Source organism: Gymnogyps californianus, chromosome 4 (genome assembly GCF_018139145.2).
Source record: "Gymnogyps californianus isolate 813 chromosome 4, ASM1813914v2, whole genome shotgun sequence".
NCBI classification, from domain to species: Eukaryota; Metazoa; Chordata; class Aves; order Accipitriformes; family Cathartidae; genus Gymnogyps; species Gymnogyps californianus.
The window spans coordinates 10,718,701-11,007,058 of NC_059474.1; the positions used below are offsets into that span (position 1 = coordinate 10,718,701).

Genomic DNA, 288,358 nt, shown 5'->3' on the forward strand with positions numbered 1-288,358 from the left:
TGACATTAAAGGAACTCCCTCATGGCTTCTAGAAGTGTGATCAACAAATAAACTGTAGCACAGGAAAACAAATTTCTTATTTTCAGGGCAGTAACGGGGTCAACACAGTATGATACCACTTTCACTAAATGAAGCGCCTGTATTACATATACGCACACAGATGGTGCAAATGGAAAAAATAAATAGGGGAGGAAACACACTGCCTGGAGGCAGGTGACTTTGTAAGTGATGTAAAAACAGAATGAAAAGGAACCTGACAAAGCAGGTGAGAAAACGAGACATTGAGAAACATGCAAGCAATTGAGGAGAAGCGGATTGTGATGAAAGGAAAGATGGGAAAAAAATATGTTGGGCAAAGGGACAAAGTAAATGCCTCCAAACAAAGCTAGTAATGACAGAGACGAGAAGGAACACCACATTTTAAAAGACAGGAAAATGAAAATGGAAGAGAAACCATAATGCTGAAGGAGAAAAGTTACAGTATGAATATGAAGAGCTAACACTAGTGAAATTCTGTATATTTTCAATAGACGGCTCCTACAGATAACTTAGACAAGTTATAAATAGCATACAGCAAGTAGTGACATTTTTTTCCCACCAGAGAAAAATAAGTCTCTGGACAAATATTTGGAAGCAAAAATATTTTTCACAAACTAGAGAGGTTAAGTAATTTGTAGGAGGATCCCATTATAATTAAACAGCATTTTCTCATGTTGGTATTAACAATTTGCTGGTTAAAATAGTTTGTAACTATTTTTTTACTCCTTGACTTCGAATTGGAGAAGCATTTTAAGATTTTGGTTTATTTCAGGCCTTGCCAAGTTTAACAGTTATCCACAAAAACAGGCAATATATTTATGGACATGGAATGTCTTTTATCATCTTCTCCATAAACGGCTATCTCTTTTGCAAAGTACAAAACCACCAGAAAAACTCATATACAGAATTTAAAAATTATTTTTCCAGACTTAATCTGCGCAATTCAGTGTAGGCAAAAAGAGTTTACAACTCTGTAGACTTACCCTAAGTTAACAGCCTGGTTCTGTGAATAGTCTCTTGTACTAAAGTCAATGGGACTACTCAAATGAATAAATTTATTGAACTCTGTACGTATATGTTTGCAGGATCAGTTCCTACGCTGATAATGTAATGTGAAAGGCAAATTTGAAAAAGAAATTTAGGAACATTTGGTGGTGTTATGTCAGCAAGTAAATAGTAACCATCTGGTCTCTAGATTGCTAATCTATTTCCCCTGATTTTATGGGTAGCATACTTCCTGTGTGTGCAAGCATGAGACTACATCATTAAACTTTTGTATCGATGTTTTTTAGTGTTTTAACAGAAACATTTAAATTACTTTGCCATTTTGGGGGTGAAATTTTGTTCCTATGCATAAGTTTTCTGGTTGGAAATTTTTCATTCTCCTACAGTTTATTTTAAGGTGTTTTATTGAAATACATTTCTAATAAGTATGAATAATTTCAGGTATGTTCTTTGAAAAACAGACCAGTCATCTGCAGTGAACAACATCCAGTTATCTAGAGCTGACTAATTACTACAGATAAGATCTCACTTTGATCCTGGTTGAAAGTTATGTCATAGAATCATAGAATACCAGGTTGGAAGGGACCTGGTCCCCAGGTTCATCTGGCCCAACCTTTCTTGGCAAAAGCACCGTCTAGACAAGATGGCCCAGCACCCTGTCCAGCTGAATCTTAAAAGTGTCCAGTGTTGGGGAATCCACCACTTCCCTGGGGAGATTATTCCAATGCCTGATTGTTCTCATTATGAAAAATTTTCCTCTTGTGTCCAATTGGAATCTCCCCAGGAGTAACTCGTACCCATTACCCCTCGTCTTTTCCATGTGACTCCTTGTAAAAAGGGAGTCTCCATCTTCATTGTAGCCACCCTTTAAATACTGGAACATGGTGATAAGGTCTCCCCTAAGCCTTCTTTTCTCAAGGCTGAACAAACCCAGTTCTCTCAGCCTTTCCTCATATGGCAGCCTTCCCAGTCCTTTGATCATCTTTGTGGCCTTCTCTGGGCCCTCTCCAGCCTGTCCACATCTTTTCTGCACAGCGGGGACCAGAACTGAACACAGTATTCCAGGTGTGGCCTGACAAGTGCCGAGTAGAGTGGGATAATGACTTCTTTATCTCTACTGGTGATGCTGTTGTTGATGCAACCCAGCATCCTGTTGGCTTTCTTTGCCACAGCAGCACACTGTTCCCTCATATTGAGCTTGTTGTCCACCAGGACCCTCAGGTCCCTTTCCACAGAGCTGCTCCCCAGCCGGGTAGGTCCCAGCCTGTGCTGCACTCCTGGATTATGTTTTCCTAGGTGCAAGACCTTACACTGGTCCTTGTTGAACTTCATAAGGTTGTTGTTAGCCCACTCTTCCAGCCTATCCAGGTCTTCCTGCAGCGTGGCTCTCCCTTCCAAAGTGTGCACGTCCCCACTCAGTTTGGTATCATCAGCAAACTTCATCAGGGTATACTTGATCCCATCATCCAGATCATGTATGAAGATACTAAACAGCGTTGGGCCCAATATCAGTCCCTGGGGGACCCCACCTGTGACAGGTTGCCAGTTTGAAAAGGAGCTATTTACCACCACCCTCTGGGTGCGGCCTGTCAGCCGGTTCCCCACGCACTGCACAGACTACCTGTCTAGACCGTAATGTATTGGTTTCCCTAGGAGGAGGCTGTGGGAAACTGTATCGAAAGCCTTGGAGAAATCCAGGTAGACAATGTCCACCGCTCACCCCACATCAACCACGCAGGTTACTTTGTCATAGAAGGTGATCAGGTTTGTCAAACACAATTTGCCCTTGATGAATCTGTGCTGGCTTTTCCCAATCATGTTCTTCATTTGTCTTGTGATAGCCCTCAGGAGGATTTGTTCCATAACTTTCTCAGGGACTGAAGTACGACTGATGGGCCTATAATTTCCTGGATCCTCCTTTAAGTCCTTCTTGTAGATAGGGGTGACATTAGCCTTCTTCCAGTCTTCTGGGATGTTCCCCGATCTCCACGACTTCTTGAAGATTATGGAGAGCGGCCTCACAATGACGTCAGCCAGCTCTCTTAACACCCTCGGGCGGATATCGTCAGGGCCCATCGATTGGTAGGGGTCAAGCTCCTGTAATAGTTTACATACCAACTGTTCCTTCACTGACAGTGGGTCTGTGTTTGCATCAACCTGGATTTTTGTTCCCAAGGCCTGGGGCCCAACAGTGCTGGTAAAGACAGAAGTGAAGGAAGTGTTGAGAACCTCTGCCTTTTCAGCGTTGTTGGTGACTAATTCACCTCTCCTGTTTAACAGCGGGCCAATATTTTCCTTCTGTTTCTGCTTGTTGTTTACATACCTGAAGAACCCTTTCTTGTAGTGTTTGACATTTCTGACCAATTTCGAGCTGAGCTTTTCCTTTTCTAACTGCATCTCTGCACACCCTGGCAATGGTCTTGTAGTTCTTAACAGGTATTCATCTGCTTTTCCATCTCTGGTACGCTTCTCTTTCAATTTTGAGCAGACTCAGAAGCTCGCAGTTAAGCCAAGGGGGTCTCTTGCTCCGCCTACTTCCCTTACCTTTAAAAGGGATGAACTGTTTTTGTGCTTCCAGGAGAGCATTCTTGAAAAACTCCCAGCACTCGCTAGCTCCTTTGTCCTCCATGGAAGCTTCCCATGGAATCCCTCCCAACTGTGCTCTGAGCGAGCTGAAGTTTGCTCTTCTAAAATCTAAAACCTTTGTCTTAGTACTAACCTTCAGCGTGCTCAGCAGGATCCCAGACTCCACAATACTGTGATCATTGCAGCTAAGGCTATCACTAACCGAGATACTACAAAGCAGGTTTTCTTGGTTTGCGAGTAGCAAGTCCAGCAGTGCCTCATTCCTGGTTGGCACATCTAACATTTGTATGAGGAAGCAGTCCTCTACACATTCCAGGAACTTGATGGATGACATGTGAGCTGCTGTATTGTTCTTCCAACAAATGTCTGGGTAGTTGAAGTCACCCGTAAGAACCATGTCTTTGTAAAATATTTGCAATGTAATGAAGGGTGTTGCTTGTATTCCAAATCTCTTGTTCAGTACTAAAATATTTTTTTAAAGAAAGTAGCTCATATGAAAATATCTTTCAAAGTAGCTGCCTTCAGTCATCTGAAAATGAATCCTTTTATAATTCTGTTTTCCTAAACTGTGCTTCTTCCATCAGGTTCTAAGAATTTGGCAAATAACTCTTAAAATGTTTAAGATGTTAAACCATATATATCTGAATTTGGATTTGTAAATGTCTTGGTAACATTTTCAATGGAAGTCGAACTTCCTGACTGTATGTTGTTACCTGAGGGGTAAGTTCTGGATTGCTATGCATTGCAAGAAAAAAAGGAATTGGTGCATACTATTAAAGGTATAAATTTTGCTACATACTTAAATGTTGAGAAGTACTTATCACAGCTTGAGGAAGGCTTGTTTCACTGAGGGAAGCTATAGGAATATCAATTTTCTATGAACTGCAAAGTAAACATATTTAGAAAATTAATTAAAACTACTTTAAAAACTCTCCATGATCCTCATTCTTCCCCCTACAGGTTTAACTATAATTTATCTTTAATTCAATGTAATTAGATCAAATGCAATCTCCTTTATGGATGCATAAAACCTTGCCCACATGAACTTGTGTGGTGTTAACTATAACGCTATACTTTCTTTAAACTTATATGAATAAGATTTTATATGCTTCTTTTTCAGTTAGCTTAATTTGGAACTTCACTAGATGAAGATGAAATACACCACTGTTAAACCTTTCACAAAAAAACCCACATAGGATTTAAATCTACATCTCATCTGTATTCAAGGATTTAAGCCTATGTAGAGCTCGTTCACATTGGTTAACATTCAGTAAAAACTATGACTGAATTTCACCACAGTTGAAATGGCATAATGCAGATTACACCAGAAGTTATGCACTTGTTTCATGTCTCCTTGCTGGCAAGAACTGCTTGTGATTTGGCTTATGCATTCTCATGCGAATAAGCCATGACCTTATCTTAGGAAGGCAGTTAAAGAAGGTACAATATACCTTGAAGAACTTTATTCTTAAGTGGACTTCCCTTCAGTGTGACTATCTGACTGTATGTGTTCATTTGTGCAATGACCAACTCCATGCAACATCCCACACACATCGTAGTTTGCTTACAGAAGGGTACCAGCATCTTCAGTTGAAGACAGCCCATGTGCTGAAACATCAAGAATGGCACGGTGCCTAGTGAAAGTTGAAATTGCCTGAACACTGGTGCAGCGTTCCTCAGCACTGGAAGAAAATTCCTCTCTGATAGTCCTTATAGTCAGTCATCTGTCTCCAGATATAGCTATGCCTCTGAATCTCTTAGCTGGAGACACAGCTGAGTCTTATGATCTTGTCTTGCTCACTCCACATAAAAAGAAAGTATACTTCATGTGTAAGGTATGTGGTTCAGGTTCAGTCTTAAGAATACTATGGCTTATGAAAAAAAGCATTGGCAGTATTCTGTTTCAGATGAAATAATGATGTTATGCTAGGCAATAACTTGAAGTAAGCCAATTATCAAGGACAGGATGTTTATGGAGGATCACCATTGCCATAATCACCAGGATTTTGGCAGGAACCGCCTGGATCACCTGGCTCATGAAACGGCCACCACAAATGACGTATCCTTAAAAAGGTGAAAGAGGAAGTTGGCTGCCACAGGTTCAAAGGCATAATCCATCAACATTCAACTTTTACCATGGAATAGAAATTTTAGTAAGAGGCAAGACCTTAACCTAGTTCTGAGAGGAACCTTAAGAAGCGATGCTGAGGGTACTGAGAAGACTTGCACACGTGCTGTCAAGGCCAAAATGACTCTTAACAAATGCACTTAATGGAGAAATCAGTTTCTTTTCATTCCAAAAGGTCATTTAGAATAAATGCAAGGCTAGTCTTAAATGAAACCAAAGTTTTGGTGGAGCACAAAGAAATTATTCTACTTTATGCAGGTATATCTTAATGAGTTTTTATACTAATAATCATGATGATTTTTACCCAGAATGAGCATGTATCTTCTAATCTTAAAAGTGATTCAGAATCTAGTTATGAGTTGGAGGAAGATGAAGTCAGCCTGAGTTAAATCAGATTTGAGAGCCAGGGCAGAATCCTGTCATTCTGTGTTATTAGTCATAGAAGCCGTTAGCACCAAAAACGCCTCTGCCAAGGTGGACCTAAGCGTCACTGTGGTCATGTCATGCCTTTTCAGCTGAACTTCAGGAGAAGAGATTACCACAAGCAGAGCGGTGCCTCTGGCAGGGATCCTAAAGACAGACTGAACTTGGTCCAAAAGGACCTGCTGTTTTCTCTGCAGTTTGGAGATAAAAAGCTTGGATGAGGAAATGGGAAAATGCTTGGACCTGACTGTCACATCCCAGATGGAGAGGTGGTAAAATGCGTTCTCTGATTCCAGGGTTAACTACTGGGAGTAGAGGATCCCTCCTCCTCACTTTAATACTGCATAGTTTGTCCTGGAGCCAGGGTCTTTTATCAGGGGAATTATGTTAAATAGGAATATGCAAAGTCACTTTCTCTGTCTATTGCTCATGTCACCTCTTCAGTGCCTCAGGCTCTCGTTTTCACTCAGTTTCTTTTCACGGAATCATGTGTGAACCTGGAGAACTCTTAGCGTGTTTTTCCTGGGGCTTAGGGATATGAGTGGCACTTTTATACTGACATTTGTGCCTCAGCACTTAGGAAATGTGCTTAGCAATAAACTTAGCCAGCAGAGTCTGGATATGTCACCCTTGTATGGTGTCTGAACCTGAGCGCCACACTGGAAATGGCCTCAAAGAGGAAAAAAAGGGAGACAGGAGTAGAGCCCTGGGAGATGTCACTCATGATCGTAATTCAGCTTGCTGTTCAGATGCGAGGATAGAGCTTGCTCGCTCTGTGAGAAGCTGTTGCTGAATACGATGATATTGACTGTTTTGGCATGGTACTTAATGCCAAAGGAATACCTCCCTGAGGTATCCCTTTTCCTTACAGCACCAAAAGTATACAGTGCTTCTTCAGAACACGTAAATTCAGCTGCTAGATGATACACGTTTAAGCCCAATGGGACAGAAGACACGTCTTAAACGGAGCAGCAAGGCCGTGGCAGGTTAATTAGTCAGGCGATTTTGAATTGCAAGATTGAAGCTCCAAGGCTTAAAGAAAAAAACCAAAACCAACAAACCCTTCAGTAATGTCTCAGAGATACCTCTTCAGAGCAAAAAAAAAAACAAAAAAACCACCAAAAACTAGAAAATTTTTTTTTTTATTTTTTATGTGTTTTAACAATATTAGAAGGTGCCCATGACACAATATGAAATTAAAAGTTTAAAACCATTCTGGCTCAGCAAGGTATTCCTCAGGAACTGAGGAATTTAGGGTATACGCTATTTGCCCACAAGAAATGGTGGGGTAGAGGTTTCTGTGCTTCAACTGACAGCAGTAAGGCCAAACCCAATTCTTGGGTCTCCAGTTCTTGACAGAAATACATTAGGTATGCTTGTGCACTTGAAGTAAATGTTCTGGTTATATATATTAGGGTTGCTCATCAGCATTGGAGGTTTAACATGACACCAACTTTAATCACATGTAGTCATAGGTAAGGGAAGAAAAATGGAGCTCAATGAGCACCAATTTGTGTTTTTCGATTTTTGTATACAATAAAATGCTTGATTTTATTTATAAGTTAGTGAATTTGGGAAAATAAATATAGCACGTTCTATTGTAGGGAAATAATTTTTCTTAAGATACTAAATAATTTTATTTATATTGCAGTGCCATCCAAAGGAGCAGTCAGGACAGTGGCCTAGCTGTGCCTGGTTTCACACAGAGAAAGATGTTCCAGACTTTTAGGTTGTAAGCCTTTACCTTGTAAACCTTCAATTTTGCAAATGGTACCATTCACATATTTAAGAGTAAGTGTACAGAAGAATCTTTCAACACAAAAACTGTTTAACTATATTTTAATGCTTAATTAAATAACATAGTAGGTAAGGACACAATTACAAAGCCAAGTAGATGCACAAGGTATAGATCAATCCTTTTATGTCTAAAGAGGATTTGAGAGGATACGTCCTCTATTGGCCAGTGAAGACTTAACAAGATCAGTAGCCCTGTTTAGTTCTACTACTTCACAGCTCCTTGTAAAGATTTTCTTTACATCAGCATGCTAGGGTGGGAAACACCATCATCCAAACCAAAATGAATTTATATAAAAATATTTTCTTCCTTTTCCCACTGCCAAGAGTGTCTCCCACTAGGGAGACGACTATGTTTAAAAAAAGGAAAAAGTATTTCTAAAGATTAGATCAACTAGTAAACCAAGGTAGATGTTGATGGCTATGTGTTCATCTTGCAGTCCTCAGTGTGGAACACATGATCTTCACTGATCCTTTGGATTGGACTCTGATGGTTAACTGAAGGAGGAGCTTTTGGAATTTAAGAAACAAGTTCTCTAATGAGGATTTTCCTCCCAACTACGTATTAACTGGCCAACACAAGCTAACTATAATGTATATGATACATAATCTTCCCTGATGTTCAGAACAAAATTAAGCTAGGAAAATTGGAATGAAGTTTGTATACTGAAGAAGCATTTAATGCTGACAATTATATACAATTTTATTATTTAGAACATTTTGAAAACATTGAATGAGAAAATTGACATTTATGTGAGGATATTTCTGTATGTCTAAAATAAAACCTTTTTGGAGCAACCAACACTTTCATTCCTTTAACCAAGGTAATTAAAGAATGGTAATTAAAACCATAGACTTTGCATCAGATGTTGGACTGTTTATGTTCTGACTTCTCATCTGGTGTTTGTGACAGCAATAATCACGCTTCATTACAGCATGTGTTGTAAACCTCTCCAAATCAAATCTGACAAGCTGTTTTGTGACAGCCACCCTTGGTGTGATTGATTGAGATGTCTGTACACCCAACATGAAGCTACTTAGGCTTATAAGCCAAAGCTTTTACAGCCCAAAAGCCACAAATCCTTATCACTTTGTTTCACACCCTTTCTTCCTTTATTGTCTCCAACAGTGGTGAAAACAGTAAGAAAAGTTACAGCTGAGACCTTGTGTGGATTTTTGAGAGGCCATTAATCACCTTGTTCCAAATTCTAACATAAAGTCTTAATCACCATTTCCAAAAACACGGAAGAAAAGCACTAAATCCATTCACAATGAGTTGGACATTGACCGCAAGTAGGCTGTGTGAGCACACGTGTTTCCACATCAGTCTTCAGCGTTCACTTCTTCCTTGCTGAGCAATACTCACGTAGGAAATTCTGCTCTACTACAGAAAAGCCTTCTGTGATGTCAGACTAATTACATACTCCTGTGCTATTACAAAAGTCCAATCAATTCTGTTGGCTATCACAAATACAACAGGTTCAGTATCTGTGGAAGAGGTAATCTGACACTGCCATGGAGTAATTATTTTATAGTTAGTAAATGCTTACGCCACTTCTTAGCATCCTTCCTCTTCGAAACAAAATAAAGCATAATTTGTTTGTATTAACTCCATAAAGACTCAACGGGAGACCTGCAGATACCTCTGTGGAATAGTTACAATTCCACTTTACTACTTGTCACTTTCAAAGAGTTTTTCTTCTGTTACAGCTGTTTACAAGGTCAGACTGTTTGAAATACATGGTTGTCCAATCTTCCCTTCTGTAGGCAAGGAGGTAGTGCAAGTCAATGCTAGATCTGTTGGGGTAGCATGGGCAACAGAAACAGTGGCAAAAGACATATAGTCTTGACAACCTCATATGGAAGCTGGAAATAACTGGGCTATTAAAGGATGGCAACCCAAAACAACACCTTTTGTTTGTGGAATGCAATTCTTGTCCCTGTGACATCTGCCCAGTCAAAGGGATAAAGAACTATCACTTCTTTGAGCAAATTTAGATCTCTAGAGTATTTTTTAAAATTATTGTACCACACCTGAAAGAATCAATCATGTGAGGTTTAAAATCAGTCAATTTTCTTCTTTACATTTTGAATTTTTAGACTCCTTAAAGGATCAATGATTACTTTTATAGGACACAGTATGTCTGGAGAAGTTAGGAGGTCTGTCATCTTGTAATTTGACACTGATCTGCCAAGATGTCTTCTGTGAGGACAAGGAAAAGAAATAATACTTATTTTATTCAGTTATTTTCCCCTTCAGAAGCTTTTCCCATAAAACCTGGTGAGAGAGATAACAAAACTGGGATTTAAGTTGATCTGAAATGTTTCTTGTTAGTAGAAATCTCCTCGGGATGGACTGACAAAGAAAAAACCAGCAGAATGAGAAGGTGGAGGTCAGAATAGAGGAGCAGGATCCTCTATTTTTCCAAAGAGCTTTTTGTTTTGCCCTGTGTTTTTGTTTTTCCTGAAGACTCCAGTATACTGTAAGCATTTCAGAAAGGGAAGGAGATATTAAGCAACAATTTCCTAGACTGGATAAAAATTAGACAAATTACTGAAGTTAAACAATCAAGCCACAGTTTTAAAACTTAAAAGTTATCTTACAGACATAACATCAGCAGTAAGTTGTGGGACAGATATCTTGCTCTGGAGACTGAAGAAAAAAAAAAACCAACAAACCCAGAAAGAAACGGTAAGCATTCTCCTTCACCTTGTGACTGGTAGGTTCAGTTCCATTTCAGGTTTCCAGTGCATAGAGATAGACACTGAAATGAAGAAATCTCCCACATACAAACGATTTCTACAAGTCCTTGTTAACAATTAAAGATCACAGTCTTCTGCAAAGATCACAAAATCTTTTCAGATTCTGTAGGAAAGAAAAATAGATTTGTAAAATAGATTTGGTTAATTCTTCCCTTTCTCTGGACCTTATATTCCTCTTAACTGATGTTCACTTCTATGTGTACCATCTTCCCCTCTTCCTATTTCTCCTATTTAAGATAAGGTTTTCTAGTATTGCCCTTTTGAAATAAAGAGCTGTCCCCAATGTACTTTGAGAACTTGTTGCCTGTGCCCTGCTCCATCTGGGTGGCAAAACTTCCGCTTTACACATACTCTTGCCCTTTGGATGCTTAATTACTATGAAATGCCTCACCTACCTCCCCACTCTCATCGGATGGCTTAGTGGTTGAACCTAGTGCCACCCTGCTCCCTCCCACTTTTACCTTTACCTTGTAAGGTCTGTCTCACTTTCTTCCTGGGCTTCACAGGCATGGCATACCTGTTTGATGCACCTCTGAACGCCTCCCGGCCTGTCCTCCCTGACCAACCTGCCCCTTCTCCTCAGCGCCGCTTCAGAGCGGCAGGTCATTCTAACGGGTCTCTCCCCTGCCAGCTAACGTCGTCGTGCTGTTTATGTGAGGACTGGGTCCACTTTGTTCGCCCGGCTCCAAGAAGACCGAACAAGTTGTCGCTACTGCGCGATATTGATCATTTAATTCCTCCCCTCGCCCCGGTTTCGGCCGCGGAGCCGTTCCTCCCTCCCGCCTCAGCCTCACGCCCCCTCAGCGGGCGCCGGCGAAGCCCCGTTCGAAAGAGCGCCGGCAGCCCGCGCCTGCGCACTCCCTTCCCCGCTGGAGGCGAGGGGGCGGGGCGCCCACTGCCCACCGCGCCCCGGCGAGGCGGCTTGGGGAGACGAAGGAACTACGCGGCCCGGCGTGCCCCGCGCGGCCCGCTCCCCACGGCCGGAGAGCGCGGGCCGCTCGCAGGGCACGCCGGGAGCTGTAGTTCCTTGGCGCCGGGTATTGTCTCTCCCCTTTCTCTGTCCGGGAACCCGACCGCCACCCCTGCCGGGTGAGTGCGGTGACTGACAGCTCCGTGCAGCCAGTGGCCGAAGCGCTGTGTGGCGGAGCCCGGCTCCCGTCTCCTCGGCGACCGGGGGGAGCTGGTGCCTCAGCAGAGTAGCCGGAGTCCTGGGGGACGGAGGTGAGTGGGTCTGAGCGGCGGAGCGCCTACCCCTGCCCGCCCGGCTCTCCCATCCCCCTCGCCGCCGAGCGCCTGGCCCGGGACCCCGCTCGGGGTGTGGTGGGAGGAGGAGGGGGGGGCAGCAGATGGGCGGCGTGAGGGGAGCCGAGGGGGAGGGGAGCGCGGCGGAGGGAGCAGAGGGGGAGGGCAGCGCCCGCGCCGCCCCCTCTGCGCGCCCCTCGGGCTGCGGCGCTGCCCGCGACCCCCGGCGGGCAGCGCTGAGGCGGGGGGGGGGGGTGTGTGGGGGGGGGGTGTGTGTCCGGTCCGCGGCGGGGGCGGGGGATGCGGGTACTCCTTGCCCTCCCGTCCTGTTACCGCTTGATTTTTCAAACCGCCCCTGCGGGCTCAGGTGCCGCTTCTCCCCTCCCCGCAGCTCCACCCTCCCGGGAAGCGGCTGCCCCGCGGGGCGGTTAATGGGTAACCCCGCGGACCGTTGCTCGAGGCGGGTGGCGGCGGCGCCGCCGACCTGCCGCCCGCCCCTCCGCTCCGCGGCCTGGCCGGGTCGCCCCCCTCCGCGCCCGGCCCCCGCGGGATGCTCCCGCTCCCCGCCGAGGGCCGCGCCCGGCGCCCCCAGGTGCAGGAGCCCCCCCCGGGAGGTGGGCTGCAGCTGGGTCGCTTGTGCCGCCGAAGAAGCCGGCGGCGGAACTTTTAGAGCGGCGTGCGGAGCGTTGCAGCGGGAGTCAGGCGTGCCCCTCCTGGCTCTCGCCTTTGCGTGGAAGCGCCGTGAGTGCAAACCATCCCAAGCCTTTTCCCGACCGCTTTTATTCCTGAGCAGATCTCGCGTCTCGCTGCTTCAGTCTGAAGTGCTGCCCTTTTTCGCGGCGTCCCAACCGTTTTGGAACGTATGTGCAAAGAAAAGAAGGGGGGAAAAAAATGCCTAGCTACCAACAAAACCTTTTCACCTTCTTAAATACAACAAATAAATTAATCTGAATTGTAAACACATGACTGTTTATGCAATAGCTTTAGAAAACTGTGTCCTTAGTCGCATGAGTCTTGTCAGACAAAACAGCAAGTGTCCTATTTGTGTTCTTTGAATTTGTACACTAGCTTCAGTGTGAGAAGAGTTTTTATTAACAACTATTTTCTAGCCTGCTGTTACTAATTAAAGTCAGTGTTTTTTGAATGATCGCGCTAGGTACACCTAATTGTTTTCTGGCAAAGCAGTTGCTGCTTATACAGGAAACATAATGGTATGTTTTGCCAATTGTAAAATGCTGATAAGATTTTCTTATTAAAATATTGTCCCGCCCGAGTTCTCAAACAACTGGTAGCTGTCTTCTGCAGGTTGTGCTGTTACATTTCTTGTGTAACTTGTCTATAAACATGTACCACATTTGAATAGTGAGTGGAATTCAAATTTTATAACTTCATTTGAGCTTTGTAGTGGCATCATTTGTGAAAGTCAGTTCTGCCTTAACGACTGGCACCCATGCTGAAGAGTCTTTTGCAATACTTCAAGACGTGTGAGGGATGAGGGAACAGTCTCTCTCCTCTGTGCGCTTCCACTTTGCACGCTTTATCCTCTTACAGTCTCACTGTTGAAAAACAAAATGAAGCCAACCGGTTCTCTGCTTTTCAAAAAAAAAAAAAAGGCACATTAACATGGATACTGTAGTGCTGAGTATCAGCTCATTTCCAAAGGCTTTTCAAAATGAACTGGTGGTCAGTAATGTAGTCTTAAACTTCACATGCTCCCTCACTGCCCTCTGTAACTGTTAAGGTTATAGTCTAACAGAGACTATAACAGGAGTATGCCTCCTGTTTCTGTTTGCTCTTTTTGTTGCTATGAGTTAACAAGAGCAGAAGCAGGAAACAAACCACCTCTCTCCCTTGAAAGTAAGCAAATAAGTATTATTTTCTCTGGAGTAGAGGGTTTGAAAATGACATGAAAAGCTAGCATGGGTATGTAAAAACATTAAATAAAGAAATGCAGTGTTTGTGGGATAAACTACAATTCAACTATAACTGGTATTTTTGGTGTTTTATACCCCAAAAATAATTGATTGAAGTGGTAGACCAGAATGTATGCTGGCAGAAAACTCTTTTTGTTTTGCAGTTCTGTGACAAAGCTGATATATATGGGCAAATTATGTTATTTCACATACTTGAACAACTCTTAATTTGTATATGTTAGTGTTTCTGTCTGAAATGTCCTGTGAAATATTTTGTAGTTATTCAACTGTATTTGTTCTGTGTCATATTACTAAGATGTGTTGGTACAAATTTTGATGAACTTTCTGAAATCATAGTATTAATTTTATATTTGCAGTGTTCTTCAAATGTTAGTAGGAATTCTATATTTTCAGTGTTTTTAATAAGTATATTGAAATGTCACAAAACTATATTATTTGCTTAAGATTTAGTTACTATGTATTACAAATTATTCTCCTTTTTTAGGCCTGTTTTCTCCTATAAAATGCAAATATCCTCCTGACTAATATTCACTAATGTGTTTTGGTATTGTACAGACTTTTTTCTTTAAGACTTACTTTATCATACTTAGTGATAGCAGAAAGTCAAAGCAAGCTTGGCCATGTGTAGTATTGTGGTGTAACTGTTTTTCTGACCTACTGTATGTGACTGAATGTAGTTATGCTATCAAATTAATAAAATTCACTGCTATAATTATTAGAAGTAATTACAGTAGTATATTATTGCTAGGCTCAGTAAGATTCAGTATTTAATTTGAACGGAAAATCAACAGCTCAATTTTATCTTTGGTTACTTGTGACAGTTATCATGGGTTATATAGTTCACTAACGATTTCATGTTCTAGTAAACATGCAGACACCTACAAAGCTTTATATCAGTGCAACTAAAATGATGTCTTCGTTTCACTGGATACACTACACATTTTGTAATTTATTACAGGAAAAGGACATTCAGACGTATGATTACTTTGAAACTGTGGAAGTTTGTGCCATTTTTGTGCCATATCTCTTTAGCTCCAGGTTTCAGATCTGCAAAGAAATTAAAAGAAAACTTAGGCAATTAGATAATTAGATAATTTAGTTTTGAACTAGTTTTTTAACAGTCTGTAACTCAACTAATCTCTGTTGGAATCTCTCTGGTTATGAGAAACACTATTTTCATAATTTTTCCATTTGCCTGTCATGCCATTGTTGCAGTAAAACATATTTGAATGCTGAGGGTTCTTGCAGAAGAGCTACATTTGTCCTTTGTCCTGAAGTTTCCTAGATAAATTTAGTGAGCTGTTATTTGTCATGGGTGTAATTGGCACAAAAAATGCACAGTAATATTCAGCTGCTGAGGGAGGGAAAAATGGCTTTTCCAGTGATGTAACACAGTTTTTTCTTTGTTTAGTGTATATACACATTAATAGCAAAAAACCCTTTAAAGTTGAATTACTTCCTAACTTTACACTCACAAAATTAAACAAAAATATTAATAGCTGGAAGTCTTCACACCTCTGGAACTCATCATTAGAGAGAAGTACTGTATTAGCTGCCTGCTGTTTTGTTTTTATAAAGGTCAGGTTTTGGAATGATGTTCCCTTATCAGTGGTTATCATCTGGAATAAATGCTTGATGTGTAAGGGGCATAGGTTAGGAAGGCAAATAGATAAATTGACTTGTGAATAGAGTTAAAAGGAATCCTCTCATAGCAAATGTGGAATCATGAGGTAAGACAGGGCTGGGGTTTGCTTCTTCCCAAGAGCAGCCTGACTACATTTTCATTGTGGGTTTTTTATATTTGCATTTAGGGTACTTTTTTATAGATTAGAAAGATAGCTGGAAAAAATCTGTTTTTCTTATCAGCCACTTCAACATTACAATATTGAATCTTAATTTTTTTGTAACTACTGCTTTTTATTATATTTTTTTGATTAGATTATTTATAATCTAATACTCTTTTAATTGTTTCCTTTCCTCTTGCAAGCTAGTAGCACACTACAGTGCTTTATGTTGACGAGGTTAGCAGCGCAGTTTTGGAGGGTACCCAAGGGACACATAGGCTATTCTCCAGACAATCGAGAACAGAAATATTCACTGTAAGGCAAATTAAAACATGTATATATTCATGCTCCTAGATAGCAGGTTTTTATTTACTGTTGGGCATTTGTTGGTTCGTTTTTTTGGTTGGAGAACTATATCTTGAAATGTTTAATGATTATTCTCAGAAAGTACCGGACCTAATTAGAGATAGCTGAATGCACAGTGATCTCTTGGTTCACTTGGTTGACTTCAGGAGAAGGTCAATCTATGTTTAAGGCACGAGACTTGACACAAGTTGACAGGGGTCTTTTACAGCAATGTGTGAGTTTGGTTAAATGTTTGCAAAGCATTTCTTATGTTATGATTTCCATTCAAAGGTTAAGTGTGAAGTTTCATTACTTCTTAAAGCTAAGTTATTTTCTCAAATTATATAGGAACTGTTGTTATTGAAGCTAGATAATTGCTATATTAAAACAATTTGCAAAAACCATACTACATTGAATAGTCACAGCTGCACCATGGAGACATAAAAACCTGATGTCCCTTTGTTCAAAAAAAGTACAAACTAAAACCCAAAAGTAAAGCCAAGTGAATGTCTTCTAGTATCTTGAAGGCTGTCCTATTTAGGATTTGGAAGGGTCCTAAGGGAATGACATCCTGTGGTTCAGTATTTAGCAGAATATTCAAGAAACAACAGTGTTTTTTAAAATTTGGTAATCAAGCAGCTCATATGTAGTTAAGTAGTTAAGACTTTGATCCTAAATTGTATTTTAGGTTTTGTTTGGGGTTTTTTTTTGTGGAACTTTTGAAGTCACGGCCCTTCTGTTTGTTCTGTCCCAGGCAGAAATACTGTGAAAGTAGTGTGCTGTGGGTTGCATCACATTTTGAGTGTGGTTTTTTTGTTATTTCTGTAGCTGAGAGCAATGTCAGAAGGATTTCTTGGTCATTTTTCTTCCATGCAAGTAGTGGGTTGGACACCACTATTTTAACACTTTAGATACGATAAACTAATGTGTGTCTCTGTGTGTGTGTATATATATATTTTTATGTGTATCTATTTATCTAAGATGTTGCCTGCATTTTGCCCACATATACAAGATACTTGCTTTCAAGTACCTTGTACACTTTAAGCATGTTACAATGTGACTGAGTTATGAATAAGCCTGTGGACCAGCTCACAGCAGTAATTATTTTCAGATTAGTTCTCACTTGCTCAGTCTGAGTTTATTGCAATTTTATGTAGCTGTAGTCCTCCAGTTATTTCAGTCAGTCACCCTCCAGAGCTGTGGAAGTAAGAGTTCATATCATGCAACAAGGGGATAGTTTCAAGAGTTGAACAAGTTGTCATTTCTATTCTTTGTGTTAAAACATTTTTTATGCATTTTAACCTGCTTAGTGGAGGAAACCTCTCTAAAACAATGGAATTTACCTGAGTATAATTAGAACAAGACATCCAGACTCCAATGTCAATCCCAAAATGTAATGAAATTTACTATTTCTTGCTGTTCATATAAAGCTGCTTTATCTTAATTGTAAAGTCATGACTAGATTAATACTGGCAGCATGTGGAGTTCCTTCTTTTTTCCTCTTATTTTTTTGAATTTCTAAGCTAAACTAAAACACATGGATGTTGGAATGACTGAAATGCATTTTTTTTTAATAGTGTTTGCTTTCTGACAAATTATTTTTTTAGTAGATTAATTGATTGGTGGAACAGACTAAGTCTGATTTTGGACCCCTTTGGTCTAATACATGATTGAATGCCCATTGATTGTTGCATATGTAACTGAAATGTATGTGCAACAGTTGAAGTTTGAGATACTTATTTTAAACTGCCTTTACAGTCAGTCAGTGGAGAGATACAGGCAACTATAGAGGTAATTTCTCTAACCTGTTTTACATGGATACGTTCGGTACATGTTTCTGTACATTGAGTATAAAGGGGGGTGGGCTATAGCTGAGTAGGTACACTTGAGCTCTAATTTTTATGTTGCTGGGAAAGGATAGATAAGCTTCATCCAGGATTTTCACCGTGCTGTAAAATGTGGTATTGCAATGGTGCAGTAAGCCAGAATTTAACTGAATAGTAGGTAACGTGGTGGAGTTGGGGAAGATGTAACATGCTGTACTGTAAAAACACTGGCTGTACATCAGAAGACTTAGATTCTGTTCTTTGCTTTGCCATTCAGTTACTTTGTCATTTTGGACAGCCACTTTATTTGCATTTGCTACTGCTTTCTCATCAGTAAAATTAAGATTGTGGTACCTGTTCTTTTCAAATTGTTTTGAGCGTTGTGTTAATTCTCTAGCAATGGTTTTTGGTAGAGTTCACTAGCAATATTTCTGAACAGTAAAGGGAATACTGGGTACTAAAAAACCTGAAATATGATTGAGAATTAAAACGTCTTTTCCTTTTTTCTTTCTTTCTTCAGAACTTCATCAGATGAAGGAGTGATACTCTTGAAACATGACAAAAAACTGGACCAATTAAAAGTTTTCCTATTTCAGGAAAAAAACCCAAAATGTATCGACCAGGGGAAACGGTCAAACGTCGACTCAACATGCATGCTCCTCCTCGGATAAGAAGCGTGGAAGTTGCTAGAGGAAGAGCAGGTTATGGGTTTACCCTTTCTGGACAAGCTCCTTGTGTTCTTAGTTGTGTTATGAAAGGAAGCCCTGCAGATTATGTTGGACTTAAAGCAGGAGATCAGATATTTGCAGTTAATGAAATCAATGTGAAAAAAGCCTCTCATGAAGATGTAGTGAAACTTATAGGAAAATGTTCTGGAGTCCTGCACATGGTCATTGCTGAAGGGATCAGTCATATAGATTCATGTTCAAGTGATGAAGAAGTTGGTTTTTATGATGGGAAGGGGTGGCTGAAACCCAAACCTGACTCTAAAGCTCTGGGTATAAACAGAGCAGAGAAAGTTGTTGAAGAAATGCAGTCTGGTGGCATTTTCAACATGATCTTTGAGAATCCTACGCTTTGTGCTGGTAACTCAGATAATTCCGCACCAAAACAAAGATCATTTTCAATTTCTGCTGCTATTAAATTTGAAACTGGCAATGAAAGTGTAAGCAATCCAAACCTACTGTCAAAGGAAGAAATATCCAAAGTCCTGAATGATGATTCAGTTTTTAGAATTGGACTGGAGAGCGCAGAAGACTTTGGATTAGATGCAAGCATTTTAAATGTTGCCATGATTGTCGGTTACCTAGGCTCAATTGAACTTCCTTCAACAACCTCGAATTTGGAAAATGAGAGTTTGCAGGCTATTCGTGGATGCATGAGACGTCTGCGGGCAGAACAAAAAATCCATTCACTAGTGATGATGAAGATAATGCATGACTGTATTCAGCTCTGCAGTGACAAATCAGGTGTAGTGGCAGAATATCCTGCAGAGAAACTGGCATTCAGTGCTGTCTGCCCGGATGACAGAAGATTCTTTGGACTAGTGACAATGCAGACAAATGATGATGCAAGCTTGGCTCAGGAAGATGAAGGGGTTCTGAGGACATCTTGCCATGTTTTTATGGTGGATCCTGAATTATTTCACCATAAAATTCACCAGGGCATAGCAAGACGTTTTGGACTGGAATGTACAGCAGATCCAGACACAAATGGCTGTCTAGAGTTTCCAACATCGTCTCTACCTGTTCTTCAGTTTATTTCTGTCCTGTATAGGGATATGGGGGAATTGATTGAAGGAATGCGTGCGAGGGCTTTTCTTGATGGTGATGCAGATGCTCATCAGAATAATAGTACAAGCAGTAACAGTGATAGTGGAATTGGAAATTTTAACCAAGAAGAAAAGAATAACAGAGTTCTGGTGGTTGACTTAGGGAGCAATCCGAGTAAACACATTCCTAACAGCATATGGGAAAATCCAGTAGGAAGGGGACAAAATCAGCCTGCTTCCCATTGGAATGGCTTCTGTCATGAACAAGAAGGAAACATTCCTTTAGAAGTAATTCAGAATGATAAGTCCCAAAATGTAAGCAAACACTTAAGTCCTTCTGCTCGTATTGAAGTTCCTTTGGTTTCCTCCCGAAATTCAGTACCCCCATCAAAGAAAAATGCTGCAGGCATAGGCAATCAAAGGTGGTTGCCTGTGCATGTTTTACAAGAATGGCAGCATGGAAATGCTAGTGACCAGGAGTCGTACACTGATTCTACGGATGGCTGGTCAAGTGTTAACTGTGGAACTCTTCCCCCGCCAATGAACAAGATTCCGGCTGACAGATACAGAGTTGATGGCAGCTTTGGTCAGCCGCAGTTAAAATCTCATAAAAATGAATGGTCTAAGAAGATGTTTTGCATGCAGAACAAATTTGGCCCTCCGCACAGTATTAGGAAGTCTAAAGAAGATAAAAAGGTAAGAATATGTTGATACTGGTTCCTAAAAAACCAAAAAAACCCCAAACCTAACAGCTTATGGTATTTTTACACCATGATATTTGCATACTAAAATTTAAACATGTATTATATCATTTACAAAATTTCAGATGAAGAAAATAATATGGTTCTTTCTCCTTTGCAGAGGCTTTGCATATTCCTGTTTAATTGAGTGCAGCTCTGGAATTGTACTTCTGCTGGAAGTGTTGTCTGTTAGAGCTTTCTCACATTTCTTCTTGGCTCTTCATTGTTTCCAAATGTTGCAGTGGCATTGCAATAAAAGGAGACATGACATTCTAGCAACTTCAGTTCCTTCTGACCTCCAGCAGCAAAAGAATGGAAGCAGTCTGGATCTTCAGTCTGGTTCCTTTTTTATAGAAGGCTGGCTTGCAAATGTTATTATTTTAGTGGTATCTATTTTTATAGAGATGTAGTCTAATCATTAGTCAAAAACTTGTGTTACACACTTTTAACTTTAACTGAATAAGACAATTTTATTATAAAAATTCATTCCAGCAAACCTCTCAATACAAGTAGCGTTAAACCTACATCAAAGGATAGTCTTTAGTGGTGATTATAGTGTCCACTATTAGGTCACAAATCTAACATTCTGCCAGTAAGCTGTAATTCAAATTTTACTCCAAATTACTGCTTCATCTACTTGTTTTGTCTACTATTAGGCTTCTATAAACCAAAGTGAGAAGATTTAAAAAAAAAGTGTGGGGGGGTATCCAACATAATTACATACCGTTCCCTTTGTCGCATACACGTTTTGCTATTGAGGCAACTAATCTCATGGGAGTCTGTTGTTGATAACTGGGATTCTAGTAAAGTGGAGGTCATTGGTCCTACACTAAAAGAGTTAGTAGCAGAGTTGTATCTAAAACATTTGCTGACTCCAGAGAAAGACAGAACCTTATACTCCAAATTAGTCTTCAAGAAGCATTGTCCTTCCATGAGGAAGTATTGCTTATATGATTGATTCAAGTGTCCATCATGCTATCCAAATCTGTTTTTGAAAAAAATTTTTTTTTTCACCTGATTAAAAATATCCAACTGCTGCTCAAGTGGATGACAGTAGAGATTCATTAGTTGTTTCATACTGTTATAAACAAAATCTTTGCATTGGTATGACACTCAGGCATAGGCTTTTCGGGGATTAGAATGCAGAACTTCAGAATGTTTTGGTGTGGAAAGAGAAGTTATTTTTTATTGCTTTCCTTGCACTGTGAAGCCAACAAATTTCACATATGTTCTTTTGTACACTTTTTGTGCTGAAAATAAAAAAAATAAACTAGTATATATAGTAGTTATACACTAGTGTATTTTTAAGGTGAAGTGACTGCTGCAGGCAGCAATGTTTTTGAGACCCACAATAATGTATTAAATTTCAAGTGGTCTTAAATATCAGGTGATTCACACTTTTCAAAAACCAAATAGAAATTATGCGAACAGAAACACTTAATTTGTAAACCTTGCCCACCCAAACTACCTAACAAGCAATTCTGTCTGCTACCCTGAAGACTACATGCTTCATGATCTCTTTGCTGATGCACCAAGGAAAAGGCCTCTTTATATGCAGCACCTGGTGAACATGCATTATGGATGTTGGTCCCAAGTGCTCTTTGGGAACTGGACCAGCTCCATGGGATGCTGTTGAAATTCTTTCAGGGTCTCTGGAACAAGTTTGTGTCTGCAGTGTTGTCCACAATAGTAATATGGATTAGATTTTTTTCCCAGAGATTTAAAACTAAAAAAATTATTTCTGAAATGTTTGAAACATTTATTTCATGGAAGTCAAGAATATATTAATGAAAATGTCATAGAAAATTACGCACTTTAGGATGAAAGATTTTCTATATGTGGGTAAACAGTAATAATATTTCACCTACTGTATCACTTAGATCAGCATATACCAGCATATATGTTCCAACACTAAATATCTCAATCTTCCCTTTTAAGTCTATTTACTAATAAAATAGGCATTCTGTTCTTTGATTAATAACACATTTGTTTGCAAGACACATTTAAAATGTTCCTACATGGCTTTAGCATTTAGTCTCCTCATTAAGGCTATAGAACCTCTTTTGCATTTTAATTTTGGTTTTCAGTATTATTGAAGGCTATTAAAACTGATGAGAAAAGCTCATGAAAGTCTTGAAATCATTTGCAAGCATGAGTTGCAAGCACTTAGCATTATTCAGAGTAGTTCATAACGATGAAGTAGTACTATGTTCTCATCTTAAATCTTTAATGAAAATAGTCAGGGGATGTCATTATTGATGAACATACCTCTGTACTTCTTTAGGTACTGCAGAAATAGGGAAAATCTATGTTTTTGCATATTAGAGCACCGATTTGCTTTCATAAGAGAATGATATTCAGAAATTCAGACTCTCTTTTTGCTTTGTGTGAAGAGATAAGACTGTCTATTCCAAAACATTATTCAGATGGGTTAGATGTTGCGTTCTAGAAAACTATATGTCCTCAGCTTCCTGTGACCTTTTTAAGTGGTAAGGACTGATTTTACACAGCATGCTCAGACACATTCCAGTCATGGAATAAAGTATATAAAGTGGCCACATGGGATTACATTCATATTTTTACAACCTAGTGGCTGAGTCTAATGCTTCATTTGATAGAGCGGTCCTTAAATTGCTTTTTAATTAAGGTGGGGTTTTTTTGTCTTTTACATTAATACTGAAGGGTAATATATCCTACAAGTGGGAATGTGCAGAAGCCACTAGAGGGAGAAAAGGTTACCAAAGCTATAGTTTTTTGTGATGGACTCTGCACATCTATATTATGTACCATCTTCCTTGGAGCTTTCATTACACACTGGGGAAAGAACGTGAGTTCCTGGATGCAGTTCTGATCTAGCAGAACTGCTGTGCAGCTAAACAGTGATGATCACAGCATGTAATTCAGGAAAATATGCTGTACTATATATACAGTGCTACTGGGGAGTAAGAGGGGCATAAACTCTTTCCTGATTTTATAGCTGCTCTGATAAAACATTTGTGGATTGTACAGAACATAAGAGCAGATGTGAGAAAGTGCTAGTGAACATATCAATTTAAAATTGCACTTTCAGAACTGGACCTAGGAAGTGTTTCTTGTGGGTAGGAATAGGTATGGTGTTTCAGACTTCAGGTTACAAGGAAGTAAACATGTTTTCAGAGCTTTGTTTTCCCTTTAGTGTTGTTTTCCCTTTAATGATGATGTTTTCAGCTCACAAATTAGAACTGTGGTTAATTTTGTAATAATTGGCAAAAACACTTTAAATATTAATATTCTTTACACTGCTACAAAGCATTTTAAAGTTCAATATAAGTGTGAATAGTTGAAAAAAATTAAAAACTCCTAATTTGATTAAATGTTACTGGATAGCATGAGGTCTTTTGTTTTGCTTAAAATGTTGTAAGGAATTTATCCCTAAATTACTGAACTCATACTTTCACAGTTGCTGTATTTTTTGTTTTTTAATCTTTGGCTTTTAAAATGGTTGTTGTACGTGGGAAGAAGAGAACTAAATCAGGGAAAATTTGGTTCTATTCCACCTCTTCTGACTGAGATTTACTGGAAGGTATCTCTGGCCCTATGCACCTCTAAAATTATTTCCTGTACTGAACTTCAGGTTTTCCGTGTTTCTTAAAAGTTTCATGTGAACAGATTTCTATTGAAGGATCTTATGAGATTTTTTGGGAGGCGTCCTTGAATTCTGTAGGCCTTAGACTAAAACAAGTAGTGAGAAGCCTGATGATGTTGCTGAAATTCACTGAAAAGGCAGATCATGGAAGGTAAGGTGGCTTTCAATCTCAGAACGACTAAGGAAGATTCTGGTGGCAAGAAACTTCTGAATTGCTATAAGACTGATAGTAGGTGGGGGTGTGTGGTCTCATGAGACTAGCAGATGAAGAGTCTGGTTAAGGTTTCAGTGGGAATGGAATAATTCCTGCTTTTTTGTTTGTTATTCCTTTTGCACTGTACTACCTTTGCTGTTGCATTGTTATTTCCACCTTCTTCAGCATTCCACTAAGTTCCAATCACTTACCTACTCACCCTTTTTCATGATTTTGGGTTATGCAAAAGAAAAGCACCATAAGCAATATGAAAACATCAGGGGATGTTAGGATTGGCAAGGGACTTGAGAAATTGCTGAACAGGGAAGCATTCCTTTCCCTCTAGACTAAATTAATATAATACATTTGATTTTGTTCAACCCTCACTCTCTGTTTTTGGGCTAGCGCCTGGCCAAAAATATGTCTACGCATTACTGTTTTAAATTAAGTTTTACTGGGAAAATACTCCTTTTTCGACTGGAAAGCTTCGTAACAGTCAGTTTAGTCTTTGAGTTTTCTCTCCAAGAGGACAGAATCCGAGGCACTGACCTCTCACCGTTCTTTTTTTTTAAAAGACAGTCCGTTTTAATATTGTGGAGGCAAGTATAACATTTAAGATCACAAGAGGTTTTACAACCTGAGCTTAATAACTAGTATTTAGGTACTAGGTTTATTCCAAGTGAATATGACAAATCTATTAAAAAGTAATTAAAAAGCCTTTTAAAATTTTGGGTATTAATTTTTAGAAACCCTTTTCTGCTTCACATTTGTTGTAAGACTGCTATTGACCCTGTTATTGTTTGTGCTCATGAAGAGTGTGAATTTGTAAACAGATCCTGTTTGTAGATATTAGAGGAAGAAAAAACAGATAATCTCATTGTCTGAGACTCACTGGACAATAGTATTGCAAATACTTTTTTTTTAAACCAAAAAATGTATCAACTGCTTTGTAACCTTCATGAGTTAAGCTGCTGAAAATATTGTAAAAACATAGAAGAGAGAAGACAGGTAAGCAATACTGTGGGGTTCACTAATGCATCTTTCCTTGCTAATATATTTTCTGGGTTACTATTATTGTTACTGTGTTTTGATCAGAAGTTTAACTGTAACTACTTCAGAGTTGTCTTTGTTTCCAAAGCAAGTATTACTGAAAAAGATATGCTGTTCAAGTTAAAAATGGAATAGGTTTTTTCGGTGAAAATTTCTAATTTGCTTCAAATCCAAGAATTGCAGCTTTTAATGTTGGTAACTGGATGGTGAACTAACTGAAAGGCAGATATTTTAGATGCAAAGACAATGTTGGCAAAGCTGTGTGGTTCCCATATTTGTTTTTTGTTGTATAATTACATGTTTTTTTCCCTTTTCTCTACAATTCTGTTTGCTCACTAGCTTAAATTGTTCCACCCCAGCTGTTTATAAAGCAGAATTAATGGCAGCTGGATTGCTATTCTTACGCACTAGAACTACTTATGCATAGAACTACTTTGTTCTATGATCCTCCAAGACTTTCAGTATTTTTTGAGATTTTGTGCACGGACTATATTGGCATTACTGTGGCATCCCTGTTTCCCATCCCTTTTCAGAAGGGTCTAAATTAGGAGCTTTCTTTCTGAAGTCTTAAACTTGCATTTTTTGTAAAGATGAACTCCCGCTCCAGACTGACCCTTCTGCTGTTTAACATCTGAGACTAAATTTGACATGTTTTGAATATCCACGGAAGTTTCAAATTATATGATCTGTATATCTGGGTTCCGAACTATTATGCACTTTACCATACAAAGTCATAGAGGCAAACCTAAAAACAGTGAGAGTTTTTAAAAGCTTCAATAGCTGGAAATAAGAGTAGGACAAATTAAAATTTGATGATTTTATAGTTAATATGATTAAGCTCTGTGACACATAGAACGTAGCAAATTCTGTATTAGTTGAGCTCCTTAAATTGAGGCCTTTTAAATGGTGCTGTTCCTTTTTTTTTTGCAATAAAATCTGCCAATACAAGCACCCTCCTTTTGTTACAAGCTTTTTAGAGGCAATTAATCAGAAATCAGTGCTCAAATTGACACTTGTTGTACAGACACTCATAGACAGAGTTTTTGTTAAAAGAATCTAACTTATTGGACGTTTTAGTATAGGGAGATGCTTACCTGGGGAATTGACTCTCTGGAGCAGGATGGCCAGTTGCTGTCTGGGTAGTGATGGTTGTTTCTGTTGCAAGCGTGGTTTAGCTGGATTGTAGAAGACTCCCCAAACTGTTGCTCTGGTGAATTTTTCTAATCCAGCTGGCAAGCGGTCCTATGTGACCATTCTAGCATGTATTATCTTAAATGGTCAGGACAGAGGATAGTATACTTGTTCCACTTGAACAGGAGGAGGAAACAATTTCTATCAAAATTACTACATACCAGTAATGATATTTTTGCTTTAGAGCTCTTATAACTTTGTTCATGACATTCAATTACTTTCTTATGCTTTTTTCCTCAAACATTTTAAAAAATTATTTCACTCACGTGCCTGTGAATCTTGTGAGATTAGCTTTCATTGTGAAACAGTTTTGAAAGCATTTGAAAGCATCCTTTTGTAAATGTAGATGATCAGGCTTGTTAGTGTTTTTTTTAACTTTTTAGATTAGTTCCCCTTCTTATATTTTACCTTTCCCTCTTCCTGCTTTTCCACACAGCAGCCAAAATCTCTGTCCCATAAGATTCAGCCCCTTTAGTTTCCCCTCAAGGTCACAAACTGTAATGTGTTTTCCATGAAAAGATTAAATTTGCTAGATGTTGTAAAGCTGGCCTAAGCCTCACAGTTTTTCTTTCTCCTTTTTTCCCCTTTCTGGATTCCTGCTGCCAGCTCCCTGTATTTTGTCATTGTCAAGGATGCTTGAACACCTAGCAAAAATCTCCCACTTCCTTAGCATCTTGTACTCCAAGAGCTGCCAATGTCCTCTCCTTGCTACCTCCTTCCTGCTCCTCCAGCTTTAAAACTGTTGTACCAGAGGAGAGGAATCTCATTGTTTTATTAGTTACATCCAGATATTTGGATGAGAGGACAATATATGTTTAACTGTAGAGAGACAAAAGACTGTAGTACAAAATGGAAATTTCAGGTGGTTATATATGACAATTCGTTAAAAAGTTATAATACTTGACAAGTGCATTTGCCAGAATATGAAAGAGCATGATACAACTTACGCTATAGCTGGGAATTTCTTTAAGCTAATTGAAGATGTTTTCTAAAAGTGTTTGGTTTCTTTGGGTTCTGAATAATTGATTAGGTTTCATCAGCTTGCTTCTGTGCACTCAAGCTCCAGGTTAGAGTATCGTATTGACTATCATAGTTTCACATTGCATTTCTTTGGTAGTACCAACTTAAAGAGTTCCTGTCATGCTCAGGCCGGAGTTGGCAGTGAGCATCATCAGTTGTGTTGGCATGACTGTCTGTGAATCTGTGTTAGAAACAGAATTATTTCATTTCATAAACTATTGTTAGTGGAGATGAGAGGGTAGCCTGCTGCAGTTTGGGAGCTGGCATGAGTGGTCAGAGGCACATGCAAAGTCCTTAAGCTAGCACAGCTGCTGAAAATAATGTTATATGGAACTACTGCCTAACCTGTTTATCAGTTAAAATTACTTCTAAGAGCCCATCCTTTTTCTTTCTGTCTTCAAAGAACTAGATTTGTGCAAGTCACCTTGTATTGGATCATTTCTGTTCTTTCTGTCCCTCCATTTGCAGTCTAACATGAGTCATGTGCTTCTTCACTCCCTCTGTGAAGGGACATGCAGTACAACATTTTCCACTTTCTCATTTGTACTTGCACACCTTTCTTGTTACCAGACAGAAACGGTTCTCACTTGGACACATTCACAAACTGCTGCTATATCAGTCCTCCTCTGGTGACTTTTGTTTTTAATGCTTTTCTTGTCAAGTAGATGAGGAAGTAGCTCATCCACAAGGCCAAATAAGCAGGTTAAAAATTAAATTTAAAAAAAAATTGTATTTGAAGGGAAATAAAGACTATAGTTTGGTCAGCGATTGATGGTTGTTTCAGGGGAATGTATTTGTACTTGCTGTTTCCTGTTAGCCTAAGGAAAAGGCGCGATCCAGTCATATATTAAAAAAAAAATTACGCAGACCCATTCATTGTCCTGCTTTTTCTCTTATGATTATACATTTAACTGGTATTTCAGCCCACGCTAGTTCATAATTTTTACTTTGTTATAAGAATAGAAAAAGGAATGGATTTTTTAGAGCATCAGTGTGTTAATTCCTTTAATCCTTTGTTGTTTTTCCTCTCCATCTGCCAAATCATAACAGGATAAAGGCTTTTAGAGATATGTTCTTTGTACTTTCACCATGATAGACAGTAGTAGCAGGGTTGTAAGTAGCTGTATTGCAAAATGCAGAGGATGTATTGCTGTAGCACATGCTTTTCACTAATCAACTTGTTTTCACAAATTTCTGTGCTTTTCTGTTTGTTTCTAGATTCCTAAAATGAAGACACTTTGTGAAGTATCAGATGGACTTCAGTTTCTAATAAATACTGTTCTGTGATAGGATTTCTTAGATTTTCTTGAATATCTAGATATTTTTAGAGTTTTCTTTTATAGATTCAGCAACACAGTGTTTCTGGAAGAGAATCTTTAATATATGATAGTAAATAGTTCTAGGGCATGTAGGCAATCTGTATTTAAAAAAACCCACAGCTCAATGTTCATGTAGCAAATTTCAGTGTTTTAGTTTGGCAGCTAACAGTGAATGAAACAGCATTTTGTTGGTCATATAGTGTACTGTTTTGAAAATTTTTTAGGTTCATTTACTGTTTTTTAATATCTGTTTAATAGTGTAATAAAGACTTTTTAAAGTATGATAATTTCTTTATGGCTAACAGACTGCAAAGTTTACATGAATATCAGTCATTGCACTAGCAATCTCTCTTTGCTCAAATACTGTGGATTTCTTTAGCCATGCTGATTAGTACATTCTAGTTGCAATGGCTGTTCTCTCTTCAAGTCATGGATGCTTTTATTTCCAGCTCTTGAGAGTCCCATGAAAAACATTTGCCAAAATGTTGCTATTTGCTTAAGCTACGTGATTCTTTCTTTATCTGTGTGCGTGTGTGTATGCAAGGCAATTTTTTAAATTGATCTGCAGAAGGAGGTCTGCCTTCGTAGTTTGAATGTCTGGAATAGAGTCAAGAAAAGATGACAAGGGAGACTTCTCAGCACCGTTACCAGGAAATTAAATACTTTGTGAACTGCAGCCTTTTTTTTAGCAATGTCTTCCTTAATTTCCTAGATTATTAATTTGATTCTTCAGAGCAAGGAAGAGATTTTTGTCAGTTGAAAACATTTTCCTAATTGCAATTGTTACCCAAATGGGTTGGGGAAATGGTTAGCTCAGTGAATTTTTATATTTTGTAATCATTTCTTAAGCACTCTATTCTCAGGGTCTTTTTTTTCCTGCTCTTATCTTTACCATTCCATCCAGGGCTCAGTAGTGAGTTTTGTATAAGAATGTCAAAAACCGTAAATAAAAATTTTGATTGGATACTAATTTACTGTTCTCTTTTCTACTACCACACAATTTGCAAGTGTTTTTTGTCCACTCTCCCTCTTTCTCTTTGTTATGTTTCTCACCACAAACAGGTAAGCAGCATTTACTTCTAAAATGGGGCATCTGGTGATAAGTTTATCTAGAATCTGCTTCTCAGTGGAATCTAATTAGATTTGTCTTCAGGCAGTTTGTTCCTCTTCCTTCAATTTGTAATGTTACTGTTTCAAAAATTTTTTTGAGTCTATGTTCTCTAGTTGTATGTCTTAATCTCCCAGAATCATATATGGCAATCTCTACTATTTAAACATATACTGGACAGTTTATATTATTTTGGGGCTGAATTAGAAAGAAAAGTGAAAATGTATTCGTTATTCAAAATAGGTACGACTGTTGTTGATAGTTTTTTGCCTTTGTTTCCTTCCACCCGTTTTCTTTTATGAAAGATGAAGTCCTCTGAGGGATGCATCTTGTTTTGAGAAATACATGAAAGTCCATTAAGCAGAATCCATACTGTGTAACTATTTCACTAGTTTCAAAATACCAGTGGTACTCGCACTGATGATGTCATTAATTTCACTAGCCTTAGAATTTGCTGAGCTGTTTGTAGTCTGATAGTTTTTTCACTAATTGACAGATTAAAAATTTAAAAATTGCAAAACTAGTGTGGTCCTACTTGACTAGTGGTGAAACCTAGTAGTTGTACACGTTTATTCATGCTGTTTTCACAGGAACATACTCACGCAGGAGGAGCCATGTTAGTGTTTTGATATGTTATGCAGTAATAGTAATGGATACTGCTGAATTTAGTCAGGAGTTAATGTGGAGTTCACTGTTCGACACAGATTACTGCATTAGGTATAAGCTTTCAGTTTAGATGGGAAAAACTGCTGTGACTGTAAGGCATGAGCCAAATGTGAACCACCTCAGTGGTACCTGCCTGGATGAACAGATGATTTTACAAGTTGCTTAGAAAGACAGAAACTGTCCTCATTCCAGTGGGTGCTATCTGTGAACATTTACAGAGAGCAACTTCCCTGTCTTCACATTTAGTTGATCATTTAGCAAAAGCCATCTTAGCTTGTTTATACTGCACTTTTAAATGTTCTCTTAAAAACCTTAGAAGCTAATCTCCAGTTGCCAGATTTCCAGTTTTCCTTGGCAGAACCCGCCCGATCTTCTTCTCAGCCAATTAAAAAAAACTCCTTAGTAAATTGAAAATTGGGAGGGAAGGAGATTTCATATAAAAATGGATCACTTAACACTGAATGAAGAAGTTGGAGTCTCAGCCTGTTGCAGTGATGAGCCCTGCTACGTACTTTGGATCCAGATTCCTGTATGCTGTGCTATGTCTTGACATTTCTATGAGCTTGTAAACAGAGTCTGTTGTGAATACTGGTGACAGTCAGAGCCCTGTTGCTAAAGAATAGTGTTGACTCCATGGGAATAAGCAAACAGGCAGACATCTTCTGTTGGATACCTTTTCTTTTATTGCAGTAAGGAGGCTGTATAACATTCTCGATGCTTTTCTTTACTTTGTATGAGTAGTTGTTAGCATGAGATTATAAGAATGTGAAATTTATGATTGTTCTTTTGGTTAGTGTGACGTATATAGACTTTCAAACAAGTGATGAAAGGGATGCCAAAACATTTCAGAATTGAGAGCACAGCAACTTGCCCAAAGGAAGAAACAAATACAAATATAAAATTTAATAAATATTACAAAGCTGCCAATAAGCAATTATAAAAGTACTAATAAATATGTTTTTAAGCTTACTGTGATGAAGAAAGATGCTGAAATGAAATAGAAGAAAATTTACTCTGGATTAAACTCTGATTTTCTAAAGTGAAAAAGCATCACAAGACAGGGAGGAATTTTCCCCACATTGAATGTTACAGTGAAAGGTATCCAAAATTTCAGGCACATAATCACAAGTTTTCATAATGTAGTGAGTTTATGTACATCTGCTTAGCACCAGTCACTGACTGTGTGCCTACTCTTAGGTTTAAGCTTACACTTTGCCATTTGGCATAAACTAGATATGTACATGCTGAGCCACTGTAGCTTAACTGACATCTGGTGACTTTTTAAGGAGAAAGAGTATGATTATGGGGAAAAGAGAAAGCCATCAGATTTAATTATTGCAGCACCAGTTCTAGTCATGGAACATCCAAGTGAGGTAGTTTCTTTCCTCAGAAAAAAAGTTCCTGCATTTTGTACTGTGTGATTTAAAAAGTTGGACTTCACAGTAGCGAGCCTTTAAAAAAAAAAAAAAAAAAGAGTAGTGAAAGTAAGATTTTTAAAAGTGTGGAGAAAGATTCCAACAGAAGCTGAGTGAGATGATTTCTAGGATGGTAATTTCCTATAGAAAGAACAAATATTTTGTCATTGTAAATATTTGCCAGTTAAGACAGTAGAGAGCTAGGATTGTCTTGCTTTTAATTAAGCTCTGTCTACTAATACTGACATGTAGCATGTATGCACTTCAGCAACCTGATGACTTACGTTTATACAGTAACTTAATGCTGAATATTTATGATATTTGACTTGAGACTGGAAAAGTCATAACTTTAATGATTTTAATACATGATTTTACAGGGGCATGGCAAGTGACCAACTTGTGTTGAAATTGTGGTCCTGTTACAGGTTTACAAATCTGTCTCCTTGGAATTCTGTACCTACCGATGCTTAAAATTCAGACGCTGTCACTGATCGCCAATGTAATAAAATTAAAGAAGTAAAATGATAATATATATTTTCTGTTTTGTTTAGGGTGCAAAATTTGGACATCCAATGGGATTAAGTCAGGCTCCTCCCCCCCGTTCTTCTGTTCGAAGATCATTTGGAAGATCTAAGCGATTTAGTATTACTCGTTCTCTGGATGACCTTGAGGTAATTAACTTTCACTTAAAACCTAGAAGTGAGTCCTGGAGAGGAACTTACAGTAGTTAATGCTGATCATTAATGAAAGAGAATAAAGTTACTAATCATCATATGACATTTATGTGAGGGGAATACAGATTTCAGGTATCACCTGACTTTTTCAGTGTTTCTTTAATAGTTTACATTGATGCCAGCAGCGGCCATTCTTTCTGTGGGGAATTTTGACTTTATTTTACCCATCACAGCTGGGCATGTAAAGCAAAACAATACAGTTTTGCTGATCAAAATGTTCATCCTATCTTAGAAATCATTGTATCATGATATCATATAAAAAATCAAATGCTCATCATATTCTTTTCTTTGTTCAGCTGATGATCATTGCATTGAGAAAATTTTGGGGGGTTAAATTTGTTGCTGGACCAGGCTCTTTACATAACTTCGTAAGGAATGTAGTTTACTGAGTATGGAAAAGTTTTTAAACATACTTAAATAGGTTTTGCCTCCTTATATGTCAGCAGCTGAGAAAAGGGAATTCCTAATCAACTTGGTGTTGGTCATTGGTTATGGTGATTTTGGGTCTTTCTGAGTGTAATGTAGTAATGCTATTTCACATCTGGTATAACATCACCTGATGCCTGGGCCTCAGTGGCCAAACCTTATTGATTTTGGTGAAAACAAGGAATGAAATGCCGTCTGAATTTAAAAAGCTGCTCCTCCTGCTCTGCTGAGAGCCTCCCTCAACCAGCTGTAGGAATATGGCTTCATTATATCTTCTCTTCTAGTGTGCTTCCTCGGGAAAACCTGACCCATAGTGATGTGAAGGTAAACAGAGAGATTTTTCCCTTACCCCTTTAGCATGCTTATCTGGAAGAAGGTTTGTGGTTGGGGAGAAATAAAAATATGTGCGGAGCTCTTGGCATAGGAACCATGTAATACATATTATACGGCTCTTCAGCATGGGAGGGAATGTGGCACACTGATTCCTCTAAATGGGAAGGAGGTGTTTAAAAAGTGTTTGAGATGGGAGGAGGAAAGAAGGAGATATTCGGAGTTTCCTGCCGTGGGAAAATGTAGGAAGAACGGCATTTCACTGACTCTGAACTAAAGAAGAGGGGACCTCAGTGCACTGGATTTTTAGGGAACAGAATATATGGAAGGAGCTTCTGGCGTGCTTAGGGAATGCAGGTAGGAACTGTAATTACTTATTTCTCAGATGTTTTAAAGGATATTTTTCATTGTGGTCTATTTCTATCTTCTTGTCTGAAGCTTTTAAGTGTCTTGCTTTTTTTTTCTAGTCATGGAAAATACTGCAGTCATAACTTTAATAAAGTAAGTGCATAACTTTAACAAACTGAGCAAGATCCTCTGGATAAAGCTGTTTGGGAACCATCTAGCTACATCTTTCTTCATCAGAAAACGGTGATTCTTCTAAATTAGAAGAGCTTGCTACTATATATTGCCAGTTTTGACAGAATTTCTGGTCACAGTAAGAGAGAATCCTCTCAGAATATCTAAGAGCCTAGTGCTAGTAATTCACGTGCAATAGAAAAAACATGGTTCACACCACATTCTTCCAGACTGAAATTTCATATAGCTTTATGTGCACATCTCATATTTTAAGAGAGTGTTTTAAACACCAAGGATATAACTTAATTTCTGTTGTTGGAGCTGTTTTACATTGCATAAATATTCATTAAAGTAGGGACTCGGTACTTTCCATTAATTTCAGAAAGATGTCATAGTTACTGGCCTAAAAAGTCCATTTTTCTCTCATTATGTCTTAGTTGGTATTCGTTAGTGTGTATAAATTGAGTAGCACCAACAGGAGGCATTGACAGGCTCTCTGTGTTACCCAATGTCCTAATTGTTAAAGCTGTTGCTTTGGATGGGGAAACTTACATTCTAGGTCACGATATGAATTGGACAAAGAAACAATCTGTATTAAAATCTTCATTTGGATGAATGCCCTTACTACATATAGCTATTTGGGTGTGGACTGCTCTCTGTCAATTGTGTCTTTTCACTTTGAAATCTCTTTTTTTCCCTCTGCATGCTATAAGAGAATGATATCCTAGCCACCAGGAGAAATACCAACCCAGAGTAGAATTTCAAAAACTTCTTAAGTCAAAGTAAGATAGTGTTGAGGTGTTTTGATTTTGGTTCTAACTTCAACTTTGCTACTGCAGCACTTTTCCCAAGTACTGTTACACTAAGTGTAGTAGAACACAATGTTGTTAGTACATGTTTAGATTATTTCAGGCCATCTATTTAGAGTTGCTGGAAGAGGAAATAACAATACCAGGAAATTCTTAGAGACTCCACCTTTGGAATAATGATCATGAACATATTATATAGGCTACTCAGTTGCTTTTGTGTTCTTTCCAGTTATCTTAGCAGAATGGATAAGGTACTAACCCAAACATGAAGTTTGAAAATGAATATGCTTCTCCGAGCTTGTGGGTTTGATCCCTGCTGGCATCCAACTTAGTCTTCTAAATTGAGCAGTATAAGTAGGTTCCATGCAGTTTCTTTTATGGGCATATGCTGAACACTGTTCATTTGCTTATGTGTCTGAAGAAAGCTGTATTTGGATTTTTTGTGAAAGTATGAACTTGCTCCTCTTGTCTTCGGAGCCGTAGTGTGTGAAATACCAGCTGTCAGGTTTTGCTGTCTTCTGCCATAAGGTGGCGTGATTTCTTTGCAGTTTTTTTTTTTTTTTTAATCTATCCAAGAATAAAACATATTTATACATATATTATTTTAATAAATAAAAACAATGATTGCAAGAGAATATTTCACTTTTTCTTCTAAATTGTTAGATTATGGCTGGCTATATATGCACAAACAATATCCTTATAAGGTTAGAATTAACTGTAATGATACAGTTGCCCCTCCTTAAGCATTCTCCTCTTACCTGCAGAAGCTGTGGTATACATAGAAGAAAACAGACAAGTTTGTAGGATTAACCTCTAGGTGCTGTTTTTACTAATAGAACGTGTATACAAGATTATTTTAAATTTGCAGGGATCAAAATAGGATGAGAGTGCAAAATTAATGGATGCAGTTATGCTACGAATATGGTGCAGAAAATGTGTCACAAGCACAAAATGCACAATTTTATTTCTGAACTGTGGAAATTGTGCTTGTTCACACTAGGGCTGCATATGATTATCTTGTAAGTTGGAACTGAATTCAGAAAATTAGCGTGTCTAGTATATGCCTTAATTATGTTGTTTTCACAAGAAATGAATTTAGAACTTTTTCTTTATTAAATTATAAGAAATCTGTTTTTATTAAGAACAGATTCCTATTTTGTATGTGGTACTAATTTTCCGATGTGAATCATCTGTTGTTATGAAATAGTGTCCATTAACAACTATGTTAAAATTCTGTGATTTCCACCAATTTTACTTTATAGCATGTTGCTGGTTCATATTTGCAAGGTGTAGCTTAAGCTAAATGGAACTTGCCATGATTTAGGATTATTTACTATTTAGACTAATGAAAGAGCATGATCCTATCTTTCTTCCTACTTTTCTTCCCTGCAGGTAAATGCCACTACTCTCATCCTCTTGCATGATTCTGTCCTGGCAAAGGCGTTGTTTATAGATTTATAAACACATTAAAGGTGACTCTGTGAGACTGCAGAGACTAGAACGCTGCCTGTGTAAAAATTTACATTAAACAGAGTAATCCTTTTACTCATCAAGAGTTTTGGAACCAGATTCCATAACACTTTCAACTGTAGCTCATTCCGTTCATATTTTAATTTTTCTTGAGGTCTGTAAAAATGGGGGACTCTTGCAGCATTCCCTTGAAGTCAACAAATTTAGGTTCCTCCTCGCCAAGAAGAACATTCAAAGCTGTTGTGTTTCCTGAAAATCGTTGTGGCACTTGTACTTTTGGTATTTCTCTGTGGTTAAAAATAGGGCAGAATAGTATCATGAGAGACATAGTATCTTAGGCAAACAAGTGTCAAGCTCTTTGAGTATTGTTAAATAATCTTTTAATGTAGAGATCTTTTTAAAATTAAAGACTATTTAATTCTTTTAGCTAAATATCAGGACAAAAAAGATGGCTGTTGCTGCTTTTCTTCTTGTCCTCATCCCGTTTTGGAAACCTTAGCGCTATATCCTATATGAAAAAGAACATTTGTTGGATCAAATTTCTAGAGTTTAGTAATGTTTTCAAAGTTGGAATGTATCATATATTCCTTTTAAAAATCAGTGCGAGGAATTTTGTTAGAATGTTCTATCTTAATTATAACCATTAATAATGTAGTGTTGTTAGCTGTTATTATAGATAATAATGCTTGATTTTTTTTCTGTTTTGTTAATTCCACTGAAGCAACTTTTTTTGCATTTCATCTGCTAATTGAAAGCGTACAACACATCTCTTTGGTATGAGGTTTTTATACTAATGAATGACATGTCTCTGCTGGATATTAGCTTTGGCATCTGTGGGTGGCAAAAACCTCTAAATGCTCATTTGACTTAATAATGAGTTTTTAAGTGGGTACCTTTCTTTGTTTGACTGATTTAAATAATCAGACAAAGCTTACACAGGGAGATAATAGCTTATATTAGACCAACTGGTGTACTAGGAAAATCAGACTAGAAGAGCTAAACATGCCCCAAACTTTTCCCACCCTGTCAGTTGATCTAATAAAAAGTATTAACTCTCCCTGCAGAGTTTGCTTTACTGACGTTCTTAGATCATCACCACAGCCACAATGCCACCACTATGGCTAGTATAATTACGTGATTTAAATCAAGAGGCCTCTTCATTCTCAGCTTATAATTGTGAATTTAAAATTTGAAGAGAATGTATCTTTTTGTCTTAGGTTTCACCATTTTTTTAAGGTATGATAACTTGCCATGGGCTGCCAGTATACACAGGTTCCACCATGTACTACCTTTGTGTGGCATCTTTTGCATGTATTTTGTCCTAATTTTTATCTAAGATGTAACTGACCAATTGACAGTTTTGCTGTCTGCTTTCATGAAGGTGGAGAAAAGGCCAGTTGTGAAATAAAACTGCATGCAAGAATAAAATCTCAATTTTTGCACGTAAAAGGTAGTTCTGTATTTTTAGCATGCTAATAATAGAATTCTTTAAGGGCTACTCCTGTCTCATATGTGGATATTCTGAAGTCTGAATGCTAACACGGTCCAGCCCCTAACACTGCTGTTTTGGAAGCCTCATGGATCTGTGACCATGGCCTAGGTTCTTTGTTTCTCTTTTCCCTTTGCTAGAACCTGTCTGGTGTGGCTCGGTGGAGTGCCAGTGAATGACAGATCCTGTTTCTGGGAGTGTGCCACCAGGGGTCAGCTTTTAAAACAGCGCAAAGCGTAAGATGTGTGCTTAGTGATTTTACAGTCACTTGCTAGAATAGCTCAAACCCTCTTGCTGAACTGTAATATATAGCTTTAAATAGTGTAAGTTAGTCATGACATTAAACATTGATTTCTTTACCCTGAATTATTGTAGCATATGTGGTCATGGAGCTGATCAGTAAGGCTTTGAAAGCATCCAGTGGTTTCTGCCAGGCATTCTTCTGCTCTGTTCAGACCTTTGACTGGTACAGTGCTAGCTGGAGTTGTTGACGTACTGTGCTGCACAGTGGCTGCATACTTGTGCTGGTAAATGAAACAGTGCCAGGACATGGGGGTAGGCAGGGGATTGCAATGTTTGTACTGTCACATTGTTAGAGTTGTCATTTATGTGGCTTTGTCCTGGGCCAACTAGTGTATTTTGTCAAATGATTTTGGACATGGTTTCGAAGTTAGCCCTAATAGCTAGCATCACTGTGCCCAGCAGGCAGTTTGGATGCAACCAACTTATTTCATAGGAGGTTGAGAGAGCTTGGTGGTATGATAGTGGCCAGAAAGCACCAGCTGTCTTTGGAACTGCACAATAGCTTATGGTGCTATTTATTTGACTAGTTACAGATATAGCCAGTATGTCTGTAGGTTACCATCATCTCATTCTGGATGATGCCTATGTTACCTCTTAGACATTTTTTTTTGCTGTCATCATTCTTAGTATGTCTTAAAGACTTCCAAGAGCATAATTTTTTCACATTGGTTCTCTAGACTGCTTTATTAAGAATTTCAAACTCTTTTCAGCATACTGTAGAGGATCTTCTTCAGGCTTTTACTTTGGCATGTGTGATCTTATCAGGTACTTTATTTATATGCATTTTTACTCCCTAAAGAAGGAAACCATCATGCTAGCAGTATATGTTTGTTTATTTTTTCCACAGATTGTGCACTAGCATTAATGTTAAGCCTTTGCTGGTATTTTATACTGTACCATAATTTTTAAAAGATTACCAATATATGCTCTTAAGTTTTCCTTACATTTATAGACTTTATCATGGAAAGTTCTTATGCTCTTCACACTGTTTTGTGAAGTATCTGACAAAGGTGGGTTGGTTAACAGATGAGTACAGTCATGTGTAACCTCTTTGTAGTGAACTGGAGATACTTATTTCTAGATACAGTCCAGAATGTTAAACTGTGTGATTTTTTTCCCAGACACTAGGAATAATGGGATTTACTTTCTGTTATTGCAATTGGTAAAATGACCATACTTCGGTAATTTTACTGTTTACTGTTTTCTCCTGCTTTTGTGTTATTTTCTTGATTTCAGATTCTGCAGGAATTTGCCATGTAAATTTGCATGTAAAAAGTGGAGTAGTCAGAGAATGTGCTGAGAGCTGGATGTCATCTCTGCTTTCTTTGTGAGGTGCATATGGCAGTGCTTATCACGGCAGTGCTCATCCCATACTTTGGTGCCTGAGAAGAAACCAACAGTGTTGCCTAGGATGGATTCCATAGGGAATTCAGTCGCCATATGTGCAAAGACAGTTGGCACTGTATGGAGAAATTTCTCCCTGAGGAAGCAATCAGTACATTGTCTGACCCTGCCACTCGAGTGCTGTCCAAGCCTTATTGCCCCTGGGCTTGGCTCTCCAACCAGGGACTAGATACGAACTTGTATTCTGCATAAATCCTCAGGCAGCAGGCCTTACTTCTTGTCAGTAGCCAGTACCGTCATTCTTAAGATGTGTGATTAAATGGATGCAGGTGAATTCATAAGCTGTCAACATCTCTGATGCAGTCACATTTGTGGAACTACAAAGATCAGCCAGGGTGAACAAGTTAAAGTAACCACCTGAAGCTACAGAGGGGTCATATGCCTTAGTTCAGCAATAAGGTATCAGACCTTGGTTTTGGCTCTGTTCTTTTGGTTCTGGTTTCCTTGAGTAGTGATGAAACAGTCAGTGCTCGCAGGACTGGGACTCTTGGTAGGTGGGCAACCTCTCAGGGATATCTTTCTCCATAACCTTTGGTACCTAGCGTTCTTTTAAAATTGGGCTTACTCTCTTTGAACTGAAACTGTTCGCTTTTCTGGGTGTAATTCATGAGGCACATGACATTAGGGCAGAATAATAGCTTACTGCACTGGGGTCTGTTACTGAAACCCAGAATTATTTGCTGCTAGCCCTTGCTTCAGTTTCTTATGTTACACTTGTTGATTCAAGAGCATCTTTTAAGGCTCCTCCCAAGAAAGTGAGCAGTGAGGTGAAGTTACTCAAGGTAATAAGGACAAGAGCAGTCTCTGAAGATGAGAGCAAGCTGCTTGTATAAGACTGAATGACTGGACAACAAAATGGCAGCTGAAAATGTATGCAGATAAATGTAAAGCAATGCAAATGAGGCAAAATAGCCCTAGCTTCATATATCAAATGATATATGTCTCTGAGCTGACTGTTTCTTCTCAGAAGTGAGGTCTTTGAGTTATAAGGGAGAGTTGCATGAAAACATCAGCTCAGTACAGTAGCAATGAAACAAAATCCTGCATTATGAATTATTAGGGAAGGAATAGAGGAAGAAAACACATAGTGATTCCATTGTATACATCTGTGATTTGCCCACACCTGGCCTCTATTTAAAAAATGTTATGATATATTAGAAGTAGAAAAGGTTCAGCAAGGCATAAGAAAGAGTACAAAATCATGGGTGGCACAGAAAAAGTAGTTGGGATTGACTGCTCACTGTCTCCTTCAGGACAAGAAGTCGGCACCATTAATTAAAGGTAGCTGGAGCCAGGAGCAAAACAAACAGAAGAACACGATTGTTCATGCAGGAGGTGAGTCGGTCTGTGGGACTCCTCACCACTGAGTGCTGCAGATGCAAGAAATTTGCATGTCCTGGGGGGAAAGTGGGCAAGTATTTGGAAAAGAGAGCCACTGGGGATTATTAAGGAGGCAAGCCACACCAGGTTCAGGAAATCTCCTGAACTAAAAATACCTGGAGTCTGGGAGAATGTAATCAGGGAAATGTCCCATATGTTGCCCTGTGCTACTCGTTGGTAGACATCCATGTGTGGCCACTACTGGAAACATAATACTGAGTTTGATAAACCCATGTTCTGAATTGATTATGTTCTTAGACTCAAGGATGGACGTCGCTTCTCCTTAACTGTGGGATTATGGATTGTACTCTCAGCACAGGAAGCTGCGTTACCTTTCACTTGGTGTCAACTTGTTTGTAAAGTAAAGGGCTCGCTGACCATAGTATCTCCTAGTGCAGTGTGACAGCCATGGGCTCTGGGAGCATTTACTATTTGTGCTACAGCAAAACAGGGAGAGGGCACCTGCAGCTTTCCTGGTTAGAGCTTCTGTTGCAAAACAGATTGCCCATGCAATTCCCGGGTGGGAATGAGGAACTGGGTGACTAGTTTCATGCCTCTCTGTTCCTGCCCTCCCTTGGCTGCTCTTCCTGTTACCTGGTATGTCTTTTTGTCGTGTCACATGCTAATGGGGGTAAGGAGGCATTTTTGCTCTGTGAGACCTGATTAATGTTAGGGAATGAATTAAGGTCTTATTGAATGAACTGATTGGTATTTCCAGAGTATAATCACAGAATACATACGGCACAAATGATAGCACTGTAGCTATCTGTGAATTGTTTCTGACCCTGTCTCCATGCTTAAACTGCTGGGATTTTGGCTAGGAGTTGGTACCATTTAATTCTCACTGTCCTCATGGATCTATCAGTCCAGTGAAGTTTTTAAAAAAAAAAAAAAAAAAAAAAAGTCACCTGTGGAGCTTCTACTAGATGAGCTACTGCTTTTCATTCAACATTAAATCATCAAAACATTCCATCTGTTCTGAAACTTAAAAAAATACAGTAAAAATCCCATCCTCTACTTCCCTCTGGACCGAGGAACTGCAGAAGGATGGTATTTAAGCATTATTTGTTGGGCAGAAAGTGTGTGCCTTTCTGAAAAGACACAGATATTGCTGGTTTTTCTGGAGAGTAGGTGTGGTATTGAAAATTATGAGAATCATGTTTCACTTGGAACACGATCCTTGTAAATGCCAATGCCCTGCTTACTCAAAAGAACACAGAGCGTTTTGGTAGGATGAGATAGATTGCATAATATGCATACATGTGATTGTAATCATACTGAGACACGTACCTACATGCCAGAAACTGAAAGAAATTTGCTGTGAGTCTTACAAGTTTTAACAGTTGGTTTTTTTAAAGTATTTTTAGAGTATATTTTAAGTATTTTTAATAGGGATTGATGACCTAGTTCATTCAGCTAATACACTCATCAAAGGGGAATGTATTAAAAAAGAGAATACTTTGGAGGAGAAAACGATGTTGACTCAATGCTTAAACAAGTTTGGACAAACGTTTAAGACAAGTCCTGTAGGCCCTTACCGAATGCATTTTACATTCACAGATTCCTCAGCAGCATGCTGTTGTCTTTACAGAAGCTTTATTGTTACACAGGACCTGCCTAAATACCATTTTAAAAGCTGCCTGTTCCTTTTGATGAGAAGATACAGAACCAGTATTGAGGGCGGAGAATGTGCTGGGGAGGGAGGAGAATGGGAGAGGTGTTGATAGGGCAACAGACAGAGAAGCCTCATTTTTTTACTGGACTCTGGAAGAAGTAAATATGTGTTCAGAAAGAGCGTAATAATAAAGTTTAAGGGACTGTTTCTTAACAATGAGCTATTAAACTATTTATACATGGAGAAAACTTTTACTGGTAGTCAAGTGTCTGTAAGTATAAAGTTTTGTTTGTCTAAAGCGAACAGAAAACAGGAATATGGTTTAATGAGTAGTCTTCCGAGCTAAGAAATCTTGCAGTGAAATATGATAAATAATGCTTCTAAGGATTCAATGAGGTTTTAAAGAGACAAGTTCGTAAGTATAAGTATTTAAGTTGACTTTCTATATCAGCTCTATTATGAAATTAAGTATACACCATTTTTATAGACATGTTTTAAATCTCTCTTTAGCATTGTATTGTTTTTAAAATGTGGAGTGAGTATAGTAGATGTACAGATACTTCTCTAATTAAGTTTTTTATAAATCTTTCACTTTATTTTCACTATACTTGCACATGTATTTCCGTAAAGCAAGAATGTCATGTTATAGTTATAAGTTACCTTCTAATTGTTACAGCATTCTTTTAAGGTGTGCAGATAAAGTGATTTTTTTTCTTCCAGCTGGATTTTTATCCAATAAAACAGAATCCAAATGGTATGAGTTATTAAAATAACTGAAAATAAATGAAAAGTATTTATAGAATACAAGATTTGTGAAGTGTAGAGACTTCAGACCAGTTTTAGCTTCTTGTTACTCAGAAAGCACATATTTTGTAAGTAAAGGTCCTAGCTGTATTATCAAATTTTGACATTATAGTCTTATTCTTTATATATCTCAGAGTATAATTGTCTTTAATGCTGAAAGTATAGCAGCAAAACTATCAGTTTTTAAAATGAAAAGGGAAAGAAACAATTGCAAGGCTTAGGAAGATATATATGCATTTACTTAAAAATTAGTAGTTTTCATGTTCAGTTTTACATTGATTTCCTCAACATCTATTGATTCTTAGAGGCTCCATCTGCAGTAGTAGGAAATTCAGAAGCGGCTTAATGTGTTTCAGTGACCTGTCACTTAATCATATCCTCCTTAATATGTAATTTAATTTTAATTTACTATTGGGCTGCAAGTCACCTTCCATCTGGATGTGCAAGTTACGCTGTTTCTGCATGTTTTTAATAGTGGAGAGAATTCAGTTGTCTTAAAATGTTGATCAACAGAAGGAAAAAAATAGTAATTATTTAAAAAACATTTTTGAAAAAGTGTATTTTTTATTATCAGTTTACAGTCAGGCTCTACAGAAGTATTTTTCAAAGTTTACAATACGGCTTTCAAAACCAAATATTTGTTTTTAGAGTAGATTTCTGGCTGGCAAATCTTCCTGAATTTAACACTTTAAAATGTGTACATCAGTCTCAGAAGTGTGGGCAGACAGCAGGGGGCACTCGGAACAGCAGTTTGCATCCAGTCCCTTTACTTCACTGAATTTATTGTATGGGAAGTCTTAGTATTTCACAATGCGGCTTGTATTTCAGTTATTTATACACGAACAAATTCCAAGTAGTTTGGCTTGAAAATATTTTTAGTTAATATCACCTTGGAATAGGAAGGACTTTTATCTTTAAAATTGATAGAGGGAAACCACAATGTTGTAAAAAAGAGACTGTTCCCTTTTTTAATCAGTAGCACATATGAGGTTGGTTTATTGTTGAGTAGCTGACAAATCATTGACAAAAATATATCTAGACAGATTATAGAAAATTTGGAGAATTAGGGGAAAAAACCATTTTATAGCAAAGTTTTCTTAATTTGTGTGTAGGCTTTTTGATACTCCTGCTTTTTATTTCAGTAACTAGGGTCAGTGAGCTAAATCATATTCTTAAGAGATTTTTTTTTCTCTGGCTTTCATGCAAGTAATTGTTACTTTCTTTAATGTGAGATAAAAAAAAGAAATACTTGATGAGATTTAAGACTTTTTGATGGTGCATTCTCTCAATGTCAAATTTACTTTAGGAATTTGGTCCAGGGGATTGCCTCTTTCTAGTTGCCTGGCATTTTTTGTGTGTGTTTTCTTCTTTTAGGAGTCAGGGATATATTAAATCCTATTCATCTTTTGACAAGTTAAAACTTATCCAGGCTTCCTGTCATTCTGTCTTTCTCTTCAGCTTTTTCTGCTCTGAAAACAAATGTACAAAAGAAAATATGAGCAGGAAGTGGAGGGAGGGTAGAAGAGAAAAACAGATCAACCATATCTGGGGTCTCTACCCCTTCCCACAGTTTAGCTTCTAAGCAGATGGATGTGGGTTTACAAATGTTGTCTTTGGTATATCTGAATAAGGTTTTTAAAGCTGTTGTGTCATATTTTAACACTTTCCATTAATAACTTTGCAAATTAACATTCCTTCTGCTTTTGACCTTTGAACTTTGAGTTGCCTGCCTGGTTTACAAATATGGTACACAAAATCACAAGATTTTGAATCTGGCAGTTGCTGAAATAACCTGTGAAAATGTAGAGGGATATGAATTTTTTAAAGGGCTTTCAGAGTCACATGACGTTTCGTAGCCATTATCATGAAGTGGTACTGTCTAATTGGTAGAGCTTATTTGTGGTGCTAGTAGAGTCACTGTATGGAAAAAATGTGGACTTGCAATGCTTAGTTCAATGAAATAACATCAACAACTCTAAAGGTCTGTTTAAACTAAGGGATTATTAGGTTTATAACACCAAGTATGAGTGCCTAGAATGTATAAAACATTGCCCACACACAGTGCTCCTAACAATGTTCACTACGGTTGCTCCGGTGAACTGCTAGTCTTGCAGCTACATCCCGTTGCACGTGGGGTTATTTTTCTCCTAATCATTCTTGTGTCCTTGTGGGTAACATCCTCACCTGTTAAAACTCTGCTAGTACATTTGGTCTTTCTAGGTGATTCCTAGAGGACTTAGCTTGAGTGTTAAGTAAACACTATTGATAAAAGTCCTTTTTTGTGTTACCCCAAAGGGATATTCACAGGAAAGTTCTCTAGGTGTTTCTGATCCATTTGTGCTTTTTACTTATCCAGCGTAAGGATTATTATGCACCTGGTCACCTGCATATTTGCTGTTTGGTTAAGGTATTGACAGTGAAAATATGTTCTGCATCCCACTTGGTTTAGTGTCAAGCAAAATGCAGTATTTAAACAGCTCTGGCATTTTTTCTTTATAAAATTATAGATTTTTAATACTTATCCACGCATAGTAAAACTGTTCTTCTGTGCAAGTATCACAGGACATTTGCTTCTTAAGTCCTAAAATATTGGAGGGTGTAATTTGCAAAACACATTCCTTCCTGTCTACCCACCCGTTTGTTTCCATTGCATTTCTTCATGGTACTAAATACTTGTAGGAGACAGCATTCAAAAGTGCAGTGGTGTGCCTATTCAAACAACTAATCAATCATAAAATCCTTTATGAAACAACTTTATCCATTGCAGCAATTTGCTTATGTCTCTGGGATGCTTGTTAAAGTATGCTTCCTCCATTTTCATCTGCAGTTAGCTTAAAATTTTGTCTCTGATCACTCTAAATTGAGAAGATTGAGTTTTTCTGTTAACCAAGTCTCTCTTCATCCTAAATCCAAAAATGGGAAGATGTGCAGATCTGGACTGTCTTTTGCAAGCCAAACGTACCGTGAGATCTTGAGTAAAGGCTCTTAACTTCTTTTTGCCCCATTTTCTCTCTCTATAAGTTCAGAGTAATATTTGCCTTCTTCATAGGGTTGTTGTTATATTAGGGGCTCAACCTAGGAACTCTGTGGATGTGGGGGATTCCACATGCTGCATTGAACAAGGGAGAAGATTCCTCTTTCCTAAACTGCTACTAGTAAGTCCACCTTGGCTTTAAGGACATCCCACTAGCATAAAAATGCCCACTAATCATTCACAGTTTGCAATTCTGGTGTTTATTTTTAGGAGAAAATTGTATTCTGATTGCTTAAAAAATAACAGCAATGAATGGTTTAGGTACTATCGCTATTTACTTGTGAATAGCAACAAACTTCATGAAATCCTATGCTTTCCATATACAGTCTCTTGAAGACACTGCTGTCACAGGCAAGTTAATAGCACTTCCCTCTTACATTACAAGTAGCCTATTTTGCTCTCTGTTCCTAAGGCGCTGTGCACAGAACTGTCTTGACATCAGTTGAGCACAGGCTTGGGTAGTGAGGAAGGAAGGACAGAATATCAGTTGGTTTCTGAAAGGAGAATTTTGTCTTTAGTGACAATGGGCTGCTCCTAGGTTTAACCAAATATGCCAAGTTTCCTTGTACTGCAGATTTTTACATGCAATTTATAATGTTAACCACTGAAAAGTTAAGCAGAATAGACCGTTTGAGGTCCTACTTTATTCTGGCTTGCATTATGTAAACCTCTGAAAACAGTGGTTTACTATGTAAATGTTTCTATAACTAATGTTAGGGTGATTAATGTTTTTCTGAAAACTGTCTTGGAAATCTGTTTTATTGAATACAGGACTATCACCAATTCAACGTCATTTTATTTTCCTGATTTGTTATAGGAAACGTTTTAAAATACAATCAGCATGATTTATATAAAATGATCTAGATTTTCTAGTGAGAGATAATTGAGATCTAATCTGAATCCCTGACGAACCACAGCTTCCTGCATTGGCCTGTTGCTATGGGTAACATAAAGGGAGTAAAATAGAACTTCATACGAAATGCCTTTAAACTTTACTGGCATGTACTGGCATGGAACAGGGTTGAATTTTTTAGTTTAATCTTTGAGAAGCTGATGTGTTAAGGAAATGCTTTTTCCATATTAAGTGAAGATGAATTTAGGAAGAGTACTGTTAGGAAAAATAACTGCTGTTTCTTACGAAGAGCGGGTAAGTGATATGAATTATATTTAGCTAATGCAAGGCATCGTTGCAGTGAGAAATTAAAGAGGCTATTGTTATTGGCAAGAAATTAGAGAAGAATGTTATCAACTTCAGAATGCTTTTTGCTTAGCCTTTAAGCTTTTTTACTTTAAAGTATTTGAGTTAAAATTCCTTTGTAAATGCAAACATTGGGTTTTGTTATCAGAGAAGAGTAAAGGGAATCTTAGTGTACCAACTAACATTCAGATTTTGAGATGTATTTATGAACTGTGCCCAATATGTATAAAGCTAAAAAATCAGTATGTTTATAATCTGTGCCTACTTTTTAATTCTGTGCAATGTATTTTGTATATGCTTTCTGTATCATTATATCAATATTATATCTTTAGGTAAAACTGTATATATTTTGTATATATCTTTATCAAAATAATCTTAGGGATGGATTTGGCATTTAAGGCACTGTGTTTATATGTGATAAGATTGGTTTTGTTTGGGGTAAAAAGTTGAACATTTATTTCTTAAAGGAATTCCAAATGTCACATCATTTACTGTTCATATGTTGTTTTTATAGATTCAATATTTGACAAAAATATTTAACCTTCAGAGAAGAATGTATTCAGTAAACTTATTGTACGGTAGTTGTACTGTATTTTTTTTTCCTTGGGAATTCTTACATCTGTAATACTTTTATATTAACTATTATAAATGCACTTCTTTGGTGGTAGAGAATTGAAAAGACAAATTATGTAATAGTCTTCCTTTAAGTGGCATTCTGAAGGGGCATCCTTCTCATAGAATTCTAAATCATGAAATTAATTGCAATAATATTTTGAAACGAGGATAAAAATACTATAATATTACTCTCATATTTAGGTGAGAAGTCCATTTGAGATTGTGTATTAGAAGGAAAATCTAGCAACAATTTATAAGTAATATGGCTTTATTTTTTATTTAGAATGTTAGAACAGTGTATACCATATTTTGAGACACGATCTGCCTCCCAGAGATCATTGGAGTTCATGGCATTTGTACAATGTTAATGCTGTAATGTATTTAAAAGGATAAAAATACGTGTACGTAATGTAAGTCCTGGAGTAATGTGACTGAAGATCTAGGGACTCGCTCGTAATTCATACCTTGGCAAAAGGAGAAGTTGCTTCAGGTGATTTAATAAGGAGTTAGAACAAAGCTAGATGCAAGCAGACAGTCGACTGAGTGATAGGCTTTCCCTGAGCTAAGTGGCAGAATGTTTGAAAGTTGGCTATTTGTATTGTCTGTAAATCTTCAGTGCTTCATCTCTTAAAGAACACGATAAGTTTCCCAAACTTATTTTGTATATTGAAATCATATGAGAAAATCAGTTTAGAAGGTTGGTGGAGCTAGATCTGCTATTCCAAGCTGAAAGGCTTAATTAGAGGGGCTTCTGTAAAATAGTGTGTAGTATAATATTGTACTAGGTAAGTCTAACAGATTCTGAAGGCAGCAGTCAGAGAATTCTTTGGATGCAGCAAAAAGTTGATGTCTGTATTGGAAGAAAGTGTACTTTAGAAAGGAGACATAGAGAGGTAATTTTAATCCCTTTTTCTCTGAATCTTTCTGGATGCCCAGGAAAGAAATAGATGTTTCTGTTTAGTCTGTGATTTTGTCGTTGTTAGGATAGGAGAGAGGAATACATCTTCACTCTCCTTATAGATTTTATCCCTCCGCATCTCAGAAGGAGCTGGAAATAGATATGTCTTTTTTGACTCAGGAAGGCACTCACCCACATTGTATTAGCACAGATGATTTCATGTTCCTCCATTTTATTGCTAAGGCCTGGCATTTCCTAGTATGTGTCACCCCTCCCGGTATCCCCATCTTTCCCTTTGTTCTACTCAAGTACTTGAGCATGACTTTGACTTGAATGACAAATCTTGAGGTGGAGAAGAAGGACATTTTTGTATTGTGTTATCTGGGTGGTCTGTACACATGGATTTATTTGCTCAGTGTGATGTCTGGGATATGGGTAAGGTATTTTTGGGCTTTCTGCATAATGGTATTATGGCAGACTTTGACAGTACTTAGTTTCCTGGGACCTGATCCATGTAAAATGGAACATGTAAAATGGAACTAAGTGGATTTTCTGGATAAGAGTTTCTGTCAACTGAAAGATGTCATCAGACTAGTTTCATGCAGTGGTGCACACATCTAGCAGGTTATAGACCATGAAAGCTAAAAGATATAGGCTGTTTCAACCTTATGAATTATTCTCCTTTATGCCCTCCCTCCTTTTGTACTCTGTTGGTGCAAGATACTATGTTGTCTATTTCTATTCTGGAAAAAAAAAAATTACGTACTCACAAAGTAGTTTTCTCCCTGATAATTATTGTAAGCTAATATTCTTTTAGATTTGTTGCAAGCAGATCCTGAACATGACATCAAAAAACTCATGGGCACTTCTGGTTTTTCCACCTAGCAAAGAGAGATGATACAAAGAGAAATTTTACATGTTTTCTCTTAATCAGAACTTTATGCTATCTAATATATGCTGAAGCATTTGCCAGTTTACAGAGACCTAGAACATCTTTTATGGTATATGCTAACTGGGAAGCCACTGTTCAGCTTGCTGGCCCTGGCACTGAGCTCCTCACTTGGATCACAGGGATCAAGATCTCGCCCTGAAGTCTAAGGAAGCGAGTTGCATCCTCCACCTTTGCGGGGGTGGGTGTGTGTCTGTGTACCTCAGCTGCTAATCCAGCTAGATGAGCAAGCAGAGTTCCCATGAAGAGATATGCTGGAAGACATTTTAGTTTTCGTAAACTAGATTTATTTTTTAAATTTTGGTAATTTGTTACCATCAGGCTCCTGGCATATACCATGGGCTTTTTCCTAAACCAATTTGGAAGTCAGGGTAATTTGAAGAACTAATTTCAGTTCTTATCTGGTTATGAAAGATTTGAGGGTTGAATGCAATTAGATTTTATCTCTGGGTGATAGTTCATATGTACATTCACAAAATGAATACATATATGTCCTGTCATTGGGAATTAAATACTAAAATACTTTTTTTTTAATCTTCACATTAGCCCTAACCAGCATGGAGTCATACCCTGTCCTTCCTCATCTTTCAGAAATAGCTACATACAGGAACTGTTCAGTTTTATAGCTTTTTAATACCTATGTTTTTTAATAGGTAGTTCTTAATACATATGCGGTAAGTGTTAAATTTCATCAAGTAATCAAACTTTATATGTACAGTAGGTCAGATTTTGTCCTGAAGAGCCTCCAGTGGTGGTAAGCGTGAGCTCTGAAGAATGAAAACCAGCCCCCAACATATAGCAAATTTTTAAAATGAGATCATCATAGTATTTAAACAAATCTGGTCTTGCAACTTACACCTTTGGGCAAATCTAGGCAAGTTTCAGCTGAGCAGTTTAGAAAAGTAACTGCTTTGTCTAAATGTGGACTGTATGCAATTTCTGACAGGTTTATATTAGGATTTCTAAGTACTCACAAACATGTTTTGAACATATTACTGAATTCTTACACAATAATTACAAGCTTTAGTTTCTCGCTGGTTTTGTTGAATTAAGTGGATTTAGTTCAGTTACATAGATGAATTTAAAGAAATGTTCTTAAACTAAATTTTATGCTGTGATCTACAGAAGTAAACTGATAATGCTTGGAACATGCTGGGTAGTTTTAGTGACACAGTAATGTAAAAAAAATACCATATAGTTGGAATATATCAAAACTAAAGGGAAATTTGAAATATCTTAATAGCACAGAAATAGATGGTTGATATTTAGATAAGAAATTCTGTTCTACCTATGGGTACTTTTTTTTTTTTTTTTTTTTTTTAATGTTTAAACATAATAATTACTAAGACCTTGCTTGGAGAGATTTTAAGATGTTGATACATGTAATGTAACGTGCATTAGCCAAAGCATTTAAAATAAACACACAAAACCAACCCATGGTGTGTAGAAAGCTCACTGCATTAGCTTATGCTAAATGGATTGAGGTAAAACTGTATCTCATTGTCCATAGAACTTAATTAAGTGGTATTATTACTGTAATGTTTGAGCTTTTCTATGAAATCACACCATTTTTCCTTTAAAATGATATTTCACAATTGTTAACTTCCTAGTTTTTGAAAACAGTAGTGTAAATATTTTTTTTACTATCATGAGAATCCTATTCATTTTACTTGATACCTTTCAAAAACATGAAGGAGAATTGTGCTTGGTGTTTGAAGCTAGATTCATGCAAGCTGCCAAAGTAAATGACCGTTCCTAAAATGTATATATTTTAAAAGTGTTTTTATTTTTTTCTGTCTAATGTGTAAACTGATACATTACTTTACTTTGAGTCATCCTTTTCTTCATTCTTTGAGAAATGACATTGAAAATGTTAATTCATCAGCTGTTCTGTACAGTGTGTGAATAAGAAATTAGAAGCAATCATATTTATAAAACAGATTTCAGTAATGTAAATTAAATTTTCTAAATTACAAACATGAATTAAGTTACGGCTTCTGAATGCATAATATGCTTGCTAGACTTAAGTGCAAAACAGAAGTAGAAAAGATGTGCTAAGCCTCACTGAAGAACTGTACCCAAAACAGAAGTACTTTTTTGATACCTGAAACAGTGCTATTAAAAAAAGTGAGAGGCCTGGATACACTTTTGATTATATTATGATGCTTCCCAGATTCAGAAGCATTTATTTTTGTGTAGTTAAACAAGAAGTGCCATCATTTTTTTGATCTTTTCCATGAAAGATGTATTTGTGTTTATCTGAACTAGCACCAGAGGAATGATGTCAATAGAGACTAGTTTAGACTTCAAAAGTTCCAGAATATTTGTATTAAAAACTGGATCAGATCCTCTGCTGCTGATGTGAATGGTGAGGCCACAATAGTTTATAACAAGTGATGTTCTTCAGATAGTGTTAACAGCAGTATGAGATCCTGCAGTGAAATAGAAAAAGAAAGGAGAAGATACTATTCTTTTAAGGATTACAAAAGGTTTTTGTGGATTTTGAAGGGGAGAGGGAACGTTTGTTGCCAAGGCTGGAAAATACAGACAAACTATGAAGAGATAGCTTTTCTCTTGAGTTGTGTATATATGTATGGTTTTTTCTTCTGTGTGTTTTCCGTCTTGAAGAAATTGTATATATTATAGGGCATTCTTTCCTAGCTTTTTAAAGAGCAGTGCAAAATAAGAGTTTCTTTTTAACTATTTAGAAAGTTACTTAGAGGTTCAAGGACACTTTAAATGACCAAGAAAAGATTCCGCAAACTGAAACAATAATGTTTTTTAATAGCCATTAAAAATCAATGCAAACTTAAATCTAAAAATCAGCTGTCCTTCTAGTCTGTCACTCAGCTGAGTGTCAAGGTGCAAGCACTGGAGTACACATTGGAAATGGTCACCTACTTGGTTTTACAGAAATGTTAGCTGCCTTGAGGTAATTTCTGATCAAAGGTGAAAAGTTTAGGGTAGATAAGCACATAAACTTCAACATTTCACTACAAGACTAATTGTCCTTGAAAATTTGATGTAAAATACTAGTAGAGATGGTGAGGAGTTCTTACCTTGCTTATTGGAAACACTCTTAACATCCTTTTTGCTCTGTGGAAGTCAGAAGTGATCGGCAGGGGAAGTTTTCAGAGTCATCTGACTGAAAAAATAATGAATTTTAATTTTGATTCCACATATCTCCAGATATTGCAGCAAAATAAAGTATATGAGGTGTTGTTTTCATTTTAAGTCTTTGCAGGTCAGTTTTAAGGTATCTGCTTTCTCATATATACCGAGTGACTCTATTCGTCTAAGAAGGACTGTTGGAAGCAGTGTGGCTACTCACAGCAGGAAGTACTTTGTCCAGTAAATACTAGTGGGATGAAGTTCCAGGACAGTGGTTAAAAGGCCTGAGGTGAATTTCATGGTGGGGAGGAAACACCTGTGAGAAAGTAACAGCTGGTTTCTTTACATTTTCCTCTCGCATGTTATCTGTTGTTAATAAGATGACAAAAGTAGCTAACACTTCAAATATGTGAAGCTCAGAGATTTCTAATACTTACCATGAAACTTAAGTAACACTTATTTCTCTCTTTCTTATTGCAGTCAGCAACTGTTTCTGATGGAGGTAAGCTGAAGCTTGTTTTTACTTTTATAATGAAAAAGAATCAATTTTCCACATTAAGCAACATAATACGTGGAGAATAAGGTGATATATTACAAGATGTGAGTCCAAAGTGGTGCAGAACTGTGCCAGTGAAAATACTGCAGGATTATATTGACATACTTTCACTGATTCATTTGCATAATCTTTTTTGTGGTATATCTCTCTATATAGGCACGTTTTTATTATAACTTGGCTTCTTCATTCATAATAATAAAGAGGGCAGAGCTGGTAGACTTTCGTATAATTGGATGGTAGATAAAATCTTGTTCTCTGTTTTATTGTCCTTTACGTACCCTGTTTGCTTTTGAAGAGGGATGCTCTAGCTCCTAAGTTGTAAGCTGTGTTGGTGCATTTGTTGAGGTTGAAATTTCTTTACAGTGTGATGCATTTTGAGAAGGGGGTAAGTAATTTGATATTTGTAAAATCCCAGCATGGAGCTTTTGCAGTTCTGGAGTACTTCTAAGTAAACTCCTCTTTATGTCACCTAAGCTTGTTTGTTTTGATTTTAACATGGCTTTAGTGTTTTAAAGGATGTTCACTCTTTGTTAAACATTAGAAGAGGATTTCTCTGAACCTTTGAAGTTAATTGAAACAGTTTAAGTATGCTTCCTTAATGGAATAAAGGAATTTGTGTAGTTTAGGGTATACAAGAGATGGCTTTTCTCACTTGTCTTGCTTGGCAGGAGTTGGTTCACTTGATTCTGCAGAGACACATACATATTATTATGTTTGCTATTCTTTGACAATAGTACAAGACAAGTTTATTAAATAAAAAGGGGGCAAACTGTGTTACTCTAATTAGTGTAGTGAAATTGAAGAAATATTTTGAATGGTAAGGATAATTTTTTATATTGCATGCAAATGTAAATGCAAAATTAGCAATACTATTCACAGAACTCCATCATGTTCTAATTTCTAATTCCTTGCAAAACTAAAACTATAGGTGAGAGAAACATTACTGTTTTGGTCTTTTTGACAGAGCCATTTTCCAATGGCTGACTGACTTTGTCAGGTTTTTTCCTTCTCTACTGCTGACACAGTCTACTGCTGTAACAATACTTTTGTCTAGATGAGAAGATAGACTCTATATTGTATCTGTCTTGTCTGCAAAGTGACAAAAGAAGGAAACAGAAAATAATTGTGTCTATTCTGCTTTCTATTTCTAAAATGTAACCTATGTTTTTGTGGGAAAAATATGTATTTTTTTCCCCCACATGTTACCCGTTTGATATAAAAATCAAGACAAAGCACAGAATTTTTTTTGTTTGTGTATGTAGTTGAATTAAGTTCCAGGTGCTGATGGGCAAAAAATTTGATTGATATTTTTTAGCTAAAATGGAATGTACTTGCATCTTGTCTCCACAAGGGTTCTTGTTCCATGTTAATGAAAATTATTTTACTTCTGTTGCCTATCCAAACTTGGAGATCCCTGTGATAGTACTCATATGATAGTCATTTCAAGCTTTTTATGCTTCCAGCTGAAAATTTTTTTTAAGATCTGACTTATTTTCATTCTTCCAATATGACTTTTGTATTTCATTCCAATTCCATAGCTAATTGTGTTTCCAGAATTAATTCTGTACAGTTTTGTGAAGTCATGAAATCTAAGGGCCATGTAGGTTGCAGAGGTGAAAGAACAGACAATAAGTTATACACGTTTTTCTACTGAGTTGTATGACGTATTTTTTCGGCTAATGCTGAAGATTTAACATGGACTCTCTCTTCATTGTTAAATGCTAGTTAAGAGGCGGGGTGTAATTTATGTAAAAAGTAGTAGTCGAACTATACTGGGTAATATTGAATCAGTGCTTAAATACCTAGAAAGTGGATTGGAAAAATAAGAACCAGAGAGACTGTAACCAGAAAAAGTGAAATGAAATAAAATCCTAATTCATTTAATTTAGAGCTGCATTGAGTAAAAAGCTCTGATTCACATCTGAATTACATTTTCAGGCTTTCACTTTTATTGAATATGTCACAGCACTGAAATTTTTCCAATCTTCTCTAATCTCACTAATTCATTAATAGATCCACAGATTTACACATTTTAGGGCATGTCTAGATGAGAGAAATTTTCACCAGTGTAACCATTAGTGTAACAGTGCATACTTTTCTTCCTAGACTAAATCCTAATATTAGTATTTGTATGTATAACTAAATACTATAAATACTGTTGTTAAGCTTTAGTCTGGGAAGGGAAATTTATGTGTAAAAAGTAATTATTATGTATTTATATACATCCCTTCAGTATAATAGGAGGCATGACAGCTCTCTCTACATTTTCTTTCCAAGGTCAATAAAGCCTCATGTCATATGGCTTTTATTACATTAGAGCTAGGCACTGGAAACCATCTACCTCTTGTTGCATTTATTTTACATGGTAACTCAGCTTGTGCAAGGCTGGGATGTTCTCATCAGCCAAAACTGTGCACTTGGGCTTTGCAAGATAGGTAACGTGTAAAAGATATAGGTACTTGAATTAGTATTGTTTCCAGAGATGCCAACCAGTAGCAACTCTTAACTGTAATTGATTTGCTTGATGAATTGCAGACAATCAGAATGCGAAGTGTAATAATGCTTAGATGCAAGATCACCGCTATAGATCAATTAATCTGCAGCACCTATGCTCTAGGAATAGCAGAAACCATTTTATGTTACTACAACAACCTGTAATTAGCAGATTTCGCTTACTTCCCATCTCGGAAACTGTCCATTCCTGCTGACTGTAGGAATAGTGAGAGCGTGTACGCAGCATGCAGGCTGTGGCTGATGTTTTGAGCACTGTGCCATCTAAATCATCACAGGGATGATCAATAGTCCCCAGCTAATGTCTGACTTTGGCTGTTGATACCTAGATGGTACTTTACAAAGGGAAAACCTTAAGGTCAAAGGACATATAATAGAAGTACATCATTGTTCATCTCCCAGACAGACAGGTGGTGAGGTATCTGAGCTATTGAGAATGTCTAAGTCAGTTCTTACTTGCTGCTCCCTACAGAGATCAGTTCCACAAAGCTGAAGTCTATTATTTCCAAATACTTAAGCATAACAGATACTATAGGCATGTCTTTTTCCTAAGATACTACTTTGCTGTAGTTCCTGCTGATTTTTGGTTTTAGTGTTCATCACCTGGAAAGAATTTCCATAAGGAAAAGCGTTCTTAAAGACTTTTTTGAAAGGAATCTGATGTTTACAATAATAACGGAAAACTGTATTTTAAGAAGTGACTAAAGAAGGTAGAGCAAAAAATCCGCAATGAAGTCCAAAATAAAACAAAACACTGTTTATACTTTTTACACTATAAATACAGATGGATTATTTCCTCCAACAGGTATATGACTTATTTGTCAGTTACGTTGGCAGTGCATGCTTGCTGTAGCTGTGTTCCACTGTAACATAAATAATTTAAGTTCCTTTAGCAGCAGTGGCAAAAGGTCTTTTCTTTAAATTATTTATGTAGTGTTTTATAATGCTTTGTGTTAAGTATACTATTGCTTTCCTCTGCTTGAAGCCATGAGGGTAAAGAATCAGTTTGTTTAGAACGGTGTTAGAGGCTACCGGGAATTGCTGGGGGGAAATGCGTTAGCTTCCCTTATCCCAAAGTTGCAGAGGAACAATGTGCCGTACAGTAAGACTAATCTGCGCCCAATGGGTTCCGGGACGTTACAGCTGAACTTGGTATGGATTCAGAAGGATGGCTTTCAGTGAATGGCTTGAAGTATTTGATTAAGTGGCACCACAGTGGTTCTTACCAGCTTTATCCAGGTAATGTATTTAGCGATTAACTGGAATATCTCAATTACATGAATGCATGCATTCCGATGATTACAAGGAATACCTGTAGCTTCTCACAATAATAAAAAATATTTGTAGGTTGAAAAATGTATATGGCTTTTATAAACAAATGCATACAAAAGTATCCTTAATTAATTGAATTCAGACTTACTGCTTTACGTGATTCAAATCAAAACTTTCAAAGCCATCTTATCCTGAATACTTTCAAGATTTTAGTTGATTAAATGCCTGCATTTTCTTACATAATGCTGTTTTTGCAAAATAAATAAAACCAAGACCCTCCACAGAATGTGTAAACACAAAAGGTGTAAAATACTGGGTTTTGAGGATTTTTAGAAAGGATTCTGTGTCAATTCTGTATTTGAAGAAGGTCATAGATGAAACTGAATGAGTTTGCACAGAAAGTAGTACTTCCTCGCTAGGTACGGTGGCTCTCGAACAGAACAGAAATAAATTTAGGTTCCTGGGATTCAGGATGCTTGAGTAAGGAGCCTCCTTTTACAGGTAATGCAAGATGAGTCGGTGCTTCCACACAGTAAGGAGAAAGGCAGGCAGGCATTAGGAAACTTCACAACACTGCTAAGTTGTCCGTGCACCTGAGTTGGAATTTTCACAGTAAAATCCTCTGGCGTCCTGAGATTCCCAATAGCTAGTTTTCTTCTTTTAGACACTTAACAAGAAGGAGGCCACTTTGCACAACAGCCTTGTGATTAGAACGTTTGAGGGTGGGAATCGGGGCTCTACATTTCCTCTGATGATCATCACAGAGTGCTCATTAGATGAAATATGTGACTCGGTTGGAAAGTTTCTCCATTCCTGCTTTCTAGGGTGGGCTGTGTGTACCTAGGAATGCACGAGTTGTGAGAGTCAGGAAACCTGACACTGAAGTCTTACATTGGAAACATTCCTCTGCAAGAGGAGTGGAGCAGGAGTTACGGCTTATACAGTCTTCATTTAAGCACGATTTGGATAAATTGTGCACTAGTGTTACAGTTGGTGAGTTTTTTTTCTTCCCATCTGACCTTTCTTTTTCTCTGATTCTAAATGGTGTACCTGCACTAGGCTGTAACTGTTTTAATTGCAACTGTTGATTTATGTGGTAGAAGAAACTAGAATAACGAAGCCTGTTCTGGGAAACAACCTTGTTCTGTATTGTTTTCAGGTTGACAGGTACCCCAGCAGAAATCTGTACAGATTTTAAAAGCAAACTGACTGCATTTTTGCTTTAAGGGAAAACAAAGCAGTGTCAGGGTTAAGTATGAATTCAAATAGTTCTTTCTGAAAAAATCTGAATTAGCTAAATAAAATCCACCAGAACAGAGACAGTTTACTGTGAATGAGTAATCCCTTAATGCTGCCTTAACACATTGGAGGACCTGTGCCAGTAGCTCTCAAAGTTGTTGAAAATGCAGTCTTACTTTGGTTCATTTGTTTTCATGGGACGTCCAGAGTCGGCAGCGTATCAGAGGAACAAGAACCTAGTGTAGTTTAGAGCAAGTGTAACTCCGACAAGGTGGAGAGAGCAAGCAGCTGCTAGCAATTAAAGGTAGTTAGCAGTCACCCACTGGTGTAAACACTCAGAGACTGTAATTGCAGTTTGGCCTTCCTGCCTGCCATAGGGAAATTGAACAGCCGCCACTTGGAGGGAGGAAGGCAAAGCTGACCTGCTAATGACTGCTGTGCCTACCATTTTGCAATCCCTTCTGAGTCCTAAGGCACTGTCACTTGTGAATTTAGAGTTGAGCACTTTGTGTGGCTACTCCCTAATTTCCCTCTGTCAGCCAAGTAGGTTTAAACGGTTTGGTATGTGGGATGAGTTTACCTTTCTGATTTTGCCTGAAAGGAACTAGGAAATTTTCATCCTTCATCACTGGAGAACGCTGGGATTGAACCTTCTAGGAGTGAGGCAGTATCTGAAACTGTTCCAGATTGATCAAGAAGTGGGTGTCTATTTATATCCTGGACTGTAAAATAAAACGTATCCACCTGCAGAGTTAGAGCAAAATACTTCAGATAATAAATTTAGATACAATTCTCTTCAGATTCACATTAGCTTCTTTCACAATAGTTTCACTGTGGTGACAGGTATTCTCTAATGAAGCTAACAGTTGACTTGGTTAGCTCTTTCATATGTCATAAAGGAAAAAGTGAATAAATATTTATTATAAGAAAATTTGGCATTATTTGCTGAGTGTTTTTAATTAGCTTTGATTAATATGATGATTAGGCAAAGAAAAATATTTATATACCCAATGTGTTATTATGGTCCTTAAATATTATCCTTGTTGAAAATATAGAGTTACGTTTTCATTCTTCCCTAATCTAGTTCTGTATCTTTGTCTTGTTTTGTCATATTTTTGTCTTAAACAGTAGCTTGGCTTACAGAAATTCACAGTAGTTAACTGTTACATCTTAGTAAATATTTCTGAGCTACAGAATATATTTAAAAATGAAGTTTCAGAACTATTTTTTTTTAACTTTTCTTATCTTTACAACTATATAACTTTTTCCTATGCTTATATCTATCTTTGAATGGTCCTTTTTTTCAAAGTTCATACTTCGGGGAGGAACGGTAATGTTTTATAACATAGAATTTGGAAATGCAAAGTGCTTTGAAATATACATAACAGAAAAGGAGGCCTTGGGAGATCTTATAAAATAGTAATTTTGGTGAAATTACTCCTTGCTTTAGTTAGTCCGGGTGATTAACTGAGGAAAATTAACAGCAATAAAATGTCACTGTAAAGAATAGGCCGTTTCTTACTGGTCGTGAATTCAGTTTTCTCAATCAGTTTACATTTATAGTGAGCTGTATATTCCATTTGGCATAGAATTATTGAAGATATCATCTATTTTATTTGAGGATATTATTTTCTTACATCTATTACTGCTAATTTTTCAAAGAATTGAGTGTCTGCTTTTTTTATCCCTTCATCACAGAATCTCATTCAGTTTGGCATCTCTCTAGTGCAACCTCTCCTGCTCAAAGCAAGGTCCGTTATGACATCAGGTCAGGTAGCTCAGGACTTTATTTAGTTGTGTCTTCACAATTAATTAAACCCCAGATCACCTCTGTGAAGTGTGCATCTGTGAGTACAACTATACCAGTTTTACATTTGTGTAAACTGAGAGATGGAGAGAGCGGTGGTTTGTCAAAGGGTATGCAACAAATAAATGACAAGTTTGTGAATAGGACCCTGTTGTATACAGTTCCCTCTTTTACTTAGAGCAGCCATTTCTTTCACCTTTCCACTTCTGTGAACAAGTGGTCACTTTAAGAATTTTTTGTGCGAATTCTGTTTACTGATATGTGACAAAGATGATCTGGGGTTAATACTTGAAATTATTAGTTACGCTACTACACAAGGTTGTGTTTTCCTGAATTCTCTATGGATTCTTGTTAATTTGTTTTTCAGAATAAAAAAAGCACTTCTGTTTTTTCAAGATCTAAAGAATCCGGTCATTTCTCAGCTTGGGGTCTGTAGATTATTGCACTATGTTGGCTCGAGTCTGGAAGGGAGTCACGGATCCCTGTTTTTATCAGAAACCATGATAAATTGAGGATCTATGGTTTGATAAACTCTACTTGCTGTGGATGAGGAAGGCATCCATTACTAGCTCATTTTCCTTAGTACTCTTTTCCTCAGTTGACTACTTTCCTAAATTTTCAGTATTTAACAGGAATCTTTCATTTCCATGAAAAACTTCAGAGTCCCTGTCTCTACTGATGTAAGAATATATGAAATTTTGCTGTCTCCTATCACCAAATAGGTTTTTGCCCACTTTCTGGTGAACGGTGGGTTCTTGAAGCTCTACCTGCCTTGGATAATCTTATGAAGGAGTGCAGTCCATGGGGTGAGGAATGTGAGCAGAAAATTTTAGCCAAAATATTTTATTTTGTGGAGCAAGAAAAAAGATTTCCTTTTGTGCTTGCCCCTTTTGCTTCTGGCAGGGGATTTATTTTAAGACACTCATTTAATTTTCTTTGCAGTGGAACAGAAGAAAATGGAGAGATGTTTGGGGTTGTTTTTTCTGTGCAGGTGCTCCTAATAAAAATGGGGAGGGATATTTTGACGTCTGCACTACCGTGAGCTTGAGCAGAAGGTGTGATAAATCAAGTAAACAATGCTGAAGAGTAAAAGTGGATAATACTTTATTGACAGATTTGTTCATTGTTTTTAACAGAGCTGAATAGTACTGATTTGAAAGACTGCATCAGTGAAAACAGCCTCAGTAGCAATGCTAGTCTTCCCAGTGTACAGAGCTGTCGACGACTTCGAGAAAGAAGAGTTGCAAGCTGGGCTGTTTCATTTGAGCGTCTTCTTCAAGATCCTGTTGGTGTTAAATATTTTTCGGTAAGTTTTGAGGGACGGTAAGAGGCCTTTCAAAATACCTGATACTGCTGCAGTAATTTTCCTGTATTCTTTTTTCTTTCTTGACACTATCCTTACATAGGACAAGAGATAGGAGTTCATTCTTACACAGTTGTTATCTGAGCATCATTCTAAGTTTAAACTGGATCACGGTTGAATAAGAGTTCATAGTAATACACATATTGCCATGCATTCTGGATAGCAAAAGTTTCAGATAAAAATGGAGGCTATATTTTGCTTTGTATCTGAACTTTTAGAAAGCTTCCCAATTTTGTAGAACAATTACATTTTGTTATATTTGTATCTGTAGCCTTTGTACAAGAAAAAGGCAGTAGTTTCAGTAGTTTCCTAAGAATTGGTAATTTTTTCACATTTGCCTACTGAAATGTTGGAAGCCATGTAGAAGATTTTTTCAATGATATAGTGGCTTATCTTCCTGCAAAAGGTTTGTAGAAATATTTTTTGGAAGTAATTAAGGTGGCTAAGAGCACTGGTTAAAGCTGCAGTTTGCAGGAATAGTGTTAAGTATTTGCAAAGCATAAATTAAGCTTCTTCACAGCACATTTATGAAGTTGTAAATAGCGTCATCTCTATTTGACAAGTAAGGAAATAGAGGTGTATACACTTTTGCATTGTTGCACTGAGAGTATGTTGCTGATTCTGAATATGTTACACAAGGACAGTTTGTGCTACTCAAGTAATTTTCACAAAGAGAATATAAAGAAACCTATGGTGTAGGAGACGTAGATTATTGGAATTTGTGGTAACTCAGAAAGACTCCTTTACTTGGTACAAAAGTATTACAATACCAAAATGATTAATAAGCAGACTTCCATCTTAACTGGTGTGGGGACCCAAAAAACACATTAACAGTGACCACCTGTTTGAGGAGACAGAGAAGATGAAAGCAAAATAAGATGTCCTGAGTATTATGTTCCCTGTCTTTCCATTTTTCTTAGCAGAGTAGCCTAAGCGTTATTAGCATTTCTGCTTAGATACTGAGACTTCTCATCAGACTGAAAGAAAAATTATAATTCTGATCTGATGTTAGAGTCCACCTGAAAAATGATGTAGTTTGTGGGGGTGCTACTGAAACTCTAGTTGTCTTTCCTAATTACTGGTAAGCCATCAGTAAACTTACTTATGTACACTTGAGAAATTGCTGCAGTAATTTTTCAGTACTATGAATGATCAAAACTTACATTAAAAACTTAGAAAGTAGCTAATGTCATTTTATTAAATTTTCAGATTAAAAGGTTAAAGTTACATTTCATTTCAGCAAGAGGCAACCTCAGATATTCAGGAAGTTTTACTTTTCTCCCCCATTCTATTCTAATTAGAAATTATTTTTATAAACATTGCAAAAGTGCATGTGTTAAAGAAATACCCAATTTAAAGATCAATTAGGGAATGTTGAAATTTATTGTGTGCACCACCATTTTCTTGAGGCCCAGGAGAGATCCAGAGCCATGGCTTAGATTTACTTGCAACCTGGCTATCGTAACACTATGCGGTTATAGATTTCTGCCAGTATTCAAGAACATAGAAGCATCAGCGTTTAATTCACAATTACAGAGTAAGCATCTTGGTGCATTTGGGATTCAGCATGCATAGGCCTTTCCTGAGGACAGCTTTGTCACAGAGCAGGAATTACTCTCTAAGAAGGAGAGATTTTGCGTGTTTTGCATATACTCACATTTTGCATAATAGTCTGCTGATTAGAGCAGTCATCCAGGAAGTGAGAGACCTGATTGCAAGTTCCCTCCTCAAGTGGTTCAAACCAACATCTCCAGCTTCCCAGCCATGTGTGACAACTGCTAGGCTACATAATGTTCCAACTGGGGCACCATTCAGTCTTCCTGATGAAGCTGAATTGTTGTACGGCCAGCTGTGCCCAAATCATGTGGCCAGAAAGCAAGCAAGCAGGAGATTGACTGTACATTTTGTAGTGAGGGCACTGAGTGGGGAAGTAGGCAGTTGGGTTCCAGTTCCTGCTCGCTAATTTGATTCTCTTTTAATCTGTAATTACATGTAAAATGCAGAAATGTCCCCTGACTACTCTCTGGATTGTCTTTTATACATTTGGTGTCTCAGGTTAGGTATCTGAAGAACTTTTAGTTTAAATTGAGAGGTTGCTAGTGGATTTAGACTCCCTGTATTGTAGTTTATCTCAATGCTTTCTTATAGTTGGACTCCCTAAACTCTATGTATATCTTAAAAGCACAAATAAAGTTAAGTTTTACGTATTTCTGTGAAGATTCCTCTTACACTGCTTTCTGAGACTGCCTTGGATGTTAAGGAAGGTTGTGGCTTGTGGGCTGACTTAAAATAAAATTTCCAATTAAACACTGATACCTAAAGCTCTAAAGTATAAACAAGCATTGTCCCAATTACGTGAGTGCCTAGATAATTTTTTTAGAGGACAAAGTTAATTTTTTTTATATCTTCCTCTCCCATGGTTAAAATGCTTTCAAGAAACATATGCTGAGAGAATATTGAATTACACAGATTTGAATCGGGGACAGTTTTGTGGTTGTACAACGGTTGTACAATTTCCCAACTGAATGGAGTCCCAGTCTTCATTTGGACTTTTGGATGCTACAATATAAATGTCCTGATTGTGGGTTGTACTGGGAGATTTTTTTTTTCCCCCCCCTCAGGAATGTATTTTCCAAGGAGAACCCATGTAACCAATCAGCAAGCAGCGATAAAAGATTTTTTGTAGTTGCCATGTGATGCAGAAAGATGCCATAATGAATACAGAATTGATTACGGGCGCTGCTCGATAAACATCTACTCTGTTATACTAGTAGAACTGCAATTAAAGACAGCAGGTTTACAGTGTAATTTTTAAATGTAGTTATAAATTATTTAAATTTTTATTAAAAGTTTATTCACTAGTTTATACACTACTTAATATGAAGTTTCAAACTTCGTCTTTGTACATGCAAATTATTTCATTGTAACTTGATGGATTCTTCTCAATTGTATACATTTAAAAAGAAATGAGAAAGAGGAGAAGCACTAGGCATATATTGGACATGCATTGATTTTTACTTTACAAGAAAACTGGACTGTGAGACTGATTGAAATGTTACCATTATGCAAACTTATCAAGCATTATAAATAGGTTGTTTGAAATGGCAAGTAACTTCTTTTCTTTGAGACATTTATTTATTTGTTTATTTCCCCCTAGGAATTTCTACGGAAAGAATTTAGTGAAGAAAATATTTTATTTTGGCAGGCCTGTGAATATTTTAACCATGTACCTGCACATGATAAAAAAGAGGTAAGTCAATGTTATATTTCAATACGTGGTGTTGCTTCTTCAAAAATTGCTGCTACTTCAAGATTTTTGAAGTTATTGGAGCTGTGCTTGATCTTTGTACTGTAACTTCGCTAAAATACGGTTGGAGCCTCAGTCTAATTTTGTCAGTCCCCTGAGAGTACTGTCCCAAGTTTAAGATGTTTAGACTGCAGTGAAGTGCAGAGGTAGCTCTGTAAAAATGAGCTAAGGTATACTGGATGTTGAAAAATGTCTAGCTGCAGTAGCCCAGTGCAAAAGAGTGCAGAGCAGTTGAATTTAACACGTCAAGGAGAGGCGAAAATTAGCCTCTGTTGTGCTCTTTCAGCTAGACTGCCTCCGCTAGCCAAGATAATGTGTTTATAACTAACTTAGATATATCTGCTGCTGTAAGTGTAGTCATCTTTGTTCACAAATTATGAGAATCTCCATCTCATCCTTTTAAGATAGTCCTACATTGGTCAGGCAGTTTTGGTGAATTTTGTGCAGGTTGGCAACACTTCTGTCTATGCTACAGCCAAATCTAGTCAGGTTTACACTGTGGAAACGGTTTCATCTTCCAAGTCCCTCTTTGCTCTTTTGTGGACCATTGAGTTTTTTTCCCCACTTTCTTCTGTCTTGGAACAATGTATTTTCTGAACACCACCCTTAATGGCTCTGAGCTCAGTTTGGTGTTTTTTTCATTATTTCCAGAATGTGGGTGTTTCAAAGTAAACAAGTTAAAAATAGAGCATGAATGTTTTTGGCTGTAAATATTCATATATTTGTATGACATTCATAATCACAGAAATTACCTTTTTCTGACTTCTAGAAATTGAACCTTAGAGGATTTATTTAAATCATAACTGTTATGTAAAAGGTCTAAAATCTAAAAAATCTATTCTCCTTTGTAAGATAGCATTTGACGTGCTTCACTTCTATTATTTTCATAGTTTAATTATTTTAATTTTTATTTTGATGACAACTTTTACTGCTTAAGAAATATTTGATGAATATTTGTAATTTTAAAGGAAAAACCCTATTTACATGCCTAAAACTAACAAAAGCTGTTAAATGAAAAATGCTTATCTATTAAGGAAACTGGAATGGCTGTATATTTTTGGGTGGAATATATCAGTGTAAGAAATGCCTGTCTAAAAATATGGTTTTAAAGCAGACATACATTTAGCATTTCTTTTCTGTAGCTTTCTTACAGAGCTCGGGAGATATTCAGTAAGTTCTTGTGTAGCAAAGCTACAACCCCAGTTAATATTGATAGCCAGGCACAGTTGGCAGATGATATTCTCAATTCTCCACATCCAGATATGTTCAAGGAACAGCAACTTCAGGTAACTATAGAAAACATGACTGCTGTACATTTATGTCTATTATCTTTTCCTTTGAAGTACTTTAAAATCTGTGAAAGTAGTTTCACATGCTGTATATTTTACTACGTATAAAAAGACTTTGAAGTCATGATCACATAGATTCTCTTAGCAGAATAGAAAAAGGCTGTATAATGGAAAGATGCTTGACTGTTTTTTTTGTACATTTGCATATGTGTAGAAAATTGCCATTAACTAAAAAAATTTCTGAAAACTAGTATTATTGAAATGAAGGTTTAGTGCAAGTAAATAATTCCATGTGTTGCAACACATTGCATATGTGCATATGGTTGCTTATTCTTTTCTTTAGTGGACAATGTGTACACAAATAGTGTCTAATTTTGGTTAAAGTGGTTTGTAAAATATGTCTGTTGTATTAAAGGAGTCCTTCCCTTATGCTTTAACAGAACTGTCAGATGAAGAGCTTGTTAAAACTGTTGGTGTCTGAAGACCTCTGAAGTGGATGTATTTTAAATAATTATTAAAGTTCAGAACAGAACAGTTTTGTAACAACAGGATATACTTTACATTTTCTATAGAATTTAATTTTCTTCTTTTTTCTCCTGAGTAATCTCTTTGGTAACTCTCCCACCCTAACAATTTATTAGTAGAAGTAATTTTGAGGTCATGTTATTTAGAAATCCAGGATGTAGCTTTAACTGCATAAACAAAGCAGGTTACAATCTTAGTCTTCATGCAACCTCAGATTGCATGCTTTTGGGGCAACCTGAGCAGGTGGTATAGTATCTTCCTCCATCTGCGAAGTGGAGATAGAAAGGTAGGTCTAACTGCTGGTCTGGTAGCTTCTAGCATTACAGCTACCCCCCATGCACCTACCAAGGCCTGAGGCTTCCATGGGAATTGCCAGCCAAGGTCTTCCCAGGCATTTTTTCGTGCATTCCTCATCTTGGCTTTGTGGAGCCCATGCCTGCATTCCTCTTCATCCTCGTCCAGTTGTTTGGTGGAGCAGATGGTGTTCTTATGAGTCTGCTGGCTGGGCTGATGCAGATTTTCTTGTTCTTTGAAAACGCGTGTCCTTAGGTTGGAGGGCTCATAAGGTGGGTGAAAATGCTGATGTGAAGTGCTGCTGTGGGTCTAATCCCAGCCACGTGGCCTGTCTGGACCTGACCTGCTTATCTCAATTGTCAATGCCTCTGTAGTTCTCCCGTCAGATCCCTCAGTCAGGCCTGTTCCTCCCACTGAAAAATTAGGTGAAGCAGTATGAGAACTACTACTCTGCCAAAGTAAGCGGTCTTGGAGCTAGGTGTGCCAGTTGAGGTACTAATGGTGTGATGCCTGGCTGAGGTTGGTGCTGGGTAATCAACTGCCTTGATGGCCTTTAATATCTTGGTTTCACTAAGTGGTGGTTCTGCAGTGGGTCGCTTTTGTGGTCCTGGTGGGTGGTATGACCTCAGGAACACAGAACTGTAGGAGTGTGTAGTTAGCACAACACACCTGCAGACTTTCAAAGTTCAGCTTGCAGTGGTGACACCATATTAATAATGCAAAGGCTCTACATTTGTGGTCTTTCACAAGATTTTTTAGATTGCAGCACTGAGCATACAGTGCAAGGGTGCTGATCTGTGGTGGTCATCGGATAAGTGTTATATGATGCTGGGGAGTAGGGAGCGTTGCTGTAAGGCTGCAGTGGAGTTGCAGAAGTGTGTGTGGGAAAGTGCCTTGGAAAGCACTGCTGAAACCATTAGCTCTCAAGCACTGCCTGTTGGGAATGCTGCTGGAAGTTGCTTTCTGTCTCATAGCCTGACAAATTTCCCTTGAGCCTGTTGTTAGAGGTGTTGTAATATGACAATGTGGACGTAGCCAAAATCTCTAGTTAGGATTTCACTCTTTCTTAGAATAGAATAAGAACAAGTATTTTGAGTGTTTCTGGATGCACCTTCAGTGTAGGTCACTTGAAGATAATAAAATAAGAATAAAATTTACTACATTTACTTCATGTAGAGTTGCATAAATGGATGTAAGTTTTTCTACCCTTGTTTATGTGTAAAGTTCAAATTATGCTTTTATAAGCTATATTTCTGTTTCTCATTTGTAAGAACAAGAAATTGCATCTGCTAGATTTTTCCAATAAGCCGAAGTCATTAACATGTGTAAATTAATATGATAATAATGCTAAACGTAGGAAATTGGGGATGTAGTGTGGGCTAGCAATGTAGTAGGGCAGATGATGATGAGCTCAAGATAAAGTAGTTAAGCTGTCATCACTTTGTCCAGCAAAGTTAAAAGGCTGGAATGTTTTTGCTGTATTAAGTATATTTAATTTGCAGACTTTTTCTCTGCAGTAACTCTCTTTGTGTCTCTTAGGAAGAATAAAGGAGAATATTGCAGAGAACTACCTAGCATGGAATAACAATTTTATCTTCTTTTGGTGCTAGATTCTGTGACAGGAGACAACTCTGAAAAGCTTTGTTTTTCATCCTGAAACTGTATTAAATTTAAAGTGTTTAAGGTTAGCTGCATTGTAAAACAGTGTTTTATATTTTGGGGGCACAGATTGCATTTAGCTTAAAACATTGTGATTTGTTGAGTGTAACCTCTGTACATTTCATTTCCTTGAAAACCTCAAGGACAGATGAAGTATTTTGTATTTTTCAGTTAGCTTGGTTTTTGCGTCTGTGTTGGTGTGTGCAGACTGCACTTACCATTGTTCCCCAATAACTAACCTTGTATCAGCAGTTCATCTATGAGTCTGTGAGACTGAGGCATTTCGATATCTTGCAATTGCCCCTCCGTATTTTATCCTATTTTGGCAATACACCACAGTGTTATTCTTTGAGTTCAACAGAACTCAAGAAACATTTCCAAGCTATGTGCGTTGCGTACACTCAATAATTTGTTGAGCCTTGACCTGAAGACTATGTGTGCTATGAAACTAGTTGACTTTTTGAATTTTGCCAGTGTACCTGTGGTCAGAGGATTGTATCTTTCATAGCATGAGAGAGAGATTCCGCTTTGTGAGCAGTTTTTCAAGTGGGAAGAGTCATTGACACCGGATTGTCTCTTTGACACTGCATTGAGGGCACATTAGTCTTTGTGCTGAGCTGTTTCAGCATGTTAAGCTGGCAAAACTAACCCTACAAAAGTATTTTTTCCTTAGCTTACCATGTGGAAAACAGTTTGTTAGAGGGCCCAACAAACATGACAGGTAGCACCTAAGAGGGAATGGGAATGTGTAGGGGGAAGGCAAGAATGTGGAAGTCAGCATTCAGTTTGAATTAGGTTTCTGTGACACTGCAGCATCTTGCTGTTTGCCAGAAAAGCTTTGGGCTAATGCTTGTTGAGAAGGGTGTCTGCACAATCTGAAAAATTATTTCCATCTGCAACTGGGCCACTGTGGCTTAGTGATGGACTTCCCTATAGGCTCTTGGGAGTGCCATAACCAGTTGGGTGGTGCATGCTGTTCTTTGCTTGTAGGGAATTTGTCATGTCCAAAGAAGAAGGCATTCATACTGGTTTTTTCAGATCAAGTAAATCATTGGAGAAGGTAAAAGTATGAATTCACTTAGAACTATAGGTTTGCAAAAATGGAACAAGAAATTCAAACGTTTAGCATTTAAGAAAGACCTTGTCTTCCTTTACTTTCATAAATTTAGCTTTGCCTAAATTAGCCTCAGACATTTGCTCCAGGCCTGGTATAGAGCTGCTTCCTTCCGATGTAGCTAAAGATAAATGTTGGTCGTGCCCAGAGCAGCCATTTTATGTAAACTGTTCTTTTTCAAGGTCTTGATTTTACAGCACCTTGATTATTGAATCTTCCAAAGATATTGATCTTTTTTTTCCTGTATGATTGGGCACATGAACATTACATAATACTGTAAAGGACTCTTTGCTCCTCCCTGCATCAGTAATTAACCTTGTATGTCTTGTATCGTTGCACACTATTGCGTATTGTGATTCCATCATATTCCTGAGTTTTAGATCATAAACTTTTTTCTTGTTCACAGCTACCTTAAAACACACTTGTATTATTTAATCCTGTCACATATAGTACTGATGTAATAATCTTTAAAAAATATTTAAAATGGCTGGCTTGCTACGCGCTTCGCATAGAATGTACAAAGGCATAAATGCAGTAAGAGATGGCTTCTCATGCACTTTGCACAAATCATAGCATTCTTCTGAACCTGTGCTAAGGGAATAGATCAAATTGTGTTTCACTTTAAATTGTTTAGACCTGGTTAAATACACTTCACCAAAGTCACGCCTACTGCTGTTTACAGGTTAATGTCTTAAATTTAGTGGGAGTTGGCTGTTGCGAAATAGCTTTATTTTCTTGATGTGTTGTTTAAGCTTATGTAACCATTATCCATTGCATTTTAATTTCAGATATTTAACTTGATGAAGTTTGATAGCTATACTCGCTTTCTCAAATCCCCCCTTTACCAAGAATGCATCTTAGCTGAAGTAGAAGGTCGTCCTCTTCCTGATCCTCAGCGTGTTCCCAGCAGCCCCACTTCTAAACACAGTATCAGTTCAGAGAAGTCCAATATCTCAACACCAAAAAAGGTTACCTTTGTATTGTTGCTATCTGAAAACTATGTTCTTAAATAATGTTTTTCAAGTTCTTTAGAAGATCAAAGATAATATATAAAAAACAATTAGAATGTTTGATTAGTGGTGCTGGCAAATATAATTACAAAATTTTATGTACTCAGGAAAATACTTTTTTTTTTTTTTTTTTTAATCCATACCTTTGAATCAGATTTCTAGCTATTGACTTCCTGAATATAATTTTAAATCTTGGTTATTATTTAAATATATCTGTACAAATAAAAAATGAGGATTGTTTTAATGCATCAGTTCAGAAGCTTATTTTGATTGAGCATTGGAATTAAGATGTGATATTTTAACCTTTGCTGAGAGGCGACATTTTATCAGAAGTTATTGGAGAAAGCTTAACCTAATCTAACTCATCTTTGCAGAGAACAGTTTTTTAATTTCTTAGCCCCTACTGAACTAAGATAATTCTGTGTAAAACACATACAGTTGCTTAAAAATTAGACCTATAGTCTTACTCATCTCCTAACATTATTTAGAGTTTATTTTTTCTTCATGTAGATAATACTACCATAGTATTACATAACTGTATGGGTAAATTATAACTTTGCATTTTTCATGTCAATCAGTACACATTAGCCCATCTGCTATTAGGTATTTTTATGACTAGGAACCTTTTTAAAAGTAGCATTTTAAGGAAGACTCTAATAATCTAACAAGAATAGTAGCTTGTTAAAAGCAAGTTTAGTTTAATATCAAACACTCCTGATGTTTGTATTCTTCAGCACTTATAAATACTTTGATTATACTTGTAAATGTTAAACAATACTTTGTCATTGTCTTTAAATGCAGTTCATGTTCAAGCCTAGCCTAGGAAAAATATGTGAAATACCGAAATGAAATTCTGTGTTTTAAAAGCAAGGCAAATGGCCTTTCCACATTAACTTAGGCATTATGGGTGAGCTGTGGAGACTTCTTTCATGTTTGCAGGAGCTCTCTGTGGCTTGTTTCCAGCTACTGTTTTGTACTCCCTACCCAGCAGCACATTTCCATCTATGTATTTCTTTTTGTTTCCACTGGGGTGGTTTTTTTTGTTTGCTACTGAGAGGGATGCTGGCATATACACTTGTGAGTGGGGTAAAGAAGACAGCTAACTTGACCATCACGCTCTCATTTTGGGAAGAAGTGTGGGAAGGTTTATTTTAGAGAATATATTTACAACTGTCATCCAACCAATGATTTAATTGTGTTTTGGTGGTAGTTAAGTGGTAAATCGAAGTCAGGAAGATCTTTAAATGAAGAGTCAGGAGAGGAGGACACTGAGAAGAAAAAAAGGGGAACATTCTTCTCATGGTCAAGAAGTAAGAGTTTGGGAAAATCACAGAAGAGAAAAGAAAATGGTGATTATCCAAATGGTGAGTATTCACATTCCACTTTGTTGCAAAGTTGTTTCAGCAACAGATGTGACTAATCTCATCATGTTTAGTTTGCATCTAAGTGCATCCTTGGGTGTGACAGAGCGAAAAGAAACTGTCAAGTCAGAAGGCCATAGCATGGCTAGTATCACTGGAAGTTTTGTGGAAACAAATAGATAAAAGTATGAAAATATTTAAATCTGGTTTTATTGACTTCCAAGAGACTTTTTTTCTGCTTTCCAGTAGACTGCATTTCTGTGTGCTGGCAATTGCTTTTTCAAGCAGAGAGCTACTATTTTTACAGTAAGATGATTTCAACTCTTTACAGAGAAGTTCAGGAGCTGTACATGCAAATAGTGCTATAGTTACAGCTATTTGAAAATTCCTCCATCTGCATTATCCTACCTTTCTTTGAACCTACGTTTCACTTTTGAACATGCTCACTACCTGTTTCCACCTTTCCTGACTAAAATGAAAAAAGAGTCAGAGTTGTGAAGACCCTTGTAATCTGCTGTTTTGTTACTTAGCTGGTTTTGAGAGTTTAAGGAAGAGTTCCCCTATGAAAGGACCTGTACATGGCCTCTAGAGGAAGAGATGAAAGTTTTGCATTAAGTCATTCCATTGAGTTAAAAATAATAAATTCCACTGAAGCATCAAATTTGGACCCTGTTGTTACTGTGGTTTCTTCTTCTCTCTTTTCTAGTAAAGGCCCAGACCCACAAGATATCTTTGATCATACGGATGGTTTAAGTGTTCTCATTATACTCATATGTGAAAAGACATCAGAGGCATTTGCTAAGATTATAGACTTAAACTTCTGAAAGTGACTAGTGATTGTCTTAGATTTTAGTTTTCTAACACCATACTTGCACTTTTAAAAATATTTATCTCCCTTCAAAATATCTGAAGAGGTAGAATAATTTTTAAATTTTTAAAAACATTTTAAGATTTAAAAAAAATAAGGTTTTTAGGGTTTTTTAAAAATAGAAGAGCAAGTGGGGTTATTCAAGGGTTACATAACCAAGAGATACTTGACCAAATATTGTTTTGGTTTTCCACGCTTCAGTGCACAGCATGAAGATTTGGTGTTTTTTCCTCTAATGAAAAAAATTATTTTTCTGACCAGAGGAGCTAATATTTGAAATAGCTTTCTGTATTATAATAAATAATAAAAATAAACCTTTTTACTGATTGCTGATTCTTTCCACAAACAGATTCTATTCAGTCCAATGGATTATCATACAGACGGGAATCACAAGGCTCCATGTCATCAACTGCTAGTCTTGACTTGGTAATGGCCGGCTCTTACTAATGAAGAAGTGGGGAATTTATTTGAAGTAACACTTTAAGAAAGGGTCTTTAAGTGATACAGTTAGAGGGCAAGATGTAATATGTAGCAATTTTAGAATACTAGAAATGTAATAGAGGTTGTGTTCATATATTGCTTCTTATTTTGTCCTTGTAGCAGAAAGATACCCTTTGCATCTTGTCTGTCTTTACTTCAGGCACCAGTACACTTCCAGAATAGAAGTTTGCCTTTCAAAGGGAGCTACTGTAGCTCTTTATAAACAGCTTTTTCCACCTACCAGAGCTTTGAGATTCTGTTCTGAACAACCACATGTTAAAGCTTTCCCTTTGCTTGACCTGTATGCAAGTTGTGTTAGGCTGATTTCTGTGGTACTAGTGTCTGTCGTGTTTCTTTCCTCTCTTTCTTTTAAAGTTGTGAGTTTTTCTTATTATTATTATGATTTAACTGTGCTCCTAAAATCTGAGAAAAGAGAGGTAGGGAATTTCATTGCAAACACTGTGATTTTGTCATAGTGTGTAGGAAAATAATCAGTGAAGACATGGTGATTTCTGACCATCAAATTCTACCTTTGCAGTGTAAAACTAATGAAATGCAAAATTAAACCAATATTAATAATAGAACATAAATATAATACTTTAAATTTATTTTAACTATGTTGATATGGAGGAAGAGTATAATAATTTTTAAAAGTTTTTTTGCAGTCTTGATATCCCTCTAGTAGATTATATTCTAGCAACTATGTAAATTTGCCTATGCTACAAATATTGATCAGGGAAGCAAGCATGGCAAAGTCATGTTTATTTTTGTTGCAGAAATGTCTTATCTTAAAAAACAGAAAATGCAAAGCCTCCCTAAAGCAACAACCCCTCTTTTCTCTCCCACTTCAACTGATTAAGTCAGAAAGTTAGTGTGATTTGGATGAGAAGCAGCAAGTTAAAGAGAAGAGAAAAAGCACTATGAGTACCCTAAAAGACTGTTGAAAACAGTACTTTTGTGGTGTCCTTTCAAGTTATAAGTGAGCTTTTTGTTAAATTTTCAAAGATACTTTTGATATTTTGTAGTAGTGTTAGCATTCTAATATTACTCTAGAATAAAGGTTAATGCTGTGCCCTTTAGCCTTAACCCATAACATTGTACTTTTTGTTCCCTTTAATAAAAAAAAGCATGTGATTTCATTAAGTGAATTATTTTAAAATTTTAATTTCTCTGTGGTGTATTTGTATGTGTAGCATTCAGATTATGTTAAAAGAAGAGGAAATTTTGTTTGAGGAAGCTGATGTTTGAAGGTGTTCCTCATCACTTAAATGTTGATTCATAATGTGCCAATGGTAATTTTTACATCAGCAAGTCATTATTGAGTACAGACACTTAACTATTTGGAAGCTAAATAAGATTTTACTTTTTACACTTTTTGATGAGTTCTGTTCTATAGTTTGAGAATCTTGTAACCTGTTTTACACACTCACTGTCTAAAACTTCATCTATTCTTGAAATATTTAGATTTGTGCAATGCTATTATCTTTATCTAAACGGGTTTTTTTTCAGGATTTAAATTTATCTGATATTCATGATATTTGGAAGGATTTCTAAACTGTAAACATAGTAGAAAGTATGCTTCTTGGCTTGATTTGATTTGTACAGACTCAAAAAGTTTATGCATGTTTCTAGTTTTCCCATTGGGCACTGACTATTCTTTCTTTTTCCTGTCAAGTCTGAAGCCTCAAGATTACCTGCATTTGTACCAGATAAAGAGAAATCCCCCAAATACTGCTGTATAAACCTTCCGGATGGTTCATCCAGCAAAATGGCTGTTAAATCCGGATTCTCTATCAAAGAGGTGCTATCTGGGCTCTGCGAGAAACATGGCATTAACATAGCTGCAGTGGACCTTTTTTTGGTTGGAGGTGATAAGGTATTGCATATTCCTGTGCTTTTTTTAAAGCGTTTTCATACCCATTTTACTAATAAGGAATTCTGTTCTCGCGATAGTAATACGTGTCTCCTGGTTCTACCTATAGCTTTACATTGGCAATACTAGTTAATTGAAGGAGAATTTAGTGAAACTAGAACTGGTGGAGTACTGTGATGGGTTGTGGTGTCTACATTACAGAAAGCAGAAGAGAGCTTATGATAAGGATTTCCTTATAATAAGTTAATTTAGGTATCTAGTCCATGTAGTTTGTCCAAGGGAATGGTTAGCTTTATCTAGTCCATGTAGTTTGACCAGGGGAATGGTTAGCTTGTACTTAACTGAAAGTATCCACAAAGAAAACAAATGTGTTGGAGTAGATGGTACTTCATTAAAGCAAAGAAACATAATGACATTCAGTTGTTCAAAAGAGAATGAGATGAATTCATGCTAGAATTAAGGTGCATGTTTTAATATTGAGGAAAATTTCCAAGACAGCAGTCTACATTGGTGGGGGTGATGGCTCTTATTCCAACAGGAGTATCTCCAATTCAAAGAGAAGCTGTGTGAAACACTTATTGTCTTAAATTTGTGCTTATGCTCAATCTAGATGATTACAATGACAAAAATCAATGAATGTGCATAGTTATGTGCCTGTTCTTTTAAATCTTTTGAAGACTGTTAACTTGCCATATTTTCTAATGCATCATTCTATGTAATAATTTATTTAAGTTGAAGGACCTAGGCTTGTTTTAAAACATTGAGTTCCTGAATACCTGCTGACTCCAGTGGAAGTTGAAGTTTGGTCATTGTCTCACAAGTAGCCAAAATAAAATACACTTTAATCATGTTGCATATTGTAAATGAATATCCACTAGAATGCATACAACCTATATTAATCATTTTCTGAGTTATCTGAAAAATTTTTTTAACCACTCAGCTGTTCTTTTTCACATGTTTTAAAATTAATTTGCTCTCTCTCTTCTTTTGTTCCTGACGTGCTCTGTAGCCACTTGTATTGCACCAAGACAGTAGCATCCTGGAGTCTCGGGACCTACGTTTAGAAAAACGCACTTTATTTCGGTAAGAGTCAAAAGTACTATCTTCCTCTGGCATTTTCCACCCCATTTTCCATTTTATTTTTTGTAAGTGCACTAAAGTATATTGTCAGTTACCTGTGCAGCAAAACAGGAGTTAATGCAGAAAAAAATTTGTCTGACTCCAGTAAAAAATCCAGTTAGCCATGCAATGCAACATCTTAGATTGTAATCCAGAATCCAGCATTAGGGGATCTAAGGTTCCCATTCATTGTACAGGCACGTTAGAAGAAATAGGCCTTAGTATCAAGCAAAGAATCTCATGTGAAGAAGGAAGGTGACCTAACATTTGTAACCGAAAATGATTGACTTCAGTGTCTTGCAGTTAACTCACAGTTTGAGTTTCTATTGAAGTAAAAGTCCATTTTTACTTTAGATTGCAATAACACTTATGCAAGAGATACGCAGTTAGTGTGGGGATTCTCTGAGTTACACAAGTGCCTGAGTTAGATATCCTGCCTAAGTTTAGGCACTGATATCCCTTAGATTTAGAGCCAGCTGCTAAGTGCTTCCTGTACAGGTAATGCTGAGGTTGGGCTACCTCTAAAAGGTAATTCAGATTAAGGGTAAGGATCAATGGGAGAAATGTGGGCCTACAGGAACGTTTCAAACTGAGTAGAGCAGCACCTGGTGAGTTTTAAATGCTGCAGGAGGAAGGTTTCTGGATTGCTGTCTTGGATACAAGTGGGATTTTGATGCCAATGTTCCAGTTTAGGGACATTTAAATGTTATTATGATGTCTTAACTGCTCAAGCTGAAGCAGTAGCAAACAAGCATATAGAACAGATCTGCAGGCCCAGAGGGACCTTCCACATCAGGAAGAGACATGTTTAGTAGGTTGAAGCAGCACAAGAATGAGATGGAAATTGATCTGCAAGTGTCCTAGTCTAATCCTAAATGCAGCAATAAAAAAAATAGACCTTTAAGATTAAGTAGATATATTTATTGATTACATATTCCCATTCAGTTACATCTGTAATTATGTGCCTAACTGGCAGATTACGGTAAGACTAATTGTATAAATATAAATTCATCTGAGTATAGATTTATAATTCTGAATCTTAAGCAAGTCAATATTATAATATTATTATTAATATAGGTATAATTCAGTACATTATATTTAGTATTATGTAATATTATTTTATAGTATACAGTTTTTTCAGAATAATCTGTTTCTATTTTTTTCCAAAATGCCAGAAAATGTTTTAATGTTCCTAAATTCTAAAAATCCAAGGTAGTGCTATCAAAACTCCTGAAATAATTATTTTAGGAAAAAGTCATGAAGTAGAATATTTGTGTTACATTATTGAGTTGCGCTTCTGAAGTGAATAAAATTTATTTTGTCAGGCATTCTTCATTTTGGCTTTATATTACTTTTCTTTAGGAAGCAGGGCTAGTTTCTATTTAAGGGTACTTCAGATTAATGAATATGGTATACCATATTCAATTTTGAAATTCAGATTGAACAGTCTTTTACTAGGTGTGAGTTTGAGTTTCCAAATTAAAAAGGAACTTTAAGTAGGCAGTACCATATGTTACTTGTGTGTTAATTAAAATATAGAAATGTTCTACATTATTTCCTTCTGTGGGTAGACACTGTGTAAGCAAAAATACTCAAATATTTGGAATATTTTCAGACATAAGACAAATACTATGTGGATATACTTGGTTACCTGAATGTCTGCCACTTCTGTGTCAATTACCAGTTAATGATTAAAATTGATCATTTCTATTTAGTAGGTATTGTATTCAAAGAAAATATGAAAGACAAAGTTTCAGTTATTCAAGTTTCTTGTGGAAGGGAAAAGTCAATAAGTCAACATCTTATATTTAAGTAATTTGTGTGAGAGAAAAGATGGGGTTTACATTTATTCGTGACTGACAAAATCACTAATAACTTTCATTTCTTCTGATGATGTACATTTCTTCTGATATTTTTTGTTAGTAATAAGCCTGCCCTTGTTTTCATACTATAGTGACATTATAGTCAAATGTGGCTGTTATGAAGGGATCAGGGCACAGATGAAGAGCATTTAAAAAAAAAAAACAAAACTAGGCACAGTTCTGTGCAGGGAAATAGACATAAATGGAATAGTTGTTTGGGTTTTAAAAATTTTTTCTTATTACATTATTTTTTTGCTATTTTGATGAAATGATATAAAATTGCGTAGTAGACTCTGAAGAGGGCTGTCTTTATCTTTTAAATTCCAACTGAATTGCTTTTACAGCCTTTGCATATAAATTTCTCTTACAGCAATTTTTTGTGATATGGTGGCATCTAGCCAGAAATTAGCATCATCTGGAATTCCACTGTATTTGTTCCTGTGCTTAAAAATAAAAATGCCTGTCCAAGCCCATCTCAAGTAATTGAACAGGACTTTGTGAGTCTCTCTTGTGGAAGTGGGGAGAGATATTTTTCTTGCATCCATGGCTATAGTACAGGCATGGAGTCACTTTGGAAGCACTCCTGGACCAGAATGGTCAGAGCGATCTTACTGTAAAGATGATAGTGCTGTGGAATGTATCTAATTGGTCTGAGGATCACCATGCAATTAGATTGGCTCAGGCCTTCACTCAGCTCTGGCGAGTGAAACAGAGAAAGTTTTATTTGTATTAGAAGTGCTTTATACCTTCAGGTTAGGATAGATTTGTGCTAGTGAAGTTTCACGGTCACTAGCTGTAAACTGGTATAACTTTGCTGTAGATTTGATTTTATATATTTTGTACATTTTGTTTATTGGAATATTTCATACTTAATGTTACAATTGATATGTTTCAGGCTGGATCTTGTTCCAATCAATCGATCAGTTGGTTTGAAGGCTAAACCCACCAAACCAGTAACAGAGGTCTTAAGGCCTGTGGTTGCAAAATATGGTTTAAATCTTAATGAACTTGTGGCAAGACTAGTAAGTATCTTTTGATGTAATTCAAGCTGCGATATTTTTTGTCTGGAGAAGATCATATGATAGTCCCTGAAATTATTCCTATCCTTGTAATTAGGCATTAAATTCTGTATTTATAACTACATGTTGAGATGAAAATGCATAGTAGTCATAACCATTATGCTTAATAGTAACTACCTCAAAGCTTTAGTCTGCATCTGTTTTATATTCTCCTTCGGAATAAATCCAACATCCTAAATAACAGAGCCTGAACTTACCTTCTTCCAGAGCTCAATTTTTCCCATTATTAGCCAGGGAAAGTTGATTGAGATTAGTTAAAGCTATTGTTCCATTATCCTGGGAGTCATGAAAGTTGCCTCAAATCTCCTTGCAAAAAATTTATGTGGAAGCAGAGTGATTCAACTTCTCTACTCCTAAGCACTTGGCTAGCATTTTCTCTTTTCTATTATGATGGAATATCAAGGAACGGAAAGTTACTTTGTGGTATTTCTAGAATGTATACTGTCTTGGCTGAACCAGTCTATGTTTTTAAAATAACTGAAAAACATGTTGGTATAAAGATAACTTCATTTAATAAAATCATAAAATTTACAAAATACAACCGATTTAGAATATAAAATAATCTCAGACTTCCTCTGAAAAATATGATTTGCTGAACATATAGACTAATGGTCCTAGAGTATTTGTGCATGCTTGCAAATTAGATGATTTTTTTCTCCTTGTATCTTCTTTTCCCCAAATACCATTCTTCTCACATAAATGGGTTACACTCATTCTAATCAAGGTAGTTTTACACAAATGGAATAAACATTTTTAGAATGGTAGAAGAACAATATATTGAGGCTACACTGAAACGTAAAAATGCTTTGCTCTTTTTCTTTCAAAAAATGTCAGACTGCATAGATTTGTTCTGAAAACAGCTTTTTCTCTATTACATACAAACTGTGATCCGACTTTAGAATGGTGAGCAGGAACCACTTGATCTTGGTGTCCCTATATCTAATCTGGATGGTCAGCGGGTGGTTCTAGATGAAAAAGAGTCAACAAAGGGTAGAGGTAAGTTGGCATAAAAGCTTTTATTTATGATGTCAAGTCAGCTTCATAAACCTGACTTTGGTTAGTTTCTTCTGTTGATGCGAAGGTGAGGTAAATGTGATTAAATTTAGATACATCACATGTAGTATATATTCTTTTTAACTAAAAAGGAGTGCAGTTTCTAAAGATTGAAGATTAAATTCATCTGTTGATAGCAAGTACTTTACTGTTGCTGTAGGAAATTCTGCACTAGTAATACCTGAATATTTTACTTGCACTTAGCCATAGAGCTACACACGTGTTTAGAGACATAGTGCCTGGTAATAATAATGAGAATAAAATGCCAAATAACTTCTGTGAATTTGGCAATTAATTCATAAGAAACATTCTGTATAAGTAAAACAGATGCAGTTTGTGCAGCAGCTATATATACTGCTATGATAACCCCCTTTAACATGAGAAAGTAGCAGAGCCTACATCTCCAGTTTTAAGTGATGATTTCTGGTGGCAATACTAAAAAGGATATAATTTGTGATTTCCCTGGACAAAATAATTTGAAAAATAGAAGTTGATCAACTGAACAGCTGACAGTCTTTTGGCACAATTATCATGCTAGATTGATGTAAGCAGCCTTGAGAGTAAAGGTTTGGTTTCATTAGGAGACCTTTTTATAGATATAGAACACTTAGTTTTAAAAATGAAATTAGATGTGGTTAAATTAAATTGACTTAGAGCAGAGATCCTCTTTGAGAAAGAACTACGAGAACAGAGGTATTTACTGAGGAGAATCAGATTTGTCATTTTTGTAGGAAACAGAACCAATTGTCATTGTGAAAAAAGATATCAATCTAAATACCCTCACAGATAATTAGTTTAAGGATTACAAGTAAAATTGTAATACTGTGTGCTGCCAGCTGCTATAAAAGCCTAAATCATAGAGGATCATTCTAGCAATAGGCTGATTCTGGGGCAATATACCAGTGAAAAAGGGCCATGATTCTGTGTTTGCAGCTCAGTCTTCGGTTAGTATGTTTGTTGTAGGCAGATGTAATTTGAAGGAGCCATTTAGTTACTTAGAAGTAGACAAGGAGGATATGGCAATGTCTAGAAAACAATTGATGCACGAAACAGGTTGGAAAAGATTCAACATGACCTTTCAATGGTCTTTTCTGCTGAATTTTTTTTTCCTTGTTTAAATTCTAAATTTGAGAATTTCAAACTGAATTAGTAGCTGAGATTTGAAAAGCTATTTGATCTAAATCAACTGAAAATTTAGGAGACCTTAAATGAGACTTCAGCATCTTTAAACTTTAAAAGTATTGCCAGGATTAGGAAAATTTGAAGATGAGAGGGAGATTCTGGTAGGTGTTGACTGAAAAGTATCAGGGTTATCAACTGTGCTCACTCTTTGTTTTCTGAGTACATCTTTGAGAAATTTTAAAGCAAAAAATCTGTTTTGTGCATCATTGTAACTTAAATATTACTTCTTTGGGAAATCATAGATTTGTAGTTATAGAAGGTATGTTTCTGTTCAATGTTTACAGATAAACAAAAAGGTGCATCAGTAAAACAGACCGCAACTGTAACTACTTCAAGAAACCCAGTATCTACTGTAAGTCTTCTGCAATGATTTTTGTCCCTTAGATCATCTTTTCTTTCCTTCTGGAATTCTATACTAAAAGCTGCATTCATCCATGATTTTGAATCAGCCAAATTACATAACTAGATTGAGTATAGCTATAATTCATCTGATATTTTTCCACTGTGAACAACATTTATTTGTGAGAACTTTGTCTTCATGATGAATCAAATAGCTCTTTCACTGTGTTGTATTTGTTGTTTCGTGTCTCATTGGCTTATCTATATTTGAAAATGATTGAATTACCCTGAAATTCAAAGGCCCTTTCTGTAATGTGAATTCTTCAGAGTAAACAATATTATATTTATTTATATATTTTTGGGAACTACTATGGCAAATGATCTTTGCAATAATCAAGATTAAACTAAAACATTTGTTGTGGTGGTGTTAGAGAAATGTGTTTTCAAAATAACTTTTTTATTCACTTCGACCATATTATGTACACAATGATATAGCCTAAATGTAAGTAGTACCTTAACTTTCCTTCTAATGCAGGGAGAGGGAAGAACTCTAGGAAAGTCTAATTCTATCAAAATGAAAGGCGAAAATGGAAAAAATGCTAGGGAAGTCCGGCTGTCAAAGAGAGAAGACTCTATTGCAAAGATTGGGAAAAAAAAATGTCAGAAAATAAATTTGGATGAAGCAGAGGGTATGTGAACTTTATAGTTTACGTATTAACATAAGTAGTCTTAGAAAAATGAGAATTTTGTATCTGTGTAGGAAAAGGTACCATGTGTTTAATACTGCATTGTGAAAATCATAGTCATGATCCTTATATTTTTGTTTGATACTGTGTTTGAATTGTAAAGTTTTTGAAGCTGAAGGTAAAATTTTAAGAATACCTAAAGATAGATGTAGGTGCCTAGTGGGATTTTCAAAAGTGAGAGCTACCTAATTCTGGTAAAATAAGAAGGAATTAGTTACTTAATTGCAGTTGAATATCCTATTTGATACCCTTTGCAAGCCATGTAGAAGCTTGCCTTTCTGTTCACCTTTACATAAGAGTCTCCAACTTGCTGAAAGGCATTCTGCACAATGGTGTAGACCCTAACTTACTCAGGTAAGAATTTTTGAAAATTGTCTACTAAAGTCTGTGACAGTCAGGGCAGTACAATCTGATGACTGTGGAGGAGCTGTGAAGGGCAAGAGTAAAAGCTTAGTTTACATTCAGTAACTGCTCTGAAAAGGTGGTTAGAAGTAGAAATAAGCAAAGAGGTTATTGGTAATCTTGCATATTCTGAGTACGATTTTTACCGTCAATTACATCTTAATAGTTTTGGTGATATCATTGGAAAAGAACTCATAAGAGAATTTGCTTTCTTATAGAAAGATATCCATGGGAGAAAGAGGAATAAAAACGATGTAGCAGTAGAAATCATGACATACCACCCTCTGCCCTAGGGCATTAACTGAAGCAATTACCTGTCTGTCAGCCCTACACGTTCCTCCCTGTTGTCCCAAGTAGAAAAAAAAAATTAGAGGACATATTTTACCCACAGATTAAAATTTACTTCTGATATTACCTAATATGCATATCCAAAACCTGGTTATGCACAGTTATACAGCAAGTGAATGTTCATCTGTGAATAAATGTCCACTGACTGGAATTAAAAAAAATGCTGTGGCTAAAACTTTTCTTGCAGAATAGATGTTTGTTAATATAAGTGTTACTGCAAAATATTAGTGCATTTTAAATTATTTTCTGTTGCTTAGTATTTTGTTAACTTGTTTTCCATATTGTAATATTTTCATTTTTCTTCCTAGGGCTGAGTAAAACATTAACATAATTTGAAAACTTCAGAATTCGAGGCTTTCACATTTTATTTTGAATTCTGTGAAATTTGTCCAAGTTTGGAAAATACGTACCAAATGTTGTAGACTGTTTTTTTAATGAAAAAAAACAACTGTTCTATGAAGTTTGAAATTTCAGAAAGGAACATTTTTGTATGACACATATTAGAAATGTTGCATGGTTTAATATGCATACCGCCATTTTGCAAAACTTTGGCAATAAGAAGCATTTTGAAGCTTCCATCTTGGCTATGTTCAGATTTTATGGCATTTGACAAAGCATGTTAAAAAGTCATTTTTACAAATATATTGCAAAGCCTGCCAAATATGAATAGAGGATTAGGAATAAGGTCATACAAGTGCAAGTGTATGACTTCATATTATGCTAAGTTAAAACTGATACTAACATTCTGTGCTTTATTTTGTAATGGCTTTTGCTTCAAACAGTATTTATAAGCTGGGTTGAAACTATTGATTTTAATTCATCTGTTGGAGATGGCCTTTTTAAGCATCTTTAATATTCTGTAGTTTCAGTGCTCTCTTATTGAAAAATTAGGACATGCAGAGACGCTATATTAAGAATTACATATTTTTATATTTATATATTTTGTACCAAAGAGTTTGTTTATTGTTGTGATGCTTCTTTTTTGAGGAGTGGTATAATTCTTGGCTTATGATTGATAAGTTTCTTGTTGCCAAGTTTTGAGACTTTCTAGAACAGTGGTGATTTGAGTATTATTTATATATAGAAACATATTAAACCATTGGACATCATTAAGGACATGATCAGAAAATCACTTCTAATTGTGTTAAAAACTCTATAAAAAAGCTGCCCCATTGCTTTTAGTAATGGCTCCTTCGATGGTTATTGACTACCTGTATGCTACTGATTCATTGCAGCACAAAGTAAAATGGGGTTACTTAAATCATCATCTGATCATGTCCTGTGATGATAACATCCTGAATTAAAACTACACCATGAACTGAATTTAAACTGTGATAAAATATTATTAAACTGAGAGAAGTTCAATATAACAAGGAAGTTTGCAACACTTTGAATCTTTGAACTTTCAAATGGCATGGCTATTTTTGAGTTAAGATGGGTAAAAACCGTCTAGAATATAAAAACGTGCACCCATTGTCAGTAAGACCAGAGCCTTGTTTTGTATAAAGAATTAAAAAATCCCGTGTGTGTACAGATTTATTAACTGCATAAAATAGAAGATGTGTTCAAGGCTCAGTGAATTGCAGCTGTTCTAAACTGCAAAACTCTTACAATAGCAATCCTGATGGTCTTAATTATAGTGATGCTAGCGAACATTGCTGCAATTGAAAAAGTTCCTAATTAACATGGGATCTTATTTCAAGGCAGCATTGAAAGAATTGAAGATCTTCATGGAAAATAAATGTGCTGAAAATTTGCGTTTTAATGACATTGCACTTTCTGACAAAAACTTGTCAATTTTGGGTTTTTCCCCAATAGAATTTTTTGAACTCATATCCAAAGCTCAAAGTAACAGAGCAGATGACCAACGTGGACTGCTAAGGAAAGAAGACCTTATTCTTCCTGACTTTCTTCGTTTACCGCCCACTGGCCCAGAACCATCGTCATCTACTCCCGCAGGCCCCAAAGGCCTCAACAAGCGAGCTTCAAAAAATGATGGCAAGGATGGATGTACATCACCAAGTGGAAAACAGGAGGCCGTACAAAACTTTAATGAAAATTCAGTTAAGAAAATGGGTTACTCAGAAAATAAACATAAATCTGCTTTGACAGCACTCCACAGTCAGAAGACTTTCAGTGTTCCTTTTAATACTGCATTGTCTCCAATTCCGCATGCACAGGAAAACAATGCAACAATATGGAAAAGGCAGTCAAGAGAATTACAAGCTGAAGGCATACAGATGGTAGATGATGAGAATGTGGCAGACTTGACTCTTGTGGCTGAAGGAGATATTAGTAGCCCTAACAGTACTTTGCTACCACCGCCACCACCAACACCACCATCAGACATCAGTAAACTCACAGAAGCCAACTATCCACCCCCAACTCCTTTTGCAGGTAATCAGGAAAAATCTGGATATCAAAGATCCAATTCAGGTATTTCTAGATTTTAATAGTCTTTCCTTTTATGTAAAACTATTTTTCCTTGGCACTGTTAATCAGTATTTGGCACCCATTAAAACAAGAAAGAAAATTCTCTCTGCACCTTAATTTTTTTACAAAAAAAAAACAACAAAAAAAAAGATTTTCATTGCCTTAGTGTGTGCTAACTGTAATATTTCTAGTTGCCTTTAAGAATGTACTTTTGTTTGGATTTGGCATGTGGCCAAAAATGGACACATGCAGACAAACCTTTAAAATACATCCATATGCTATAATTATCTCATTCTTTACCCTAGGAGTACAAAACAGGATATCAGCATTTTGAGTTCCATGGCACTGTTGCATTCCAGATTTTTTGATCCATTTGTCATAATGAGATAAATGATTAGGGATTGGAAGTCTAAGTGCTTTAGCAGGAACCCTAATTATGTGTTGAAAATTGCAGTACTGTTTATGATTAAAATTTGAAATGGATAAACCTTAATTTAAAAAATATTTCTCTAATAAATTAGATATTTGTGACTAAAAATAAAAACGTTACACTTTTTTAAACCCATGCTTTGCTACACAGAGAAATAGATTGCATCGATCACACTTTCTCCCAGAATATTCACATGTGAAATAGCTCTTTCTATTAGATAATTTTAAAGAAAATATGTAACTTTTTTTAGGATGTAAGTTTCATGGTCTAGCAATATCACAGAGCAATATTAGCCCAAGGCTGAAGTATGGAATTTCTCTATAAACATGGACTCTAATAATAATTGCTATTGCCAGAAACAAGAGTTTGAAGACAATGGGTGTTGTGACATTGACATTTTACAGTCATTGTACTGTACATTTTAATGTAAAATATAAGAAGAGGTATCTATGTGCTACATTTATTTTTGATGTTTCACAAACATATGGTGCCATAATTTGTATGATAACATTTCTTTGTGATGTGGGAATATACATTTTAATTATTTATCTTTTTACACAGAGTATTTGATACTGTTCTTTATCTGTATGGTTGATGATTTGTAAATACTTCTTTGGTTGTTGGATGCTTATAAATGGCAATGCAGATTATTTCATCCTCTTGGTATTTTAAAAACAAATTCCTTTATTAGTAGTATTTGAGAAATGTTCTATAAGCGCTACCACTTAATTTCTGAAGCTGAGTATTGAACAGACTTGTAACCAGTGCCTACGAATAACAAAACCACAAAATGTACTTCAGACATACTGATGTGTATATGCATAGATTTGTGTTGATGTCTTTCTGATAATATGACAAGTGTACAACATAGGTATCAATTTGCATATTTTTCAGTGAGAACTGTTAAAAAAAACCATTTGCACTTAAAAAAAACTTCATGAATTTACAATATTTTAATGCATGCCATACATTTCTGTGTAACCACTGAACTGTAGCTTTCCCTTTTCCCACTTCCTACTTTTTACTTTGTAGAAATCTTTGTGTAGTTTTCACATGTATTTTGTATCTTTGTTCTCTCAGGAGTAATAAATTCTAGACCTAGTTACGCAAACTGGTTTTAAGCTTTGATTTTCTTCATTATTTAAAAACAGTTCTTTCAGTCCTGGATTAAGAATTCTGATTAAAATTATCTTCTGATAACAAACAGATTAATAGATATGAAATAGCAATTACTGTGAGACAAAGTTAACAAACATTGTATTTGTTAATAATCTAGATATCAAAGGGCAAATGCTGTCTTGAGATGCTGATGGGTCACATGTGAAATCCATAGCATTGACATGTGCACCAGAAGGCAGATAAGACAGGAGATTTCTTTTCAATGAGTCACAACAGGAACTCCTGAAAGGAGAGTCTCTTCTGTCTTTGGGTTCTTGGGCTAAACTTTATATTCATTACTTTCCTTCTTATTTTAAACTAAAGCAATTCTTCCCTGGTCTTTAAGAAATGAGCTGGTGATCTCAGTTCATTTGAAGTGGAGTAACCAATATAACAACCTCTTTGTTTGGTAGTCTTGGGTAAGAAATGAAGGGTTGGATGGGTGCTGGAGACCACAATACACTTTTCATTCTTAGGGATGGGTCCTACATAACAGTACTGTGAAGCCTAATTAAAAAAAAAAAAAATACTGCAGAGAGGCTTGTCGTGCTGTTACCTAGGTCTCATTGTGTTCTGGGGGCTGAAAATGTAGTTTTTCCAAAAGTCACTGTGTTCCCACGTAGTTGTGGGCCTCCATGAAAGAAAATGAAGCAGTTGAAAGTCCTGTAGCAGTTCCCCTTTTAAAATTCTTCAGACTTTTCCACAACAAATAACTAATATCCTACATACTGAATTATTTTAAATTTTTTTTAACAGATTTTAATTTTCATGTACCAGTATACAACTGGTCTACTCTACTTGCACTGGTGATTGTGTTTTATTTTTCTGTCATAGTCACCTATGAGAGACCTTTAAGTAATCAAACAAAATAATTTTGCAAAACTAAAATCATAGTTTCTGTTAGAATCTGGTTTGTCACAAAGCTATTTTTTTTGAGGAATAACAAAAATCTGAAAGAAAGATGTAAAACACCTTCCTTTTTTGCTACAACCTTATTGCATACACTCACTCTATTCTACACTCCTCACACTACACTACAATTTTATGGGAGCTGTGTTCTACAAAAGAACAGTGATTTTATGGAAAAAGTGTGGGCTGAAACAAAACTTCTCTATTTTCATGATTTCATGGAGTTTGCATGGAAAGACTATTCAATGATGTACAGTAATTATAATAAAGACTGCTGGGAACTATCTCCAGTCAAGAATCGATATTTCAAAGGACTAAATTATTAATAATGGTTGCTTTTTTAAGTGCTTTAATGGTTCTCCATTCATAATCTCCTATCAATGGAAAATGCATTTCTGATTGGTTTATTGAATTAAAATGTTGGGATAAAACCAAAAATAATGACTACATAATTTAAAGTGGTCTATAATCTTGGTTTCAAATTGGTATAAAGGCAAATGACATGTATGCTTACACTATGCGTTGGGCTTTTATACATTGGGTTTATATATGCTGGGAAAAGGGCTGGGGGGAATGAAGTAGTCCCTCACGTTCTGCAGCGGGCAATTCGCTAACCACAGACTGGTGTAGCAAAGCCAGGCCAATATCCATCCCTGTAATGGGTAACTCCTGAGGTTTTTTTTCATTTCAAGATCTAGAAAGCAAAATATGAATAATGGAAAACAGCAAAATGAGGTTTGCATCGCTCAGAGCTTTTGAGAACAATTTTTCAAACACAGATCTTAACTTTCTTAAATAAGTGAAATGTGTTTATACTGTAGTAATATTTAGCTATGAAGTAAATATCAAGTCAGTTTGCAACACAAGAATCATTACTGATTCTAGTTGCGTTACTCATCAAGAGAAAATGTCTTTATTTTTGAATAAGCCTGCTAGTTCTGGCAAATTTCCCACTTTAAAAATGAGAGGTTTCTGGAATCTGAAGACTAATTCTGAAATGCACTTACTTCGTGTCTCCACATATAATGGTGGTGGTACCCATCTGTAGAAGAAATAATTATTGTGTGGTATAATTGGCTCGAAGTGATGTATTCATTTTTGAAAGTGTTAAAATACTGATTTAATCTCTGGGTTTTTTTGGTTTTTTTTTTTTTTTGATTGCATGGTATAGTCTAGGTACTTTGAATGTTGTCCAGTTTTTCCCAGGGGGTTAGGCACATTCGTTACCCAAGTGAAAAATAGCTGTCGTGAGGAGAGACAGTCTTTCAAACCTTTAGTCCCCTCAAGAGCTGTGAATATCAAGCCAGAGGCCTTGCACTAGATTATTTATTCAACAATATTCCACTGGGGCCTGTGAGTTGTTCACTGTGATTGTTGCCTCTACTACAAAGTAGGTGGGCATTTAGTCTTAGTAGCAATTGGACTTTTTCAGGGACTACCATTTCATCCTTAGAGAGGACAATTTGCAGCAATCACAGACTGTAGATTTGATTCCATCAAATTGTTCTTTCTGTTATTAAAAAAATTCCCCCTTTTTTTTTTCATTTAGGATGAGAAATATTCTTAATATGAAATTACAATTACAATCAATGGAATTATTGCCTACCACGTAAGAAGGTATTTTTTTGAGTAGATGTATAGACTGGATCCAGCAATTCAGTCAAAGAGTTTATTCAAAACTCCCTTTTAATAGGTATATAATGGCATTGGTTAAGATAGAGAGCCAGCTAGGGAAAATAGAAGCATGGTGAACTCTCTGGAATTATACTTTAATAATATGACTATGGAAGATAAAGGGTGAATTTAGACTGTATAAACAGTTACTTACCTTTTTCTGAAGACACCGCTTTGTTTCTCAAATAGATGGGCAATCGTATTCTCAAAATAAACTTGCTTCCTTTCTTATTGGAAAGAATTCTTTCAGAAATTGAATAGTTAGTACCAGTGCTAGGATGTTTTTGCTTTGAAAGATAAATTATGCAGAAACTAAATGCAGGGTGGACTCTCAGAGCCTGGGGCTGGCTATTGTTCCCAAAGACAAAAAAAAAATCCCAACTGCTCTTTTTTATTATTCACAGAGAGGACGCAGTACGCTACAACTGAGGAATAGAGATCAGATAATATCAGCGGTATTTCTGTGACTTTCACTTTTTGGCTACTAAACTTTTCAGTTATAAGGGTAATGAATTCCAAGTGCAATAAACTTTGTGATAGTTAAGGAGATTAAAAACGATCATGTGTATATCTTCAAAAACGCAAAATAAACCTTTATTTTTGTAATAAGTTCTATATTTTACATAATTAATATTTTACATAATCTCTTAATTCATGTGGCATATTTTAGAGACAATCCAGCGGTGTTTCCTATGTAAATCAAGATAATCACAGAAATGAAAACATAAATGAAATAATAATTTAAGAAAAGGAAGGGATTATGACTTAAAAGACGTAAAAAGAATGTAAATAATTATTTTTAACAAAGGCTGTTGTCCTGCAGTTAATTGCATCCTTACTGGTTCTACGTAATTTTATAGAAGATAATTGGATTCTGGATCAATATAAAGAAGTACTCGTGGGGATCCAGTAATACTAAGGCCAGAATCTGTTAATCCTCTTTTAATCAGAGCATGATTAAATGGGAGAATTACATGTAGTACATGACTGAGATCAATAATAAACAAAGGAGGAGAGTTATGTTAAGAGTAGACAACAAGGGAAGCAAGGAAGGCCTTGAAGGATGATTATTTGAAATGTAAGCTTATTTCAATCAAACAGCAAGACACACATTTTAGAAAGAATTACAAATTTTATCACTGACTAGATAAAATGTTAGAAAAATTACAACTGCTCTTTGAACCAAATGCACACAGGCTAAAACCAGATCTATGCAAACACATGACTTACATTTGGACGATGAAATGAACTTAGTTGAATTTTCAGTGGAAATGTAACTGGTAGCCCTGCTAAACCACATTTTAGGATTTCTTAATTGAAAACATAATGAATGGCAGATTAAATTAAAACTGATTTAAGTAATTCAATCCACTGTTTCCCAACATATTACTCTCTGCAGTAATTAAACCTGCTGTTACCGACTACTGACAGAAAAGCAAAATGAATGTTAACAATAAATGCTGGAAGATCAAACTGAGGGCTGAATACTTGTAGACTGTTGCAGAGACGTTTTGTCATGTCTACTGCTTGGAAAGTATTCAAAAATTGTTTCAATTTTAGCAGTGGAGAAACAGAAAGTTTAAGTAAATTGGCTAGTGTTATTGAGGGCATGCATATCAGTCTGGATCAAAAGTCAGAACTTTTCATTTTATTTATTCTTGGCCTGTTCCTGGCTTTTAAATGACATTGTGTGCAGTTCCCTTCAGCAGCTGTTGTAGCCACGTATATAAAAGGTCACTGCCCTCAGCAAACACAGTTTGCAGTGTTTCCTTTTTTGATTATATATGCCACTGGTGAGCAGTAGTAGTCATACCGGCTCCCTCTTCTACGTAATATTCAGATTTGTCTTTCTGAATAATGTTTTGTGCTTTGTTCTTCTTGCGAATGCTTTGAGATGAGTGCCATGGAAGAATTTCTATCCGTCCTGTCTTTCTAAACTTAACACTGCAAATGTATTCCAGAAATTCCCAGGACAAAAGTAAATAGACTGGTAATGCAGAGTGTTGCTGCTTTGTAGAATAATCCATTTCCTAGCTTGATGCCTTCATTGTTACTGAGTCTGATTTCAAGGCATTGAGCATATGCTGCAGTTGGTGTTTCATCATGCAAGTGAAATACAGCATATGAAATCAAATTTCCTTTGAAAAGATTTAGCATAAACTGTAGGTAGGAATCTTTTATTAAATCCTCTTTCTCCTCGGTGTTGTATCGGTTAAGAGATAAAAGGAAGGAAACTTAAAGGAAATTTAACCTGCAGAATTCTAAATCTTAAATGTAAAGTATCCTTTTCCCCCCCAGAAGCGTAAATCACTTTACAAACTTTAAAAAAAAAAAAATGCTTACAGTACTAACAGTACATCAGCCAGTGTGGAAGTCATTTATCCACCACTTAAAAGAATCCACAGCTGGGAAGGCTAAAATTTTGAAGAACCATTTCCCAACAGTTTAGGACAGGAAGGAAGAAGTGTCTTTCCCAGAGTGAAACTGCTAGATTACACATATCTTCAGGAAAAGAGTTACTGGTACTGAAGTATTTCCAGGACATTGAAGTGAACACCCACTGCAGAAGTGACCATCGCAAAGCTCCTTTTTTAACCCACGACAGTCTCACGTAAAAAAAGTGCTCTCAGGCAGCATGTTATCGCCTTAGGACAGGTTGTTGTATGGAATCAGAGATGGGAACAGTATCTATGCAATCTCATGCATTAACGAACACACCAGAGTCTTATTAATTTGGAGACTGAAAATGACTGATTACATTTGGGGGTGGTATATACCAGTAACTAACCAACTCCAGGAATTGTTCCTGAAAACTTCGGTGATTTCTTTTCACAAGAGTTATATTATAAGTGTTATGAAATACTTCAAACAGATTCTTATCTGCTGTAAGTCAGCACAAAATCATTAAACTGGAGCTCATTCTTTTTAACTAAATATCTGATCCTCTCTGACATTAGAAGTTGAATGCCTGGGATCAACGGTATAGAAGTCAGCAGAGTATTCTTGTTATCTTTCAGTAGAACTGAGCGCCATCTAAATAGTAAATGGTTTTGACAAGAACAGTAGGATTTTAGCAAAGGTAGAATGCCAAGTGAAATGCTGAATCTACATGGAAGAGGTCTATACGGAAAGGGTGTTGGGAAAATTATGGAATAGAATTTAACATTATGCCATATATGAAATCCACTAAGTATGGACTTTCAAATACAGAGCTCATCTCTTGCAGTGAAACTTCATAAACCTCTACTTGCTTTTATAAAAAAAGATAAATATGGTGTGAATGGAACTATATTGAGTATTGATCACTTACAACTACAGGTGCTGAATTTCAGATCAGATCTGAATTATGCTTTAAGAAGTGAATCATAACTAAAATTTGACACATTGAAAAGAAATGGATCTAATAATTATGGTATAGAAACAACATCATTGCAAGATGTTGTGGGTGGACCTTTAAATCCCAAGCATCTGCATTAGAGTTACAGTTATTTGATCCTATCGTTGACATTTGACAGTTCATGCTGTTCCTGAAATTTCCAGGGTTTTTGTGACCTCGTCTTTGCCTGGAATTTGGCCAAATGCTCCCTTGGTCCTAAACTACTTGGAAGACAATGTCTTCTGATATCTTGCTTAGATCTTACTTAGAGCTTGAGGAATATTTCATACAGAAGAAGAAGAATTCCCTTTGTCTTCCTCTGTGAAGACACTGTTCCATAATCATAATGTTAAATTCAGAGAGCTTGAGAATAATACACAAAATTAAAATACCAGAAAAAGAGAAATATTGGTAAAGGAAGTCAGGAGATCAGCCAAAACAGTGCCTGATCATTAACCTTTTGAAAAATGCAGACCGGTACACTTAGCCTTCTAAGCAGTCATTTAGCTGCCAGTCTGTAAAATAGCAGATCTCCAGTTTAAAAAGAGAAGACGACATGCATGATCCCATCTTTAAACCAGCTGGAACATATTAACGGCATCAGATGCACAAGAAAATTCCCTTAGAGCTGCGTGGAATGCTTAGCGGGGAAGCTGAAGATTACAAATAGGCATGATTATGCTATTCCAGTCTGTTTGGAAATTAATCTGTGCAGCTACTGCTCTAAGCGCTGGCTTCCTTTCCCTTCTGACGTTAGGTAGGACATTTGACAGATTAGATTCGGGAAAATGTAATATCATTCCTGACATGCTTTATGCAAGGCAAAGCAATCCGCAGAGATATCTATGGAGGTTTTCATCACTTCAATGCAAGAATATGTGAAGAGAAATTTTATCTGTGAAAGCTCTCTGCACCTTCGATGGTGCCCTGCATAGCTAAGTTTGCTATTTGTTACTCAGGTTTGCTACTGTTACTCAGTAACAAATACCCAGGTATTTGTTACTCAAAAAGAGAATATGAGAAGGAGACCAGTGCAGAAGTGCTGTAGTCATCATTTAAGCCTCATTATAAAGCTCCACTAAGTACATGCAAATCTGGAGTCTATTTTAAAACTTGTAGGATACATTTATACACCAGCTGTTTTTGGGAATCTCTCCTATTATTTGTGTTAAATAGCCTTGCTTCATAAATGCTTTGTTTTTAAAAATGAGATAAAAAAGCACATTAAAGTATTTTTTCAGTGTAGTGGTACTCTTGAAATCATCTTCCTGTTTGGTGTAGATGAGCCAAGATCTTTTCTACCCTGCCAGGAAAAGAGAAATCATCTTCACAGTATCATCCCTTAGTAATTCCATATTCTTTTGAACCAGTATTTTAGATAAGACCTTCTCTGTTACTGTCCTGCCTGTAGTAGTAATTTATTAGATGCTTCAGAGGGATTGCTCCTGAAAAGGGCATTAATAGAAAAAACTGCCCATAATACGGATTTATTCCTCTTCAGATGGGCTTATGTCCTGTGAAGCCCTAGAGCTAACATTGACCTTATTTTTGCTTTGTTCCTATTAGACAACTTGCAAGTCCAGTTGCTTCGTGTGGTGGCTCAGTGACAGCATAATTCCAAGACTTAATGGCATTTCTTATATTTAGCTGTAGAAAGACTTAGCAACCAAATAAATACAGCAATACTTACACCTTCCATAGCGTCCCTCAGTAGGAGTTTCCAGCTCTTTCATCTGTTGTACCCTGTTAATGCAGGCTGTATCGTTTGACTGGGGAAAGTGTTTCAGCTTAGTTCAAATCAACAGAGCTATGAAACCACCATCAAAGTGTTTCTTTACATTACATTTAGTAGAAGGATGCATTCTCAATACTAGGACAACTGGATGACTCATGCTCTGTCAATGCAAACTATTTGTTGTAATTTATCGTTAGTATGGCTTTTTAGAAATTAGTATCTCTTTTAAGCCAACTTGAAAGGAGAATCAGAGATCTTCCTCAAAGGGCATAGAATAGTAGATTAAAAAGATCAAGAGTACAATTCAGTACATTCATGTTAAGATAAACATTTTAGAATAGAAGAATAGCATTTTACACCACAGCCATGCAAACAGCAGTTAAAATTAAGCCAATGTTCGGCTGCAGTAGGAAGATGTAAACATGAAGCGTAATATAGTCCCATTAAATGTTAGCTGTAATTTAGTAGGCTGGAGTCATGCTGGGCTAGCAGGGCTGAGAAGGCTTTCTGCCTTCCTTCTGCTATTGCTCAGCTGATTTGTTTGGAGTTTGATCTAATTCCTCTGGATGTGAAAAAAGGCAAGCATTACTGATGTGGAATATCCACATTATTAATGTGGGGCTGCACTGTAGCTAAAGCACTAAAATGATATTGCACTACTTAGATTTTTAACTTATTTTCATTAAATAGAAGGCTTTAACCCTTGAGAAGACCCTGGAGTGATTTGATTGAAACAGTATGAAATTGCTTTTTTTGTCCTTTTCATTTGCATTTTTCCCCTTCTCTGTATCAAAAAGTTCTTGACTACGATGATTATACATTGAAATTTATTTTTCTTGCAAAAAACTGTACACGTCACTGTGGAACGAACACAAATAAAAGATTTCAAAGCCAGCTATGGGATTTAACCCTACACGTCTCATGGGGTTTGTGTGGCTAAATGTGCTAATCAGGCACTTGTGTGTACTGTGGCAAAGAGTTTAAAAATGTTTTAGGTAAGGCATGTTGGATAAGATGGTATCATTTAAAAGACCAGCTGGTATACATGGAAAAAAGAAATTAAATATGAAATGGAAGCCCTTACTCAGGTCTGCCTTTGTGCCTTGAAAGTTTCTCTATTTTTTCTTGGATATCGGTTGGTCTAATAAAAGCAGTTCTCTCTCCCTGAAAATTTTGCCCCTTTTTATATCATTGTGGTGGGGGCACCTCAACTACAGAAGTCATGTTGATAACCATAGTGCGAATCATGAAATCAACTCATTCTGCATCCTTCCCTTCTTGTTGACTGTTGAAACAGGCAAACCAGCTTCATCTGCATTTGATTTAACAAGTGCCTAGCAGTTTGCGGTGTCACACCTAACACAAAACTAGCTTTTTGGGAGCTCGAGGTTTTAATCTGGGGTTAACTTGGGATCGTAATGACTTTGTGTGAGTAGTTCTAGAGAATAGGCCCAAATCCTAACAATTGTGATTTTAGAAGTGCTGTACCAAAAAGAAACTTCAAGGTTAAAAAAGTCACACATAACTCAGATGTTTCTTGAATGTTTAAAGCCCTTCAGCGGATTAAGTTATTTCTTTTCTTCTTGTCCTGTAAACTGTGGCCCATAATTGCTCGGTTGCAGTTCAGGACAGTGAACTGCGACTTCAAATCATCCTAGAATTAATCTCTAGCCAAGTAAAAATAATATCTCAGCAGGGATCTGGTATTGGAGGCCAGTTCAAGTCAAGGAACATCTCCCGTTCTGCCCCAGTGGAAGCTCTATAGTCTCCTCCTTCACCTTTGGGTTTGCTGGTGTGAGAGTTTTTGTTCTAGAGGCGTACAAATTTATGCTAAGTAGTTATTCTTAATGGAGTCTTTTTAAAAACTCTGAAAAATGCTAAATTAAGACAGATACGTATTAACATTTTACATTTATCTTTGATATCTACTGTTTAGTTACCTACTTGGTACATCAGTAAGTCTCCTTGATGGACTGGAGGAATATCCCAGCTGACTATCTACCATTAGGACCTCAGAGGAGGTTGCAATATTGAAAGCTGCTAAAACCAGAAGATACATAACTGTCCTGTTTTGTGTTTTTTGTTTTTAATTCTTCTGTTAGGTGCAAACCACAGAAAGAAAAAAGATTCACAAGGGACTTCAGGAAACTCTTGTGAACAAACCTGTCATAAAGTGAAGACCAGCAGAAGCTTTAATCCTCCTGGTGCAAGAGAGAACCCCAAAACAGAGCTCCCTGTAAACAGGGTAATCGATGTGGATGGAGTCAAACTGGAAGACACTGGCACACACTCCTGTGACGATTCTGAAGGGAACCTCAGCTTTGAAGGTTACATCTCTGAACTGAGATCTTGCCAAGGGAGGATGAGGAGCGGAGTTTATAGGACATCAGACCTTCCATCTCTGATTACTGTCAAGAGTGAGAAGAATAAGGGCACTGAGAATCAGTATAAAGCTACTTTTGTTTAAATCTCTGTTTTTAATTAAGAGTTCTGGTATTTTTGCTTGGCTTCAGCAGCAGTGGAGATATGCCTTAGGGACATGTTTCTGCAAGTTGTAAGTTGTTTTCAGTACCCAGTTGCCTTCAACGAGCCTGCCAGACCGTCTCTTCTGATATGAGTTAGAACCCGTAGAATGAAAAAATAGTATTTCAACTAAAGTATTGAGCTATTTGTTTTTGTTCTCTGACTGTTTCTATATAATTTTCCCTGGGATGATTCCATTGCATAGTGCAATTAAAATTATGATTTCCACCCCTACCCTTCTTGTCTTTAATAAAGACAAACTAACTTTAAGTGTCCCTATCCAAACTTCTTATTTAAGATAATTTCATTTTAATGTTCTAATGTTTTTTCCTGGTCTGGAGGATTCCGTGTGTGTTGGTAGACTTTTGAAGTGGAAGTAAAATCAGTTACTGGTGTAAAAAGATTAGGATTATTTTCTTAATGTCTTCCTATCTGCCTCATAATGTTTGGGAAGAGGTCCGGGTGGAATTCAGTCTTGACTAATGCATTGCCTGGATGGATATATGCAATAAGACCGTTTTTATACAAGCAGTAAGGAGCAAAAAAACCAGCTGTGAATTTCCTGTGCTGGGAATAATAGCGGCTCTCATAGCCAGCACTGGTGATGTTTCCATACCAGAAAAGTATATACTAATTACATAGTGGTGGGAGGGTCGTCCGGGTCCCTCCTCATCACTGCTCTTGGTGTCTTTTAGCTTTGGGGGAAGGCAGATTTTGTTATTGCTCTTTCAATAGGTGGTTAAGTGCCCCTCATTCTTCTTGTCATTAATTCTACTTTCAGTTAATCTTCTAGGCTTGGGTGGAGTTTTGAGAAAGAAAAGATACCTAAGACTGCTGAACATGTCACTTTTGCTACCTGCCTCTTGTCTTCCTTTCCCATTTCTTCAGAAGAGGTTATGAGTCTGGACATGCAAAAGGGTACATGAAGAAAAGAGAGCGTTGGACCTCTGCTCATCAATGTGAAACAATATTGAGTGTATATGTTGAGACCTTCTGGTGGTTCACTGCTTTGAAATTATTGTGAGACTTAAAAGTCATGTTGCATAGCTCCTAGACTGAAGATCCGCATAGGCAGTAAGTCTAAAGCATCACAGTAATTATTCATTAACTTCTCTTTCTTTGCTCCTAAAGCATACCAAGAATTGTGAATTTTCTGAATAGCCAAGAATACTGGAGGCAGTCACTCAGTTTCTTAAACTCAAATCTGTAAGATGAGAAAGAGGTACATATGGTTTTATAACAGTGAAGTAAGATTCCTAAAACTTAAGCATTATATATCAAATACTCCAGTGCTATAAATGGACACAACACCCGTTAGCTTTAATACTTTAATTCTTTTCTACGGATAAGTGATTTTGCTCTCGATATTGAGGAAAACCCTTGTTAACATTAGGCTCAACTCAGTGTGTGTCTGAATGAGGATATATGCTATGAAAATAGCTGTTCTTTTAAAAACTTTCAAGATTAAAACTGATGGGAGAGTCATGCTAAAATCATAGTGCTGTAACGATACTAGAGACTTGGGGAAACACAGCGGGCAGAACTAGGAGTGAGTGAACAGGCTTGGAGACTGATGTAACTGGGTAGCACGCTGTAATGGACTGTGCTGTTAAAATACAGCCATAGCACACTGCATGCAGGCTGACTTTGCAAGCAGTCTGACTTTACCTGGGCTGAGGATAAGCAGGGAAAGCTTCTATACTGATCCATAGGATATGTTGTTTTGTATTGTACCATATATCACCTGTGTGGGACACAACATAACAAAACAGTCATAGCCCAATGATGTGAAAGTATTTAAGTATCTATGTATTTTTAAAGTGGTTTTCACATGTTTATTTCTTTTTTTTTTGGTAGTATTTTGCTAATAATTGCCCATGAGAGGTTATTTCTTTGCACAGATAAATGGCCACAATTTTTTCCTATCTTCCGGAAAATTAATAGCTTTGTTCTAATCAAGACCAACATTACACCAAACTCAAGAGAGGGCTTTGTGACCTGTGATACACTTTGCACTTTTTGTGTGTCTTGGAAAATAAAATCCTAACATCATACAGGTAAAAGCTTGAAATTCAATTACAATCGTTACAGTCTTTATTAATCTCTGATCAGTATTTTAGATTAAACAAGGTTGCTTATCTTACATTGTGCAAGTGCGCCTAAGTGACTTTTAGTGAGCAATACAGAATTCTTTAGCTGGAAAAAGAGACAGCTGAGGGGAGATCATACAATAAAGTCTGAAAAACCTTGAGTGCCATGGAAAGGGTGGATAGGGATTGACTATCACACTCTTTTCTAATACAAGAATTAGGGGCCATCAGATGAAGCTAGTAGAAGCCAAGTTCAAATCAAAGAGCTGGTTCTTCACCTTCTCCTGTTTTTTTTTCCACAAGCTGCTGTGCTGAGAAAAAAAGCAAACAAAAAAGCTGTTTTTAAATTCTGAGTGCAGCAAACTGGATTTGACTGTATCAAGGATTCAAAGGGAATTTGACAGCATGGGAGAGTCAAGCTGTGTGCAGGAAAATGAAGGATGTGAAAGAATGGAGTTTTCTTTAACATAGGGAAAAATCTTGGCACAATGCCTGGAAATCCAGTAAACAAAGGGACATGGGAAAAACCGTTCCTCCCCATGCTGCACTGTTATGCCAGTTATTGGCATATTGTTTAAAAAAAAGACTTCTTAGCTAGGACGAACGGAAATTAGTTCCTTAGACTTAGAAATAATTAATAATATTATCTCTCCTATTCAATATCTGGCAGAATATAAAAGCTAAACCTGCTGGAATCGCTTGCCACAGATCATGGAATTAATAAAAATGAATGTGGACAGCCTGTCTCTGGCTGATGTTTTCCAAGATTTTACTAAGGATGTTGTCCAGTTTTAATTACTGCATGACTTCAACATTATAATATGATTTTAAATTGCCTCATTATACTGTGATTTCCACTACTAATGAAATCTACTTGCAATTAAAAAACAGCCCAATTGAAGCGCTGCTTGATAGCTTAATCCTTTACCTTGCCAGCTAGTTCCTAAAGATAATCAGATTTTATGTGGCTTTATTTCTCTCTTTCTTTTCCCAGTTTTCCCCTGTTGAAACTCTGCTTGTACAGAGAGTTACTCTTATGTCTCCTTAATGCCACTATTATAAATAAAAGGGGAATTTGGTCTCCTCATCCTCTTACATGGAAGAGGGAGATCCACTGACCTATATCAGTACTCAAACCTGAAACTGTAACAACCAGTGATATAAAAACCTCAACCCCCAACACTTAGAAAATCCTGCAGCATTCTAAATCTTATTTAATATATCAGTTGTCTTATATTTCACTTGTCATGGTATCTGATTTTCAAATGGTCGTTTCAGCCTCATAGGCTCCACAACAGTCACAGTTTTGTTGGTTTTTTTTTGTTTTAAAGCTCTGTGAAGAATAGAAAATATACATGTAGGCAAACTTGCAAAGGGACTTCCCCCTTAGGATTGCTATAGCAGTGTGCCTTGTCAACAAATCTGTCATATAACACACATGCAAAATAAACCGCTGTGCAATTTAGGTCTGGGAGACTGCATGACAAATAACCGATGTTTTTTGAAGGCACATAAACAGGCTTTGCAAAGAGACTTTGCAAGAGATTTACTGCTCTGTGGGAAGGAGCCAATACCTGGCTGTACCATGTCCTTTCTCATGCCCCTGAAAGTCTTCTGGGGGCTATTTAATGTCTCTCAAGGATGCTGAGTCCTTCGTGTACTACTTCTCTGCCTGAAAGTTTTGGCCTCTTTTCTTGCCTTTACTGTAGTGTGCATTGCTTTATTTCTCCTCCTTTTCTGATGCTGGAATTTACTGTTCTTAACAGAAAACTGTTAAAAGATGTGGCTCAGCTGGTAGCCTCCTTATCTTGCTGTAGCAGAGATAATCAGGACTTATGAGCTTATTTTGATTTTTTGGAAGTAGCCTGATTTTCGCCACAAAACTGAAATCCTTGCCAGTAGTTGTTTCTCAGTAGTGGTGCTACTGCTCATCCTAAACCTCTCCGACACAGTATCCATAGTGAATGTTGTCATTCAAAATGGTCTCTTCTAAGGCACTCGGTAGCTGGGAGACCGGGCGAGTGTGCAGTAGTGCGCCGTAGCATCTGTGATGCAAACACCCAGAGGCATCTTTTCACAATTCCTCTAAGATTTTGAAAAGTTTCCAAAGGCTCAGTTAGACAAAGGCCACGCCCAACGGCAGGTCCTTATCAAGAGGTGTGAGAAGCCAAAACCGTTGCAGGTCCAAGGCACTCCTCCTAACTCTCAACCGCAGCTCATTGTGTTGGGTTTAGAAACGACTGTATTTTCTGCATCAACAGGCAGATTTCCAAGCTTTGTGGGATTGTAGCAAACCCGTGTGACAACAGTGTTGCTCTGCAGATAGTGTGGGTGTTCACCCTGCAGCAAAAACAAGTGGCACGTCCAAGTACTTCTCCCTGCCTGTGCTCTTGGAACAGCATCCCAAGCTTAGCATCGTAGGGTATTGAATAACCGGGAGATTTGTGAACCCTAATCCAATGCCAATTAAAACACAGGAAAAGCTTTCATTGATCTTACTGAAATATTTCCTTGCTGTAGACCAACTGTCACTTTTAGCCGAGTTACTCTTGATTTTTTTCGGAAGACCTTTATCTGCTCTGAAGTGCAGGTGTCTGCAAATCTTGCCTGCATTACTCAGAATGTTAGCAAATCCAGTATGTTACACATGAACCAACATGTTATCTGAATTGTTTGTGTGGAAGATAAGGAAAGAAAATAGTTTATATTTTTTCATCCCAAGTGATCATTCTGTTGTACAGTCTAAAATGTTGTTGTACAGAATTTGATTTGTATTCTTGTTTTATTTGTGGTTTTGTCTTTAAATGTCTATATAATGACTTTCTAATAGGAAAACGCACATTGGATTTATTTCTCATGCCTTGTCTCCCCACAGTATTGAGAGAAATCCTGTACTGCACAATAATGTTTATAGAATCTTAAGTGTGTCAAACTCATTTAAAATGTTAATTGTGTATGTAGTAAGTAAATAATTTATGCCACTAGAACTGATAATGTTTCATTGATATCAAATTTCAATGTAGGGAAAAGATGTGAAAAAGTTTTTTTCAGTTATTCTGGGACATGCTGCCATTCAGACGTCACAGCTTCAAAGAAAGTATGAGACAACGTGAAACTAGTCTGCATTTTATTAGATTTTGCAAAGATGTCTTCTTAAACCTAGCTTACATAAAGAAATTCCTTTAAAAGAGGATTGTTAAAAATTTCTGCCAAATATTTATATACCTTAAAAATAGCTCATCCTCTGGAATTTAATAATAGTGGGTTAGGTTTTTAGCCTTTAATTAATTCCTTTTGCTCTATTCTAGCAACACAAATGGATTGCAAACCTGAGGTAAGGCAGTAGCCGAATGTTTTCCAGGTACAGTGTAATCCTCCTCTGGCTTCCCTTCTGCATAGTCTTGGTGGGTTGTCTAGCTCTGCAGTTTCTGAGTGGACAAATGCATCAGAACTGCTCTGCCCTTGCAGCAGGCACTACTAAAATGTACAAATGCTCTATCTGTCAGAGAGCAAGAGTGGAAAAAACTGGGGGGCCCAGTGGTTCAGTGTCTGTGTACACTAACCTGAATCAGTGACGCAACAGTCCTTAAATGGTTCCCTTCTCATTCACCATCCTCTTCGTTTGTGCTTTGAACGCTCTGTGCCAGAGCAAGGGGACGTACAGAAGTGTGAGTACCAGTAGTAGAAAATAATGACTCATGGGAATGGGTTGAAACATAACTCTTCCAAGTCCATGCCACCACTGTATTGCTCCCCATGATAATCTCGCACCAGTTTCCAGTGATGATGCTGAATCCCACCCCTGCAGGTACACAGAGCTGCAAAGCCACTAGAGCATTTCCAAGCGCCCATGGCCTGCAGCAAGCATCAGGGCGAGTACTATAAAGACCGCTCACCTACCTCACTGGAGAAGGCCCTGAAGTCCAAGTTTGGGAAATGTATTCTCAAATACCTTGTGTCTGCTTTGCCAGGACTCACCAACCTGTACCTCGTTTGCATTCTCTGCCTGCAAAGATCTGCTCACAATCTCAAAATAGTATATAACTTAGTTATTGTACAGCTTCAAGCCTCAATTCCAGAGCAGTCTGATAAAGAACTGAAAGGCCAGCTGGAAGTTCATCTAATTAAAGCTAATCCTCTTGGAGTGGCATAATCAGGGCACAAAAATGAAACTAATGCCTCTCCCCATTCCTGCGAGAGGTAACCGGGGTCTTTCTTAATGATTTGAGTCTTTCATGGAAAGATGAAACCATGTGATGAGGGGAAACTACCTTTTAATTACCATTCTCCCTCAGTTACAGACTTGCAGAAGCATCCTTTTCAGTAACTATTTGCCAGTATTTGCCAGTATACCAACAACATGAACTCAAATACTAAGCATATCTATGTAACTTCAATCTCTTCCACGCTTCTAAAATTTCCAGAGTCAATACTACGGCCAGGATGAAGCAATGCCTGGCTGAGATCAGCCCTCTATGCAAAGCAGTTAGCTGAAACTTGTGTGCAACAAGGAGATAATCGGTGATGGTGGGCACATATCTTTGATCTTGTCCTTGCTCATTTGAGCATTGAGCAAAACATGTGCGTGTGTGTATTGGAAAATCCAGAACAATGCATCCCGCAGCTTCGCTCCCTGGCGAGAGGGTGAAGGCACAAACAGGCAGACGTTCACCTTCCCGTTGGAAGGTGCTGGATGGCTAAGCACGCTCCATCGGTCTTGCACCGCCTCAGTCTCCTGGAGAATGCCGGTTCTCCCATTGCATCTTGCCCGTTTGTTTTATGCTCTTGTGGGAAAGGGACAGATACAGAGGTATGAGATTGTGCTGCCATTTATTGCAACGACATCAGCTTATGCCATGAAAGGACCCATTCTGCGATGCCATAAGATGTAATATTCCTTGCTAGAAAACTGTGTAGTTAACAGGATTGGCCTCATGTAAGCGAAAGAAAGTCTGGGTTAATTCAAAATAGACTTAACAGAGCTGATCTGAAAGTCATGATTTCTCTTTTAGGAGAACCCAGTTGGGATCTTCTTGCCTAACTTTAGGTGTCTACTCCAAAACTGCCTTTTTATCCTAAACACTGGTGTTACTTTATATATTTATTAGAGATGTAGTTAATACTGTCTATGGATAAAAAGAATGATTTGTTTCATCCTCAAGTTGAAACACACTTTTGGACAGGTGACTCATACCTTCAATTTCCCTCTTCTATATTTTCTAGGTCTCCATTGCTTATACTGGGAGCCTTGATACCTACCTCAGATGTAAATACATGTGCAGGAGGTCCCTGAACCTAGGTGGGGTGGCTCTGATCTGCTAGTTTCTCCTGATGTGTGAACAATGTAAGTCAATGACAGCTCAGATATTGTTTCTGCAGCAATTACACAGAGCAGCAATTACATTTCTGCAGCAATTACAAGGAGTGGCACTGGAGATACAGGGAAATGAGGGGGAAAAAAGAGAGAGAGAGAAATGCAGCGGGGATATTGGCCACGCTGTGAAATCTTTAGCCTAAGCCTATTCTTGAGGCGAGCAGTGAGGTAGTGAGTGGTACACAAATCACTTCTGAAGTCAGGATTTGTGCAGTGGGGAGAGGGCTGCTCACCGGGAGGAACCCCAGGTTCTTCCTGGTACATCTCTGCCTGCCTTAATTTTGGGAGTGCAGGAAAAAGGGCCTTTAGGTTTTGTCAGGGACAGAATCCCTATTGATTTGGTGAAAAAACTGTGCAGCAGTCTCCAACAAGATGAGACCGCAGACAGGCGAGAGCAGAGGGAGGTAATAGAGAAGAGGAGGCCATCAGTAGTGGGGCTTTTGTATGCAGTGAGAGGGAAGCGCTAGTAAGGGACATCCATATCCCTCCCTCCAGGAAGCAAGCTTATCTCTCTGCCTACCCATTATGTTACCAGCTCTCCCAAACCCACCCGGAGGCATGGGACTGAGGTCCAAGGGTCCTGCTCCTGCGTAGGAACAAGAGCTCGGCAGCAGGGAGACCGAGGGGAGAAGCTGGAGGAGTCCCTTAGAGGTTTGCCACCAGATTTGTGATGCAAAAACCCCAGGGAAAGCCTAGGCAAACACTATGCTAGATTAAGAGATTGACAATACAGATTGATAAATCTAAGGTGAGTATCCTTCTGATGATATTGCAAAATCCAGTGTCCAGGCAGCCCTGCTGGCCCTGGGCAGCTGCTGCAGTGACACTGAGTGACAGGAGCACTCCCTGCGCAGGATGCAGGTTTAGCAGAGGGCACCTCATCGTGTGGCTTCCCCTGGTCACCACAGCCAAAAGGCTGATCAACGGGTGTCACCTGGCATTTCAACCATTGGCATATGAGTTACCTGCAAAGCAGAAGGTGAATGTTTAATAAGACATCTGGTTTCCATCCATACATATATATATGAAAAAAATATATGGAAAATAGATATGTATACATATATACACAGGTTTCCATACAGGATATTATTAGGGCTGCAATCAGAATAATTAGAGCTCTATTTGTGAACTCAGCTCTCCACCCTACCATAGGAAATAAACCCAAAGTCGAGGCAGGCTGTGGGGCTGGCGTCCTTCCCGTGGGTCTGTCTCTTCCCCGTTAGTGCTCTTTCCCACTTTGAAAGGGAAGACTTCAGTTGCCTTCAGCTGCAGAAGTGGAGCCACCTTCCCTCACACATGCCTGACTTATAGACCATTTTAAAGTATGCCATGGGGGCGTCTAATATGCTAATGAAGAAAGTGGGTGGAATAGCAGGAATTTGAGCACAGCTAAAAATGTACGTGCCTAACAATTGCAAATCAGCCTGTGCTGAAGCTACCTAAATGGGTTGGCATCGGTGGAAGGTGGGTGCCTCTACACCTCTTCTTGTCAGTTTTCAGTGAGTACACGGCTAAAAAAAAATCATACGCCTCTGTATATGGGCCTACTGTTTCAGCCAGGGTTATCGGCAAGGGTTTATATCAAAGTCCTTGAAAAATACAGTTACCTACTTTCCACTCTTATTCACACAGTAGGAGGAACAGTCTCTTCATGCAAACACATCCTAGACTGGTTGCAGGCATAGTATTTTAGATATGTCATGACATCTGGGTGTATGAACAGAACTAAGTATCATCTTGAAATGGACTTCTAAAATTTTGGTTAGTTTTTGCAGCTAGATCCATGTCTGGGGTGTATAAATGAAGGTTCTGCATATTGTGGCTTGTAGCAGAGCTTTAAATCACTCACAGATTTGTGTGATTAGGGGTATAAAATCACGGTCTGGTTTTGTTTCTGCAGCTCAAGTCCAGCTCTTCCATTGCTACTTCTATATGATTTGATTTTTCAGATCAGAACTAAAGATTTCTGGATGCATGAAAGAAACATTTATAAGCACAGCTGCAGGTAAAGCCTTTTTAAATATATACCTCCAACTGCAGTGGCTGAATCTGGCTAAAAATGTGATTTCACAGAGAAGAAAGCATGAAGCCATTACAAAATCAGTGCACACAAAGGTGGTCAATTGAAAAGAGAAAAATCGCAGGCAGGATATTGTCTGATACCGCATCCTGCCAAGGCAAAGCCACCCATGCCAATGGGAAAAAGTATACAGGAGGTCATGCTCGCAGAGTTGCAGCCTGATCAGTATGTTATATGCCTCTTTGGGAAAGTAAATGTTCGCAGGAAAGAATGGTGCAGGAATGGATGAAACAACGGGGCTACAGCCGCAGGGAAAATACAAAAAAATAGGGAGAGTCTTCCTAGGAGTGCTGAAACCAGAGGAGGGGATGCCTCGGGTGCTTGCTGCTGCTCCAGAGCCTGTTTGAAAGGCTGCGCCTTCTGGGTGCTGCACTGTCGAGGGTCCTGTGCCCACTCCTGCAGGACGCAGGCGATGAGGACAGGCTGTGAAGCTCTGGGCGAGGGGAGGGGGATGAATACAATCCTCTGACCGGGGAGGGACTCACAAGGTCTGATACTTTTAGCTGAAGGTAGGTATAGCTCTGAGTGCGGACCCAGTGGCATGGGAAGAGAAGACGCTAGTGGAGAGCAAGACCAAAGAGGCCGTGTCTGAGGGGCAGCAGTGAGATAAGAGAGTAGCAGCGGCAGATGAGCACCAGGATGTGGGGTTTGGTGAAGAGCGATGTTTAACAAAAATACGCCAAGGCCAACTGGAGGAACCATGGGGAGAAAATCCAGGAGTCCAGGGGCAGATCCATCTCCATGGGGAGCTGTGATGGTAGCGTGAAGGTCTGCAGAGCTGCCGAAGGAGGGCTCCAAGCCCTGCAGAAGGCAGAGGTGAGAGGAAGACCTGATAACGCAATGAGACCATCTCGTGCATGGAAGGAAGATGTTCACTCTGCTGCTGTGCGCTAGTGCGTCAGTGGAGGCTGCTGGCAAGGCCGTGGGCCAGGATGGGACATCCACAGCCAGCGTGTCGGGGGGGATCAGGGTGATGAGGGAGTAAGATGAAAACAATGACGTGATAGATCTGAGAACAGTTTCAGTCCCTGGAGAGAAGACAAAGGAAATCGGCGCAGAGAACCCCAGAGCTGTGAGCTCGCGGGTGAGGGAAGCCAGGAGAGCTGCTAGAGGTGCTGGAGGAGCGTGGGAGGTGAGAGGAGTGAGGAGGAGTAAACATTTGGGTGAAGGCGTATCTTTCTGTCCTAGGATTATCTGCTAAGCACAGCAGCGCCAAATCCATGTTTGCTGGATCTCAGCTGCCCAGCAACAAGACTTTTGCAGCTGCGCTTTTACCAGCCTCGCTGCCTCTAGGAGAGGGGAGGACGGTTTGTAAAAAGATCTGTTTGCTCTGTTACAGTGTGGCAGAGGCTGTGCACAGCTTGGGGACTGCGAATATTAACAGCAAAGTCTAGTGCAGGAGAGACGGACCGGGACTCCAGTCCTCTCTGAAAGCCAAAACCATGTCGATTTTTTCCCCAGGATTTCTGAAGCTCCCAGGGAGAGGTGGGGGTGACACCCGGAGGTGTTTGTGGTTGCAATGTGGCTATGTGGAAGGCTGCGTGCTACAGTGTTTTAGGCCCATATGAATAACAACTTTTCGGTTTGATTTGAGCCAAAGCTTTTCTTTTTTCTTGCTGAAATAAGCAAACGAGCAAAATGATTTCAGCTTTCTTCCTTTGCATGTGGCTTTAGCAAGAGGAACGCAATGGCTTTTCTCTAGGTACCACTCCAGAACAGAGAGACGAGGTGAAGGCTCACTTCTTGCCCAGCGGTGAAGACACTGGTTTCAGATGTGAGTGACCAGATTGAGGTTACACCATTTCCCGAGACAGGTCTGACCCGTGCCCTCCCGTAACAAGGCAGCCCTGAGCAGTAGGTGTTAGAGGGAAGGGAAAGGGTTCCTCATGCACTCCCAGTGTTGCTGCATTGCCCTATTATTTTAAAATCTTTAAAAAATCACTAGACTTGGAGCCCATGAGTATTAGCCTCAGTTCTAGTGATTAGGGTATTCATTAAGTAACGGGGACAGCTGAGTTTTGGTAACGGCTCCCAGGACCAGACAATGGGAATGACCTCAAGCAACAGAGATGAAGGGAATCCCATCTGACAGTGACGACAAGGTCTGCAGCATGGTTTGCAGATCCCCCAGAGGAAAAAAAAGAGAGTTGGGAGGGTTTGTATGTCAGTCTCACATTGGCATTGAGTCCCTTGCTAGTACACCAGGAGCAGAATTGCCACACATGATCGCTTGCATCCTACCCCTTCCTGAAAGATAAATCAAAAGTTGTATTTTTCATGCTAGAAATACTTCTAATTACTTCCAATTCACATGCACTCATCAGGTTGTATCAATGTCTTGGACACAGCACACTTGCAGAGACTTTAGATCTAGCACTACTTCCTTGTGCCAACGATGCCGTAGCCTGCAACTGTCTCCTTATCCAGGAAGCTGGGTTTGGGCTTTGCAACAATAATGTCAACTAAAGCCTGGAAATCAGATCATCTCAGGAGGCCACACTGCCCCGTTAGTTGGCTGCCATATGTTACTTTCACAAGGGAAGAAGAACCTGGCTTTCAAAGAAGAAAACCTTATTACGTTATTACTATGAAAAAGCATAGAAGTTTGCAAAAATACATAGGGGAATCAGTTAGTCATTAGAAAAGATTATAGTTTTTCTTCAGTTTTGCAGTAGCTGGGTGGTAGATTTCTCAGAAACATTTACGATGGTCAGGAAATAACGTAAAAATGGAGAACGCGTGAACTTGCAGTCATGGGACCACTCTCCTCCAGTCTGCTTGGTAGCTGGTACATAGGAATGAATGCAAACAAATGTGTGTTTAAACTCATCTTTTCCACTTATTCACTTATATTTCCACTTTCCACTTCCACTTAGTCTAGTGAACTAATTCATGGAAAAAAAAAAGCAATTTTATTATTTTATATTGGTGGCTGACTCAATTTACTTTTTGTTAGTATTTAATGATTTAGGGTGGCTGTTAATATTGTTTTGTTATTACTAAGTAGTTCAGAGTCTGGGCTCAGTCTGGGCTTTTATTAATTATTGTTAAATTTAAAGAACTAAAAAACATTGCAATGTGGGAAGTGAGGAAAAGGCAGACATATGAGGCAGTATTATCAGTATGTGCTATACCCCCTGCAGCAAGGATTTTTGTCTCTTTCTGCTCATTTATTGTGTGTTTATTTGCCTTTTCATTTTCCCATGACGGTGTCAATATTAAGGGAAAAATGCTGAAACTGAGGGATTTTAGCCTTTGATACAGAAGGATTACAGCCTGCAAACAAGAGTTCCTAGTCTTATTTTGAAACCTTTCATTGACTTCAGCAGTAGCAGAATCTGGCTCTAAATGCATTTGGATTATATGTGCTCCACAGGAAATGTTCAATATTATGTGCAGCAAAGTTAAGAATCAGAATGTGCCTTTCTTTAAAAGGAAAATGGAATTTTCTTTGAAAACAAGAACCAGACTCTAGCTGCAGTTTCACTGGTTGGATGAGCTGCAATGCAGGCTCCAGGCCTTAGAGCTGCCAAATATTCTGTCACCCTAAAGCTAGGTCTTTCCTCTAGCTCCTATATCCAGATTTCCTCTCTTCTATATATATATATGTGTATATATGTATACACACATGCATGCATTTATGTATTAGTATTAGTGTTTATATTTATATTTATTTAGTGTTTTACAGAGCCTCATTTGAAATGGACGCTAAATGAAGTCTGAAATCTAATGCTAGGTACTTTATCTGGAATGCCATATGGATTGTTTCCATATCTTCATTGTTTTTCTCGTTGTTGTTATGGTATTTGCTCCATACACACCTGACTGTTTTCTCCCTTTATGGAAAGTTTCATTCAGTACAGTGGAAATAATGAGTCACAGATGAATTGATTTGAGAAGGTTAAGGAGAGCAGCTCTGTGGGCTCATCAGCCTGACCCATGGGGCGATGGTTTTGACATGGTGCTCCGGGTCTCGCAGGCTGGTGCATTCTCAGCTGCAGCGATACAAACCAAACAGCATCTCCTCCCTACAGCAGAAGATATTTCTCTCATGATAGGCATCCCTAGAGGTCTTAACAACATGTAATCTGGTGATATCTGAATGTGAGAGTGGCTTTTTGGTCTTTGACAGAGGCAGAGGGCTGCTGCAGTCGCGGACCATTCGATGCTCTGTGTGCTGAGGAGGTGGCTGGCTGCGTGCACTGGTTCTGCCTTCGTCTCTGGGTAGCCCGTTCCTGAGGTCAGGTGCAATTCCCGTAAACCATCCGAGCACCAGTGATTGCGGCACTGGTGTACATGTGTAAATAAAAAAGGTTATGCTTGCTGAAACTCCCTAAGCTCTGTGCTGCTTATTTTTGCCCCATTTTTATTATCTTCATATTGGAAGCTCTGTGCATCTGGATTCTCGACGGAGAGGCTGCGGAGTCAGGCGTGAACACATGTTAGGGTAAGGGATGGCCTCCCTGCCTGGTGCCTCTCTGCCTTTGAGGTCATTCCCAGTTCACCCAGGACCGTGCTGCTGGATGGCTCTATCTGGAATAGCATAAAACCGGACCAATGTAGGGGATTCATGCATCTCAGCTCTCTTTCCCGAGGTTTGTTCCCCAACTGTCTCTCCATGCACACTTCTTGTGCTGCTTATGGCCAAAAGCTTCACATGATGACACACAAATATCTGCAGCCAAGACCTTATTCTTCACCCTTATGAACTCCCAAGTGCCCAAAGCCCTGTGAAGTTTATAAGAATTCAGTATCAAACCTGAATCTTCAGTTTTCTGAGTAGTTTCTTGCCAATGAGATATAATGTTTCTCAAAAAAATAGGTGGCATACTTCATTTTTACTGATTCTACGAAAAGCCTGATGAAGGCAGGCAGACTTTCTTCTGGTTATAAATAGCTGAAAAAGTCACTGATCATTTAACATAATTTACAAAAAAACACACCTCAAATTCTGCCTTTTCTCTATGGCCATAAAACCTGTTCAGACACCTCTCTGCTGAACCAATGCAGGCAGTGTACGTGTAGTAGTTAGGGTTTTTTAATGATTCATATCTGTCTGAAACCTGAAATCACTATTTGGTCGTTATTCAGACCTTACTCAGGGGTAATTCCCATTATACGGTGGTGCTTCTCCGGCAGCTGTTGCAACTCCTGGCTTTGATGTCTTTTCCTTTTGCTTTGTGCCAGCATTGTCATATCAGTTGAAGTGGCTCCTGGTGTTGGTGTTTCTTCCTTTTCTTATGTTGAGGAATCAGTTTGAGCTAAAAGCTTAGAGTTGTGACTCCCCAGAAAGACACTCTGCAACTCTTGCTTGTAGTTCAATGCCTACGAGCTACAGCAACCGGGAGCAGACAGACGGACACAGAATGCATTCTTGCTTTTCTTCTTTCTTACTTTTGGGTATGGGAAAATGCTTTCCTACAGCCTGCCTTGGTCACCACAGGAACACAATGTTTCAGGTCCTGGAAGTGGATGGTTTTTATTCTGGATATGGGTGGAAGAGGATATTTCTGCAGCTTTAAGGATGTATCTTCCTCCTCCCCTCACTGTCCAGTCCTTGGTCCCCCGCTCCTCTCTTTCCACAGAGCTTTTGGGAACTCCGGATGGAATGGCAGCTCATGGCTTTTTTTTTGCTTCCTTTGCACAATTTCAGTAGCCTGGATGGTAAGCAGATGTCTACAAGCCATTGTATAGGCATTACTAGTTTGAAGCCTGATGACCTAAGTCAAGAATGAGAGTAGGAAGTGGAAATCTATGTTCCAGCTTTGCCAGGTGTCCCCAGGCAGATCAGACTGTCTGTACATCTTATTTTCATGTTTGAAATGAGGGAAAATAAGACAGATCTATTCCACAAATCTATTCTGAAGCTTTATTTACTTCAAATCTTCAGGCAACAAACAACACATAGAGGCAAAGAATTTTTTTCTGCTTGTTTGCTCTTTGCTGGATTTTGGGAAGAAAATTCCAAATTTGCCTGCTTCCTGCTGTTCCAAGCCTTGCTGACAGTAGGAAAGTTTTGTCCATAAACCTATATATGCATAATTGTACTAACAAGGGCTATTACTGTGATGACAGATACAGCAGTGTGATAGCACAGCCAGTGGAAATCCCCTCCAACATTATAAACCATCATGGCAAAATTGTACTGGGGTAGCTCCACTGCACCGCTGGGCCCTACTGCCATGGTCCTGTTGGGTTAAAAAAAAAAAAAAAAAAAAAAAAATCACATCCTTTCCATAGTTGTGCTGGTGAAACTTCAAAGGGTAGAGCGCAACTTAAGCAAGGACTATGGTATTCTTTCTGTTGTTGTGGCTCTGGGGATTTTGGGTGTGAAGAGGTGCGGTCCCTGATTGACAGCACATGGCTGGCAGAAGCCTCAAGCATAGACACAGTTGTACCAGCCAAACCTGTGGATTTTGGTTGTGGGGCAAGGTGGGGCTGAAACAGACTCCACTGGTGAAATCTCAGTTTTAGCAATACCCTCTGCATCCCTCTTAGAAATGCTTCTGCAGTGCAGCTATCTTAGCCAAGCACTTACAAGACAGAGATGGCTTTGCTCAGGCGGCTGCAGAAGGGAGCTTTTTGGTACACAAAACATCTTGTCAGAGTAATGTCTATTTTCTTTCTTTTTAACTTTCCCAGTCTGTTGCTGGAAGGCTGCTGCTGTAAGTCATGGCTGGGCAGGTAACCATCTGTTAATGAGTAATTCTTGTGTCTGATATCGGCATTGATCTGGTCCGTATTTTGCAATGTAATGTCATCTCCTGAGTGGGCTTGCTTGGAGCTCCTTGTTATTGCTATACCATGCTTTTAATTAGCTCCTGAAGGGAAAGAGATGGGAAATGTCTAGAAGGTAAATTGTCTCCGATTACAAGCAACATTGGATCATCTCCTCTGGAGGTGCTCTTAAACGCTTGCTGAGTAGACTGGCGATCATCTCCAAGGGTCAGGCACTTTGTAAACTCTTCACTCCCTGTGGTTTAGGGAGAGTATCTCGCTACATGGCATTCCCATCTACCCACAAAGACATTAATGATTAACAACGATAACAGTTCTGCTTACTTAGAAAACTAAAATACCCTAAAGTCAAGTAAATCGCAGTTCCTTGCGAAAGCTTGTTGCTGATTCACCTTCTCGCTTCAGCCCAGCCCTGGAAGTTTCCCTCTGCCAGGCAAAACCTTCGTGAGAGGAGAGCAAACATGAAAGTCTGTGCTCCTTTCACTGTTGTCTTGGCTCTGACTCTGAGCAGTGACTGTGCAAGGATGGTAAGTCTGATTCTTCTGTTTTGGAGAGGTGGATCACCTACGTGCTGCCTGGCAGGAAAATGTTGCCTTGGGGTTGGCTGAGTGAAGCCGCTGACCAGACTGAAAGGAAGAGCACTTCAAATGAAAAACAAAAGGGATTTGCTAGATGAAGGCTCACAGCAGTGCTGACTAAGTGGGGGGCCTGTAGGATAGCTGGTCCCATACCTATCTGCATTTAAAGAAATTGCTTACATCCATGCCCTGCTAGGGAGGAAGAACGGAAGGGGAGGAAGGACCACAAAAATTGAAATACTTTGAAAATGCATCTCAGAAATGTGTTGACACAAGCAGGTACCTGCAATAGCATAGAAGGAGAGTGCTACTCTACCAGGCTTTACTGCTACCTGGTAACTGAACATGCCAGCTTAGGTAACCATCTCCTTCTTTTCAAACCTCTCCTTGTTTTCAAGCCATGCTCTTCAGTGTTTTCGTGTGCTTTGTGTCTTTTTTTGGGTGTGTCTGCAAGGCACCCTGCAGCACTGGTGAGCATGGCCATGATGGTTTGACTTTGCTAGTTTGCTTAAACACTACCACGGCCTGGCATCCACCATGGACTAGCAGCTCAGCTAATAGCCTGGACCCTCAGTTGTGTGGCTTTATGATTAGCCGTATTTCACTAGCTAGGTTAAAACTAGCTCAGATATACCTAAATGATGCTATAATCCTAACTATCCCAGTGAAGTACAGAAGTATCTCCTTAGCTATTGCAGGTGGGAGCAGAGAGGAATATTCATGGTGCCTAGGAAAAGATCAGCCCTGGCTGAAGCCGTTGGAGACTGCTCAGTGCTGGCAGAGTCAGTGTAGAGTGCAAAAACTCTTCCTCAGAACTGTTCAAGCCCTCCCTATATATCTTAGCAACAGCTTTGTCTTATCCCTTACTTGTTAAGTCCCCTATCCAGTTCTATGTTCATGATGTGCTGCTTCTTTGGCTGCTTTTGTGATATTTTTATTTTGCTATAGTTCAGCTGTCAGCACCTTTGGTGGCAGCAGCACTTTATGTGTATTACCGTTTTTTATTATTTCCTGTGGCTTAAAATCAGCTCAGCCTAGTGCTCTTTGCTTGCTGATAGGCGAACCCAAATAAAGTAGAGGTTGCTTTTTTAACTAATGCCCTGGGGGATACAGCTAAACGGCAGGAAAAGTCAAATGCTGGGATATTATTTGTAACTGTGAACTGGCCCCAGAATGCATATATGCTTCCTGTCGAGAGAAATAGGAGATGTGTCCCTTGGCAATAGAAAGATATAATGGAGCAGAGCTTTGGCCTTTTTTGTGCTCTGCTGGGTTTTCCCGGTTTAACAGAGACCTTTCACGAGCCAGTGTTTATCTACCCTTTTTCACCAGACTGTGCCCCAGCAAAAATCACACACAAATAATGAGAAGCACTGGGAGAAACACAATTTCAGGGCACCCTGGAAAGCATGTTTCTCTCTATAGGATGGTTCCCAGAGTGAATTTGTGTCTCCAATCCACATTCTTTTTTTCTCTTTGTAGCACTACAAATCTGGGGCAGGAAGAGGCTCAAAACATGGGTTCACTCGCCCACAAGGTACAAAGTCAAATCCAATAGGTTTCATGACAGTAAGAATGATCTGCCTGTCTGTATCCGTGCTGTGCAAGTCAGTAGTAAGTCTGTCTTTGTTTCAACATGAATAAGGATTATGGAATGGTTATGCCAATATTAATTTCTGTGAGGAGGGGAATTTAGGATTAGCTCAGGAATCTCAGGTAATTTTCCTTCAGGTGTGGATTAATGGGAAGGTGCTGACTGGATTTTAGTTAGTCTCAGCTGGCGTGGCTTATATTCACTCATAACATTGTGTGGCTGTAGAAGTGCAACTCCCTTTATTTTGATCAGAGCTGCGTCTGCCCTGCAACTTTAAAGTATATAAGCTCTTTGTATGTATAAGTTCAATTTCTGCTGCAGCCCTTGATCTCTCTGTGGGAGAAGGGTTTGAGCCCCATGCAATTTGCTGGGTTGCATTTGTTTTGATGGCACCTAAACAAACAGACATCCTGGCTGTGCATGGGCATTGCAGACTTCCATTTTTAAAGCTTTTATTGTCCTGTGCTTTTGCTGTTAAGCATTACATGAATTGGGCCATTAGTGGTGCCTTTATAGCTTAGAGCAGTCTTTAATGGACTTTGGGATGCAATATGTCTTCTGAATGGATGTATTTTCACAACTCCCCTAACTGTTTATAACGGGAGGTATCAGACAGAGAAGGTAAATATCTGAACATTTGCTTAATTAGTTCAGATAACGAAAACCAGGCTTGAAAAAGGGACAGCAGAGGGGCTGGCAGTAGCTATTTTGCATTGACAGATAAGAGGACAGTTAGGACAGATAGATTGACCATAATTCCAACGAGTTAGGAATGGTTTGGACCACAGGGATGGGTTATTTTTTCCATAATGCTAATAACTGGCCTCAGCAGCTCTTTGAGATGATGAGTCTGGGCTTGTGAGGGTTAACAGATATCTCAAGGGTGTGCAGGAGCCCCAGCCGTCATGGAAGGGGTAAGCTCAGGACAAGGAGCAGTCATACATCATCACTGAGAAATGGAAATGCGCTGTGCTGCCAGCTCAGTTGTATGCCCCATTTCTCTCCTACAGCAGTGGTTGGCTTCCCATTCATGCTCCCAGCTCTCAAAAGTGATTGCTTTTAGCTTAATGGTTAAATAAGCTCTGACAGTTTTTCATTGTCTTTTTTATCTTCAGTCTTTCTCATTCTCAAGACTTGTCTTGAAGGATTTTTTCTCCTGGACTCCCACTAGCCTTCCTTAGACTCCCACCACCCTTGCTTAGACTGCCATCACTGACGTGGTGAACATAAAAATTGCCCTTTTTAGACACTGGTCCCATCAATTTCTCCCCACTTGTATGGAATCGGCTTATCCCAAAGGGAAGGTGATATGATCAAAATTATCTGTCTTCCCCCAACCGTTAAAATCTTCTTTCTCCTGACTGTTTCTATTTCAGTTTGTACTGTCTGGTGCCTTAATTGTTTTAAACAGATGTTACAATGTGATATGGAGCCTGAAAGGATACTACAGAAATCAATTTAATATGCTATTACAATACTACATAATTAGAAATTATAATTGCAATTAATGAATATAATTGGCATTTGCTGTACCAGAAATTGCCATGTATTTTGAGCTTAAACGATCTGAGATCTTTATTCTACCGCAGAGCCCATTAATCTTTGATGATTCGTTCATTACATAGGATTTTAAGCCTCTTCTTACGCACTAGAAGTTGCAGAGACACAGAGTCCAAAGTACAGCTGAAAAACTTGAAGATATCTATCTTCATAATTTCATACAATAACATATAATATATACACCTGTGGGTTGGTGTTCAGCTGCATGATGAGTTTTTTATTCTTGTATTTCAGTGTTTACGGAGGATGGAAATTTATGCAAATTTCCTTTCCGGTATGGTGGAAGGTTTTATCACTCATGTTTATCAAATCTGTTTTCCCAAAAGAAATGGTAAGTTAACATTGCTCATAAATGAAGACAGCATTCAAATGAAAATGTCATCCTTTTAGAGCTTTAATCTCGTTTTTAGAGTAATTAACTTGAGCTTGATGCTGTGCCCAAGGAGAGCCATGCAGTTCTCCTGCTTATAGTGATGGCCCTCAGGTCAAGACTCATGCTCAGAGGGGAGGGAGCCCAGGCACGGGGTCTCCAGGGCCACAGAAAGCTCAAGAACTGCAGAAATGTTTCCTCCTTGGCCTTCATATTGGAATTGCAACTTATATGAGTGGCAAGTGCTTGTACAGAAACGGCAGGACCGATGAAACGACCTGATAGAAACCCTCTGCTGAGGGAAAAAGCAGGGATACAGACACCTATAAGAGATGACACTCGGTTAAAGAATCCTTTGATTTGTGTGGGCCAACTTGTACTGCAGCAGAGACCATCTCATTTTTGAGGAAAGTTGTTTTTCCTCCCCCCATATCTCTAATTTCTATCCAGATTGGCACCAGGCCCCTTTTGGACAGTGCAGTACTGAGAGGTGAGGTATTACTCCTGCTTGTTGGGTAATGATTTATTCTACTAGTGTGTTTAAGGCCAGGTCTCTTTATTTTGGGCAAAGGTTATTCTTTTACATATGCAGAAGTTGTTAAAAGTATTCATTATTAATTTTGGGGTAGGGGCAGTCAGGTGGGAACCCTACTGCAGCAAGCACTGAATAAACAAGACTAACTGCAGGCAAACTTATCTAGTGGGCATATATTAACAGAAATCAAAGGCAACAAAGCAGGGAATATATGGGTACCAGTAATGTGAAAAAAAATGCACAGATGAGCTATGTGAAAGGCACATACTTGCACATTTTCAGGGTGGAGATAATATTTTATAGAGTTTATTTTACTCACCCATGCAGGGTAGAACTCTCAGTTCTGCTACTGGACTGTCTAATTTTTTCATGATCTGTGTCATCTTTCTGATGGCACATCTGTTTTAAGTGTAAGTAAGTGCTGGTGTAATGTAAACCGCGACACATACCTTCTTACACAAATAGAGAGCTTCAGGCTAGGAGAGCACTTCTGAATTTTCCCAACATCCATAGATACAATCCAGATGAGAAAAGCCTCAAGGAAACAAGAATTTGAGAATATCTTAACTAAAGGAAGAGAACTGGAATAATTTTCTAGTTTGAACCCTGTCTTTGATGAACTGTAGCCACAAAGACTTTGACCTTTGGACCCACTTAATTTCATGCAGTGCTTAAGATGGATCTTGTTAATACATGACACTCTGTGTATTTGTTTTTAGCCAGTTAGGCCACAGAAATGGAAAAAAATGGAAAAACCCGTGAATGGATGGGATCCAAGGTTAGAGCACACTTTTGAGCCGACCTTGGACAACTTGCTCTTATGCTTCCGATTTTTAAAAAGCCATTTACAAGAGGGGAGATGAGAGGGAGGACAGCTGGAGCTGTTTGGTTTTGACAGGCCATTTCACCCCGTGGCTGACCTTCTGGCCAGTGTTTACTCTTCTTTCATAAGTTAAAAGCAACCTAATGTGTGACTTCAGGCACAGAGATGCCAGGAAAAGAGCCCTGAATAGCAGTCAGGAAACATGCTCTATGCATTTTTGTGTGACTTGGCACTAGCCCATGCTGGACTGATGCTGAATAACTCATCCCAGGGGACCTGGCAGGCAGCAGGTGAGGGCAAGGCGTGTGTCCTTCCTGCTCCTGCCTGCCTGCAAGCTCCTAGTAAGGATGGAGATGATGGGAGACTGGATGCAACCTGCCTCTCTGGGGGCAAATGCAAGGAGACCAGACCGGGAGAGTGCTGGATTATGCGCTTAACGAGTCCGTGTCCTTAGTCCTCAAGTCATACTTTAAGGCAGGACTACAGGCAAGACTCTGTAGTGTGAGCCAAAGCCTGCTCTAATTGGCTTTAATTTTATATGTTTTCTCATACGTATGACACAGGTATAGTGTGCTAGCCAATCATATTAAGTTCAATAAAAAGATAGTCCTCCTGCAGAAAGCATTTAAGAGCAGTGTCTATCTTAATATGAAGCTGGATATCTCATTTATGAAAGCTACTGTGTTGATTCAAAGGGCTAAATGTGGAAGGTAATCAGACATGACCTTGTCCATTTGTAACATTAAATGTTTCAACATAAATCAGAGTCCTGACCACAGAAACCTCTCCCTACTTACTGAGAGAAACAAACAAGCTGTATCTTTATAAATATTTATCAAAAACAGAGGAAAGAAGACAAAATAATTGCAGTATTCAAATAACAAACTTCCTTTAACAGCATCCTGTATCGCATTTCCCTTTAATTATCTGTTTTCACAGAGAAGTTCCTATTTAGAGGCCTCTTACCAGGTACTAAAGATGTCATGTAAATTTGTCTTTTGTGTTGAAGAGAAAAAATTAGCTGGAACTGTTGCTGAATTTCATTGGTACCTCCAGAAAGACAAAACAGTGTAGGGACAGACAAAATGGGGGTGCAATGAACACCCATGAGAGCAAATGGGGAGGGTGGTCTGAATTGCAGCCGAGCTGTGGCTGCAGGGATGCTGCAAGCACCCTGCCCCTGTGTCCCACAGTGGGATGCGTTCCCTCAAGATCCTGCTCAAGGGGAATGGCGGGAGAAGATTTTGGCTCAGATTTTGGCTGTGATTTGGAAGGTGTTGACTCATACCCTGGAGAAGCCTTATCCTGTGCTCGAGTGCTGGATGTGTGGGTCCCCATTGCGCCAGGTTGCAAGGGTGGGCTTAGGTCTGTATAGGAAGGGCATGATCTTACCATCTTCTCTGGCAACAGGAAGATTTGATACTTTGGCCACAGGCTGAAAACAGTGGAAAGGAGGGGGTTTTGGCCAGCTGGACTACAAGCTGGAGAGTTTATGCCAGTCCTGGAAAGGAGAAGGACATGTGGGGTGAGCCAGGAGACACCAAGCATCAGGCTCTGGATTTTGCTGGTGCTGGTGGTGGTTGCTCTGGTGTTGTCAGGCGGAGTCTGTCCATCTCTCGTGGTCCGGACAACATCTGAAAAGGTCTGAGGGAACCTCCAGGCCTCGAACATGGTGACAGCACCAGGCATGACGGCAGAGCTCTTTCCTTCCACCAGGCTGGCTCTGGCCCAAGGCTTTGCTTGCTCTCCAAAATGTTGTATTATTAAGGCTCCCAATGCTCCTGATGGGTAAAATAGCCCGCTTTCCATTTATCCTGCCTACCAGTTAGGCCTCATCTGTGATACACCATTTTGTCCGTCCATTCCCCTGTTGTTTACCACGCATGGGTTTAAAATGTTTAAATCAATCCCTAGTAGTGGACTTTTCTGGTGTAATTAATTCAGTATCCGTGTCTTTAAGTTTTCACTTTTTTATTAACAATTTTATGTGACAGGCTAATGTAAAGACATTTGTTATCTCATAAATTTAGAAAGTGGGCCCATTTACAAGTAGCACAAAGAAATAATAAGCCTGTTTAGTTGGTGTGGCTGCTGGAGGTAACACCCCGTGAGACCAAAATGTCATCACATTTTTGGTAAGCCTCCCAGCAAAGAACAGATTTTAAAAAGAAAAGGAGAGAGACTAGTGAAGTAGCTTTGAGGATGCTCTGAGCTTCTCCCAAACAGTAAGAGATACGTGGTGGAAAATATAAAAGGATTATGTGAATGTGCAAGAAGCCGGGCACTGAAAAGGCAGCCTGGCATCACAGGGGAGGACCAACCTCTTCGGAGTCACTGCGAGGGGATAGGGAAGGAGGGCACTGGTTGTGAAGAGCATTGGGTGGGAGGACCAGTGGGTTGTGGAGAGCTGGTGGAAGAAGCCTCTGTCAGGGTCTCTGATGACAAAAAACATTTAAGAGGGGAAAAATTGAATTCTCCATTTGCTTAGAACTTGGCTGCTACTGGACAGACTCCAGAGAGTATTAATTTACATATAAATTGTTTTTTTCCCCCTAATGATCAGAGTTTGCTTGAATTCTTTAGACATACACAGGGCCTTTTCCATTTGCCTCTCCCATGCTGCTCAGTGTAACATCGCTCTGCTAAATCAACAATTAAGTCAGTCAGAAAAGTTTGGACTCTCCTTCTCCGTCATGGCTGGCACAGATGAAGTGTTCAGTCAGAGACAGTTTTGCCAACAACGACACAAGCAGTGCACTGCTGAGAACCACTTTTAACTTTCTCCTCACCTTACTCCTCATGCGTAACAGACCGTCCTTTAAAAAAGCATGATCCACTTCCCACCGAAGGAGCACAGAAAAATTTCCATTAACTCCCAGCAGAGTTGCACGGGCCTTAATGCCTGTGAGAAAACAGCCTCTTTAAGAACACGTCAAGTTAATCTGCACTAGACTACCAAGCACCTCTCTGTTTGTGCACCATATATAATTGAGGTCACCGAACTTAATATGTGTGGCCTATTCAGATGCTCCATAGGAATTAAAGCATTTTAAATACCACATAGCATCTAATTAAGAAGCAAAGTAGGGCAGTTAAAATGGTAGACATGCTCCACAATAAAATTTCAATATCTAGCTTGTGACATCCTAGGGTGAAAAAAATATTTGATAACACAACTGTTGAAGGTGTGATAGAAACACACGTAATAAAAACAGATTATCAGGCATGTTAAATAAAGCAAACTCCTATTTCTTCCAATGCCATGTAGCCACTCGTTTTCCTGTGTAGTGGCAGCTGATATTTATTATGCTGCATTAGAACTGGTTAGGGAGGATGTTTTGGTGGACGGTGCATTGGGACACAATGTGGACCTCCAAGGTTCAGCCTTGGTTCAGTCACACACTCCCTGTGTGGCCTTGGGGAAGCCTATAAGTCTACCTCTGCAAATGGAGAATAGCAGCTTAGTGCTCCTTGGAGTGCTATGAGCCTTGGAGATAACAGACTGATGAAGGCAAGGAAAGTGCGTGGATAAAAGAGTTGTCAAAGTTTGTCTCCGTAGGATTCTCGTGGGCAGCGTGGCGTGCAGGATTCAGCCCACTGCTCTGCAAAAAGGAGAGGTTTTATCCGTGCATTTGGAAATCACCCCTGTGTCAGTTATTTCCTCATTTCGTCTGGCAAGTTAAAAAATAGAAATACTTTAAAGGAACTGAGTGCAAAATAAGTTTGCCGCTGAAAGCCAGGAAAAAGTCCCTCTGTGGACAGTCTCCTGCCTCCGCAGATTATTAAAGTAACTGACAGGCATAAAAAATGGGTTGGGTCCTGTTTTGCTTGTTTTGTAAAGAATAAAGGAGACATAATTTATTTGCTTTGGTTTTGGTTTTTATTTGTGTCTTTCATTTTCTAATCTTAGAAATAGAAAGAAAGTTGGGTTTTTCTGGAGGATTCATTGGCAATCTCAAGTCCTGCTTCCACATCTCATTCTTAATCTGTATTTTGTTTGAGAGAAATGGGGCAGAGCATCTTTAACAAAAGAAAGCATGTTTTTCCTCTGGTGTTAAGAGAGTTTGAATGAAACAGATGTTATTAGAAAAAAAAAGTATGAATTTCCAGGTTGCCAAAGTGTGAAGGCCGTATAGTTTCAGTGCAAAGATGCAGGTTGTTTAAAGCTGCAGTAAACTGCACCTTTAATTCTTTTCAGGTGTTCAACAACACATAACTATGACCGGGACAGGAGATGGGGACACTGCACTTTGTTGCCCAAAGACCACTCAGGTAAGGCGAGCCATTGCTGAGTTGCTCTAGCTACCTGGCTCTTACTTTGCCACCTGCAGTAAGGAGGGACGGTGCCTTCAGTGCTGCTTTTATTTGGCGTACACAGAGCAAGCCTTCACATCATTAATTGTTTCCGGGATCTCTCTGTGACTCTGCATAACCACAGCATTAGATTGTGAATATCACACAGTCTTTAATTCAGTCTCTGTTGACTAACTTGAAGTCATGGAAAGAAATTATGGTAATGCCAACACGGAAATCTGAACTCCTGCTGGAGCCGAGCACAGAGGCGTTCCTCTTCTCCTCCCTCATGGCTTGGATGTGCCTTTTAGTTTCCGCTTCATTTAATCAGCTACTTTTTCTGTCTGTTTGACCAGTTAATTTTTTAGAAGGTACAGAAACATTTCACACCCTGTACAACACACAGCCATCACTTCCAGCTGTCCTTCCTCGAGATCTCAGGGTAAAGAGCAGACCTTCAAAACCAGACTTCCTTGGACTTTGGGCTGTGTCAGAGAAGATAAGAGGACAGACACATTCATTGCAGGAGTGCTGAGGGACAACAGAAGGGTTACTTAGCTGAGCAGTGCTACAGCTTCATGTGGTCACCACACTCCAGTGCTACAATTACCTCATTGTGAAAGTCTGTCTAAAACAGGAAGCTAAGGTCTGCGGCAAACTCTCCTTTCTATATAAGTCACTTTAATTGACACACTGGGTGAAAGCACCATGTCCCAAGCAGTTCAGTGGGGAACACGCATCCCTGTCCTCAGCAGTACCTCAATGGCTGGCCCTTCCTTGTCTGTGTCTCCCCAGCTCCATGTTTCATGAGCTGGATGCTGGGAATCTCATTTTATAAGGAACGTATATATCTAATTCTCAATTTATACAGTGACAGACCAACATTGAAAAATCAGGTGTTGCACTGATCAGACTTGAAGCCCCTGAGGTTTTTTTTGGATCTGTGTCTAAAAGCTGATCATGTTCCTCTTTTCTCTACCTCACTACTTTCAAATGTGACCTGTCTTGTTTAGTCTGCAGGATACAAGCAGATGCCCTTAGATGTTTGCTTCACACTTTCAAATGAAGGGCATTTTCCACCATCCCCTTGCAGGGAGTTCACCGCCGTGTCAGGAGTCTCATCACCAAGCTGATTGCAATCTACCAGAGCGCTTGAAAAGTCAACGTTAGCTGATCACGCTGACAGTCTAAAATTAAGCAGTGCACAGCATCGTCATTTTAAACTTAACAACTTTAAATTATTTTCCAGCCTGGCTTTAAAGCAGATTAACAGTAGATCAGAGACAAATGACCTAACCCCAAAACAAGCAGCAATATATGTGCCTTTGTAATGCAAGTATGTCAGACATGAACGTAGACTTTATAGACAGTTCAAGAGTCAGGTTATGAGGGCTGCACCTACTTATTCATGAGTGCCCTCCCAGAGCTCAAAATATTAGAAGCTGTAACTCGTGACTACTTTAATCCTCCAGTGAAACACTGACTGTCACGGTGGTGGCTGGCTGACTCAAGGAGGCTTTTCCAGTAGCTGAAGAAGGCGCTCTCCAAGCCTAGTGTTGCGTTTCTGGAGGTGCCTTGTGCCACCTCCGTCCCTCAATCTTCCCATCGCCATTGCCCTGCCAGCCCCACGTGCAGCCATCTCTGCAGTGAGCTGGCTGCCCGCAAGCCTTTTTGAGCTTGCTGGCTCATTTTTGCCTGTTACCCACCGCGGCGTTAGATAGGGTGGTTTGCAAGAAGGCGGCCACCCTGTCTGCCAGCCCCTCGCTGAGGGATATCTCTGTCAATATACCTTAACGCCAGTGAGGGTTTGCCCTGGCTACTGTTTTTTCTTCAGAAAGAAAAAGAGTTATATGTGTGAGAGGAAAGGAAAGAGAAAAAAGGATGGGGTAGCTGGAAGAGATTGCTGCTGACTGTTGCAAAGAAAAGACTTTATTTCTGGAAACATTAAGAATTTTGTAAAAATAAATAAAAGTTCTTTAGTTCTTAATTTATTTATAAACATAAGTCTACTTATTTTTTTAAGCAGCAAGCACTGTATTTGGACTTGGAAAATGTTTAACAGATCACCAGCCGTAGCTTAAAGAGACAAGGTTTACGGTGAGGTTGAAAGGAAGGAGCAGCATAATGGCTGAAGGGAATTTCAAGCGAACGGGAGGAAAGTTGGCCTGCTGGGGAAGATAGCTGGGAAGAAAGAAGCAGTCAAACTGAATAATGGTCATCTTTAAAATGTGGAAAATATATGATTTTGTTGTGAAAAAAATCCACTAAAATATTAAATCTTTGGGGGAATCTCAACCACTTTATAGACACTTGAAAAACAAGAAAAAATGAAATTTTGGGGGGAGAGAGTATTCTTTGGCCATGAGAGATTGGTGAGGAGTGTGTGAACTGGTATGGGGAAGGAGCTGCTTGAAAACAAAGGCTGAAGCATGAACTCTCTCCAGGCCAAGAATAGCATCTGTACATGGGGAGTTGACTTGAAACCATTGGAGCTGCTTACAAATTAGTGTTAAGCAAGTGTTGGAGGTATTGATCCAGAAAATACATCTGCCAACTTCAAGAGAAAGTTTAACCAAAAAGTGTTTGGCTTCAGGATGAAGTGAAGCTCAGGTATGAAGGTTCTGCTGGAGGGAGATGTTAGTACTGCACCGTACAGAGCCAGAGCTCGCCGTAACAACGCCCAAGGCACTTGCTCAAACCCCTCCTGAAATCAGTGGGAGCTTTATTGCTGCCTTCAGGCTTCCAGAGGATCCTCTACTCCTGCGCAGGGGACCTCTGTGGAGACCATGTGTAGTATCTGCCCTATGTGACCCCTTCATACACATGGGCCAACTGGGCTGTGAATGTGTAGTTCGTATATATGTACATATATATGCATAAAAGTGCAATGCCTCTATGTGTGGGACTTCCAGATCTGGGGCAGTCTGTTAGGACTACTGCTCTGAATGTCTGGAAGTCTTGGACAAATGGCCAAAACCCCAGGGAAACCCAGACATGGGAGAAAAGTTCCAGACAGTGGGGTTTTTTAAGAGACATTTGGACTGATATGGAAAGAAGAAGTAGAGTGGTGTGGGCTCTGCAGGCAGGAGGAAGAGGCATCATCCCAGGAGGGGCTCTGGGGAAGAGCAGTCCCGGTTCTGGGAAAGGTGGGTGGCAGAAACAGAAAGGCCTTCCTTCTTTTGTGGGAAGATATGGGTAGAAAGTTGAGACAAGGCTACTGCTCGTTCAGCAGAGCCTCAGAGAGGTGAAGCTGAAGTCAAGGTGATTGCTAGCAAGCACGGAGTATTTTAGCCATGAGGGTGGGGAGATACTGCTGGGTGGCTTTAGACATTGGCTGAGCAGGCAGGGACTTGGCACTCCCCAGTTAATGGATAGTTAATGGTGGGCAGGATTCCCTGCAGGGAACTGTGATGTGTCCATGTGCTTGTGAGTAGTTGTTGTTCATGGACTCCAGGAAAGGTCGGGAGGGATGCAGAACACACCAGGGAGGTCAGACTGTGGAGTGGTGGGTGGGATGTAGTGAGGGACTCCTACTGGGAAAGAGATGGAGGACTGGAAGTGCTTTTTGCAGATTTAATGAGGCTACAAAAAAAGACTTGAGCACTTGTACCAGGAGATGGCTTGGAGATCAGGTCATGGTTTGGATGTGATGGGAATAGGAAATACATGATTTTCCTTTGAGGAAACATTACACCACTAAAAGTTTCATAACTATCAAACAGCAGGAACAGTAGGAAAGTCACTGCCTTTACTTGCTTTCCCTTAATGTTATCATGGAGTGAAATTGCCAGTGAATACACCCAGACCTGCTATCTGATATCAATTACACTATTCTGAAATAAATATTTTGATCCGTGCAGGGGAACCTCACATTTACACTGCTGTAGCAAACTTCAGGATGTAAGTTTCGTGCTTTGCTTCAGCCCTGTATGTCTGTGCCTGTGTTTCTATATGTTGCATCTCATGTTTAGGACCACGCTCTCCTGCTGAAGGAGCACCTGGATTGAGTAACTCTACAGTTGCTCTTGCGGAATTTGACTAGCATTAAAAAAGAAGATTCGAGTGCAGACAAGCTGTTGGGTCAGCTCTGCAGCAGGTGTAAAACATGACGTTGGTTAACTTCAGGGGAGATATATGCCTTGACACTGCCTGAAATCAGGCACGTTGCCTGGCCAGCAAGGCTCTTACAACTTTTGCATTGCACATTGCCAAGTAAAGCTTCTGTCGCAGGAGTTAAGAGGGTTGTCCTGGCACATCCCCTCCTCTCCCACGATTTAGAAAATTCCTTGGAAAACAGATATACGAGACTGGTCCAGTTTAATCTTGCTTGGCCTGATTTACTCGGATGTGCCCTTGTTTTGCTTTAATTTTTTTCCCTTTGTTCCAGCTGTCCATTAGTTTTAGACATAATCCAAAAATCCATAGCAAATTCTTCTGTCGAGGGTTGTCCTTTGTGTAATTTGAGAGAGAGAGGCATAATCCCGGTCATTGATGCTGAAATGCGAAGCATGCAGGGCAGTAATCCGGGCAGAGGCAGAGCTGCAGCCTTCCCTCCCCAGTGTAAAGGCACAGCTCCATCTTGTGGGCATTTGTCCCATCTTCTTCCTCACCACGGTGGCAGCTCTGGCAACTTCACACGTGCCTGGACCTACAACCTTCAGACAAGGTACTCCGGGGGAGAAGGTTCAGCTCAGTGATTTACTATACAGTTTTTAAAAGCTGGATAAATATAGCTGCTATACAGCTGGAAACAAAACCAATGTAAATTGGTTGGATAAACTTTGTTTTAGGCTAATAGATGGTATTAAAAGCACTGTGCATTGAACCAAAATGGTTCATGTAACCAAGCCGACACCTAACACAACAAAGCATGGCTTATCTGGCACCTATTAACAACAACTTCTTATGTGGCCTGTCTAGATCACTGTGCAAACAACCCTTGCCAAAACGGAGGGACCTGTTCTCTCACTCATGGCCATAGGCTGTACCACTGTACCTGTCCCGAGGAATTCACGGGCGAGGACTGTCAGATGAGTAAGTATCTTCTTCCATGAGTGTTACAACATGAAATACAAGCAGCGAGTAATGCTCATTAATGTTTGCTTAATGAAAAGGTAGTGCTGTTGTGATGGGAGACCACTGCAGCATGAATGTTTGTGGAGGCGGGTTTCAAAATGGTTATGACAGACAATCCATTACTGACAGGACAGCTGAAAATAGCTTGATTATACAATTATAAATCCAAGCGTGCTCTAAGCCAGTGAGGTATTAAGCTACGGGAAACACAAAGAGCCTCTTCCCCTCCCTTTGCTGTTTTTAAGATTTAAATATCCCTTACATGTTTGGAAATTACTAGTAATATCATCTAGTAGGTAGGGCAGAGAGACATGAAAAAGCAACAAAATTTCAGGTGACGCCTTATCCCTTATGTATATGCACACATGCATCTATTACGACTTTTCCTGTGATGTCAGCTTTGCACCTGGGCAGCTACTCCACCTTCAGGGTAGTCATTTTCAAAGGAGGAGAGTCAGGCCAAAAGGCTTTGCTTGGGTTATTTTTCCAGTTTTACGGTGGTGTCACTCCCAATTTACTGCACGCCAGGCAAGGAACTAGGCTTTTACACCAAGGGTTGTCAGTTGTGCTTGCTGTTGTTTAATGAAGGCTTTTCACGGAAGCATAGAATCATTTAGGTTGGAAAAGACCCTTAAGATCATTGAGTCCAACCATTAACCTAACACTACCAAGTCTACCACTAAACCATGTTCCCTGCAGCTCTAGACTTCTCTCCCAACAATAAGCAAAGAAGCCTTTTTCTGTCCTGTTACTCCACTCTCTCTAGTACAGCCCATCAGCTGTGGATGATGCAGAAAAGTGGGACAGACACAAGTATATGCCACTGATTTGATTTTTTGTGTTTGCTGAATGAACTTTTGGAAGGGCTTAAATAATGGTGATGCTGCCGTGCTCATAGGGCTTTAGGAGAAAGCCACCTCTGCCTCGAGGTCCTTGGAGCTGCTGCTATAGTGGCTTAGTGCCTCCCCACTATGGAGGCTGGTTTGCTTGAGAAGCACTGTCAACAAACATGTATATCTGCTCAGCAGGAAAAAAGGGATGAGCAGGGAATGATGGAGATTGTGGTGCTGTTCCTTGCAAGAAATAACCTCAGAAAGCTTGTGTTGTTTTTTGAACTGTGTTTCAGAGAAATGTTTTGACAACAGTCTCTACGAGTTCTTTGATGTGGGCATGAGCTGGTCAAGAGTCCAACGAGGAGCTGTGGAGCAGTGCGTGTGTGTGAACGGCCAGATTGAGTGCGGGAGTGTCGAACACAAAAGTAAGGCACTATTTTGTATTACAGCTGTTGGCCTGCATGGAGTGGGGATAAAGGACAGTAAGGATATCAAAGCCTGAGCGGTGTTATACACAGTAATGCTGCTCTTGCAGCTCATGTACCCTCCCAAAAGAGAACATTTTAGCTTTCCTTTCCATGTGTGAGCAGTAATGCTGAACCAGGAAATCACTTCAATGTGTCCATCCTTATTTGAGGAAGCAATTGTATGCATTAAGCTGAATTTTAGGGACACATCTCAGTGTTTTCTTTGAGAGGGATGCAATCCTGAACTCCAGCATGTAAGAATATGCAACAGATTATGTAATAGAAGTGGTAAAATTTCTCCTCCAAAACTGTAACACGCCTGAGAGGCACACCCTCCTCTACTCTTCCCCTGCACACCTACAATCGCTTCATATTGCTGTTTCAGCTCTGGGTTTTCTTCCCAAGCCTATCCCACTCTTGAGTTGCCAGCATGTAAACACTACCCGCCTCCAGGATCCCATATGCCCTGCATCGACCCCAGAGTCCCCATGATTTTTGGCCCGACATACTCATTCCTGGCCGGGGTGATGCTTATGTTATGAAGCCTCCTCCCTGTTTTGGGGCTGCCAGGTGCCCGACACAGCTGGCCAGCTAGCTGCAGGGCATGCGCTTCAGGTTGTCACTTATCTGATGAAGCCAGCACAGCACCTCCCTTTTGGAAGGAGAGATGGTGGGAAGCAAACCATATGCCTCACCTATATATGTGCTCTGGTATGGCTATTCTGCTATTCAGTCTGGCTGACTTTTACCCTGCCCAGACTCCCAAGTAGCTTACAGTACTGAGTAAGCTTTGTAAAAGCCCTTTGAAATAGGTAGGTGCTTTTATTCCCACCTTACAGAACTGGAAACTAAAGCGTGGGGAGTCAGTGGCTTTCTAGGACATTGGGAGTCCATGGGAGAGTTGGGAAATTCGATAGGACTTAATACTTCCCAGTCACAGATCCTAAATATTTAACTGAGCTCCCTGCTAGATACATTATTATAAATTTTAATGCAGCTCAGTGGCAAACTTGGAATTGGCAGAACCCTCTGTACAGAAAGAAGTGCTAATGCCATCACCATCATCACCAGTAATAATAATCACCACCCCCATTTAACCTATTGTTCATTGATAATATTTTTCAATAGCTAGGCTGACATTCTCCAATAAAAGAGAAAACAATGAGACAGACCTCAGCGGGCAGAAATCAGCAGTTTCCTTTTCTTTAATTTATATCAAGTGTAGGTCTGAGATGAGTAAAAAAGGAAAAACTTCCCCAAAATGCACGTGCATGGCAAAGGTGTACTAAAGTAGGTTAAAATGGACCGATTCTCTTGAATAGTTTGTACCTTTGGTTTGATCTTTGGTTTCTGCTTGTAGGTTGTGTTAATGATCCTTGCATGAATGGTGGAGAATGTAAAATGGTTACCTTCAGTGGGAAAATAGTATGTGATTGCAAAGGAAATTATGCAGGAAAGTATTGCAATATTGGTAAGTATAACAACCTACCGGTGGGCAGGTAATTTGAAGTTTTCATCTGGGTGTGAAGCTGGTGTTTTTTGCCTCTGTGTTGTATTCTGCCTTTGCAGACATTCCTTGCAATAACTGAAGAGTCACACAGAACAAGTGTTTAATGTATTCCTCCAGTGTAAAACATAGCACACTCTTCACCACTGAGACCCTGATTCTAAAAATATTTGTTCGTGTCCTCAACTCTATGGAAAATTAAACACAGAAGTTTTAATCCAATTACTCATGCCCATAAAATAAGCACATGCTTCCGTTTTGCAGGATCAGTCGCAGAGTTTTACCCTAGTGCAAACGCTTCCATAGATCCATGCATCCCCTCATAAAGTAGGGATTTATGCTCTGACAAAATCTAGCAGCTGACTGTATTTGGTAGCACTAGATTATTGTGGGAAGTAGAAGAAGATAAAATGCACACCCTTTGTTTGGGTTTCCTTGTACTTTAAATTAATAGCGCATTTAGCCCAGTACAGCTTACCTAAAACCCCTTACTTGCACCGGAGGGTCAGGGCAGAGAAATCTGCTTTTTGGTGCCTACATGTTAGTTCTGTGCTGCTTCTTATTAGATGCTACATAGGTTTTGATATAATTTTCCTCCAGAAGACTCAACATTTCTCACTGTAGGGGTTAAACCTGCTTGTAAAATTTACCTGCATGGTAAATCCTCAAGTTATATCAGTGGCTAGTTTTCAAATACAGCAGGTTTTAGGCATAAATTATAATAGACCTTCAGTCATACCAGCCTGTGATACCATCAACTCACTGCCTATGTCTTTCTGAGTACATAAATCCTAAGGCTCATCAAAATTGAAGAGAAGACTCCTGGTAGCTATGGTGGGCACCTAGTTGTTTGAATGGGTGGTGGGGTAAAAAAACATGGTAATGAACACTGGAATTGGTATCTAGTATTCTTTTTTGTTATTCTGATGATTAACAAATGGTGTAGCCATCTACTCAAGCTGGGGAAAAAAAAATCCATTTGGGAGACGAGCAGTACAGCTGGAATAACAAATAGCAGGAGTGAATTGGCAAATTGAATGGTGTATGAAATGGTCTTGAACCTTCACTCACCAGGTACCCGACAAATCGTGCGAAATGGGCTTGTGAATCTTGTAAGTCCTTCATAAGGAGCGACATTGTAGCTCTCTTTTTTTGTCCTTTAGTTGCCCTAGGGAGATTTGTCCCAGGCTTTGCGAATGCTGCTGCGTGGATCTGGGTGAGGGGCTGCGTGTGCACGGCGCACGTGCGACCTGGTGTCCCGGGGAGGACCGCGCGCTGCTTGTCTTCACATGAACCTGCTTTTCAGATTCCTATTTTGTTATCAGCTTCCCCTGCCCAAAGCGGCAAGGCTGTGCATAAACATCCACCCAGCACGGCCTGGATTATAAATATCAGGATGACAGTGTTATAGCTGTAATACTGGTTTCTGTCTGACTAGCTTAGAACAAGAAATAAGCAGGTGCTCTTTGATTACTTGAAAATAATAACACAAACATTTGGTTTGCTAAACAAATGGCTTTAGAAGCTTACGATCCATCTGCGTTCAGCTGCCTAACACCCCCACACAAAATGGGAACTGAAGGGTTGTGTTTATGTGTCAGGGCCTTGCAAACAAGTTTAAAAATGAAAAAAACTCTTTGCCAGGATTTAGTCATTCTAAATTAATGCAAATAAATTAGTGCTGGGGTCTATAGACCTGGTAGTATCATCACACGAGGGCAATGGCGTTCTGGTGAAAGCACCGGGAGCTTGTGCTCTCGGAGCACATAGAACTGATTTTTAAATATATGTTGGATTAATTTTTTTTTTCAATCTTTCAATTTGATGCTGTGACCACGGCTGGCTTTTTAAATTTGTTTTCCTTTTTACTGTCTTGTATAGTTTCCCTTGTCTAACAGGACTGAATTTTGAGGTTACCCTTTAGTCTGAATAGCTTGTGGTTATAATGCTTGATTCAGAGAAAGTTACAGTGTCTCCAAAATGTACTTTATTCTAAATTATTCATTTATAGAGGCAACCTTAAACCCAAGTTGTGATGCAAAAATGTCTTCTTTTTTTTAAAAAAGAAAACAATCAATTTAATAAACAGTAAATACCCCAAAATGTTATTGGGCTGTGATGTGTTTGAGGTCTCTCTGATGTCCTCTGCCCTTGACTTCTACAAAGAATAACCAGTCTTCATATGTTTCTAATGGAAAACTCGCTAATGTATCTTGACATCACACTCACAAATATTAATAAACGAAGTGCCATCCTGGGTCAGATCACAAGTCTAAGTACTACTGTGACTCGAGCACTGGCAAAGTAGAGGATGACTGAGGAGTAATGTAAGTAGCAGGAAATTACTGAGAAATACTTCTCCTCGTTGAGGATTTTCTTAGCTGATGGCTGGACCATCATATTTGATAGACCTTTACCTGTTTTCCATGAATTTGTCTAAACTTTTTAGAACTCCTTTATGCTTTTCCCTTTCACAGCATGCCGTGTCAAGAAGTTCCAGAATTTAAATACATGTGATGAGAAACAGTATTTTCTATTGTTAGCTTAAAACCTACTGCCTGGTAATTTCATTTCCCCCCTTTGAACAGTGAGTAACAGAGAATAATGATAACTTTTGTGATTTTACAGATACCTATTTATCTGTCCATTAGTTGCTTCTTTTTTTGGACTATGGGGTCCCTGCCAGTACTCAAAAATAATCTTTTCACTGATTTTAAAATTCTCTTGCAAACAATCATTATATATATGTATATACATATTGCAAAGCCGTTATCATAATGGCCATGCAGCTACTGGCAAATTATGAGCTGACTTAAAAAAAAATACAGGAGGTGATAAACGTGACATAGGAGATATCTATAACAAAGGAGGTCGATATACAAAAGACAGTTTCTAATATAGATTTCTATTCTTTGTGGTAATACCTTATTTTCTAGCCCTTAAAGAAGAAACCTTCAGTACTAAAGAAAGAACTGCCATTTTAGAAAATGTTCTAACACAGTTTATATGCATAAGATTTCAGTGAAGTTTAATTTCAAAGGAAATTAGATACATCACCAACAAATCCCTCCCCAAACAGATGCTGTTTAAAATTGTTCAAGGATCCATTTCTAATTAAGTTTAATTCATAATAATTGCCCTTAAATATGCACTTATTTTCAGAAATAAGGATTTTATATTAAGAGAGTAACTGCATTCACTTTGGAGACAGAGTTCTTGCTGAGAGCGCTCTGAATCCAGGCTTTAGGTGAAGATTCAGAATTAACTATCCAACCATGAGTAGCAATAGTTGTCTTGTTGTACAGAGAAAGTTACAAAAAGGGCCCAGACCAGCCACTTTGGCAGTGATAATGTGAGGAAGAAGTGAAAACTGAGAAGGATGTGAGCATGATATTTTATCTCTGGCCCAAGTTGATATAGGGAGTGGAGAGGGAATTTTTTGGGAGATGTTCAACTTCAGAAATATTTAGCTTCATTGGAGGTGATAACTTATGACAAACATTTATAAACAGGTAATTGTAAAATTACTTTGACATTTTATGTTTCTTTGAACAGATAGGAGTTATGGTAGAGATGTTGGGTGAATACAGAGGGACACACAGCTAAAGAATGAGGAGGAGCTATTTGGCCAGAGGACAGATAATTCGTTATAATAAGCATTTATGTAGATGTTAAACAGAGTTAGAGGGCGAAGGAAGGAGATGTAGAATTTTTTCTTAAGGGATTGCTGCCTTTAGGTTTCTGTGGTTGAAAACCCACCACTGCATTCACACTATCGGCCTTAGTTGATATGCAAGTGGAAACCAATACATATTTTGTCCCATTTCCTGGGTAAAAGCACTTCCTTCTCCTTACCATTGTTTTGGTACTGGTTTTGAGTGTGGGTTGTTAGTAAATTTGGGGGTCTCGTTTGTATTTTTAGGTTTATTCTTGATTTATTGGAGGATATGTTAGTGGGGTATCTTTATTCTCTTTAATTAGTTGCCAAGCCTTTTCCTGAAACATTTAGTCTCTATAGGTGGCTTTGTTGTGTTACAGTTGATCAGAGGAATAGTTGGTAGTCATATGTGGATAACTGAGGTGGGATTTAACACTACGTATTTCAACAGTTTGTCAGCTTTCAACTAGATTTTTAGGGTCTAGAATTACCTTAATCATTGGGTGGTACATTGTTCTTGATGGCTAGCTGGGGTTTATTTCTGGCCCGTTTGTTGTATTAGGACTCAGCAACAGTTCAGGGTGTGTTCTTGTGGAACTATTTGTGAAAATAAGGTAGCCATGTAATAAAGTAAATCAGTGGGATGGACGAGTTGTGGCAGATTTTGGTGCTTTTCATGATTAAACTAATGAAGAGGTAGAAAGCGGCACATGGAAAGCCTGTTTGGATTTGTGTCACTGTGGTTGTGGATTACAGTAGATGGTAGGTTTGAGAGTATTGGGCAGACTGCACAGAGGATTATATATTTTGAGTTTTCTTTGGATTAAGGTTTAGGTAGCAATAACGTTTTTGCTAGTATTTTGGTCATGATGAAGTATGAAGTTGTTGAAGGTATTTTTGAAAACTCTTTATGTTTTCTAGTGGGTTTTTTTCCTAGTTAGGCTGTGGGTAATGGAATTAGAGGGGTACCATAGCTTTAACGAAAGTATGAGTTGGGATGCTAATTGTGGAAGGCTGATGGTTATATAAGGAGATGTGTTGTTGTATGTCAGAAGTAGGTTGAAGATTTTTAGAAAAGGAAGATGACAGAATAGCTGAATATATAATTACATACAGGAAAAAAAAAACTTTTGGCCACATCTTTGGGGGTTAAACCGGGGGAGTTTGAGGTAATAAAAGAAGTAAAAAAGACAGCAAACCCACCTTTTTAGCGGTTGTTCTACTGAAACAGGGTGTTTGCCGTTTTCTACTAAAAAAGGTACTTCAGTAAAGGAAATTCAGCTCTGGAGGCTGGAGGGAAAGTTTTAAATCTTTTTCTTCTGAAGAAGACAGTGAGAAGATGATAATGAGTCTTAACTTTTTGGTTTATGTTTACCAATGTTATCTATAATCTACTAGAATGCTTTTGGATTAGTGTTTAATTTTGTATTTTCTAGGATCCCAGGGGGAAAAAAAAGAAATAGGGTGAAGTATAATAACAAGGCCAGTTGGCTGGCAATGATAAGTGAGTATTCAACCAGTCAGTCCCACACTGAGCTTGAATAAGTAGGTCTCCTACTAAGAGTTGAAGAGGATTTGTAAGTGGGGCTGAGATGTTGCTTGTTGCTTGCATGTATGGAGCGTTGGGATTAGTAGTAAAACTAGGATGAAAAATAATAAGGTTAGTATTCCTCCACAGTTGTGGAAGAATGGATAGAATAGCAGATAAAAAAGCATCATTATGGTTGGATACAACTTGGAGAGGTGATTATGTTTTTTGCAGGGGTAAAGTTTCATGAGTCTCCTGGGAGGCTGCATGAGGGTAGAGCAAGGGTTTATAAGGCAAGGGTAATGAAGAGAAAGCCTAGGGCACCATTGCAGAAATAGTAATGGTGGGTTGGATTTTTATCAGATTTTGAATTATTTCAAAATAATTCAAATAATGCTGGAGTTACATGGAGAAAAACTAGGTCTAGTAGACTATTGCCTGCATTGATGAATGGTAGGAGGGATTGGGAGATGAAGAAGTGACTGAGCATGGTGCTATCAACTAAGAACTCACCTCTGATTCATTGCACTAAGATAGTGCCAATACAGGGGATGGTGAACGGGAGACTAGCAGTAACTGTGGCTTTGCAAAACAGTAATTATAAGGTGTCATTTATGGAGGTGATAGAAGTGAGCAATAATAGAGAGGCTACTCTGATCTCCCAGGTTTCTTCATAGAGTTAGGAATCATAATAAAGATTTTGGCTGATAGAGAGAAAAACACAAACGAAGAAGGGAGCACCATTTGCACGGAGGTTATGGATTAGTCATTTACATTTGACATCTTGGCAAATGTGGGCTAGAGAGGAGAAACCTAATGAGCTATACCTAACGAGCTATACCTATGACCTAATGAGCAGTGTAGAGTATAGCAAGGATTAACTCTGTAAGGATTGAGTGATAAGGCAAATACCAAGGAATAGGCAAAAATTTCTCCAGTCAGAGATAGGAATAGGTTTGAGATCAACAGATGACTTCTTTATTTTTACAACGAAATCCTTTTTCCAGATGTTGGTGGGCACTAAGGTTTCTGTGGTGCCTTCTGTGTTCCTACAGTGGTGCCTTTTTAGATGACAAGTCTTTGTTGTAATCCTAGTATAAACTAACACGATTAATATTAGCAGCTGCTAGTATGAAGCAGCTGCTTACTCCTTACTCTTATGAGAGAGTGCCTGACTTGGCAGCAGTGTTAGTTATTAAGTGCTGGTTAATTCAAAGCCATAAAGGTGTTTTTAATCCTATTTTTTATTTATTTGAGACATGACAGTGGTATCAGTTAATTATGTTTTATAGAGGGCACATCTTCTCTTGAAATGTGAGGGGACTGCCATCTCTTAATCCATGCAATCTGTTTTGCTGTATAATTGTCAGTTAGGAAGGTGGTTGAAGGGAAGAGGCAGTAGATGTGGTACAGCAGCTCACAAGCTTTCAGCTCACCACTTGGATTACTGCAGAAATCTCCATTGCATTGTTTGTCTCTCCCATTGCCTGCTTTCTCCCACCAGCTGGGTGCTTCAGGTGTTCCAGAGACCCCCCTCTTTTTACTGGCTCTCTACAGAGCAGCTGCTTATCCACTGACCATCATTAATTTCTAAGCAGTCTGCTTCTTTTCCTGTCCAGAGACTTATCTTGGGTCACACTCTTAACACATAAGGACCTGCAGGTATATTCAAAAGAATGAAAGCTTTCACTATGAATTAGGCACCCAGATACTCTTGAAAATCCCGTAAGGTAGTCCATGCAACAGGTTGTTTCCCTGTTAAAGTAATATAGCACTCAGATTTGCTTGTTGCTGCCAGAATTTCTTTCCCCTACCTATTGACAACCTAGTTCCTAAATATGATGTTCCTTTTAGCTCTATATACTTACCTATTTGATTGCATTTATGATTCTCTAAATCGTAACTATTGTGCTAGAATTGAAGATAATCAGTAGAAAAATGAAAAGGAAAAAGAGCCAGTCCTTCCTCTTATCTAGGATATTACTTTTCTAAGCTATAAGAAAATACTGGCAGAGTTTATAGATTTCTGGATTTAAACCTTTATATGAAAGAATTCAACTTACTCAGAAGGTAGATTTGTACATTAGCTTTCATAACAAACATAAATCTCTTCAATTTTAGCTCAGTTGATCTAAGTATTTGCAAGTACGAAGGTACAAAGATACTTTGAAGAAGAAATATATTAAAAAATAAGTCTAGTTTCAGTGAATGGACTGTGCCATCCTTATGTTAGGATGCAACTTAAAGGGATCTTTTGTGCTATGTAAATCACTTTGTTTTCCCAGTCTCAAATCCATCCTTGTTTTACATGGTAGGTTTCTATTAGATTTAATTCATTACAAAAGGATGCCAGTTTTTCCACTTTTCTGCCTAGTTTTTGGCTCAGAGAGATTGTTTGTGTGTTTCATAATCAGCCTATGGTTTCAGCGGGGATTTAGTTCAGTGCTAGGTGCTGTCAGTTCAGAGGTTTTATTGCTATTAAACAAACCAGAAAGCAGCACAACTATTTGAATCAATTATTTGTTATAAATTAGTGACATGCATTATCTGCTGCTGTATTAAATCATAAGCCCAAACAGAAATATTGAAATCTAGATAAATATGATAAACGTATGATTGAATTATATAGAAATATAGCTATATAGCTATATAGCTTCCCTTACACTTCAGTTGTAGTTTATGTTCATTAATTTTCAAACTCTGAAAGCTACAGTGGGTGCTGTTATTCTCACTTTCACAGGCAGGTATTAGTGCATGCAAATGTGAACCAATTTGCTTCAAGCCAGGAACAGTCCAGTCCTGGGGCTCCAGCCATGCAATTTCCTGCCCCTACTCATTAGACTTCACATTCTCATCATTAACGAGCGAAAAAGATGGCAACTGCTTTCTTCAGTGCAGTCTATGCCCACCTGGCCACCTTCCTAGATATTTACAGAGATTTTCAGCGTCACAGGGAGCCACTGAAAGATAAACCAAATCTTCCCTTGGGAGCAGTGCTAGGTTAATGTGGACATCCTTCAAAGCTCTGTGTGGTATTTGTTTCATTTTTCACAGGAACATTTGCCTTATTGCTTTCAGAATACCTGGGGGATTTTCAGTGCTTTATTTGATGAAGTGAGATGCCTGTAAGAGCACTCTCTATGAATACTGGAGACTCCTTTCTGTCACACGTTTATTGCCAGCTCAGACTAGTGGTTAGCTGCACTTGCAGCGGGGGAAGCGCAGCTCCCTGAAATCAAAAACTTTCACAACTTTCGTCTCTGAGGGGATCTCACGGCTACTCAGGAAAGGAGATCGGGGAACTTCTAGGCGAATCAAGAAAAGATGGACCCTTCTGCAGGCATCCGATGAGTCTGAGCTGATGTAGGAAGGAAACTTGACGTATACCCTTGTAAGGGATGCCTTGGAGAGCAACACATCCTGCAATGCTGAGGCAGTATAAGCAATAAGCTTATGCAGAGGCATAAAATTTCATTGTTCATTGCTATTCATCTTCATTGTTAATAGATGAAACAGGATTGGGTGGAAATATACATTGATAGACATATTAGAAAGGCTTCAGAGAGATATGAATGCCCTGTCTTGCAAACCAGCTGCTATCTAGTGAGTGCTGAAGTGCTCTCTCTGACCAGTGCAGGGGATGTAGGGCAAGCCTTTGGCTCTGGAGCTTCCTGAGGCACTCCAACAGGAGTGGACATGTGCTCCAAGGAAGCTCTGGATGGATAATGTTCTCCTAATTCCACCAAGGTTTTTCTTTAGTTTATGATTTTCTAAAGAACTCTTCCATTGGGATAATTGATAATTAAGACATTGCAGAAGACATCTTGTAAAGACAGTTGTAAGCAGAGAGGAGACTTATGTCCTTCTCCTCTTCCCCCCTCTCCCTTCCTGCCATCAGCTGATATAGAGCAATATGAAAAAAGAAATTCATCTAACATCGTATTTAATAAAAGCATTACAGGTTGGTCAGGGATAAAACCAAACATTACTGAATGAAAGGGTTACTTAAAGCTATCCTATCCCGGATTAGGACCATCAGGGGAAAAATGTATTTTTATTAACAGAATGAAACAGCTTATGCGTATCTGGAAGGAAAATACAGTCAAAGCTCAAAAACATTAGGAAAATTGCTGATGAGATGTTTGGGGGAAAAGAAAATCTAAAAGATACATTGTTTTCTACAGAAAGACTTCCAAAAGAAACTCACAAAAATGTTCAAGTACGTAACTACAGAACCTGAAACAAGATCCGGTGACAAAAAGTCTTGTGAAATGTTTTTAGGAAGTTAGCAATTAGAACTGGTTGGATAACTGCTAATTCAGGTTGCTTTTAATTTTAAGACCCAAAACTGCTTTTTACTGAAAAATTAAAAGGCAAAGAATTGGTGTGACAGGCTGATAAAATATGCCATCCTAACACAACCAGAATGTTTTATGATGTGAGCTATTTAAACCTCTTGGATTTTAAAAATAAAACATAACAGGAAATTATTTCTAGTTTTAAATTTTAATGATTTTTTTTCCTGAAAAGAAATGAACAGTGGTGATAGTGGCATAGGTCTGCAGTGTAACTTGAATCTGCATTTGCAGCAAAACTTTCATCATCTGAAAGTTTAGGCCATTTCTACTCTTAACATAGTGATTGGCAGTACCACAGGAAAGTGAATGAACAAGAAAAATACATATATTATGCCCTCCATTACTTTCTTCCACATAAGAAAATAAATATGTTTCAGAGTTGTGAGAAGTTGCAGAAGCTATAAAGAATTGAGAACGAACAATTCCCAGTCAGAGCAATCCATTAAGAACTGCTGAAAGCAGACCACCTACACACTGTTTCTGACAGAGGGAAAAAGAGATTTTTTTCAGCACTGTAACAGTTCAAAAAAGAGTATTAGAAGCAAAAAATCTATACAACTGCAATAGTTGCAGAGAATTTTTTTGAAAACTGTTTGTCCTGAATTATAGGTGATAAAATGTATTAGGTTTTGCGTTATACTTCTTAATGGTCTTAGATAGATAATGAAGTGCCCTTTAATAAGCGGTGATGTGGGTACTGTGGTGCTACTGCAAGCCAGTCAAATAAAGCTTGCTGGAGTGGAAAATAGACTGATAGAAAGCTACTAATGAAACAACTGTGTTAACCTAGATACTTCTCCACAAGATACGAGATTAAGTCACTTTACTCCTGTGCTCCTGTGCTCCTGTACTCCTGTACAAAATACTCCTTGTAAAACCAAAAAGAAACAAAAAACCATCTGAGAGATATTACTGTTCCTCTCAACAAGTGCAATATGTAATCTAAACTTCTTAGTTACAGGAGGAGAACATGAGGGATGATTCAGAAAGGGGCCAAATTCTTCCAGTTATAATCTTCTGGCAGCTTTAGCAATGACTGGCAGACCTGACGAAACAAAGATTGGATTTGAAGCCTGATAAGGATGAGCACAACTTGTAAACACCATCTGCAAGATGTCCAAACCATTGGTATTGCAGAATATGGCCCTGGTTCTGCACTGAAACAGAATCTCTTGTTTCATCCTCACAGAAGTAGCCAACTCTCAAATCATTTCTGAATGTAATAAATACAGTAAAAATAAAAAGAGCACCTGGCACTTCCCTGGATAAATGAAAGAATTTATCATACAGCATGATGGTGCTGTTTTCGTGACACTGTTTCAGGCAAACAAAGCAGCATAACTTGCAACTTGCCCAGAAAATAAATGGCAGGGTTGCCAAGAAATGGTTACTATTGCTAGAGAAATGGTTACTATTGCTAGCAATACAAATGATAGAAAAATCATTTTCTGTGAGCTTCTAGATTATGGTTGTTAAAACGTGAATTTGATTTAATGTTATATTCATAGTTATTGAAATAAAGGGAATTTGATTCAGGGTGCGGGTGGGAGAAAATGTCTCATCATCTCAGAAGTGTCTGCCAGGCCAAGCTAGAAAGCGAATTTTGCTAAATATTTGTATGCTAACTCACACTGAAGTTCTTGCACCAAACTTCTTGACCTCCAGCTCCCAAATTTATGCCATATGCTTGCTTGTGGTTTTGAGGTCTGTTGCTACACTGATGACTTGGAAAGATAATTGACATCAGCAGTTCAGTGCTGCAATTCACTGTTTTGGTGCTGGTTGTATGCCCTGGTTCATGTGTCACTTTATTCTGTCAAAATAAACAGATCTTTGGCAATAGCTGTCCACACTGTGTGGTGTGATAGATCATCCTCACAGTATGTTTTTCAACAGTCAGGCAATATCATGATGTTATATATTTAAGTATGTTTATAAGTTTAGAAGAAGATTCCACCAGTCTTGCAGATGTCAAGGATAAGTCACGCTGACATGGCTGGGATAAGAAACCCTCTGAGGCTCGGTCACAATTAATCCTCTTTGTACATTAGATGGTTTTGTGTTTCCTTTGGAATACTCTGAGCTGTGTTTTGAAGTGTAGACTTTCTGCTCAGTGTAGCTATTTGTATACAAATGCATTCCCATATGTTTTTCAGCCATAATGCTGGTATGTGTTGTTGATAGATCTTGGCAGCTGAGTATACAGGTCATAGAATATGTATGTGTCAGACCTATCTGAAGAAATAACCCATGTGCAGGTGACAAAGAAATGGGTTTTGAATAAGAAAATTCAGCCTACTAGATAAATTTTTGCAAAATTGATATATTTGCAATATGTAGCTACATATATATAATATACATGGGTATAGTGTGTATATATATGGGTATATATGAGGCCATAAAAAAAAGTATTTTCCAAAATCAGGCCTTTTAAGCACTTGCTGTCAGGGCAGGATTATTTTCACTACTTTACAACACAGATATCTCTATCTGAGCTGGTTGACTTAAGCTCCCTTTATTGTCAATGGAGATTCAGTCAATGTAGTCAAGAGTGTATAGCAAGATTCATCTCATCTTAAAAACGTCACCTCAAACAGGCCGGATCAGTTTGGCACTAGAAATGCCTGTTTCTCTTAATTGACTAAAAAGGGAGTCTCCAGTGATGAGTTCAGTTGTGTCTAAAATTAGACAGGAGGAATCCCAGCCATATTGCTGACTGTGCTGCAGATTGCTGACTAAAATCTTCCATACGCAGTACAAATTTTAGGTCTAATTTTCTGCCGTACTGCCTGTTGAATAGTTATCTGTGCATGTGTAAAACGAGGTTAACTCACTACTAATTTTAATCAGAAGTTTTAACTGCTTGGGTTCTTTTTTTATTAAAAAACCCCCTCATTTGATGCATTCAAATCCTGTGAAAGGTGAAAAGCACTATACAGAATTGGACCCACTGGCTCTCATTTGGGACCTCAGTTGTAAAGTGTTTAACATGTAATTAGCATTGATTCCTGAGCATTGTCTTATGCTTTGCCAGTTCCTAGCCATCGGTGCTATGTTGGCAATGGCACAGAGTACAGAGGTACGGCAAAGACGACCATTTCTGGATACAGCTGCTTGCCTTGGGATTCAGATTTGCTTTACCAAGAGCTTCATGTCGACAGCGTTGAGAAAGCAATACAGCTTGGCTTGGGGCCGTTCTCTTACTGCAGGTGAGAAAAGTTCTCGTTTGCCCTGTATTTGTAGATCAAGGGATGGATGTATTGTGGAAGGGAGAAAGGCCAGGAATCTCAAAGCAGGTGTTATCCCTGTCTCAGAAAAGCTAGACTGACATAGCAGCCTGACACGAGGGATGTAAGTGTACAGAAGACAAGATCTGGTAGATAGGCTAAATCAATGCCTGGGTCTCCCAAGGGAAGCTCAGACACAAAATAATGTTGGAAATTCCAGGTCCTTTTTTTTCTGGGATTTTTTTTTTTCAAATGACACCATAGTGCAAAACTTTTGAAATTGTTCGTAAATGGCTATCCAAAAGGAGAAAGAAATGCAGTAGCCAAATTGAAATTGTTACCTTTTTATTTCTAATTCTTAAATTGTGAAATATGTAACATAAAGGAAAATATTTTCAAAAGTGAAAAGTTATTTGAAAATGAAAAATCAAAGCACTATATTTCAATAATGTTGAAATGGGATGTCAAATTTCTTTCCTGGATTTCTTACAAAGCAAAACTATTGCCAAATAAGATTTCACAGTGTTTCAATTTTGATTGAACCACATATCAATAAACTACATTTCTGCTGAAGTTTTATGTTCAGCTATAATGAAAATAGCTTGTGGTATATAGGTTTGTGCTTTCTTCTCAGTCACTTTATGTTCCCCCTGTCTCTGAGGTCTTCATGAGATCAATGGATATCCACAAATAAAGGAAACGTTTCCATTTAGAGAGAATTCTGGAGATGAGCAAATGCTAGAAACGGCAAACTTTAGATGATTCTCCATAAATTACTGGTTGATGTCTAGGTTTTGGTTGTTGTTTTTTTTTTTTTTTCATGGAAGTTAGACCAGTATTTCAGGAAAATCAGAATGTACTGCACTTCCTAATTTGTTTGATGATAAAAAGCATGCATGCATGCTGAAAGTAGCTCTTCTTTTCTACCTAACACAAACTAATAATAAGCAGTTCCTACATCCTCCCTTAACCCAGACCTGCTTGCTTTCCAAGGCTTGGTCCTGATTCAAGCACTTAAGTATGAGATTTATGGTGTCCCAGCACAGTACGGCAATTTATTGGTGTCGTGGTTTAACCCCAGCCAGCAGCTAAGTACCACGCAGCTGCTCCCCTCTTCCCTCTCCCAGTGGGATGGGGAGGAGGATTGGGAAAAAAAATGTGAAACTTGGGGGTTGAGATAAGAGTAGCTTAATAACTAAAGTGAAATAAAATACAATACTAACTAATAATAATAATAAAAATATAATAATAGTAATGAAAAGGAATATAACAAAAAAAAGAGAGAAATAACACCCAAGAAAAGACAAGTGATGCACAATGCAATTGCTCACCACCCGCTAAGTGATGCCCGAGCAGCGATCTGCCCCTCCCGGCCAACTCCCCCCAGTTTATATACTGGGCATGACGCTCCATGGTATGGAATACCCCTTTGGCTAGTTCAGGTCAGCTGCCCCGGCTGTGCTCCCTCCCAGCTTCTTGCACACCTGCTTGCTGGCAGAGCATGGGGAACTGAAAAGTCCTTGGCTTAGGATAAGCGCTACTTAGTGACAACTAAAACATCAGAGTGTTATCAACAGTATTCTCACGCTAAATCCAAAATACACTGTACCAGCTACTAAGAAGAAAATTATCCCAGTTGAAACCAGGACAATCGGGCACATATTTTATGCTTTGGTAAAACTTGATCCTTTTGATTTGCATCATTTAAGCACAATATTCACTTGCAGATTTGAAATGCAAAGAACAAAATGGTGTAGGAGCTGATGTGTTCATGTTCTGTAGAGCTGAGAAAAAAGCTTTTCACTTTTTTGTCAGCTTGTTACAATTTCTGGGGATATCTCTGCTACACTATATAATTCTGCAGATATCTTCTTCTTCAAATAGTCTAATTTAGAAACATTGTTGGCGGAAGATGACTCAACCTGTGTTGCTTCTTCAGTTCTGAGAATTTGAAAGTGCTTTAGTCTTTTTCTGAAGAGCAGTCAAATTAAAAAGAAAAAAATATTGAAGAACCTTACAATAATAGATAGTGCTTCTGATAAATCCAACTGAAACTAGAATTACTGTTTATCTGGAGTCCTGAATTACCTTGTCTATTTTTCTTGGCCTACTGAAGACCTTTCTGGGTCTTCAAAGTTTCCCTGTATTCTTGGAGGAGTAAACTGGGCAAATTTCTGGTTACTTATAAGGCATTGATAAAGACAATTAGGCTGTACCATGGAGAAACACTAATGGAATCAAACCAAGACCTGTTTAACACCAAAGTAACAAAGGGCTAAACTGTTTTTGATATTCCCCCCCCCCCCCCCCCCCCTTTGAGGAATACAATATTTTCTTGAGGTAGTCTTTCATTTCCTCAGACTCTCCAGGGAATGTGAACCTGAGCTTCTCAAATTCACTTTTGTTAGCTGTTCTTGTTATGGAGTTTCTATGAATCTACCTGTGTTGGAATTTCCTCGCTTAAAAAAATAATCTAAAAAAGGAATCTCTCCCATGGGATTTAGTCCTGAAAATATCTGAGCTGATATCTGTTAAAGCACTTCAGTGTGGGCTGTATTTAAACCATGTGAACATGCTCATGCATCCAAATACTTATAGGCAAATTTTACAGGTGTTTAGTCATGTGTCTGTATTTCAGATCCTAGAGAACCTTAGACTTGGTTAGCTTTAAGCATGAAGAATTCTGCTGAAAGGCTGCTCATCCATTTAGGGGTTAGCAGGTGCTTCAGCACTTTGTCAGATGGCTCAAAACCTCAGAGTCCTATCAGTCCTCTGCAAGGTGCAAGAGGAAAAAGCAGAAAACCTTGGAACAACCCTGTGGTTAATGCTTGTAATTCACTCTCCCCCTGAATTACTTAGAAATCCAGATAATGATGAGAAGCCATGGTGTTACATCATGAAGGACAACAGTTTGTCTTGGGAGTATTGTGACGTTCCATCTTGTGGTATGTAAAGGCTCTCTTAAAATCCATGTTATGAATGAATGAAGAAAGATTTATTGGTACTAGAACAAGCTTTCACTGTATAATTTTGAATGTCCTACTGTTCCCAGGAGTGTTGAACATTTTACTGTTTGCAGTAAATCAAATGACAACAGGCTTCTTTTGCATTTTTTGGAGTTGTGATATAATCTGTGATTTTTGTCCTGAAATAGCAGCGGTGTCACACTACTGCTTTCAGTCACAATCATCCCAATATCACCAAATTTTCTGCTAGAACATGCAAGATGTCAGAAATGATTGATGCTTTGGCACAAATTGTCATCACTCAGGGAATTACGGGCCCAGAGAAGTGAATGGGCCTCTATGAGCAAATAAAGGACTGGATCCTGAAGATGTCTGAGACATAGTATTTAATTCCAACAACTAAAGATTCTGCTCTTTCCCTAAATTAATATTTAACTGTTGTTAATGTTGAAGCTGACCTTTAGAACAGAGTTGTAATCTGAAAAGTCAGTTTATAAAGTGGTCCTTTTATTTTCCTTTTATGGTTCTATGCATTTGATAGATGATATTAACGTCCTAGTTAATATGATGATATTAACGTCCTAGCATCCTAGTCCTGGCTATTGCAATGGCAAAGCTCAGTCCAGAATCCAAGACTGAAGATGTGATGTATCATGCATGCTGTTGTGCCTCCTCCGATAGTGCAGGTTGTATTTGTACTGGTAACTGAAACAGTGTCTGGGACTGTTCTCAGGCGCATTTAATTGACACTAGTACACGTGTAGCCGGTGTTGGGCATAGGCATAGCTTTCAGTCTTGCAAGTCTCCTGAGGAACTGAATGAGATTCAGTTGTATGTGAAAGTTTAATGATAATTTAACGAACCTTTCTTTTAAAGACTCCTATAAAAGTCCTTAGAAATCACAAGGATTTATAGCCTGATGCCATATCCCTTTATATCTCAGCAAGCAGGGAGAGGAGGCCACCAGTTCCAGACAACGTAGATAGTTCTGCAGTTACCAGAAGACCGTGTGGGAGAAGGCACAAAAAAAGAAGTTTTGTGAGACCTAGGATTGTTGGGGGATCTTCATCTCTGCCTGGATCTCATCCCTGGACAGCAGCTATATATATTGGAGGGAGTTTCTGCGGTGGAAGCCTTATTCAGACTTGCTGGGTTGTGTCAGCAGCACACTGCTTTGCTAACAGGTAAACTCACCCGTTAGTATGACAGTAGGTCCTCTCCTCCTCATAGTCACTGTCTGCTTGTGACTCACAATAAACCTGAACTGAAACAAGTAAGAAAGAAGATGAGATTATAAAAGACCAATGTTTCAAAAGGAGTTTCTGGCAATTTGAATGCCGTTCATGAGCTAACAAATAGCTTGGAGTCCTATTATCTCATAAGCCCTTATCTTGTTCCTTAAGGAGACTCAAAGAAGCTAAACGACCCGACTGAAGGAATAAGGTAGGGCGGAGCAGGACACAGAATGGGAGCTTGCATGTGCAGGCATCTGCAGGGGGATATAAGTATTTCTCTTCTTCTCAGTTACCTTTTTGAATGTTTATGCCTGCTTTGAGATATAACAGAGATGACTATGCTCACTGCTGTGTTTTGTTCAAAAAGACAGCCAAGCAGTGATTTATTAGAGACAGTAAATTACCGTTGGTTGACACAAATAGAGTGGGCTGAGCTTTACAAAAAGCCAAAGGGAAGAACTGAACTGTTAAATTTTTGAGGCTGATTTCCTTGAGAGATGTTTGGGGGTTTTTTTGAGTTTTTTGTCCTCCAGCTGTGGAATGCTGGAGAAAATATTGACTATAGGATGCTCTTACTTTATTCTAAAGATTTCATTTTCTACGAATGCTGAACACTTTCCCTGATTTCACTTTCATCACATTGATGGGAAAAATATTACATCATTTCATACACATTGTTCCTTTGCATAGTAAAGAAGCCAAGAGAAACAGAAAACCTTGTGCCAGAATACATACACTGATAGCTTGTAGGGCTAATAATACCATTGTGAATGCTGTACTGAAGCATTTGGAGCTCGAGCCACAACGCATTTGTTTTTCAAATGTTGTGAAATAGCTACTAACTTTGGCAGCTATTCAGGACATTTCCACCCACTTCCAGCTGGTGGTTTGGTACATACAGATTTTCCATAATTACTGCATTGTAATTTGCACTCTTCCGTATGTTTAGTACCTCTGTTAGCCACAATTTCAACTGTTTTCCGCTAGGCGACAATAGATACCTGTGCAGCTAACTCGTTTTTCTTTTTTCCTTTTCCATAACCCCTCAGGTTTTATTTGTTTTCCTGAATGAACCACCTGTAAGTCATAGTAGGACCATTCAGTGCCTTTAAAATCTATTCTAAATACTATTCTGGGAAGTGAACTTCCACTCTGTTTTACAGGCCCAAAATCTGATTTTCAAGTGGGTTGGTTTACCACTGCAAGAACACTGAGAAAATCCTGCCCTTACATATTGAACAAAGAATGTTTTATTGTCTTCTTGTTTTCCAGTCACAAAAAATTAAACTTTGCACTTTCCTTTGTTAATTATAAGCATAGCTACCTATGCTCTCTGCACTGCAATTAGTTAGAATCTCTTTCCTCTAAGTATATTACTGTTGATCATTGCTTCGTGCTCAGTACTGGAGGAGACTCCACAGTGCTTTTGTATCTGACGGGCACTGGTAATGCATAGAAACACAACTAGGGAAACTGCAATGATGTTGACCACTCTGCATCTGTTCATGGTACATGACAGCAGATATTTTCTACTCCCGCACTGGATAACAAAACATATGAGTGCTCCGATGTTGAAGACACTTGCTGACTATATTCATTGTAGACTTATGCACACACAGATCGAATTGATTTTAAAGCAAGACTGAAATTTGAATTCCGTTGCTTTCAAAGCTAGAGAATTACTGTCTTTCCAAACACTTCCTGATTATTCCCAAATGTCTCTTTCTTCCCAACTGTTATACTGGTTCTTTTTAGTTGTCTGTCCTAGGACACTGCATATGAGAGGACTGTGGTCTTTTTTAAGTAAACATACAATGACTGTAAAAGATGGTGTGAATTACAAAAAATGTATTCTCCTCTGAGTGTGGTTTTTCCCATTAGGTCAGTGTGCTGTTGGGACCTTCCTCCACCAAGTTGCTTTTGATTCTAGACAACAGATTTAACATAGATCAGTCTAGTCTCAGAGCAGAAGTCGTGATAGCTGCCCAGATGTTCCTGAATTGTCAGTTTGCCAGCACCTTTAAAATCTTGACCCATGCTGGTAACATTTTTAAGAGCCTGGTTTCCCAGAAAAATAAGATATCCACCACTGACTCATCTTTTGGTCCCTCATTTCCTTCTCAGTAATTTTTGTACTCATTAGCAAAGTCTGGTCAAAGTTGACTCAGCTAAGTTTCTAGAACAAGAAGTGCTTACAGCCCCTGAAGATGCTTGTTAGCCAGACAGCAGCTGGGCAGCAGTGCCTGTGCTTGCCTTTTCCATCTGTTAAGGAGCTGCAGCCTTTAATTAGGCTAATCAGGACCCACAGAGGCTGGGACTCACTGTAACATTAGTCATCTTTTTCCTGGCCCCCAGTAAGTAGGAAGCCTGGGAAACAGGTCAAGGCATTATGAGAGGGTAAATAATGGAGGTGATGGGGGGCAGAAGTTCTAACAGTTCATGGGATACACAGTCATTGGAAATTAGGCTTCATTCACCCTGCTAATCACAGAATTACTTGTTCTCTCTTTTGTATTACAGTCCACTAAAATCCACTATTACAGTAGTTCTGGGTCAGCATATATTTAATAAAACGACTGATGTAACACAAACATTTGAAATAGAGAAATACATCTTGCATCCTCAGTATTCTGTGTTCAACCCTACTGAACATGATATTGGTGAGTATTTTTGTTCTTACAGTTTTATTTCTGTTTACTCAACTTAGTTTCAAGTTTAGTTGATCTGTCAAAAACTGCCTTCATAGTGGAAAATTCATAGCTATTTGGAGAGGCTTTCAAGTGCAGAGAGTTCTTAGTTCTACCAGAGTTATAACAGCATCTGAAACCTAGACAAATTCAGATGAGAAATAAATTGCAAATTTTAAATAATTATGATAATTAGCCTTTGGAGCAATTTACCTAGATGTATGGTAGATTCATCATCGCTTCAAGTCTTTGTGGGATTAGGCATTTTTTCACCTGAACCAGAAACTGTGGGCTTGATGCAGGAATTACTTGGTAAAATTCTATTGTCTGTATTGTACAGAGGATCTGACTAGATGAATATAATAGCCCCATCTGCTCTGAAAATCTATGTTACTAAGAATCATTTTTTACACTGAGATAGATTTAAAAATCAGCTGTCTTAACAGTCAGAAGTTAAATGCCCTTCTGATTGACCTTATAATATTAGTCAGAATGACAATGGAACAGCAACTTGCTTCTTATTTTCTGATCTGCTCTTGTGGAAGGTGGCACATCACCCTGGGGTATCAAGCTGTGTGAGCACTTTGTCTATAAGACTATTTAATAGCCTGGCATCAGGGATATTTTAGGTCAGGCATGTACTTTTTTGCTCCCAGATGGTGAATATTTTCTACTCTGTAGCAAAAAGCATTCAGATTCTCTGTTGGTGGGAGCTCTGTCACAGCGTACTAGGAGAGGAATTGGAGTATTACTCTGCTCTGAAATATCCTGGTGTAAACCACTGTCGGCATTTTGAGATCTCCTAACTTTTTGAATTACTCTGAAATTTGGCATGCCTCACCGATGTGCAATGTCCGAATCTAGGGTCAGCTGAACATGGACTGCCTAAGACGAGCCCAATTGCAAAATCAAACAAACAGGCAGAAACTGGGGGGGGAAAGATGTGGGGGCACGTTCTGCCCTGTCAATGATTTCTACTGATGCAGCAGAAGAGTTATTTCCTGCTGAAAACGCTTTTCTAGAGGACACAAACTACCATGTGAGTGTTTGCTGGGAAGTTCGGGGGATTCAGAAACAGGCGGAGTTGGTGGGGAAGAGGAGGAAGGCGAGGAAGAGCAAGCTGCTGAGTGTTGGAGCGTGGTATGTGTGGGCTTCTCAGCCTGTGAGATACTCTTTACATGTTCCACAAAGGCCAAAAAATGTAGTCAGTAGAGAAATAAGACTATCCAGTGGGATCTCTTGCTTTCCACACAGCTGTGCTCAGAAAACCTGGAGCTTCCAAAAGGCGTGATGTGAAGCTTCAATAGGTGTGTCTGCATTACCACAGCTGTGTCCTCTTTGAGTAGTGTGCCCAAACCCAACATGCTGCCCTTGTTACACCGAGCACAAAGCCCCCTCTGTTGCTCTACAGCCAAACACAGGGAGTTTGCTACAGAGGAACCAACATTTCTGCTACTTTTGACATCTTCTTTCAGTATCAAGCTCATAACACTGCACGGCTCCATATTTACACTCTTTTCAGTCCCATGAGGGGATAGTAAAGGTTGTGTAGGTTGTGTAATTCTTTGTAGCTTTCAGAAGCTTGGTTTGAAATATCCTAATTTTTTTATTCCTTAATTTTCAAGATCTTGAATTTTGCTGAACTCAGTGATAACATAGCATGAAATACACCAGCTCTTGCAGTAATTAATTTTTTAAGTCAAATTGGAATTAGGCAGGTGGCCAGACTTTCAGAAGCAGTGAGCACTTGCACATCCCACTTATTTCAGCTGAAAGTTGTGGATATGTCACTGTTATTTAACTTTAAGGTGGGAGGAGACATATGTATTTTCTATCTTCCCCCTTCTCTACAAAGGCAGTGAAGCAAAATCTGCTCAGTGAGCGCAGCATAAAATAAATATTCCCACAAGGGGAGTAGCTGAATATTTCAGCCTTCAATTTGCTGTGAAATCAGGTGCTGTTGAGATGAGTCTGTCTGTCTTTGATTGAAATATCTTAATTAAGAGAGGCTTAGGGGATAATTAAAATTGTATCTGAGACCCATTGCTGCCAATCCCATTAAAGAAAGGGAACAGTCACTTTATTCCTCTTGTATTTTCTGTTCTGCAGCTTTGATTAAGCTGAAGAAGAATGGCCAACGCTGTGCCGTCAAGTCCCAGTTTGTTCAGCCCATCTGCTTGCCGGAAAGCCACACTGTTTTCCCTGATCAGTTCAAATGTCAGATTTCTGGATGGGGACACAGGCATGAGAGTGAGTAAAATGAGAGTTGGTGTCTGTAGAAAAAACTGATGATAATTAAAACATAATGCTCAAGTATATGTTATACAACTGATAGTTTGGTAAGATATTTTCCAAGGGACTTCTGGTGGGATTCTTTTTACCTACCTTTAGATGTTTACAACATTTACATCTGAAATAGTCATCCTGAACTTCCTTTATAGTCCTTGGAATTTGGAGTGTGGTTCCCTTGACCAAATGTTTGCATCTATTTTAGGATGAGATGAGCTATGAGCTAGCTAGATCTCCATGGACTGGGAGGGGAGTAGCTTAGTTGTAGGTGCCAATAACTTGACACCTTAGTGGAGTGAATCCTACCTCTGGTTTCTCAAGGGAGATATGAAAGACTGCAAACCAAACACAATCAATTTACTAGTCTGTGATGGAGGAGATCTTTATCTTCACCAGCAAGAAACTTTGGAAACATCTACAGGAGAGGGCCAGATAGACTTTGGGCTAAGAAGTGCTTACATCCAGCTTGAGAAAGGTGGAAAAATCCACCCCATACTTTCAGATGAGGAATTTCAGGATTATGAGGCTTGGCCATGCTGCTTTGGTGCGGAAATAGCAGAGACCTACGTAGATAGATGAGAAGGATGGGGGAGCTGGCTGCCTCATTTTGGTAAGAGATTTAGTATGAGCAAATGTTGTCCTGGTCTAAATGTGTAGTCTAAAGGCAAAAAGAGGTAATGGAGCCTTTGATAAATTGATGATTTAATATCATATCTGGAAAGAGGAGAGGACAGGAGCACTGGGGGACTGTTTCTGAGTCTCTAGGAGCCCAAACTGGATTAATGTCTGGACGTGGCATACTGTTATTTTAAAGAATATGGAATCTGACTAGAGGAGCAGAAAGTGATCTGATCACTAGAAAAAATACTATCTTTTAAAGATATCCACAACACAAATATGACTGAGGTGTTAAGTGTATTTATATGTTGTATTGTGCATTGTGTTTCCATGTTACACTCTTCACATTCTATAAAAATGACTTTTCCTCTCTGGGAATTTTTTTAAGATATATCTGGTTATTCAAATGTCCTGCAAGAAACACTGATTCCAATTATTCCTGAGGAGAAGTGCAGAAGCCCTGAAATTTATGGAACAGAAATCACTGAAAATATGTTTTGTGCTGGCTACTTCGATAGCAAATCTGATGCTTGTCAGGTAATGTTGTGAGTCATCTCTAGGCAGAGAATATAAATGTGTATTATTGCCAGAAATGTTGCAGTGTTACCGTGCTTACTTTTGACATTACAGTGTTCCTAAAGAAAAGAAACGTTCCTAAAGAAAAGAAACGTTCCTAAAGAAAAGAAACTCACGTGACTGCATTGTTTGCTTCCACCTTCGTTTTTTAACCTGTTCAATGTCATTTAAGTTCTACAGAAGGGCAAAAAACTGCCAGGGTGTTATATTCCTCCTCCCTTCATAAAAGGCAGTGGCTATGCACTGGAGGGTGAGTTGCTTTAGCTCCTGGCTGAGCTTGCAGTGTGATGGCAATGGTTTGCTGGCCAGCTGGCAGGGATGCGCTGGCAGGCCAACCAGCAGGTACCTGTGCAGAGCCAAATCCCTGAGCTGCTGCCTCTTGCCTGAATGGAAATAAGGATACCTGGGTGGGAGGTGGGCAGCAATGGTGAGGTTTGGAGAAGGAAGGAGCTGAGGTTACTATAGCGGATGGGATTTAATGGTGTAGAATATCAGTCAATTGGAAACTGTTTTTCATGACTGCAGTCCTTCATGGAACGACCTCATGCTCTTACTACTTTGCATCTCTTTTTGAATTATGTCACACTTGGGCTCTGAATCAGGATGCAGAATTGTTGTGGTGATAGATGAGACTCTTTTAAATGAAGGATCAGATTATTCCTTACATAAACCTTCAGACTTTATCTTCAGTTCATTTTGAAGGAGGAGGGTTATGCTCTATTAGCATAAATTTGGGAACAGGCAGCACATAGCTAATAGTTGGCAGTTAAATTAAATAAAGCAAAGAATATAATGTATACTGTGTGCTGGAACCCCTACAGAGATCATCATAAAAGTGTCCAAAGAAAGGTATCAAGAGTGGAAATGGCAGCAGCCAGCAGTGGCTCAAGGTTTCCAGGCCAGGGCTGAGAACTGATTGTAGTTATTGGCTGCAAGTGTTCGTACTAGCCAGAGAACTAGAAACTACCTTGCTTGCTCAGTTTTCCTTGTCTTACCGAGGAAGTACAAATACAAGAGGCAGCATTATAGCTGGTTCTCGCTCCCTGCCCTGGAAAAACAGAGTTGATCAGGAAGGAGAGGGAGAAAGAAGAAAGTGGAGGGAAGGAGAGAGGAGCTGCACAAAGACAAGTGGTCTGGAGAGAGTTGCAAAGTCTGAGAGTGATTTAGAGTCACAGATGTTGCTGAAGAACAGTGCTCATAACATGAAATCATTATTAGTGAATCAATAATTAATTTTTTTTCCTGTTGGCAGACTTGTAGTGTGGTCTAAGGAGAAATAGTGTAGACCTCTTAATGTCACAGCAAATGTAGCCGACCTCCGAGTTTTCTTAATGTATGCTTAGGAAATTAAACTATAAACCACCTATTATGTATAAAAATATTTAAAGACCAAGAAACGCCAAGCAGATAATGTGTTCTGCTTGATTATTTTTTAAGGATTTTCTTGGAAACTTTTTTTTAATCAGTGCACTGATACCAAAATTGCAATCAATGAGACAAGGTGTGGAGAAATAAGCAAGGTTCTGAGAAGTAAATTGATCTCAGATGCAAGACTTCATTTGATGTCCCTCATTTATCACAGAAATCTCCTAGTATAAAAGGAACACAATTTTCCTACCTACTTTGCTCTCAAGGGATTTTCTTTTTAAATAGGAAAGAAAATATTTCTCCTTAGTCTCAAATAACTAGAGTGGTGGCTCCTTTCACTGGTACTGTTTACTAAGTCACATTTTTCTTTTCATTTCTAACATTTTAATTTCTGTAGAAAGTCAATCTAAGAGTAATAATAATAAAAACCCGTTTCCTGAATGCTTGCAAACTTTTAAATAAGTAGAAGTGTTCCAAATTCATCCTTGCTGTAGTATTATAAACATTAGTTTAGTCTTATTTTTGGTTTATGGTTTTAATGACAAGGTAAATGCTCAGTAGCATCAAATTCAACAGATGCAAAACCCCCATATGCCACATAAAATTATAGCATCCCACAGTCACATGGAAAAGTGTGTATGTATGCAACACCTTTCTTCTTTGAAAACTTTTATGATCTCTGACAGTTGCAATAAACCGCACTGAGAAACTCTCCAAACATTCTCTGCCTTATGTAATCCATCCATGCAGTGCCCATATTACAACATAGTGTAAGCCTCAAAGACTTGCTTACTCCCCTTGAAAGTGACCCAAATCAACTGTGCTCTTCAGTAGAATTTCAGATTTTTAAACAAAATCTGATATTTTGATACTTCTGTTCAATGTGGAATTAAAAAACCCAACCTTTATATTAGAGGTGAGTATGACTAAAAAAACTTTCTATAATGAAACTTCAGTAGACCACTGCTTCCATATTATTTTTTTTAGTTTAAATCTCACATGCAAACATTCTTAATTTAGGACTTTCCCAGACTGATCTTTTTCCGACTGCTTTCTATCAAATTAGATAATCTTTGCTTACTTTTAACACAGGGAGATTCTGGTGGACCTCTGGCCTGTGAGCAAAATGAAATCTCTTACCTCTATGGAGTTATCAGCTGGGGAGACGGCTGTGGCAGAGTCAACAAACCTGGAGTATACACACGAGTCACGAACTATGTAAACTGGATTGATGAGAAAATAGCCCCCCGAAAAACTAGTTGAACAGTTAAATATGCTAACATTTGAAGCAAGGTTCAGGAGTCTTTTGGTTTCATTAAAGTGGCATAAATACTTTATTATAAGCTAGTATGAAAATAGTCGTGGTAATTCTTAGCAATTCCAAACCAGGCCACCAAAAGTAGGCCCACTTCATCTGATGTCAGCATCCTTGATCTAGAATTTTAGGGCTGTGGATTGCTCAATATATGAGACTGTCTTTATTTGGCTTAATAAAACAAACATGTCGACACAGTGCACCAAAATCTACAACTGTTTGCCTGCTTGGTGCATTACATAAAAAGTGATTTGAATGTGTTTGTGCAGTTTCTGGTGGAGCTGTCATCCCCCAAACCAACCCGTAACAACATTGTCCTTGTATTCTCAGATGAGAGAAAAAAATAAACAGGAGGAGCACCAAAAATGAAATTCCCTCCCCCTCAGAAGTGATCTCTTGAAGTTCAGGTCGAGAGACACCAGTAGAGCAAGGTAGGTGAAGCTGCTCCTCAGCTAATTGCAACAAACCAGTTCTGGGGAAAAAACAGAGGGTTTAGGTTTTGATTCAGCCAAACATGTATGCATATTTTTATGTTCCACTAACATAAAATCAGGAACATGCTTCAGAGCTCTGCTGAATCTGGTGTGCAATTTTCCAGCAAGGTTAACACAACACCTCCTGAGAGCACAAAGTTTCTTGCTGAAAACTTGGAAGTCAGAGCACCTGATTTCAGGCCGACGCAGTTAGGACCTTTTGCAGACTGTGAGCTGCTCCTCGCCCTGAGGACAGCAGTGGAAACACTTCACCTTGATGATAAATGCCTAGACATTTTGTAAATTTTATGGTGTTTTGAAGATGTCTTACATTTTGTATTAACAAGTTGTTCAACTGTTTAGATAATTCAGAAAGGAGGTTTCTCTTAACAGATTTTTGAACTGGATGGCTGGGGAAGCAGCTTGACATTTTCCTTGGGGATTTGGTGATAGCATAAACCACAGGCTTTGCTGTCATGGTCTATGGAATTGTTATGGGAACAATCAAAGAAATTATTACAATATATAGCTGTTTAGAGGCTGTGGAGTCAGCTGTGTTAGAAAAAAGGCAGAAAATGATTCAACAAAAACAATTGAATCTGATGAAGAAGAATGGAAAATTGCAACTCTTTTTTTTTTTAATACAGGGAACCTTTAGCCATGTCAGATGTGTACATTTAGAAGTGTTGATGTGAAATGTATTTCTTTTCTGATAGTGAACATTTTTGAATTCTCTTAAGTGTTCCAAGCAAAGCTGTGCTTTAAGATACAGAATTTTAAAGTGGTGCCTAGATACTCAGATATGTGTTTTGTTTTATAGTACTGGCAGTGTCTTCATGGGCTTCTTAGTTGTGGTGAATGATTTCTGCAGTTAAAAGAAACTTTGTAAGGAAAAATAATGAAAACCTGAATTTGTGTAAGTACAGATATATAACAATGCTAAGCTAAATAAATGATGTAAACAGTTTAATAAAAATGTTTACTCTCTGTTTCTTGGACTTAGTCTGTTATGTATAAAGTTACAATTAAATCTTTGAATCCCTCTGTGGGTTGTTCAACAGGTTGAGAGCTGGTAGAAAAATGAAATAACACTTCTCTGTGCTGGAAGGCATCTGAAAAGCTCTGCGTAAGGATCAGTTTCAGCTGGTGGTGCTCCCAGTTTTATGCAAGTGTCACACAAATTTCCAGTAGACAGATGTGAGAGCTTAGATATGATTTTCAGCTATGAATACTGTGAATACTAAGATCAAAGTCTTTAGTTTGTTTTTCTGAAGCACTAAACACTACCTTGAAAAACTGAGATCCACCTCTGGGGTCTTGATTCCAAAACAAGCTGAAGGCTCTTGTTGTCTGGCTTTGCCTTCCTGGCGATTTGCAGTACGGGTCTGGCTTGCTTAACTCCATGAAATGAATGCAACTGTGTAACAAGACTAACTGTACCTGCTGCTGAAAGACAAGTACTACATCAGCATGAAGGAACTATTTACTCTCCTTTGGAAGGGATTCATTTGGAATAGGTTTCCACACAAAGCTTATGCCATTCTGAACGTCCGTATCTGTTCTGTGACTTCAGTTTCACTTTGAAATTAAGATCCATCCACACCGTGCATGCTTTTAATTTGGTAGTTTTGTGTTATATGTATTCTCTCAGTCTTCTCTTGCTGTAAAGAAGGTGGCTGTTTGATAGGAAAGGTGTTAGACTGGTGTTTCTGAAAATTTGGGTAGAGCTTTTTAGCTGTCCTGTTTCCAAAACCTATGCTGCTTGTATCAGTATATAGCAACACCAATACAATCAATAAAACATTTTTTAAAAAAATATATAGTGAATGTTCACAAGTGAAACAGTCCATTTTCTGCCCTCAAAGGTCTAAATGACAAATCTTCAGTTGATACTGTCATACTTTGAATGCATTAAAATTAATCTGTGGCTTTCAAATTAGCCTGTTTGTCCACTGATTTGGTGGAACTAAATTGCAGCATTTGAGCATCTGCTGTATGGTGACTAGCACGGTATTAAATCCACAAACCCAGACTAGGGGTGGCAAGGAAATGTCCAGGTTAAGCGAGAGGTCCTTGCCTGACCTCTCACACCCCTGACATTGGTCACATTCCTGGGGGGCACTCCAGCACCTTCTGCCTCCTGCCTTTCTGGTGAGCATTACCCCACGGAAACTTGTTCTCCATATTTTTCTCCTCCCTTTAAGTGCTTCTCGCTTTGGTTAAAATGAAAATCCAACTTAAATTTACTAGTGAAATTTTATCTGATATTTTTCCTAACACTTATATTGAAATTGAATTAGAATGCAAAGCCAGTTGAACAAACACTTTCCCAATTCATTATGAAACACACTTAAAGATGGTTTTATTAAATTATATGTTATTCCATGCAAACTGACCGATTCAAAGGGAAGAAACAAACGCAAACATCTAAAAAACCCTTCTATTATGCTACTGAAAGAAAAATGTGCTGTGGTGCCGTTCAAAAAAAGCTGAAGAACTAATTACCATCAAATAAGATGCAGTAGGAGTATTTTTAGAATAATGGACTCTAATTAGTCCATTGCTCGTTGAAATAAATCTGAGGACATCATTAACACATCTTATTCTATTAATTGTAGCTGCTCTGGCTTTGGTGTAAGTGGGTTGTTATCTCGTGACAGTTGCATTGCAAAGAAGAAAAAAAAGAGTATTTTTATCTGGGGTAATTGGCTGTATGTGTTCTGGGAGCCAAGGGGAGCAGTAATTACACTTTTTGCAAGAGAAATTTGGGCGTTATAAGGAAGCCGCTGGTTCGGGGGCGCGGGGAAGGGGGTGTTTCGGCCCGCCGGCGCCAGGCCCCGTTCCGCGGAGACGGAGGGCCAAGGGACTCCGGTCCGGGCTTTCCCGCCGCCCCCGGCCGCAGGGCTGCCTCGGCGGTCAGCTGCAAAGCCCGGAGCGGGATCGGGGCGGGGGGCGGCGCTCGGCGTCTCCCCGGGGTCGCGCCCGGAGGCGATCGGCTGGGGCGGCCCGCGCGGGGCTGTCGCGCTCCGGCTCGCGCCTCCCGCTACCGAAACCCTGGAGAAAAAATAATAATAATTAAAAAAAACCCGAACCCCAACACCACAATAAAATACATGAATAAAGAACCAGTAAAAATCTTCCCGGGACCCCCTTTCCCCTCAGCCGGAAGCCGCCCCGGCCCGTCCCCCTGCCCGGTGGGGCAGGGGGCGCCGGGGAGGGCCGGGCGGCGCTGGCCGCTCGCCCGCGTCGCTCCCTGTGCCTGTGCGGGGACCTAATAAAGCTATTTTGAAAGTGACCCCTCGGCCAGAGCGCGGGGAGGGAGCAGCGAGCCGGGCGCAGCTGTCCGGAATCATGACTGAAGATGACGGATTCCGTGGTGGTGGAGGGTCACGTCAAGTTGAGAGATGGAAAAAAGGTCCCCGCTCCCGGCGCCCCTTCGGCCCGGCCCCGCGGCGGGCCGAGGCCGGGGGTCCCCGACCGACGCCCCCTCCCCAGGAGGGGAGAGAGCCCGCTCTTCCCTCCTCCGGCCCTGGCTAACCCTCTCCTTTTGCCTCTCGTTGCAGTGGAAGAGTAGGTGGCTGGTGCTGCGCAAGCCCTCCCCGGTGGCAGGTAAGAGGGGGGCCCGTCCTGGGGGGGGGGGACAGGGTTTGGGGCCCCGGGGGCAGGGAGTTTACAGGGCTCCCCTCGAGGTTAGCGGCCGCTGGAGATCACCCTCGGCGAGACTCTCCTCAAGCCGTCGCTGCTCTTTCCTCTTTTTTTTTTTTTTTTTTTTTTTTTAAAATGAGGGGAGTGGGCAATAAATTATCTGGCAACGGACCAGGCGGCCAAAAATAGGAGGCGGCTACTGCCGGAGCCCCCGAAGTGTAACGAAGGCGGAGGCGAGGGGAGAGCGCGGAGAGGAGCTGCAGGGCTTCGCGTCTCCTCACGGCCTCGGGCTGGCGGCCGTTAACGGCTCGGGACCGCTTTTTCCTCAGCGGAGGCCGGGGGCGGTTGCAGCCCCGCCGCCCCCTCCGCGGCTGGCGGCAGCCTGGGCTGTAACGCTGAGACCCCTCGGCCGGTGCCCGGGTGTAAGGTTTGGCCGCCGGGCTGCCGGCGGTGCCCGGGCGTCGTGTCCGGCGTCGGAGCGAAGGTTTTAAGTAGCTTAGTGTCAGGCGCTGACTAAAACCAATGGGAAGGGTGACTTTTCAAGGCACAGCTATTTGGTTTTGGTTCGCGTTTAAAATGCAAATTTTTTTTTTTTAAATTATTATTATTTCTTCAGGGTGATTGGTGGCTGTAAAAAAAGCTGGCATTGTAAGCTCGGTAGCTATTTTGGATTAGTGTTTTGACATAAAATATCACTTCAATTTAAAAATAAAATGACATTTTGAATTAAAAAAATCATTTCCATGCCTCTGAAGGGGAAATTGAAAATGTTATTCAGAGTTGATGTTTTACTGCTGGAGAGGGAAAAGTAGGTTTCAGGTTTCCCCATCTATTCCTAACAGGGAAAACATTTGGGCCCAAAAGTATATCTTTCCAGGGCTAAATGTTGCCTACACTTAGAAGATGTGAATCTGCATTGCTGCAGAATGGATTATGGCATCTTTTCTGGGTTGTTGCTGGTAGTCTGAAGGTTTCTTAGTAATTGAAGCTCTTCGGACCTAACTGCTTGTTACTTGAGTTGTTACAGTTCTGTGTTAGTGTCTTAAATGCCTGTATCTCTGCTGAATCTGTTAAAATTTTTTTGCATGAATGGGCATCTGTTGATCCTAGAGCTAGTATCTAGACATGTGAATATAGGCCTGGATTTCTAACATGAGTAAGCCAAGTTTGAAGGGGGAAGATGAGGGCGCTTGCTTTGAAAACTTACTGACTGATAATGTAGCTTATTCCTCAAAAATAGTATTTTTATTCTAGCTAAATTAGCCAGGTTTACCAGAAAAAGCCCCCAGTGATTTGCTTTTCTTGGTCTGTAAACCATAGTTCTTTCTTCAGACACACAACTGTATTGCAGAATGCTTAAATATCATAGTTGCAGCTGTTTTTGCTAACAGGTGCACAAAAACAATTGGGAGTCCATGCAAAGCTCCGCTTTAGTTAGGAGACGGGTTCAGTCTTTCAGTCATTTTTCACCTCTTTGGAGATCTGCCAGTCCATTGCCCAGCTGAGAGCCGCAGGGCACCTCGCCAGGGCTCAGAGCACCACGCACCACACCCCAACATTCATAAAATGGTGCACAGGGGGCTTTCTCCTTTGTGGTATGTAGGTCAGCTTAAGCTGTGGATGTTGCAGCTTTGATATTGACCATTAATTTCATTTACAACTGAGTGCTATGGGATAGGAAGGGAACCCGGGGGAAGAGGAGTGCTCTTGTTATGAATGCAAAAGGTGGGAGAGGTCTCTCGCCTTTTTCTTGTCTCTTGGGTTTGCTTGTGAAATGTGCTTTTCCCATGGGACCGTGGCACTTGAATTACTTTCTTCTGTTGCATAGTTACTGTATAATAAACACCTCTAGGAAGGGGTTAAAAACAAATGGTGACAAAAGCAAATATTAAAAAAAAAAAAAAGAAAAAAGGTGTGGCACATAACGATTATTTAGCAATGGCTACTGTGTAACATTTAACTAGGAAACCTGAGATGACACTAACAATCTGGCAGTGCAGCCTGCTCGCCATTTAGTAGTTGAGTAATCTGTGAACTACTGTAAGAATTTCATTTGTGGTTCAGTATGTTCTAATGGAAATATAGATGACAATAGCCTCTTGGTCTTTAGTGTTTGTAATGTGAACAGCTATCATAGTGTAACTCCTAATGCTCAGAATTAATGAGTCAGTCCCTTCCAGACTCGGGAGAGTGTCTGAAAAAACACCAGATTTTTGAAAAGTAAAATAGGGAAGACTTTTTACTTGCCTCCTTATTTCTGAGCCTGCAGATTACCCTTGAAACATGCCTTCAATGTTTGCTCCCTGAAAGCAAGTGACTGCAAACTACCTGGGGGTGGGAAAAGGGAACTGAGTTCTTACATTGACTTGATCGGACTGACCCTGCAGTTGTCTAAAGCATCTCTGTATTGAAGCAGAGTACGGAGAAATGTGTTATGTTCTATGTTCTGCCTCATCATCTCTGACAGTTTTGCTTCTTTTAGACTGTTTGCTCATGCTGGTGTACAGGGATAAATCCGAACGAGCAAAAGGGCATAAGGAGAGGAGCAGCATGACCTTAGAAGACATCTGTGGCTTGGATCCTGGGCTCTCCTATGAGGGCTTGAATCACACGCTTGCAATCATCTGTCTCTCTCAAGTTGTGATGCTGGGATTTGAGAACAAGGAGACAATGTATGCATGGGATGTACGAATCCGCTACAGTTTGGGGGAAGGTAACCTTTGTCTTCTCACACTTTTTTTTTTTTTTTTTCTTCCGGGAGGGAAAAAGCAAAGAAAAGCATAGCTAAAATGCAAATAGCAAAGTACAGTTAAGGAAAAGACTGTCACTCATTTGAAAGTGAAGAAACTGGTCTTTCCCCTTACATCTTAAAGCAGGTGTCCCTTATGATAGGTTTTGATTACACTACTGCCCAGTACTGACGGCTAACTATGAGAGCTCTTAACTTAGCTTTTGATTTTGGCACTGGAAGTGTGTAGCTTTGAAGCAAAGTGATCAGACTTCTACTTCTGGTCCTAAAATTTACTTGGGGATTTTGACAACAGGATTCAGAGGGAGCCCGCATTAAGAGAAGCGGGGTCCTGAGTAGAACTTGGCTAGTTCAGTCCCAGTTTTCTGAGTGGCCTACTAAGTGTTGCATTGATAATGTTTATTGCTGCTAGTGTCCCCTTTCAGGAAGAGACATCTTGCAATAACGAGTGTCATCAGACACAGTCTTTCCAGCTAACTTCACTCTTATGCATCCTTTTATTTTATTTTCTTGGTTAGCAGCTCTAAAATGTACAACAGTGAACAAAGAGTGATAATATTGGTAATCCATAGTATCTGTCTTTATGTTTATTTAGTTGTAACTAGGGAAGGAGGGTAGGTGTGTGGGAGACACACATTAGCCATCTTAATCATTTGTTACATATGCTTTGCCATCTGTTGCATTTGTGGACTCGTTCCTTTGCAGTACATACATAGAAAGATGGCCTGGGAATTTTACAGTAATAAAATGTAGAAGTATCAGAAGAGAGATGTATGGATGTACCACTTGGAGCTATCAGATATGAAGCCTTGCATAAGGGGAAAGGTTAGAGGGGGTTTCTGAACAATACAGGCATGAGTAGCTGGAGTAGTTGGCACACTTTGATGTAGCTGTATTGTGTTCCGGTTCTATTTCTTTATTAGATTTGGGATCTATGTACAGCATAGACTTGTCCTAAAACCTGAAGGAGAATTTGAATTTGACAGGGTAGGTATGGTTTTCATGATCTTGCACTGATGCAGTGCTGGGATGGAGAGAGTATTTAATCTCAATCTGGGTGTTAGGGTTAGGGTTATGGTAGAAGGAAATGCAGAAGCAGCGAAGAGTTTTTTTTTAAAGGAAAGCTGTGAGGTAGGAATAGAGCCTATGGGATGATGATATGTGCAGCCATGGAGTAAAGATGGAGCAGGAGAGAATGTGTGTGGAGGTGAAGAAATGAAGTAAGAAAACAAGTATAATTGGTTGAACTGGCAATAATTTGTAGAATGTTAATTGCAAAAAAGCTTAGGAGAAGGAGGATAGACCAGAGTATAGAAAATTTTTTCAGGATTTTATCTTTCAATGCACGTTCAGTTAGGAGAAAGAAGTCAAATTAAAGGGAATCTAGTTTGAGTAGACAGAAATAGAAAAGAGTGGAGACTTAAGATGAAGAGAGGATGGTGACTGGTGTTTTTTCTTAAGCGTAGTAAGGGTGCCTTTGTGTGCCTTGGAAGTAAGGTGGCTGGATGATAAAAATAGACTATGGACAGATGACCTCAGAGTCTGGGAAGTGCAAAAAAAAAAAAAAGTGAAAGGAGTTGATGCTGTTCTTGAATGAGAACCACAGAACAGAGGCGTTTGCATTGGAGTTGCCATTTTTAGCAGATGAGGTGGATGTGATTCCTGGAATAAAAGAACCAGGATTGGAGAAAACAGTGGAATTAAGTGAGCTGAGGTATAGGTCAGGTGTGAGAAAAGTGCTTGAGTCCACAACTTATTCTGAGGAAGTTAGCATACTGCAAGTCAGTGAATAGCTGTGAAGAGCAAAAGATTAGCTAAACGAAATGAGGAACTTAAATAGTACCTTTTGTTTATGGGTATATTCAGCTCTGTATCTGATTAATTTTTTTTTTTCAGAGTAGGAGAAGTAGATGGCTGGGGAGAATTTTGGAAAAAATTCCAATACCAAGAAAGCAGCATATGGCAAAAGCTTCATGTCGAGATCTGTTTTTTTTCTCTACTTCAGCTTGTTCAGATTTGAATATGCTGTTGTTTTTAATAGTGGTCTAGAATCTGAGCTGCAGCTCTTTGTTTTTGGCAGCTGTTGTAACTTGCAACTGATTATGTGAAGAGTGTGCTCCTTGCCTCATTTATGAGGCAGGGAGAACCCTGATGCTTCTGCTCCCATGGTTTAATTGCCAGCAAAGTACTGGGCAGAGTTAACTGGGCAGAGGGGTCCAAATGATTTTAAAGATTCCTTACTGAATGTTATTCATCAAGATGGTTTTGGTATCTTTTTCATAGTTTATGTTTAAGCAGGTTGTGTAACAACTGCGTGCCCAAAAGGGGACATGGTGTGACTATTGATTTGCTCCCTAGCAGTACTACTGGCAAAGCTGTAAGTAGAGCTGTGGGTAGTTAGATCTATCTCTGTCTCCTTGCACATTTCACTTGAATGACTTTGTGGCTAATTCTGCTGGAGCCTTAGGGAACTTACCAAATGCACGTCATAGGTGAGGAGTTGACTTACAGCTAAGATGGTAACTAAGAATATAGCAAGTATTTAGATGAGAAGCAAGACTTAGACCTAGCTGAAATTCATGATGCTTGAAGCAGCATAGGCAAGAAACAGGGAAGAGTGGTTGTAAGAATTGAGACTACCTGGAAGTTACCCTGTAGATTTCATAGGCAGGTAGCTGTTTGTATGATCTTTGATGGATAACCAAAAGCTAAATGTCTGTGCTTCTTGATAAATGCTCCACCAAAAACCTCTGACTGGAAATGTGACAGTCCTGATGCTTCTCTGTGCCAAGACAGATTTTTTTTTTTTTTTCTTTTTTTGTCTAATCACAAGATGAAAGAAACTAGAGGATTAGTGGAGGTCAAAACAGTTGTTTGAGAATTAGGTGCTTGCTCACTTAAATTGCTCCCTTTGAAACACTGTGAGATTTGAGCCCTTGGAAGTGCTCTCAATAGCTTATTATTCAGAATGCAACAGCTCTAGAGGAGAAGATCGGAGACCAGCCTAGAACAGCTGCTACTTTAGATAAGGAGCCTTGCAATATAGGGGATACTAGAGTTGGGATTTGAACCTGAATTTTGTGAACTTGAATGAGACAGGTGTTTCCTCTTTTTCCCTACTCTTTTGAAGTTTAGGCTGTGAAATATGAAGAATTAACTGACATCTAAGAGTGTTTATTACCTATGAATCGCTTAATTTCCTAGTCATTTTAAATGTTTGGGCATCTACCATCACCAACTCCCAAAAGATTCACAAAGGTGGGAAAAATGTTAATTTTCCCCATTTTACTGCTAGGGAAGGAGTGATGCAGTTTATTAAAGGTTCCCAATGAGTCGGTGACAGAGCTCTGATTAGAACTTGCCTACTTCTTTGAGTCATGGCTTTTGGGCTTCTTGGGCACTGTGTTGTGTGTGTGTGTGCATGCACGTAGGAAAGGAGAGGCACAGGCTGTTTAGAGGAGGAGACAAAAAGAAGCCCATGTAGTGATGCAAGGATGGAAGAGGTAACTGAAGTGTGGGCTGGATAACTGACTAATTTGAGATAGGGACTAGCCTGGAAGACTTAGGATAAATTAATGTAGCATTATAACTTAATCATTTGTAGCATTAAGCCAAGATAAGTTTTTTTCCAATCCTAAACTGGCATAATAGAGAGTAATGAGCTTATAGCTACACACATTGGGCTATCTGGGCTCTACTTAGAATCATTACGCTAGAGCCTCATGGTGTGGGCAGGGGTTGGTCCATGTACCACAGCTGAACAGAATGACTTATGTAACATAAGTCATGGTAACTTACTTCTATTTTCTGTAGTAATTTTTTTTTCTTCCTTATCTGATAGTTCATAGATTTCAAGTTTTTGTAGCACCTGGCACTAAACTAGAGAGCGGGCCTGCTACCCTGCATTTCTGCAATGACATTCTCGTCCTTGTAAAAGACCTTCCTCCTAGTGTCATGGGGCAATGGAAGCTCTCAGATCTGCGTCGGTATGGAGCTGTCCCAAATGGATTCATCTTTGAAGGGGGTACCAGGTGCGGCTTCTGTAAGTACAAATGGAACCTGTCTTCTAAAAGTTGTTTGAAACCTTTTGTGGAAATGTAAATGCTAGTCTCATTCAAAGTGGAGATTGCAGAACCAGCTGTGCTGCTTTGTCATGCAGGCAGCCTCATATCAGAGGGTCTGTTCTACTGAGTAGATTTCTGCAGGCTTCAACCCTGGTGTTCAGTAAAAGTGTGACTATGTGGAGTCCTGACTGAACATTGCCCTGTGGCTCTCCAGAAGATGTTTAGTCAACTGTTTCTATTGGACACAGAGCAAAAATAAGGTAATGAAATTTTATGGCTTGTGTCATGCAAGAGATAAGGCAAAATGGTTTAATGTTCAGATTATTAAATTATGATTAATTATTTGTTGTTTGCAGAGGGAAAATGATACGGAGCTTTGAGGTTACGGGTGGTATCAAGGCTCTCGTGTAAATGCTGATGTCTAAATCCCATAGAGGACTTCTAGCTCCTAAGAGTTAGAAACTTCTGTCTGTTCCCTTCCCTGTTAGTTGCTTTGTCACTTCATGGGACGATGAGATTCGTGGGGCCAAAATGAAAGCAAGCAAGCTGAAGCTAGTTTCTGTAGCCTAGTAGCTAAGATACACCTTTAGATGGGGAGAAATCTCTTGTTCCAATGTCCAGTTTAGGACTTCTCACATTCTCACTTCAGATAAAATGCAAAGCTCCTATGCAAGAGCTGAAAAGGAAAGATAATTAATGCGCTGGTATAATATCATATACATCATTAGAAAACATAAGGTTTTAACTTCAAAAGCAGAGTTTGAAGCCATGCTGAATTGATAATCTGTGAGTGCAAGTGGGTATGCAGATCGCCAGTTTGGATGTGAAGTTGTTTGACTTGCATACTGAAATATGAAAATAATGGATTTCTTCAATTACCAAACTGAAAAAATAGAAGGTTTCCGAGTTTATCCAAATCCAAAGATATTCTTCCTTAGGACTTGTTGCAAAATTTGGGAAGGAAGGGGAAAGAAATTATTTTGACTGTTTTACTCTAGTGAGGGGTTCTCATTTTGTCTATTGAAAAGTACAGAGCTGAGTTACAGAGATGGTAAGTATGGACTCAACTGTTATATCCTGATTCCTGATTTAAGATGCTTGTTTTCAGTGTGGAAGATTCTGGTTCAAATCTTTCCCTGCCTAATTCAGAGGTTGGAGTTAAAGAAGGGTTTCCACCATCTGAAGGAATGGGTTATAGGTATAGCCTGTGAGGAAACAAATCTGTTTTCTTTTAAGGTTATTCTGTTTCAGTTAAAAACTGGTATGGGAACTGCAACACAAGTGTCTTGTTTCCTAGTGGTGTGGTTTAGACTGTGAACTAGATAACTGGTCATAGAGTATAAGGGGGAGTCAGCACAGTCACCTTTTCCCCCTCTGTTGTAGATAGTGCAATTGATCCAGGCTAAACTTGAATCTGCAGCTTGGTGTAGGTCTGCCAACACCTGCAGTTTTAGTTTGAACAGGTTTTTTTCCATGCAGAATAAAGCAGTTGTTCATTCCTTCCTCTGTATGCAAGCACCACTTTAAATGCAAGCTGGACTTCTAATAAATGTGTGCACTGCTATGCTGACATAATTTGGGTCTGCTTTTTGAATTAACTGAAAACAGAAAACTTAATTTTGAACTAAACACTTCAGAATGCATACAGGGAGAAAATTTCCCAAAGTTGAACCACAGTGTGTTTTTTCTCTTTTAAAAAGCTGCTGCTCTTTCTGGAAAGCTTGTGTGGAGTACTAGTTTTTGAACTAATGAAATCTGAAATAATTTAACTATGGAAAACTTAGATTAAAAAAAAAACCATAGGGAGAAATCTGAATATAGCATCTCCACAGGTACCCTTTTGAGGTCACCTAACTTCCAAGTATTCAGCAACAAGGCACTTAAGATATAAGCGTAAAGAATGAAGGTACATTTCGGTAGGATCTAGCTAACATACTCAGTCCTAAATTATTGTGTTTAATAAAACCTATCTGTTCTCTTAATTTGGTTTTGTAATGAAATAGAACTGTATTACTGACTATGTACTGTTATGATCTGTATTTGTGATTGGAATGGAATATATTAGATTACTAGTATATCACCCTACAATCCTCTGTATTGCTCATGTTATATTGTTAAAGATGTATATTTCTCCAAATAAAATCAGACCAGTAAGTAATATGAACTGTTTTTATGTGATATAAAAAATGTTCAGTAGCCTGTATGTGCTAGTAGTGCATACTACAAACAGTAGTAGTTTGTGCATTACACTTTCATTACAGTGTTGAGGGAATAACAGTTTCAGTCTTTTTATTCTTAATTGAGTTTTGTATTAAATGCTAACATATGTTATAACATTACTAATGTACTAGGAACTTTCATTTACTATTAATTGATTTGAAAGAAAATTTTATGCTTTAATACGTAGAATATCACCAGTTCACGCTAATGCTCAAATTTTGAAAGCTAGCAAGTAAATGAACAAAAATATTAATCTGAAATAACTTTCTGTCAATTTTTGCTTAGTTGTTTGGTAGTACAAATGAATGCTGTAATTTATTTTGAAAGATTAGTGGTGCTTTAGTATACAGAATTTGCCATAGCAGTTGTGTTATTAAAGTGTTGATAAGACACTGCTGATTTGGTTATGCAGCAGCATTACAGAATGCTAATTATTAAGTTTCTACAATATAGTAAGAAGCTAATTTTTTTAGAATGAGATCAGAAAGAAGCTTCCAGTTTGGATGTCACAAATGCCTAAATATCACAGAATGCTTGAGGTTGGGAGGGACTTCTGGAGGCTACCTTGTCCAACTCCCCTGCTCAAAGCAGAGTCAGCTAGAGCAGTTTGACCAGGACTATATCCAGGTTTTGAATATCTCCAAGAATGGGCACTCCACAACCTCTGTGAGCAACTTCTTCCCACATTCTGGTGTATCAGCTGCTCCTCCCAATTTTCTGTCTTCTGCAAGCTTGCTGAGGGTGCACTCCATCCCATCATTCAGGTCATTAATGAAGATGTTAAACAGCATATATTGACCCCTTGCATATACCAGTAGTGACTGGCCTCCAGCTGGACTTCACGCTGCTAATCATAACCCTTTCAGCCTGGCAGTTCAGCCAGTTTTCAGTCCACCTCACTGTTCACTTATCTAGCCTGTACTTGATCAGTTTGTCAATGAATATATTATAGGACATGGTGCTGAAATCCTTGCTAAAGTCAAAGCAAACAGTATCTACTGCTTCATCCACCAAGCCAGTCATTTTATCAAAGACTATCAGCTTGGTTAGGCATTATTTCCCTTCTGTACATCCATACTGATTACTCCCAGTCAGTACCTTGGAAATGGCTTCTAAGATTATTTGCACTATCACCTTCCCTGGTCTGTGGTTCCCTGAATCCTACTTCTTGTCCTTCTTGAAGATAGAAATGATGTCTGCTTTCCCCCCCCCCCCCCACCCCGCCCAGACCTCAGACACACAATTCCACCCACTAGTCTCCATGACCTTTCAAGGATAATAAAGAGTGTCCTTGCAATGACACTAACCAACTCCCTCAGCACCTGTGAACGCATCCCATAAGGCCCCATGGGATTGAGTATGTTCAATTTGTTTAAATGTTCCTTAACCTGGTCCTCTTCCACCAAGGGAAAGTTGTTGTTTTTCTAGATTTTCCCACAAGTCTCAAGGGCCTGGGATCCTGATGAGGGAATTGAATCTTGTCAGTAAAGACCAAGGTGAAGAAGACCTTGAGTACCTCAGCCTTCTTCATGTCCTTTGTCAGCAGGTCCACCATCTCATTCAGCAGTAGGCTGAAGTTTTCCCTAGTTTTCCTTTTGCTGCTGATGTACTTGCAGAAGCCCTTCTTGTTGCCTTTTGCATCCCTCCCCAGATTCAATTCCAGGTAGAGTTAGGCTTTCCTAACCCCGTTCCCGTGTACTTGTACAGTGTGTCTGTATTCCTCCTGCGTCATCTTGCTCACCCTACTTCTACCCTATGTATGCTTTCTTTTTATGTTTAAGTTTTGTATGGAGTCCTGTGTTCATCCATGCAGGCTTTCCTGCCGCATTCACATGGCTTGGACTTGCAGGAGGTGATCCTTGAAAATCAGTCAGTTCTAGATCCTACTTCTCACCAAGACTGTATCACGTGAGATTCTTCCAAGTAAATTCCTGAACAGGCCAAAGTCTGCTCCTGCAGACTGATTCTAGGAAGTGGGAGTGAAGATGTTATGGGTCCCTAGGTAAGCAGTTAAAAAAACAAAACTGGTATTTTTTTCCAAGCGTATTGCCTAACTGGAGAGGACACTCTAAAACATCACTAGAAAAGATGAAGTGGTGGTGGTGTTGCTCTGCATGTCTCTTCTGGTTGCCATACTCCTACAGAGTGGGAAACCCGGGTTCCTGGCCTTCTTCAGCCTGCAGGGCTTCAAATCTTTGTTTTCCTCCTGAGGAGTGGTTGGTGCCTGCAGAAAGAACAGCCCACTACAAGGCCTGGAAGTTGCCCCACTGCGTAACCAGGCATGCAAATGTCATTGGGATCAGAAGAGAAAAATGGAGTATGTGTCTCTAGCCTTGAGACTGGGAGCACAACTGCAGGGACAGACCCTAGATACTGGTCACTCCTCCTAAGCTTAAATGCTTAGTTCCCAAACTTAGATCTTAGTTGTATAAGAAAGCCCAGAAATAACGGGGTGTATAAATAGCCCGTCATTTATGTTCTTTAGTCAAATTGTGGCATTGCTTCTGTAACTTGTTCTAGATTTGATGCAATTGCTGTGCTCCAAGAATTTAAACTGATTTGGGCTTACTAAGTGTTGCTGTATCTTATCTCCACATGGCAGAAAACCTAAATGGTTCAATCCATAGGCCAGAGTGCCAGACGCATAAGGAACAGGTAGTATGAAATGCGGATGGATGATACAAATGTGAAACTGTAGGTGATGGAGCTTGAAGCACCTGAATTACCTATGTTATGCTTCCCCCCCCCCCCCCAAACTTACACTAATTTCTGGTGCAAAATGATACAGTTGTAAAAAGGAACAAATATGATTCCTTATCTTTCAAGGGGAACTCTTCTGGTTCCAGGAAGATATTCTGCATTTCTTGATATACCATTGATTAAAATGGTCTTTCAAGTTGTGGTGAGGTGTACACAAATAAAGAATCTGACTTCTGAATGACTGTCAACTGTTTCTGAAGGTTCAACACTGTTTTGAACACTGGTGTTGTCATGACTCTCTAATCATTTAAAAAGAATGAAAGTGTGAATTAGGCTTAAAATTTGGTCTTGAGTTTTGTAGATCCTTTTATGTCTATGATCTTTTTAATCTTTTTAAAATTTCCAACCTAAATTTAGTGTTCTTTTATCCTAGATTGTTGTTGTACCAACATTGTCCTTTAGTGTAATGTTCTCTCTCTCTCTCTCCATGATGCTTACTTCTCTAAATATTTAGAGCATTTATTTATGCTCTCTGTCACTTTTGCTACATTAAACTCAGCTGTTTATTCGCCCAGTAAGATACAGGAGGTCATCAGTAGCTCTTCTGTGCACCTGTTTTTTAAGTATGAATTAATCTTTTTTTTTTTTTTTTTTTTTGGTTGCAGGCGACCAGAATTACAGACAAGTACTTTGGAAAGGGTCCCATTACAGTTTTGAACATTATATTAATTTTTTTTTTCCTTAAGAAATGTCTGTCTTGATAGCTGAGAACCTTCAGTTGCCATGAAAGAGTGTTTTTGTCTCTTCCCCTGCATGTGTGCGTTCAAAGGGAAGAATAGCATATTCGTTTTGGTACAAAATAGCCTGCCATGGTTGGAAACTCTACATATTGGGTTCAAGCTTATCTTGTTAAAGGAGCTGATGCCCTTAACTGAGCACTTAGACATATCTGCAAGCATAACAACACTTAAATATGTGTTTAGTCTAAATATTTGATTTAATACTGCCACTAGAAGAAAATGCTTTTTGTAAATATGACCTAAATAAAAATATAACTCTGGTTATTCTTAACAGAAAAGTGGTAAAGGGAAAGACCATCTTTCTTCAGGTATCTGACTCTTACCTCATTCCTCTGAAATTCTTGAGGAATAGGACAAACAAGTAGTGTTCAGGAAAAAAACTGATACGTTATTACAGAAGTTGTTTTAATTCCTAAACGAAAGCACTCTCCATTACCTTGCCATAGAAACATCATATAATATTATGCAGACTCTATTATTAATGTTACTTTCCTATAGGTTAAACCGTATCTTTGTTCACATTCTTCCTGTGAAGCTCTGAATGCAGAGGATTAGTGAATTTAAGTTTCAAATACCGCTGTAATAAATGCCTTACTAAAAGGAACCAATGATCTTGTGGTTAGATTGTCTTTCCTCTCCATAAAAAAAACCCGAACAGAAGCAGAGCTTACTTTTGGGTATTTCTGTGGTAGAACTGAGTTCTGAAAGGATGTGAATCTGTTTTAGATTTCTGATCCTTGCTTCCTCACAAAATTTTTCATAAATATAAAACATTTAATTATGTTTTTGAATTAGTTGCTCAGTACAGATTTTGTTCAACTCCAAAGGCTTTAGTGCTCAATCCAGGTAGAGGGAAACTACCTGAGATAATGGTGAGATTTCAAACATTAAATCTAGGTGCATTTTCCAGACAGTGAACCCCAGTTTATTCTTAAATAGGAAAAAGAGCATTTACATTTTGAACTTCTCTTGCTCTTAACCTCACAATTGTACTGCTAGAGATTAGAAAATCCTTCCTTCTGCTTCTGACAGCTGCAAATAATTTAATCTATGGGGCAAAATTTGGCTCCCCCTGCCCCCAGCCTTTCTGTACTGAAGCTCAATCACACATACCATTTGCAAAAAACCAGGCATCTGGGCCTAGGAGTCAATTGAGAGGTTTACTTAGAGGAACAGGCTGGAAAAAAGGAGTCTCTCACCTAAGTTTCTAGCTCAATTAGTGTGCACTGATTGAAATGACCGGTTGCCAGGAGAATCTTGACTTCGAGTGTCAAGTAAGTGTGAAAAAATTCAAGTAGGGTAATAAAAGGGCCTGTTAACACTGTGAGAATTCAGGCTCTCCAATGTTCAAGTACTTCAGGATTAGCTTCCAGAGCCCAGTTTGAAGCTGCCTCATGTTTTCTAACAGTGTCTCCTAGAAGAGAGGAACTTGTAGGACCCTTGGTGCCCCTTGAAAGAACAAATAATACTGCTGCTGCTAGTTGCAGGATAAGCAGGAGTATTTCTGTGATTGTTTTGATGAAATCAGGTGCTTCTTTCTTTCTTTCTATGACTTCTGCAAGTGGCTCTTAAAAATCATTCTGAAATAGTGGAAGCAGCTACCAGCATATCTGGAAGGGCCAAAGGAGGAAAGGAGGAGCCCTATAACAAATGGGAATTTATTTGAAAATTAGAAGCAGTAGAGGTGGTTCAACTCAGGCAATATCTGGAATTTCTTGAAAGATTCTGGGTTGCGTAGATTAAAACTTCTGTTTATGTGCAGATATTGTTCTGTTGCTGTCTCCTACTTAGGCCTACTGCAGACAACGAACATTCTTATCTTCTTTTTAGTAGTCATGCCCATGTCTTAGTTGGCAATAACGGGGACACGCGTTGTCATTTTCACCAGAGGGAAGAGCAGCCTGAGCCATGCAGCCTGAGATACCTTCTAAAGGGGGTTGCTCAAGGCCAGGATTGAGACATACTGGTTGGACAACATGATGATTGCCATGAACTGAACTGCCATGGTTCGTACCTGTCCTGTAGCTAAAAGACTTCAGGCTCTAGCATTGTCTGTCACCTGTTAGGAGTAATAATTCATGGGAAGGGACTGACTCTTCCTCCCTGCTTTCACACACAGTACAGAGATTTAAGTAATTTTTGGTTATTGTGCATTTTGAGAGTGTGTTTGCCCATGGGTTTGCTTTTTTAATATGATGAAATAAAACCAAACATTAGCAAGATTTAATAACACTTGGAAGTTTTATGAAATTGGCAACTTCTCTTGAACGTTTGAGAGACTGTACAGTGCTTTACTGCTAACTGCCACAGAGGACTGGCTTAGTGTTTCAGCCTTGTGCAAGTGGTTGCAGGCTGCTTTTCAGCAAGTCTCTTACCCCCGGAGAGAGTGAGCGAGCTCTTCAGTCTAGTAAACAGCTGCATGGTATTACAGTGATGCATACCACATATTCCTCGGCTTCCAAATGCCTGTGCACCAAATCTGTTGCAACACATGACTGAGAAGTGTAATTTCTAGTAGTGAATTTCTCAGCTTTCTCAAGAAAGCAGAAAAGAAATGTAACTGCTGGCTTTTATGTATGCTTTTAAAACATAACTTAGTTAAGCCTTACCTATTCATTCATGTCACCTGATGTCTTTTGCAAGGACCCCCAGACTTCTTCCTTCCCTTGCAATCTAGTTCTACCTAGCAAAACAAGAAAAAACATTTCCTGTGAGAGCCGATCGGTGATTACGGTGATCATGTGAATAATAGAATCTACAAAGAAATATTTTATGCATATGTGTATATTGGATTCGTATCCATGTGCACATGTGCATGCACTGTTTGCGCTAGTTATATAAAGGCCTTCACATTTGTTTTTGGGATTTCCAAATGTGTGATAGTTCTTTGCAGAAATCATCCTTTCAGTTAAGCAGCCAGATCGCATGCACACATTTACTTTTTTGTTTCCATTAAAGTCAAAGGCTTGTAGAACCTCTTAGGAGTTTAAGTAAGACTCTTGACGATAGTGATAAAAGAACAAAGTGGTCCAAATGTACTCTTTATGTACAGAAATATTTGAGGAATCTTCCTGAATGGCAACCTGGATGTGTAGGTTTCTGCTGAATTATCAAGCCACTGTGCTTGAGATATGAATGTCCTCTGTTATGTTGTCTCTATAGCCTGCTTGCTTATTGCGCATGGGATGAGAAGGCCATGTGTTCAGAGTCCAGCAAAGCCTTGTGCTGCCCTGCTCCCTCAAGAAAGGCATGGCTTCTGGCATCAGTGTGATTCATGGCGGAAGAATCATACCGTCTAAGATTAGGCAAACTGATATCCATAGAATCCCTCTACTCTGTGGGGGGAGGAGAAGGCAGCTCAAAGGAAGAGCTGAATTTCAAATCATTCCTGAATACATTCTTTGCACCCAGCTCTTTCTAATACAGAGTTCTCTGACTCTTTGGCATGTCTTGGGGAGGGAAAATGGGACAAGACTGTGAGTGAGTCACCACCAGAAACTTTCATACCTGTCAGACTGCATGATTAGTATTGTAATCTCCTAGATGGTCTTTGATACTGAAGCCAGGGTGTGTATACGTGCCATGAGGAAGCGTGGGACAAACTTGTTTTTAAATACAATAATAAGAAACAATACCACAGAAGTGCAGAGTTAAGTAGGCTTTACTCTAGTTTACATTTCATGAGCTAGTGTGTGTTCATCTTTTCAGTTGCTTAAACGTAGCTTCGTGTTTTAATATTTGTCTGTCTTGAGTCTCAAGGGATGTGTTTGAGACCTGGTACTCTAGAAATGATTGGCAAGCCAGCCTTTCAGTATAGATTCAACTTCTACCAGGGAGTGAATTCTAATTCCAGTTGAATTTATAGCAGTTCACCAAATGAAATAAACTGTACCAAGAACAGGATTTCTGTTTCTTTGGCTGGAGAAGTTTTGATCAGTAAGATCTGAAGAGAACAAATGTGGTGGAGTGAAAAATCAAGTTACAAAGATGCTGCTAACAATGTTATCTTGAACAGATTTAAGCAGAGCAGGCAGAGACTTAGATGTGACATAAATTGAGAATGACAAAAGAGCGTCGACCCGAATATGCTTTTCCTAGAGTGGTCAGTTTACTGCTTACTGGCTATATCTAATTTACTAAAATAGTTAATTTGGTTTGTGGTCCACACTTTATTATCCCCTTTGTTTGAATCCCATAGTCCTTTGTCAAGCAGTCAAAAGTGTATCCATTGCTTAAGTGAAATGTGACTATCCTGTTGGATGTAACAGGGCGTATGTGTGGAAAGTGATGGGGATGCAGGCATTCTGGTCAAGACCAGCTCTCCTGCTTTAAGTAAAATTGGCAAAAATACGTATGCAACTCAGAATTGGCTAGAGACATGCAGAAGTCAAACTTATGTCCAGATTAGGGGCCCAAGTTCCTAGGAAAGTAATATGCAAAACCCTGCTGCAGGTCTAAGATTTGGTATTATGGTTTTCTAGTGTGCAGGGCTCTGGTGAACTGGCAGCACTTCCTCAAGGCCTATATACTAATTTAATTTCCTTTTGTATCTGGTTATTGTATATTTTTTCCTGAAGTCACTGGTTACTGGGGTGGTCTTTTGCCTGGTATTTTAAGATCATCAAAAAGGTCAACTAGACTTTTTTTTCTCCTGATGTGAGTAATATTTGGACTGACAGTTCTCAAATAAAATGTTCTGTGGAGCACTTCTAGTCTTGTGTGTTGTCCATGTAGCCATATATCATGCAGCTCAGAACTTGTTTGTTTATTTAGTGATTCTCATTCTAATTTTGCTTGGGGCTATTCTTAATGAATGGAAAGCAAAATATCAGAATAGAGCAAAGGGTAAAGATCTGATGACAACCTGTGGAGTTGTGTTACGTTCTGTTAATAATAGACACATAGGACTTAGTCTAGGAAAATTTATACTATAATCCAGCAATATAACCAAATCCTAATTCATTGGGATATAAAAAGCTGCTCTTGGTTAAAATTGGGTAAAAGTAGAATTAACTTCGTTCATTTTGATAAAGACACTTGTAAGTATCCCTGACACTTGCATAGCTAAGATTTGATCTACAAAATTTTAGGGGTAAATAAGAATAAAAGACCCAGACAGCTGTTGAGAATATGGCTTGTATTTTGGCATTGCTCTAAGTGCCTGAATCTCAGAAAATTAGCATAAATGATTAGGTAGCTATTGAATTTTTGTGTATGTTTGCGATACGGTGTGTGTGTGCTGACCTGAATTTTTTCTTTTTATTTCTTTTCTCTGGAAAACATGTCTTGTTGATTTCTTTCCATGGCTTGCACTTAATACTCTTTTGATTGCTATATTATAAATGGCTTCAGCTAAATATATTTCTAATGTATCCAGGTGAAAAACACATATTTATGTTGTGCTTTCTTGCAGGGGCTGGTGTTTTTTTCCTTTCTTGCGCTGAAGGAGAGCAGATCAGCTTTCTGTTCGACTGTATCGTCCGTGGCATCTCCCCGACGAAAGGCCCTTTTGGTTTGCGTCCAGTCCTACCAGGTTAATATAGGAAGTATAGAGTAACCGAGCAAAGTAGGAACTTGCCATGTCTAGCACTTATTGCTGTGATTGTAAGAACAGCTTGCAGGCACTAAGGGTGTAGAAAGTGCAAAGTGGTTTTCATTCTGAAATGCCACATTACAGATTTATCAGTTGAATGTACCCAGTTTCCCCCTGCTGCTCTGGCTCATTCATATTTCTGGTGATATTGCTAACTTTAGTCTTCTCTTATTTAACAGTACTAAAATATGGCAATTTGAATCAAAAGTAACCCTAACCTTTAGTTTTAAACTTACACAGTTCAACTTGGATCCATGTCTGCATTACTATTTTGATAGTTTAATGGAAGACTAACTTCTGGGGCATTTTGAGTTAATCCAAAACACTTAGAACTAAGTCTTGCCAACCTTAGAAAACTTTGTTAGGCCTCCACATCACATTTCAGTTTTGCAGCTTCAGCTTCTTTTCTGATGTGCAAGGATTAAATTCCTTTTCCTATTTCATGGTAAATGCTGCATGCACTGTAATGTTCAGAGAGGAAATTAGATGGCATCATAGTAAGCCCTGTTGCCTTTTGACTTCAGCAGATGAAGAAATATAATCCTGAGTCAGAATGAGTGTGTCAAACAGGGCAAGAGTGTGGGAATGAGACTGCAGAAAAATATCTGTGAATTGGCAGTGGGATGTAGTGGGAATAGGCTGCAAGAATGGTGAAGGATGAGGTGGGATTTGTGGGAAATACTTAGAGTTTAAGTGTTAGGCAGTTAATAGGTGTTTGACAGGGTTTTATTGCTGTTATAAGATTAAGATAATTGCAGGAAGGAAATGTGATGGAAAAGATTAGATCTGGATGTGAAACTTGTGAAAATAAATTATGAAAAGTTAGTTAAGGTAAATGCATTAGACACAAGGCTCAGTTCATCTCTTCTTTCCCATAGTTGTAACACTGAAGTAAGTAAAATAATCAAGCAGAATAGTGGGCAATAAAACCTCATTCTTCTTATATGATGATCTGTGTTTGCGTTCAACTAAGTGGAGTGTTAACAAAAAAACAACAACAGAAACCCAAAAAACAGTGCCGATACTTACAGCTTTGTTATTGAATGCATATTTTTCTAAATACCTAAAACTGCATTACACATACACAACTCTTAAATCTTTCATTCAACAAAAATTTATGTCCAGAAAAATTAAGCCTACAAGCAACTATTCTGTTGTCTTTTTTTTATTATAATTTTTTAAATTTTAATTTTAGATGGCACATTCTTTGAAAAATCTTTTTTTAGAGGTATGTAGAATTAAATCTGCTTTCGCATCTTAGTTATCAACTCTGGCGTTTGTGGGTTGTTATACATAGCCACATACCAAATTCTCTTCCCTCCTTCAAGAGCTCTGACCTCACTGAAGCGCATGAAGTGGATGTGGAATATCCTGGGGATGATTTGATGATTTTTTTGTAAGGGAAGACCTCTTTTCTGAGGTCTTTTTCATTTATCTTCTGTGCTTGATGGACTTGCCACTAAAATGAGGTGACGAGGTACTCAGCCACTCGATTTCACCTTGTTTCCCTGGACAGGAGCAGTGTTCTGTAGGGAACTGTGCTCACGTTCTTTGCAGACTCCTCTGCAGCCATTTTCCAAGCTACTTTGACCCCTCTAACTTACATTTCCCTGTGTCTTTACCCTTGTCTCTTCCAGTTTGTTGTCACCCCCTATGTACACGTCCCTTCATAGAAAATTTTTATTTTTTATGTTCTCCTTCATTTATTATCCCATGCAGAAGCTTGCACAGACCTGTTTAAGGCACATGCACATGTACAATAGTAGTGATTCATCCATAAACTAATTTTCCTTATCAAGTATGCTGTTACACAGAATGTACTGTATTGCTTGAAAAGGTCGAGTCTCTACCAGCTGCATACTGTATCTGGCAAGAGTATTGAAATTCACCCAACCTTTTGAAAGGGTTAGTTATTAAATAGATTAATCATCTGCATACCTCAGGTAACTAGGTCAAAACTTCCAGACTGGGGATTCTACCAAGAAACATCTAGTCAATGTTATTCATAGTTACTGCAGTGCAGGATGCTACACAGCCTCAACTGTGCTTTATATATGGAATGTTCTGCTTTTGTGTAATTTAAAAGCTTTTATAGGAAGCAGCCTTCTCTCCACAGTTTGATATTTAAATTTGGCTTCTTGCTGTTGCCTGCACCTTTCCAACTTAAACATAAAATATGCTTCAATAACTCTTAGGTATTTTCAAGAAAGGAAAACACACAAAGGGCAGCTGTACAGAGAAAAGAATGTAATGTGGTGAAAAAATGTCACATTGACAGTGTTCTTGGACACCAACGCCCACAGCACAAATATAATCTAGAGATATATGTTATGCAGTCAACATCTGCTTAGTCTGTTTTTGGAAAAAGGGTAATGAATGAAGCCAGTGGCTTCATGTACAAACAGCTCAACCATATGGTTAAATGGAGTGCTGAAAAATGTAAGTGTTAGCATGAAATTAATAGGAAATGGTAGATACTGGTTTGAAGAGGGAAAATGACCAGTTTTCTTACTTTTACTTGCCATAGTGATTCTTCAAACAAATGTAAAATGCCCAGTATCCAAAAGGAGTTTGTAAACTGCATGTGCAAGGGATATTTGCTCAAGTACACTATTCAGATCTTCATTTCAGGATTGTAGTTTTAAAAAATACACCTTACTTCCTTAAAAGCTTAGTGTTCTTATAACATAGATATATGATTACTGTATGTATTTTATTGTGTCATCTATAAAATATGTAATGAAAATGCTGTGCAGTGGAACTCATAAACTTGACTGACCATTGCAAGGTATCAAAATCTGGTCTAATCTCTCATAGCTGACCTGCTTTGAGCAGCAGGTTAGACTAGAGAACTCCTGAGATCCCTTCCAACCTGAATTATTCTGTGACTTTTTGGAAATAGGTATCAAATAAGTATGAATATTCTCATGATAAAAATAATTCTATTTTGTGTACATCCAAAATAAAATGGAAAAGGAAAAGAACATTAGATGTGTTACAGTTTACTACTGTGTGGTACTTATTTTGGGAGTCCATTAATTCTGCAAAATTATATCAAAATATTCCTATTGGTAGCTCCATTAGCAGATGAGAGGTTTTGATTTGTTAAAGGCTGCATGATCAGGTCTCAAATTTAAGACATACGGCATTGAGTGGGAATGCAAAGGTAGTGTAGGTATTGTAGATGTTTTTAGGCAGTGTAGCGTTTTAAATAAAGGACTCAAATGAGTGACAGGATGTCTTTGGGTGGCTTGTTTTCCCCAGCTACTAGTTGGAAGATAATTACTATAATGGGCTACTTGCATAGTCTCTTTTTTTTTTTTTCTTGAGAAGCTATTTAGAAAACAGACCAGAGAATTTTGTGTTCTTGTCTTGATGTAAGTCTAGATATTGACATAGTAATGAATCACTGATTGCATGGTTTGTAATCTATACTGAATTTGCATGCATATTATTTGTGAAATGTTTGTTTATCAGGTGTGTGTTGAATTACTTCTTTTCACTAGCAAGATTCATCTTGAATGCCAAACATGAACACAGCAAAGGCCCAACAGCTGATCAGTGATATCTTTGATCGGTGGGCAGATCAGTACTCTCTAAATCTGGCTAAGGCTACGGGACAGTCTAGTCCTGCAGGCTGGAACGACCCCAAGTGTAATGTTGATAGTCTTGATGCTCTCTTTTAATTTTGGAAGCTTTTTCAGGCTGCTTTGTGACTGACTGGAGAGTGTGCAGTGCTGCTTGCTGAGGATCTATCTGATGCTCTTTCTTTTTGTTGAAGCTTGATACACCTTTGGCCATTGCAAGACAGCTCTGTGGCTGCCTTCTGCAGTATCTGTACCAAGTGGATCCTCCTCAAACTTTTAGGACATCTTTTCATTCCTCCAGACATCTTACAAGGTGTGGAGATGTTAGCATGAAGGTGAGGGTCCAGGCCTGATTTGCAAATGTGCCTACAGTTACAAAGGAAGAAAGAAAGGAGAGATGTTCAGCCTAACTTATCTAACTTTGTTTAATGAAGTAATTAACCAATGTTGCATTTTAAAGGTGCATATAATCAAGCATATCTTAGGTAGCTGCTGACGTAACTTGATACAATACATTTTTTCCTGACAGGTGCTTACTGAACAACCCTGGAGCTTTGAATTACTGTAACACTTTATTCATATGTTACCAAAGTATTCAAAATCTCCCACGATGAGCAGCTGATGTGGCTTTAACGAATATCCACCAACGTAATATAAAAATAAAATCTCCATCAGAGGCATTTTTAGTCCAGCCAAATTTGATATAATCCTTCCTCTTTGCCCCAAGGCAGCGTTTAAGACGATTTCAATGATTGCCTCACACAAAAGATTTTTCTTCATAGCAAAGGATCCATTTTTGTTTGGAAAATGATAAAACACTTTCTTAATTGAAGGACTTGAGTGAATCTAACTGCCTAGATTCCATGAGAGTAAATCATGTTATAAGATACATTTGTTAAGAGTTTGGGAAATGAAGGTACTAATTGCTCTTAGAGTTGTTGGAGCTACTGTAGGATGTTGTGTGGGCAGAAGCTGTCTGAACTTCCTTGGACAGCTGTCTCAGTACCGATCATGCTGCTTCTGTCCTCCTGAGTTAGTAATATGGCAAATTACTACACCGTTATTTAGAGGCTTTGTATTGTGCATGCACAAGGTATAGGATGATGCCAACAAATCCAACTTTACTGTTGAAAAAACACTTTTTTTTTTTTTTTTCCATTTTTTAGGCCATATTTCTACACTCATATGACAGGAGGTCATAGGTTATGCCCTCCAATAAGGACTGGTCTCTAAAAGGTGGCTGCCAGTGACTTCAGTCCTTAGTCTGATCTTGTAGCAAAACCTCCTGATTAGTGCTTGGTAGTCTGTAAAAAATACTGGTATAAGAATCTGCTGCTTCTGTGTGTGTTTTCCATAGAAGACTTGTTTATTAGCAGAGAAGATTAAAGGCAAAACAAAGACTTCAGTAAGACTGATGGAGAATTATTTTTAATATCTGCCTAAGACTTAAAGTCTATATATGTTTGGCAGGTTTTGAAGCTGTTTCTCTAGCTATTTCCTAGTACTTGCTGAAAAAGGGTTCTTCTAATGAATCTACCACAAAACTCGGCAATGAGAGGTCACAGCACATAACTACGAACCCAATTTTATACACACCTTTTATACATAGGCAATCCTTAAGAGGAAGTCTAACCAAAAAATTATCAGTCCTGTTGGACAGACAGCATGCCTAGAGATTTCATGTTGTCGGGTGAAACCTGTTGTGTTCTGTAGCTGTGTAGCTGATAGGGAATTTGGCTTCTAGAAGCAACTGAACATGTGAAATGCAAACTTACTGATTTGCTTCAACTTCCCTCCTACCTCCCCATCTTGTATTTCATTATAGGCCATTTTTGCAAGATCAGTTGTTTGACCAGTTTTTTTTTTTTAATTATATCTTTTGCTGTCTGTAAGAGGGATATCAGTTACTAAAAAACTAATAGTTGTGTATGTGCCCTAGTAATGTTCTGAAAATCTGTATTTATCAAGTAGTTGTATTCTGAGGAAAGTGGAAGGATCTTTCCTACTGACAGTTCTTTGCTGTGGGAAGGGTTAGTGTCTGTTGCATCTTGGTTTGACTAATTTGCTGATCTGTTATGCCAACTTTATACTCAAAGTGCTTGTAGAACATCTTTGTTGAACCTTTTTGGACATAAGGGCATTTAACTAGATACAGCAGAGTAACTGGAGCAGAGGACATTCAAAAATAGATTCAAGCAGCAGCCTGTAATGCTGTATGCCACTGAGCAGATCCTTGCATAGACCTGTCTGGGTTGCACCATAGGTGCTGGTGGCCAAATCTTGTATTTTCCTTTGGCGAAGGTCCATATGGAAGCATTGGGGGTTTCGTTTGAGTAAGCAGTTACACAGGTTTGAACTAGTCAATGCTTAATATGAGTTGTATTGCAGGGGAAATAGGAATGGAGAGCTAACAAAATAATCTATATCAAACAGTCCTCTTTTCTGTTCTTAAAGTTAAGTTTGGAATGTGTCAGACACTGACAGCAAGCACTGTTTGAACTGGGAGACACAGAGGTCAGAGACCCCGTTTGTCACAGGCATTGTTGCCTTGTCCCTGTTAGAACATCTTTGATTTCCAACATATGCTGTTATAGAAGGACTCTGTGTGTGTCTGGCTTGTTCTGCTAATCTTATTCAGATAGCAGACTGCTAAAGATGGAAACCCCCTCTACATGGGAAAGAAAGTTCAGCATTGTCACTTCTGTTCCTGTGACACACTCGGATCTAACCAGGGCAGATCAGAAAGTGAATATGGTTAGGGAGGAGAGATGTGGCAGCTTGTTTCTCAGGTAGTTAATAATGTAGGGACTCCCATGGAGCTTCAACTCACCTGGCAATGCTCCTTCCCCTGATTGTGATCTTGCTTTGACCGCTGTGTTGACAACATCAAACCCAAGTCTTTTAAAACTGAAAGACCTGGGATGAAAATGAAACTTTTCTTTCATCATTTCAACTGTTTTTTATCTTACTAACTCAACCACAGCAATGTGTAGCCCTTTTCATTCTTTTTTTCCTCTTATTAAATGATTCAATGATTACATGTTTTTGTGGTGTGCTTCTACTATCCAGTTGATCAGATATACAAGAGCAGCAGTTGTGAGGAAGCTAATCTGTTTTATCTGTCAATAATTACTTTCCCTATGTAATTAATAAGAGCTACTGAAACTTCCGATGATGAACAAGTTAGCAGACCATATGCTTTGCAACTGCTGAACATGACACACTTGTCAGTGCTGTTTGAAGAAATCTGTAAGATTTCTCTTGGGATAATGGTTATGATTACTTTCAACATCTGGTTTTATTGTTGTGCCTGGCTGGAAACAGAATGATTTAGAGGAAACTGGCCTGTTTTACTGATGAAAGTTCTTCCACATTCTGTATAACTTTTGGTCTTTCTATTGGAATAGAATGAGCCCTCTTCACTGAAGTAATTTCAGCTGGAATGGCAAACTCACAAAAATGTATGGGGAAAATCCCCAATAGTACATTTTGGAGTGGTTTTTACCATTCTAACTTGTCTTGTATTAAACATGGAGACAGAGAGCCACCAGGTTGCTTATTTCATCTCTGACTTCTGAACTTAATAACCTTCTGAACATCAAACTTGAAAGCAATGTCTTTGTAAATAGGTGATCTGGATTGGAAGGTATCAGATAGTTTAATCCCCATGACTCTGAGTTTATGATGTAGATTTGTAAATTTGTAGAATGAAAAATTTGGTCTTTCTCGATGATAAAATTCCCAATGAGTTCAGTGAAGTCAGGACACATTTTACAGGTCACATATTAGTTTTCAACTCCTCTAGACCCGCTGGATGCTAATTATCTCTGTAGCTATTGCCTTCAGCGCTGTGCTCTTCAGGATTCTGTCCCTGGTGATAACTCTTACAGACATTGGGTATAATCTCTGAAAGTCTTTGACACTTAAAATTATAACTTACTATGTAGCATTTCTCCAGGATGTGCTTGAAGGCAGATTGTCCCATACATTTTCCAATCAGTGTTTTCCCTTCCTGTAGTAGAAGATCAAATGTAAGAACATAAGAATATCTAACATTCTTATCTAACATAAGAATGTATTTTTTTTCTTTCCTTCTTTTTACATATTTTCCATGCCTCTTATTTTGTATTTACTTATTTTCTGATTCTTTTTAAAGATCCAAGTACAAATCCAGCCTATTCAGAAGAAAGATTGGCTCATGAAGCTTTGCAATTAGAAAAGCGCTTGAGCTTACTGTCCCATACAAGTCGCCAGGGCAGTGGAGGTAAGAAATATCTTTAATTAAATAAAAATAAATGGTGTTCCTTCCTTTCTTTCTTCCCAGGCTTTAGAAATGAGCATATGTATATAATTATAAGATGCTGAGCTTAAAAGAAAAATAACAGAGAAATGGTCAAGATATTTGATTTGGCTGCTGTTGCTTGTCGGGCAGTTCTTTAACAGCATTGTCTAAAGTCCATTGACGTAGGTTGGAGTTTTTCAACTGAGCAGAGTGAGTTTTGGATCAAACATTATTAACACAAGAAAATCCTTTAGTATGCTGAATCCTACTGAATTTGTGCATGTGCAACTTCAAAAGAACTGTCTGCGTCAAGTTTGATATCTGCTTAAGTACTTGATTCACTCCAGCCTGTGAGATGGACTGACTTGTATAGTTCACACATCAGGCTTACAGCAGATTTTTGTAGTAAAACCTAGGACTCCTGTGCTTTGGTTGTAAGTGTTAGTATTCTTGCTCTTTGTGGTGCTATCTGTGCATGTCCCTTCTGGAGTCGCTTATGTATCAGAGCAGAATTGGTGTCTAGCGCTGGATTTGTAAAAGGGCCTATGCCCTGAACTGCCATTTGAATTGTTTAATAGCAGAAGTTAAATCCTCCAAACATCTGCTCTGCTCTTGACTCTAAAGCCTACAAGCCTAAAAATGACCCTGTGAAGATCCTCAGGAGCTTAATTATGTGCTTCTATACACGTCCATGGCTAGTTTAGTCTTGAGACTGCTGAGTAATGTGGTTTGTGACTGAATTCCACTGAGACTTCCTGAGGTTTTTCTTAGTTAGCATATAACTAGTAGACTTGACTAGATTGATGGAAAACAAATGAGACTTGATAGAGAAGCATGCCTGTTTTTTTTATACAGTCACTCTGGTTAGAAAATGTGGGCCAACTTCGTATACGTTCTCTGCTTGAGATTACTTGAATTTATGACCTTATTCTCCTAAGAATGTTATAATCCTCAGAGGATGAGGAATCCTAGAGTAAGATTTTCATATTCTGTTATTTGAGTTTTGCATAGGAAAAATAAATAATTGTGTTTATGGGAAATATTATAACAACAAGACTGTCTCTGTAGGTTTGGTGGGAGGACATTTGCCTGCATCTGGAGATCTAGGTTCTGCCACTGCCTTGGAGAACGTGTAGCTCTACACAGTTAGAGCATTTCTTTGAGACTGTGGGAGTGCTTCCCTTCCAGAGTTCTAAAGTGCCTAAAACATTTGTCTAAGAGAAGTGATTTCAAATAAATTCAACAATCTTATTTTTTAAATAAAAAAATGTTTTTGTAAGCAGAATAACTTTTATTTAACAAGTATATTTCTTCTTCTGGGCATGTTGCTGAGAACTACACTAATATTTTTGTAATTCGTGCCTTCCATCTAGACAGCTGTATAATTTAATCTCAGGAGTTACACTTATGCAGGGATCACAAGCCAGTGTCATGCAATGGGCACTGGGGGAAAAGAAAGAATTAGATTTCATGGGATAAATACTGCTATTTTGTGATAGTGTATATCAAGAATTACTCCATGAAGAGCAGGAGAGTTGTTCTAAACTTTTCCCTCAACAACTGAGAACAGAAATAGCCTAGTAACACCACAAGCTCAGGTCACGATTTGCAGTGGACCCTTCCCCTTTCTACCTGTCGTGGTTTAACCCCAGCCAGCAACTAGGCACTGCGCAGCCGCTTCCCCCTCCCGTGGGGTTGGGGAGGAGGATTGGGGAAAAAAAATGTGAAACTTGTGGGTTGAGATAAGAACAGTTTAAAGTAAAATAAAATACACCAATAATAATAATAATAATAATAATAATAATAATAATATAATTGTAACAAAAAGGAATATAACAAAAAAAAAGAAATAACACCCAAGAAAAGACAAGTGATGCACAATGCAATTGCTCACCACCCACCGACTAATGCCCGAGCAGCGATCTGCCCCTCCCGGCCAACTCCCCCCAGTTTATATACTGGGCATGCCATTCTATGGTATGGAATATCCCTTTGGCTAGTTCGGGTCAGCTGCCCCGGCTGTGCTCCCTCCCAGCTTCTTGCACACCTGCTTGCTGGCAGAGCATGGGGAACTGAAAAGTCCTTAACTTAGGATAAGCGCTACTTAGCAACAACTAAAACATCAGTGTGTTATCAACATTATTCTCACACTAAATCCAAAACCCAGCACTGTACCAGCTACTAAGAAGAAAATTAACTCTGTCCCAGCCGAAACCAGGACACCACCCCACCTGGCAACTTATTGCCCAAGGTTTAAAATTAATAAAATTAATTAAAATTAATACCTACAAAATGATCCTTCTGTCAGCCTTCATTTTCACATTGGTTTTATTAAGAAGGAATAAAATAACATTGTGGACTGTGTGTGCTGCTACAAGAAAGTGTGTTTTTGTTTGTTTGTTTTTGTGTATGTGTTTGTGTGATGTTTGTGTTTTGTCCTTATGCCCTTTCATGCCAATGTTTAATCTTTTTCTTCCATATTCTGTCTTGGATAGCGGTAGTTACATGTAAAAGTGTCCTTCTTGCAAGTATCAGTGAGAAAAAAAAATTCTTGCAATATGTGCATAAATGAATCATGGAAGATCTTTTTGTCATATAGATATGTAAACATTTTTGTAATAGTAGTATTCTCATTTTTGTTTGTTACAGTGATGTATGGTTGCATTTTGGTATGGATATTATGGAGAAGTACAATGTAGGAGAGCTCAGAGGAGAGAACAGGACAGTCTTAAGTTTGATTTTATTTTTGTGGTCTCTAACATTCACTTTGATGTCATTCAGATATGATTTAAAAAGAGAAAAAAAGTACAAATAAGATAATCATTTGGTTGATTCAGATCAAATAGAAACATGGAAATGTCTTATATGGCTTTGGGTTACAGTAACAAGGTTTTCTTCAGAGCATCCTCAGCTATTCTGAGCATGGGACTTTGTGAGTGTTCCCTGTGATACAAGATAGAAATATCGAAAATAAAACCAATTAACTGTACAGAAGTAAAATATGGTTGAAAAGGGGAGAACTTGGTGCATAAACTCTAATAATTTAGCCCTGAATGCATTATGTTCCACAATGTGGTAGGGTTATGGCAAGGTAACATACTATTTGCATTTTATTTTTCCTGTGGGGATAGGAATTATTGCAGGAATTCTGGCTTTCTGACAGAAGTTCCCCTTAGAAAAAGCAGATGGAATCTCAGGGTCCTTTCTGTTTGTACATACTTGCCATGCTTCAGTCTGTTGATTGTGTTTTAAACATCGGTTGATGTGTTTTCTTTTCTAGGAGACGATAGAAGTCTTTCAAGCTCGTCTTCAGATACCAGCCACTCAGATGTTAGTGTTGGGAGCAGATTGACAATTTGGCCTGAACAGTCTTCAGCCAGCACTTCTCAAGAGAGTCACGGACTGGCAGCTGCAAGGGGCATTCATCTTGGGGAAGAAAAGACCCTTCCAGAAGGGGCACGTGGCACCACTAAACTGCCTCCGAAGCCCCTCCGATCCAGACAGCTACAGGAAATAGGTCGTCAGAGTTCTTCCGACAGTGGAATAGCTACTGGTAGTCACTCTTCTTACTCTGGAAGCTTCTCTTCCTATGCTGGGAGCTTGGACATTTGCCATGGTGATGAGTTTGGATCATTGCTCAGCTTGCCATTGAACTTTCCTTCGGATCAGAATTTATGTACTTGTCCTCACAGTGAGCCCCAGAGAGGTGTGGGATCGGAGTATCAGGTTCCCAGCTCTCTCAGACATATTTACGATATACCCAGGAGTTTGTTACAGGCAGCTTCTAAAGATGTGCAGCCGAAGAGTGCAGATTCCACGCTACCCAAGGACCAGGCCCTGTCACCTCAAGGTGCTAGTGATCCAAAACTGCTACTACCACACTTGGAAGCACGAAGGGTACCTGAGCACAGCCAGGACAGAGGGAGGCCTTCATCCTTACTCGCAGAAAGCAGCAAGGACTCAAGTGATGAGACATATGTGGATTTTGTTTCGAGGTGGTCAGACACAAAACCACAAGGACAGGTGTCAGACTCCAAAAGTAGTGAGTTGTCACCACCTAGTGGGGCCTCAGCTGACCCCTATGACACATGTAGCCCCCACCTTGGGATGACAAGAGCTCTTTTTTCAGCTTGTCCAATCTGTGGTGGACTAAAGGTAAATACCTAACACTGAGCAGATGCTAACAAGCCTTACTTAATATAGCATGATTAATTTAAAATGACTTGAGTTGCAGGTCGTAAGTACTATTGTTTCCTTTATAATTTGAACAGGTAATAACTTTTGTGTTGTTTATGCTCAAGTTGAGAGGCTTAGCACATGGTTTCCTCAAAATCTGTGCCTGATCAAGAAAACACTGAACAATATAGGCCATCAATTGTTACTTTTAAATTGGCCAATTTTGGCTTTGGGTGTATGTGAGTGGCATACAGTGACAGAGATAGAAGCTTTACAGGCACTGAGAGACCTGAATTTGTTATATAGTAGTAATCTAGCATGAAGGACTTTGATCGGTCTTGCTGCTGGTATTTCAAAAGAAGAAAGAAGGGAGGTCAAATAGTATGTGCTGCTCTTAAGGTGACCACAGTGCATATTTTTATTTTATTGATGTTTTTCTTTTCTTTGTCATTGTAGTTTGAGCCTGTCTTGCACAAGAAGCCAGATTAGCAAAGCTTCTCACTGGGGAAAGAGAAGATAGTCAAGTCAGCATGGCAATCCATAGCAGATCACCTAATCCAGTGTTATAACTGGCCAATGACAGATACTTTAGAGGAGGTATACAAAAACTCATTAGTGGTCTACTACCAGGACAGTGTATTTGCAGGAAAAATTAGTTTTGATCACCAGTCACATAAAGACTTAAAACCTAAAGTATGGAGATTCATAGGCCTTTCTAAACACATTTGCCAGTATCTGTTACTATGACTTTGATATTCTCATAAATTCTTTTTGAACCCTGCTAAATTCTTGGCTTTTTATGGTAGTAAGCTTTATCCATTAATTGTACATTGCATGAAGAAAACGTATCAGTTTTTATCCATTCTGGAGAAGACTTTTTTTGGGAATGTGTTTGCTAAACTAGAAGAAGGTAAAGCTGCTTATGTTGCTGAGCTGTTGAAAGGCTGGGAAGGTTAGAGGGAGTGCTCAAATTAGGGAAAGTGTGAAGTAGGGATTCAGCAGGAGAGACTTTTGTTTGAGGAATTAAATACTGCCATTGAAATGTGTACATTTTAATTGAGCATGTGAGATTACATAAGTCACTGCTATGAAAAGGGCTTGAGTGTATAGTAAATTATGAAAGAAAAATTAAAAGTTTATAAACTTGACGGATTATTTTCTTCTCATGAGGTGTTTCATGCATTTGCATCATTGACTGCCTTCACATGTCTGAAAACTAGAAAATGCTGTCTGCCTGAGGCGCTTGTATAGCCTCTGTAACAGCACCTTGGATGTTACTTTGTCATGTACTTGCAGCATTTAAGAGACAGGGAGACACTGGTATGAGAGGCCTTATAAGGTTGTGTCTACACTGATCATGAGGATCAGTGTTCTTCCAGGACTGTCCTTGCCAGCCATCTGCACCAAAGGCCCTCACTAGCCCTGTAGCCTAATTCTGAAAGCTTGGCTGGATGCAAGGGCCTGAGATTCAGCCTCCCACTTCTGTTCTTTCTGCAGTGCAGGCAGTGGGGTGCACAGCAGTGTATCTGCTGCTGGTTTGCTGTGTCTGCTGCCTGTAGTTAGAGAGAAGTTGGGAAAAATGCACAAGACTGATTCCTAGAAGGGCTCTGCTCGGGGATCAGAAAGCTCCAAGATGGCTTTGTTAGAGGCAGCGAGGAAAGAATTAGTTAAGGTACAGTTAGCTCACATGGTCTAAATGTTTCTGGGTGATCTGAATTGTCAGTTTAGATCTGAATTTATCAAAGTTTTCCCTGGATATCTGTGGCAGACAGGAAGCTGAAAGTGAGTATTCCATTGTATAGCTTCAAAGCCATTAAAGGCTAAATTATGTCACTTTTTAACTGCCTGTTAACCCCAACAACATACACACCCACATCTTTTATTGCAAAGTGCTGTCAGGTTTCATGGTGTTTCTAGTTGCCCTAATAATATCAGTTGGCAAGAATTTCAGGAATTGTCAATATTTAAACAAATTTAGTGAGAGAAACACAGGTGCAACCCTCTTACTAACTCTTGTTTTAGCATGAGATATGCACACCTGCTTCTTATCTTTTTTTTCCTACCCATTTGTAAGCAGTCAGGAAAGAAGTCTCATTAAATGGAATGATTCATGGGTTTGTTTTTACTTTTGAAAGAAAAAATAACCTTTTGATACATTGTCCTGAACTGTCAAGATGAGTTATTTTAGCAGTATTTAATGGACCATCTTTGGCTTTTCTCATGATGAATACAGTGAAAGCACAAATCCATACGCTGTAACTAAAAAATAGTTCTTATTCCTTGTGCTCTGAACAGAATATGTTTAAGATGCAGTTAGGGCCAGGAGGAGTTGATTTATGGATTAATGAAGACTCCAGGTTTTCACGTTTATTCAAATTCATGTTCAAAAGGCTTTAGTGTGCCAGTGTTTGGAGTTTCTTTGCAATTTCAAGTTAAGCTGTTAATTAAATTGTGTTGATGGTTTTTAAATGCCTGCTATTTAAAGTGAGTGAGTGACCCGAGTAGAAGAAAGTTTACAGCAGTAATAAAGGATGTAAGCATTGGTTTGTTTTCTGCCCTGTATGTAAACTTTGGCAAATTGAGGTTAGATTTGGGCATGTTGTCTGTGTGTGTTGGAGTTCAGCATGTGAAGAGTTGGAGACAGGTTGCAGGATGAAGACATGCATATGTAGAAGGCATGGTGGCGTTCATGATTGGGATTGACTTGGTTAAGAACTACCTGCTCCACTAATGACAAGGATGATGATGAACATAGGGAGAACATACCCTGGGAAAGTGCCAAGGTTCAAACAGAAAATAGGGCAAGGAAGCCTTTCTGTTTCACTCTGGATGAAGAATAGAACCAGCATGAAGAAAATCACTAAATATTTCTTCTATTATTTCTATATTGTATTTCATATTAGACATTGGGGATTAATAAGCAAGCATGCAGGGTGTTTTGCTTTCTGTTGTATGTTATTGTAGTGTGCTCAAGATGTCCTTCTCTACAAACTTCACAAGGTATGCCTTTGCTATGTAATTTTTGCCTAGGTGATTTCAGTGCTATAGATGATTGCAGAGATGAATTCTTTGTGTATTGTAAGTATATTTTAAGCTCAGAATGTTGGATTGTTATGGGATTTCTGAGTAAGCTGTAGAGATTTATTATTAGACTTTACTTATTACATTTTCAACTACTTAGCTAATACTAATTTGATGAATAGAACTTCACTGTACGCTTGTTGCTCTGTAACTTCATTTGATGCTATAGTTTGAGAAATGATGTCAACCTTTTTTATAGGGTGTCTTTTTTTTACACCACCATTGTTTGTAAATTTTCTTAGAAGTCTGAAAAATAAAATTATTTTCCAACTGTTTTTGTCCTTTTCCATCTGACAAGTACTGGTTTTAGTTTTGCTTTGCTTTTTGTCCCTGACCTTCATCTTCTTGCAAGTTGAATTAATATGGAATGATTATGGCTGTCTCTTCACACTACTTAGTGTTATACTCAAATCACTGTTGACAGCTCGAAATGTGCCTATTAGTAGGAATGACTTTTATGTATGTCTAGCTCACCCTAAACTCATATTTATGCCAGTGGGAGTTCTTATGTATGTAGAAATATAGTCTTGATTACTGCTTTGGTAGTTAACTTGCCATGATAGAGGAGAAAAGAAAGTGTTAGTTTGTGTGTGTCTGTTATCATCAATCCTGTATTGGTATTCATCCACCTACTTTAGTTGCTCATTTAAAATTACCAAAACCTCCTGGGAGACAATGGTCCCAAATTTGGAGCCAGTCTACCCAAATCTTCTGTGAGGTATTTGTATAGGTCCTGCTACCACAGTAACTGTATGCCTCAAACTTTGAATCTCCCAGCATATCTGTAGTAAGTGAAAATAGGGGAATGCTGTGGTCACGATGCACAAAAGAGTTTAGGGGTTTTGTCAGGTAGCAGGATCTACAGTGCTGAGTGACCAAGAACCCTTCCCTACACAATAGGGAACCAGTGATCTGGTACCTGCCTTGGGGGGATGTGGATCTCAGTTTAAGTGGGGAGTTGCTTTGATTAGCTGATAGGAAATTTACCTCTTTTAGTCTGTTCTGTAGAAACTGCTTTATTTTGCATTAGAACTGTAAGGGAAGGCATGTGCATGTCTGTACTGTGATCCCTGAGCAGGCACTTTACTCAGTAGATTTAATCATGCAGCACCATAGCCATGCCGGGCTTGTTAATCACATGCAGCCTTTTGTGAGTGCAGAGTCTCTGGGTAGATCCAGAGCTACTATGAATATTTGTGTTTTGATTGTGCATTGTAGACCAGGGAGAGACTAGGCCTAGAGAGAAGCAAGGCTGATGTGTCCTCAGGCAGAGAAGGGGCTTGAACTCTAAAGAACATCTTGCACTGCGGTCTGTTTTGTGGTCTTGCCTGGACTGATTTAACCAACGTCATGAGCAGCCTGTAACTGGGTTGGGAATATAGCCTTCGTCTTCCAAATCCTGTACAAAACCCTTAGCCCTGGATTTAGCTGGTGTGTCTCCTGTCATTGTAGTGGTAAAAGAAAAGTGAAAGTGGTAAAAGAGAAGGCCTGTAAGGTGTAAACTTGTGTAATGAGATTCAAGAAATAGTGGCTGCAGACTACATTGCCACTTCCATGTAACTGAGAATGTTTTCATTTTTTTTGGCTTTTAATCAGGTACTTTTCTACTGTAGTATTAAAATAGATACTAAAGAAATCACAATATATTGTTATATACAACTTTAATGTAGCTATTTTTTTCTATTCGAGCCATTACCTCTTTCCCCATGAGACTGAACACCTTATGTGTTTATCTTGTAGTGTGTTTATTTCCCTGCTTTCTCTGAAAGTATAGGAACATGATTATTTGTAATTACATACCTTTTACATCTCTTTTCAAAGATTTTTTTTTTTTACAGTATTGATGTGTGATGCTGTAACATTTTATGCTTCCTCCCACCTTCAAAAAAGCTACAGGCTGTCTAAATTCTCAGTTGAGAAGGATGCATTTGTCATCTTGTACAGCATTGTTTCTACTTGTATTTCTGCTCTAATCTCAGAGCTCTGGGCAGTTAGGCAACGCACAGGCTGTCAAAACTATAACAGGAACAGTTTGCACCTCAGAGGAATCTGGAAGTCAGTCATCAGTATTATTGACCTGAGTGACAGTGTGTTTGTGAGGCTCTCGTATGCTTTGATGACCATTGATTCTGGGTATTATTGGCTTTTGGCATGACTTAGAAAACTTGCATTTGTGCTCTCTTCTTTTAACATTTAATTCCAATTGTTTTTCTTTAAGTCCTGACTGTGATACATTAATCTGCAGTGACGTGCATCTTCCATAACATGTATTACCACTAAATGAGGTGACTGCACTGGACAGTGATTTGGCAATCTGGCATTTTACTTACATTACAGTTATTGTAAAAGGCTCTAAAATTTTTACAATAAAGTAGTGGTATTTTTGGGGCTTTTCACAGATTCAAAGGCATCTTTAAAAACACCAATTTCCCCACAACGTCTTTCTGAAATAGAAGAAATCCATCATCATTGCTGTCCTTGACAATGAAATGCAGTCATTTCTGGAGCTGGTTGTGCTGACAAAAGCACACAGCACTGTGCAAATCAAAGATTGGAGCAAAAGTATGTTCTCCAGTTGAAACTGGCAGAAGACAGGGGCACAGAAGAGGTGCGTGTAGCGTCAGGCTTAGAGCTTGATTTGTTTTGTTTTCCTTTTTGTAGTTTTGGCCAGGACCCTAAGTCTATCACAGAGTTAACTCCCATTCTCTTACTAAGGTGCTGTTGGGTCTGCTTATGCACTGTGTTGAGATGTTGCTTATCAGCAGTTCACAGGGGAAGGAAGATTTTTTTTTTCTTCTCATTTTACCGCTGTTATTTTTTACAATATTATAATGCTTCTTGGCAATAGGCTTTACTCCCAAGTAATCAAGAAGAGACCCAGCTTCCTTTTACTTTGCTGTTGCTGGTAAAGGCTCATATAAGTGACCTGGCTCTTCCAAAGCTTTGCTTGGAGGAGCTCACTTAATGGGTATGACTTTGGATTTGAGATGTCACAGTAAAATACAAGACATGCCAACCCTACCAGAACTGTGCAGATCGGACTTGCTTTTGGCCCTGTAGGAGGCTGCCTTACCTCTTATCTAAAAAATAATACTGAAGATACTTTCCACCGATCATGAAAGAATCCCCACAGCATTTGTGCTAAGAATAAAGGTTCTTATCTGAATACAGAATAATAAGAATTAAGCTCTCAGCACTTCTTGGGATCAGGCACTAAGTGGAACAGATAGCCTATGGTCTGTAATGGGAAAGGAAGTGCCTGCCACAGAAGCACTGGTAAGTGAACTGATATTAATAATAAGAGAAGAGGGCATCTTTCCTACATGAGGGAATGTAGACAACATAGCTCAGCAGAATTCATTCTTCTGTACTAAATAGAAGTGCTGCTGGATTGCTTTTCTGTCAGAGAGCCAGTGAAGATATTGATAATCCATGGTATTGACCTTTTATACCCATCAGAATGAACAAATGGGAAAATCTACTTCCTCCCCTAAATACAATCAAGCTGGATAATAGCTTTTATTATTCCTACAACTGATGGCTACTACTTCCTCCCCTATTGGGAGCAATAGCTTTTCTGAAGAGAGAGAAAGAAATGTTTTGAAGGAGGAGTTGTCTGACAATAAAAGCTGGAAAAAATTACTCCCTTTGGAACATAGCGTTTGTGGGGTTTTTGTTTTTGATCCAGTTGTAAAAAGACTCATCAGAGCACTTGGAACATGGCCAAAATGGGAAAATGGAAGGCTTTTTTTCTGTCTTTCTGTCTTTTTTTCTAACTAGAAATCCATTTCTTTCTGGAAAAATTCTACAGAATCCTCTAAAGTGTTAGAAGACACTTTCTATCTTCATTTTCTAAAAGAGAGAAAGTAGAATTCACCTGCAGAGGAAGAAACCACAAAAAGAGATTAGGAAAGCATGGATTACATTGAGCTGAACTCAGAGGGAAGCAAGTAACTCCAGTGGCAGCCCTGGATTAAGATTCCTAGGTTTGATTCCCATGTGGTTCATCTCCTTCTGCAAGATCATAAACAAAGTTACTTTAAAAACCCCTTAATTCCTTGACTTGCATTTCTGCAAAATGTTTGTAATGTCTACAACATTATATTTTTAAGATCATGGATTAAGGAAAGCTATGCAGAAAATACTCTGTTTTGATTAACAGTCACTGATTTCAAAGTAATTGTGTGGCTCAGAAGGAAGTGGCAAGTGTCAGTAGGATAGCAATCATTTGGATGGGATGTTGGGAGGGCTGACAGCAGCTCACTGTGAGTAGATGAGAGGATTGAAAATAGATGCTCAGCAGGGGTGCCACATTTCCTACCAACCCTTTTTGACAGAGCCACTTAAAACTGGAAGTATGCAAATTAGAAGAATGAAATGTGTTCCAACAAAATTACACAAACTGTGCTTAAACTTGTCCACAACCCATGACGAGACATATGAGTGGAATTAGTTTTGGTAATTCAAGATTCCCAGTATACTTATTACTTCAAGATACCTATGGAAATACTTTCAGTCTGGCTGATAATATCCTATATGAACTTTTAATCAGATTAGACCCTTAAGGTATCAGTCACGTAGAGGTTGTGATGTAGGCCAATTCTTACTGTTTCTAATATGATTGTGCAGCCCTATACCAAGTTGTATTACTTTGTTCATACGGAGTAAATATTTTTTCCTAATATTGGCTTTGTAAAGTTTAATAATATGGTAACAACATCTTCATATGGGTAATGCGATTTTGGCATTTGTTGGCCAGAAAATGGCAAGTGTGGCAACAAATCCACTGAATAGAAAATTGTTTATTACCTGCTCCACAAAAAAATACACTGAAACCAATATGAGGAATGAATCACTGAAGAATATTTATATGTTCAGAACAGAATGAATACTTCCCATAGGCAGAAGAGTTAGAAAATGTGTGTAAGCCATTCTGGTATAGAAATGCCTACCAAACAGTTTTCAGGACGGACTGTTTTGAAGTTGCCTTGTGATTTTATGTATTGCTTTATTATGCATAGTTATGAATGCTTCTGCTGAAATGCTAGGGAACTTGTCTAGAGAAGAAAAGAAAGGGAATTCTTTGAAAGTCCACATAGTAGATGGGACTGCGAAATTTGCCTGTCATGCAATTGTACAGTCCTGACGAAAATGTCCCACTGAGGTCAGCAGAAGCCTTGTTGCAGACTTCAGCAGGCTTTCCTCTGACACTCTTAAAAGCAGGGCCACGGAAATCAGTGTAATTAAAACATTTGCTTCATAAGAGAATCGGCCTGCCTGTGAGTTAAAAGAAATAAGATGGATCTTTGATATCTAAGAGAGACAGATTTCAGTCCCTGTCCCATAGTAGAAGAGTAGGGTTGATTGCTCTGGACCTCAGGAAATACAGAAAGAATCCATAGTAAACTTTGGTGTTCTTGCCCTGCCTGGCTTAGTGTTGGATGCATTTTACAAACTTGCATGCTGTTTTATAAAGCTAGTTGTCTACTGCAGACTCCTGGCAGGAATTTGTAATGGCAAAGTGCAGATGATGGTGTTTTGGGCACTGTCTCACTTTAAATAGGAGGGGAATCCCAGGGTGTGCAAGATTGGTAAGAAGCTTGAGATTTGGACTGCTCTAGGAATTTTGTGTTACGGTTTTATTATTGTGGCTCTGACCAGCTTACCTCACTCTACCTAGTTGTATAATATCTGTATCTGGATAATGTTTACTTCCCAAGGTTATTGTCAGGACTGATGGGATGGTGTTTCTACAGTACTTTGGATGTGGACAATTCTATCCAAGTGCTAAAGATTATATTAAATGTGATGTTTTCCAGGCTGCTGTGAGAGAGACAGAAAGTTGTTTGCCTTTCAAGTGAACTGTGGACAGAAAAAGAACTCATTAATAAGAGTTACTAAAGAAGAAAATCAACCTGCCAGGATGCAGCAGCTGCTCTACAATTTGTTTTTTTTAAATGCTGGGAAGCCTATCACTAATTTTTATAACTTCAACAAATAGTTCAAAGCCATTTTCTATTTAACGAAAGGTCACAGAGCAGTGGCACTGAATACATTATTTCACCAGAATTTTTTTGTGTGAAATTGAGCTTGAAGAATGGTGTCTTTCAAGAACTGCAGAGTTACAGGAAAGAAGTTGTTAATGCAGGAACCTTTACACTCAGTGGATTCAGAAAGTCTGCAACTGAGGACATGGCAGCTGAAAATCAGTTCTTTTTAAGCATGGGATTAGCCTGAGGGTTGAGCAATTTTTTAGCATTTAGAAAGGAGCAAGATATCAAGAACATGCTTGAGGATCTGACTGAAATTCAAGCCAAGTTGTAACAACAGAGGAAGAAAAGAAAAACATGATTGTATTATGTTTTCTTCGTGTATTCTTTTCTTAAATCCTTATGGAGAGGCATATTGCATCAAATCTAATTTTGCAAATTTTTTTGATGCAATGATTTTTTTTCTTTAATTTTTTTTTAGGTCAAAAGCCATTTTGCCTGAATAGGGATTAGGTAAAACTCTGAGCACTTCCCCAGTAAGAGTTGTGAGAGCAAATGACCACAGGGAACTTCTGGAGCAGTTCAAGCTGTCTGAGGATCTGCAGTTAGGTATTTCAGCTAGTCAATTGTCCCATCTTAAGTAAGTAGATACTTACTGTTGAGTTTCCTTGGTGCTGGCTAAACTCAGCTCAAAGTGTAGGAACTCTGGGTCAGAACCAAGGTGACACAATGAAACCTTAAGTTACTGCACCTGACCAACTGAGCAAATCTTTTTTACAGCGTAAAAAATGCTCTTTACCCCACTTTTTACCAGTTGCACACAATCTTCTCTGTTCCATTCCTAAATGACACTGTGGAGGGAAGGACTTCCTTGTATTCTGGCCATCCTTCATAGTGTAATAACATTTTGAATCTTGAAGGGTTGCTTGAAAAACTAACTTGCTTCAGGGGGTAATTCAACCCATGGGTGTAAGACAGAAGTGTGGGGAAAAATGTTACGTGGAGCTACTGTTGTTTTTCCATCCCCTCTGCTTCAGCTCCAGTGAAGTTTGATGCATCAGTATGTCTGTAACAACACATAATCTTTGTGTGTGTGTAAAAGTCAGACTGAGCTTCCTCGGGCGGGATGGGGATGTTAAGATCAAAACAAGTGACTGTTAATGTGATCCATGTGATAAATGACAGCCAGGATGGGGTGAGTGAATACCAGAGTCTTACATACAGATTCTAGGCTGCAGTAGAGTGCCTTTACTGCATACAGGCTCTGCTTGTATATCTTCCTTGGTGTTATCTTTTATGTATTTCCATGTTGCCTTTCCTAAAGCAGGGTAGATGAAAGAAAGCAGTCCTCGAGACTTTCTCTGAAGCAGTTCAATCCCACACAAGTCCAAAGGGTAGATGGAAAAGGGGCTTTAAAGTTGACTTTGTGCTCCTAAGTCTTGTCACATGAGGATATTGGGCTATTCGCAGTATAAACTGCAGCAGCCAGCTGTCAATCAACTGAAATGACTGTTTCAACAGCTGGGAATCAGTGGGACATGAACTCTGGCTGTGTTCCCTCTCCCCTAGCCACATCCTCTGCAGTAGTCTGGATGCTGTGGTATCCTCTGCTAATTCAATGCTGATTGGAAGCAATTTTGAATGTACAAGAAATTTGAGCCTGGAAAATATTAAGGAAATATAAACCTTTTCCAGATCTGGTTTATTACATGGACAGAGAAGTGCTAAGTGGGCTATATCAGGGCTAGTAACTGTATACTTGAATCCTCTGTAGCACGAGGAAAACATTTCCAGATGAAGTTTGCCAATTCATCTCATTCCTTGAGACACAAAGTCAAGCAGAACACACGTGCTATGGAGATAACTGCTATAGAAAGCTTTGGAAAACTACAGAAATAATTATACCTAATAATTTATAGCAGTGCTCTCCGATATAGGAGAAGCCTGTGAGCAGCCCCCATGCATAGTTAAATATCTGTATCCTTTGAAGCTGTGCAGCTTAATTATAGTTTCATTACCTTTGACAAACTATAATTTCAGTGATGGGCTGGGGATAAAGGAAAACACTTGTCTTAATTTTACTATTTTCAGCTTTCTCTCCCTTATTTGTCCTTCTAGTTCCATCCATTTCTTTCTAATGATGATGATTGATTATCTTGTTAATAATTTTTTTCTGGGAGAAGTTGACTAACCTTAGCTGTAAATGTGAGGTTGAAAGAGAAGGAAAATGAATGCAAAGATCATATTGCAAGGCTTTCATTTTTATTCTTCATAGACTCATAATTAAGCCCAGTCTAGTTAGTTCTCTCTCTGTGTAGAGCAGGATGCACAGGTTTTAACAAGGATTCTTGTCTTCCTGTCTTTATGTGGAATGGGCTGGAAGGAAGGAATCAAATAACTAGTCTAATGTAAATTGGCATAGATCCATCGGCTACAAAACAGGCCCAAGTGTATTTTTAGTGCAAGCACAAGCTAAGCTCACACTGTGGAACAACACTCTTCAGGGGAAGTAGAAGAAGGAAAAGACTTTTCTTAGGGCAGTCCCTAGGTGAATGTTTCAAAATGGTAATTATAGCTTAACATAAACTTTCTCCATCTCTAAGAATCTGTAGAGGTAGGTTTAATTTGTCTATAACATCTGAGATTTCACTTTGACAGCTTTTGAAATATTTTCACATCTGAGCCCTTTTCTATTTACTGTTGTCACTGTAGCTGCAGAGTTGTAGTTAAACTCTTTATTTGCAAAAAAGAATCCCTTTTCTTCATGAATAGATGACTTGGATTTTAAATCTTGTTGCAAGCAGAAAACTTGAGTAAAAGGGATACTTTATGCACTTTTGTATAATTGGTGGAATTAATTTTCTGTTAATCAGAAACTTTGACAAGAACAGTTGTGGTAAGTTAGGATACTTCTCAGTACAGTGGCATAAGAGCTATTTTTCATTGAAAAGTGTAAAATGTCTCTTATGCTTACTGGTTGAAGCTCATCCCCTTTCCTCATCAGCAAAGGAACGGCTCAGTGTCAAGAAATGAATGGATTATTGGACCTTTTGTCTTACATGTCTCTTCTGGTGTAAATTTGCCATAAATTGCTCCTTTGCTGATCAAGAGAGCAAGGCTATCTGAATCCCTTTGTGAGTACATGTGTGCATGTGTGTATATGTTAATGATTGTGCCTTTCATTTATTTTCAGCCTCTCCAAGCTTCCTGCTAAACGGTACTTTTGTATTGACTTTTAAAATCTTGAAATGGGCTAATGCTGCTACTGCAGCAGAACTCTGGTGTTTCTACTGGGATGTGCTATTCTAAGAAAATGTAGAACAACACTTCCCATTTGTCAAGCCCTCCTCATTTCACAGGTATTTCTGCAGTACTGAGATGCTCAGTGGTGGCACAGTTAGTCTTGTGAACTTTAAAATACAAAAGGAATGGATCATGTGAGGTGTTGCATCCAGTCTATGTGCACCTTGCCTCTCGTGTTTCTTTTACATGCTGAGCAAGAAGAATGAGATGAGAATGCCACACTGCTTATTATCTGCACAGTAGAGTCAAGTCTGCTGTTACTCATACCTGTTTGGGCCCCATCTGAGCCTTATTTTCAGTGGTACGGTAGTTTTGCTTGAGTCTCTGCCTTGAGTGGTTTTCACTTGGTGCAGAACGAGTGGGAATTAACAGATCTATTGTACAAGGAAGCTCAGACTAGCAAATGTGGGGAAACTGAGTGTATTTTAAATATCAAATGTTCTTGTAGTAGTGTAATGCTACCCCCTGTTGGAAACTGGAATATATGGAATATAAACCAGAATACATGGAATTGAAGCCTCTTTGACTTTGTGTACGTTACTTTGTTTCCATTGCACTTGACAGGACTTTAGAAGTGCAAGTCTCTATTTAAAAAAAAAAAAGAGAAAGAAAAAGATTTTTTGGTGTAAATAGGAAAGATGTTTTCCCCCCAGTTATCAGAACTGAATTCCATTTAAAATAATCTTCTTTTCATGTTAAAATACAGCTGTAGGCACAGATGCCTGCAATTTTACTGTCTTTCTATAAGAATACAAATATATAAGCTGTTAATGTTGATTTTTATTGTTCATCTATCTATTTATAAAGGCCTTACCACTTCTAAAAGAGAAACACATCCTGTCTTTTTGCATGGCTAAAGCTACTGTATACACTATTATTCAGCTGCATGCTGAATAACAGCGTTCGTGTTCACCTGTGAAAATGTGACTGGTTAAAGCAATGCTGTGGGTGCACTGCTGAACCTTCAACAGTCAGGACAAATGTGTGCTTGAACTCTTTTGCTTCAGCATTACAGCTGGAGTTTCTGTATGTACCTTAGGAGAGGTGGTTTAACTAGCAGGAGCCTAGCTGAACGAGACTCTGAAAAGAGGAAAAGGGAATGTAATGTTGCTATGAAAACATCTCTAAAAAGTTGACAACACTATCTTGAATCAGAAAATCTGCTCGGTGTCTTACACTTTAATTAAAAATTGTTCCTTTTCATAAAATTCCAGAACAGATCTTCTGCTACTGTAAATCATGACAGCTCAACTGAGGAGTTAGGGGGAACAGTGTAGCTGATTCTTATTACCTGGGGGAATTGGCCGTCTTTATTTTGGCCCTAAGAATATATGATATGCTGAACTTTAGATTATATCAGGGGTATCTGCCTTAGATCTTAGACCTCACAGTTGGAGAAGTTATCATTTCTGAGCTGGGTGTATTTGATGGTTTATTTTAATGGCAATTGTGTAAGGAGTCTTTCATGTCCTGAATGGCAGAATGATTGTTATGAGATACATCTGATGAAAGATGAGGCAGTGAAGACTGATGTTAATACATTTTATTATGTATGTTGCATCAATTCACTGGTGTATTTGTTCAGGGTTCTGTGCTCTGAAATCAGGAGATGCTGTGCCCCAGTTGTCAAGTTTGATGTATATACCCTATGACATTTGCATATGGTGTTTTTATTTTTCGTGAAGAATTGTTTTTAGTTCCTGCCTTCTAACTCCTGCACCAATTCTGGCCATGTTTATGAAATACATTGAATTAAAATTTGTCTCAGAGGCAATTTGCTATGTCTGGCTTAGCCATTTCTTCTGGCTGGCTGAATTTCTCAGCCTAGTCCTGGCTCCTGCTATGAAAGTCCTCCTGTATCATGAACTAGGAGTGAAATGTGTTCATGCTCCAGTGTCTTTGTGCTGTGAGGTCTGTCAGGAAGCTTGGATGCGACCATCTGTTCAGCAATATTCATAATCATTAGTGTCCACCTTTTCATTTGAGTTGCTTATACCGATCTACCTAGAGGGTTTGCTACTGCAGTATCTCTCTCTGCAGCTTGTCACTGTATCTGTCCTTACAAAACCTCCATGAAATAATGAAGTGCTTCTACCTGTATAGAAACCAGTGCTTCTGATTTTTACCTGTGGTTAAGTAGGACAGACTCTCAAATTCACAGAAGTATTTAGTAATTTTGCTTGATCTGGAACCATCATACCAATTTTTTGAAGAACCATGAGAAACTCAAACCTTATGAAATTAGTTTAAAAAATTGTAAGACAAAACCAAAATCTATGTTTGAGGGAGGTAGCTGAGTGTCTTTATTTTATTATGTTTCTTAAGTAGTTGTGGTTTTGGGCATTTCTCTGTAACCACAAGCTGTATAGCTGATACTGGTGTTAGGACAGTTTATGATGGTTTGGTGTTGTGTGCCTTCAGACTTTGCTGTCTACTTGGAGTGAATGTTATTGCTGTGGGCCAGCTGTACGTGCTCTTGACTTTGTTTTTTGTCTAGCAAGTATGAAAACTTGACTTGTAGTAGTGCCTGGAAACAGACAGAAACATCACTAGTGTGTTTACACCAGGTATTTCATATGCATTGGATGGTATTGCCTAGCTGTTTCGTCTAGAATTCTGTCTGAATACTTTTGTACATAATGAGATATTTATGTGATGTTAAAAGGATGTTATTTAGGTTGAAAAGTTAAGCCCCTCACTGTTAAGGAATTGACAGATTTACAGTTGCTCATGCCGTCTTCATTTTACCCACACGTGTCCCTCTCATGCAGTGAATGAGGCAGCTGTCCCGTGGAAAAAATGACATGTGACCATGTAATTGCATTACAGTCCAGTTGTTCAGCACACTTCTAGTGTGACTCTTCGGTATGTAGTAATTCTGGGTCTGTTTTTGAAAAGCAAAAGACAAGCAAATCATGTGCCTTGTTGCTGTGTCAGCTTCCCCGTGCCCATATATTATCAGTAGCAGAGCCTGAAATTTGACCCTTCAGCATTGCAACCAAGACTCCTACCATCTGAATTTCAGGGCTGTTGCTGCTAGCTGGCAGCCGGAGATGGCTGTTGTCTCAGGGTGGAGGCTGGGCAGCTGGATCCAGGTACTGGCTTTTGGGGTAGCTGTGGCAGAGGACTCAGCCCAGCTTTTCTTTCTCTCCCTTGAGTAGACAGGTTCAGAGTATGCTAAAGGCAAGGCGTGTCATTTTTGGAGCTAATGGTCATATTCTGATGCCAACGGTCGTATTCTGGATTGGGTGACAAACGGCTCGTGGCTGTGGGCAGCTGGGAAGCCCACAGCAAGAAGCAGAAGGCCCCTCTCGACAGAAGCATATCAAAATCACAACTGCAGAGTTCCTCTGTAAAAATACGAGAGACGGAAGATGGGTACACAAATGTGGACTAGAACTAAACAATACTTTTTATTCTTTCTCCTCTCTTGTTGTTTAAACAACACCTGTAACTTGTAGATGAGTTGAGCTGTGATTATCCCACAGGTTTTAGGAGGCGTATTTTAATGTGACAGAGCACGGCTTGCCAGTGCCACTGAAATCGCCAGCTTCAGAAAATAGCTGATGTTTGGGCTTGGCTGAGCAAACTGAGATGTTTCTGAACTGACTTCAGCAATCTTTCTGTAAGCTGACAGTTGGCTTGCAACAGATGAAGCTGAGTAATCAGAAGTTTGTGGCTGAAATTGGAGCCCTGCACCTGAAGCATGGATAAGAGTTTCTGTTTCATTTGGAGTCGTTATGAAGGATCGTAGAGTTTAATGATTTTGCATCTTTTGTTCAGAACCTGATCAACTGCTGGGCATTGTGAAACAGCCCATCAAAGCAGATGACCTTTAAAGGTTGCTCCATATGTCAGTATTTATTGACCTTTCCTGGGAACTTTTTTTTTTCCCTGTGGCAGCCTAAGCATTCCAGCTTTAAAGTTTTCTGGTGATTTGCTCCAAGAATAAGTCATAGTCTTCAATCCTCACGATGAAAGTACCTTAACTGTCACTTTCATTAGGGACTGGTTTCTTTTTGCTGAAATATCTGAGCTTTGCAGATCTTCGAACACGTTCAAGACTTTTTCTTTTCCAGTTTCTAAAAGCAATTGACACTTTTCTGTTTTTGTGATGCTGATTTCAAAATCTTCATTCTGGATTTCTCATTGAGTCCTTTGCTCCTTTGTGAAGTTGCTGACAGTTCAAGGTACTATTGTCATAAACTATGTAATGTAACTGTAATCTGCTGCCTCCCTCTACGTACAAACTACCTGAAGTAGTCAGAGGGATTGTGATGAAAGGCCACCAGCTATATACAGCAGGCACGAGAGTGTTTGTTCATTGTTAGAGAAGTCTGCTTCACAGTTTCTGCTTTTCAAGGACCATCCTCTGGATTTTGAGTCATGATTTTGATGGTTTTCTCTTGAAAAACTGGATGTTTTGCATGGCCTTGATACTGCACAATAGCTTTAAAATAAAGGAAGGGAGAGGAGAAAAAAATCTAGATCATATTCTCCGTGAAAATTAAGCAGCTGACCAATGTTGCAATCCATCCTCTCTGTTTATGAGTGCGCTTTTGGTATGTACTGAATAAAAATCTCACAGCGCAAATAGTTGCTTCTATTACTGTTGAGTATGAATTCCTCTTTCATAACAAGAAGAATCTGGGAGCCTCTCATTTATGTTAACCCTTTCTTCTTCCAGTCTGAGGACCCAGATTGGGGAAAAACTTCATACATGTGCTTAGACTAAAGCAAATGACACCTAAAAATCATAGAATCATAGAATAGTTTGGATTGGAAGGGGCCTTTAAAGGTCATCTAGTCCACCCCCCCCGTACGGAGCAGGGACATCTTCAACTAGATCAGGTTGCTCAGAGCCCCATCCAACCCGACCTTGAATGTTTCCAGGGATGGGGCATCTACCACCTCTCTGGGCAACCTGTTCCAGTGTTTCACCGCCCTCATCGTAAAAAATTTCTTCCTTATATCTAGTCTGAATCTACTCTTTTTTAGTTTAAAACCATTACCCCTTGTCTTATCGCTACAGGCCTTGCTAAAAACTCTGTCCCCATCTTTCTTGTAAGCCCCCTTTAAGTACTGAAAGGCCGCAATAAGGTCTCCCTGGAGCCTTCTCTTCTCCAGGCTGAACAACCCCAACTCTCTCAGCCTTTCTCATAGGAGAGGTGTTCCATCCCTCTGATCATTTTTGTGGCCCTCCTCTGGACCCACTCCAACAGGTCCATGTCTTTTCTGTACTGAGAACTCTTACTCTTACTAGGTGCAGAATAATGGATCTATAAAAAGCTGCGAAACTTAGATGAGCTGAAAGAAAAGCTTTATTTCTAAAGATACACAAAGGGAATTACATAAGCTGTGACTGATGAGGTGTGTCTGAAATGCTGACAGTTATCAGGCAAATGGCATTTCATTCCTCTTGCCAGTGATGATGGAGCCCAGCTCAGCATTACAATCTACAGAAGCTGATCTACTTTTTCTTGGAAGTGTGGTTTCCTCCTTTTAAGGAGGAAAAATATGAAACAAAAATGTTTTGGTTCTTTGAAAATACATGCTTTATATGCAACAGCTATCTATCAGTTCCTACTTTTAGAGCCAGTAATGGGAGGGATTCATCTTAAGACAATATTTTCCTTCTTTCTTTTCTATCCATCTGACTCGCAAGCTCCTGGCTCCTTTTTACACCACGGAGATGAGCTTACAAAGCAATTGTGATGCCTTTTGTCACTATGAATCTGGCAAAACTTCTTCCAAAAATAGGAAATTGTGCAGTACAGTATGTTTGCTCCTTGCTGTGGAGCTTATGCTGGAAGATCTGGACTTTGGGGCTGATCTTGTGTCCAAACAGTAAAACTCCCGTTAGCAGCAGCAGAGCAGGATTGGGTATGTAGTCCATGGAAAGTGATTTGAGTGTATAGAGAAAGGTAGGCATACTGCTCTTTATATGGGACAGTATTTGTGTCTGGTAATTTTTTAAAATGAGAACTGATCTGGTAAATCATATATTTCATGAAATTTAAAGTGAAGGAAACTTTAAATGAAATAAAATGAAACTTGAAAAGAAAAAAAAAGGGGGAGAAAAAGACAAAGATATACCAAATATACACAGAGGGGAAAAAAAAAATCCCATTTTGCTTGTAAAAAGGATTATGTACTATGATGATTATTTGCACACACAGAAATAAATGCCAAGGCTTCGGCTCTGTTTAGCTGTTTAGGGCAACAGAGCTAATCTACGAATAATGATCCAGCATATCAAACTAGTGGGCTCTCCTAACATCTATCATTGAACCCTACCCAAGATATTTGGAAGCAGAACATCAAAAATGAATGTCATCTGACAGCAGCCAGATCGCTACCAGAGTTAAAATAGCCCTGGACATGTAGTTCATGATGTGTGATATACAAGTGGTACATATCCGTTTACTGTGGGTGTTGTAGTGGTGAGGTTGTTTGAACTAACAACCATGCATCACATACTTCAGCACTCAGCTCTTGGGTCACAGATAAAAGAATCTACATTAGAAAGATGTTTAACTTATATTTATGAGTAATATTATGAGATATGCAGGATTTAGATACTCGCTTTGTTAGTTATCCTCTGAATAGCATAGCAGGCATAACAAAAGCATATCATTTGAGTGAGGTCACTTACCCCTTTTCTTCTTTGGTGTAATCATATGGTAGGTTGAGATATGTATTATACTTTGCATTTGAAAACTATGCATTTACATTTGTACATTATGCCATAATAATTTAAAAAGTTTCTCCTACAGACAAAAGCATGTTTTGTCTGAGTCTTGTAGAATTAAAAAGGATAGTTTTTAAGTCTCTGATACTGTTCTTTCTACTGAGTTGCCTTAGTGGTAGCCACTGTAAGTTAATGAAGTCTCTGCCTTACAGAGGATTGCAGCAGGAGGCCTCAGAGTTGCAGAAATACTAGAATATGATATATTGAAATGGAAATGAAGACAACAATTTTATAGACTGGAAAAAGCACTTGATAACAAAAGACTGGTTTTATTTTTGTTATTATCTCAGACTCATTTTTTTATCTAATCACATCTGATTCTTTTAGTTATTTGTTGTCTTTCATCCATTCCCTATAATTTCAATGATATTTTATCAGTGTCCCACACCTGATGTAATTTCACACATCTAACTTCTGTTTGCCTTTTTGCATCTTTCTGTCAAGTATAATCTAATCCTCTACTAATGACTTCGAAAGTGTATTTATTTGATATTATCTGTCTAGCCTTTATCAATTTTCTCATCTTACCTAATTTGTACATTTTTATGAACAATTTTTTAGAATTTATTTTATGAGAGTGACTAGGAGTTCCAGGCATGAAGTAAGACTGCATTGTTGAACAAACTGTACCTATGTTAACAAAATGATCTCTCTTTAATTTTCAGTTATTTCCATGTCATATATGATGTGCAGAATAAAAGGCAAATGATGGTTTGAATTCTCACTCACATTCAGAGGTCAGAAAGCCCTGCTGATTGATTTTAACTTGCATTAAGCAGCACATCACCAAAAAAAAGTTCCTGCAACTGAAATGTTTTTAAGAGTTTGGCATTGCTGACTTTTTAATCCTCATTCAGAAGTGCTATACTTGTGCAACACTCAGAGGAGAGAGAAACAGCAAAACTTAATTTGCAAGTAGTTATAGCTTGAATTTTCGGGAGGAGCAGAGCTGTTTAGCAAGTAGGAGTGCATGCTATTTTGCAAATGACAACTTTGCTATAAGGTGAGAAGAAAACCAATCATTATAAAAATAATCAGTTTATTCTTTGTTTTTTTGCATTACTGTTGCTTGTAACATCTGTAGTGATGAAAGAGGACTCCTCTCTGGGAGATTATGTACAAACAAAGAACCCAAATGCCATTCTTTCTTCAAAGAGTTTTCAATCTCCTTTCAGGTTTTCTGCTTTCTATCCTTTATTTCTAGCCATGTTTTTGCCATCATTTAGGATATTCTGATGTGTAATGCATTTATGGAAAGAGAGTTAAAAATATTTTCCCGACTTGCTGTCTAGTTTCATGCATCAAGCCCATGCCCTGAATGACAGCAAGGCTGTGCAGATTAATGAATCTAGAGGCAAAGGTGAGGAAGATAATTTTTTTTCCCCTCCCAAAACATTTTTTTATTTACTTTGTGCACTAAGTAACATACAGTTCCCCCCCCATATCTCACAAGTTACAAAAAAAAAAAAAAGCTTTGTTGTTAAAAGCAAAAAAGTAGCCAGAAAGTTGTGAGATCCTTTCTTATTAGCAAGATTGGATTTTTATGCATCTCAACACTGCTGTCTGCCACTTTCTCTTCCATTAAGTAAGCTAGCAGATGCTACCTTCAGAGGCAGCATAATCTGCTTTACATCCACAGACATAACCAAAGTCAGGGAAATTATTTTTTGGTATTCTGTATTAGTAAACCCCTAATAAGTTACTGGGGGCAGGAAAAAAGCATTTTTCAAGTCTGCTATAAATAATAGTGACAAAAAATTCATAGAAATTCTATTGTAATAGAAAAATATTGTTACCTAAATATACAGAATTCTGCTCGTAATGGACTCCAAAGACCTCTGTCCTTTATCTGTGCAGATACTTTTGCATATTCCCAAAATGAAAGCAGCAACTTCTGTGGTGGCACACAGTAACTATAGAAACAAATAACATCCACTATGGTTAAATTAATAAAATGCTCTTTTTCTGAAATGCTGTGGGATGTTTTTTCTCTTTCAGAAATGAAATCTTGGCCACGTTTCTGATTGCCTCCCCCTTCCTTCTACTTCTACTCTAAACAGTTGCTCAAATTCAGTGTCTCATATATTAAAATATACAGCTAGCATAAAAGCTCAAGTAAATACTGAAGCTGTAGATTCCATGTTTGCAATAGGATCAGGCAGAAACATCTTGTATGTTGTGTGTTATTCCACTGTTGAAAGTTGTTCTGTGTTGCAGATTTCAAAACTGTATTTAAAAAAACCAACTTACCCCTCCCCAATTGGTCCAAGTAAGCTCTTTTAATGTATTTTTTTTTTGGCTGACCAGAATCAGTGTAATCTTTTCTAATCTTTTTCTGGTTCATTGCAAGGTGCATCAAAACCAAAGAAAGCCGTTCCATTTAACTTTAACTGAAGTTGGATCTAGTTGCTAGCTCTGACAGTTTTTCGTGATGGTCACATGTAATGAGCTTTATGTCTTAATATGTTTGCCTTACAAAAATGTTGTGCAGGAATTAGTATGACTTGAACTTCTACATGGATAATAAGTAAATAATATATTTTGTTTTCTATTGAGAAATTTTGGAAAGATATAGGTAATGTATAAGTAAAGTGCCTGTATAGGGGGAAGATATATGTAATGTATATGTAAAGTCCTAAGTGCGTCTGAAAAGCCACCACTTTGTAAGAAAGCATAGGAAACGGAGAGTTATCACAGGTCACAAGTCTGTGTATTTAGGTGAAGAAAATTACTGTCAGGTGTCAATATAAAATGGAATTTTATTGCTTTGGAATTGAGCAGTGTTATTGCTCAGCTCCAATTGGTATATAATGGTTTTCCACTTCAAAGTCCAGAAGACACATTTATTTATCAAAAAGAATGGATCATGATGATGAGTTCTTCTTCTCACCAAGATCACAGAAATAAAAGAGATCTCTTTGGCAGAGTGGTGGTCAGTAGCACAGACCAGACTGACTTCGCAGCCTACCTTGATGTTGTCATGCAGGAGCAGCCTTGATACCATCTGGAGATGGAAGTGCCAGAGTGTCCTCCAGATCAGCTTTGAATGACATAGCTAGTATAGCTGGGGAGAAACCTGGCCTGCAAGAATGTTTTGGAACACGCTTACTCTTAAGTGTGAATGGGCACTGGTACTCTATGCCTGACTGCTTTGATGTGCCCCAGCTGCCATTGTACCACCATGGTACAAACAATGTGAAACATCTGAGATGGCAAAAAGCTTTTCTAGAAAGACCCTGATGTCACAGGTGGGACTTGTAGGCAGTCTGAAGTCAATTTAAGCTCTATGTTGGTTTTATGGAGCTGAGTCAGAAGCACACCAGGCTCGCAGCACCTACCATTTTAAGCAAATATAGGCATGGCCTTAATTTACATATGTTAATCCTGTTACTCCAACTTGATATCATCTTCCTCTGAATATCAAGTTTTCTTGCTTTTTGCTGTTTAATTCAGGACTGATTCAATACTGCTAAGCTTCACCATGCCTGCTACAGTTGTTGCAAAGCGTCCAAAGCCAAGTTAGGTAGCTTTTACTAAGGTACACGAAGGTTTTGCAACTTACACATGTTTTGAACACCTTCAGGTCTGAGCACCTTTGTGTCTGTTCTGGATTTTAAAATCACTTATTAAGCTTTTGTGATGGTGAAGTGATTTCTCTGCCATTCTTCCTATATTTTGTGAAGTTTCTATTTCTTGTAAAGATTTTTCATTATAAAATTTTCTGTTTTCTTTAGGGAACAGCAATATTACAGTCTGGAGTCTTACCAGCTATACCAGGTAGGAGCCATTTTGTTATTTACTTTGTTAAAGAATAATATTTAAGTCTCAAATTGTGATGAGAGAAACAGAAGATTTATGGAAGCAGAACTAATTGAGAGGTATCCTGTTTGTGGTTGGTTTTGCTGCTGCAATTCATGACTGACAATTCTGAAATACATTGTAATCTGTAGTATCTTTGGTTGGCAAAGATTAATATATTTGTTTTTCCCTTCCTTTTGTAATCTAAAGAGGTGCAAAGTTGTCAGTTTCTATATGAAGTTGTTTAGTGCTTTTTCTACTTACATAGTTGAAGAACGTCAAGGAAGTGTTCTTTTTAGGCTGTATTAACACCAAGGGGAAACTTGATTTATATGTTCAGTGTGTATACCCAGTTTTCTAAAGAACACAAAAACACAGGAATGGATCCTTATCCAAGGCAACATGGAGATGCTTCTCTCATGCCAGTGGAACTACTGATTGACCAACAAAATCAGTAAAGGGAGGAAGCCGAGTATCTGGCCTGGAAAGATTATTTAGGCAAAGGTAACACGCTGACTATCTTTACATTGTAAATCTGCCTATCAGTAGAATGTGTTGGTCATCTGGAGTTCTCTGTCTGATGTAGCCAAACTGGTCTGACACTTTTTTGTATCATCATTTTACTTCAAAGATAACATTTCATAAGCATTTGGTTTTGTGTACTGTCTCCATCTTAGTCCTTGGAGAGATCTGTGCAAAGAAGTTGTTTAGTATCTTAAATGTCTTTATATTCCTTAAATTGTTTACCTGATAATTCAGCAGATCCATTAAATTTCTCAGGTTGCCTGCTTCCAATAGACATAGAACAGGTCTTTATGCTTGGGTTTCTTTATTGCTTTTAAAAAGCTTGGCAAATACGTAAGGAAGTATAGCTGATTGATACTTGTGTGAACAAATCCAGTAAGATACCTAGGATCAGGCGGTATCTCTGGAGAAGGTTATAAGTAACTCTATTCCTTTGTCTGTCTTAGCAGGAGAAAATCCAGAAGCATTTAGCAGATCTTGTTCCTAGTTATTCCACTCAAGTCAGTGGAATTACTCTTGATTTATAGAGGTGTAAGAAGAAGCACAAATTGGATCATTAACTCTAATTTTATCTTTCCTTCTGGTACTCAGGTTTCTAGTCCTCTAATCAACCCAAGGAAACCAGAGCACTTATGATTAAAGTGCGTGTAAATACAGGGGAACTTGGGTCTATAGCTGCATGTGGTGGGCACAATATTATTTCTGCATTAATTTCAGTGGCAAATTAATTGTGGATGCAAACAGTATCTGACAAAAACTTAATCTCAGACTATTCATGCAGATGAAGGAGTTAGCTGTTTTGATAAAACCTATCATTAAGCAAATTGGAAATGTAGAAATACAGGACAGATTTTTAGATCAACAGAAAAGGAAGATACAAGACTGAAGAAATATGAGTGGGTGGGTTTTCATGTCTGGTACACTGGGAAAATATTGTTTAAGAAAATAACTGAATACTTGTTGGAATAAGTATAAATGCTTTAGGCAAATGCAGCATCTAAAGCCAGTGACTGAAGTTTTTAGCTGTCTTTGTGAGGTTTCATCTCTCAAATGCTCTCATTATATACCTGTAGAACTTTATTCTCCAATAGTACACTATTTTTCAGAATACAAAAGAAACCCATGTTTTCTGTCTCGTCACATTTTTGTTATCCTCAGATATTTCATTTTAAAGGATTGTCTTTTATATATGTGAACATTTCAAGTATAATTGAACTTGGCGTTGCAAAGCTTTCAAAATAATACTGTAGCCTTTGAATGTTTTGCTTCCACCATCTTTAATCCGAGCCATTGACTGAAGGTCCCTGGGTGCTGAGCAGTCATTCAAACAGTTCTGTTGGACTAAAGGAACAGCATTAGTACTTTTCTATGTTTCTCTATTATGATCTTTTAATCCATTGGTGAGGATAACATAAGGGCATACTAATTTGAGGTAACTGCTTTCAAAACCTGTCTTGTGCATGTACATGGCAAGATATCTGTACTAGCATGAATGATTGTACAATGACACAATACACAGTTATAATGTTTGCTAGTGTAGCAGTCCACTTAGTCATAAACACGTTTCTTCTTTATCACAGAAAGGACTGTATTGTATTTTCATTCAAATCACTGTACGAATGCAAACCCACTTCTTCCAGTGCTACAGGTGCCCACATGTTCTGTACAATATTTTTGCTCTTGAATGCTTCAGTTCTGTAGCCAGAAATGGAGTTAAAGAGTCAGGATCAATTGTTTAAATATTTTTCAGTTTATTGGTAGTGAATGTGGGTGATGATATTCTCTTTCTACTGTTAGTTATATATGCTGAGCAATAGACTCAGCAACTTCAGAGAAATGTGTCTAATTCTAATGGCAAGCTGAAAAGTGTTCATAAATGTGGCAACAATTCTGAATTGTATTGCTAGGTGGAAAAAAACAAGTTGGGGTGAATAATTTAATTCTGGTTTAAATAATTTGGTTGCCTTTGTTATAAATAACTTTGTAAAGATTGATTAGAAAGAGAGACTGAATTAGATTGCTTGCATTTGTAGGAGGAAAGTGTTCCCATTGTTATCATAGCTTTGTACTACAGATCAAGGTAAGGGATTCTTTGGAGTGGTATGATGTGGGAATGCCTGCTCTTAAGTATAATAGACTGCATTTATGGTTATTATGGACCTTAAAATACCATGGCAGGATAAAGGTTCAAAAATGTGATTCAGATTTCCGGATTTCTGAGACTGCTGGATTCTGGAGGCACCTAGGATCATGGTTTAACCCCAGCCAGCAGCTAAGCACCACGCAGCCGCTCCCCTCGCCCTGCTCCCAGTGGGATGGGGAGGAGGATCGGGGGAAAAAAAAAAAGTAAAACTCTTGGGTTGAGATAAGAGCAGTTTAATAACTAAAGTAAAATAAAATACAATACTAACTAATAATAATAAAAATATAGTAATAATAATTGTAATGAAAAGGAACGTAACAAAAAAAGGGAGAAATAAAACCCAAGAAAAGACAAATGATGCACAATGCAATTGCTCACCACCCGCTGACTGATGCCCGAGTAGCGATCTGCCCCTCCCGGCCAACTCCCCCCAGTTTATATATTGAGCATGACATTCTATGGTATGGCATATCCCTTTGGCTAGTTCGGGTCATCTGTCCTGGCTGTGCTCCCTCCCAGCTTCTTGCACACCTGCTTGCTGGCAGAGCACGGGAAACTGAAAAATCCTTGATTTAGGATAAGCGCTACTTAGCAACAACTAAAACATCCATGTGTTATCAACATTATTCTCACACTAAATCCAAAACACACTGTACCAGCTACCAAGAAGAAAATTAACTCTATCCCAGTCAAAACCAGGACACCTAGGTTTAGTACATGTGATCTAAGAAGTTCTCATGGGACCTATACAGAGTTTTTCATGAATGCTTAAGAAATTCTGTAGCATGATCTAGTGGATGTAATTTCAGATATATGTATGTAGGTCCTTTTCTCAGGAGCTGCTTACGTGTTTTGAATTAAGTGATCATGAATGAGATGCACATTCAGTGTTGAGAGGTGGAACCAAAAGACAGCACATTCCTTCACAGAATGGTGAGCTGAAGAGCTCATCGTTATCTTGATTATCTTTCTGATCCTACAAATCAAAGTACTGTAGGAAAAACAGGGCTGAAGGGATTGTCTAGCTCAAGCCTCTGCTCTGAGGTTAGGATGTAGTTCTGTGTGTATGTCTGACAGGTGTTTGTTTAGCATGTTCTGCAATGAGAATCCTTAATTCACCTTAAATCATCTGAAGTCCTTTGCTATTCTTACATTCAGCATGTATTTCCTAACAGTTGTGGTGTTTCTTGCTGTGATTTAGGCCTGTTATTTAAATCTTGTGCTCCTTTCTAGTTCATTGCAACAGCTTAGGTAGGAACCTCCAGCTCTTACTTATAATGTCTTCATGCTCTCCTTCAAAATATTTGGATTTTCTTGGTTCAGTAGAACTCTGTCACAGCTCTCCTGTTTTATGAATGATGTTTAAACCATGAGGTTGTTTTGTGGGGAGGAAAAATGCCACTATTTCTGTCCTTAGTTGCCAACCCTTCCAAGTGAACTGAGCAGTCTGAATCCCAAGACTCCTATTTAGAGAAGCTAAGTTGAGAGCTGGAATGGGTTTGCAGAAGTGCTTAGGGACCCCCTGCAATCCCTGGAGAAGGCATTTCATGCAGGCTCTATGCACCATATTTCAGAAACTTTTGTCCCTTCCCATTAGCTACAGGGAAGCTGATTGCCTCGGTATTCCCAGGAGCCAGACCCAACCTTGGGCATTTCAACACTCAAATTAAACTTCTATAGTGGGAGGTCTGATCTCCCTGTACTTCTGTGCCGCAGGCTCTGGCATTACAAAAATCAATAGCTGAATGAGAAAATAAGTTAACAAATATCCTCCCATGGAAGCAGCGTACTTTAATATTGTTAACTTTTGTGACTCTTAAATTCTCTTTTCTTTTTTTTGTCTGTGCAGTTCCATTTTTCCCATATTCCACAGGAGCAAATTCATCAGCATTGCAACAGACACTCTTGCTGTCTGACAGCCTCTTTCTTCACTTGTGATACCAAACCTACACAATACTTGATGGGAAATGTTCTGAGAGGATGAATTAAGGAATAAACATAAAACAATGCTGTGGATTGGAATCCAGCTGAAATGTCAGATGAATGCTGATTATGAACATTGTATCTCTATTAAATTGTTCTTAGGTAGATAGGGAGTCAAGGCAGGGAGATAAAAAGAAAGAATAAAACTGTAACAGGTGATGGGTGCTGAAAATGAACTCAGCTGTCTGACAGCTTAGATTTTATGATGGGAAAATCTTTCATGCATTTTTAAAATTTTTATTGCGAACCTATGCAGCCTGATACTTCTATTCCAAGCTTAGGAGTGAGCTTTCAAGGAACTAATTGAGAGCAGTGAGAAAGAAGAATCTGAGCCATACTGTGTTGGTTGTTGTTGCTTAGGTTGAAAATAAGTTATAATTCACAAATTTTTTTCAGGAGATGTGTTGTCAGCTCTTCAGATGTAGGAAGACAAAGTACACTATGATACTTCTATTGAGCCAGTAAAGGGACTGTGTGCTGAATAGTGTCCACCATAAACGTGTCATACCTCATAGGGCTAAATACTGTAATAGGAGAGCGTTATTCTAATGAGAAACTGATTAATAAAACCTTGCCATAATATGGCATGCTCTTTCTTGATTGTGCTTTATTTTATAAGTGCTCTCAAGATAATTCTGTAGGGGAAGAAAAACAGGAGGTCAGAAAAAGTAAGCTGTTTAAAATACGTATTGCATTTACAAGATAAACCTTGGCCTTAGTGACTATCTGAATTACTAGGGGCTTGACAAGAGGGGGGGGGGGGGGGAAGTCACTGCAGTGAAACCATATGCTAGTGAATGATCCAAATGCTGCTGCTTCATCCTCTGGGCTGAGTAGATCCAGCAGGTTCCTGTTCCCTGTTTTGAGGGTGACAGAAGGTGGTAAATCCATGCCACAGTGACCCTCTAGTCCTGCCTTTTCTGTATTCCTGATTTGCTTCCCCGTGCCTTCTCTGACACTGAAATCTGGGGAAATGACATATCCTGGCCTTCTAGAACACAAAGGTGAGGAACCTTATTTGCAAACATAGTGATTATTTCAGCTTTTTTTTTTCCTATTAAGGAAAAACATTATGTGACCTTCATTCTTGGCCAGTGTAGATCCTGAGCTTCAGATGCATCAAGATTTTTGGAGTAAATGTATATAAAGCATCCTTGAAGGTATATTTTTCAAAAAAACAGACACTGAGTTTCCTGGTATAGGAAAATGGTAATGATTCTAGCTTAACACTTTTGCATTTTTAAGGATAGGAGGCTGTGCTGGAGTGGCCCTACAGCATGGGAAGATGAATAATAGCTAGAGGTAGTTAGATCCTCTGTGATTCTTTTGGACACACTAAACAGGCATTTTTGTGGAACAATATTTGAACAGTCAGTGTGCTTGAATGCATTTCTAATTTTGAGTGATTCTACTACTTCTGAAGTTAACTGGTAGAGAGAGAGGAGGCACTTCCGAACACGGTGAAATCTGTAGAGCAAGTAAGCATTTTTAAGCATCTCCTTCAGCTTTTCTGTATTGCAGATAATGCCATTTGTATAGCAGAAAATATATGAAATCACTTTGAAAATTGAAGAGTAACAAACTTAGGGAAGTTTTATAGGGCAATTATATAGCACCAGGAAGTCTTTTATTACATTTACATGAAAAAACCTCCTGGTGTACTTGCAGTATTTCTCCTGTCAATCAGTAGCCCTAGCCTTTGGATGTTCTTTTAGGCAAGGTATCTTTTTTCAAAGGAGGAGATGGAAATGTTGCTTGGCTGAGTGGATCAAAGTACTTCATAATAAAGGCAGTTTTAATTCAACAAGAAGCAAGAATTTATCATAGAGCATAGTGTTTTCTTCTGTCCTGACTCCTTGTCAGCAAATTTAATAGCCCAGACCTGCGGAGTTTGTGACCCTACTCCGTGAAGGCAAAGTAGAGGCTGGGCAGTAAGAAGTGATCACTTGGTGAATGCAGTGTAGTGTTGAGTGTGTCTACTCACTGGCCATGTAATGATAGGTGACAGGATTTGAAAATGTAAACTGTCCGGGCTCAGTTTATAGGATGTATTCCAGCTTCCCTCTGGTTTGTTAATTTTTTTTCATGGCTCTTTCTTGTAGCATATGTGCTGTAAACTGTGCTTATTTTTGAAGAGTGGGCATAAAGAAATGACTATGAAGTTAGAAAAATGTTTCAAATAGTGGTTGTCTTCATTGAGCTACATCAGACTTTTGAGTCTAATCATATGTAGGAATGCAAAATATTCTGCAGCTTATTTTCATTTTGTCACATTTTGAATATCTTCTTCCTCTTACACATTCAGCAAAGCAGAACAGAAATAACTCTCTTGATGAGCTACTCAGTTTTAACAAAGACTTGAGCGAGTCAGCCACACAGAACTGGATGGCAGGGGAAACTGAAAAAATTATTCTTAACAATCCCTTGTAAGATGAAAAGAATGATGGAAGAGAGAGTCTGTATCCTGCTGGATGCTTTATATATTCAGAAATTTATCTTGCTAACTTGCTTTTTCCATGCCTGTAAGTGTTATCCTAGGATTCACAAATGAGAAACAAACCAGTTTATATGGTAGCTATAAAGAAGAAGGAAGAAAATATCTAGGTCGATCTCTGTTGACATGTGTTTATACGACGCAGTTTAAAGCTTCAAAAAAATTCCATGAGAGATTTGACTATGTAAATATTTGTTAGTTGCCAGATTTGAAAATGAGGAAAATGCAACAGGGCAAATCCTGAAGCATTAACATAGTTCTTTTAAACAAGCTCCAAATGGGAAAACTTCAACTTGACCATAAATGGATTGGAATATCTTACTGTTGTAAATCTCATTTCCTGTCCTGTTTGCTTTTCACAAATCCTAAAAATGTTGCTTAGAAATCCACGTTTCCTCTGGAATGATTTCAGCTGAATTACATTAAGTTTTTGAGGGAGAACCCCCCCCCGCCCTGCACACTAGTTCTGTGATGAAGCTGCAATTAGCGTAAAGCTGTAGTCTTTCTTCAGACTAAAGTAAGGCTTTCAGCTGCATAAAGCGTATTCTGATATTCTTAATAATGCAGAGACAGGATGCTCTGAGGTGAGAAAAAGGAAAATCAGTTACAGTGAAAATATAAGTAAATCAGCTAGTCCAGGGCTTTCCTATTTTTGCATTTATTTTTATCAGCAGTCTTGTTAAAAACAAAATATCAAATAATGTTTTTAGTGGTTAAGTCCTCACCAGAGTATGTACAGGTTCTACAATCTGATCTCATTTGTTAAAATACAAAATCAGTTTCTCAGTATGGTATGCTTGAAAATTGTTTTTGTAGCCTTGGATTACCCTATATATGCTTTTGTGTACACAAAGACTACAAAACTAAAGGTTTTAGTTCAGTTGTGCACTGCTGAAATAGGTATTTATTATTTTTTTAATCCATTGTCCTCATTAAGTGAAATAATCTGTGGGTTTTATTTAGATTTATTTTATGAAAGTGTAGGAATAATTTTATAAGCTTGGAAATTATTAGATTTAGAAAAAAAAATGTGTGAATGTATACTTTATACAGGGGAAAAAATGAAGAAATTGCCATATTCTTTAGGTTCCTAGGTCATGCAGTTTTCTTAGGTATTTGAGACTGCTATTTATCTTATAGGATTTCTTCATGTTGCCTAAGAATTACGGTAATTTTTGGATGCTATTTCAAAAACAATTTGCAGAGAAGTGGCTCACCTGCTCAGAGACTATTCATCAGTTTAGAAGAGAGTGTTAATTTTATACCTGATCCCCCCCACCCAGCAGCACATGGCACAGCTGCCCTGTCACCAGTGGCAGGGTTACTCATAAGCACAGCCTCCTACCTGATTTCTGTTAAGTACCATTTACTTGCACAAGAAGTTCCCTCGAAATTATTCATGTAAGGAAGTAAATGCCACTCAGCTTGGTTAAGATGCCCACAGTGACAACAGTAGAGACAAGACATTCACAGCTGGATAGGGATAACGCTAACCGAACAGGTAGGTATAATGCTGATGAGTTTACTGGTTAAATAAAGAAGGGATGCGTGTATGTAGACAAACCACACTACATGCATACCACACTCTCGGTTTCCGAGCTGCTAGCTCTTGTTTCCTCAAACTTCTGTAACTAATACTGTACCTGGGACAGCTTCCTGCTGATCTGAATAGGGCTGGGGAAAGGAGACTGACTGTGCCATCTGACGTGCCCTCAGTAAAGCTTTCCTGGCTGTAACACTTGGAACGGTATTTCACAAGAACCAGCTATGACCTGGATTCAAACCCCATGGAAGCTAGATCCTTCGCCTACCCTTCACCCTGCCCCAGTTTATGCATGTCTAAAACTGGATGGTGGACTACTGAAGTGAGATACAGTTCTTCCTATTAACTTTAATAGGTTTTGGATCTAGTCTGATGAGATTTTAATGAATACGTTAAACTTTGTGGTTGCCAAAGCTACGTTATTGATTGCAAAGGCAACTCTCCACTCAGTTTTCATTGCCATTTTACTTCTCAGTTCAAGACGACTGTCTCTGTAAGGTAGTACTCACCACAAACAGGGAGGCCAGTATCCTGAAGTTTTATAGAAGGCATCCTTTCTTTCTAAAGAAAGAAAACAACAAAGTTAGATTATAGTGCTACAATCTCAGGATAAAGAACTTAGCAAAAAAAAAAAGGAATATTGCTTAAATGAAGAACAATGACTTGTAATTCTTATTGAAATTTTTCTTGATGTTTCAGAATCATCTACTAAAATGCTGATGCACAGCAGATATCTAATAATAGCAACAGGTATTTAGATTTAATGGGAATCTCTCTCTTGGAAAACAGGTGGTGCTTCTGTCATGGCAGCTTCTGGGTCTTTGAAAGTACATAGAGGGCACAGTCTCCAAGCTGGTAAGTGTAAGTGGTTACAAGGTATGTGTGAGCATGTAAATTTAAATTAATTTAAACTTAAATTATTTTAAACTTCAAAAAATGTTAACAGTAATGTATGACTTGATTCCCTATTGTAAGACTTACGTATTTCTTTGGGTTTTTTGCTCTGCAGGGTTTTTGTTAGAAAGGCATTGACAGATGGGATAAGTTTAGAAGAGGCAGTGACAGATGAGATAAGTGTCAGAGCATAGGCAGTAATCTTATTCATAGCAATAAAATGCTGCCAGCACTTTAACAAAGGGCACCCACCAAAAAAACCCCACCTCGGGCCATCAGAAATCCTGTACCCTAGCAATGACGTGGTGGGAAAAAAACCCCACCACATTTAAAGATACTTCTTCATGATAATGGAGGAAGAAACAACACCAGCAGATAAAATGATGAGTGTTTGTCATTCAAAATTAATCCCAATATGTTCATTCTATGGGCGTAGCTTTTTAGCTTGCCTTGTTTGAACTGGGGTGGAGTCTGAAATCATGAGAGAACCTGGGCATCTTTTTTCAAAGCTTAGTGCTCTAGAAGCACCGGTGATGTTGTGCAACCTGGCTTCTTGCAAAGATGATGATTTGCACTTGGAAAGCAAAGTTATCTTTGGAAGGGCTAGTTTAAGCATTTTCTACAGAGCTTTGTCAGAAATCAAGCAGTTATCCATCATGCTGGAGGTGGAATTTTAACAAGAGTCTTCCAGATGCTCCCAAGATCACCCACGCACTTCTCCCTGATTCATGCATTCAAGACAGCTTTGCTACCTCATCGATGTACAGCAAAACACACTGTTGACTTCAGTGGCTTTCAGTGTGAATACTTATAAAAATGTCCTAATGTTTATTTCCTTGCTGTTGCACTCATTAGAAAATGCTGGCATCACCACCACAGAAAAGTCAACACTAGCCACTGTTTATACTTTCTGAGATTTTTCAGTATGATTATTCAGATTGGAAGGTTACAAGTCAAAACCAGAAAATCATATGCTTTGTTTTCCTTGTGCAAATTGCTAAATCCCAAGCTGTTGATGGTGTTCCTGTATTCTAGGTCCTAAAGGTGGTTATGAGATGCTGACACTTCCTGCAGAACCTGGAACTCCTACTAGCCCTGAGGAACCTGGTGAGTACAGGTCTTTGCAGCCAGTTGCATCAGAGGACACTAACATCTCCTGTTTCTTTTTCCTTTTCTATTTTTGTTGTGATCTCTTCTAAATGTTTATTTTTGAGGTGTTGCTTTTTGAACATGTCAGCTGTACATGCATGCTCACACACGCGCACGCACACACGCTTATCTTGGGGCTGTGTTTACAGTGTTGGTTTTCTTTCTGCGTTATTTATTGCGCATTTCTGAGAATAGTGCCTACATAGGGTAGAAAATACCAATAACTAACACTTGCTGAAAGAAGGGCTAAAACACCAGTTTCAAATATAATTTTCTTCTTCCCTCCCCAATTATGTTATCTTTTCCTTTCTTTTCCCCCTCATTTTGGTGCCACTGCATTTTCTCTTTTACTCTTCTGTAATCTTTTTTTCTTCCTACCTTTTGCCCCTTTCTCTTCAAGCAATCATGATATTCTCCCAATTCTTTCAGAATGTTGTAACCAAGCATTTTGGTCTGTTTTTCTCTCAAATTCTCCTTCCATAATGATCTCAAATACTGGTCCTCTGACCTCTCTTGTAAGCATCTTCTACCTCTGTCCACCCAGAACGGACTGCTGAAAGCACTGTCTTTGTCCATGGCTCTCTGTGTGTGCCTTGTTTTCCTAGTAGGAGCTTTTGACTGTCTTGTGCTTTTCAAATAAACCTTTCTCTTCTAACAAATACAAGCCAGTTTGTAGTGGCTGATGAGTTTTTTTTTTTTATTTGAAGGAAAAATGAAAAGCCAAGTATTTCTATGTTTACAAAGAAAGCACAGTTTCTATTAAGACAGCACTGAGTAAACAACAGAAGACTTTTCCTTTCCCTCCATTCCAGTTTGCCCAACTTTGTTCTTGGTTTGTTTTTTTCCTTTGAGAAGAATATTTGACTGTTGCCAGCGGTTTCTTTGTTCCGTGTGTTTCTTTTGCTTTTCTTGCACAAAGCCCTAGCAATTAATATATTATTCTCCATGTGTGTTTTTTTAGTTCTCAGGAAAATCACTGGGCTTGTCTGCATCAGGTACGACATTCAGCTTCCCGAAACCTTTCAACTATTTAGCTCTATGGAGAAGTTTGCTAGCTTTCATGTTAGCTAGCTTTGAGGACACTTCACTTAAACTCCTGCTACTTCACTTTAACAGCGTATAGAAAGACTTCAAAAATTATTTTTTCCTTCGTGACTGTTCATGACTGTATCAGTCCTTAAGATTGTCATTTGCTTACAACTTTAACTATTTGGAATGCAGGTTTTCAATGCTATGCTTCTGCTGAATCCCTTTTGGCACAGTCAGGCCAAATTCCTTTGAAATACTTTAGACAGAATAATTGAGAATAATTTCTGAGAATGATGTTTGATGAAGATATAGAAATTTCTTCAGTTTGATTTTTTTTTTTTCCCCTTTTCATTTTGTTCCTAACACCTGGCTTTGGAACAACAACTTGAAGTCTGACCATCAGAAAAATGTTCGGTTACTTCGTGGAAGTTCCTGTGTTTTCTTTATGAAAATTTGTCAGAAAATTGGCCAACTTTCCAGGCTTTTAAGATTTTGGACTGCATAGTAAACTCCTTTGATTTAAATAGCTTAAGCCTGGAGAGATTCCATTATCCTGGGATCTGCTGTAGCCTCTGACAACTCTTACTGTTGCCTGACTTTGTATGAGCTATCTCTGCTATCAATAATACAGTCCAAGAAGAAGAAAAAGTTCCCCTTAATGGTTATTCACAGCTGCTGTTGGTTGGATATAAGAAGTCATTCTCTCCTGTGCTCTGAAAAGCCTTGATCACCTACTGCCTCTCCATTCACATCTCAACAGTGTCTGAATGGGCAGAAAAGAAAAGCAGTGATTTGGACAAATAAAATTTTGATATGAGTTTTATGTGCGGACAAGGAAGGGCTTAATGGGAGAACTTCAGGGAAAGGGAGAACCTGAAGTGATACCATTTTTCCTCTGCACTCCTCTGTCCCAAATTGACTTAAGTGTTTAAGGGTAAGAACTTCAACTGGACTGGACAGGCAGATGATTACTAGCCTGCTGAGTAGGACAATGAGAATGTGACTCAAAGCCTTGCCCAAGCACAGAGGGAATACAGGTTTGTATTTGGGTCTTCTGTAGCCCAGGCAGTTCTGGGAAGTCCCTTGGTATTCGTGGATTGAAAAACCAGATGTAGGTGCCTGATATCAGGAAGGGGTTGAAAGCTGGAATGCCTGGTTGGCCGGTGAATGGAACATTAACCTTCTACCTTCTCTCTTAGTTTCACTTCTGACAAGATTAGAATAATTGAAAGTAGGACTAGAAGAGGTCTTGAGAATTCATCCAGTAGACCAAAAAGTTGTCTTTAAGTCAGAATCGCTTTATAGAGAACTGTTTCCTGATAGGTGTTAGTCTATGTCTTTTTTAGAAATTTCTAGATGCAGAAATTCTTCAGCCTCTGTGGGATTTGCTCTAGTGTTCTTGTGATCTTTACTATTAGAAAGGTTTTCCCGCTGTCTAATCTACTTTTTTCCTGCAATTAAAGTCTTTTATTACTTGGTCTGTCCCCACTTGGCATCGTTCCTATCTTTTTCAGCTCAGCACAGGGAAGCTGTCAACGTTGTCTCCTCAAGCTTGCCTTCCCCTTGCTTGAAACAGTTCTTCAGTCCCTGTTTTCAGGACGTGCTTTCTGAACTTCTAGTGATTTTGGTTGCTGTCTTGCAGATGATATAGTAGTTCACATCTTCCTAGAACACATTGCTTCATATAAGGCTTTACTGACCTGAGTTAGAACTGAAAGCCTTGTGAGGTAGTGTTGCATACATTGCTTCTGTTTGAAAATTTCTGCACAGTGTTTGCTTTCTGTCACAACACGGTGAGATCACTGGCTGTGGTCTGTGGTCTTCTGCATAGATCCTGACTTGATCAGTCTCTCAGGATCTTTTCTGTAGAAATCTTAGTCCTCTCATGTCCCATCTATGACTGAGGAATGTGCTGTTTGGCAAGCTGAGTTGTTGCTGCTGAATGTTTTCTTTCAGAAGATTTGCTGGAACAATGTGTATGAAATGGATAATTGGTCATTGCAAAAAGTGTCTATAATAACACATTACTTATTTTAGAAGGGGCAGTAGGTTATTCAGCTGATGTCCCTGCATCAGATCGACCCCACAGCGAGACAGCCACCTATGTTAATATTCCTGTCAGCCCTACTTCCAAAAAACAGCTTCATTACATGGAATTGGAACTTCAGGAACCTAGCACAAGCATAAGAGGTAAGGAAGTCTGCAGTACTATTTGAACAGCAAAGGATGCAGTAATGCAGAATGTATGGGGTATGGGGAATCTTAATTTCTCATCTACCCATAGGCTCTTGCTAACAGAGGAGTTGAACCCTGGTACTTTTGTGAGGCGGTTCTTGTAATTGCCAACTCTTTTGGAAAAGATTTTTAAGTATGAGGTTCTATAAGATGTTGCATCCCTCTGACAGGTGCATTGTATATGCACTCCTTCTAAAGTGAACATTTCTGTGTCTGTGGGGTTTGACAGACAGTAATTTGCTTCGTGTTCTTAAGATTTTCATTGCACATATTAGGACTACACTTACTTAATTTTTCTTGCTTGGCTTCAGAAACAGGGCTGTGGGTGTAGGTATACAGGGCTTGCTCCTGAAGATACTGACTCTGGAGCCATGCAGCAGATGCTTAAGAATAGAACACAGTGTTCTGCTATCTGCTCTCCGTGAGGATGTGTGGAAGTGCTAGAGAGGAAGCCAGCCCAAGTGTTTGCTTTTTTTTTAAATTTTTTTTTAATTCTTTTGTCTGGATCTGGGTATTTTACTTCTAATGTTTAACTTGGACAATTAGCATATAAACATGCAATATAGCTACCATGTATTGTCATTTAGAGATGCATTCCTCCTTACAGAAAGCCCCTAATCAGGATCTGGCATTTAATTGCTCACATTTGGTGTTGATGGGTTTTCCATGTATAGTTTTCAGCTGTTGAGATTTTAATTTTTATACTTCTAATTTCAGCAATTTTATTAACTTTGAAATGCTAGCACTTTTCCCATTGGTTTTTTTTTGGATGTTTATATGGCTCTAGTTAAGTAACTAAGCTTCTCCCAGACTTTAATGTAGTTCTCTGTACAACATCCTGTTGATATGTAAAAGCGATGTTTTATCTTCATTTTAAAGACAGTGAACCGAGGCATTAAGAATGAAGAGCCGAATTCCATAAACTGACATAAACTTTCCTAAAAGTCAACTACCCTCCCAAGCTCAACTTGTATAGCTTTGAAGGTGCCTTTAATGACCATAAATATTTTATTTTTTCATACTATTTTCCCAGCCTCTAGAGTTGTATGTCTGCACCTGTACAGAACTATTTTACTCCTGAACAGACTGAGCAGCTTTTGTCTCCCTTACTGCCAATTATTGGACTAAATGGTCATTCTCTCTGAGGCTGAAGGTGGGCGATCTGGTAAACGTTCACAGAGTGTCTAATCCAGACAAAGAAGAATCCCTGCCAACTGCCCTAACAGAGGTGTTTTCTTTTCAAATACCAGATGTTGTTCATTTACTGACTAGTAACCTGCTGATGAAGCCTCCCACAAGTGGGAGAGCTGAGTTCAATTTTGTCTTCTACTGGGAGGAGTAAGGGTGGAGATTCAAACCTGGGGCAGAAATACAAGTGGTTCATTTGCTTATTTGAAGAAAACCAGATAGCTAAAATGTGTAGATATAAAGCTTTTGAGGTTTTTTTTAGTTGTGGTTATCATTCTACTCCCTTATAGAGCTTGCTTTAAGACCACACCAAGATCACCTAGGAAATCTGCGCAAGTGTCTCAATAGCTTAACCCTGGGTTAGTTTTACCCAGGAATATATGAGAGGTATAGTCTTTTACAGGATTTCATTTGGTATTTCAGGGAGTGGATCATCCCGATATGCACAGATTGACATTGCAGCCACCGAGACAGCCCACAAAGTGGGAACGCAGCATGCTCAATGCCGGGAGGAACGCTTGCAGGAGCTAGAGCAGAAGAAGAAAGGGGCTCAGCAGTGACCTGTCTAGGAAAGAACTTTTTGCTCACCATAAATTGGTACTAAATTATCTTCCAAAAGATTCACATTTATTGTAAAAAAATACTCATACGAAAAGCTGCCATTGCTTATTGCATTTATACCAGATTCATTCCAATATCTTGATTCCTAATTGGAAAGCTGGTAGCATGAGGGGGATGTGTGGTCTTTCTTTTTATTTTAATTTGGTTGTAAAGTCCAGATTTTTTTTCATATGCAATGACAGATTAAGTTACCTTTTTCTATAATTCTAAAATCCTGGAGAACCTGGAACCAATTGCAGTGTTTATTAAATGGTGGCATTTTCTTAAAAAATAAAGAACTTGAATGTGTGCAGATAAGGGGATGTGAGTGTGTGCGTGATGAGTGTACACATATGTTTGCATGTATGCATATGTATGTATGTAAGCACACATTACTGATAAAATATATGTATATATCTGAGTGTATAAAATATGTAAAACCTCTATTAATATATTAATGGACTCTTACAAAAGCAAGAAAATTCAGTGCCTGATTTTTTGCAGGCACAGTTTTGTTCAATTTATATGCTTATTTATGGACATGCTTAACTTTACCTATGGGTAATGCAGTTTTATACCTCACCAAGAGTTCTGCAGCTTTGGCTAAAGTTGCTCAGATTTAAAAGCTGCAGTGTCAGGGATGCATATGTGTATGCATACAGACAAGAGCACACATAAGCAAGTTATTTAATTTAATTATGTCTATAAACCAAAGTAACATGAAGGGACATTTTGGGTGCTTCTGTTCTTAAAAACCCTGTGTCAAACCATAGGCTTTGATTTCATAGTTGCTGAGTATGTGTAATTCTTAGCAACTTTCCTGGAGTTGAACATATGTATCACTTTGAAAATCAGGTTTCAGGTTTCTCATACAGAATATCTTAAAATCAAGGTACTCAAAAGAACCATTCACTTTTGAAAATGGAGTCCTTTATTTGTATCTCCAAAACTATCCCTAATGTAAACCAGCATCAAAAGCAGATCATCCACCTTGAATCTAAAACTTTAATTGAGTCATTCTCTGCTGTCCCTAAATAGCATAAAACCAGTTCTGTGTAAGAGGATGATGTCTTCAGAGATGCTACAGAATTGAGGCACAACAGGATGTTATGTTGTAATGTAGGTTTATCCACAAGTCTGTGACATCTTGCTTTTGTACAGCGAGATTGTATGATTCAAAACTTGACTTAGCTTCTTGTGTTGCATTGTTTATGTAATTCTTGTGTTCTATGTATTTGTCCTGATACAAAATGTTATTTAAATAAAATGTTATGGCAGTGATGCTAGACTAACAAGGCAGTGTACTTATGAAGAGAACAAAATTTTGGCCTGTGATAACATATCAGCTTTGGCTTCCAGAAGTTATCGGGAGTGATATCTTGGGTATTATGATTTTTTGACTATGTCCTCTTAAGATACAATATCACAGCCCAATTCTGTTTTTCAGATATGCATTATAATTTATATTGGTGAGTGGAAGTTTTGTGCCAGTGAGGGTTTCACTAAGTGACTTAGAATGAGAGGTGGGTGTTTGTTTTTGAGGCAGAATTTAATCTATAAATTTATTTGAATGTAGCCTCAATAGTAATGTAAAATATCAGAAATCTCTCAAATAAATAAAAATGTGTTTGAGAGTTTACAATTGCCATTGTCATCTGTCCTGTGCTGAGACGTACTTTTCTGTTTATCAGCCTAGCATATTTCTAAGGGAAAAGAAATATTTCTTATGAGATTCCTAGTTTAAAAGATTTTTCTTATTTGACAAATGGACAGTGGTGATCTGCTTTGTAAACACATACTCAGTACAACCGGAATGGCCTGGACTTACAGCTCCTTGGGACCAGGTTTATGTAACTGAACTGCTATTCAGTTAAGGATCCTCCACTGGAGGACTTGCAGGGTTAAATCTCTTGCTACGTGCCTATTTATATTTAATATTTAAAATGAGCATAGCTTGCCTGATGCACTGAAATGCAATGTTTTGCATCATGTTATATAATGAAGCTGCAATATTTCTATCGTAAAAATCTATTTACCAGGAAAATACATACCCAGGTTCTCTACAAAGGCTGCCTTTCTGTACATCGTTGCTCAAAATTGCTAGCATTGAATCCTGGACTTGCAGCATGAGTAAAGACTTGACACAACAGTAAAGGTCATCAGATTGCTGCTGGCCTTACAGGAGGAGTCACAATTTTAAAAATATGTTTTTCAGGTTGAACAGGGCTGTGAATCTGGGCATGCACATGGTTCTCTGTGCACGTGTATTTGTGTATGTCATAGTAACTTCAGCTAGGATTAGCTAAATGGCCGGATATAAATTGGTACTTCTAGCCTTTGTTAATGTCAACATGATTATCCTATAAGGCTTTCTACAAATGAAGTATTTTACTTTTTAGGCTTCTGTTTCTCTTTTTTTACTTCACTTGAATAGGACAAATAGAACAGATGATTTTAACTTCTTTTTAAAATTCACTTCATATTCTCATGCACTAAATTATGTTTAGGATGCTGAAGTAGGAGGCCAAACCTTACTGTTGCATCTGTTAAAAACTGGTTGGTTGTTGTTTTTGTAGTATGTTGCAGGCCTCCCTGTCAAGTTATAGGCTTGACATTTCTGTTGAAGAAACTAAAGCTTTCTCTTTTGAACAGTACGAGCTCACAGAAATGGAAAACCTTTTTCGTAAATAAATAAAATAATGTGCCTTCAACTTCCAGTACCAAACTGGGAAAAATGAAAGTCAAACCATAATCCTATGAGCAGGCTTGTGCTCACCATGTAGCTTCCATGGGTTAACTCTAGTACTGCTGTTGATGTACAAATAGTTAGGGGTTTATTCACATGCCTTGCATAAAACTTGTGCAGAAGTGATCTAAAATACAATTTGTGATTACAATAGGGTGATTCCAGATTCAGAGCTCTTTGCAAAAAAACCAAAAGATCTCCCACACTTTTGGAGATAAATGTGACTTGTAGCTTCTGCTGGTAAAAACGAAGGCAGTGCTCTTTTTTGATTTAGCATTCTACCAGAGTCAGATGTCCTCCTGCCCTTACCAGGAGTATGAGGAATTAATTACCAGAAGAACAAAACAATGTGATGTGACTGATACTTCTATAAGATGTTCTTGAAGTGCTTTAGTGTGGCAGAAGTGCCAGTTTGGGGGCAGTGCTCTCAGTGATAAGAAAACACGCTGTCAGCAAGTGCAGTGTTTGGGCATAACCATTAGTGTGTTGTGTACGTACTTCTTTCTTTCTGATAGTCCTACTCAGTAGGTTACTGCCAAATGTAACTACTACTTCAGTGGGTTTTATGGCGTTGTTCATAAGCTGTTACGTAACATTTTTATACGCATGTATTTGGATCTCGATCACCTACCGAAGGTCTGGGGAGTCTGGGGAGGTCCCTGCTGACTGGAAGCTAGCCAATGTTATTCCAGTTTACAAGAAGGGTGTGAGGGAAGACCCAGGGAACTACAGAGGTGTTAGTCTAACCTCAGTTCCTGGAAAAATTAAGGAGAAGATACATACTGAGTACAATCGAAAGGCATTTAAAGGACGATGCAATCATCAGGCACAGTCAACATGGGTTCACAAAGGAAAGTCTTGTTTAACCAATTTGATATCCTTCTATGATAAAGTCACCTGCCTCACGGATGAAGGGAAGGCAGTAGATGTAGTTTTTCTGGATTTTAGTAAGGCTTTTGCTACTGTCCCTCACAGCATCCTTCTGGACAAGTTGTAACTGGGGGATGAGCAGGTTCATGGTGCGCTGCCTGAAGAACTGGCTGAAGGGCAGAGCTCAAAGGCTTGTAGTGAGTGGGGCTACATCTGGCTGGCGACCGGTCACCAGCGGTGTTCCTCAGGGCTCAATCCTAGGGCCGGTTCTGGTCAATGTCTTTATCAACGATCTGGACACAAGAGTTGAATGCACCATGAGCAAGTTTGCTGATGGTGCCAAACTGGGAGGTGCTGTTGACTCTCTTGAGGGAGCAGAGGCCTTGCCGAGGGATCTAGTTAGACTGGAGCATTGGGCTATGATTAACGGGATGAAATTGAACAAGTCCAAGTGCCGGATTCTGCACCTAGGATGGAGTAACGCCAGGCACAAGCATAAATGGGGAGCTGAGTGGCTGGAGAGCAGCCCTGCAGAAAGGGATCTGGGGGTGCTGGGGGACAGCAGGCTCAATGCGAGTCAGCAGCGGGCCCTGGCAGCCGAGAGGGCAAACCGCATCCCGGGGTGCATCAAACACGGCATAACCAGCCGCTCAAAAGAGGAGATTGTCCCGCTGTATTCAGCGTTGGTGCAGCCTCACCTCGACTACTGTGTGCAGTTCTGGGCCCCACAATTTCAGGAGGATGTGTAGGTCCTTGAATGCGTCCAGAGGAGGGCAACAAAGCCGCTGAAAGGGCTGGAAGGCACGTCCTGTGAGGAGCGGCTAAGGACTTGGGTTTGTCTAGAAAAGGAGGCTGAGGGGCGGCCTCATTGCTCTGCACAGCTTCCTGAGGAGGTGGAGAGGGAGGTGCTGAGCTCTTCTCCCTGGTATCCAGTGACAGGACACGTGGGAATGGTCCAAAGCTGCGCCAGGGGAGGTTTAGCCTGGACGTTAGGAAGCATTTCTTTAGCGAGAGGGTGGTCAAACACTGGAACAGGCTTCCCAGAGAGGTGGTCGATGCCCCAAGCCTGTCCGTGTTTACGAGGCATTTGGACAATGCCCCTAGCAACATGCTTTAACTTGGTCAGCCCTGAAGCGGTCAGGCAGTTGGACCAGGTGATCACTGTAGGTCCCTTCCAACTGAAAATATTCTATTCTATTCTGAAGATGACAGGCTTCAGGGTAGCCTCACTGAGAGGCTTAGAACAGTGATGATCAGTTGGTTACAGATTAAAAACAACTCTCCTATGGACTTTTCTTTGAAAGGCTGGAACGTAAGTGACAGAAAAATACATATAATTAATGTCCTGAGTTCTGATACAATAAATAGTTTTAGAAGACAGTAGGCAGGTGTAGGAAAGTGCAGCTGCCAAGTAAACTTTGAGTTTAGTAAAAACTTTAGGGTGAGTGAAAGTTAACTTTAAAACTTACTTGCTTTCAAACATTTGTCTGCATCAGAGCATCTAGAAATAATTCAAATTTATTATCCCACTGTGTACACAGAGGCGTATGTAACATCACCGTTTTACTGAAATAACAATTGTCAACTTATTTGAGGAATGTGCAGTGGGGGGGTGGGATCAGAAAGCCGATTTAGCATGACAGTAATTTGTCTCTACATTACATTATACTGTTGTGAAATCCCTAAAAAAAAAAAAAATTTAAAAAAGCGCCCTAGCATCTGCTATTGTATAAGTTAAATTTTAGTCATCTGTGGGCTGAGCTGGCAATTTATGGATAGTTCATATACAGAAAATAGAGCAGATTGCATGCTTGGAAAGGAATCTGGCCTTTGGATACCAAAGTTTCATTATGTAATGAATTGCTCAGATTCATCACCCATCCATGTCTCTGTCTGCTACAGTTGGAAGATGTCCCCCGAGGCCTGCCTTTGGCTGCTTGTGGGAGCCGGCGCAGGCAGGACGCAGGAACAACCACAAAACCACGGATGAAATGCAAAGAGTAAGTTTATTCTCGTTACCTTGCCAGCCGGGGGATCCCTGAAGCAGCACCCGGGCAGAGGCACACAAGCAGGGACGCAGGCACCGCGGAGCTCGGTCCCTGCTGGAGGATCACTGACCCTGCTGTTTGCGCCTGTTTATCAAGGATTCATGCAGGCGTAGTTTACCACTGTGCTTTGATCCTTCCCACAGCAGGGCAGGAATCTCAAGCATGTTCGATAGGGTGCCTCTAAGTCTATCACAGGCCTATGTTATCTAAACACAGATGTTCTGCGTGTCCAACACACAGGGCTAAACAACAATTAGTATGATATATGTGTTTTTCCACACCCCAGCTGCAAGTCACTTGAGCATGTTTACAATCCTCCTCGCCAATCTTCCATTATTTTCCCACACTGCTGTAACGCTTTGTCCTTTTACTACCAACAGTCAGCAGTACTGGACACAAATTGGGAAGCACAGGAAAAATTCATGTTGGGAATTTGATGGAGAAGTAGGTAGGTGTCAGCAGAGAGCTGGAAAGCAACAGTTGTCCTTTCCCAGCTATTGTACTGATAGAAGAAGGGCAGCGACAGGGTGACAGCAGAGTATATGACTCCGTAAAATGTAGTTTGGGCCAGTGCTGGAGACTGCCGGCTGGATTGTTGCTTCTTGTACAAAGCGTGGTTGTAGCAAGGAAGTGGAGTTTCCTGGAACAAGCCGAGGTTGCAGTTGTGTCCTCGGTCAAACAGAAGACGTGCTGGCGCTGTCTCTACCAGGAATGGAGTGGAAACTATGGGACGGTTAAATGCCAGTGTCCACTCTAAAGAGGCAGACTGTCATGCTCCATGTGCGACAGCATGTGTCTCATTGTCCTTGTGTCAAGTCATGCAAACGGTTCAAGTTTGTACTGTATATACAGTCTAGACCTTGGACAGAATTATCCTCCACGTCTGTTTTTTCTCCTCTGTGGAAAGTATATGAAAGCTGGGTGAGGGATGGTGGGAGCTGGGCCCTGCTGTGAAACAGAGAGCACCCTGACTTGACATGAAGGTGCACCTCATTCTGCATTCAGCTATACCAGTGTTATTTACAATAGCTGGGAGATTTGCTAGAGACGGATGAGCTCTACTGAAAGCCCAGGAACTGGTCTTAGATGAATTTTTGCCATCTCTGGGCTTTTTACAGTGAATGCACGATACTAGTGACCATAAGTGATAGCTGTGAGAATGCATTTCCTGCGGTGACGGGACTTGAAGTCCCGGGTGGGCTGCTTTGGGGCTTTGCTGGCACTAGATACTCTTTTCAGTGTGTGAACCTCTGGCCAAGCCCTCCTTTACACTGACAACATTTAACATGTTTAGACCCTCTCATTGCTGTCCATCTGGTCGGGGAACTGTCAAGGTGCAAGTTCCAGCCTGCAGCTGGCTGTGCCTTCGGTTTGGACTGTGACAGGAACCCTGTCGCTCTGTATATCAGCATGGTGCTTGCCCTGCGCAGTGCAGGAAGAGCCAGAAGCAACCGGATAAAACAAAACCTGGTGGCCAAGCAGCAAGGCTGTCAACATGAAAACGCCGACCTACCTGCCCCTGCTCTCAGCCTCTGCTGTGTCACTGGAAAGCCGTAAGTGGTCAAAGCTGAATAGGATGAGTTGCTCTGTTCCTTGGTTTCAAGGAGCTGAAGAGAATTCTTGTTCATTCTCAGCGTATACTTATGGCTAAATATGCTCACTCCTGTTTCTTCTGTAATCCTAGATATGCACAGCGGCAGTACTTTGATTTGGACTTCTGACTGTCCTGTTTGGTTACATTGGCCGTTTTTTTCTTTCAAAAATTCTAGCATAGCTGTTTATACAGATGGCAATAAAATGAGAAGGAAAACAATTCCTAAGAACATCTCTGGAAAACCGTGTTCTTATCCTGAATTAATAACTAATCATGAATGAAAACTTTGTTTTGTAGTTCTGCAAAGCTCATTCCTCTGCAGGGGAATGAGGGTCAGTTTGCACAAGACCTGAAACAATCGATCAGTGGTAAGGGTTTAGCGACACCAGCAAACTGAGGCTAATGCAAACATAGTCTAAGACATATGCATCCGTATAGATTGTGGTTATTAGCTGCTTGAAGAAGGGCTTGGAGGAGGGTAACTCGAGTGTTCCAGGCTGCATTTACCTGTGTGGAAGGTGTTCAGGCTGTTGCAATGTGGTTTTTGTGTAAGAATCTGTGTCAGTTTGGTACAGATTAGGAAAAAGGTATAAGCTGAAAAATTCCTAATAAAAATTGAGAGAAACTTACTGCATTTCCCACTGCCAGCGGTCTGCTGTTGAACTGAAATGAGCAGTAACCTCTGAGTCCTAAGCTCTGGCCATGGAAGTCTCTTCTTTCGGAGACGTCACTTTTTGCACATAGTTCTTCTCACTCCCCTTTTGTTTTCTTGAACTTCAAAACAGAACAAATACTGGATCATCAATGGCCTCGGGAACTGGCATGAACGAAGACTCTTCACACTGCGACTGGGCATATTTGGGATTGTAAACAGGAGTCCCAGACTTGGATCTGAGTTGAGGTTGGGGAATGGACTCCTTCCCCACTGAAGGACCATTTAGTTAATGGTTCTGGTTCAGATGTCTTCTTGAATTAGAAACTGAGATTTGAATTTTGAGGTTAGACTCACGGATCTAATGCCAAGCATTGCAAATTATTGGGTTTCATATGCAGGTTTCTGGTTCTCTGTGTGTTTCTTCTTAAAATAATGTAGCTCCCTTCCCTCTTTAAAGTAAGTTGCCTGGAAAATTATAACTGCAGAACATTAAATAGCATTTTATTTTAGTAGGAGGCTTATTTCAAAGTGGTTCAACACTCACTTTGCCCTATAGACGTCACCAGGTTTAAGTTACAGTAGACCAGTTATTGACAGGCAACCTTTGAGACTGAAAATGATTAGTTTTATTAAAATGGATGTGTGCAGCTTTCTGCTAAGTTAACACATCAGTGAAGGAACAAAATATCTACATGTTATATTAATGTATCCATTGTTTTTACATTCACATGTTAAGCATTAGTATCTGTGTACTGTTTTCTTTTTGATTTAGGAGAGTGCTCTTTTGTTGAGTGGTGGGATAATATACATGAAGATTTGGATATGAAAGTGCATTAAGGGCTATTGAGAAAAGCATTTGGGTTACAATCGTTGCTGTACCAAATATGGCTCAACTTGAAATATTTACTATGGATGGAAGTTTATAAATTTATTTTGGCTCAACCGGACAGATTTTATGAACGCTTCCATTTTATGACTGTGGATACTCGTAAAAGAAATCCAGACAGTCTTTTTTTCTGTAGATTAACAACCTGCTTCCCAACAGGTGCTACGTGAATGGCCTGAAATACACGTTAACTGTGTGTTGTATTTGCAAATGTTGATTCTGGTATTTAGAAGCTGTTAGATAACATCATAATGTATATGGAAAACGCAGTCTTCATCTTTCATAGCTCCCTGTTCTCTGTTACAAGGGTAGGTCTGTATTGAAAGCAACGGTCTATTCCATGTATTGACTTTTATTTCATGACTTTTTTATTTATTTCTTCTATTCTCATTAAATGCTATGGAAAGAAAAAAAATATTTAAAAATTATTTTAGAACTGCCTGTGTACTACTTCACTTCACTTACTGGTAGATTTTTGTATGTGAAATGGCACCTTTTTCAACAAACCAACCCCAAACCCAACCACCTCTCAGAAGCAGTGCCAAACGATGACAGGGAAGGTCTGTGGGTGTGAACCAAGCACGTGAACCGTGTGTTACCTCTGCCTGGGTTAGTCCTGAGCTGGGCGCTGCGCTTGGGCTTTTGACACGTGATCCTGGGTTAGGGCCCGCAGAGTTGCTCTCAGCAGCCTGGCTCCCAGTGCAATGCTCTGGTTTCTGGGCCCTGTGGCACGCTGGATCCTGGCTGGGGACCTACATTCTTTCATGGAGTGTAACTGCACCAATTCACCTAACCTCACGTATCGAATAAATGGAAGAATTGAAAATACGCTGAGTTAGGGCCCCTGCCAGCTCCCTTTAGGGTCAGCAGGGTGAGATGCCTGCTTAAGCAGAGCTGCAGACCCCGTGTGCTGGGAATCTAGGCAGCGCACACACAGGCGTGCTTCGTGTTCTTGAGCCGGGAGCTTGGGAGCTGCCTTCTGCTCCCCAGCCAGGGCTTGACGCCCTTCTGAAGCCCTTCTAAATGCTCAGCCAAGATCAGCTGTTGAGGCAGCCACATCCTGGAAGCTCAGCTGGTTTCTCTGTCTCTTGCTCTTGCTCCTGTCACCTTCTGTGCAAATGCCGTTTTTACCCTGGCTAGAGGGAGCCCCGCAGAGGGAGCCTGACACAGAGCAAGCAGGAGAGCCCTGCCAAGGATCCTGCTTCCATCAGCTCCTGAGCACTGCGATCTGTACCTGCAGGAACTGGGTCGCTACTGGGAGGTAGCTTACACACTGTAAATGATCTCTACTTGGTGACTTCAGATAGTCTGGTTATTGCCTGATTCATTAAGGATTAAAATCCCTTGGGAGGGGAGAGGGGAAATCATTACAGCAGTGCATCTGCCGTAGTGGCTGTTCCTTATTTGTCTTGGTAGAATGATGCGATCTGAGCTCCTTTACCAGCATGTAGGACATAGTGTTTATTTTAAGAAAGCCTTGGTTATTTTTGTTGTATTTAATGCCTTGTGTATTTATTTCCCTCTCATTTCCACCCCCAACCTGTTTAATAAATAAAATCTGTCCTATGTGAAATCACTGACATGTTTATTTAAATTGAGGTTCTTTTTCAGGGCAGAATTTGACACACCGTATAAAACATAAAACGTTCTGATCTTTTTTTTTCCCTAAGAAATGCAGTTCTTTCCTCCTTCTGCTGCTCCCACTTTTGTATTTCAAATTGTTTCTCAGAGTGGTTTGAAAAACTTGGTAATTTGAATAATTACAAAAGGATCAGATAAAGTACCAATTAAGGAAGAGGAGAAGGTTCAACCACTGTTTAAAAGCTGTTAGCTCCTTCCTATTCAGATGTCTCTTCCATGCAGTCTCACCTATGAACTCCGTTATCCACCTTTCACTAGGTACAGGGCTGCAAGCATATTTCATTTATACCTTTCTTCTTGGCTTTGAATTTTTGTTGCTATTTACAGAAACAGAAGAGTGGTGACTCAAGCTATTTTTTAATCTTTAATGACTACCCACTCTTGTTATTTTGGCCATACGAATTGTCTTTGGAGGCTTAAAAACTGCCAACAATTAACTGACTTGTACATATATTGATGTGTGTAAGGTGCAGACTATAGAAACAAGAGTGAAATCAGACGTTACAACTCACTAGCCTGTGCACTGTCCCCACATCTCAAAAAGTAGGGAAAGCCCCAAAGAGCCTTGACAGGAATGGAGACTATTCCTCATGGCTTCTCCATGCTGTTGAGACTCTAACTCACTCAGCTACAGACTATTCCAGAGGGAAGTTGGATTCAGGGGCAGCAGCCACTGCTCTTTACTATTTTTTCTCCTCTAGGTTTCCGTGAACAATCTTTGGGCCTGATGACTCCTGAACAGCTATGTTAAATAACTAACGCGAGGTGGCTGTGCTGACCCCAGTCTCCAACCTTTGCCACCGATGATCTGTGACTTGTTCCTAATTTGAAATTACTGTGACGTATAAATATTTTGTCAGTCTCTTGTACTTTGAAGCGCTGGCCAAGCATTCTCTCTGCTGGAGCCTGCCTGGCCTTTGAGCCCGATTACTGTCGTGGCGTTCTGGGTAAAGACATGGTACAGCCACCACCGCGTGGTACAGCCATCACCTCTGTTTGCAGCCTGTGCTGAAGCAGCTCTGCACTTGGAGACAGCCGTTACTACTGCTGATCTGACCCTGGTGATGTGTGCCATGAATCCAGCACCCTGTGCTATTCCAAAATTCTTCAGGCATTCTTCAAGAAGCATATTCTATTTCAGGTACACACTGAAGATGAAACCCAGCTTTCTGCTATGCCCTCTTGTGCGGAGCATACAGCTACTCTGCCCGCCTTCACTGGAGGCTGAGATACTCACGTTGCTTTCCCTTGCGCAACAGATTTCCCCCAGCAGCAGTATCTGAACACGCTCAGTAAAAGCTCTTCCATTCTTGTACAACCCAGCTAGGATTGCTGAGCAGGAACTGCTCAGCGCTTTGCTTAGTTCCTTTCCTCTGCTCATGTATTGAGTGCATGTGCTCAAATTCTCCACCCAGGAGCCAGTGGTGTGGGCCTCTCCACATCCACGCTACAGCCACCAAACACCACACTGACCTGTGGTACATGGATTTATTTCTTACTCTACCAAAGGGAAAACTGAAGGACACAGTGAAGTCTGCATCTTCCACACATAGTATAGAATACATTTCTATTCTGCATTCACCTCGCAAAATTGAAAAATATAATGATGAAGATAAACCTGTAAGACAATGCAGCTACTGCTGTGTTAAAGAAGGCCCTTAAAGTGATAGTCTGGGGAAGAAATGGTGTGTAGCATCTAGGAAAAAAACAAATCACTTTTCTCATAAATGGATTTTAGCTATTTCTGGGTTTACTTTTTTTAGCTTACCAGCCGAAGGGGACGTACAGCATAAACTACATGAACTGAACCATCTCTAAGGTGACTGCTAATATTGATGGTAGCCTATGTTTCTCGTGATGGACCGATCCTCTGGAATACAAATAACTGTTAGCTTACATTAAAATAAAAAAGTAAAGAAACAAAAAGAAAACCAAACTTACTGCTTCAAAGTCAGATATTCAGAATCTCAGAGTAAGACTGCTACCACAGTTTTGGTTCAGATCACTTGCACATTACAAAATAGTCTTTACGTACAGAATCATACTACTTTTAACCCACCACGGACCCAGGAACTGGGTAAATAATATACAGAGTGGCTGATTCTGACTGAATGGATCTCTTTAATATTTCTCACAGAATAGGTACGGCAAGCAAGGCTCGAGGACAGCTTCCTCACACAGCACACTACAGCGCTGCAATGTATGAGTGACAGAGCTTCTTAACCAAGCAGCTGTAATGATTTACCTACACTGGACCTTTGCCTTAACCTTGTTCCTGGAAGTTTCATGACAAACACTCCTTAGAAATAAAGGGTCAGCATTATTATTATAGAAAATTTCAACCCAGATGGCTAATGTCTGCCAAAGTTCTGACGCACAACAGAAAAATCTGGTCTCGAAAAGGAAAGTGATAATCATCTGTACTGGGGATTGTACTGGAACACGTGCTCAGAGAGAAGCTGCTTTAGAGAGCCTTCTGCCTATTCAGAACACAGAGACACATTCTTGCGGTGCAAAACTACCCCTCCCGTCTTAAAAACTAATGTGTGAGTGAACTTTAGTTGAAAGGAATAAGCAACATGCTCAAAAAACAGGTCTGGTTACTTCTCACTAAATGAGAGGGAAGAAAAAAAAAGCCTCACCAGTCCCTTGTTTTGACTTTTTTAATGACCAAGTGTAACAAAACGAAGCAACCATGAACAAGATGATTGTACACATACACTCAGTAACTTCAGATGTGTTAGTCTGTAACTAAATTGTGTGAATTGACCTCAATGCTTGTTCCCTCCTTACTCTTCCTCCCCCTCTCACATGAAAGATTCATATACAGTGCAGCTCTGAGCCACTGCTCAAAGTCAGTAGAAATATTTTCGTTACTTTCAGTAGGAAATGTATTAGGCCAGGCATTGAAATAAAAGACTTTTCTGGCCTCTGTTTTAACCTCCTGTACCTCAGTGTTTGCTTTCATTGGTCAGAATACCTTTCCTGACTATCAGATTAATATTTTTTTTGACTAGCAGGAATCCTCTGAGAGTTCACATATTTTTCCTTTTGACATGACTGCTTATTTCAAAGGATATTACTTGATTCAGATGCAAGACTTACATGATCCAAGAGGTGCAACTTAAATTTATAATCTAATCATTTGATAGTGCAAATACAAAACGGGCAATTAAGTGGACCAAAAAAAATTTTCTTACAGGACAACCCTGTTCAATCCTTACTATTTCAGAAGGACTCCTTGGTAAATCCTGTTCAAAAAACACATTATCTGTTTTGTGTTAATAGATTGATCCCATGAAGGAGAACAAATTTTTATAATTCATTGTGTTGAAGACCTTGAGAGATTCTGCTGGATAGGTCTTGCAAGTGCTTCTTTACCTAGCAGGAAAACAAAACACATCAAACGAATTTTAGTAAGACAATGACTTATCAATATCACATATTCAGGTTTTGCTAACAGTATATGTGACAACAGGAAGAGCTGAGACCAGGAAGATTTCAGGCATTTTAGAATTAGGTCTATAAAAAAAGATTATGCGTATCCTGTACTAAACATGGAGCACAGGTGTGCCTTGAACTCTCCCTCTGGAAGTCATTCAACTTGCATGAAAAATCAGCACTGGATAATCTACATACCCTCTACTACTGAGTTAAACTTTCAACATGTATGTACACTGGATTTATACAGACCTTATATCCTAGTTCTTTTGTCTTTTCTTCCAGCATGGCATATTTCTCTTTGTTTCTGTTCAGATGATCCTTATCTCCAGTTCCCTCTACATGCTTCAGTTTCTGGTGTGAAATCTCTAATTGTTTCTGATAGTGATGGTGTTTTTCAATTTTTGCTTCAAAGTGTTTCAGCTCCTCCTACGACAACAAATACACACAGCTTCACAGGATTTTCTTTCCAAGGCTTCTCCTCTCTTTTCTTGCCAAGACATCCCTAATGCTATTTTACTAAGTCAAGCACAGAAAGCTTTTTCAGTTCCCTGCTTCTTAAGACCATCTGGACAATACATTATCATCACTACCCAGACACCCAATTTTGAAGGCAGGTGCTGAAAATGTCCCGCTGCAGAGTCCTCAAAAGGAGACTGCTGATGGCTGTGAGGTGCTAGGAGATGATAGCAGTGAATACCAAATAAAAGTTTATACATAAGAGTAGTGGACTGGGGGGACAAAGACAATTTTTAAGGGATGCGTCTTTTCAAAATCCAGTCATGGATTTGCTATTTTCTGCTCAGACTTAAATGTTTTCCCAGTTTGCAGTCTGCTATGATGAATCTGAAATAGAATGAATTAATTAACAAACAAAAAGCCCTCTTAGTTTGCCCCAAAGATAGTGGCCAGACTAACTGTGGTGTTCAGGGACATATCAGAGATGGTCCTCAGATAACCTGGTACACTGCCAGGGGGACTAAAGAATGAGTAATGTCTCTACCCACCAAAGCGTGCTCTTGTTTTGGTACTTCAAGGTAGTAAATTCAGTTTCTGTGTGTCCTCTGTGAAGAGGACATGAACAGTTCAAACTGTTATGCCACTTATGGCAGCAGTTCTATGCATTACATCCAGAAAAACGCAGACAAACCCTACAGTGAAATCCCTCTGTTTGACAGAGCCCACTTAATTTTCGTCACTGGTGTGTTTCAGTCCTGCTGGCTGACAAAATTCCTCTCATTTCAAAAATAATTTTATATATTCAAAAATAATATATAAATCCATCATCCTAATAGATCTTCTTCAGTTTTTAAAGCAAAGGGGTTTTGTTTTCAACATTTCTGACAAGAAAATAGTTTTCTTTTGCTGTAGAACATTCCAGTCACTTTCACATACTCAGTTCAGGACCTCAGTTTGAAGTTTTACTGCTCTGATAATAAATCATTTTAGCTGCTCCTCTCAGATGATGCACCAGCAGAGCACACTGGCATCTTTCATTATGAAACCCTTATGAAGGTTGGTACTGTGGCCAGTCAGGAGAAGACACAACTTCAGCTGCTCAAACAAGGCTGAAAGGAATCAGCACATGATTTCTTTAATTCTGCTTTCATGGACTTTTTAAGTAGGCAGTTGTTTCACTGTGATTCTTACTGTCTTACTTTTGTTAGGATGTCCCAACATTCACAGTAACAAGATAGGTTTGGTCTGGTGAAGAGGGTTTGCATAAATGAAGATTTCTACTAAAACGGTAAAATTAATAAGCAGATATGTGTTCTTGCTTAACGGAATTGGGTTTTTCTTTTTCACTGCGGCAGATATGAAGGTCAAATTTACCTCTCATGCAATTGTACAGTCCTGATGAAAATGTCCCACTGAGGTCAGCAGAAGCCTTGTTGCAGACTTCAGCAGGCTTTCCTCTGACACTCTTAAAAGCAGGGCCACGGAAATCAGTGTAATTAAAACGTTTGCTTCATAAGAGAATCCTGTTGCATGTGAGTTAAAAAACGTAAGACGGACCTTTGATATCTAAGAGAGACAGATTTCAATCCCTGTCCCAGGCAGTTAAAACTCTCTCATTACCTTATCCGGAAAAGAAGCTCAACGTGTGCCTAGCCATGTCTTGGAATGTAAGCCCTGAAGAGTTACTTCTCCAGGCTATCAATCAAAATCTATTCTGATAAATAAGCAGAATCAGATTAAAAAAAACCCCATTTTCTCAATGCAATTTGAATTAAATAAAACCAGTATGAACCCCACAGGAATTCATTTCTATAATACTTCCTTGAAAAGTGGTCTTTGTCATGGTACTTTTGGGTCAGTTCAACACAGCTCCAACACAGGAAGTTAGCAGTGCAAGAGGTGGGCATGAGAGGGAAATTGTTGAGTATATAGAGTACACTGCTTCCCAAAGAAGTAATTACATTAAGACATTGGGTAAGAGAGGGAAATCTGGTGCACTGGAAACAAACAAGCAGGGCCTGACCTTTCAAAGATGTAAAATATTCAACACTTGCTTTGACAAGATTCAGAATTTTCATTTTGCTGATTATAACAGAACCATGCACATGACTAGTTACATACATGTTTATATATTTGAAGTATTAAGAAAGAAGCATGACTCTTTTTTATGGTGTCTAAAGAGCAATATAGAAGTGGTTGCACTCACAGTAACATCGAGTGTTTCTTTATGTGGGAAAATATCTTTCCATAAGAGATCTAACTGGAATTCTACTTACCCGAAAAGATTCAAGTTCCTTCTCAGTGAAATTGGCTGATTTGGCCATGTCCCACAAATCAATCACTCTTGGTTCTTCAAATTCTAAACAAACACATACCACTACATGAAAATCTGGACACAATGCTTTTATGCCCAGCTTCTATGAAAGACGAGCATGCTTTCTCACATAGATACACACAGATATATTAAGCACTGCATTACTAATAGGTCTATTTAGATGAAAAGGGAGAAAAATCCAAGTACTTAACTTAAAACTATAGTATTGCTGAGCAAGTATTTTTTAAAAAGCCAAAAAACTCCTAGGAACTGAAATAATGGCATTGCTTGCCCTACATGTTGTCTCACTTACCTGCGCTCCTGGGGCTGAAGGCGTAATATCCCTTCTCATGGGGGCATGGAAGACAGAACTATCCTCTTTACAGGTTGTCCCTATCCTTTCATTAGGCTTCTAGTGTTGGCTTCCGGCTGTATCTCTTCAGCCCATTGTGGTCACACCATGTACTGTGATACTGTGACTACATCTTATTACTTGCCCACTGATTTTAATTTTTTTTTAAATGAAATTAATCCCAAATAAGCATAAAAACCACTGTATCATACCACTGGTTGTGTCATATCCCTGGTGACTGACTTTACGCAAACGCTCAAACCCCTGATTGATGCTTCTTAGCTTGTCTTTGAGTTCTCTGTGTTTGTTGTGCAAGATTTCCTCTTTCACCATGTTCTCTTCAGATGGATTGATAACATTTTTGTGGATATCTGTCAAAGTAGAAAAGCGTTACTGATTGTGGGCCAAATCCTGATAGGTCAAAAGCTCCAGAAATCCCCCAAATCTGAGGTCAATAAAAGATAAGTTCTTAGCATTTGAGCTGAGTGTAAATAAAGCATCAACACCACATTTTAAGAAGCAGTAATTCTTTTTGCAGGTCAACATTAATATCAATGCCCCTCAGTGCTCTGGAGGGTGATATTACAGAAATGCCTTTTAACTCCTACTGGCCACCAGCCAAGATTTTAGTACGGAAATGTTCTTATTTTCCTAGGTTAGCAATATCCCAAGGAAATGGGATAGGGATGGTTGATAAGTCCTGTACCCTCTTCCCTGGGCATTTCATGAACCAGTCAGGACATCTGATGTTGAAATGACTTCCAGCAAGCTTCCAGCTTGGACTCTACAATGTAAACATCAAACTGCCTATAAGCTTTAGAATACTTTGGCTCTAACAATTTTAGCTAGGATTAGTACAGCAAGCTGGATTCAGATCCTCGATGCTTTAATACACCTCAGGCTCAGTGCCTAAGATATTCAAGTATATCCTCTTGCGCTTCCAGCTGGTGAGATAAAGCATGCATGTTCTGCAGTCTTTAGGACCACATTTTGCAGCAGTGGATCTACGCTTGCTGCATAATTTCCAGTAAACTACTATGGCCATCATTGCTAATCTGATGGTATCTTCCCTGCTTGAAACGCAGGCAGAATCAGAAAACTGAAATGGCAACATTTCAGTTTTAGCTTGCCATTAGCTGGCAAGATTTTTGGCAGCTAATGCAGAACTAAACCCAGCAAGTATCTGGAAATGTCAGCATCTGCAAGCAGTTCTGACAGAAATGTCAGACTTCAGGAGTTTCAAAGAAACTTGGAAACAATGGAGGCAATGGGCAGAGAAAAGAGTTGTACTGATTTCGAAACATCAGAGAAATGTTCAGGCACCTTCTGTTCTGCTCACGGTCTCCAGCAGAATATTGTATTCACGAATCTTTTCTTTGTGATGCTTAAATTCTCGCCAAAGTTTATCCAACTCCTCATCAGAGAACTTCCCAGAGGTCTTGGCCTGAAAGAAACATGAGCTCATTATGCTTTCCAGGCCAAGTGCTTTTAAGTGCACTCAACTGCCAAAACTTCTTCCCACTTCCCAACACATTTAGAAAATTATTAACTCCAGCTTTTCCTTAAGATCTTTTGTTTTAAATCCCTTTATATTAGTATGAGGTCAGGATTTAGACATCAACGGATATGGTGGCTTTAATCATGTCAAAAAGAAGTTTGCTTCAGAGTTATAAAGCTAGACTTGCTATGGACTACCCAGTGAAAAGTGTCTGTCATTTCTATTCCATGGGAAACAATTTAATACAGAAATAAGGGCCATGGAGCTCCATATGCAATTCTAAGGGGACTGTTTGCATGAGGGATGCAGCCTGATATTAAGCACAGTCTTTACTTAATCTTACTCTACTGGCAAGTGAAGATTTTATCACTGCTGTGCCTTTGCTCTGCAGCAATTTGTTCCTCACTGGACTACTTTTTAGCAATTAGGGAAGCACTGGTCAGACAGCTGGAGCACTACCCACAAATCTGGTGACTTATTTGCTGCAATGCATGATCAAAAGTGAATGTTTTTGATATCTATTCAGCCCCAACCTTTTTTTTTGCTTAGGGAATATTTCTATCTAATGCACTTTACTGTTCCCCAAAGCACATGACATCATGTCCCTTGCCAGAGCTGTATCTAGTTACAGTAACATTTTAAAACCCAGCACATCTTTTTCTCTGCTTTACTACCACTGCACTGGACTGGTCTAAGAATTCTTTGCTTTACCTGGCTACTAGTTTCTTAAAACTTGAATTATTTAATTTTTGAAGATTATAACTTCACCAGTTTTAACTGTCTAGGACTGACAGTACACTTTCTGTTTTTTATGCATTAATGCAAATCCTGGAAATTTTCACTTGACTACCAGGTTGGGAAAGTCCTTATTTAACAACCCCCGCTATACATTTCACTTTTAAACAGTCTATGAAATGGTTCTATTTTAAATGCATCTTTTTAAAAAAGCCTAGAAACAACAATAAGAAAAACAGGAAAAACACCATAGGTATACTACCACACAGTGTAAGAGTCACACAAAGGGAAATCATGAATTCAGTGAAATTTGAGGAAAAACTTTGTTTGTCCTCAGTGATCCCAGGATCTTATCCTCCATGCAGACTGATGCTGGTGTTTTCTTTGGCAAAGAGAACCTGCCACACCTGGTGACCTGGATGCAGGTGGGATGCCCTCAGGGCACAAAGATGTGAGCTACAGAGCAGCGCAGCTTGGCCAGTACTTAAAAGCAGAGTAGTAAAGCTATTCGATTCCAAGTCTGGGGGCTCTCAGAAGACACAGACAATAGTTCAATGAGTAAACACTGATTTCCTACATTCTAGTTCCTGGAAATCTTACTCACCTTACTCCATAATTTTTCCAGTCTTGGATCATCTAGTGTATCACTTTCTGTACCGTCTTTAATGTAGTTGGTATCAAGTAGTTGAGAGTCCTTCTTTCCATTCATTCCATATTTAGTCATAATGACTGCAAGGGAATAGAAGATACAGAAACATTAGAACCAGCTATGGATGTATGGAAGATGAGAGACTGGCTACATCCTTGACTTGCAGAGCTGGATTCTGCAGCTCACAGTGGAAAAGTTAACAGTTTAAGACACAGAGGTCCCAGGTTTAATGACCTCTTCCGAAAACGTCAGGAGCACAGGAATCTGTTAGCATCCTGCAGCTCCCTACTGACCTCCAAAGAACTTGTGTGTGCTCAGTGTCTGGAAAGACGACCTGTTATTTAATGGTTCAAACACAAATACACGTGTCTAACCATGCATGTATCTGATGCAAAGTTTAAACTCCTTCTGCAAAGATATACTTTACCATTTAAGTTGCGTCTGAGTTTGGCTTCTTTCTCTCCATCTTCATCTAGCCCTTCAGCCTTCAGTTTCTTCCAGCTTAGCTCATCCTTTTCTTGTATTTTTAGATCACTGTGCAACTCTGCCAGTTTCACAGCAGAGAGATGAAGCTAACAAGAACAGAGAAAGGTTTATATTCAGTTATGTGGAGTCAACTCTTGCTGCAGTGTTACCTCAGAAGCCAGTATAGATGCGTAGCCAGTAGAGCACAGCATTTTTTTCTTTTACTCTAATGCTATGTATCCATCTGAATTTAAGGGCCTTAGGGTATGAGCCACTGCATACATAACATCTCTTGCCTATGAACATGGCTATGCTCCCAGCATACTAGTGTTAACAGAGAGTGATCATGTAGCCTTCTCTCTCAGCTCTTTAGCTACTTGGACAACAGTGAAATTATGTAAAGGTTAAAAATTTGTGTCTTTCTTTGGTGTTCCTTCAAGTAATATTTAAATGGGATTTTCCCCCCAGACCACCTTCTAAAAATGATTCTACCTCAAAAATGTCCAGTACTAATAACAAAGAATGTAAAAAAAAAAAAAATTTGATTAAAGCAATTCATTTTCACTAACTCACAAAAGGCAGTAATGACCAAATTTCTCAAACAACATGCCATTGCCACCACCTGTGCTTTCTTGTGGACCACCTTTTAACCATATAGTTACAGTGAGTCGGTAAACTTTATTTGTCAGTATGGTTTTGCAGACTTCCAGGACACTGAGGATGGCCTTGCAGGTCAAAGAGCCACTTCATCAGCAATTTTTACTGTGATCAAAGTGCAAAATTTTCTAAGATCACTTCTTAACATGGTTTATGTGTATTAAAACCATACAAGACCTAGAAGTATTCCTGTCCCACATAACAGAACAAAAAGATAAGATATTGAGGCTGAAGCTATGAAAAAAAAATTAAGATTTAAATGAATGATAGGTCAGCTTGAACTTTTGTGAAATATAGAGAAAACAGAACAGAGACAATGACTAATATGCAATTGGCTAAGCAGCACGACTGTAAGTTGAGCCTGAACTTCTGAACTTCCAGATTTTAGACACTTTAGTTATTCAGTTTAAAACAAAGAAATATAACAAATCATATTAATGCTTCAGAACTTCTTTTGTGTGTGTGCACGTGCATGTTAATAACAAGAAAGTGAGGTAAGGAAAAGGCCAGAGAAGAGAGGAGATCAAAAAACATGAGCAGTGTGACTTCCAATACAGTTCTGCCTGAGCTGTCTGAGTCCTTCTACCTCCAACCACTGAGCAGCCAGCTCCTGGCAGCTCAGATCCAGCTCTGAACCACCTGGGCTCACCTGTCCTAGGACAAGCTTATTTACTGGAGGGGTTTTTTTGTCATTAAAATCAGATGACAGATTATAAAAATTCTCGTTTTCAGCAAGGAAGCAGTACGTTTAATAAACACAGATTCAGTATTATTTTCAAACATCAGAATGATACTGAAAAGATTCATTTGAGTGTCAGCAGGTTATTGGAAAGAAAGCAACTAGGAAAAATGTCATTATTTTGAGCTAATGCACTAATTTCCTATAGACAGGAATTCAGGAACCTCTGTACACTATTGTTTCTGCTTTCAGCTTAGGCTGTCCTTTTAATTAGTCTTGTGCTACTGAATATAATTATTTTAATTTTTAAACTAAGTTTTTTCCCTGTATCTTGCACTTGGCTTACTGAAATAAATTACTAAAATCTAGAGTAGTTAGAATCACAGGTAAATACAAAATTTATAGATTTTGTATAAATACAAAATTCTAAAAGTTCCAGAGAAGAATATCAGAACTTCTAAACATAAAGTTTGGAAACATCTCATCATCAATCAAACATTTTAAACTCTTAATAAAAACTAAGGAACTACATTAAGCCCATTGTTTCTTAAGGGAAAAAAGAAAGATTCTATTCAAATTTCTCCCACTTCCAATAATATTTTTCTGATTCTCATTATAATTTAGAATGAAACTCAAGCAACTGTCCTTTTAAACATTATAAATCCTTTGAAACTTGTTGTTAGCCCCTTGCCTGTCCCATTTATATAACACAGAAGTGAATACATAGGCTAATTTAAAGTATGCAGTTCAAGAACTGCTTCCTTCAAGATCATCTCATGTAGGACCCTGAATGATACCAGGTAAAAAATGTCAACAAGTAAGACTCCGCATCACTTTACTAACGTCAGTCATATGTTGGAATAATTAACTAGAAGCAGAGGTGAAAAGCTAAGTTTAATGATTAAATAACAAAGCACCAAATTCCTTACACTCATTCCTTATTCCTTATGCTGCCTGGACATTAATATCCAAGATAGGTACCCGGCAATTCTGGGAACAAGCGTTGGAAATCTGTGAAACATCACAACAATTAAGTCGTCTGCTGTTTGCTTGGCTACAATCATTACCTACAATATCATTACCTACATCCCTGCTTCTGAGAGGAAAGCATTCTTTACTACAAATTTTTTAGGTGTAACATGCTCTAGATTCTGGAGCCCACTGCTGCTCTGGGATGGCCCCAATAACAAGCGATGCTAGAACTACACCAATGGCAACAACCACAGCACAGTGGATTGTTAGAGACTAGCAGGCCAAACCACATACCTCGTGAAACCTACATAGTATTTGTCATTGGTTCAAATAACTATAGAATTAGGGTCTGACTAAGAAGAACTCTTGTATTAAAATCACTTTTTAAAGTTTTTATATAAAACATATACCTATGAAAAGAGATGCTGGAGAAACATCAAACCCTCCCTCCGTCCCTCAGGGAAACAGGAATGAATTCTGGCTTGCCAGCTCCTGGTTCCCACTAAGTAACGTTTTGGGGCTTTCTGAAGGTCTGCTCATCCAGCTGTGTGTTGCAATGCTGAATTGCAATATCTATCTTTTATGTCAAAACAAAAGTGTTCCTTATTTTCAGTGCTATCTCCACCACTACCAAAATGGTAGAGTTCAGCACTGGCGCACACAAGTATTTCAAAGCAGGTCTAACACACAGTTCTCCTCTTATTTCAGACCTTGCCCAGACATACTGAAAAATCACTTTCTAAAACACAGGCTGGGTGTCAACTGTACTCAAAAGTGAAATTTAGATGGTGGCAAATTTAGTTCAAGTAGGTGTTGCCTCTCTCAAAACTGGCTCACACATATAGAATTTACTAAAGCTTAGTTCTTTACTCTGACAGAGTTACCTTCATTTTACATTTTAGCATCTTAACGTAGATGATATAAAGCATCTCAAATTTGCATTCCAGAAGATCCAGGTATGAAAATGAAAAAAAAGACTGTAATTGGAAAAATAAGAGGAAACTGACAATACTATCATTATAGTTTATTTCTAGTCTCCCTGTTGTTTCTTCTTCAGCTGTCAGTTCACAGATGGAGTTTCATTATCACACACTGCCCTATCCCCCATCCCATCCTTCTCCCATTGAGGGAAGGAGTATTTTTGATACCTTCTTTTGGCACATTGGGAGGCAGCATTATGGCAGGGGTTCTATTTTTTGACTAAACCCAGGGATGTCCTGCCTGTAATTCAATAGCTCAGGCTGGTGAATGTCTATCCAGGATACAGGAAATCCAGGATTAATATTAACTATATTCCTTTGCCTGAAAGAACTGAATCTTTACCAGCCATGACCCTAACTTTCATGCTCCACATTATTCAGGGGATGAATATGGGTGTGCAGTGTGCTCCTCCCCTCCTGTTGGAGCTGTTTTTCTTAGCTGTGATTAAATATTTCCACTGTAATTAAATATTTTTACTGTGTTTTCACTTTAATTAAGTATTTTTTTAGCTCAGAGTGAGAGAAACTCAAGTATCACTGTCAAAATTAAGGCTCTCATCAGAGAATGGTGATACCCATTTGCTGGTCCTCCTGTATGTGACTACATCACTTGGTATAAATGAAGGTGACATAACCACCAAGGTGGAGGGTTTCTTACTCTCCTATGCAGTGAGCTCCTGTCCTGTGTAAAGAAAGAACTAAGGCCACCGCCTTCAGACATGAGAGCATCATGCACCTTAACAAAAGGGCTAAAGCATTCAACCAGCGAGTGCAAGAGCCAGTCACAGATCCTCCATGGTACCAGAGGGACTTCACTCTCTTTTCCACTTCCTGGGCATGTGGTTTAACTGCTAGATTTAAACATGGGAAGATGAACACTTTCCATGACACAGATACATAAGGCAGGAGAGGGGAAGGAGATACCTGCTGAGAGAAGACCTTACACAGCACCACTGTTCCCAGCCGCCTGGGACAGCCCCCAGGGAGCAGGGCTGTGTGGGTCCTGCTCTGAGCTGTCCGTCTGGGGCTGCCAGGCCTGAAAACCAAACAAAAGCCACCGCAGCCCAGAGGCCCAACACCAAGCCGGGGCCTGTCAAGGCGACGCCGGGCCGGAGAGCCTCTCTTTCTCCTCACACACAAGTCCCCCGCTCCAACCGCCGCCCGTGCCGCTTCTTCGGCCGCACCCCATCTCCCGAGGCGGCTGACAGGGAATGAGTGTCCGAAGCGGCCAAGCCCGACCCTGGGTCCCCCTCAGAGCTCTGCCCGAGCACCCCCTCACAGCGCCGCCATCGTCCCCGCTCCTCCCGCGCCGCCTCACTCACCCGCTGCGCCTTCTCCCAGATCTGGTTCAGCCTCACCACCCGGAACTCCCCGGCCTCCCGCCGCTTGGCGCCGGCGGCCGCCAAGCCCTCGTTGGCTTCCCGGGAGTACTTGCTGGCCTGGACGCCAGCGGCAAGCAGGAGCGCGGCACCGAAAGCCACCAGAGCCCGCGGCGCCGCCATGTCGCGCTGGACAGAGAACTACAAGTCCCGAGATGCCGCGCGGCTTCCCTCCCTCAGGCCGCTGAGGTGAGGGGTCTCGGCGCCTCTGACTCGATCCAGCAGGTTACACTTTATAGCTGAAGTAACTGTCTATATTAGACACTTGTTTCTTATCTTCCCTCCTAACCCATATTTGTTTGTTGTTTTTTTTTTCTTTTTTACCAGGAGGGAAGAAAACCAAGTCTCAATTTTTTTCATGATTTAATATTTATGAAGTTGTATTTAAGTGTTGTTTTTTTTTTTTTTCTTTTCCTGGGGATAGTTATTCAGCGAGTAGGGAGGTGGGGGGGTGGCGTTTATATATTGACCTCTGCTTTGTTTTCCCTCTGGCGAGGGAAAGGGGTGTTTGTGTAGGAGAAGAGGCTGAAAATTCAGTTTAGATCGAAAATCTAGTGTCTATTTTGGGGTCTGGGTAGCGTGAGGAGAATTAGGTTGGGCTGTTTCTCTTCCAGTGACTTTGTGTCATTCTGCTGAGTGTTTGCTTCACAAAATGTGGAAATAAGCTGAATGTGGCAGTTTTTGTGAGTGGTTTTTTTCGCAGCCTGTAGTAACTACAGCGAACGCTGTCCTGCACCCTGTGTGTCCCTCAGTGAGGTGTTACTATCAGCTGTGAGAGGAAAAGGGGACACGATGGGTTTAAACACCACCCCTTTGACTGAACAAAGTTTTCAGATATTAGCACAAAGTTCAAGAGTATACAGAAAAAGAAAAGGCAGCTCAGGAAGGGTGGAAGGCAAGAGTGGGGACCAGTTCCCCAGTACTCCCTATGAGGGGAAGAAGGACTCTCTCCTCCCCTGGAGGTGGTAGTGGAGGACACCTCTGCCCAGGACAGCGCATAGGGTTTGATGGTGTGGGAAGGAGGAGGATTGTGAGAAATGTAATAACGAGTGCATTGGGTTGTTATCAAGGGGTGGACTATGGGAATGGCCCTGAGGTCGGTGGTGTGTGCTGAGAGTGCAGCTCTTGGGCACGAGTGCCCTGTCCTGCATGGTGCCAACCTTCCTTCGCAGTGCTTCCTCCTCAAGCAGGCAGCCAAGAAGTGCAATAGGCAATGGGAAGTCTTTGGAGGGGATTAAGTCAAGCTGTATTAAGAAAAAAACATGATGCTGTGAAAATGCCCAATATTTAATCCAGGGTTTGTATATATACTCAATAAAATTGAATGCTGCTGTGAAAGAAGTGCAGGAGATGCCAGAGCACACTCCATGTGAGTGTTTCTGAGGGGAAGGCAGTGAAGAAAGCTGTTCCTTCTCTTGTCTTGATGAATCCTCTTCTGCACACTGCAAAGCTTGTGTAGTATGGGGTCTTCGGCATGGCTGGGCATTTCTGTGTTGAGTTTGTTTAGTAAGGTAGTGGTGGGATTACTTTCCTGAGCCTAGCTGGTGGTGGAGGCAAAAGTTCATTTCATAAATTCACCTCAGATCTCATGTGTGACCTTGAGCAAATTAAAGCATAACTCTGTAGTACTGTCAACACCAAGCCTTCACGCATTGTAAATCAGTCCTATGAAAACAAATAGATTGCCTAAACTATAATGAGATTTCTGAAAACAATACCCCAGGGAGGTTTTTTACTGGACTCATTTTTGCCGTGTAAGCAATATAAACATCTTGTCTTTTCTCTTCCACATTTTCGTAAGTCAATGCAGAGATTCCTAGTTATATGAACCTAGAAGCTGTTGCTATAAGACTAGATTGCAGAAGTGGGCAAAAGTATTGCAGTATACATTGCATTGAAGAGCAATTGAAGTATAGCGAAATGATGATGGGAAAAGAAGCCCATCAGCCTTACCCAAATCTTGCAGAGCTCTCCACATGAATTTTAGGATTTAGAACTTGTTTTATTCTCATTATTACAGTGTATATATGTATTGTTGAGTCATTTTGGAACAGATGGTTTCGTCTTGTCTGTCATTTGAAATATTGATTGAGTTTTCAGGCTCTCTGCAAACAAATTCAACCTCCATGCTATATAAACTCTTACAGGTTCCCACTCTTTTTCTTGTATTGAGCGTAGTTGTGCATAGCTTTATGCATTTGTTTGCTTGAGTTTTTGAGCTACACTGGGAAAATTTTTAGAAATGGGTAAGGAATGCAGCACCATTAGTTTGCTTATGCTGGCTTGTTGTATCTCATTCTCCAGTGCCCTTACATCTGTGTCAAGTGACCACCGCTTGGTATTGTTCTGTATGTCCTGGCCCAAGTGCTTCACTCCCACAAGTAAAAAGCCAAAATAACTCTATGGACTTCTGCGTAGAGACTTTGGATTTATGTTGGTGTTGATGAGGCCAAACTCATCATAGAGTGCACCTTAGTGTAAATAAGAAACATGCAGTGGGAAGTAATGGGAAATCAGCTCCATTGTTTCCCTTTCCTGTGCACTTCGGGTCAAATTCTCCCTTCATTTTTCCCTAGCACAGTTGAAAAGCAGCTCAGCTGAATCCCCGGGACTGTGCCAAAACTGATATAAGCAGTGGAACTGTTAAGCTGTTGCAGACTCTATTGTTTGCATTGTTCCAGAGAGCTGTAGCTGAGTTGATGGACCATCGCTTTTTGTGTATTCATTCTTTATTATCATTATTAAAAAAAGAAACATTAACAAAACATGATGTAGACCACATTCAGAAGTCTGTCTTCTGCCCTCTGCTCACTTGAAAAACAAAATCAGGGAAATTTGGAATGAGGATGACATTGCAAAGCAGTAGAAAGATCAGAGAAAGTCTTAGTTAAACGGAAGACAGAAGAAAGTCTAATGGCACTTATGGAACAGTGCAGGGTTCCTGGTAGAATAAAAGAGAGGAGGACTTTGAAGCTGATTTTCAGAGGCTTGAATGTGATTTAAATTACATTCTTCTGAGTACAGTGTCAGGAGATCTTTTCCTTTAAGAGTCAGTGTAAGAGCTGGACCAGCTGTTTCTGGCTTGTTCAGTTTTACCAAAACCAGTTTGCCATTAAATTTGCACCTTCACATATTCTATATACACCTAAATTTTTTGCGAGTGATGGAAACTGCCCAGCATTTCAAATACTCTGTTGCAGAGCTCTGGAAATGAGAGCAGTTGCGGCCTTTCTCATCTCCATCTTCTGTCCTAGCAATATGGTCTGCAGGCTGAGCCTAGCCAGCCAAAATGCAGGGCGAGTAGGATAAGTGTGGTGGGTTTGCAAGGGTGCTGCTGGCTTTGTCCGAATATGCCCTCACTTCGCCTCCCCAGGACCCTACTGAGGGTGTACTGAAGTGATGTCTGTGAACCTCTTGCAAACCATAACCTTAGCCAGAAGTCTCCCCCAGCTGGAAAGTGATGTGTTCGATGTTTCTCAGGGTGCCTTTCCCTTCCCTCTGGGATATCGCAGATATCTCCGTGTAGTAACATGGGCCCTACAAGTTTTAGGACTTTTCCAATACCCCACTCCTAGCTAAACTAAATTTTAGCAAAGAACAGCTCCGTTGCATGTTTTTTGTTCCATCCATGTAAGACTGACAAGGTGAAATGTTTTTATGACCCTCAGTCCTCTCTGTAATGAATGATTTTCTTAATACTCAAGTGTTGCTAAAATTCCCACCAAACCCATCACCTCTTCCCAACCACAACCCTCATCCCATGTATGAAAAAACAGTTCCACAGGCAGTGGGCTAACATTTCTACCTTTCATTTTTCAAATCCTGGTCCTCATTCTAGCTGTGCCAAGAGCAGCACTTAGGTGAATCAAATCTGTATTAAAGTTTTAGGAGAGCTGCTTGCTCTTCCCATCCAGTTCTTTCACATTTCCTCTGTATGGCTCATTATCCTATAACAAATGCACTTCAACCTTTCATTCTCCGAAGTCTAGCCCAGATCTTAACTTTGATATTATGCAGGTCGCTGGGAGACATACCTCTCCCAAAGTACTTCTACATCTTTGTCCCACTGCATTTCATCTTTCAAAGCCCAATTTGATCAGTAATAAACTGACCTACCTAACTCTTTATTTGGAGAAAGTTCTCATTCTCCAAACCCTAATCCTAATTGTCCTCCCACCCAGAATATAACCTGAGACAGGTTTATCTATATTAAAACAAAAACCATACTGTTTCGAGCTAACTCCCTCATTCTGCTTGTCTGTGCAGCCTGCAGTAAACATTCTTTAGGACTCTACTTCCAGAAATGTAAACCTAACCATAACAATAACACTAGACAGAAACAGACCGTAGTTGTATTTTGCAAAAATAAAAAACCCCAACAACCTAATTTCTCTTCTAAGCCATGTTTCTCACTCTGCTTCTCCAAAGCCAACACTTAAGACATTCTAAGTTGTAATGTACATTGAATTGTAGAATCCTAGAATGGTTTGCGTTGGAAGGGACCTTAAAGATCATCTAGTTCCAACCCCCCTGCCATGGGCAGGGACACCTTCCACTAGAGCAGGTTGCTCAAAGCCCCATCCAACCTGGCCTTGAACACTTGCAGGGATGGGGCATCCACAACTTCTCTGGGCAACCTGTTCCTGTGCCTCACGACACTCACCGTAAAGAATTTCTTCCTAATATCTAATCTAAATCTGCCCTCTTTCAGTTTAAAACCATTACCCCTTGTCCTATCACTACACTCCCTGATCAAGAGTCCCTCCCCATCTTTCCTGTAGGCCCCCTTTAAGTACTGAAAGGCCTCTGTAAGGTCCTCACTGGGCCTGTGGGGACCAGGGCCACCGGCACTCACCCCTTCTCCTCCGACTGCTCCCATCCTGCTGGGCACAGGCACTGGACGGCATCTCAGGAGCTGTGCTGCTGGTAATGGTCATTGAAGGCTCCATCCTCCTCCCACACAGCATCACTGCGTAAGCTGGGGAGTGCGCAGCCCCAGGGGTGAGGGGGACCCCCCGCTGGCACCTGGGGAGGCAGGAGGGACTGGCCATCGAGGAGCAGGAGGGAGGCAGTGGGGAGGGCGCCCACCTGTCGGGAATTTTGATGCCGAGGTGAAACATTGCCTGGAAGGTTTGCATGTCCTGGCAGAGTGGGCAGCAGAAGTGGTGCAGGGCAGAGCGCAGTGCCTGGCCCTGGGGCAGAGCCAGCATCAGTGGCAGGGGGGTCCTGCTCGCTCCCTTGGAGCTGGGCGATGGGGTGACGACAGGGGCTGGGGGCAATGCTGCTACCTGGATGCAGTGGCGGCAGAACCAGGTGCTGGTGTAGGTGGGACAGACCAGGGTGTCATAGCAGGGCCGCCCCGCCACCGCCTCCTGGCAGATGAGGCAGGGGGTCTGGTCCCGCTGCACCGCCCGCACCTGCTGCACTGGCTGGTGCTTCCAGCAGAAAGACCTGTGGGATGGAGGTGACAGCTCAGCCCCAGCCCTCCTCCACCCTGGCCCCAGCTCCAGCCCTGCGGGGTGGCTGCACTCACTTGAACTCCTCGAAAAACTGGGAGAGCAGCATCGCTCGCTGCTGCAGGGAAGTGGAAGTTTTGGGGCATCACCAGCCTCGGCAGGTGACCAAGGCGCCTCACAGCTGGCAGATGCAGCACCTCTGGGGATGGCACAGAGACAGCACGCCCCTGGGGAGCTCAGTTAGCCCTTGCCAGCACAGCCCCATGACATTACGGTGGGCCACCTGGCCGGTGACACTGGACCACTGATAGAGCCATGTACCCTCTCAAAATCCTCAATTTCTGCAGACATGGGCCTTTTTGGATGAATGAGGATCTGGTGAGTTACTTGCAGACAGCTGCCAGAGCATCCCCGGGGGGTTGCTGGCCTGTGCAGCACCGGCCATGGGGCATGCAGACCATGGTGGGAACACGTTCCTTCTGGCGTCACTTTCCGTACCACCAGCTTCAGCTCCTGCCAGATGTTGGGGAAGAGGAAGCTGTAGAAGCCCTCTTCATCGGCCCCTCTCTGGCTCAGCCCGCTGGCGTGGTACTGCAAGAGGGGGAAAGAGGGTGTGTGTCGGGGGCTGTTGGTGGTGTGGGGCTGGAAACCAGGGGCTGTCAAGCCCCAGGGACTCACCAGGAAGTTCTCGTGGATGCAGAGCCTGTCATGCCGGCACAACTGCCCAACGACCTTGGGTCGCAGTGAGCCCGCCAGCACAGCCAGCACAGTGCTGGGGGACAGTGGCACCGTCACCCTCAGCACCGCGCTGGCGTGCCAGTGGGGGTAACACTGAGAGTGGGATGGGGGAAAGGCCAGAGCACCTTCCCACGGTGCGGGGGCCTCTGCTTGCACAGCCATGCAGTAGCCAAAATCCCCTCTGGCAGGTGCCCGGGGGGTTGTTCTGCGCTCACCTTCCTCCTTGGGGACCTGATGCTTCATTTTCAAGGGGAGGCGCACAGGAGGGTCCTGCCTGCTCCTCCAGCAGTGCTGTGGGACAGTGTGGGGGGGGGGGGCTGCAGCACCCTGCAGTGCTGGGACCTCAGCTCCATCACCACAAGGGGCTGTAGTGAAGGAGATGGCTGGGCATGGGGACGTTGGTTTGGTTGCACTGGTCCTCCAGTGTTTGAGGCAAACATGTCACTGAGCTGGCAGCGGATGCCCAGCAGGGCTGCCTGGCCTGGGGGGTTTGTGACTCAGCTCTGCACGTGCTGTGCTGGGAGGGCCCCGAGAAATGGGCAACCCTTGGGTGAGATGCCAGTGTCACCCCACAGGGATGTCTGGGTCATGCTGGGGGACAGGAGCTGAGCCAGGGCTAGGGAGGGGGAAGCACCATGGGAGCTGCCTTGGGGCCGAGGCCGCCCTGCCCAGGGGGGAGCAGTGAAACCAGAGCATGGGGAGGGCAAGGGGGTCCCTGTGGGTCCCTTCTCTTGTGTTGGGGCTCCAGCAGGGACCTCAGAGACACCTAAAGGGTTTGATAATCCAAACACTTTATTTAGGCATCAAAAATCCTGACTGCTCATTAACAGGCATGTTGATACCTTTTAAATAGTTTTTGTATTTTCACTTTCTTAGCAAACAAAATTTACTTTAACAAATCTATGTCAATTAGAATAAATTTTCTAGTTGAAGAAGGATGCGGCTCAAGCACTCTGTTGTGCGTCTGGTGCCCGGGGCTGAGCCCGCTGCACTGGGGTGGCAGCAGGGAAGGGTCAGTACTCCAGCATCTGGAAGTGCTCCAGGTACGCCTGCACCCAGGGCGCCTGGGGGTCCGCACACAGCTCCATCCCCTTGTTGGTGACCAGGCTGCCGGGAGAAAACCAACGTTGGGGCACTCGGCCGGGCAGCGGGGTGCCTGCGCTGGCTCCCGCTGGCAGCGCCCCAGGTATCCCTGGCCGTGGCCCCTTCCCCTCCTGGCCACCCTCGGACACGCTTGGGGCTCTGCCCTGGCTGTCGCACCCTGACCCCCGGCAGTGTTGGGTACTCACATCACCGCTGGCTTGGCGCACTTGCTGCTGGTCCTGTAGGCGGAGGTGATGAACCTGCGTGGGATGGGGAGCTGCATGTAGCTGAAGCAACAGATGAGGACGATGTCTGTGGGGGCAGAGAGACAGCCCCAGTGAGACCCCACACTGCGGCAGAGGCTCTGCCTGGGGCTCCCAGGGGATTCGCCATCACCTGTGCTGTATCCCCCAGGGACACCCCCTGGAAGCCTCCATCCCTGAGGGCTGAGTCCCAGCACTGGTGATGACCACTCACTCCCAGTCCTCCCCATGGATGTGAGGGTCCCACCAATGGGGATGGGGCTTTCTCCCAGGGAGGGACAGCAAACCTGGCTTCTTGGAGGACTCATCAATGCTGGAGACACCGAGATGGGCCTCAGCCAGGGAGCAGATGGCCACGAGGAGCAGAGCGGCCAGGGCAGCTGTGAGGACCTTCATGGTGCTGCGGGGGCCGAGGGGACCACAAGCGGGGCTGGAGCTGGAGTGGCTGCAGGGCTCTCCTCTGCACGATGCTTGGCCCCTGCTGCTGCTGCCCTCCTTTTATCCCCTGGCCCCTGGGTGGGTGCAGCGTTTCAAGAAAAGAAAACGAGTGCATCATACTGGGGAAATTATGTCAGGATCACCCAGTTTTGCTGAGCTGGAGAAGGCAAGGAAACCGCAGAAGGGGAAGTGCCAGCCACAGGGCTGCGACTTTCAGATTCCATTTGGGTGTCCGGCAGGGACTGGCCAGAGCCCAAACCTCTGTGACACCAACCCTGCCGCTGCTGCAATGACCTCACCAGCCAAGAGCCAGGCTGAGGCACGAAGCTCCATAACCAGAGCCCTGAGGAGAATCAGGGCAAGGCCAGAAAAAGGGAAAAAAGGAGGAAGCAGCAAGTTTTGCAGCTTGCTTTCTGAGTGTGCACTGGTGGAGACATCTGGGAACTACCCTCTGGGATTGCAAATGCTTCCCCTTTTCAGTCATGCTACGATTTCCTTGAGGTTTCATCTGCAAGGCTGCAATGAGCTGATCTCAGTGGGCGCCAGCAGAATCCTCTCCTCCCTCCAGCTGCTACTCTTAATGCCCTATCTCCTCTCTGATACCGGTGTTTTTGCTTTTTTTGGGCTAAGCAAGTAGAGAGAGCCTAAATTGGATGAAGTTATCCTGCTTGGGAAAAAGTGGGCAAGCAGTAATTGCAACAATTTGACTGTCAAGAGGCTGCACACCACAGCCAAAATTAAAATCCTTAGACAGAGAGGTCTAAATCCTCTGTTCACCTTGGGGACAGGGAGGGTGGCAGGCCAGGCTGCAGCCTGAGACCACCGCTCCAGCCCTGGAGCAGGGCAACAGAGTCCAGTCACAGAGTCATAGAATCCTAGAATGGTTTGGGTTGGAAGGACCTTAAAGATCATCTAGTTCCCACCCCCCTGCCATGGGCAGGGACACCTTCCACTAGACCAGGTTGCTCAAAGCCCCATCCAGCCTGGCCTTGAACACTTGCAGGGATGGGGCATCCACAACTTCTCTGGGCAACCTGTTCCAGTGTCTCATCACACTCCCAGTAAAGAATATCTTCTACTATCTAATCTAAATCTACTCTCTTTCAGTTTAAACTGTTACCCCTCGTCATGTCACTATACTCCCTGATCAAGAGTCCCTCCCCATCTTTCCTGTAGGCCCCCTTTAAGTACTGGAAGGCTGCTATACGGTCTCTCCGGGGCCTTCTCTAGGCTAAACAACCCCAACTCTCTCAGCCTGTCCTCACAGGGGAGGTGTTCCAGCCCCCTGATCATCTTCGTGGCCCTCCTCTGGACCCATTCCAACAGGTCTATGTCTTTCTTCTGCCGGGGGCCCCAGAGCTGAACACAGTACTCCAGGTGGGGTCTCACCAGAGTGGAGTAGAGGGGGAGAATCACCTCCCTCGACCTGCTGGCCACACTTCTTTTGAGGCAGCCCAGGATATGATTGCAACAGCAGTTGCAATTCAGTTTGTAGTTGAAAAAGCTGAAAAACAATTGTATCTGCACAATTCCATCAACTGTTTAGATTTTTGAGGTATGCAGCATCCATCAATTTAAGTTCATGAAGTTTTAATTTCCCCCTTTGCTCCTAGCCCAAGCCTGAATTACATGATTTATACTTTTATCAGATTTTAATATAATTATCAGCTCTTTTCATCACTCCTTCCCTCTGTTTCTGAGGGTTAGAAGATCCACGAATAATGCGAGTTCTGCTTACCCAGTTATCTTTGTTCCTACTCCTGTCCTTAAATTTAACCCCAGCTGTAGCCTTAACTACAAACTAAACATATCCATTATCCCTCCTCACTGATCCTTAGTTTTGCAGATATGCATAATCCACCAGTGAAATGAAATTACTGATGTTTAATTTCCCAAAGTATAATATATAATATAAGAAAGTCCTAACTCGTATTATCGCAAACTTGGACCTATTCGAAAAGATATTCCATTAGTATGTTTTACGGTCAACGCTCCATGCTGTTGTGGTCTGAGTAACTTGAATTCTGCTAACTTTCTGCCTACTTCTCTATATTTAAAAACATGGAAAGGGCTTACACATATTTAACAGAACCTTAAACATTATCTCGGGACCACTAGGAAGACCAAAAAATTAAACTAACTATTAGTATCTGCAAACCCTGATTTTATCCTTGGTTTTGTAGGTCTGCAGTATCTCAACAATATCCAGATCATAAACTCTTATTTTCCTAAATGTTTAACTAGACAAGTTAAACATTCGACACAAGCCGAAGTCTCAGCTAGGTGACCTGTAACTGTTTCAAAATTGATTTTATTACTTTAATATAATATAACCTTGTCTCTGCTGAGAAGATCCAACAGCATACTGGGCAACAAATTATGCCCTACTACTCCTCTTTAACCTAACACTAATTGTAAAACACCACTAACCATCTCCTTAAACACTCCCTTTCTTGTCTGTCCTGGTAAAAACTACATATACACTTGTCTTTTGGTTCTTATTTAAAAACAATGTAGGACATTTTTATGTAGGGGAGGCAAATAATTTTGAAACTACATTATCTGGGGTTTGTTTGTTTTGTTTGTAGGCTGCTTCTGAGGTCATGCTCCCTTTTAGTTAAGACAGAAGCTGCCCCTTGACTGACCTTTTATCTTCATTGAGATAATACAGTAAATAGATCCTTTGTGCTTATCTAAATTGGACAAGTGTGTCCAAACTATAAAAGCAATAATAATTGGCTCTTGGCTGTAATATATATGTATAGTTATAGTTATAGTCCCATTCAGAAAGATGCACTACAAAGCTCAATGAAAGTTTTGAGAATGACAAGCAATTATGAATCCTAAATTTCTTGATTAAGATTAGTTATCAGGCACCTGTTATATCTGTGCTATAACTATATAATGCTTTTCCTCATTTAGAAGAAGATTAATCTAGATCCCAGCACTATTTAGTGCTTTAGTAAATTAACCACATCATAGCAGATATCTTGGACAGGTGCTCAATCAAAGACTAACTTTTCCTTCTCTATCCATTTGGAAGAGAAGCAATAGTATAATGCCTTTCTAAAGAATGTAGCAGCAGACAAGAAAAATAAGCTCAGATACCATCTAATTCAAAAGTTCCCCCAGTTACAGATTTCTGTACAGTTCTGCTCTCATCTATGAAGTCTAGCATTTTCTACTTTCTGGATTTCAGGGTGGGGTTTTTTTAACAGTCAGCCTTATATCTGTAACAATCTCATGACTTTGTGATTATTAAATGTTACAGAATAAAAATAGAAGAATATATAAACGGGTCTCCAAATAGTCAAGGTTTGCCTGTAGCTTCATCTGAGATACCACAGTAGCTTTGCATACCAACGTCAGTTCTGGTACATTGCCTATTTTTGACAGTGGGTAAATAATACCGTTCTGGTGGTAACCACTCTAGATTTCACCCTCCTGAACATCTTGACTTTTTCCCTTGGTTTTGTGTGTTAAATAATAGAGTTTAGCCAAGGTTGATCTAAGAAAACTGGAGATCCTCCATCCATGGGTTAAAATCAGCTGTCTTGTTCTGCAAGAGAGTATACAGGCTCCCTAAATGACAAGATTCAGTCCCAAAGAAGTGTAAGAAATGTGATGGGAAGGCAAAACTGGCTTGAAAGCATCTGTCTATCCCATTTTAATGGTGACGGCAAACCAAAGCTTCCTGTGGTACATATCACAGCAGTTAGCTGCAGCCTGATTTATGTAGAGCCAAAAATGTACCTTAACACTATGTATAATCCTACTGGCTCTACTTGCATCTGCAGGATTTTATTTATATTTCGGATTAGGTCTTAATAATTTAAAATCTTTTTGGCCCTATAAAGATCCAGGTCCATGCTGGTAAAACACTCTTGGGTTAATGTCAGGAATTGATAGCACAGGAACCTTCCAAATCAGGATGGCTTTGGAGATGCCTGATTTTCTTTGCTTGGTCGGTGACACAAAGCATTCTCTGTATCTGGTGTCTGCCTCTCAGTATGGTTTTGTAAACATGGAGCGATCCTATTTCTTCTTTTACTTTCTTTTAGTAACAGAAGAGAAAGCATCTTTCTGGATCTTATACATTCATTTTCACAAAGATATATAGTTCCTTATACTCTAATTCACCTTAAATTAAAGAGCATTTATTCAGGTGTGCTTTAGGTTTTCCAGGACAAAACAGAGATATGTATCTGGACTAACTGAGCTGAAATCTCTCATCAAAGACACAATCCTGTTTGTCAAGGGATTAAGCCTGTTCCTTCACCATGTGCTGTTCTGTAAATCTCAGACCAAGGTCAGAGTCAGCTTTTAGACATCAATTTTCACTACTTCAGCAGGACTAACAGGACCTGGATTCCTCTGATATTCCCTTAAGGAGTCTGCGATAGCTCACTGTGATGGAAAGTCACAGTTGTCTTAAAAGCACTTTACACACTCATTCCTCAAACGGCCCAGAGGCTTACAGCTGTACCTGAGACATCGTTGTAGACCTTCCTTCTCTGTGCAGACTCGATTTTCAGCTCAGAGAAGCAGTCTTCATCACAGCGTCTGTCTCTGTGATTATGTGCATGGGTGACACTCAGTTCCCTGTCCAAGCAAACCCAGATAATGTGTCCTTTTCCAGCACTGGAAGTTTTAGGTCTGCTCTGTTCCAAGTCTGAGTCATAGGAAAACTACTCTGTTGTAGTGTGGATGAAGCAGGTTTTTTTAAAAATAATTTTGTCCATTTAAATTAATTTAAGCTATGTAACTGTTTTCTTTTTCTGAAGTAGCTTCTTTAGAAAATAAAGATTTGGATTTAATTCTGTGCATTCAAGAAGAAAGCTAAACAATGTCAAACTGAAGAAAGTGAATTGCATAACATGCCTAAAAGATGAACTGGGGAAATATTTGTTATTACATTAACTTCTTACCTATGGCCTTAATGCGAATCACTGGAACATCAAAGAGAACTAACCACCTTGGAATTTATTTTTAAATATGTATTCTCATAAAGTGGATCCTTTCTTCTATGCACTTAATTTTAGTGAAAGAAAAAAGCAAGTGTTGGTATAATATTACTGCCAAACATCTCTCTAGAGTAGTTAATTCTCATAAGTGGTAACAGCTTTCTATTGCCATTATCTTACTGAAATTACTTCCTTAGCTAAACTGTTTAGGGCTGATGCTAAAGATAAGTGTATGAAAACCAGGTTATGAATTCTGCCCTTCTAGAAATGATCTTTGCGACTGATTGAAGGGAACCTTGACTTGTTTTGGAAAGAAACAAGGTACTCAGTGGCATTCTTGGCTGTTTGTTTTAGTGCTCCTGACTACAGCTCTAGATAACTTCTGGCTGCTGTGGTGAATCCAGCTTTCCTTTTTATCCAATTCCCAACACATGTTTTTATAGGCTCTTTCTTTCTTCATAAGTGTGGAGGGGATAATGAGGATTTTGTAGGTGGAATCTTGACTTGTTTCAATGAGATAGGGTTTAGGTACTGAATAAGCTCAAGATTTGAAATGAGAGGTGGTTTCTCAAGCACTCAGAATCCCAGAAATCATCTTTGTCGTATAATCCTGGTACCAGCATGGACTTTGCTGTTGTGAGACTACTTGCATTTTTAATATTAAGTATATAGGTAATTTTTTAATAGAATTTGGGCTGTAAATTATTGCTATAAAATAAACAATGAATGTAAAATACACAAATGAATTGCTAACAGGTATCTCATCTGCCAGTGAAATGCGGCTCCTCTCTGAGATGAAGCCCATCAGTGCAACTCATAGTTGGATCTAGTTCAATAAAAAATGCAAGAGCAGTTTAATGAAACAGAACATGAAACAACAAAAAGGATTCTGAAAAATGCCAAGTGCCATGTCTTTGAATACCATATATTTAAGTGCTGTATTTTTCTCTCATAAAGCTATTACAAATAATTAATTGTAACTCTGTTCCTCCTGAATGATCCTTTCTGGAATTCAGCAGTGCAGTATAGAAACAAACCTGACAGTTTGTCTGTCATCTTCTAGTCCAGCTGAAAGAACTACACTTCCTGTGGAAGGTTTGAGAAGAGGATTTCAGAGCTAGAAAAATATCTACATCACCTGCTATGTCTGAGATCTTAGTGCTTCCCAGTGGGTGTCACAGAGAAATTCCGCAAGGAGGGAGAGACCGCAGTTGAGTTAGAAGGACTTCACCAGCCAAACACTGATTTCAGGGTATTTTGTTTTCCTTATTGGCTATGAGGCATTCAAATGTAAAAAGTCTTAAGTAGCAGTGGCTGAACATCTGCTCAGGAGGAATGAACCTAAAAGGACAATAATTGTAGAGGGAGAAGAGGTCACACCAGTCTCAAGAATGAGAACAATTCTCATCGTTTTGTTAGCTTGCAGTGTTATGACAGCCTGAAAAATAACTTACGAGCCAGAAGAAAAGACTTGCTCCTTGCCTGAAATACACGCTATCCAAGTAGAAATGTGCTGTGAAGAAGGAGTGCAGGTAGGGTTATACAACAGAGCAAGAAGTACTGAGCTTACAAATATAAGATAAAAGGTGAGTGTGAGCTACGGGAGGGATGATGAAGTGACTGACTTTGCTATAGTCTGGGTCAAAAAGCAAGAAGAGAGGCAGACAAACCTGCACTAGCTAGTGGCATCCTGCTGTTGTACCCAGTTGTTTCAGCTGGATTCTGTTGCTTCTGCAAGAGGGACTACCAACAGAAAAGGAATCAGTGTAATTGTCAAGAAAATTATTTTCTGGGGAAAAGTGGTTAAATGAAAAGAATGGTTCTGGATAGTGTTAAATGTAGCATAACTAATATTGAGCACTACAGATGACAAATCTGCCAGCCAAGAATATAAATAAATGGAAATCTCAATGCGAGCCACTTAATAATTTCTATTTGTTTTTTCCTAGATAGCATCCAAAATAAAAACTGATCAGGCAAGATGGAAAAATGAAGTGAACAATCAAAAATTTGCTGCACTTGGGAGTGAGTAGCAAGATCCAAATGTGGCTGTTCACTGCCACAGGGTTAGGAAGAAGGTACACAAAAGGAAACGGAGGATGTCTTCAGGGTTCCCAGAAGAAATCTGAATGTCTATCTATCTTCACCTGTGCTAAAGGACATGTTGCTGAAAGATGTGGCCAGTCAACATCCTTGCTGTAACACAGCAATGGCGCTTGAGCTGGAAAAATGCTGTTGTTTTTACACCTCCATTCAAAAGACACTGTTAATTAAACCAAATGCTAGCAAGCCTGATGAGTGTCATCTGAACTGGCACGTATCTATAAACATTTATTACATAGAATTAATAAACAAGGGAGCAGTGTTCACTGTGACCTTGTTGATAAAACCTTTTCAAACATTCTCCTTCCTTCCAGCCTGCAGTTCTGTATGCTTGGTCTGCACAAAATGTTCTTGGAAGGGAAGCATAGGTAAAAATCCTCTTCAGATATTTCCAAGAGAATGAGAGTTATTCCTTATCCTGCCCTCCCTCTATACATACCCAGCTGGGTATGTAGTCCTCATTTTTCATCGTGTTCTATAGACCCTTCTGGAACCTAATGCTAAGCAGATACTGTTTCTCTGGAGATGATCATTAAAATTGATTGATCAGAAAGATATATTGAGCAGCAAGGAAAATTTGCTGTCAATACTTATCTGAAAGAAAATTTGATTTTATTTTAATGAGAACTAAATTGTGTTACGGAGTGTGCATTGCTAAGTGCATTCCAGTGCATTGAAAAACTACAGCTATGGCTGACTAAGTTAGTTGTGGCCCAGGATTCCTGTTCATCCTCTGTTTTGGGCTGTATGTTTTCCAGAAACAACTTAAAATACTTTTGAGTATTTTGAGCACAGATGTATTCCTTAACTTTCTCTGGCTGTATGGATTATTTGCAAGTGTGTTCTCCAGCTTGAATGGAGAACACAAAAATCCCAGTGTAGGAAATACTGAAACATATATATAAATTGAAATCAGAGTTGATTAAAGCCACACATGTTGTCTTGGAGTTGATTCTGACCTATTAAAGTTCATAGGGGACTTCCTCCCTATCACTGCACCCTAAAGATTACATAAATCAGTTCTAGAGAATGGGTCTTTGCCACATTTTTTAAAAATTAGAGTTAGTGATAAGATTTGACTCTTCTTCTTTTGCTGTATCAGGGATATTGATCACATGGGATTATTTCTGTTCCATGCTTCAGAAGAGCCATGAGGGTCAGACATGCATAGTCACGGCTAGAAGTTTAAAATTCCATCACCATAATTACTTTTAATACTCTGTTTAAATTTGTTGCAGCACTGACAGTATGTGTCAGAAAAAGACCATCTGTGAGAAGGAAAAGGTAAGTCATTCTTGCACTGCGTAGCTGGCAATCATAAAAGAAAGATAGAGATGCTTATCCTTATTTCTCCCGGCTTGACAGCTGGACAGAAAAGCTGAGTCATATCAACTGACTATTGGCAGGTAAAATAGATCAAGTCAAGCACATTCCATGGAACATGTCAAGTGCAATTAATCTTCACAGAAACTGTAACTTAATTTCAACAGCACTTTGACATAATGGTGAAGAATTTAGACTGCTTTAAGCTACATTCATCCTGTCATTTATATATATTTAAATCCTTTATTGCAACAGTTTTCCCTCAGGTGTGTGGCTGATCCAATATTTAAGAAGTTTTTATTATCTCCAAGTTTTTTACCCATGAAAAAGTTGTAATTGTGTTGGTTAAGCTATACTGTTTGGCTAAGTTATGGGGATTTCAGAGAATACTTTATATATTCAAGGGTGGGATGATCTCTTCTGCTTTGCACATCAATTCTGTAGCCTGGGGGACCTTGGTTTTGCCATGGGGAGTTTCGTGTCAGTCCCATTGCAATCTCTGTTATTGCTGTGTGTGTCTGCAAACTCTTGCATTATGTCTGACTAGGTCACTAAGGACCTGGTCCAAAAGGCATTTAAGTCAGAGAGAATCTGTTTACTTACATGGGTTTTGGGTAAGGTCTGGAAGGCCCATGCCTGCTCCTGGTGAAGGGATAGAGGATTGTCCCTTACTCTGAAAGTGGGCAGGGTATGGTTCTACTTTTGGATTAATAAAAAAGCGGTAAATCTAAGGTAGAAGAGAACTGATTAATTGATGGTGCACAGAAAGAAATGCTGTCGCTATTAAACATGACCACTGAAGACGAATGCAGATAATCATAATTTCTGCTATGAATAACATCATCAGGAGAAATGTAAGGAGCCAGAGGGACTGGCATCCTGTCTACTGCTTACTCTTTCTGTTCACCTACCATGCCATAACATGCCAAACCCAGCTTTGGATCTAGGTTTTGGATGGTTTTGGAGGTGAGTCTCCCAGTTCTGAGTTCCTTCAGAAAGATTGCCCAGTGTATCTGAGGTTGTGCACGAGAAACAAACAAATAAATAAATAAAGTGGAACCTTCATAAGATTCGTTTCTTCAGAATAGTCTTTGGCCACAGGAGGGCAATACTGTTCTATGATAAATTTGACATGCTTTATTCACTGAAAAGGTGGTTTGCAAACAGGTGCCTGAGGGGGGAATGCGATTGATCATGTTTAACAGCCATCAAAGTCATATTGATCAGAAAGTGGATTTATGCCTTTAGCTATGTTTGCAGGTGTTGACCAGCTAGTCCTCCCAACACAGCTGTGAATATCATCCTCCTTTTCAGAAGAGCAAATTGCAGCACAGAAACTGAGAGCTATGATGAGATCTAAGGAATTACTGCTTCTCCATCCTTGGTTTAGATTGATACTGGTTTATGCCCTCCTTCCTTCCACTCTCTGAGTTGGAGGCCAGAACCAAGAGGTGGCACAAGCAATACAATAGTGAGTATGGCAGCCCCTCATGGTGCTGGTGGAGGGTTCTTTGTCTGCTGTCCTGCAGCTGTTTCAGACTGAAGCAAGGAGAGTTTTAACTGAAAATGGTGAGAGTCTGAGAGTGTGTGACTCTCACTAACAGTGGTAGGAGTATTTAGCTGGGAAGGGTGGATCTTATTTTTCTTCCTTCAGAAGGTTTCTGTGTTTTCCCCAGTGGCCGAGGGCATGTTCTTCTTTACTAGGACCCAGGCACAGGAGCAGGACTCTTCACTTACTAGGTTATTGATTCATGCCCTTGCTCTTAGCTGGTCAGATAAATCTTTCCTGTAAAGCCCTCTAGGCTTATTAGAAGATTCTCCAGAGAAGCAAGTGTTGTGGGTTTTAAATCCCCAAAGCAGATGAGAGAGTTGAGCGTGCCTTCTGTGGCTCTTAGATGAATAGGAGATACCACTGTTGGGTCTTATGAAAGAAAATGGAAACTTCACTGTGTTCTCTATGAAGATTAATCTGCTAGGAGTGCTTTGAGATTAGTGGATTTAACCTTTAAAGGGAGGGGAATACTTGGTTTACACAGATTGAGAGTTTAGTGTGAGAATGGTATTTGGCACGGTTAGAAATCTGAGTATGTTTGAGTACTTAACATACTTCAAGTTCTTAAACTTTAATATGAAAGTAATTTGTGGAGTCTGGGTATCTCCTGAGTTTGGAGACAGCTGAACACCCCAAACTAATAGAAAAGGACGGGAAGCTTTCTAAGGGCCAGCTCTCTCATCTGTGTTGTTAGTATGCCAGGAATGGTCTTCAAGAAAAGTTGAAATCATATTAAAAGTTAGAAAGGCATATTTATGAAGGATAGATTGCTAGCTTCCAAGCTAACCTTTTAGGTCAACTGGAAATGAAAATGTTTCGGAGAACAAATGCTACTGAGCTGCTGCCCTTTTAGCTTCTGTTTCTGAATAAAGGCTTAAAGAGGTCCCCTTCTGAAAGACAATTCTTCTGAGTGGTGTTTTTCAGTCTGTAGTTTGCACACTAATTCTGATGGGCCTGCAAATGCTTGAGATGGGCCTGCAAATGCTGAGACCCTTGTCTTTAGCTTCTCTTTAGAAGTTGCTATACTTCCACTGAATGTATTTAAGGGGAGAAAGCATTCATGTCAGGAATGTCTTAAATGTCAATTTATTTTATGCTTTACTTTTTAAAGTGTGTTTTCAGTTTCATAATCCAGAACATAGTCTTTTGTTTTGCAAGAATAAGTTTTATTGCTTTTATTTTTAAACTTGTCTAAGGGGAACTGAAACAAATCTGGCAGTTTCAACGCTCTTGCATTGGCAAGGAAGTAAGGAATCCAAGGAAAATGGCAAGTCCTTGCAGTGCTTGTAACCCAAGCTGGCAATTATCACCTTCCAAACTGTTGGAGTCATTTTGGGAGCTGGTATCCTCAAGTACTCAGAAAAGGAGAGGAATTCCTTCTGGTGAGTGACAACCAATGTCTCTGGCAAAGCGCGGGCAGTGATGATACAAACCATGATGTGATGAAGTTTTCCCAGCTGAGTAAGTTTTTTGGGGGGGATATCTACATTTTGCTATTAGACACTTAGGTAAGACTCCTTCTATTTCATTTTACACATCACTTAATTTGTATGTATAGTGAAGATAAAACAAGTGGAGCCAGTCACCGAAGTCTGTTGTGCACTTTTGTATGTACTTAGGTAAATACCTTTCTCACTTTACTCCATAGCCGCTTTTTCTACTTGAACCAATACATTAAAAATCCCATACTTGACTTTGATATCTTATCCTTAAATATTGAAGAAGAATTAGATTAGTGCTTCTTTGAGTCTTTGAGTGTCAGTTTTCTAACACTTAAAATGTGTGAAAATGGTCATGTTAAAGATAATTCTGTTGTTACTTCTTCCTGAGATTTTTTTCTACTCTCTGCCACACATGTAGTGTATTCCTAGATAGATCTGCACATATTTTCTGTCACAAGAAGTTGCTCAGCAGAAGTCACGAGCAGTCAAATGTCAACTGAATGTCAGAGAAATGCTCTTATAATGAAATCTATTAAGGTGTCCAATAGCCTCATGCAGAAGGCAAGATAAACTTACTTTGTGACCTTTAGGACAAATCAGCCAAAACAATAAAAACCACAGAAAATAATGCCCTGCATGAGGATGAAGAAGATGGCCAAGCATTGGTAGAACTTTTCTGCTTTATTGATGTTTATGATTTTCTTCTGCTTTTTAAATAATTCACAATGTTTATTACTTCAAATGCTTATTTCTATCCCACTTCTGAATGTTAGTAGGCAACCTCAACTTTTTTCATTCTTTTTATTCTTTCTCTTTAAGATAATCAACGTATTTTTCTGGCTAATCATGGAAATATTTGCTGTTTCTTTATTCACTGATTTAGAGGCTAGAAGGGACCATTAGGATTGGCTCATCTGACCTCTTGTACAAGCCAGACCAGAGAACTGAACTCCGTAATCCCAGCATAAATTCTTCTTCTTGAGATGGGAAACGTGGCTTTTAGAAAGACACTACATTTTGTTTCAAGACTTCCAGTGACAACAAACTCACTATATTATCTGGTAAGTCTTTGAAATGCCTAATTACCTTAACTTAAAAATTGCATTTTCTGTCTAGCCTGGATGTAATTAGCGTCAGCTGGCTGCTATGGGATCTGGGTATGTCTGGTGAGTTGCTCATGAGAGAGTACCTGAGAAGAACAACAAAGAATAACTTGTCTTGTTGCTCTTGGACCCTGATACCTTTAGCAGTCTAGCTGAACTATCCACAATATTTTTGGTCTAAGCTTGGAAAAACCACACCCAACTATCTACAGCAGGGTTTTGAAGGTCTGTGTTTTGAAGGTAGGTTGGACAGAAGAATTAGCATTCACAAAGGCTAACTTTAGCCAAAAGAGTCCAAATGTCCCTCTGTCAGCAATGAAAATAGAATGGTACTTCCAAGCACCCAAGTTAGAATATTTAAAGTTAGGCTTCTGATTACCCAGGGCCCTGGAGGACCCTCTATAAATATCCCATAGGGTCCACATTGTACACTTCTTTTCTGAGAGGTTTAATTTTGTTCCCTCTTTCTTTAGTAGCCCTTTGCCTACATGTGGGGGGACTGTTTGAAGGAAATGTACCTCCAAAAAGAATGGATTGACTTTCACTGAAGAATCTGTCAATAAAGAAAAAAATTATTTAAACCTGAATTAAGGTTGGTTTTCTTGCCTCTGCCAGATGAATTCCTAGCTGGAGAGTGATAGGTGATTGTTTACTCTTGTAGGTGAGAGAATAGTATTGATACAGGTCAAGGACATTTGAAGTCTCTAATAATCAATTACATAAACTAAAACCACCTCTGACCTCAGTCTGGAGAGATGCCGTGTACCTTTTGTTAAGGCTGTTGTTCTTAGTGGATAATTTTATCTTTTTTCGAGTTTTGTTGTCATGTTTGTTTTTGTTTTATGCTTTCATCTCATTTGGTGATGAAAAAGCACACTGTGTGGGGGACTGTTCCTGAGCTCTAGAAACATGATAGCACTTTGTCACTTTTCACTTACACAAGCCACAGTGGCATTCAATCTGGAGAAAAATATTATTCCTAAACATTGGGGCACATGAATTACAGATTTTTATTGTTACGAAGAATGTGCTTTAGTCAGTCAGCTGTTCAACACAACACATCAACTTAAGAGACCAGAGAGGTTTTCAACAATATGGCCAGCACATACTGGCAGGGCATGATTTTTCTTTTTCTCTCAGCCTTCCCAGAACTGCTGATATTTTACAGTAAAAACTTTTCATGTCTTCTATTCAATCGTTAACAGGATGCTTATTAAATCTTCTGTAGTAGCTAAAAGTTCCTGAGCAGTGATGTCTTTGGTTATCTAATGTATTGCTCCTAATTCAGTTCTCCTTTTGGCTCATGCACAGAACTATACTGGCTGACAACTGCTGTCACCACAGGTAGACAAAAAGAAGCCCTGTAATCTAAGGTAGAGGAAAATAGTGCTGATGGTAAAATTTTCTTGGCTGTTTTGTGGCCTTTCAGGGATGTCATGAGAGTCTTAGAATAACAGATGCTTCAATCAGAGTTGGAATTAGGGAGAAATAAATAGAATTGACCATTTGAATCAGCACTGTAGAAATTAAAGGATTCATGTTCTGTTGCCAGCTCTGTCACTGACCCGCTCTTTACCTTTAGCAAGGCCTTTCATCATTTTTCTCTTGCCTACAGTTGTTGGCTTAAAGGGTGAGCCTTTTGGGATCGGAGCCCTCTCATGTCATGCGATTTGGTCAGGCCCACTCTTTTTTTTGTGGCTTCTAGGTCCTTCTATTAAAAAAATGCTAACAGGAAGCTCCAAGGCTGTAGAGACACACAACTGTTTTGCAACTGATTTTTTTCCAGGTGTTTTATCATCACAAGGTGTAGGTAACAGATCCAACACTGTGTCAAAGGCTGCTGCTTCGTGATATAGTGCAGTAAGGGGTGCTTATTTCTATTTGTTAGTTAGTTACTCCAGGAAGAAAAAAAAAAAAAAGCTGCTTAAGTTTTTAAACCTATTATGCAGTATTCCGAAAGGTCAAGTTGCTGTTCTTTTTAAATACAATTTAATTGAAAATGGACAGTAGCTTGGATCTTCTTCAGGCGTAATGAAGCAGGCTATTGATATGCACCATGTGTCCCTGATTAAAATCAGAAGGCTAGGAATGTTCAGCCAATTAGGCAATTTGTGAGACATTGGCCCAATTAGTTTGGGAGCATGGAGAAGCAGGTACACAGAAAGATACTTTGTGTGTTCCCTGTAAACAAAAAAAGAAACTACAAGGTGCTGAATGATGTCCAGGCTAATAAAGCCAATTAATTGACTGAACTCTCCTGTTGCACTTTATTTGTCACCTAGAAAGATTTGTCTGTAGTAGAAATTTACATCGTAGTTAAATATAACAGTAGGGAAACACAGAATATTTTTTCCATGAAGTGAAATAACTATTCAGCTGACATTAGGATTTTGCAAAGAACAGCTTCAGAACACGGACTGAAAATGAAGACCCAAAGACATCGGTGAAGTTCCTTGTACGAAATTATCAGTAAAATTCACTTATAGCTGTGCTATGATATAGACAAGAAATTCCTATTCTTGCTCTCTGTTGTTTGCTTTCTGGCTGTGCTGCGTATGGTGTATCTGCAGACAAAGAGTATAAGTTACTCATTTTAGCTTACTGAAAATAAGCAAAAAGGGGCAAAGTTAGATCTTCACCAGAACATAATATAAATATATATTTCACCAATTAAACATGCCACAGGATCTCCGAGAACATTAAGGCTTTGCTCTCTGGAGACAAGCAGAAGGTTTAGAAGCGTGAGGATTATGCGTGTGGGGAAAACGCAAAGTCCTCCCAACACAAACAGTTTAGGAAGGGGTCTACATCATCTCGAATGATCATATTTGGCTTTATTGACACCTGAATTATTGCTTTGAGATATTAATGCAAAGACTAGAAACTAAGAGTATAGTTAAACATCTGGAAAAATCCTCTAATTTTGTATTGTGAATGTAGCAGTTTCTGAACACCTCATTTTACAAATCCATCTAAAAGCAGGTGTCACCGCCTAGTTCTCTAGTTAAAAGAATGACTTATTTAAAGAAGTACAGATGTGGTTTTCATGATAAATGGACTTTTGGATCATCTTAAGCAGGAAACATTCACTGTGGAAGATGTTTACAGCCACAGACAAATAACTCCATATATTTCAAGTTCCAGTTTTGTCTTTCTGGTTTATCAGAAATTACAGCTTGTACAGACCCTTATGAAGTACAAAGACACATCTGGTGAAGTAGTATTATTTTGCAAGAATATGCCTGATCATTAATCTACCCAAAGTACAGAAAAATCTCTCAGTAGGTTTGAAACATCAGAATTATCTTTTTTAATAGACGTATTTTATTAGAGAAAAAGGAAATGTTTAATTAGCTGTAGTCTAGGAGACACACATGGGATGTTCAACAGATTTGCCAAATTTGTAGGAGCTGCAGTTGTTTCTAAACCGAAGAAAATATTGACACTGGCAAGTAAAGATGGGATAGCTAGCAATTCAGTCTCCCACATGAAAAAGAAACACCACATTGCAGAGGCTTTAACTGAAAATTAAACCTTCAAGTAGTTTGCTTAGCTGGTGTTACAAAACATGCTTCACAGCTCCTGAGTGTTTGAAAAACAGGTTGATTTAATCATGGACTCAGGGGCTTTATTCACATGAGCAAGGGAATTAAAGTTCAGCTACTTTGTTGCGGGCTAAATGTTAATCCCAAGATGACTGGTACTGAGGTGCCTAAGAGATAGTACTCAATTACTGAAGGTGATGAAGGTTTTTTGGCAGCCTGGTGCCTGTTCATTGCATTTGTGCTGAACAAGGAAGCAACTGGAACAAAAAAATAACAACCATGAATCCTTCAGGGAATGTATCAAGTCAGAATTAAGGAGTTTTCAGCAACCAAGAATTTTTGGTGGAAAGTGTGATTCTTATAACAGATTCAGCTGCACAGTGGAGTCTGACAATACCTATCAGGTATTTATATTGCTAGTAGAGGCAGCAAATATAGGAACATTTACTTATGTCCCAGTCCTGTCCCAGCAAAGTTAGCTGGAGTCATCGGCCATCTGCACAGAGGATTGTGTGGCTTTACTGCAGCTAGCTGCTCTGTGCTGGGAAGTTTACTTTAAGCTGTAGTACATGCGAAAAGGCAGTTTGTGAGGAGAGCAGAAGCCCTCGCTTTGCAAGAGCTGTCCTGACCCGAGTACGGGGCATAGCTCTCAATTCCTCCTGTTGCACTTCCACTGTATTTAAAATAATGAAGTGCTTACTAGACCGTGGCAAATAAGTGTGAGAATGATTTTATAGCTTAGTAGCTATGGTGCTTCCCCGAGAGATGTCAGTGCTAGACTCCAGTCGCTGAGTACCTAATAGAAAATACTGGGAACATGTGACGGGTAAGGGTCTCCTTTTTCCAACAGAATTCTAAATTATTCCTTGAAAAGTGTAGATTTAGTAAGAAGGTCTGAAGAAGCCCTTATTTTCTAAAGAAATTATGAGCTGTGTGTTAAGAGTATCTTCATACAGGAGTGGGGAAGGAAGACAAATTACATATAGCTTAGGTGAATAGTCTGACAGTCAGACCAGTGAGTTGACAGAGATTGCATCCTTCTCTGGCTCAGTTTTGTTATTTGACTGGTTTTATTTGAGAATATCAGCCATACTGCAAGTGAAACACGAAGGGGGCTGTGCTACCTAGTAAGTTCAATGGGGCTAAGAGCTGGGATATGTACTTACCTTCATGTGTCTATCAAGACATAGGCAGTCCCGGCCATTTTAAGCACCCTCAGGATCAGATGGAAACTGAGCAGGAGTTTGGAGGGGCCGAATTTTGCAAGAAGGCATCTCAGCCTTTTTATAGTTGCAGTCCCAAAGCAAACATAGGACATCTGTCACAAATTTATGAATTGCTCCACAGGTTCCTAACTTCAGCCTTGTACCATAACCATTGCACCACCTTCCTTTCATAGCATTGAAATACAAATCACAGTATTTTGTCTCACCTACCTGTAATAGTGCTGGTGATGGGACCTTAACCACTCTTCTTAAGTATTCCACAGTGTGTTAATCTTATTTTTGACCATGTCACTATTATGAACCTACATTTTCTCTTAGTTCATGTCCCTGTGTTGTGCAAATTTATACAGTCTGCATCAGACTTTCTAAGTAGATTCTTCCTCAGACCCCTTGAAGCACTGATCTCTACCCTAGTCTTTGCAGTGGGGCAGGAAACACGCACAGATTCTTAAGGTACTAAATATGCTTTTCCAGACCACCACCATCACCAAGACATTACTTAGTTTTCTTGCCCCAAAGGGGGACGTGTCGTAACTTTATTAGCTTTACATGGACATTCAAGACCCAGCAGGTGTAAGGAAGAAAAGATGATGCTTGTTCCAGGAAAGCAAAATGTTAAATTACAGGTTATAAACACAATTTTAGAATGTATTAAACAACACAAATCCTCATGAGCTGTTCCTGTATCTTCCACACAGAATTCTAAAAACTTGTAAAAATATGTCTTAGCTGGTAAGCTGCAAGAACTTTCCACTGTGTAATTTGCCAATTGTATCCCATCTCTGGGTAAGCACCTCACAAAATATACTTATGAGGTTTTCCTGTTCCCTCTAAATGCAGCTGTGGCATTTGAGGATGAGTTAGGAAGACTCCCTTTACTAAAATGCTACCTGTTAATCCCAGTCTCTGATTTGGGTAGTCACTTGCACTGTAACTTTGAAGGCTGTTTGGATGCTTAGAAAGTATTCAGGTATTAACTTGGCTGGTTATTTTTTGTATATTCTGGGCTGTATAAGCTGGTACTGACCCTTCTCGTCCACCCTGTTCACTTCCAAATTAAGATGTACATTAAACTATGTCTTTAACTGATTCCTTCCTATTCAGATATCAGAACATACTTTACAAAAACCTCTTTCTTAGCTCTGCACCATTAGCAAATTAAACATAATTAAAAATCAATCCCACAGCATCGTATAATTTATGGTACCTGTGAGGTTCTTATACAAACACTGTAAGCCAACAATGTAAGTATTAGATTAGATAACAGGAAATTTAGGCAGCCTCCTCCTTTCCCTCCCATGTTTTGTTTCCAGTGCCATGGAAAGAAGAAAAGAAGAGCAACCATTTTCAATGGTTCGGAGAAAGAAGCATGCAAAGCAGGTAAACACACAAAATACAAATAGACACAGCAGTGAACATGTTGATGTATGATATGCATTGTTCAGTCTGCTGTTGCTGTTTCCCTGGAAGGCACTAAAACATTGATATGCTCTCTTCCAAGTGAGGATCAAATCATAATTTCCTAAATGTATCTCACAGCCATGAGCTTCACAAGCTATCCATTTAACCAGGAATGAGCACCAGCACTCACTCACCTCTTGGTGGCAAATTTGCATGACTGATACACTGAATCTGCAGAAATTCTTCTTGTGTTTTGACATACCTACCGTATCTTTTGCAACATGAATGATGTTTCTCCAGAACTGGAGTCTTAGGTCCTTTGGTAGCAAGTGCTACATGAAGCTTTTCCTACAGCTGGAGAATTTATGAGGTCTTTCTGCCTTGCAGATTTTCTGTGTGAGATCATGGTTCATACTTCAAGAAACTGTTCTCTTTCTGGCCACCTATTTTTTGTGACGACAGTAAGAGCATAATCATCTTTGAAATGTCAACTCTTCTTTCATCTTGAACAGAAAAATGACCAATGGTGCCACAGTTTATTAGGGCAGACACTCAGACGATATTATCATAGGTCTTATTTCCAAAGGAAATCAGTCAAAAAATAGACATGAAGTGTGATTAAGAATGTTAAAGTTACAATTTCCTGTAACAAAACTAGATAAAACCACTAATCAATGCATGCGTATGAAGCTCTGTTACGGGTTCACAGCATAAAATTATTAAATTATATCAATAATAATTACCAGAGTATTAAAAACTGGTTTTACTTCCACAAGTACATATCAAGTACATATCCTAACTAGTTTCAAACTGTCAGTTTCCTTTTATATTGTCTGCAGCTCAGAAAATTTTGGAAATTCTTGTCAGCGTCCATAAAATCTTATTCTGTGGAATTAAATTTGTATTTTGTCTGAAATTTGTATTTTGCGTATTTCCTCAAACTCACGCTATTCTTTGCATATGATGTACTCATGTATTGTGTCTAAATTTTGTGTCAGCAAGAAACTTCATTGGTATAGTTTTCTTTTAGTTGATGTCAGTTGTGAAAACATTAGCTAACATCAGTTCCAAGACTGATTCTTTAAAAACTCCAAAAAGTAGAATCCTGCCATACCTGTCAACACTTAGACTTTCTCCAATTCCTTACTCATCTTAGAATTTTGGCCTCAATTTCTAAGTCTCAATTTTAAGACAGTATTATGGGCTTTGCACCGTATTCAGTGCTTTACTGAAAGATTAGATCTATTTTACATCTTATTGTGAAATTCTTGGGTCTTAGCTTTCAAACTCAGATCATCTTTATTTTTTAAAAGACACCTGCCACTTACCAAGTGCTTTATGCTTCACCTTGATTGTAGTCATAAGCTGAAAATGTGTGCCTGTGATTATTTACCGAAGCTAAAATGTTATTCAAAGGAGAAACTGCAGGTTTCTCTCCTAGAAACTGTAAGTTCAGTCTCCCAGATAATCATGTGTTTAGGGTTATGATAACAGATGCGTAGTGTCTATGAGTCACCCATATTTTTTTATGTCAGATCCAAAATTATAGTGCTCTCTTGATAATTTGTACTCCAGAGTCTTGCCTCCAGAGGAAAAAGGTGAAGGAACAGCATCTGAAAATTAAATACGATGTGGAGAACATGACAATTCATCTTTCCTGTCTTGGAATTAGAGTTTAATTACAATCAAAGAACCCTTTAACCTAAATTGCAATTGCAGATTTTATAGCCACATCTGATGGTTCATGTCTTGCAAGCAGTTTCATAGAATGATTTGTATCAGTTTATACTCAGTTTGGTAATAATACTTCTCTAAGAAAGGGCTCCAGCTGAGATGACGGGCAATGTTTTTGAAATCCCCAGGGCTTCACTAGTTTGAATTTGTTTCTCCTCCAGTTTTCAGATATGATATTGTCCCACAGCTGTGCAAGGCTGATGATAGCAAAAGTCTGCTTTTTACTTTTCTTGGTCAACCCCAGTTGGAAAAATCTGAAACTGTAGTTTTAATGAATTGTCATAGCAAATGGTGTGGTTTATCTGGTCAAGCAGGTCACAAAATACCCACGCTTTGTCCATAAGAAACCTGCATGATTCTTCTTTGGACAAAATGATAGTGGGGTATACCAATAATTGTATTACACTGATATCAGTCTTGCCCTACATCAATATCACATAGGTTTAGTTTTTTGTGGTGAGGGAGTTAGCTAGGAAACATTATTGAGTTTTAACTACTTGGCCAGCTGGAACTGTTTCAGCTCTGGATTTGGGGTCTTAACCCAGATTGGGTACAGCTGGAAATGTCTCCTCTTTTCTAAAAGCCAAGCTCCTTTCTCTGTAATAAAGAAAAGAATCTAAGCCAGAGAAGGCTAGAGAACAGGAGAGAAAGCATAAGCAGGCTCAGGTAGAATTAAAAATAAAAAGCAATAATAGTGACCACAGCGGGTTGGTTTCATGTAACAATTAAAATATAGATGAATCCAGATTTTTCAGCCTCAGATACAAAGGAAAAGCAAATTTTTGCTTGCATGTATTAGAAAATAAATTGTAACTAATTTCACCCAGCTAATTTGAGGATCCTTCTTTCTGAAATTCAGGCCTAAACGTTTCGTTGTTTCCGCTGTGCTCTTGATTTCATCTGAATGTGTACTTGCAACATCAATAGAGACCTATCCTGGTTATATGAAGGGCATTGTGTTCCTATTAAACTCATTATACACCGGTATTAGTGAGATAGAAACCAAGCCTAACCTTTGTCTTTTCCTCATCTTCAAAACTGGCCTAGTACTTCTTTCTTTTCAAAAGGATTGATGAGTAATAACTTATTGGTACTTATGTAATCCTCACAAAGAAAGCGTAAAAGAAGGTTAGCCCCTGAGCTGCATTTAAATTTCCTCTGTTGTTTAACAATCTCAAAGCTTTTTATAAATTTTATCAGTTGAATGCTCACAACATGGGGGATTATAGCCTGTTTGTCTGAAGACTATTCCAAGGGAGATCTCATGTGCCCAGCATCTTGTCTCATTCTCTCCAAGCTGGGAAGACACTGAGATACCCCAAATCCTAACTCTGTGCTACCCATCACATAGTGCTTGCTTCACATGCCTTCATAGCAGGTGTGCTTCGTGGTCCACCTGGTCAATTTTGAAGTCAAAATGAATACATGTTTGCTTGGTCTCTTCTTTCAATAAAGATCTCCAAAAGGATTTGTATCGTCAAGATCACCCTAAATGACTCCAAGCTGACGAGCACAAACATAATATGGTTTGGAGGCTCCAATTTTAAGATTGTTTTAATAGCTTCAAGTTGATCACATCCTTTCGCAACTACTTGTTGTATACCAGTACACAACAAATCGAAGTGCTGTCCTATTTCTTCTCCCACCTGTTTATGTGAGTGCCTCTTTACAGCAATCATCTTTTATACCAAAGCAACACGTTTCAATGCCCTTACTTCAAAGTGAATGCTGCCAGAGAAAACACTCCAGTATGAATACTTAGATTGTTATAGGAAATGCTGGAATAAGAAGTTTGAGTTAAATCCATCAAACAATCCTAATTTTTGAGAATTTTTTTTTTTTATTTCCTTGCAGACTATGTGTTCACTTCAATTTACATCAGAGCAGGCTATTTATTAGTAAGTGACATTATGTCAGAGTGATCAGCACACAAAAGTGATTGTTCTCTGTGTGCCACAGAATTTTGAGAATACTTTTCGAAGATTTGAAGGGCAGCGGCAGCAGCAGTTTTGAGAGAAGAAGGGTGGTTTCTTAATCAAACACAGCAAATCCAACCAAAAGCTCCTGTCTGTCTAGGTAAGTGACCTGCCTGAATTTGGTGGGGAGGACCAGAAGACATACTGATATCATGAAACTGTATAGGGAGGCTTCCTTCAAGAAGGAAGAAATGCCATAAAGACAGCTTTTAGAACACTATATTGACTTTTTAAAGAGGATTCAACTGTGTTGAAAATGAGAGAGGTGAATGTATTGCTTTTCCTCTGATGCTTCAAAAATACAATTTTCAACCTCTTGACTGGAACAAACCTGCAATCATTTTGCTTCTTTACAGGTCTATGCCTCTGTCAGATATTCTTTAAAAAGGCTATTTGGCAGATGTATGAAACAACATGTATAAAAAATCTTAAAGGTTTCAGGATAGTGTCAGATAGCTATATAAGCTACTGATCAAATGGGCAATTGCAAACGTTTCCTGCCACATTCTGCTGTCTTCTGTTGTATCAACTCTGCCTTTCTGTGTCTAAAACTAGACCCTTGAGGAAAGATTCAGGTGTACGTGTTAATATCCCCTGCTCTTACAAGAGAAGTTTCAGCAGCAAGGCTGAACCCACTCCCATAGCGGGTTTCAGAGCAAAAATGTGTGGCAAAAATAGGTTACTGACACTTTGTATGCGTTAAGAGATATTAACTTTACAGAAATATTAAGCATGTCCATTAATCTGTTATGAGCAATTGCCCTCCTGGTAAGTCATCCATTTTACCATTTATTGTATTCTGTCCCAGCCAAATTATTGCCATTTCAGAACAACATGCCAAAAATCAGCTCAGGCAGAAGTTTACAACTCACAGAAATGGGGCCTATTAAAGTCATAAGAGCTCTGGAAACCAACCTATACAAGTCTAAGTACATCACAATTTCAGAAAGGCAACAATCGTTACAATTTATTTTATTACTATGTACCCAGCCAATAAATGAGGTCTCTGGTATATTTGAACTCTTCATAAGGCTTTAGACTGTACTTTCTTGTAGATAACAGGCTTTAGTGAAGATCAACGTAAAAACAAATGTATTCGTGATTTACGCCAAAGAATTTGACCTCAGGGGAATGTTTAGAGATTTCAAAAGAGAAAAGTCACAATGATAGCACATTAGATCGCAATAGCTGTTCTGCATCGAGTGAAAGGTCTTTTTATGGTTGAAGTGTTAAATGTAATTTGCAGGAATATGCTTTAATGCTTAAAATATGTACATTGTTTTATAGTTGCTTTTAACCAATTAAAAATGCAGAGTGCTTAGGTATGTCCATTAATAACTATGCAAACATGATAGTTTACAAAAATGTAATTTATTTCTTCTAACTTGGTATCACAAAGATCAAAATTGTATTGGAGTTTTAAATAAATATCCTCTTAGTCATTAGGTAGAATGGAAAAGTCAAATGTGTAAGGTTCAAAGCAACACAGACAGATGTGTCATGAGATAATGCTGTCTAGTAATGTAATTTTTGTCAGTTCTGCCAGGCTGAGTTAACAAATTAGAAAATCTCTGTGCAATATAAAATTCTTCACCCCTGTCAATAGTTATTAACGTAATTCTGTTTACTCTTTCTCCTAGGCTTTTGAGCCTCTCACTTTGATATGCTGTTTTTGCCATCTTGAGTATCAGTCAATACATTCCCAGTGAGCATTGCTATACTGTTAATGTATTTAATTATCAGATATTTGTTATTTCCTTATCTAAAAAGGATGGCTTACAACAGTACATTTCTTCTCTGAGATGAGTATATAGATTTTTGGATTTTAGTGGATTACACAATGCTTTTAGAAGAAGTATTCATATAATTTAGAGCAGTTAAAAAGTTTACACTGTTTTGGCACATGTTCCTCTATTAAGTGCAGGCATATATTTTGACTCTCATATACTCAGTCCTTTAGTTCTTCTGCCTACATAGCAAGCAAAGAAAAGAGCAAGTCTATGTAGGTGACAAAACCAATTCTTATCACGTGAGACCTCTGCACTCCTGGCAATGTATGCTGGGTTCTGGCACTAGGGGAAGGCAAAGTGAAAGATTTTTTCTATAAGGTGACTCTGGCCTCTCAAGAGGCAACGTGCTATAGCTCCACAGCATAGGATTCATCCATTCCCATTTTATTTTGTCTTGCAGAAGGCAGCAAGAGTGCAAGGGACTCCTGTTCTGAAAGTCACAGAGGCTGCTGTGCACTAACTCGTACTTATTCTATCACTTCTGCTCAAACACCATTGACTGTAGCCAGGAG

At 39.2% G+C, this 288,358-nt stretch overlaps 5 protein-coding genes and 1 pseudogene across 8 annotated transcripts; 3 read left to right on the forward strand and 3 right to left on the reverse strand.

Moving 5' to 3' along the window:
* The first annotated feature begins 18,419 nt into the window (after positions 1-18,419).
* RGS12 (regulator of G protein signaling 12) lies at positions 18,420-98,312 on the forward strand. 4 transcript variants are annotated; one of them, XM_050896441.1, is made up of 18 exons: positions 18,420-20,336; positions 32,519-32,638; positions 53,536-53,557; positions 61,577-61,746; positions 64,961-65,053; positions 66,253-66,396; positions 70,780-70,959; positions 72,212-72,365; positions 73,580-73,656; positions 75,386-75,586; positions 76,593-76,666; positions 79,460-79,586; positions 80,543-80,639; positions 82,154-82,230; positions 82,753-82,906; positions 85,532-86,149; positions 97,531-97,854; positions 98,293-98,312. In XM_050896441.1, the coding sequence occupies exons 1-18, from the start codon at positions 18,480-18,482 to the stop codon at positions 98,310-98,312; spliced, it is 4,509 nt and encodes a 1,502-aa protein (XP_050752398.1). In that variant the 5' UTR covers positions 18,420-18,479. The 4 variants fall into 4 exon arrangements, with proteins under 4 accessions (XP_050752398.1, XP_050752396.1, XP_050752397.1 ...); XM_050896439.1 differs by lacking the exon at positions 98,293-98,312 and having other exon boundaries at positions 97,531-97,908; XM_050896440.1 differs by lacking the exon at positions 98,293-98,312 and having other exon boundaries at positions 82,163-82,230; positions 85,532-86,110; positions 97,531-97,908.
* Positions 98,313-114,691: 16,379 nt separating this feature from the next.
* HGFAC (HGF activator) lies at positions 114,692-159,158 on the forward strand. Its single transcript, XM_050896224.1, has 14 exons — positions 114,692-114,760; positions 116,294-116,348; positions 118,200-118,296; positions 123,892-123,965; positions 128,907-129,020; positions 130,189-130,320; positions 131,723-131,833; positions 144,448-144,622; positions 147,500-147,585; positions 148,550-148,790; positions 151,362-151,501; positions 153,638-153,778; positions 154,824-154,972; positions 157,472-159,158. Exons 1-14 carry the CDS (start codon positions 114,695-114,697, stop codon positions 157,640-157,642), a joined length of 1,752 nt encoding a protein of 583 aa, XP_050752181.1. The 5' UTR covers positions 114,692-114,694; the 3' UTR covers positions 157,643-159,158.
* A 2,370-nt stretch (positions 159,159-161,528) lies between these two features.
* Positions 161,529-230,649, forward strand: DOK7 (docking protein 7). The gene is made up of 12 exons (XM_050896562.1): positions 161,529-161,582; positions 161,731-161,776; positions 164,280-164,525; positions 168,403-168,603; positions 179,759-179,878; positions 187,682-187,789; positions 191,088-191,962; positions 214,843-214,885; positions 224,384-224,449; positions 225,524-225,595; positions 228,704-228,856; positions 230,513-230,649. The coding sequence occupies exons 1-12, from the start codon at positions 161,529-161,531 to the stop codon at positions 230,647-230,649; spliced, it is 2,121 nt and encodes a 706-aa protein (XP_050752519.1).
* Positions 230,650-243,681: 13,032 nt separating this feature from the next.
* Positions 243,682-255,832, reverse strand: LRPAP1 (LDL receptor related protein associated protein 1). Its single transcript, XM_050895870.1, has 8 exons — positions 255,653-255,832; positions 251,005-251,149; positions 250,533-250,657; positions 249,019-249,139; positions 247,908-248,066; positions 247,306-247,388; positions 244,823-244,999; positions 243,682-244,510 (listed from the first exon to the last, which is right to left on the reverse strand). The coding sequence occupies exons 1-8, from the start codon at positions 255,830-255,832 to the stop codon at positions 244,445-244,447; spliced, it is 1,056 nt and encodes a 351-aa protein (XP_050751827.1). The 3' UTR covers positions 243,682-244,444.
* A 4,728-nt stretch (positions 255,833-260,560) lies between these two features.
* Positions 260,561-262,493, reverse strand: LOC127015510 (PHD finger protein 7-like; annotated as a pseudogene).
* Positions 262,494-262,689: 196 nt separating this feature from the next.
* LOC127015512 (C-C motif chemokine 3-like) lies at positions 262,690-268,182 on the reverse strand. Its single transcript, XM_050895501.1, is given in 5 exon segments — positions 262,690-263,010; positions 263,193-263,298; positions 263,573-263,687; positions 263,690-263,761; positions 268,174-268,182. Coding segments are annotated over 5 exon segments (396 nt in total). The 3' UTR covers positions 262,690-262,916.
* Positions 268,183-288,358: the final 20,176 nt, after the last annotated feature.

Coding starts and splice junctions, on each gene's coding strand:
- HGFAC (XM_050896224.1), top strand. CDS start 114,695: ATGAAAGTCTGTGCTCCTTTCACTGTTGTCTTGGCTCTGACTCTGAGC. Junction 123,966..128,906: donor GTTGCCCAAAGACCACTCAG/GTAAGGCGAGCC, acceptor TGGCCTGTCTAG/ATCACTGTGCAAACAACCCT. Junction 154,973..157,471: donor GCAAATCTGATGCTTGTCAG/GTAATGTTGTGA, acceptor CTTTTAACACAG/GGAGATTCTGGTGGACCTCT.
- DOK7 (XM_050896562.1), top strand. CDS start 161,529: ATGACGGATTCCGTGGTGGTGGAGGGTCACGTCAAGTTGAGAGATGGA. Junction 164,526..168,402: donor CCGCTACAGTTTGGGGGAAG/GTAACCTTTGTC, acceptor CTTATCTGATAG/TTCATAGATTTCAAGTTTTT. Junction 179,879..187,681: donor TTTGCGTCCAGTCCTACCAG/GTTAATATAGGA, acceptor TTCTTTTTAAAG/ATCCAAGTACAAATCCAGCC.
- LRPAP1 (XM_050895870.1), bottom strand. CDS start 255,832: ATGGCGGCGCCGCGGGCTCTGGTGGCTTTCGGTGCCGCGCTCCTGCTT. Junction 249,140..250,532: donor TGGAAAAATTATGGAGTAAG/GTGAGTAAGATT, acceptor TGTTTCTTTCAG/GCCAAGACCTCTGGGAAGTT. Junction 245,000..247,305: donor AGGAACTTGAATCTTTTCGG/GTAAGTAGAATT, acceptor TTGTTGTCGTAG/GAGGAGCTGAAACACTTTGA.
- RGS12 (XM_050896439.1), top strand. CDS start 18,480: ATGTATCGACCAGGGGAAACGGTCAAACGTCGACTCAACATGCATGCT. Junction 20,337..32,518: donor AGTCTAAAGAAGATAAAAAG/GTAAGAATATGT, acceptor TGTTTTGTTTAG/GGTGCAAAATTTGGACATCC. Junction 70,960..72,211: donor ATATCTCAACACCAAAAAAG/GTTACCTTTGTA, acceptor TTTTGGTGGTAG/TTAAGTGGTAAATCGAAGTC.